The 288,358-nt window shown below is 41.1% G+C and overlaps 12 protein-coding genes, 3 long non-coding RNA genes and 1 other non-coding gene across 30 annotated transcripts in view; 13 read left to right on the top strand and 3 right to left on the bottom strand.

Moving 5' to 3' along the window:
* celsr3 (cadherin, EGF LAG seven-pass G-type receptor 3) overlaps positions 1–29,755 on the top strand; it is a 112,849-nt gene extending 83,094 nt beyond the window's left edge. For both annotated transcript variants that reach the window (XM_069693898.1, XM_069693897.1), the window contains 17 exons: positions 2,821–3,019; positions 5,576–5,764; positions 5,841–6,027; positions 7,217–7,384; positions 9,189–9,315; positions 10,479–10,685; positions 14,515–14,689; positions 15,843–15,955; positions 16,658–16,737; positions 17,181–17,307; positions 17,435–17,554; positions 19,366–19,463; positions 20,197–20,288; positions 20,609–20,782; positions 22,469–22,663; positions 24,651–25,722; positions 26,034–29,755. In XM_069693898.1, coding sequence (XP_069549999.1) covers positions 2,821–3,019; positions 5,576–5,764; positions 5,841–6,027; positions 7,217–7,384; positions 9,189–9,315; positions 10,479–10,685; positions 14,515–14,689; positions 15,843–15,955; positions 16,658–16,737; positions 17,181–17,307; positions 17,435–17,554; positions 19,366–19,463; positions 20,197–20,288; positions 20,609–20,782; positions 22,469–22,663; positions 24,651–25,722; positions 26,034–26,061 — 3,351 coding nt within the window. In that variant the 3' untranslated portion in view covers positions 26,062–29,755. The remainder of the gene's footprint in view (positions 1–2,820; positions 3,020–5,575; positions 5,765–5,840; positions 6,028–7,216; positions 7,385–9,188; positions 9,316–10,478; positions 10,686–14,514; positions 14,690–15,842; positions 15,956–16,657; positions 16,738–17,180; positions 17,308–17,434; positions 17,555–19,365; positions 19,464–20,196; positions 20,289–20,608; positions 20,783–22,468; positions 22,664–24,650; positions 25,723–26,033) is intronic.
* Positions 29,756–31,396: 1,641 nt separating this feature from the next.
* Positions 31,397–37,871, bottom strand: LOC138618290 (uncharacterized). Of its 4 annotated transcripts, none has more exons than XM_069693932.1 (4): positions 37,780–37,871; positions 34,353–34,408; positions 34,027–34,195; positions 31,397–32,517 (listed from the first exon to the last, which is right to left on the bottom strand). In XM_069693932.1, the coding sequence occupies exons 2-4, from the start codon at positions 34,395–34,397 to the stop codon at positions 32,162–32,164; spliced, it is 570 nt and encodes a 189-aa protein (XP_069550033.1). In that variant the 5' UTR covers positions 34,398–34,408; positions 37,780–37,871; the 3' UTR covers positions 31,397–32,161. The 4 variants fall into 4 exon arrangements, with proteins under 4 accessions (XP_069550033.1, XP_069550034.1, XP_069550031.1 ...); XM_069693933.1 differs by having other exon boundaries at positions 34,353–34,405; positions 37,780–37,868; XM_069693930.1 differs by lacking the exon at positions 37,780–37,871 and adding an exon at positions 35,683–35,948.
* Positions 36,476–43,308, top strand: wdr6 (WD repeat domain 6). Its single transcript, XM_069693906.1, has 6 exons — positions 36,476–36,917; positions 37,800–37,961; positions 38,369–41,093; positions 41,366–41,443; positions 41,909–42,025; positions 42,218–43,308. Exons 1-6 carry the CDS (start codon positions 36,848–36,850, stop codon positions 43,182–43,184), a joined length of 4,119 nt encoding a protein of 1,372 aa, XP_069550007.1. The 5' UTR covers positions 36,476–36,847; the 3' UTR covers positions 43,185–43,308.
* Positions 43,309–45,927: 2,619 nt separating this feature from the next.
* LOC138618294 (uncharacterized) lies at positions 45,928–50,384 on the top strand. Its single transcript, XR_011310714.1, has 3 exons — positions 45,928–45,995; positions 46,828–47,214; positions 48,745–50,384. It is a non-coding gene; the product is annotated as an uncharacterized lncRNA (long non-coding RNA).
* Positions 50,385–51,163: 779 nt separating this feature from the next.
* On the top strand, positions 51,164–69,513 carry LOC138618285 (solute carrier family 26 member 6-like). Its single transcript, XM_069693921.1, has 18 exons — positions 51,164–51,327; positions 51,455–51,594; positions 52,187–52,297; positions 52,575–52,723; positions 54,616–54,780; positions 55,562–55,714; positions 57,810–57,892; positions 58,669–58,816; positions 59,591–59,704; positions 59,867–59,944; positions 60,358–60,453; positions 60,691–60,797; positions 62,036–62,105; positions 65,482–65,571; positions 66,251–66,400; positions 66,923–66,977; positions 67,390–67,514; positions 69,075–69,513. The coding sequence occupies exons 1-18, from the start codon at positions 51,182–51,184 to the stop codon at positions 69,102–69,104; spliced, it is 2,010 nt and encodes a 669-aa protein (XP_069550022.1). The 5' UTR covers positions 51,164–51,181; the 3' UTR covers positions 69,105–69,513.
* A 4,485-nt stretch (positions 69,514–73,998) lies between these two features.
* On the top strand, positions 73,999–92,835 carry slc26a6 (solute carrier family 26 member 6). The gene is made up of 19 exons (XM_069693872.1): positions 73,999–74,126; positions 75,790–75,929; positions 76,131–76,241; positions 76,728–76,903; positions 78,177–78,341; positions 78,950–79,102; positions 79,186–79,268; positions 79,366–79,513; positions 79,594–79,707; positions 81,240–81,317; positions 81,494–81,589; positions 82,529–82,635; positions 83,112–83,181; positions 84,272–84,364; positions 87,209–87,331; positions 87,525–87,671; positions 88,193–88,247; positions 89,266–89,390; positions 92,410–92,835. The coding sequence occupies exons 1-19, from the start codon at positions 73,999–74,001 to the stop codon at positions 92,422–92,424; spliced, it is 2,127 nt and encodes a 708-aa protein (XP_069549973.1). The 3' UTR covers positions 92,425–92,835.
* Positions 91,483–97,835, bottom strand: LOC138618264 (uncharacterized). Of its 3 annotated transcripts, none has more exons than XR_011310711.1 (4): positions 97,751–97,835; positions 94,099–94,142; positions 92,824–93,053; positions 91,483–92,427 (listed from the first exon to the last, which is right to left on the bottom strand). It is a non-coding gene; the product is annotated as an uncharacterized lncRNA (long non-coding RNA). The 3 variants fall into 3 exon arrangements; XR_011310710.1 differs by having other exon boundaries at positions 97,738–97,814; XR_011310709.1 differs by lacking the exon at positions 97,751–97,835 and adding an exon at positions 95,141–95,178.
* mgll (monoglyceride lipase) lies at positions 97,724–136,646 on the top strand. Its single transcript, XM_069693873.1, has 7 exons — positions 97,724–97,968; positions 112,058–112,164; positions 116,415–116,551; positions 125,566–125,676; positions 126,142–126,231; positions 128,704–128,919; positions 129,689–136,646. The coding sequence occupies exons 1-7, from the start codon at positions 97,724–97,726 to the stop codon at positions 129,818–129,820; spliced, it is 1,038 nt and encodes a 345-aa protein (XP_069549974.1). The 3' UTR covers positions 129,821–136,646.
* A 3,064-nt stretch (positions 136,647–139,710) lies between these two features.
* Positions 139,711–189,385, top strand: prkar2aa (protein kinase, cAMP-dependent, regulatory, type II, alpha A). Of its 3 annotated transcripts, XM_069693869.1 has the most exons (12): positions 139,866–140,420; positions 141,450–141,739; positions 176,367–176,402; positions 180,310–180,446; positions 181,532–181,638; positions 185,232–185,373; positions 185,903–186,004; positions 186,388–186,462; positions 186,570–186,635; positions 187,003–187,141; positions 188,363–188,510; positions 188,553–189,385. In XM_069693869.1, exons 2-11 carry the CDS (start codon positions 141,487–141,489, stop codon positions 188,485–188,487), a joined length of 1,182 nt encoding a protein of 393 aa, XP_069549970.1. In that variant the 5' UTR covers positions 139,866–140,420; positions 141,450–141,486; the 3' UTR covers positions 188,488–188,510; positions 188,553–189,385. The 3 variants fall into 3 exon arrangements, with proteins under 3 accessions (XP_069549969.1, XP_069549970.1, XP_069549968.1); XM_069693868.1 differs by lacking the exon at positions 139,866–140,420 and adding an exon at positions 139,711–139,855 and having other exon boundaries at positions 188,363–189,385; XM_069693867.1 differs by having other exon boundaries at positions 188,363–189,385.
* Positions 189,386–190,915: 1,530 nt separating this feature from the next.
* hyal3 (hyaluronidase 3) lies at positions 190,916–202,219 on the top strand. Its single transcript, XM_069693865.1, has 7 exons — positions 190,916–191,116; positions 197,590–197,874; positions 198,198–198,633; positions 199,980–200,127; positions 200,250–200,376; positions 200,609–200,698; positions 200,781–202,219. The coding sequence occupies exons 2-7, from the start codon at positions 197,617–197,619 to the stop codon at positions 201,126–201,128; spliced, it is 1,407 nt and encodes a 468-aa protein (XP_069549966.1). The 5' UTR covers positions 190,916–191,116; positions 197,590–197,616; the 3' UTR covers positions 201,129–202,219.
* LOC138618410 (U5 spliceosomal RNA) lies at positions 192,734–192,848 on the top strand. The gene has a single exon (XR_011310727.1). It is a non-coding gene; the product is annotated as a U5 spliceosomal RNA (small nuclear RNA).
* LOC138618260 (N-alpha-acetyltransferase 80) lies at positions 195,038–197,191 on the top strand. The gene is given in 2 exon segments (XM_069693870.1): positions 195,038–196,419; positions 196,421–197,191. Coding segments are annotated over 2 exon segments (1,053 nt in total). The 5' UTR covers positions 195,038–195,513; the 3' UTR covers positions 196,568–197,191.
* An 870-nt stretch (positions 202,220–203,089) lies between the features above and the next one.
* Positions 203,090–205,080, bottom strand: LOC138618261 (uncharacterized). The gene is made up of 3 exons (XR_011310708.1): positions 204,738–205,080; positions 203,525–203,670; positions 203,090–203,363 (listed from the first exon to the last, which is right to left on the bottom strand). It is a non-coding gene; the product is annotated as an uncharacterized lncRNA (long non-coding RNA).
* A 1,339-nt stretch (positions 205,081–206,419) lies between these two features.
* On the top strand, positions 206,420–214,316 carry amt (aminomethyltransferase). The gene is made up of 9 exons (XM_069693866.1): positions 206,420–206,671; positions 208,713–208,880; positions 209,050–209,130; positions 209,905–210,036; positions 210,125–210,203; positions 210,639–210,784; positions 212,040–212,220; positions 213,216–213,371; positions 214,035–214,316. The coding sequence occupies exons 1-9, from the start codon at positions 206,534–206,536 to the stop codon at positions 214,208–214,210; spliced, it is 1,257 nt and encodes a 418-aa protein (XP_069549967.1). The 5' UTR covers positions 206,420–206,533; the 3' UTR covers positions 214,211–214,316.
* A 1,668-nt stretch (positions 214,317–215,984) lies between these two features.
* ifrd2 (interferon-related developmental regulator 2) lies at positions 215,985–229,602 on the top strand. Of its 2 annotated transcripts, XM_069693860.1 has the most exons (13): positions 215,985–216,516; positions 218,660–218,716; positions 223,164–223,280; positions 223,728–223,812; positions 223,979–224,103; positions 224,260–224,417; positions 225,202–225,255; positions 225,526–225,704; positions 226,238–226,346; positions 226,587–226,721; positions 226,959–227,087; positions 227,638–227,730; positions 227,903–229,602. In XM_069693860.1, exons 1-13 carry the CDS (start codon positions 216,474–216,476, stop codon positions 227,981–227,983), a joined length of 1,365 nt encoding a protein of 454 aa, XP_069549961.1. In that variant the 5' UTR covers positions 215,985–216,473; the 3' UTR covers positions 227,984–229,602. The 2 variants fall into 2 exon arrangements, with proteins under 2 accessions (XP_069549961.1, XP_069549962.1); XM_069693861.1 differs by lacking the exon at positions 218,660–218,716.
* Positions 229,603–229,992: 390 nt separating this feature from the next.
* On the top strand, positions 229,993–240,688 carry LOC138618252 (acylamino-acid-releasing enzyme). Of its 6 annotated transcripts, none has more exons than XM_069693855.1 (23): positions 229,993–230,157; positions 230,298–230,428; positions 233,408–233,543; positions 233,880–233,955; positions 234,042–234,117; positions 234,429–234,529; positions 234,646–234,780; positions 235,015–235,106; positions 235,428–235,465; positions 235,554–235,675; positions 235,751–235,811; positions 236,055–236,149; positions 236,330–236,381; positions 236,628–236,786; positions 237,145–237,248; positions 237,517–237,649; positions 237,737–237,820; positions 237,912–237,992; positions 239,149–239,237; positions 239,464–239,657; positions 239,776–239,878; positions 240,312–240,418; positions 240,578–240,688. In XM_069693855.1, the coding sequence occupies exons 2-23, from the start codon at positions 230,311–230,313 to the stop codon at positions 240,675–240,677; spliced, it is 2,256 nt and encodes a 751-aa protein (XP_069549956.1). In that variant the 5' UTR covers positions 229,993–230,157; positions 230,298–230,310; the 3' UTR covers positions 240,678–240,688. The 6 variants fall into 6 exon arrangements, with proteins under 6 accessions (XP_069549956.1, XP_069549955.1, XP_069549957.1 ...); XM_069693854.1 differs by having other exon boundaries at positions 230,295–230,428; XM_069693856.1 differs by lacking the exon at positions 230,298–230,428 and having other exon boundaries at positions 229,993–230,244.
* The last annotated feature ends 47,670 nt before the right edge of the window (positions 240,689–288,358 follow it).

The raw sequence follows: 288,358 nt of genomic DNA, 5'->3' as shown, positions 1-288,358 counted from the left end.
GAGCACCCGTACCGTAACACCACGGTTGACACTTGGCTACTATCCTAAAAACATGTGTCCATGGATTACTTTTTTCAGCGTATATCTTGTTTACGAGAAGAGTGAACGAGCTAAGCAATTTTGTGTTTCTATGTGCTGTATGTAAGCAGTTTGAGAAATCCCATGATCTCGTAAAAGCAATAAAACAGACTAGAAATTGTCTCTGTTGCTAGGTTGTTACTAAGAGTCAGCCTACTTCCTGGAGTGGTAAACATTACATACATTACATTTGCTTCTACTGACGCAACTGATTGTTTTCCAGTTCCTAGTTATGCCCCATGTATTGCCATGGAAATCACACAAACAAAATGTTTTATATTTTGAGAGCAAATTGCCCCACAATATGAATACATTTTGATTACGTATTTTATTTAGTTCGTAACTTGTCTTATAATCACAATATTACATGAGATGGTGTGCTTTAACATCATCATTGCCACTTCGGTGGTGCTTTTGTTTTGTTTTTTGTGTTCCTTTCTTTTGATGCTCTTTTTTATCGTGTCTTGCCTCCGACGATCCCCTTTCCTCCTCGCTCACCTTTTCCATCTCTTTCCACCTCCCCTCCTCTTCCTCTGATACTTCTTTCTACGACTTCTCTGTCTTTAGTCTTTCATTATTTTCTCCTTCTAACTTCCCTATCCAAAAATCCCTGTTCTCAAATCTCTTTCCCTCAACAACCCATTGTTCCTATATTGCACTATATGTTCTTTGTTTGTTTGAAGCTTTTATCATATTCTGCCTCCCCAGAGCATTATATGACACTGCAGTGCTTTATTGGGTGCAGTGCAGTCTGTCTGATGGCCAGCACTCATATCGAGCCCTTTCCTTTCCTTTCCTTTCCTTTCCTTTCCTTTCCTTTCCTTTCCTTTCCTTTCCTTTCCTTTCCTTTCCTTTCCTTTCCTTTCCTTTCCTTTCCTTTCCTTTCCTTTCCTTTCCTTTCCTTTCCTTTCCTTTCCTTTCCTTTCCTTTCCTGTGCAGTCTAGACTGTCTCTAACAGGCTTCCATCCTGAGTGACCAATCCTCCATGAAAAGCATTGACATGGAGGCGCTGACGGTGGTATAACTTGTTCTAATTGGGGTCAAGGCTTGTTTGGTTTGAGGTTTAGCTTACAATTTTTTTATTTTTTTTTTTTTTACCACGGTCCTGGTCAAAGCACCCTGACAAAAGGCTTTACAATGAAGCCTGTCTCTTCTCCTCCTCAACCAGACTCAGTTACAAACTCAAGTTCTGCCTTTTTCACTCGCTCTGTTAGGTTTTACTGTCAGAAACGTCTGACTCCCTTGTGCCTTAGCCATCATTTTTTCTTTGTCCCTGGTCTCTCCCCTGTGATTAGATGTGTTAAACTGGTCACTGTGTGTGTGTGTGTGTGTGTGTGTGTGTGTGTGTGTGTGTGTGTGTGTGTGTGTGTGTGTGTGTGTGTGTGTGTGTGTGTGTGTGTGTGTGTGTGTGTGTGTGTGTGTGTATCTATATTTTGAGTTGGTGTTCATTCCTAACATTTTAATACTCAAAAACAGGAAACCAACCAGTGTCAGCAGCACAGGGTTTAGGGGAGCAACTGCTCCTGTAGCAGGACACCTTTACAGAATATAACGTTATTCCACATGTTTGCAATCAACATCCCGTTATACTCTTCTATAAAACTAACGGTGATACAAGATAATGGATTATTTTAGTATTGTACATTCTTAAGTAAGGTTACACAGTTAGTGTACGGTAGGCAGACACCCTCTCTGCCTTTAGATTTAGTCTTAAAACCTTCCCATTTGATGCATCTTACAGTAAGGGCTGGCTCACTTGACCCTGAACCACCCCTATAGATGTGGGTTACTGGGGGACCTCCCATGATGCACAGAGCAGCTCTCCTTCTCTCTTTTTGCTCTCTATTTCTTTAACACAGATGTTTTAATCAGACTGTTTTATGTCTTCATTTAATAATTGCATGTGCTGGTGTGTGGTTGTCTTTTTCTACCTTGTTATGTCACTCTCTTGCCATCTGGTCTTTGCAATTGTAAAGTGTATTTGGGACTGTGTTGTTTGGCAAATCTGCACTTTAAAGAAATTGATTGATGCAGTCAGTAGTTTGTTCTAGACACCCTTTGATGTTCATTTTGTGGGAATGTGACACAAATATAACATTTATTATCTTATAATTAGCATTCTATTTATATGGACACAAAATGCAACTCGGGGAAAATTTATAGCTGGTGTTTGTGGTTATTTCAACTGTACAGTTTCAGTTCACCTGTTATTCCAGGTGTAAATCAATCACTGACCGGGTGGCCAGTTTTCATATCAGCAATCTCTTCATCCCATATCCTGGGATGAGAACCGCTGCTGTAATAAGAGGACACTGACGGCAGCCATCAGAGCTTCAAATCCGTATTAAATATTTAGAAGCCAACATTGTGTTTGATTTTCCCTGGTGAGAGTATTGAGTTTAAATGTTTAGTTTCTGTGATGTTTAATCGTTTATATTTTTTTCAAATCTTTATCCAGTGTTTGAGTAGTTGTCTGCTGCTGTGTCAAACATGAGAATTTAAGTGGTTTTTTATATCTTCTTTCTGATCCAGGATGCTGAGAGATTTTATTTCATAATTCTTGTAGTTTCCCTTCTCCAGCCTCAATACATACTGTAATATTTAACCTTTTTAAGTTCTACTGAAAGGTGGTCACTGTCTTAACAAGCAGGGTAACAAGGGTACAAGGTTAACAAGCAGAAGTCCGTCCTTTTTGTTTCCCCTTCGACTTGTTGTAATTGTTCATCTTTCTGCTGCCACCAGAACATCCTGCGAGGCTGCAGCGTACTACTGGGTCCCAGCACCTCTGGGCTTTGGCGGGCTCTCGCTCAGAGTCAGAACCACATACCCGGTGGCGGTCCAGCCGAGCTGACAGAGCTGCTGGAGCAGTACACCCAGAACCTGGCCCAGAACATGAAGCTCACCTACCTCAACCCTGTGGCCTTGATCGCGCCCAACATAGGTGAGTTTACACCGACTACACACAATCACACACTGACTAAGTCAAAGCCAATGAAATGGAATAAGATTGTCATAAAATCTTAATCTTTACAGACAATTGTTGCAGTTTTCTCATAATACTGTAAATCACAGCTGTGAAATCATCTTGAATGACTCATTGTAAAGCGGGAGATGAACAACACTAATGCAAATGACGATGGCACAGCCAAGAGTGTTGGCAGCAGCACACAGTGATAATGTCACACTCCTACACACACACAGCAGCTAATGTGCTCAGCTCATGCACAAAACCCCCGGAGCGCTGCAGCACTGGCCAACATACATCATCCAGATTTACAGATGCCAAAACTAACACATCACACCAGACACACTCACACACTCACAGGCTGGAGTGACGGATAACATCACCTAGGCTAAAAAAAAAAAAAAGTCACTTTTTTTTTTTGCATTTTCTGTAAATGTATAGACAGTTTGACACACACACACACACACACACACACACACACACACACACACACACACACACACACACACACACACACACACACACACACACACACACCCTTATACATCTGCATGTATGGCCACATGCCATGTGTTATTTCATTTCTGGCATCCCGTCACTTGTACGCTTTGCCCTTTTTCCACATTTTTCTGTCACTTGACCAGCGTGACGAATGCTGTTAAATAATCTGCAGCACATACAACATGAAGAGGTGTTGGAAAGGCAGCAGCAGCTTTGGCAGGGATGAAGCCAGTGACAATGAATTTCACACTCCGTTAATGCTCTTAGCTACACTCATAGATTGAATTACTTTTAATATACCGTGCAGCCGAAACTCACAAAACTCATCAAAGTTAGCAGCCACTGAGTTTTGCCTCTCCAGCTTCTTCCAGTGTGGTTTGGTAACACGTGGTCTCATACGTGAAGAAAATCTAAAATCTTCTCTGCCTGTCTTTGCAACTGTAAACTGGCTTCTTTTTGTTTCTTGTCTATGTGACTCATCTTTTTCTGACTTGGCTGCATTTGCTTCACTCAAAACGCTCTTAAATAACCTAAAAGCGAAGCCAGATGCAGATTCCCAGACGGAGGGCAGAGAATTAGCAGCAGCAGTGAAAGCAGAAGGAATAAGAAACGCGCCTGACACAAAACTTCACACTCCTACACACACAAACACAGACAGTTAGTGCTCCCAGCCAAATGGAATAGGATGAATAACATGGGGAAGTATACGGACGGATTTGACACACAACATCTGTAAACTTGCAGTGTACAAGATCCTTGTACAGTTATTGTTCCCATTTCAATAATTTTATTTGACTAATAAACCATTAGTTTTTGTATCAAAATTATCCAGACAAACACTTGTTCTCCACACACACACACACACACACACACACACACACACACACACACACACACACACACACACACACACACACACACACACACACACACACACACACACACACGTTTTACACGTCTGTTTTACTGAATGATTTCTCCTCTCTATATTGAGTGCAGTTCCACTTCTGTTTGCAGTGTCAAGTGTTCACTCATTATAGAACACTTCACATTGACCATGTACTTCCTGTCCGCCACCTCATTTAATCTAATATCACATTTCTTCTCTGACACTGTGTGTGTGTTTATGGATTTTCCATGGGCTTTTCATATTAAATCACAAACCGCAGAGAATAAACTGGTGTATTGGCACAGAAGGTTCAGGTTTCCCCTTCTGATTCTTATTATTTTAGCAGAAGAGAAGGAAACTGAACCCGCTACACCTATAAACCAGGCTGAGTAAAATTCTCAAATCAAATAGTGTTTGAATCAGTAGACTGAAAGAATTGATTATGGTAGCATTTTAATAAACAATTGACGTGTAGGTTTTGCATCTATAGATCAATTCCTACTTCATTTTTTAGACATTAATACTGGTTTAGCGTCTGCTTTCATTGCTTATTGTGTGGAAGGTTTGTTCCGTTATTTTTCCTAATAATTACAATTTTCTTATAATCTTGTTAAACAGGTATCTATTGCTGAACTGTCTTGTAAAATTCACGCACATCATTATTTTAGCCAAAATAAAAGACATATTTTGTACACAACAACTCGACTTTAACAGGCTTTGTAGCTAAGATGCGTTGTATACAGTAGGCTGCAGTTTGTTGAATCCTACCTTGTTAATAGTTGGTTTATCTTTGTTAAAATGATAAAGGACTCAACTGCACTATCCAGCACAATAGTTATATAGCTCAGTACAGGAAGCAGTGACACCAGGCGTGGATGAGAAAATACTTTGTCTGGCTGAGGCAGTTGGAATAGAGGCCTCCTTAAAATAGGCAGCAGAGCTTCTTCTCTACAACAGGAAGCAACTGTGGTGAGAAATGCTGCTAATGCTGCCTGTGGTGAAACATACAATCTGCCTGTTACTTCGCCCAGTCACTTTATGGTTATGCATCATAAATATATGGTCTGCAACATTAACACTTCATTTATATTGTGTCTAAAAATATTTTCATGTCAGTTTGTTGCTTCCTGTTTGTTCGACAGTCATGAACCTGGACCGTGTGGAGAACCACACCCATGTGCGGCGGCGTTTCCCGCGTTACCACAACACCTTGTTTCGTGGTCAGGCTTCGTGGGATCCCTACACCCACGTGATACTGCCCCCTGCTGCCCTGGTGCCACAACGGCAGCAGCAACACAACTGGAAGGAGAAGGAGCGCACAGAGAAAGAACGTAAGAACACACGAAACAGAGTTTAAGTCTTCACAGTGTTAGTAGAAATAAACTCACTCAGACGTCTCAATTTCAGCCTCAGCTCCCCAGAGCGCTGCCTCAGCTCCCATCAGTATCTCAGCCAATCAGACGGGAGAATACACCGCCGCCAGACGCACCGTCTCGTTACCTGAGCCTCCCATCACCATCATCATAATGCTGATCTACCGAAGTCTGGGTGCTGCCCTCCCTCCCAAGTACCACACAGACCGCCGAGGAGTGAGGTGAGAATCAGTCACATTGAGAACAACAACTATCTGGTTACAGCAGCTCTCCGAACCTGGAATGAAGAATGGAGACTGGATATACAGTAGATGTCTGAATTAACCATGTATCTTTTATTATGTAATAAACAGTCATCATTTTTTTTTTTTAAAACATGATGCTCAGAAAATATTTTACTGTCTTAAATTTGAATTTATTTGTTTATTCATTTAATGTTTATTTGTATAGTATGGAGCATAAATCCACATAACACACTTTTATAGCCTGAGCTAATTTTCAATGCCAGTCCCTAGATGGACTTTTAAAATATTTAAAACTCCCTACAACACAAACACAAAAGAAAGTGCAAATTACAAACTCAACAATTAGTATAAACATTCAAAACACAGAACTCACAAAAATATACAGACAGAACAATACAAGATGAAATAACAAAGAAACACATCATAAAATAAGAGCAGCATATCAACCCTGACTACAAGACTGATCCCTCTTTAAAAGCCATTTCAGTTTGACTTTAAAATGATCCAAATCAGGATCCATTTTGAGTTCTGTCGGTCAGGAATTCAACATGTTCCCCCAAAAAGGAAATGATGTTTGGTCCAAATGAGGATTTACGTCAGGTCACCTTATAATTGCTCCATGTGTTACTGAGCACCAAAACTCTGAGTGGAAGCACAAGGTCACTGAGCACCTTTGGGTTGCTTATTTGTCTGATCAACCCTCAATGATAGTTTATTATGAATTGCATTAAACAGACCAAACAAAAGCAAATCTTTACATTTGAAAAGCTGGAACTATAAAATGTTTGGCATTTTTGCTTGATATATGACTAAAAAGAACAATTGCTGATCTCAACTGTACGTTGTCATCGGTTCATTTTCTGTCTTTTGATTAGATTTAATTTAGGACTCGTTTCAGTATCGCCTTACGTGACATCTGTTCTCTTCTCTCTGTCTATCGTGCTACTTCTGCTTCTTTTTCTCTCCTCTCTGCCTCTGCTGTTTCTCACCTTTTCTCTGGGTTCAATTACCAAGTAACAAAGTTGGGGTCAATAAACACTCATTTATGTCCTATCTAGTACACAAATCTCCTTCCTCTCTCTCTTCTACTGTCTTTTTTTTACCAGAGTCTTTTGTCTTTTCTTGTGGATATATGGTAACTCTGTACTCGCTCTCTCCCGTAAAGGCTTCCCAGACACCCAGTAATGAACTCCCCAGTGGTCACGCTCTCTATCTACAACAACCAGACGTTTGTAGGAGGACACTTGGACCAGCCCATCCTGCTGGAGTTCAAGCTTCTGGAGACAGCCAATCGCAGCAAGCCTCTGTGTGTGCAGTGGAACCATAGCAGTCCGTGAGTACAGATAAAGAACACATACACTTGTTCATAGACTGCTACATGCACACACACACACACACACACACACACACACACACACACACACACACACACACACACACACACACACACACACACACACACACACACACACACACACACACACACACACACACACACACACACACACACACACACACACACACACACACACCACACACACATTCTATATATTAGGACTGGGCATTATGATAGTTTATTATCCTTCACACTGCATCAGTACTGTTGATACAACTGAAATTCAGAGTATATTTAACAGTGTAGTAATTATTAGGATGCGAATAATAATATTATATAGTCAAAAAAACGACAATATCTCAACATCAAAATTCAATGTTAATCTAATGAGTTTAGGTTTTAGCTATGTTTGCTATTAACAATGAAATATATTAAATATCTGTCTTTACACTTTCTGTCACTGGACTTAGCTCAGGGGGACTGATGTTTTTAACATTCAACACAGGTAATGAACTAGGTAGGCTAGGCTACATAAATCTAGATATTTTACCGTATATTAAAAGCCAGTGCGTTGCTCCCTGTCGCCACAAAGCAAAGTGACATCAAACTGACTTCTCTTAGCTCTCAAAAAACTCATACTTTACTTGTAGGATTTTCCTCCCACGACAAGTGTTCAAGTATATTTTTCCTCCACTGACTTTCCCACTTCCCAGTTGCTCATGAACGCACCATTATTATACACATTCTTTCTCTGCACACCTGTCATAGTAATAAAAGCACAGGTGAAACTGATGACATTAATGACAGCTCAATTCTCTGAGGTGTCCACTGCAGCAAGTCAGCATGCACATCAACAGAACTGTAGTGCTGTTGTTATTAACATAACTAATTACACTTCTGCATTTCCTTGTTACAGCTGTTAAATGTCTGTCGAAAGAGACTTGCTCAGTGAACTGGTGCTGTCAAGGGGATAAATTCTATCTTTATGTGTATATGTGTTAGAAAGGAGTTAGCATTATTCACATGAAGATCTGCATCTGCATTTCAAAAACTGCCATCATTTGGACCGGAAAACAATTTATTGAATGACAGTTTGACTTATAAATTTGGCGGTTAGACACCATCGTTCAGTAGCCGCTTCACAAAGTGATGTGCCAAATGGATGTAGGAGATAAGACAGGACATCCCGGAGCATAGACGCTGGAGGAGGTGCAATGTTATATGCTAAAGATTTAACAATTTCCACATGATCAACAGCTGGCAGGAAAAACTCCCTTTTAACTGGAAGAAAACCTCAGACGAAGCAGGCTCAGAGGTGGGCGGTCATCTGCCTCAAACAGTTGGGGAGATGACTGATGGAAACTTCAGATGAGGCTCCCAGGAAAGACAAGTCGAGAATGTGGTGATGGGCAGGAGGAGGGTTGTGTGTCAGAAGGTCTGAAAGGTTTAATCACAGAATTACAATTATATTTAAAGAACAAAGATGAGAAACTTATTGGCCTGAAAGCGCTTGTAGAAATATCATTGGGGACTTAGAGCAACTTTGACAGTGTGGGAAAGCAGAAGTGATGAAGCAAATAGAGCAGCAGGAAAAGCCACAGAGGAATGATGAAAAAAAACGTAAGGGAAAAGATCTTCCTTGCTGAATTTGGGCTTAAGCTTCATTTTCAAAATCGCACAAACAATTACTGATGATGAAAAACACACATAATACAAACGTGTCTTTGTGCCTGCACGCTAGTCATCTTTTCACTTGTGGTCCCTCGTTTTTAACCCTTCATGTCCGTCTCTCTCTCTGCAGGTATGAGATCGGAGGATGCTGGACGGTGAGGGACTGTATGGTGGTGTACAGGAACACCTCTCATGTCCGCTGTCAGTGCCAGAGACTGGGCACCTTCGGCGTCCTGATGGACAGTTCGCAGAGGGAGGTGAGCAATCGCTCAGTTTACTCAACTACTTTTTTATAATCAAATGAAATCAGTGTTTTAACACCGATTTACTCGGAGTCCCTTTCTGCCATAACGAGGCATGTAATGGATTTCCCATCAGTTAACCTCATACGTACCTGTGCTTCACCCCGTGTCACGCTGCCCTTTTTTATCTGAATATCTTAGCTGGTAATTTCTGGATCAGGTTGGTGTGAAAGCATAAAATCCTAAAGAGAGAAATCCTGACTGACGTTCAAAAGGCTAAAAGAAGCCTTGTTACAGCTGTAAAAGATTTTCACGGCTTAATGGAAAGTCCCCCTGCCCTTCACTTCCCCGGCATACTAAGTTAACAATGTTTCAGATCTTGAGACAGGAAAACCTGTCTAAGTAATGCATTCCTACAAACTTTTATGTTTTACAAGAAGCGTCTTCAATAAAATGATTTATCATTTTTATGAGTCCAGTGCTACGAGAAGAGTAGAATCGCATTTCCATTTATTTGAGATGTTGAAGATGTGCCCAGTTTGCTCAGATGAAATTGTTGTTAATTTCTGCCATGTTTACTGGCAGCAAATGTTTTCTGTACATGCACAGCAGTGATGAATCGATTTCATGCTGTTGATACTCTGACAGATCAGACGGGTCTGCTAGTTGGCTCAGTCTGTTGTTTGAATCCTTTTAGACATGTTACCTCGGGATTTGCTCATAAAAATAATAGACTTGACCCTTGATGATTTGTAGGTCTTATATGAGACAACTTGCTGGCTGCTGCAGCTTTGTTTTCTGCAGTTCACCTACTTGCTTTCCAAGTAATTTAACATCTTGGCTATAAATAGTGACAGTTCACATTGACGGCAGACAGAAGAGGGCAGACGGTGATCTAGACTGAAGTAGCAGCATTTCAGCATGTTCAAAAGCTTTGCTTTCATCGCTTTGCCTTATTTCACCTTGTTATTTTAAATTGTTTTGCTCAATCTTTATCTACCATTCCTTTGTTTGCCAATTTTATTCCTTTTTTTTCTTACATTTTCTTTTCTCCACAAGTTTCCCTCTCATTTCCTCTGCCTACTTTCCTTTTTATCTGCTCCCAACAATGTGATATAAATCCAATAACACCTTCTCTTTATCTTTTTTCCCTCCTTCTCGCGTCTCTCTATGAGCAGCAGTTGGAGGGTGACCTGGAGACACTGGCCCTGGTCACATACTCCTCTCTGTGCGTCTCCATGCTGGCCCTCCTCCTCACCGTCCTGGTGCTCTCCTGCCTCCGGGGCCTCAAGTCCAACACCAGGAGCATCCATTCAAACACAGCGGCAGCCATGTTTTTGTCAGAGCTGGTGTTTTTGCTCGGGGTCAATCAGACAGAACAGCAGGTAGGTACTGGCGGGGGGTTGTGAACTTGTTTTCCGGCAGCTTTCTTTGTTGCCTTTATCTTAATTGGTTTCCTTTTTTTCAAACCACTGCCCATGTACTTTTCATTTTCCCCCACATTGTAAGTGAGGAATATGTATTTAGATCTTAGCCATATTTTGCAGATGTAAAGGTATAGTCACAGTGGTAGCTGGTCATGGAAAACCGGCATGCTTTTTGCTATTCAGTGGATCATTACCTGCTGTGTCCTCCTTCTCTGGTGCAGCAGTAGCACTGTCCAGATATTTTCCAAGAAATATCATATTTCTGTGTTTCCCACAAGTTGAGAATTTACATGTGACTGTGGGTGTTGCGAAATATGATCAATGTGCATGCAGAGACTCATGCTGGTGAGAGGGGGAGAGTGTAACCCAGGTTATTATCTGTAGCTACAATCTACCATGTTCCCTAAATGCTGCAGGCTATCGGTAGTTGAGGTGACTAGGTGTCCCACTTTATGTGGAACTGCACAGTATTTTTATTGCTACTGTTTCCCACATGTTGTGGGAAGTTTGACTGGCTCTAGTTTTCAAAAGTCAGCACTGCAAGACAGACGCTTTTCTCAAATCTGTCTTTTTTCAAAGGCTGTGAAAAAAGTGGGGTTTTCATGGGACTGTGTTTGATGTCAATAAATGTGGTAGGAAGCTGGCACTGCAAGAGACCATTTACTATCAAACTTTAGCTTCCTTTTATGCTTTCTAAGTTAGATAGGGATTATATATAATTTTTAGATTACATGTCAGCACTGGTAATATGTCCCACATCATCCCACACAAACAGTCTTTGACACACATTTGGTTTGTTGGATCTGTTCACTTTATCGGTAAATGCTAGCCAAGCGGCTGCGCATAGGGAAGCTTGTATTCCTTACTCAGTAACTGCAGTGCATGCACTGTGTTTGTGGATAAAAAATAGTGTGCAAATAAAGCGTTCTAGTGTAAGATTGACGCAAGTATAAAGTGTTTCCCCAACCAATGGGATTCCCCACCACTCTGAAAGAGGGCTTTTAATAGAATTGAGGGCTTTTAATTTGGAACAGAAAAGATATAACTTTGATCCCTCTCTCAGTCAGTGACAGACATCGCTTTATCTGGTCTGTTGTGGTTTGTTTGTAAAACACTGTGTTCACTGTTTCACAGTGTTTTGTTGGGGACAACTCTTCTTACCTCCCTGTCTTTTGCTTTCTGCCCTCAGTGTAGCTCCTTCCTGTTCACATATATTTTCTGCTGCTTCTTTTACTTTAAATCCTCTTCCTATTGCACTCAGTGCTTTCTCCATTTTCCCTCTTCCTCTGCATCGTTTCCTCTTGTTTCCTTTGTCTCTCCTGACCTCTGTATCTTTATATTTTGTTACATCACATGAATGTACAGTGTGTGGGGGTGTGTTTAAAAAGCAGCGAGTCTTTATGAGAAGGGGCACTGCAAATATATGCTCAGTCAGCATGAAATCCAATTAATTAAGCTGTATCCCCCCACATAGTTGACTCTACAGCTCTCACAGTGCGACTGGTTACTTCTAGCCGAGCAATATGTTTGCTAATTCATGTACATCATGCTTGGGAGAGCGTGTTAGTGCTCACAGTGGTCGTGTGTGTTTTTATGTGCTTGTGCATATTTTAGTCTTTCTATGTTTTTATGTGGAACTTGGATTGTCTGTGTGGGAGTGCGAGATTCATAGTCTTGCTGTATTACTTTCACGGCTGCTGCTTCTTCTGTGTCATGATTAGCTGTTGTTCGAAATTTGTACAGAGCTTCTTTTGACTTTAAAATCTGGGACTTACAAGTCTGCTTTCCTTAACTTCGAGATGTGGAGCGCTCAGATGTGGTGTTTTTTCACAGTCCATGAAGGTTGAGACCGAAGTGTGTTCAACCAGAGCATTTTATGGCTTTAACACCTTTGTGATGCTGCAATCATATTTGAAGTTTGTTTTCTTTGATTCAAAGTGAAGTTACAACGTTTAATTTGATGCAGGATAACAGGATTGACTGCTTAATTCTTTAGGATGTAATCTACCTTGTTTTGTAAGTAATGGTGTGTTCATAAGCAACTGGAAAGTGTTGCCGTTAGTTTGCTGACTGTTTTAAACGTTATGTGCTAAAAACATCACGTACAAATGTAGTGTACAAATAATAATGACCTTCTGAACTCCATTTCATCCCTGTGATGGTCTACATGGGTGATGACGCAGGTTGTTTGTTACTCTTCAGTATTCAGACAGCAGATTTCCTGAAGGCTGCCATGTTGCCTCTTTGTTGTTGTCATGTGATCGCTCTCAGCTGAGAAGTCGGAGGTTACCAAATCATAACTTTCCCACTTTCCAGCTGCCTGAACGCACCATTAAGAGCACTTATTATCTATTATCAAATGAGGAGCTCACACTAGATTACTTTTTTCAATCATTGTTTTTATATGCATTCAAAGATGGCTTTGAAAACTGTCTGTCTGCTTTCAACAACCATCTATTTCAACACACTAATTTATGCATTTCCTGAGCTTGGTTTAAATTTTGTTCTCTGGTGACTTGTTCTTTCAATTTCGTAGTTGCTGTGATTTGCCACCACTTGTATTTGAATGGCATTGGCCTCATCTGGTCAAACAAAACACACTGAATTTCAAATAAACCACTCCAGACATTCTCGAAGGCAGCCTGAGGGTAACTTCTGAGAGCTTAAATGCTAATATTCTGCATTATTCATGGGGAAGTTCAATAGTGCGAAACCAAACAGCAGCACTTCATTGAAAAAATGATTCTGAAGTTTGAGAAAAAGTATTGAGATTCATTCCTGTTGAAATGCAACCTAAACCATGGTGTTGGAATGACCTCAGAAATCCATGTTAGAGCAGATTATAGCATCCTCTCAGCCTTTATGCAGCATCACGGTTACAGCAGAGTTTTCCATGTGCAACAATATTGATTTATGGGTAATTCAAAACATAAAGAGAAAGAAATCAAGCATGAACTAAGCTAACATTTTATAGATATCTCTGGACACAGAAGACATCTAATAAATGTATATATTATGAATTTTAAAAAAATCACTTTGTAGCTCATTTAAGGCAACGAACTGCTTGAAATATAAGATTATAAATTCAGTGTTCAAACAACTGGACTGTAAATGTGGTTCAGCTAATCACAACCAGTAAATAAGTTGGCCTGCTTTTTCTTCTCATTGTGTAATGAGACACATAAACTTTCACATTAGTAGATATAATTGCTATGAAAGCCACATTACCTGTGAGGGCATTCTTTGCCATGTGTGCTTTCCTCTACAGATGGTGCTCACTGTCGTATCCATAATCACAGTTTAAAGACACTCTCGGGTGTTATTGCTATAATTCAGCACTTTCGCAACGTTTAATTTACGTTCATATCCGTTATTTTGCGCTTTTCCTGGAGATATATTCTAATACGCTGCCATAAACTCTGTTCATTAGATGCATTAGTAATTAAATCATGAGCAGTTGTTGCATCTGCTGTGCTGAAATAATGACTTGTTGGTCACTTGCAAAGACGTCTGCATCACAACTATCACACAATCAATACAAAGGATTATATTTGTTGTCTCTCACTTTGCTTTTGTCAATGTTTTTTTTATTGCTTCTTGTTTGACTTTTTCCAGCTGCCTCACGTCTCTTGTCTTCCTCCCTTCGCCTCCATCTGTCATCCCTGTTTCCCCCATTTCTTTCCTGAATCCTTCATTCTCTCTTTCCTTCTGCTATCTCCATATGTTCTGCTTCTTTCTTTGCCTTTCCCCCCCCTCCTTTAATCCCTCTCTTTCTCTCTGCCTCCAGTTCCTGTGCACGGTGGTCGCCATCCTGCTGCATTACTTCTTCATGTCCACGTTTGCCTGGATGTTCGTGGAGGGCCTTCATATCTACCGGATGCAAACCGAGCAACGCAACATCAACTACGGAGCCATGAGGTTCTACTACGCCATCGGCTGGGGCGTGCCCGCCATAATCACAGGTAACACACGTTGACACGCACACACCGACACGCAATCACACACACTTTCACAGTGAGTCTGTAGATAAGAGGTCCTATTGACATTCGTATTAAACAGGTTTCGGTGGTATTTTAATATAGAGATAGTAAAGCAGAGATACACACGCTAGCAATTTCTGCCATGACACATACTGTTAGGAAGTAATATCTGTCTGCTCTCTATCCTTGCTTTACTCACACACGCGCACACACACGCGCACACACACTGGCAGTTTCCATCCAGATTCATAACATGCTGCCAACTCCCCTCTATCTGTTGCTGTTTCTGTCACTGTCACTGTCACACACACACACACACACACACACACACACACACACACACACACACACACACACACACACACACACACACACACACACACACACACACACACACACACACACACACACACACACACACACTTGCAGACCGCTATCTCTCCTTGCCTCAAGAACGGATCTGTCTCCCACCATGTCACACACACATTAGCACATTTCTCTTTCCTCAGGCCCACAGGTGTGTTTATGTCTGTCTTTATTTTCCGGCTATTCCTGCCTCTCTTACTTTTGCAATTCAATTTAAGAATTCTTAAGACCCACAACTGTCAAAAAGCTTGTCAGCGTTGTCCAAACAAGGATATATAAGGAATAAAGATATCGCAGTTCATGTCACAAATCTCCTAGCAACCATATGTGGCGCAACCACGGAAGCAGAAATATCCAATAACACAGAAAAACAGACATCTAAAGTTTTTTTTTTTTTTTTATGTACATTTGTTCATTACTGTTGCAAACAAATCAAAAAATAATGGATTTTACATTTACTGTTTTACTGTAGAAGAACTCAGTTACAAATTGCTTTGACCTGACAGCAGCATATTCAAAGTCATGTTTTAAAGAGTTGATTACCTCTAACATAGTAACTTGTCACCTAAATTTGTTAATTTTATAACGATTAATGATTAAAAAAGATACTTAACAATAATTTGAATTGTCCTGTTGTAATTTGTTGACGGTCATCAGATTATAGCATGCTGTCATTGACTGTCCCTCCAGCTCCCTCTGTGATTGACAGCAGAGGACATCACAGAGTCAATCTCCCTGTCTGATCTGACTATCTGTCTCTTTGCTGCAGGCCTGGCAGTGGGTTTGGACCCAGAGGGTTACGGGAACCCAGACTTCTGTTGGATCTCTATCTATGACAAACTCATCTGGAGCTTCGCTGGTCCTATCGCCATCGTTATACTGGTAACCGTCTCCCGTTTGTATGCACACAAACTTAAAGGAAATATAGTGCAAACAGTGATGTGATGGAGAGCTGGTGTAGACTGTTGATGTCATTTTTTTTCCTTTTTTAGTCAGGGGGGGGTTTCCCCTTAAAAGATAACATAATCATATAATCAGACGAGTCTAGCTCTTCTCACGAGGCTCGGTATCAGCCGCAGGTAAACTCTGCTTCACTGCAAGTGAATTTTTGACTGAGCTTCTAAAATTAGTAGAATCATAACATCAGTCATGTGTGTTAGCACTCTGAATGAATTTAGGAAGGACGACACACTTGAACTCAGCTCGACCATAATTTTAATTGCTCCCCACATCAAGCTAGCACCTTTCACTTTACAGCTTCCCGTGAATGGATAATTACAGAACAGTGTAGTCAGTAATCAGGGTTGTTCTGTTTAACATATACATGTTTCTACTTCTTTGATTTTTTTTTCTTTTATTTATTAGTTTGTCAATAATTAGTCTTCATATACCGTTTGAGCTAAAACTAAAACAGAATTTACAGAAAAAGACTTTGATGTCTTCAATAAATGTATCTTTACCCTCGTAGAGGACTTTTTTTATCCACATTGATTTAGCTTCAATTGTTGCTAACAGCAGTATTGTATTAGCTGAAATGCATTAAACATGTTGCCTTACCGTGTGTATTGATCTCCGACTGTCCAGATGAATGGAGGGATTTTCATGATCGTTGCCAAGATGTCGTGCAACCCGTCTCAGAAAGAAACCAAGAAGCTCCCTGTCATGTACGTCGCTGCCTCCACACTTTCCTCACTTCCAAGAAGGGACTTTGTTGCCTATTTTCCACCGTGCAATCTTTTCTGCTGTTGTGGGCTTTTTTTCAGGCTTCAGTGGGTGCTGTATAAAATGATCATGATGATGACTCGGTGGCTGTGAGATAGTAAAAGTAAATTTGCTTCCAAAGATCACAGCAACTAAGGAGCCAGTTAATAAGCCAGCAGGGGGATGAAGCAATTTAATCAGTGTCACTGTATACATGCACTGCTACTAGTCAAAATATAACCATTTAATTAACTAAATGTGAACATGTAGAGATATAATATGTTGATATGTTCATTTTTATGCTCATGAAAATGTCTGCAGCTAGAGTGTGTGTCATATCACAGATTCTCTCAGGTGAATGCAGCTCTGATCTTCTCTGTTCCTCTGTCTGTCTCTTTCTCTCCAGTGCTACCGTCCGTGATGCCTTCTTGCTGCTGCTGCTGGTCACCGCCACCTGGCTGTGTGGTCTGATGGCTGTAAACAACAGCATACTGGCTTTCTACTACATATTTAACGTGCTCTGCCTCGTCCAGGTATGAACTTAGTGAACAGCATATTCTGTTGCGGGATCTTGACAAGCTGACACTGTGAACTTTGACGTTTGTATGTCCAGTAATCCCTCTGACTGTTCTTCTTCATCTCTTTGCTGCTCACCCACAGGGTCTGTCGGTGATGCTAGTCTTCACTGTGTTCAACTCGGAAGTTCAGGAGGCCTGGAGTGTCGCCTGTCTGGGGAAGAAGAGTCCTGGAGAAGACCCACCAAGAGCACCGCAGAACACAGTAAGTCCCACATTCATGTACGCAGCAAACATCCAAAAAATGATCTGAGAAATGATACAAATTATTGTAGTCATTTAAATGAACCATGATATTATAATATTATTCTCCTCATTGCACAATAGTGACCGGCAGACAGAGTTTTAAGATCCTGATGTGAAGCCAGAGATCGTCTCAGTGAATGATCCCAAAGCTATTTATCATCTTTGTATCTGACTTTATTTTCTCTGTTGGAGACACATTCTCATTGAGTCCATTACTCGACAGTGCCCCAGCCCTCCTGCCCTCCATTTCTCCTTCCCTCTGTCCATCCATCAGTCTTTCCTGTTCTCTCTCCCTCCTCTCCTTCTGCCCTGAGGGTTCGTTGGTGACCCACATAAAACAATAAACCGACCAATGGAGCCCTGCCTGCTCTTCTCTTTAGCCCACTTCTACTAAAGCACTGTGCAGGGCCTGTTTAGTGGTGTGTGTGTGTGTGTGTGTGTGTGTGTGTGTGTGTGTGTGTGTGTGTGTGTGTGTGTGTGTGTGTGTGTGTGTGTGTGTGTGTGTGTGTGTGTGTGTGTGTGTGTGTGTGTGTGTGTGTGTGTGTGTGTACACAAAACTGTATATGAGTGTGTGCACATTTTTCTCTTTTATGCAGTGTAGTCCACATGCAGCCTGAATGTGTGTGGGGGAGTGAGGCGTTTCTGTCGATGTGCATGGAGGTGTGTGTGTGTATTTGTGTTTCGGAATTTGTGTGTGTGTATTTGTGTTTGGGATTGTGTGTGTGTGTGTGTGTGTGTGTGTGTGTGTGTGTGTGTGTGTGTGTGTGTGTGTGTGTGTGTGTGTGTGTGTGTGTGTGTGTGTGTGTGTGTGTGTGTGTGTGTGTGTGTGTGTGTGTGTGTTCATTTCCACCCTTTTAACCTCCATTTCCTCCAAAGCTCTTCCTCTCCATTACTGATTCATCTGGGACAAAAACCTGCACCTATTATTAGAGACCCACTCTGCTGTTTTTACCTTTGATGGACTATATGTTTAAATGACCACCTATTAGTGTCCATTTATCTATCTGACTACTGTAGAGAGAGAGAGAGAGAGAGAGAGAGAGAGAGAGAGAGAGAGAGAGAGAGAGAGAGAGAGAGAGAGAGAGAGAGAGAGAGAGAGAGAGAGAGAGAGAGAGAGAGAGAGAGAGAGAGAGAGAGAGAGAGAGAGAGAGAGAGAGAGAGAGAGAGAGAGAGAGAGAGAGAGAGAGAGAGAGAGAGAGAGATTTTCGTACTGTACAATATGTTATTTATGACTAAGGTGAACAATAAACTACAGAGAGCAGAGGTCTTTTCTCATTTGCAGGCTGAAGATTGTGCTCCAATACCTCTACCAATGGTCAACATCTAGCAGCTATAGTAGCTCACGTGGGTTTCGGGAAGCCATAGTAAAATACAACGTTGGGTTGACATGTTTGAATGCTAACAAGAGTGTTGTCTTTGCTTAGGATTCAATTACAATAGGATTACAATATGGAAAATAATTGAGTCCTTAAAATATATTATGCAACACAAGTTGGCCCATTTTGAGACACAAATTTGGACTATAGCCATTTTTTACTGTTTGAAATATTGTCCTTAAAACAACTATTTCTTTCAAATGTTACGTTGTTCCTACTTCCTCTTCAAAACATAATTAATTAACTTGCGTCTGTACCTTGTGTGTGTGTGTGTGTGTGTGTGTGTGTGTGTGTGTGTGTGTGTGTGTGTGTGTGTGTGTGTGTGTGTGTGTGTGTGTGTGTGTGTGTGTGTGTGTGTGTGTGTGTGTGTGTGTGTGTGTGTGCGTGCCCTCAGGCTCAGAACCCCTATCATAATGCTTCTCTGTTGGAGCAGAGCGGGCTGCACCGCATCACCCTGGGAACCTCAACTATCTCCTCCGTCAGCTCCGCCAGGTATCTGTGCACACAACCCCCCCCCCCCCCCACACACACACACACACACACACACACACACACACACACACACACACACACACACACACACACACACACACACACACACGTCACAACAAAACAAACTAAGAATGAATTTGGATGGAAAATTTACTGTCAGAGTAGATTAAAACTAGTTTTTCTTTTGGTTCAAATGGTTTAATACCAACAATATAAAAGTAAGAAATTGATAACGACACTCAATGATTATAAAACGAGGAGAACTCATCATTCAAATAGGAATCTGTCAGGTTTTGTTGACTGTCTGTGGCTCACTAATTTGAGACGAAGTTGCTTGAGGGAGGAAATTCCCTCACTATAAAAACCCTGTTGTGTATTTTGTGGGTCAGTGGGGTGAAGATGAAGAAGATTGGATGGAACAATGTACTAAGCGACATGTAGAGCAACACTAATGTGCTCTGAGAGCGACTGTCGATGGCTTCATGGCTCACTGACTGTCTTACTGTCTAAGTGTGCACAGTGCAAATATATATGTGGATGCTCTCTACTTTTAATCTGAATTGGCCTGTGTGTGTGCACTTACAGTATATTTATTGTGTGTGTGTGTGTGTGTGTGTGTGTGTGTGTGTGTGTGTGTGTGTGTGTGTGTGTGTGTGTGTGTGTGTGTGTGTGTGTGTGTGTGTGTGTGTGTGTGTGTGTGCACATCCTCACTCCTCTTCTCTTTCCCTGTTAGAGAAAATCTTTTGGCTCGTCAGACTCTGGAACAAAACATCGTCCAAACGGGAGCGACAGACCTGGATGTAGCCATGTTCCACAGAGATGGAGGTGAACACACGCACGCACACGCACACACACACGCACACACACACACACACACACACACACACACACACACACACACACACACACACACACACACACACACACACAGGGATGACACGCAAACACACACATTTAACAAACAGTGGTATCACATTCATTTCTGCTCCTCTGTTCTGCTCCTTCTTACTACTCTGAATGAATTTAATTAAGGATCAAGCACACACACTCATAAAGAAGAATAACAGCTCATCAATCCTATCTTTCCCTCCTCTTCCTCGCCTCCTCACTCCATCTATTTAACTTTCCTCTTTCTCTTCTTGCAGGTGAGGACTCCGACTCTGACTCTGACCTTTCTATGGAGGAGGAGCACAGCCTCTCCATCCCTTCCTCCGAGAGCGAGGACAACGTCCGTCTCCGTGGGCGCATCCAGCGGCGATTCAAACGCTCCAATCACGGCGAGCGTCTGCTCACCGAACCCACCAACAACAGCAGCAAAGGTAGATGAGGGATTTTCACATGGGCTCATTTTTATTCATGAAAAAAAAAATATGTGTCTTGATTTAGGAAACTTAAGAATACCGATGATGACTGTAGCCGTAGAGTTACATGTGATTGTCCTATTAAAATGTTTGATAAAGAATTCATGGAAAAGTCACATATTTGGACAAAATAATGTATATTTTTTAAAGGAATACTTCACAGAAAATCTATGTTGTGATTATCAAATACGGTTGAAAGATGGTTAAAGTTTGTAGTTTGACCCTTTGCGGAGGAATGACGCACTAATGTCAGTGCAAACTAAAAAAATTACTCCTCCTGCACAAATCCCTTCCTTACAATTGATTCCTACGTTCAGTACCTTTTAAGCATTTTGTCTTAAAGACACCTTCACAGCATCTGTGAAGTAGCATTTTAACAAATAGGCAGAAACATATGGCAAAACAACACATACAACAAGAGGAAATATCAGTCAGTGGTCATTAATCAATACCTTCCTTCTTCCAATACAGATATTATGCATAATATATGGGCGCATGCACTTCAAAGAGTGTTACAGTAAATGTCATGTATATATAGTTTCTCTGAGAGGTTTCACTGAGAACAGGCCAGATGTGTTCAACTCTATAAGTCCATGTAGGCAATCAATTCTTAGCTTAATAAACCATTTGGATCACATGAACTTTGTTCAGGGTGAAACCAGACCAGAGCTGTCAGTTCAGTTGAAGAGGAGGCCCCTGAGGTTGCTGTTAAACTGAAGTTGTACTCAGACATTTTGGCTTTTTACTGAAAGGTCATCGTCTGAAGGCGTCCACTTGGTTGTGACAAAGGATTTAAGCCCTCATCGCTGCCACAAGTGTTCAACGGCCGGCATCAACAAAAAAGGCTTTTTTATAACCTTTTATTCTTGTTGCTTTGTTGTTGGCAAAAGCATGTTTCAGAGGGAAAAACAGGCTGAATGAACTCTTAACAAGATGTGGTCGTCAAAGTAAGAGCTTAACATCTATGGTGCGATGATGTCATGCATTACATAGATGGAACCAAGAAGGAATAATGTTTTTTATTTTCTGTCATTTTGATAATGGATTAAGTTATTTATCAAACAGAAATTTGCATAGCATTTTCATTCTAATATCATCGGGTTGATCTGAGAAGACCTTTTTGAACAATAAATGGCCGTAAAGGGAAACTCCACTATTCATGGGGGAACACGTCTAGTTTCTCTTGATTCCCTTTGTTTTTCCTGTTTGTAGGTTATTTGCAGTCTTCTGACACTATTATTTTGCTTTGGCTGTTATTTCAAAATGAACATATGCTATTTGTCTGCTGACAACTGCTATTTGGTGCGGACATCTGTTTTGTGCTCGTGATGATGCTCGTTGGGAAACAAAATGTAACACAATGCCTGGTGTCAAATTAAAAAGATGAGCGTAAGAAAGTAGCTTTTTATAACTGCTGTTTACTGGCTTTAATAATGAATTGGTTTTGATTGGTTTCAGTGACGACAGGAGAAACTGTGATTTTGTCCACTTTTTTTTATGTTCCGGTCTCATTACATAATGACTTTACAGAGGAACATGTATGTTTGGAAAGTTCAAAAGATTTCACCTCATTAAATGTCACTGACGCTGATGTTAAATTCCTGAGTAACCTCTGCGTGTTGGGTTTCTTTTTGTGTGCGACAGATCTGGATGGCAATGACCTTTTGTCTTACTGGCCAGCTTTGGAGGAGTGCGAGAAGCACACGCTTCAGAAGTGGGGCTCAGAGCGCCCCCTGGGGGCGGATTACAGCAAGGACGCTGCTAATAACAACCAGGGAGACGCGGCACTCACCAGTGGAGACGAGAACGGCCTCACCCAGCCACACAGGCACCGCAAAGGTGAGAGACACGCCAAAACAAACATGGACTAACAAACACAATCTGACGGGGCTCAGACATTTTGGGTTTTGATAATATTCTCAATGTTGTTTCATGATACATGACATTACGACACATGGATGCTGAATATGAAACATACCTTAAGATTAGAAAACAGCCGTCGCACTCAAAGGCACAAACAGCAATGTGCAAAACAACTATTACAAATTCTGAAACCATGTCCATCCATCCATTTTCTATACCCGCTTTATGCTGAACAGGGTCACGGGGGGGGGCTGCAGCCTATCCCAGCTCACTTTGGGCGGAGGAAGGGTTCACCTCAGACAGGTCGCCAGTCCATCACAGGGCCAACACATAGAGACAGACACAAACAAAGACCATTCATGCTCTCATTCACCCCTAAGGGCAATTTATAGAATCACCAATTAACCTGACATGCATGTTTTTGGACGGTGGGAGGAAACCAGAGTACCCGGAGAGAACCCAGGCAGGCACAGGGAGAATATACAAACTCCACACAGAAAGGCCGCGGGCCGGGATCAAACCCAGAACCTTGTCAGTTCTAACCACTGTGCCGCTCATCTGAAACCATGTAGTGTATAATATTTAGCAGACTTGTAAAAATGTGTTTTAATTTATAATTTTTTTTACATTTCTACTCTGCAGCAACTTACTGACTGTATTGTCACATTTGCATCTCTAAGGGCAAAAATCGAATGTGCGTCTTTGTATCATCAGCGTGTTGCCTGAATATTATAAATCTATTATCTCCTTCATCATAATGCCTTACGAACGTGTCCAGACATCCTGTCTGAGTGATGCAGCTCAGTTATCAGGATGAAACTGGGACATGTTGCCAAGAGGAAGATGGAGGAGATGTCAGCTGCATGAGCTGCATCAGCAAAGCATCATTTAAAACACAGCTCAATAACTGAGACTTTATCTGTGATACAGGTTCATTATTTCAGTCCACCTTCCAGGTGACCTAAAGGTGCCCTCGGTCTTGAGAATATGAAGACTCTACACAAATATGAATGTTTTTATTCAGACCTTTATTGTTTTACTTTCATGCCCTTCTTGTTGATTCTTACTCATAACTAGACGTTAGTGTTGTGATGTGCAAATTAGCACAGCTTTGTCAAAGTCAGAGTAAAATATTATAATCTGCATGTCATGATTTACACATTAAGGACATGGAAGACTTTTTGTTCCCCTGCACAGCACATCAGGGCTGGAATCATTCAACTGTCCCCAATGCATAAAACAAAACTGAAACAACACAGCGATGGTCTAAATCTGTCTCTAAAAGCAGGGGTGACACTTTTATATGTACTCGACAATTTGTGTACTCAGAATACATGCATATAAAATTGGCATCTACCCACGTACACACGCTGAGCGAGTGAGTAAGAAACAAATATGCAGGCAAAGTTGAAAATTATTCATGTAGCCTGAAAGCACGAGTGACATTTTAGGGTATGTATTAAGACACAAGTCACACACACACACACACACACACACACACACACACACACACACACACACACACACACACACACACACACACACACACACACACACACACACACACACACGGGTCAACATGTAAAGTGGGTGAAAGTCCTACTTTTAGCAGCATACAGTTTGTTCTTTAGTTGTGTGACTCATTTTAAAGTTGCCTTCAGGATTTTTACGCTCCACACCCAACATGATTCATAACATGGTAACAATGAACAAAGAAGGATTTAAAATGCCATAAGTACAAAACTCTCCTCATTTATTCGCTTTTCTTCATCATTTGACCTCCTCCTCCTCTCAACTCCTCTTTCCCTCAGCAGCCTTAAAGCAGTTCCACCCTCACCTTCAACCCCTGGTGCCCTGCTGCACTTTTTACTTCCTGTCCTCTCTTCTCCTCTAATGGAGTCTCATCTTTTCTATAAATATCTTCTTCCTCTTTCCTTCTTGCGTTCTTATTCTCTCGGCCCAGGTATCCTGAAGAACCGTATTGGCTGTCCTCCTGCCCTCCAGGGTCTTTCCACCATGGGCCGGGTCCCCAGTGAGCTCAACTGGTACCGAACCTCTACTCTGGGCCACCGAGGCGTCCCTGCCGCCTCGTACGGTCGCATGTACTCTGCCACAGCTGGTGCCAGTGGTGGCTCAGGCTCTCTTTCTCAGCCGGCCTCCCGCTACTCCTCCAGGGAGCACCTGGACTCGCTCTCCCGGAGGCAGCTGTCCAGGGACCCGCTAGGGAGGCAGACGGTTGGGGGGTCAAGGGACCGGCTGGACTCCCGGGGTTCCAGGGACAACCTGGATCTCCTACCCAGAAGGAGAGAGCTGGGGCTGGGGCAGGGAGCAGGGTTGGGGGGCCCGGATCACCAGCGAGTCTCATCATCTAGGGAGAACTTGACGGGATCCAGGGACAGACTGGACAACCACCATGCGAGCAGCTTCCACGCCTCGAGGGAGGACTTGAGTGGGAACGGGGCAGCTGCCGGGATGGAGGGGTACCTCAGCGGGTCGAGGTCGCACCTGAATTCGCTGACTCGGCGGCAGGCCTCGTCCCGGGAGCACCTCGGGGGGGCGCTGATGAGCAGCAGGTCGAGGGAGCAGCTGGAGACCAACGGAGTGGGAGCCCAGGCCCAGGCCCAGGCTCAGCCGTGTCGGGAGTGGCTCCGCACTCTGCCGCCCCGCCAGCCCTCCCACTCCGACCAGCCTTCCTCCTCCTCCCCGCCTCCCCCAATCTCTGAGGAGCCCCAGCAGGAGCAGCTACCTTCTTCAGCTCACATCAGGGGACGACTAGACTCGGCGCCTCCATGTAGGTACCCTGGTCAAACCGTCCCCCAGGTCGCAGGTTCAAATCCAAACCCGCTGGGTCGACAGCCATCCAGCGAACACCTGGATATTCTGTCCTCCATCCTGGCGTCCTTCAACACCTCTGTCCTCACTCCTCCCTCTGCTGCCTCTAACCCCGGTCCTAACGGCTCAATCCACGGACCCTCCCCCTCCCCGCCCCAGTCCGCCACCTCCCACAGCATATCTGAAGTCTCCCCCGACTCAGAGTAAGTCCCAATGCATGGACATACCCTCCTCCTGTCTCTGTTTGACATCTTCTGTGTCTCCTCATCTTGGACTTTCGACTTCTTTTCTGTCCTTTTTCATCTCCTTCAGTTCCACTACTTTTTTTTTTTTTTTTATCCTCCCGTCCCTTGTGTCTTAGTCTGTTTTCTAACTCTCTTTATTCTTTTGCCTCTAGAAGCTCATTTCCATTTTATTTCAGTATTTTCATCATTATGTGGGATTGAATTTACAATCACTGGAATAGTTTTTGTACAAACTTACTGATGACTCATTTTTCTCTCCTTCACCTCAGAGCCAACAGAAGTGAAGGACAGTCTTGATGACAGCCTCCATTCTGTAGACCTTAATGCATTGCAGCAGTGATGGGGGCTCAAGGGGACAAGCTAAAGGTCGGAGATGTACCCGAACCACAGGGACAACCTGGGACATTTAAGGAGACAGAGTTGGGACAGAGGAGATTAAAAGAAAGATTGAGAGAGCACCTGCTGATAAAACTAATACAGATAAAAGAAAACGTTTGTGGGTGGGTTGTACTGTATAAAGTTTTTGAATCCTGCCGCCTACAATAGCCTATGATGGTTCTTCGGACGATGAGTCAACCACCTCTACTACCTAAAAGCTGTTAAAGACAAACACAAACTCCTCAGATTTCAAACGTTAGCCTGAAACCAGAAGATCTGTCAAAAAGAGAGAAAAAAAAAAAGAAGACTGTAAATAACATTTTTATACATTTTGTATCTTTTTCATTGGAGATGAAGAAGAAATCTCTTGTGATGTTTCTTTTTTTTCTTTTTTTTTAAATGATTGTGTCCGTGTGAGGTTGTGAGTGAGGTCAATGCGAGTGCAGTCTTGTTCGTTGCTGAAGGAGTGAAGATTTTCTCTACAAAGAAAAAAAAATCCCCAAATTTCTCCCCGAAAAAATGAATTTTTTTTCCCTCGAAAACTTTCCCTCACATCCGTCAACTTTTATGTATAGCGACAGGGGTCCGGCAATAGTATCTGATGAGATTATGGGAAAACCACAGAGATGTGGTTGGAAGGGAAAATATCAAAGTATCAGGAAGTGATTGTACATAGAGGAAGGGGTTATTACAGGAGAAGAAATTCAATGAAACGAGATGATTGTGCAGAGAAAGATTGCAAACAAAACGTAAAGGTTCAACGTCGGTGGTTCAACTGTTAAAGCTCAGTCACGGGTGTCGGAGTATCAGCTCTTTCTGGAGATTGTGCCGTTTTGTGATCCGCTGTATATGAATGTGACATCTATCTGTGTATCTTTGTGTCTGGTGCTGCCTGGCCCAGACCATATCAGTCCACTGACATTACAAGACCATATCTGTCGTGTTCTAGAGACCAGGTTGATATCAGTCCGCCTCTCTCTGCATGAGGGCGTATCATGTAACCACCATTTAAAAGCCCCCTCGAGGTAATCTCTTGCACTTTGATGCATCACGACTCGACCTGCCTCAAGGGATGCCACGGGAGCCGCCGAATCTCCCCAGCAGCTTCCAGGAGACTCATTTATCCAGTAAAAGCTTCTCCTGCAGAAGTTCTGTGCAAATCTAAACCAAAGGGACGTAAAAATCCGTATGAAACATTGATGTTCTCCAGTTTTCTGTGACGGAAATTACTCATGAAGGGCGTGATCGCTGTAGATGTAACTCAGTTTTCAAGATTTTTTTTTTCAACTACTGTGCCATGCAAAGAAGTGTGAAGTGAAAGTGCGTTTGTATCAATGAGGCCTTTGAGATGCGCTGCAACATAACCCACTATGCTTATTATTTTATTTGGCTGCATTTTTGATCAGGTATGTGGACAGAGAGCGAGTCACATCTTAGTGTGTTTGTTTGCAGGCATGAAAGCAGACGTGCAGTACATACAGCACGCAGCACAGTATTTTTTACCTGAATATTTCAGCTGTAGAACATGACCAGGATTTTTTTTACCTGCTTGGCTGCACACAGTTTCTGGAAAATAACTTCAGAATATCCTTTTATATGCGAGAAATTTCACAGAAGAGGCTAAAATACATCCAACATCAGCTGCCATCGGTGGAGAGTTTCCCTCCACACCGCATTAACACAGAGGGTTTCTTTTTTTTCTCCTCATTTAGAGTGATATACAAAGATGAGGTATCTTTCAAGAGCCGGCAAAGCTTCTGCTTCTGGTTTGCAGAGGAGAGGAGATGTCAGCTGTGTCAGCGCTAAAAGCCTCTTAAGTGACTTTGAGGTGCAGGTCTTTCCATCAGCAGTTGCTCCTTTCTCACAGCTGCTGGAGCGAGCCCTGAGTTTAGGCCTTAAGGTAACAACACACGAAGGCAGGCAGGGAGGTATTCTCCACGAGCCTCCAGGAGGAGGAAGGAATTGTGGCTAACATAAACTATGTTATTCTTGTGAAGACAAAAATGCAGTGGGTTGTGTCGTGTGCGTGTCTTTGAGCAAACAGCATTGACAAAAAATACTTCTAAGACCAGAACAGCGAGAAGTGAATAAAAAAAAAAAAAAACAAGGCTAAAAAAGCCACAGAAGAATAAAACCTAAAGGTACAAAACCAGACAATGTTGGAAGGAGAACAAATTGGGTCAGAAACCATGACTGTGAGCAAAAATATAACCGCAGGGAGGAAGGCATGGACGTTACTCATCCTAGAGACACAAAAAGAAACACACAGGAGTGGATGGAAATGCAGATAATGGAAAGAAAACACAAACACACCTCGCAAACAAGTGCATATCTCCTCGCTCTGACCGCTGCTCTGTCAGTCCAGTGTCCCTGGGACGTGACAAGCAAACCTATTTGTGGCAGTATTATTGCCAAAAACTGCTCCTGCAGGGGAGAAAACACCACCTGCCAGTCTGTTAAGAGTTGTACAACAAAAGAAAATTCATTCTTTTCTCTATTTATTTTTGATCACAGATCCAGTTTTCTTCAACTGACCTTAACACGTTTACCTTCTACAAATGAGATTTATTTTATTTATTGATAATTTATCGACACTGTATTGGTGATTTGTTTTTTGCCATTTTGAATGAGAGTCTGTTGTTAAACAAATACGCGATTTGTTTTACTTTTTTTTTCCGTCCGAATGTCCCTTTCTTTTCCACATGTAGTGTTTCTCATGATCTGAGTCTCTCACGACAACAAACTGACCGATGGACGACAAGGAAAAAGGGAGAAGACAATTAACAAGTCTATTTACACCTGAAATTCAAATCTCATGTGAGGCAGAGTTTACTCAATATTTAAGATGGATCCTTCATCCAATCTGGAAGGTAAAGCCTGGAAAAATCAGATGAAACAAACTTTAATTTCTGTCCCGTATGGGGGCATTAGGCCTCTTTAGACATACCTAAACATGTCCAGACTAAGTTGAATACTGGGTGTAAATATTGCAATTATGTCTTAAATCAATACATTATTTTTCTCCCTGCCCATTTTCATAGATCCAAAGCTGGAGTATCACAAGCACAAAATCAGATCAATAACTGGTCATTTATCCACTTTGACATACAGTGAGCTGTCAGTCACGGATAAATAACAGAGAACTACACCTTCAGGTTAACATGGTTTGGACCAATAGGAGCCACACAAGTGCGGGCAGTCAGGAAGACCCAGTTGAGACTAAAATATTGTGATGTGCTCTGAAAAAAGAAAAGAAAAATGGGATCGGTGACAGAAGGGAAGAAACTTAGAACCAGAAGAGAAGAGAAGAGAAGAGAAGAGAAGAGAAGAGGAGGGATGATGGAAGATTGTCTTTGTTGGCTTGTGTGTTCGTTATGGGATGCCTTCTATCCCACCGTTGGGATGGAAACAGCTGTTCCCGTTACCACAGTAACAAGAGAAATGTTGGACATTAAAAAATGACCTATTCCTACAAGGTGGTGTGTTGATATTTATTCTGTGTGTGAGACAGAAAGAGGTGTCCTGTTTCATATGCATGGGAAGAGACATTTTCAGGTGTTAGAAAGGGAGCACAGGAAACATCCCGACACAGGGACATGTTTGGTTTCATTTCCCTCCGACTTGTTTTGACTCTCAAACTATTCTGTCACACTGAGAGGCAGCAGAGATGTTTAGCTGCCACCTTGATATAGTCAGCTCGAGGTAGATGCACCCAGCTAAGGCAGAATATCGCTGCTTCCTGCATAAATCTTAGATTTAAACCTGCGGAAACAAAAACGGATCAACGCTGCTGTTAGATTTTTAAAACTACTCGGTCACAGGTCCATGAGATATTGATATAATCCAAATGAAATATTTCCTTTAAAATGTAGAGCTCCAGCACAAATGACAGGAATAGGAAAATTGTTGTAAATATTGCTTTCTTGCCAGAAGTTAGATGGGCATATTAATGACACCGTCATGTCTCTGCCTCAAGTACCGGAGCCAAGAGGTGCCCAGGTTAGCGTAGCATAAAGACTGAGAGCAGTGAAAACCAGCTAGCCTGACAATGTCCAAAATTTTAAAAATACATCTACCATCACCTCTGACTGGCTGTTTCCTGAAATGTTGAACTATTCATTTATTCTCTAAGTGTCTGAACTGTAATGGACGATTGTGCAGCATTCTTCAAAAAAAAAATACTCGACAAAAACATAAATGTAACATTTGTGCACACAAAAGATTTATTTCTAAAAAACAAATTAAATCTGTTTTTGAACTAATCCATCTGGCTGACAGGTGTTTCACATCAGGATGCTAATTAAACAGCATGATTACTGCGCGGGTGTGCCGGGGCGTGGGGGGGAAACACAGTTGTTGATCGTGTCCTGAGAAATGTTGATCCTCTCATCTTCTAAACACTGCAAAAAGGCTGCTGGATATTGGCAGGAGTTGGATGTGTCACACCTGTCAGGTGGATGGATTATCTTGGCGAAGGTGACATGCTCACGAACAGATTTGAACAAATTTGTGAATTTTTCTTTTTGAGAAAATAAACCTTTAGTTTGCATAGAGGAAGTCACAGATCTTTTACCCCAACTTTAGAAAAATAGGTGTGAAAACAAGTGTTGTTTAATTGGGTTTCAAGCTGGTGAATGTGAAGGCCATGATTCAATTCATGTTCATAGCATTCAGCAACCCTGTGTTTATTGTGTGGTAGCATCTGGATATTGTACGAAGTATGGACAAAAATGCAGATGGGCCTCCTTTATGTTTTAAGTCTGTGTTTTCATGGTCTGAGATAGGACATTTATATTTCCAGTGGAGCAAAATCCTCCATGTACCAATACATTATTCCTATGAACAGCATACTTCCAACTCAATGGTCAGAGTTCAGGGGAAAGGCCCTTTCCTGTTTTGACAATATTGCGTGTCCTCAAAGTGAGATCGATACTGAGAAATACTGCCGTTTCTGCAGTTCGTGTGGGAGAATGTGGCTGATTTGCACAAAGCCCTGAACTCAGCCCCAACAAACACCTTTACAGTTATCACCCACTTTAAATGCTAAACCTCAGTAATGCCGTTGTGGCTGAATGGGAGCAAATCCCTGCACCAAGGTTTCAAGCAGACGCTCCAACGTCATATTGAAGCGTGTGATTTTGGAAGGAGATTCTCAAAAGACGCATATGATCGTAATGTTCATGCATGTGGTTCACAGTAAGTTTCTCCTATCACATATTCAGGTATTTTTTTTATAGACAAGTCCAACTTTGTTCCAAAATGCACATTTATTTACAAAGCAAAAACAAAGTTACAGCATCCATACTTATACATAACATGCATTACAAAAGAGTGTGTTAAAAAATGTTCCATTTAGGAACGACATCTGTAGTGATCAGATGTAATCTCAGTACATTCATTAAAATAAGCTTAGACCTTTGCAAAATCTATCATCTTAAAAATCTGAGAATAACGCGCGATTCTGATTACCGAAGCCACATTGTGATCAAATACACAAAACAAAACAGGATTCTCGTGATTTTGATCTCAACTTTTTCACACAAATAATTTCTACAAGGTGTGCAGTGTAAGTAATTCATATGCAGCCTTCCCGTGTATTCATTTGTCAAATGTATACCACATTTACTTTGAATGATTCTCTCGTAAATCCATCTGTGACAAAGACAGAGAGGATGAACGTCACATTGCAGAGGGATGGTCGGTAGTTCTTCTGACCATATATGGAGTCACTGTTAGTCATTGTAGTTTTCAAAAAAGCTACTTTTATACTTATGAGCATGCTGTAACCCAAGTAACCTGACTTCTTCTTTTAAGTAGAAGTACTAAAACTTGAGTGGGACATCATCAACTGCTTTTTAATTCTGCAATCTACCCGTTGAAAGAAGTCTTATTCATTTCAGAGGAAAAGTCATCGTCCCCTCGCAGCAGCAGCAATGTAGACATGTATAACAATAGTGACAGTTTATGGCAAATGCACAAGTTAAAAAAGGACTGATGAAAATACAAATTCTAAAGCAGGTCATTCAGTCAGATTAGGTGTCTTCTCTTCATCACTGCTGGATGAAGATGGCGGCACGTCCTCGCCCATCCTCTTCAGCTTGGCCTTGTAGTACACCTTCTTCATCCTGAAGGCCTTCTCCTTCTGCTGCGCTGCTCTCCTCTTCTCCCTCACCAGCTCCTGCTCCCACGCCAGCACCTTCATCCGGTTCTCCCACTCCAGGATCTTCATCTGCTGCTGCTGCTCCAGAGCCTCCGTCCTCTGCTGGTACTCCAGTCTCGACATGTCTACGGAGTCCTGGGGAGCTGAGCGACGGCCGGCGTCCTCCGTCTCGCCGCCTGACGGGTGGAGACGCTGGTTGAGGAGCCTGGAGGTGCCTGTGAGGACAGAGTTCACAAAGGTCAGCGGGGTGAACTTGGTGTCCTGGTGACAGGTGATGATTCACAGATGGGTAAAAACACAACCTGAAGTGTCTCAGTCAAGACATTGATCCACCACGGGACTCCCGAACAGCTTCACTGGTCGTTAGCATAGATTCTACACGTCTCTGAACTTTGCAGGTGCGATAAACAGGAAGTGAACAAGGCTAAGAGTCCACAGCCATGCTAGTATCTCGGTATAGCTCTGTAATTAGACACAGCAGTGTTCGCTGCTAAATGCTAAACTCAGCATGCTAATCTGGTCAAAGTGTCAACGCAAACTTGTTCATGTTCAACTGGTATGTTTACTATGTCTACCATTTTAGTCCAGCGTGTTAATAAGCACTCAACACAAAGGTCAGCGGAGGTCGATAGGAATTGTATACCGTATACTTTGGACAATTAAAAAGTTTTGTGGTAACTTGGAATATTTATTCATTTATTTATTTATTCACTGTTCCATGCTCATCACAGTGCGGCACTCCATTTGTTGTGAAGACGTTTCATTGGCATCGGAGGAGAAGTCAAAGGATCACCAAAGTAAACCTGTTTTGATATTTTGAGGATTATGATGTTTGTACTAACTTTCTAAGCAGTCAGTTTGTACCAACAGAGCAACACCGCCACTTCCTACAACTAAAAACATAACTGCTAGATTACCTTAATTCTTTTCGACTGCCCATGACATCCATTTTTAAATTAATTTACTGTCACTTTTTAATTCCAATTTCAGATTATTTTTGAGAAAGTGTGAACAGACAGGAAAGGGAGCTGGGGAATGACATGCAGTCAGGGAATTGTGGTGCGCACCATAACTACTTGGCTATCTTGTCACTGTTTACTGCCACTTTAAATCTAGCCAGAGGCTCTCTGACTGTGTACCTGCACATACTGTGTGCAGACTCTTCAAACAACATGTCTCTGGTATTTTGGAGACAAAATTTAAATGAACACTAATAATTGGATCACTAACCTGGCTAATGATGGCATTTAACTTACATTGTTAACACGGGCTGCTTATTCTCATGTACAATCAAAAGAGCACCGTCCTGTTAATGAGTTCAGCCTCAGCCATCTTCCTGTAGCATCATTGTCAGTGTATCACCTGTCAACACTGAAAACAGGAGTGCGAGATCTTCGTTTTATAGCCTTTGATACAGTATTAGCAACCAAACCCGTGATCTTATTCAGCTAAAGGTAAATGTTTCTTAATTAAGAGTACCGTCTTATTCTGGTTAAACTTTTGCTGTCAAACTGGGCAGTTATTTATTCAGCTACTCAAGCTGTCCCAGTACGCCCCCCCCCCCCCCCCCCCCCCCCCCCCCCCCCCCCCCCCGTTGCCATGCAGGGCTGTAATCAGTCACTTAGTGTACATTCACAGGTCATACTGGGAGCAGTATTTACCAAGAGAAAGTTCACCTCTCAAGGGTTTCTTAGCAGCAAATGCTGATCTTTATCTGTTGGTACCTGCTGCTGTAAAGTAGGCAGCAGGAAACGTCACATCCTGCAGCTCAGCATTGTGGGAGGTGGAGTTTGTAGTGGGGCTGTGGAGCACCTCTGACCAGCCGCTGCCGGCTACCAGGTCCGAGGCGTCACGCTGGAGGCAGATGGCCACGTGGTCCTTGTTGTCTTCTGCCTGAGAAGGAGATGGAACATTTTTCATTTCTAGCATTAATAATATGAATCTTAGTTGTCCATTAGTATGAGCAGCTCCTGGTTTATGCTCGTTGGTTTCAAGTCTACTAATGTCTAAAATAAATGCAAACCAAAAGGATCAACTTGGAAATATTTACCCGATTCACGCTGCCGTTCATCTGCCCAGCTGCGTTTATCATCATCAACTTGCCTGCTAACGAGAAAAAAAAAGGATAAGGAGACAGACAGGGAGGGACTGCAGGTAAATGCATGTCAGGAAAATGAGCAAAGAGCGCCTCCATCTGGTTGACGCAGGTACAACATTGCCTTTCGCCGGTTTGTGGAGGGATTAAGTGCTCTGGTAGCGGTGGTGGTGGACAGTTATTTAACAACAACAAAAACTTCCCATTTTCATGTAATTTTGGACTTTTATCATTTAAAAAAAAAAAGGGCTCTCAGTTTTTAAAGGCAGTCAGACAAAGATCAACTTTGTAGTCTGCTGTAAAAAGAAATAATTATATATATATATATATACATATAAATCAGGCCCTTCAGCTAAATGTTTCAAATACAGTGAAAACCAAGGGTGGAAAGCACATGACAACTGTATTTAATTTGTTTTCTATATTATAGATCATTGGATTGGGTTTTGATACAAAGCTATTGTGTTTTCTACATGGATTTATGGGCTTTTGGTAAAATACAAAAACAGACAAAACCACATAATAGTGTTATTTTACCTTAATATAAAACATTACAGTGCAATTTTTAGGCAGGGGTGTGTCATATTGTAACGCATATGTAATATAGGTAAAACTTTAAACTGTGCTGAATGTCTTTATTGATGTACCACATCATATTACACTGACTAATGTAGTATGACTTATCTTCAAATCTGGTTGAACGTGAATTGCATTATTATTGAACTGATTAAAATATAATCAGTGGTATTTTATGCTAAAAGAAAAAAAAAAAAAAAAAGGTGGAATTGGGGTCATAATTTAGAACAATAATGAACTTAAGTTGTTCCCCACAGACGAGGTCTTGCTCATGGACACACCAGCAGACTCCACGTGCAGACCGGATCTTCTTATTGTTGACTACTGTTGTTTATATTTGTTTGTTTGTCTTTTGAGGCTATAATAATAGCCTACGTCATATAAAAAAACTAAAATCACAACTTTCAGACATATGTAATACACAGCACGGTGTATTTATCAACGATTTGTCGACTGTAATAAATGCTAAATATCAGAATACGTATGGGCACGGGGGAAACAGCTGTAACTGGCTGATGACCTGGGACAGATGTTTCAACACACACGTCTGGACTGATGTTAGAGCCAAACACACACATACACACTAACAACACAAACTGCTGCACTACAGCACCGCAAACCATACCGCACGCACCCACCAGCACCCCTGCACCCATCACACCCCGCCACCTGACCCGTTTCCCCGGTGCAAACACTGACACGGACGTACCCTCCAGGAGCGTGCGGACCGCCGCTTTGTGGCCAGCTCCCCCTGCGTGGCTGGTGAGAGCAGCCTCGCCCATGGTCTGAAGTTTTATTGATTTACAACAGGCCTTGCACCGGGCGAAGTGAATGTCCTGGACGTCCTTAACCAGCCAGCTCTTGTAAATTGCCTTTGCAAGCCAGGCGTCTTGGAATTTACATTTCCCAGGCATAGTGAGCTGCAAAGTTAGCTGCACCGCTACCTAACGAAGCAGGCAACCTTGTTTTGCTCCTGCGTGATGCGTTCAAAGCCCACTCTAAAGACCCGGGGAAATATTTTCATTTGTCCCGTCAAATGACGTATTTTTGTGTATTTTTGACATAAAGTCAATGTACATCGATTAAAAAAAAAAACTGAATTTCTGCATCGAGTTACGTCATACGGCATACTATAATATCACAACAACAACAACAAAAAATCCTCAAACATCAGAAAGACGGAACAGAAACAGCCCCCACTTTATCTGCTGCCTTTAAAATAAAGTGATGATATTTATTTGCTTATTTAAACGTGAACGAAAGTTAAAGAAAATAGTCCGGAAGCATTTAATATGTAAGCCATCAGATATTTTAATTTTACTGCCTTTAATTGAGACCACTCTTACACTTTTACAGAAAATACCAAAGGCAGCACAACTCAACGGTATTCGGTCACATGTGTTGTTTGGACCAATAGAAGCACGGGCAACCTTTTCTTTCTAACCAATCAGCGTTCAGGAAGCGAGTAGTGTTACCCGATTGGCTAAAACGCGACAGGAACGACAGCAGAAACACGTGTAGTGAATTTCTCTTCTAAATAAAGAGGATTTAACGCAGATGTCTTTCTCATTTCAGGAGAGTTTGTTGCTTTTGTGGAAGTCAGCACGTTTTCAGCATTAAGAGTTACTCCTCTTTCTTTGTATATCTCTTTCTTCACGAAATAGCATAAAACGTGTTCTGGCTGTTAGCTTGTTTTGCTAAGTGAAAGACGTGACTGTATTTAAAACTCAACTTTATAAACGCCAGACGACCACAAAGACAGTTTGCCATCTTCTCTGACTCTGCCATCTTTAACAAGAACGAGTTGTAAATTTAAACTTCGCGTCTTCCAGTGCCGTTCATGACGTGTCGTCAGTGAAAGTTGTCAGTCAGAGATGGAGACAGCCGCCCTGGTAGCTCCAGTTACAAGTCTGGACTTCTTGTTGGATGCATTTCTCCTTACAGGTAAGTGTTGGGAATCAGTATGCCGGTGGTTATTATTGTATTTCACTGTTATGTTTTTTTCTCTCTCTGTTTTGTTGTTGTTGTTGTTGTTGTCGTTGAGGTTTCACCACTAATGACAGCACTCTGGATTGGCTTGTAAAGATGACACTCAGAGTAGCTGCTGATTCTGGCTTTAAGGGGATAAAAGGACATTAAACGATTCTTTCTCCTAAATCTGTGCCACTTTAAATGTCTGCAACAATTTGAGAAAAAAAAAACAGTAAACTGTCCATTTTTTTTTGGCATCTTCATAAATAGCATAAATGTTTCACAAATCAGAAACTGTGTTTTGAAGAATCGTTTGCCTCTCTGGCATAACCTTGTCCACGTTTGATCTAATTATGGTGGTTTTAGATCTGTACCAGGTCTAATGTGGTCGAGATATCAGACAAAGCAGTGAAAAGTAGCTTCTTTTATTTTTTTTGCCTTTTTAGAAAGAGAATAAAGGTTTAAAAAATGTGAAAGTTGGTTCATGACAGAGTTGAGGCTTTATCTAAAATGTCTAACAAGGTTTTGCAGCATTCACGTGCCAAACATGGAGAAGCTGTAAGCCAAGTTTCTCTTAACTTAACGCCTTAGGTGCCGGAATCGGAAACAAACTTTAGCGTTTTAAAAAAAATGTGGTTTGTAATATTGTGAGTGTATAATAATGTTTGACACTATTACTCTATGTTTACGATATTTATTAGTTTGACACAAATACCTTATAAGGGATTGCACAACACACATATAACCCTTTCCCTAACCCTGTATCTATTATTGCTTCTGTATGCTGCTGTAGCAGAAAAATTCCCCCTCGGGGATTAATAAAGTAACTACCTACCTACCTACCCTTCCTGGCAGGTGAGGGTCCGGTCTTGTCGGTGTACAGTCTCCAGCCTCGTCCAAAAGCCTGCGCCTCAGAGAGCGTCCTGCAACATTACAGAATCCATGGGATAAGACCTAGAAGTCAGGAAGCTGTGTCAGCACTGAGCTCTGCCGCAGCAATACAGGAGAAGAAACATGGTTAGTGCGAGCTGATGCTTGTTCTTACTGTTCCCTCTTTCTAAAGTTAATTTATTCTGTTATGTTCAGGAAGGATATTTTTCTTCATTTTTTTGGTCAGGATATATATCAACAGGTGATCTTGAGCCAAGTATACATCATTTTGGTGGTGATCTGCAATACCTTTAGCATTATTTAAAAGTACATAAAGAGAAGTGAGAATCTGAATATTAAAGGTACATTTGTATGTGTTTAGATACAATTTTAGTTTAGGGTCTTATCTTTGGCTTTAGTGGCTCTTTGAAGAACTGTTTAGCATCGGTAGATAGTTTTCACACACTGATGACCTGTAGTTATCTTTGCAGATTATTTTATGTTTATTCACGCTCATGAATTCACTAAATCCCACCAACATTTTCAATCCCCAGGATTGAGCACCACCGCAGAGCCCAACTTTTATGACTTGGCAATATTTGGAGGCAAGGCTGTGAGGCTGGTGAGGCTCCATGTGGACCTCCAGGATGGGGAGTGTTTGCATTTGGAGACCCCGGGTCCTCTCATGGAGCTTCAGGACTGGGCCCTGGATGTCCGCTGGCTCTCTGGAGACAATAAATCACTGCTCTGTGTGGCTGTAGCCCACAACAGTGCTCTCCTCCTGGACGTCATTACAGGAACCGCCCTGGTTCAGCATTCCTGTCTTGAGGGGTGTTTGCTGTACGCTGCCCTCCTCCTGGTACATGAATCTTGGGCGGATACCGTCTTAGTAGGAGGGACTGTTTTCAACCAGCTGGTTCTTTGGAAGCCTGGAGGAGGAGACGAAAGGAGCGACTCTCAGCACAAAGCTCCAGTTGAGCGTCGTCTGTTGGGCCACAGCGGTGTCATCTTCAGCATCTCTTACCTCCAGCAGAAAGGTTACCTGGCTTCAGCCTCGGACGACCGCAGCGTGCGGGTGTGGGCTGTCGGTGCTTTGGGTGGCCCTGGAGGGAAATGTGGGGACTTGAACCCAACTTGTTTAAGAGTCCTGTACGGACACCAGGCCAGGGTGTTCTCGGTGCAGCTCTCACCAGGGAACGTGTTCAGTGCCGGGGAGGACGGGGCCTGTTTGGTCTGGGACTGGGCTGGAGGCGGGAGGGTGGTGCGTACGTTGAAGGGACATCGAGCAGGCGGGGTTCGGGCGCTGGCAGTCAGCGAGGGGACGGGAGAAGAGGCGAGATGGGTGGCTACAGGAGGGGCGGATGGAGGGGTGAGGTTGTGGAGAGTGAAAGGCAGTGAGGAGAAGAAAGAGAGCATTGAGCAGACAGTGACAGAGAAGCTGACAGACCTGAAGTTTGCTGGTCATGGCCTGCCTAACGTAATCTGTATAGCTGGAGAACAGGATGAAAACACAAGCTGGAGTCAGAGTAAATTCGTGGTCTGCACTGACAAAGGAATAGTTTGCCAATACAGTGATGGGAAGTGGGAAATAGTTTGGCAAGGGTCTCCTGAGTTCCAGTCCTACTCTGTGATGGAAACAATAACTGTCCGTGTGAAAGACTCAGCTGCCAAAGTTCATCTGTGTGCTGTGGGAAACCTGAGCGGGTCTTTACAGGTCTTTCCTACTTCTCATCCTCAGTGTGGGATTCTTCTTTGTGGTGGCTCAGGGAAGATCCACAGTCTTATTTGGCACAAGTGGAAAGAAAGTGTGTATTTGTTGGCGTCAGGCGCTGGAGGGCTCGTGTATCGCTGGTGTGTAGAGGTAGAATTAAATAAAAACTGCTCCTTAGTCATCAGTGCGATTCCTCTTCCTCCTTTCCTCCTTCCTTCCTGTGCTAAACGCTGGCTTACAGCTGCAGTGCGCCTCCACTCCAGGTCACAGGAGGTGTTCTGGGTGGGGGGAGACCGGAGAGGGTCCTTGCTTTTGTTTCGGGAGAAAGAAAAATCAAGGCAAAAGAAGGGAGATGATGAGATGAGGGATGGCTTGCTGGCAGATGGGAAACAAACTGATGATGAAGAAGGGGAAGCTGAGGAAAATAGAAAGATGGGAGAGAAAGAAAGCAAAGAAGAGCTGCAGCCGTTGAGCTGTCTGTTTGGGGTGCATGGAAAACAGGGTGTAACGTCTCTGTGTGATTACCAAGGACTGCTCTACAGCACCGGCAGGGACGGCTGTGTGAGGATTTTCATTGTGCAACAAACACCAGAAAAACTTGAAGAGCGTAGACAAAAGAGTGCAGAGAACAAAGGCAGGCTTCAGCTGGAAGTCCTCAGAGTCCAGCGGGCCTGTAAGGGTATGGAGTGGCTGGAGAGAATACTGATTCTTGAACCTGAGATTCCAGTGGAGGAAGAGGAGGAAGAGGAATGTGGCAATCAATATAAGACACAGCAACACAGTTTGACAGAGAAGTTTGTAAGGGAGGTAGAAGAAGAAAACAATGGAAGAGAAGCCAGATTTGTTATTGTTGGTTTCCATGCAGACCACTTTGTGGTTTGGGACCCTGTGAGGCAGGAGAGGCTGTTAGCGGTGCCTTGTGGTGGGGGGCACCGCTCTTGGGGTCTCTGGCCGTCCCACAATGGGGTCTGGCCTGGATATGGAGCTGTGGTCTTCATCAAGCAGGGGGCCGTCATGGCTTCGCATCCACCTGGAGAGGCGCTGGGGGGGGCCGGGAAGGCGGGAAGGACTGGAGGATGGGTCCTGAGAGAGGGCGTGCATGGCAGGGGGATTGGATGTGTCTGCAGGCTGGGGAGGATAAGAGGGTTTGGCAGTGAGAGTAAAAAAAAGTGTGCTGCAAATACAGCTGAAATGAATGGAGGCGAGGTAGAAAGAGAGGCAGGGAATTGGGAGATAGTGGTGACCGGAGGAGAGGACACTTGTTTAACTGTCCTGGCGGTGCATCCCGCTTCTGGCAGCATCAAAGTTCTGTCCGTTATTACCGACCACATCTCGAGCGTCCGCACGGTGACAGCGGTGACGCGTCCAGAGGGAGACACTCTGTCTGCCCTGCTCGTGTCAGCCGGAGGCCGGGCTCAGATACAGTGTTACCGGCTGCTGATCGGTTGGGACAGGCAGGGACGGGCTCCCTCCTGTCAAGTGATCCAGGTGGCCAGTCACCGATTGGACGAACAGTGGGAGAGGAGGCGGAACCGGCACAAGACGGTGAAGATGGACCCCGAAACGAGGCAAGTTTTGATTTAATATTTTTAAGTTAATGGTTGTGAAGCAGAGATTAATGAACATAAAGTCATATGCCACCCTGTCATCCATTTGGTTTCTGCGCACTTCGTAAGAGATGGACTTTTACTTTCCTGTATGACTACATAATGTATTCAATTAAATACAATGATTTGTCAAAAATGATTTTCAAGTCTTTTACAGGAACAATGTGCTCCAAAGAAAACCAGCTTTTTCAATTAAAGTCCTTTGATGAAGTCTTACCAGATGTGTTTTTTAGGTACATGTCCATCACTGTGGTGGATGAAAAGACAGACGGTGTCCTTGTGGCTCTGTCCTGCAGTGATGGGGCTGTCAGGTTAGTATCCATCATGGCAAAAATCAAAGTTTTCCCCACATCCAAAACCTGTTCTCTGGATCACAAGACAAGAGAAAAGTAGAATTGAATCCCATTTGCTGTAATTCTCTCAAATTAGTATTTTATTCAGTGATGATGATTGTAACTCAATAAAAGTATGTCTTTTTATGACCTGGGTGACCTGAATGTGATTTTGAATGTGCACAACCTCTCGTGTACCTATTTATGTTTCATGGCAATCAATCGTCTACAAACTTAGGGAAATAAAAACCATGTGTCAGATCTTTCAGCCTTATTATAATCATATACCTTGTATGGACATGAAGCATGTATTCCTCGATTTTGTTGCCGTTTCATCTTAAGTGCTCTTGTACCATTTTACTTTATTTTAGACTATGCTCTTTTGTTGTAGTTGTCATTCCTTTCTTTTCTGTGTTTGCTCACCTCCATTTCAATATTTTCCAGATTGTTCTCAGTCAGTGAAGTTAAGGGTCAAATTGATTTGGTGTGCGAGACCTTTTACCACAAGCGCTGTGTGCTAAGTGTCACCACCTGCAGTCTGGAGGATGTCGAGGGCAACAGGTGAGCTCACTGTGTATGTTTATGTCTTTATCTCAGTTTGTAGAAAGTCATCAGGGTGTTTTTGTTATTCATTTTGATTATTTTCAAACACAGTAGTTTAATTAGACAAGGTCAGATATGTTTAAGTACGAACGAAACAATCTTTTGTGTAGCAGTTTGGTTAATATCAATCCTACTGTGCCTCTCTCACAGGTATAAGCTGATGTTCAGTGCTGCAACAGATGGGAAAATTGCAGTGTGGCATTTGACCGAAGCTTTATTCTTATCGGCCTATAACACGAGCAGCGCTACAACTCCACCAATCCCCTGCCTTGACATTCCCGCCCACCAGAGCGGCATCAACTCATTGGCTGTTTGGCCAGAGAAACTTGGACAACAAGAGGGCGGTTGCCAGGTAACTGTTGCTAGTGGAGGGGATGATGGACAGCTGACGGTGTCCACGATCAGGGTGCAGTACCCAGAAGATGGGAGGACTGGGGGCAGCAGAGGGTTTTCTCAGACTTTCCTACAGACACAGTCCCAGTGCCCAAACCAGCTTCAACTTCATCTCCACTCCCAGTGTCACGTCCCACTGGCCCACGCTGCCCCTCTCACTGCCCTGAAGCTCCTGAGCCCAGGCCTCGTGGTCTCCACTTCCTCCGATCAGAGGGTCTGCCTGTGGAAGGTCTGCAGTAGCAGTATCAGCCACTGTGGGGCGCTGTTCTCCCATGTTGCAGATGCTGCTGGACTCGCAGTGTGGGAGGGAGAGGAGGGAGATGAAAAGCGGAAGATGGGGTTTGAGTCTGAGAAGGATAAATCAGTTTGGGGAGGAAAAGAGGACCCGACAGGATTAGAAAGAGAGAATAAGATAACGGAGGGTAAGACTGACGAGGCTGAGGCTAGAGAACCTGTTGAAGCAGTGAGTGAGACAGGTGACCCAGTTGGGAAGATCAATGACAAACAAGGAGGCGAGACAACTGGTGATCCAGGAAATCAAGCAGAGAATGACAGTGTAGGTAGGACAGGTGTGAAGGCGGGATGGGTGCTGGTCTGCGGTCAGGGATTCCAGCTACTCCGAGTCCGAGACGGAGAGACAAGAGGTAAAGGAGAAAAAGTGAAGGACTTAGTTAGAGTTATTCTCCAAGAAAAGTCAATACAAATGGCTTCTGAATGGATCTGAACAATCTCAGTCTCAAAAGACACAGTTTTTAAGAATATATTTATCTGTAAATAATCTTGACTGCAGCTGCATAAATCAATACATTTTATTTGGTAATTTTTTTAAATAAACTTTATTTATTGTCCATCTTTCTTGTTATTTATGTGGGTACAAAAGCAATTTATTGATTGTGTAACTAAATGAAGATTTAATAAAATCCAAAAGCAAAGAACTGAAATTCTGGTTTCCAAAATTACAGACAAACCTGTCTGAATAGAAATGTAACGACTTTAATTTCCCTCTTTGAGTTTCAAAATGGTTATAGATATGTAGTAGTTCATTCATTTCTAACAGGGTTAAATAATCAAAGATGTGAGAAGCCATTTTTGTGTCAGGAGTCGGGCTGCAATTCGTCTACTGTGAAAAGAAAAATGGAAATTTTCCTGTCTTGTTTCCAGAGATCATCTCCGATGTGTTTGTGCCATCTGTGGCCTCATTCAGGGAATAGCACCACACTGCATAAATAAATGACTGCAGTTATTTTTAATACATTATTTTACATCTCATCCAGCCAGAAAATAACACCCATGTATATTTTTTTGAGGAGGAGTGTAGGACTGAGAACCAGACCAAACCAAAGGCTGTCGAAACAAAATAATTTGATTAAAACAGGGAGGAATCCCTGCATGGACCTGATTCGTCCTGTAGAGCTGGTGTTTCCCAAACCGTCACAGAAACCAACACATTTTTAAATGGTATTTGTATTGGGACTCAGTTATGTACACAAAAAGTCAAGAGTATGAACATGAAGTTGTCGGAGGCAAATATTTGTACGCATGCTCACTACTTTATTCTGAATGTGTTGTGACTTGAAATACAAATACTGCTCAAGTGGCAGGTTGATATGGAACTGTGTGCCTGATTTTGTGTGTTCGTGTGTGTACGGAGGTTTTTGCGGAGGTCAGAGCCCACGAAGGGGCCGATGGCAGGTACCCATGAATATTTTAATATTTTAGTCTGGTCTCATGTTGCTTTTTGTTAAGCGCCATCTCACTGCCTGCTACTCACAATGAAAGAAGAGAAGTAAGGAGGAAGAGGGAGGAAGAAGGAAAGTGTTATTGAAGAGGGGCAGCAGGGTGGAGAACAGGAGGGACCTGAGGATTGAAGGCATGAAAGCTCCCAGCATTTTTTTTGCCATTAGTACTCTTTATAACCACCTCCATCACTGACACACGGAAGAGCAGGTGAGCGGGGTGTGGGTGTGTGGAGAGAGGGGTGGGGGGAGGGGGTGCAGGTAAGGAACTTGCTGCACTTAACATCTCTTGATTTTTGTTTGGTCACAGAAGAGAAAGAGGGAATGACAGAAAGAGAAGCAGGGGAAGAGAGGAAATTACAGAAGAGAAAATTGAGGAAATCTGATTAGTGTGAAATGAGGCGCAGAGACAGGATGTGTGTTTGTTCTAAATTTTAAAGGAAAGGCTGTTGTTGTTGTTGTTTTTTTTTTTTTTTAGCAATCTTCAGTCTTCACGTGTGGGAAGAAAGGAAAATCAGCAATAAATGAAGAAAGAAAAATCATCACCATCTGTAGTGATGTAATGCCAGTAGGGAAATTCTCCCTCCATCTTCTGGACAACCTGTGTGTGTGTGTGTGTGAGACAGAGAGTGTGTGAGAGTGTGTATCTGTGAGGGATGTTTTGCTTGACTCGGGAGAACCAGACTTAAGAGTGCTGCTGTCAAAGTGCAGAGGGAGTGATATTTTACATCTGTCAAAGAGGTAAACACACACAGACACACTCTGTCACAGCTTTGCATCACTGCTTCTGACAATGGACCAGTCACTGTTTTTATTTTGTGTCTTTTACCTTGAACTTTATCTGCAACTCCAAAGTTGTAGCTTTATAAAAATGTGGTGTCCTTCAATTTTGAGGATTTTAAAAATATCTCCTTGTTTATCAGGATGTTTGGCACAAGAACAGAGCAGCGACATTTCCTCATTTCCCATTTCAAAGTGTGGCTCACTCGCAGAAATACTAAATGTTGTATTTGCAACTAAAATAGTCCATCATGCTCATGGACAAAATTACAGTCTGCATCTGGAACAAAATATTTGATGGAACAAAGTATTTGATGGATCCAGAAATTTGATTGCATGTAGCTCCATGCCAACATGCTCACAATAACAATAACATGCTGATTTATAGAAAGTCGTCTTTGTAATTTTAGCATGGTAACATTTGCTGAATAGCACTAAACACAGCAGCACAGCAGAGGCGGATAGATTAGTCATAAACCAAAGTATTGGAAAATACAAAATTATGCTAGATGAAAAGTCACAGGATCATCAGTATCAGTAGTCTGTGGTGGATGTAAATATTTATTGTAAATTTTATGGCAGTTCATTCAGTAGCTTCACATTTGACCCAAAACCAAACATGTCACCCTCATCACCAGAGTGTGTAGGATTCCTCCTCGGGGAAACCTGAACGTTTTTAACAAACCCTAATGCGTGTCGTCCAACATTTGTAGAGACGTTTTCATTTTGTAAAAGTGGACTGACTTGCAGATGGAGAGACTGACACCCCGAGAGCCACGCTTCTAACATGATTAATAACAGTTTGAAGAAAAGACACCAGATAAAAAAACATGTTATCTTTTGATTTAAATGCATATTTGTGTTGCAGTGTCCAACTGTTCCTATGAACTATATGTGCACGATGATAGAACCACACTGTAAACTGAATATATATATTTATTTTTTGCTCTCAGTTCCCAGTTTGGTGATGTCACCTGAGCGGCTGCCTTTGATTGGGTCATCTAGGAGCAAAACAACGGGTGATTAACTGATAACCAATAAACCTTTTTCTGAAAAGACATTTTGACTAGTCCCCGCCGGTAAAGCATAGGTTTATTAATGATGACTCAGTTCTATTAAGTGTCTCAGTAAGTCACGGCAGTGGACCAGCAGGCACAATAGCAGGACGAGTGGTTTTATAGGGCTAGTTTACTGAAAGATTAGTTGGAATTATTTAAAGCAGACACTTAATTTTAATTTTGAAGAGAGCAGTGGAAATGTTTTTAGTGTAGCGTTGCTGTCTGACAGGGAGTCGTTTAGGAAGAAAATATTAAAATCCTTTATTAAGGAGTTTTAATGAAATGTAAACCCCACATAGACTTGTCATTACTACCATGTACTGATGGTTTTCAAACTTTATGACGGCATCAGTTTTCAGGATGATATCCTGATCTTTCGCATCTGCAGATATCTTAACAATGGGTTATGCCGCAAATTGAAAGAAATACTCTGGATAGCCTGAGACGGTGTTACTAAGAGACACTGCTCTGAGTGAATTTGTATGGAAAATCTTGAACTGACACGTTTCACCTTCAGGAAAGAGACAAAAATGTTATTTTTCTATGAACATATCTGATATCTACATTAGTACCATGTTTTTTGTGAGATAGTTGCCTCTGCTGCAGTTTCTCTCTAGCAGGCTTCGGTATTGTTGACCATTGAACAATAGCTTCCTGTAGCGTAAACTGAAAAAAGAAATTTACCACCTCTTAGTGCACAGCTGTGACTTCATTTAGCAGTTTTCTTAGTAAGTACACAACCTTTTATCTTTTTATTTCCTCTCTAATCTCCACCTTTTAAAAAAATATATAGCCAAGCCACCTCCCTCCTCTGCAGTTCCTCAGCGCCCCCACCAGACCAATCGGCGAAAGCTCAATCAACAGCAGCAGCAGACGTCCTCCACATCCTCCTCCTCTCACCCTCATCCAGGGCCTTCTTCCATCCTCCTCTCGGACACTTCCGTGACGCCTTGGGGATGCCTGTCTCTCTCTGAATCATCCTTTGCCTCAATCCCTCCACCGCTTCCTACACGACTCCCTCCGCCTCCGCCTCCGCCTCCACCTCCACCTCCTCCTGCTCCTCAGCCCACCCCGTCCACCCCTTATCGTGGTAGACAGGAGGAAGACGAAGACAGTTCCAGTTCAAGTTTTAACTTTGAAACTCCATCTCCACCTTTAGCAGTTCCTCAGAACAATGCAGGTATGATTGTACTAAAACTGTAGTAACAATATTATAATATGAATATAATCCAAATATTCACGATTATTCCAAAAAATGAACATAATCCATAACATGTATTTACGTAATGATCAGTAATTCTAACCTTATCCAACAGAATGACATGAGTTTCCCTCTAGCCAGCTAAACATCACTTAGCTATTTGGTATAGATAGCTAACTTTAGTTGGATAACAGTTGTTAAAAATATTAAATTCTTTTCTTTTTATTATGCAAAATGGGTGCTTTGATGTTAACTAACAAACTATGAGCAACACATTAATCTTTATCTCCAACTTCCCAAAAAATAGCCACAATAGAATTTGTTCCATGGAAGTCATTTTTAGTAGGAAGAGCACAGGTTTGAATAACAGTTCAGTAATTCAATACAATTAATAATTGCTTCCTTCCATTCAGCTGCTTCAGTTTAAGGGTCTTGTTATTGTTCATGTCATATCACAATCACATTGCTTGGACATACTGAGGATATGAAGAGAGCCATCATGAATGTTCATAACACAAATTTTCCTGCTATGATCAAATATCTGACGTGAATAAAAAGGCCCACTGATGCTCGGCTGTTATCTGACAAACAATGCAGTATTATAAATTAAGTTATGATTCCACAGACACGTGTTTTCACTGAATCTGTTTGATTAGACTTTTACTCCTGTTGACGTGTGTGCTTGAATAATGCGTTTATGAGCTACTGCGAAGCGGGAACGTTGCGACCTCCAAATGAGAAATACACCTGTCAAATCAAGAATATATTTTTAAGAAGTAGGTTTGATGTCACTTGACATGGCAGCCTTTGTGGTAAAAGGAAGAAATGTACTTCCTCCGAGGTTAAATGGCCAGACTTGGCCTAGTTAGCTAGCTGTGATAAATGCTTAAAACATTGACGAGTACATCGAAACATGTAGAAATGAAGCGTATAAATGATATTGACCTCTCGAGTTCCATTTTTTTTCCCTGTCACGGTTTAAATCAAGTATGACGAGGTTGTTTGCCACTTTTCTGTATTCTAGCAGAAAATAGAGCTAATTTTCTTGAGGCGCCCGAGTTGCTTGAGTGTAAATGCTCTTAACTCAAAAGTGGGACGTTCTCACATACCAAACTTTCTCAATTCTCAACAGCCTGAACTCAGAAGAAAGACTCTTTTTTTTTTCAGCAGACAATCTGAGTTGTCAAAGCAGGAAAAGCACATGTGGAACAAATAAGCTCAACAATGGCTCCTTTTCATTCGATGTCCCAATAAGCCATTCCACAGAGCACCCATGCACGATAAGAGGGCCACTAGGGTTATACGTCTGTGCACATATGACATGCAGTCGTCAAAAGTAATACTAATTAATGTGATAAAGGATTGAGTTGATCAAACACAATTTGCATGACCACTCATTTCTGAGACGAGGTCCAATCAGGCGAGTGGGAACACCTGCGCAGGTGCAGGCCTTTTCAGACCTGTGCTTCGTCCCAATCAAAACATGTCCTGTCTTCTCCGTCTGTGCAGGCGGAGTGGGTAAAGGCTTGCCGGCGAGGAGGAAAGTGTTGCCTGAGCGTTGTGCTCCTCGGCCTCCCCGTCTCCCACCGCTGCGTCCCATCACCAACCTCAGCTTCTCTCGGAGCTTCACTTTCTCCTTCTTCGAGCTGCCGCTGCACCAGTCTCCTCGCTACCGAGCCCAACGTGTCAGAAACCTCTTGCTGCTTTTGAGGCAGATTAACTACTGAAGACTTCACTGTCCATTTAGATCATTTCTTGGTGCTGATTGGACAGGAGAGAATATGTGATATGGTTTTATTAGTGCAACACTTATTGCACTAAATTAACAGTAATGCAGTGAGTGAAGATTTTAGAAAATCAGCACAGGCTGTCTGATGTTTTTTTTAAGACTACATTTTGGGTTTGAACTTTTGAACATTACATTGTGTGGGTGCTTGTTTGACATGTTTTCCTTGGAATTTCTGTTGATAGAATTTCTGTATTTATATGTGTGTATACCTTGTTCAGCCCAAGCAGCAACCAACAGTGACGTCACCCATTAGTTCGCGGATGGCCTTTCGAAGGCTCAATTTACGATTTTGGCTGTCGCCATCTTGCAGCCAGAAGTGACCATATTTGGACGAGTGAGCAGTGGATCTGACTCCATCTCAGTGAAAACCCAACAATACTGCGCTCCGACCACCAGTAGCGGCAACCTGACTGCACCACAGTGCTGTCAATCAACCCTCCCCCCAAAAAAAACCCCAAAAAACAACCATGGCTCTGTTTTCTAATAAATGGGGTTATTTTCAGATGGAATGCCCGAAAAATATACAAGGAGGGACTTTAGCTATCAACAGCAAAATTACTTGTGGAAAAAATGTATTGACTTTGTATTTCACGAGACAAATTGAATGGGAGTCTCTGGAGCCAAAGGCTTTTGGAGTCAGCCTCTAGTGACACTCTGTGGTATTGCAGTTCCGCAACAGCTTCATTTTTCAGACCTGGCACCTACGTCCACTTTTATATACAGTCTACTTAACTTAACTGTCCATGTTTGGAGTTGAGCTAGTTCCCTACCCAGGGCATCGCTACAATGCTTGTTCCAACGTTGCTTGTGTTTAGCTCGCTAATTCGCTGCATTTCCAATCCACCATTTAACCCAGCTAATGAAAAATAGTTTTTGGCCGGCTCACTGGGTACGTCTCCACCTACATCTTACCCTGGCTAACGGAAGATTGTTTAGTCCCTCATCCTACCATTTTGGTTAGGTAAAAGCATCAAAACTACTTGCATAGGTTCAAAGTGAGTAGTAAGGTGTTGACTTTTGTTTTCACCATCGTGAACAGTGGTCTCTTGGATAAAAGTCTTGCATCCATGTTGTCTAGCAGCGGCGTTTTCACGACTTAAACAGCTGAAAGCTAAGCTTACCGTGCGCACGGCCAACTTCCCATGTCGTAAACACGAGCTTACGGGCTCCATTTGAAGATGGCAAGTGTCACTCTTCATACTCTATTACTTCCTCTGTCGCTCCTGTAATAATTACTCTGGCCACTAGAGGTCAGAATTAACACAAGTTGGCCATAGGTCATTTTAACCCCATTCAACAATCTGCCAGCGTTTCCATTTTCAGCAATTTTAGAATTATTTTTGGGCTTCTTTGTACATGTTCATTAGGATTTCACTTCAATTTCTCAGTTAAAATAGCAGTTAAAATTACTGATTTTTCAACCCCCAATAAATTAAAGTAGAAAAAAAACCATATTTCTTGGTCACTTACTCAGTATCTCACTTTCATTTTCTTTCTGCTTATCTCTTTCTTTCTATTTCTCTCTCTCTCTCTCACACACACACACACACACACACACACACACACACACACACACACACACACACACACACACACACACACACACACACACACACACACACACACACACACACACACACACACATACAAGTCTCTGAAAGCTGAGCTGGGATAATAGAGGCATTCAGAGGTACTGAATGGGGCAGTGAAGGGGAGGAGAAAGGGGCTGTAAACTCTCTGTAATGTGCAGAGTTCAAGGCTGTTCTCCACCTTCTGCAACTCACGTGTGTGTGTGTGTGTGTGTGTGTGTGTGTGTGTGTGTGTGTGTGTGTGTGTGTGTGTGTGTGTGTGTGTGTGTGTGTGTGTGTGTGTGTGTGTGTGTGTGTGTGTGTGTGTGTGTGTTACACTCTCACTGTAGCACATGTTCTGATGTGGCTTCTTGCCGATACAGATTAGGTCAGCCTTCCTCTCCTGCTGCTTTGGTTTGTTTTGTCTATTCATTAAGTTATTTGATTCCTTCTTTATCATGTAACTTCATACACACATTTTACACACATCAAGAAAAGTCTGAGACGCACGAAGCAAACACTGAGTGTTCAAACTAGAACAAAGTGAAACTTGATTGTACTGCCAGTAATGTTTTGACAGTGATTTCAGATGGACAGCGTTGAACTAAATGGCCTTCCTCACGACGAGCAGCCTTGTCTCACCGTCGCCCTGGACGAAGCACAGCTGGATGTCCTTGGGCAGCGAGTGGAGAAGAAGTCCATGTCATGTTTGGAGAGGGTGAAGGCACAATGTCGGTGAGTCAGAGGATAGGTTTAGTATTTTAGCCTTGCAGAGTGTAGTGATTTAACCTCTTTCTCTGAGGCTCTATGGCCTTTTCAAAGTTCCCTCAGTGTTTGTTTGTTTCTGTGTGTTTTCCTCCAGGTTTTCTGGTCCCAGGATGATGAGCCTCCTGCTGGACTTTTTTCCTGTCCTGTCATGGCTGCCTCGCTACTCCGTCAGAGAAAACGCTGTTGGAGATCTGATGTCTGGAATCAGTGTTGGGATCATACAGCTGCCACAGGGTGAGGATAGAGCGGGAGATAATAATCAAATTAAGTCGCAAAAGGTTTAAACAACTACAGTACGTGCTGTCGCAACAACTTCCCTCACACAGGGTTCTTTGTGGCAAATTTGCAGTTTTAAGACTCCATGCAGTTGATAAACAAAACCATTAAAAAAAACCTACGTGAGGTATTTTTCTCGTCATAGCAGAGATATTCAGAGCAAATGTTTTGAATAAGTCATGTGCAATCTATAGACGCTGTGCTATAGCAAAGTACTATTACAACCACAAAGTTTTGATTTTCCAGAGAATACCAATTATGTAAGTATTGGTTTTTGTGTACACCTCTCTCAAAACAACTCACAAAACAGAGAAATGTGTACTTTACCTTTAGGTGTCTGTGACCCTTTGAAGATTGTTTTATGAAGACCATTAACTGCCTGAAAATCCTCTGAAGAGTTTAAAAAATGAACAGTCACCCCTGTGAAAATGAAGACGCTTTCAGAAATTTCTGAAAAATGTGAGATTTTAATGCTGCGTTTTAATTTCTAAGAATGATGCACTTGTTATTTACAGGGTTTTCATAACCTCCTCGCTCCTTCTTTTGTCAGGTATGGCCAATGCCATGTTGGTGGGAGTTCCTCCTGTGTTTGGTCTCTACACCTCTCTCTATCCTCTGATCATCTACTTCATCTTTGGCACTTCCAGACACCTTTCCATCGGTGACTATCACATTTGACACATTTATTTGAATTTCCCTCAAGTCTTTTGCTCATGGGCACCTCTGAAAATGTTTGACTGAAAATTGTCTTTAACAGGGAAGTTACTCAGTTACTTGTTAGTTAAAAAAAAAAAAAGTTAAATTGTTAATTTATTTTACTTTACTTGTAAGCTTCAAATCCAACTCAGTAACCACAAATACTCCTACCTGACACTCCAGCAGTGAGTAAAGGAGTTCTGCACTTTGTTTGTGTGTGTATTTGTGTTCGTGTGTGACAGGTACATTTGCCGTCCTGGCCATCATGATCGGGTCTGTGACAGCTAACGTAGAGTTGCTTGGCAACGGTGATGAAGAGAGTCAGATTGCTCTGGAAGCGGCCAAAGTGAACGTGGCAGTACAACTTACCTTCCTTTGTGGCCTCATACAGGTACACACACACACACACACACACACACACACACACACACACACACACACACACACACACACACACACACACACACACACACACACACACACACACACACACACACACACACACACACACACATACTCACACTCAGCACTGTGCAGCTGACCTCTGACCTCTGTCTCCATTACGGAAATGAGCAGGAGAAAACTGAATTTTTCAGACAGTTACAAAGTCTTTATATTTTATTTATTTCATTTATTCGTTCTCCTGAGTTCGCTGAAATTCTCTTTAAAGCTGCCACAAAGGTTCGATGCTGTGGAAACAAAAAGAAAAGCAAGAAATAAAAAGGTTTTGGTGATGTAACTTGCATTCCTGAGTCCCATTTGGAGTTTGGAATATTTTTATTCCTCTGGTCCCACCAGGTCCCAAGCTAGTACATTGATGAAGGCAAGATCCCTCACTTGGTTCCCACACCGCCCAGGGTCTAAATCCCCTCTGGGAGACATAGGAGAGAATTTTGCCCATTCTTATTCATGTGCTTCAAATCCATCCAGATGTTTTCAGCAGCTTAAGCTTGATGGAAGAACACTTTCAGTGATGTGAAACATCGATTGGAATGTTTGGTCAAATTCTCTCAGAATCAAAGAAGCAGACGTTCAGCAGTTAAAGAGGGAGAAAGACAAGAGAAAAAAATTCTAGATGCTAATTTATACAGCAACAGTGGCATCAGAGGCCAAGACTGGAATACAACAACAATTTTTTTAATGATGCTTTAATCATCCTGCAGAAACCTCGGTGTAATCTTTGACAACCATCTCAACTTCGACCAGCACATCAACTCTGTTGTCCAATCATGCTTTTTTCAACTCGGGAAAATCTCAAAAATCAGGTCATTTCTATCCCCCAATAACCTAGAAACAGTTATCTATGCTTTCATCTCACCCCGTTTAGATTACCGCAATGCACTGTACTCTTGCCTCACACAATTTAACATAAAAAAAACTTAAACTCATTCAAAATGCAGCCAGACTCATAACCAGGTCCAACAGGAGAGAGCACATTACACCTTATTTAAAAACACTTCATTGGCTCCCTGTCCATTTTAGAATAGGTTTTCAAATTTGAATGATCACTTATAAGGCTCGCAGGGGGATGGCACCTGAATATATAGCGGACCTCCAGTCCCCCTACGAGCCTACATGCAACCTGAGATCCTCTGGCAGGTCGTTCCTGACCACACCCCGAACTAAGCACAAAACTAAAGATGACTGGGCGTTTTCTGTTTGGGCCCCTCAGCTATGGAACGACCTGCCAGAAATGATCAGGGACGCTAACACACTGTTTTCGTTTAAGTCACTCTTAAAAACACGTTATTTTAGACTTGCCTTTTATTGACTGCATTTCATTTAATTACATTGATTGACTGTCTGTTTTTTGTCTGTTTTACTTCTGTTGTATTTTATCATGAAATTTTATACTGTTGCATTTTGTGTTTTAAATGTAAAGCGCTTTGTAACTTTTTTGAAAAGCGCTATAGAAATAAAGTTATTATTATTATTATTATTATTATTATTATTATTATGATGATTGTTTTCAAAAGGCAGGGCTGAAACTGAGTGTTAAAAACCTACTGAAAGGCCTTCTGGGAAATAAAGAGGTAGTTACAACAAAAAATATACCAAGACACCATATGTTCAAAAAAGGAATGGTATGTCTTTCTTAATTTTTGATTTGTTGTGATGTGAATTACATCACATACATGATAAATGTTTAAATGTTGATGCACACTATTATATCTTTATTTCTAATCAGTAAGATTAGAGTGTAACTCAGCATCCTCTTACCCAATGTTCCAGCAGTGAGTAAAAGAGTTCTGTATTTCTTATGTGTGTCTGTATGTGCGTTAGCTCGGGCTGTACCTGCTGCAGGGAGGTGGTGTGTGTCGCTGGTTGTCTGATCCTGTAATCAGAGGCTACACCACAGCAGCAGGTCTACATGTGATCGCCCTGCAGCTGCCACTGATGACTGGAATACCTGCACAGAGACACACTGGACTACTGGCATCAGCGTGGGTCAGTTGAAACACTGCGGTTGCATCACACACACACACACACACACACACACACACACACACACACACACACACACACACACACACACACACACACACACACACACACACACACACACACACACACACACACACACACACACACACACACAGGATGCTGGAGTATCTTTGGTCATGACTTTTAAGTCATACTGGTCTCTGTATTACTCTCACATGACTGACCTGTGACAATAACTCCTGACCTACAGTGTGCAGACCAGAAAGGAGGTCAAGTGTTCAAAGCATTATCTTTATTTGTTTCAGTGCTATGAATCATGACAGGCTCTAAAGTTCACCATAATCTCTTGTAATATGAATAGTTAAATTGCCTTGGGAAGAAAAGTATCTCTGACAGCTGAGGGTGCAGCTGTGAGTGAGTGAGGACTTTTTTTTTTATCACTACAAATTCAAGGTTGGCCTTCAAAGATGCACCTCGTCACCTCTTCACTGACAGGATTTTAAAAAGTGTAAGGCTGGTGTATCAGCTGCTAGCAGATGGCGGATTTCCATCAGATTCACGGGATCATAACCTCAGATGTGCACTTGAGCACTTAAATCTGAAAATGACGCCTCCAGGTTTGAGGTCACTCAGATTATTCTCCACTCCAACAGCGGGATGACCACAAGGCAGCAGTAGATGTCCAAGTGATTTAGTGATAAGTTCACCAAAGTGAACATGCTGCCATATTTAGATCTTTAAAAAGCCGCACAAAATGTTTGATATCTGTGTGTGTCTCTTCCAGACAGTAAAGGACATTGTGTGTGCAGTGACCAGCGCTGTACCAGGAGCCCTGTCAGTCTCCTCCGTTTCAATGGTGATACTCATCGGAGGCAAGATGCTGAATGAGCGCTTTAAGAACAAGCTGCCTGTCGCCATACCGTGGGAACTTATACTGGTGACTCACACACATATACACACAGGACATTGCATTGACTTACAATCCCTCCTTAAAACTTCTTGCCAAACCCTATCTCTTTGGGTGGCACGGTGGTGCAGTGGTTAGCACTGTCACCTCACAGCAAAAAAGGTTCCGGGTTTGAATCCAGTCCTGGGCCTTTCTGTGCGGAGTTTGCATGTTCTCCCTGTGCTTGCGTGGGTTCTTTCCGGGTTCTCCGGCTTCCTCCCATCATCCAAAAACATGCACCTCAGGTCAGGTTACCTGGCGCCGCGCTAGTGGCAGCCTGCTGCAGCAGCTCCCCCCTGAGAGCCCCCCTGCTGTAGTGAATAAATTTCCCCTCGGGGATTAATAAAGTGTATAAAATCCAAAACAAAAAAATCAAAATCTCCTACTCCTTGACCTGAAAGTATTTTCCCTAAAATAAGAGTTCCCACAGTTTGACTGTGACCACTGACAATGACTCTTCCTCCTCATTGCTAGTTAATGATGACTGCGTCTCACTTCCCCAGAGGCACGTGAAGCCTACTATTTTGATCTGTTATGTAATCCACAGCACAGCTGAGTTGGCTAGAGAGGACTTGGCGAGGTAGGCGATGAGCGGGCATGTGAATGACAGGACCAAGTCAGTGCAGGTGGCGCCTGAAAATAACTGAATCCATGACACTCTACAGGATTGTTGGTGGCTGACAGAATTCCTGTATAAGGTATCCTGTCATCCCAAGATAGAGAGCTTCTGAGGTTACTATATGGAGAATACATCTCTGCCTCATGGAGCAGGATGAAGACACACTGCTTGTGGATGGTGGTTTTACTGCTGGTCTTCAGGTTCTTGTTCCTGAAGATTATGGTACACAGGCCACAGAGGCCTTTGGGAACCTGATGGTCAGGTCTGCTTGACCCCAGATGCAGATTTATTACCAGCAGATTTATTATCAGGGTTTTACTCTACAAGGCATTGAAACACCCAGCGCAGCGGGAGCGGTGGCGGGTAAAACACATTTGAGGGCCACTGCAACTCCTAGACAGCCTGCCAGTTCAGCCTGGGGTCACAGAAACACCAGTCAAGGAGAAGCTTTGTACTGACCATTGGAGACTTCCTTACCCAGCTTCATGGACCCTGTAGAGGGGAACCAGCGGCAGGAGCTCATCAGGGGGATTGCAGGCATCCTTACTTACTCACTTAGCACACATACACTCACACACACACACACACACACAAACACACACACACACACACACACACACACACACACACACACACACACACACACACACACACACACACACACACACACACACACACACACACACACACACACACACACACACAGTACACTCATGTCCATAAGATGCTCCCAGATGGACAGATGCCACAGTGATGAACTGATTGACTCATAATTATATAATAATCTGTTTTTATCTGTAAAACCACAAATCCCCACATACAAAAAATATCTGCACCTGGCCACTGATTAGTCATCATTCTTCTGATCTCTTCTGATGGTGCTGGTAAAAAAATCACATATTTTATTTTTAAAAAAGGTAAATATAGAGTTAGCCTGTTATTTTATTTCATTGTTTTTTTCTAAAATCCATTATTTTCTTGCGTAAATGTGTTTTTAATAGGAGTCTAATACCACAAACATCATGGGTGCATAAAATATTTAAACTATAATACTACAGAGAGATTAGTAATTGTGTGCTGAGGTACAGTAGGCAGAGTAACCACAGTAGGGAGGCAACAGTAAAATAAAAACACAAATCTAAACCCTGTCAAACTGTTAACAGGTCGTCTTTAAACCTTTTTCTTTACCAGCGTTCATGTTATGATCTGTGCAGTTTTGTAAAATGATATTATGTGAAAGGAAAATTATTTTAAGCCACATGTTTTTTCCATGGATCTGAAAGGTTCATTTTATCAGTGGACGAACTGAGTCTGATTATGATAATGTGTGTTTGTGTCATGTGTCCTCGTGCATGCTTATGAACAGCCTGATTTAAATTACGTGTAAGCTGCAGAATACTTAATATTCTTCTCCAATCTGGACATTCTGTGCAGTAAATGTTGCCTCCATTGTTTTTGTCCTGTTAGATTGTTGTGGGCACCTCCCTATCGGTGCAGATGGATCTGGCTGGTCAGCACAGAGTCCAGGTGGTGGGACACATACCCAGTGGGTCAGTAGAACTGGGTTATTCACTGCTTGTCCTTTGTCATTTAATGTGGTGTTTTTCATTCAATAAGCATTTGTATTGATTGTCACTTTGTTTAGACTTTAAAAAGTATTGATTTTGAGGCTTTTTTGTTTAGAATGAAGCTGGCAAATATCTTATTGTTACCATTTTAAGTCCAAAAGGTCACATGTGATGCTTCCTCTTTGAGAAAAGATCTTGTGAGAAATAAATACTCCCCTTCAGCCCTCACAAATTAAATTCTGCCGACGTTACTCACTCTTGAAGGCAAAGTGAGCCAACGTATCTCCTGCATGTGATAATAATATGACATACTATCGCTTTTATTCAGTTTGAAGTCTCAGCATTAAGAAAATATGGGTCAGTGAATTGATAAATATAAGTATATAAAACGCAAAGGAAATTACATTTTAATACCAGCTAGACATAATGTCTATATCTGGGTAAATATACCTCAACCTTATAATTCAAGTCTCTTTTCTCATCCCCTCTCTGACAGTCTAAGCTCCGTCTCATCTCCACTTCTTTATACTTCTGCTCTCATATTGGAAATAAGCAAGTTCGTTTTATTGTGTTATCCCTGATAGCTTTAAGAGAATGCTGTGTTTGATGATGAGGCCTAATTCTTTATAGGCTATTTCTGTATATTTCATTTCTTTTCTTTGAATAATCACTTATTCATTGACTCAATCAACCTCTCGCTCCCTCCTCCTCCTCCTCCTCCTTCCTCCTTCCCCTTCCTCCTTCCTCCTCCTCTACAGCCTGTCTCCCCCATCCCTTCCCTCTCTGTCTCAGGCCAGAGAGCTGTTTATCCCAGCTCTGTCTGCAGCCATGGTTGGCTTCAGTTTCCTCTCAGCCATGGGCTCAGTGTTCGCCCACAGACATGGCTACAAGGTGGACCCCAGTCAGGTACACTCACTATTGTTGCATTTCTAATTGATTACCAAAACAGATTCAAGAGTAAAAGAGAATCTGTAGATTTCTGCAAATGAAGACAGTTATTGAACCTGGAAACTTGAAGTTCAGAAATCATGACAAGGCGAAATCATGGCTCCCCTCTCAGCAGTGACTATTTGATGCAGAGCTACATGGTTTGAAGTGGGTCTGACTTTCCTCACTCGAGGTTCTTTGATCCAGTTCAAGCAGACTTCCACAGCCTCTCTGGGAACGCTGCTGCTCAAAATCAGACAGAGTTTCTTCTGTCAGCTTGTTCAGGTGAAGGGCGAACATCAAGAACAAGGGTTGGTTGGATGAAATACTGTAGATACTTCAACATACAGTATAAGGTGGCAGTTACTGCAAGATATATTTTAGTGAAAATAATGTTTTTTGTTGGTTTAATTGTGCAATAATGATCCTCTACATGTTAGAAATACTGAATGATGAAGTACCTCCTTCAGTTTTATAAAACCAGTTTGTTCAGTATTTTACTAAATATAACAAACAAAACAAATCCCCTGTTGGATTAATGAGCTCCAAATTCAACAGTGTCATCATCTTGTTTTACATTACTCATTATAACTCGTACTTCTAAGACCATGGATGATGTTTAACCCTTTAAAATAAGGGTTCTCCTGCTATTTTAAGTCCTGTTTATAATCAAAGGCCCGTCATGTGCCCTGAGTCCTCTCACCATGCCATGCTGCAGCCTTTTCAAACTTCAGCTGTGTGTCTCTGCCTCAGGACCTGCTGGCTCTGGGTCTGTGTAACGCCATCGGAGGAATGTTTCAGTGCTTTGCCGTCAGTTGCTCCTTTTCTCGCAGCATGGTGCAGGAAAGTATTGGTGTCAAGTCGCAGGTACTGAAATCTTTTACAAAAGAAATCAAAACTCCAAACAACTTTTTTCTATGCACTCCGTAAAGGTCGGATATCAGAGTTCATAATATAACTCTTTGAAATGGTCTTTTCTTCTTCATTGTCTCTTTTTCTTTTACTAATTCAGTAAATCTCACCTCTTAGATGGCAGGTCTGATATCAGCTCTGATGATTCTGACCATCTTGCTGAAGGTTGGCCATCTGTTTGAGCAGCTGCCGAAGGTAAAGTGCGTATTAAATAACAAATATTATTCATGTTAAAAGTTCAAATCACTGAGATTACAGTTTTCCTACAATTTCCAGAAAACTCCAAAAACATGTAATCTTTAAACTGTGTTGATGAATAAGATTTATAAATTGCAAGACATTAAGTGAGAATCAGCGGCATCAGTGTCACACAATACACAACGTGGAGAAAAAAAGAAGTCAATAGAGGAGACGTGACAGTTTTTTAAAGGGAACAAATGCAACAGAAGTTTGTGTTTGAAGTTCCATAAACCACCAACATGATCTATAGAGCACATCAGTAAAGATGTCTTAAGAAATGCTGAGCCACTCCAGCTGGTTGAGACTCCCAGTCGGGATGATTCATGTGTCTTCGCCAGCGCTTGGTAACGTCTCTCTGTGTGTACCAGGCAGTGTTGGCAGTGATCATCGTGGTGAATCTTCAGGGGGTATTGGCTCAGTTCAAAGATGTGTGTCTGCTCTGGAAGTCTGACAGATTAGACCTGGTGGGCACACACACACACACACACACACACACACACACACACACACACACACACACACACACACACACACACACACACACACACACACACACACACACACACACACACACACACACACACACACACACACACACACACACATACATATACAAACATCATTATTCAAGCACACACCACAGAAGCAGCTCCCCTTCTGATCCCTGCCTTCCTCCCTCTCTCCTCCCTCCTGTCCTTCAGCTGGTGTGGGTAGTGTCACTCATTTCCACGCTGATCTTTAACCTGGATGTGGGTCTGGCTGTGGCTGTCGTCTTCTCTCTGCTCACACTCATCTACCGGACACAACAGTCAGTAAATATCATTTTACATGGAGCCTTTTGCATCAATAAATCATTACTGCATGTATTCTGAGACACTAATTGGTATTATATTTGACATTTATTGGGGTTTGATTTAAAATATATGATCATAAATTACTGTAAAATGCAAACAAACAGCTCTGTTGTTTTCAAACCCTCATGCACTCTTCACTCATCATCATCACCATTGAAAAAAAATATCAAGCTACAACATATTCTGTTATTGTTGCTGCCAAAAAATAATATCATGGGAGTGTTTCAAGTATCTGCTTTTATTTTTTTGTAATCCTTTTTTATTTAGTGAAGCAATATATGACGGGTAAAACTGGACTATAAACCAGCCAGGACGTCAACATGATGAGTAGGTCAAATGCAAACAAATAAACAAAAAAACAGAAGAGAAAACAGTAACTAAAAGAAAACTAAAAGAAAAAAACAAAACAGAAACAAACAAAACAAAAAAAAGGAATATATGTAAGCAATAACTAAATAAAATTGATGGTGTACAATGGCATACATAAAGAGGTAAATAGAAACATTAATTCATTAATAATAGTAGCAGTTATAGAGAGCTTGATCAGTGGCTTTCCTAGTGCGAAAAATATTCAGTTTAATTTAACAACATACATCAGGGCACGACACACAGATGAGAGGACAAGCTTTACGTCACAATACAATGCAAACAGGGGATGCTTTATGGTACAATTCAGGAGGAGGGCATTGTACTGTCAGGCGAGCACCTTTAAACAGTAAATGTGAAACAAAAAGTCTTGTTTCTTGTTTCTTGTAAGTCTTGTTAAAGCAAAACAGAAAAAAGCAGTGATGACCCTCGGAGCAGGACGGATCTCGTAGGAAAACTTGTCCTAATTTTGAGACACAAGAAGAAAGTGTGAATATGAATCAACTGTGGTCTCATTTTCAGCAAGAATGTATCTCAGTTATTCTAACATTGATTAAAGGGTGAATCAAACATTGTATATGTGACATTTTATCATAACTTTAAAAAGATGATCAAGTTCACTCGAGTTGTTTTATGATTATGATGAGGTCTTAAACTTGAAATAGTGTTATGTAGATGTGCTATATTAGATATTATGTGGGTTTCTCTTGTCTTCATTTATTTATTCATTGCCTCCTCTCTTCACATTTTTCATATTTTAAAAGTTTTCATTTCAGCCAGATCATTAATACTTCTCTCTGCCTCTGTGCTCTCTTTCATCTTCCAGCTCCTCCACTGTTGTTCTGGGTCATATTCCTGGTACAGACTGTTACAGAGACGTGGGACTCTACCTTGAGGTAAACTCTATGCCACAGCTCTCACAGTTTTGGAAAACCTCCAACTGATCAAAGTTAGGTGTTTGAGAAATCAACAGAAAACCGGAATTGAATGTGTCGACCTCGTTCTGCATCAACATAGTAATTAGACACTACTCTTGTCTTATTTTGACTTTATAGTCTTACGTCATTTCAAAGTTTACAAGGTGTCTTACCGCTGCGGGTTTGAAATCACTCCCATGCAAATAATATCCAGAAGATGCATGTAATTAATCAGTAAAAAAACAACAACTCAGAGCTCAAAGTTTTATCTAAACTTTCTTCTGACTGTTTTCCTAAACTTTTTTTGAAGTCTCAGTTCTGCTCCACCAGCCTCTCTTCATTTTGAGTCCGTCTCCACAATACATTTTCAGAAGCTGTGGACCACCAGTGTGGCCATATGCCAAATGGAAGTGCGTGTAACATCACCCTCTGACAGCTGATGTTTTAATGCCTGGAGGCTTGCTATAAAATCCATATTTGAGCACTGGGGTAGAAAGAAGAGCTGAGCTGATTGTGATCTTCTGTCATATTTATGCTAACAAAGTGTACTTCTCTTTTAGAATTAACCCTTAATTATGTAAACAATTTATTTAGAAATTGATACCAAAACATAGGCAAAGCATGAAACCGCATGTGACATCGTTTTCAAAATCACAGCAGAAAATTGCCTTTTACTTCAATAATAGAACATTCATCAGACAAAACCTTTAAAACTTTGTGTAACAATTTCCCATTTCCAGTTTGAGTGCTACAGCTGCTGGCTGTAGCCTCAAAATTCATGTACAGAGTTGTGAAATAATTTCATCATCAAACTCTCTGCAGGAAAGCAAATAATTCAAATAATTTATGAAGTTGCTGCTGCCTTTATTAAATATTTGATGTTAAGTTGAAACGACTGCAGCTTTGGTAGAAATCCAAAACATTGTTATCTGAACCCATCTGTCAGCTTACTTACCAGCTCATTATAAGCTTCTATTCTCTTCTTCTTTCACCCTATTTTCATGCGTCCTTGCAGGGGAGTCATAAAACCTTATTAAAACATATTAATGTTTAACACTACTTTAAGTCAGACTCATGCTTATAATACTTTTCCATATGTTAGTATGGAAAGCCAAAATAGAACAGGCTCAAGAGATCAAGTGGCGACCCACAAATGGTTTCTGAACTGCTGTTTAGAAGCAACGAGTTGGGCATTTTTTGGTTTCTTTTTTGAGAGATGGATCTGACTGAGAACACAATATGCCCCGCCCACCTGTACTGGTAACCTGACTGTACCTCAGGCATGTCAATCAAATTAAGCATACCCCCAAACAAAGCTCTCTTTGAGGCCTAATACCTAATTAATTATGGAAAAATCTAATAATATTGATCAGAAAGAGGCAATTTAGTGAATTATACCATAATGACTTGTGAAAGAAATGTATTGACTTTGTATTTCATGAGAGAAGTTGATGCTTTTGGAATGAGAGTCGATTGGAGCCAGAGGATTTGTTTGGAGTCAGCCCCTAGTGGATTTCAGTGGTATTGCATATTAAGGCATCACCCAATGTGCACTCTTGAATACAGTCTATGACAGAGACTAAAGTATGTCTGGCAAATTTAACATCAAAATATTTCACATTGTGAATTGATAATGTCATGGTTCCTGCTTGGACTGCAGACTATTAATATGCCAAGAGCTGACACCATTGACTGACAGAGATGAATCACACTGACATTACATGACTCCTGATGATCTTAGCTGACATCAGCCTGCGGACTCGCATATGTAACATGACATGAGGGTGTAACACAGTCAATAATGATTTCTCCACACTTTGTCTTATGTACTGTATGTGCACATGAAACACTCCAACTGCATAACCGCAGTGCAAATGCACTCTGGCACAGAGTTAGTTAGGTACCAAAGCATCAATGTCATAGTGAATAAATAAAACAAATTTGACATCATGGAAAAACGTGAAAATACATGTTTATATCATGAGTATTTCAGTAGCTGTATATGCTTTACATAAAGGGTAATTAAGTCACTCTCCCCTCACTAAACTAACTTCCTGTCATCTATGTTGAAATGGCCATAAAGTTTTAAACCCCAACATGTAAACTGACACCAAACAACACATCTAATCCTCCATTGAAGGTCAGCCTTTTATAAACTTAATGATCCACTCTGAAGGGAGCAACTGTCACGCAGCCAAAACACACTAAAAATAAATCCCACCATCTGTCACACATCAAAACACCAAACTGTCCCCGAAGGCGGTCTGTTTGGGCTCAGAGCATCAGTGACTTCCTGCCAACTTTTCCCTCTCTGTTCCCTCCACTTGACTCTCTCCTCAGTCTGTTAACCTGGAGGCTGCTGCGCAACTCCCCTCTGTGCGTTTTCTCTTTGTGCATTAAAGACGGTGTATACAGTGGTGTTCTTTGTAGAAGCTCCCCTCCATGAATCGATTCTGCACTTATTCTTTCATTTTCAGTTTTCATTGACCTCCCGCTATAGAGCCGGATTAGTTAACTAAAAGAGGGATCTTTGTGTCTCTGAAGTAGTCTCTGCTGTATATTCAAACTGACAGCCAAACTTTGCTTTGCCAGGGTGCAGATTCTCTTCAGCTTGGCCCTAATTTAACAGCATATGCACAGGTGGCCCTAAGGGTCAAAAACAGCTGTATCACATGTAATCATTTTTCACATTTAGGTTTTTTTGTGTGTGTGTGTGTAATGTTGTTGTGTTCTATGAAATGTTGTTGTGTTTTGACCCTCAAGGCCACCGTAGTTTGCTCATCTGAAACGAATCTGGGTTAACAAGTTGTTGAAAATTCATCACACTACTTCCACCATTTCTTATTATCTGTTATTTTCTTATTTCAATTAAGCACTGAGTAACATGTCCAAGTTGAGTAAACAATTATTGTCATAGTATGTCTTTGAAATTTGAATATTGATTGATAAGATTTGAATAACTTGTCAAGAATAATCTAAATCTCAATGCATCTCATGATTTGTCATAACAATAAACATAACTCACATATATATTTGCCAAAAGATTGTACAGTTTAAAAAAAATACAATCGTTCTTCAAAGTTTTACGGTGTTTTGTCATTTTGTTTTGTTTTGAATGAACAGAAATGGTAAAACACTCATTTCTCTTCAAATCTTGATCCACAATAATCTGCATGCACAAGGCATCACCCACTTGTTTAAGGTCTAATGTGAGTTACTGTGGGTACAGACAAACTGTGGGTGTTACAAACTCTGACTTTCTTTTCGGGGTGTCACTATTGTACCAAGCTCTACTCTGCAGGCCCGGTACCATGTTAAATACATACACTGTGTCCCTCTCTGTTGTTTTTAACAGGCCAAGGCAGTTCCTGGGGTGACGATACTCTCGTGTTCAAGTCCAGTTTATTTTGCCAACTCTGAACTGCTCTTCACAGAGATCAGACAGGTATTCACACACAAACTTATACTGATTACCTGGAGATTTACCCTAAACCTAACATGTAACCACTACTTACCTAAACTTTGCTCTTACCTCAACCATAACTGAATCCTAACCATACGCCATCAAACTGACGTTTAATGATTTAGATTATGAGGATCATGTAAACAGATTTGTCCCCACAGCATAAGTAAAAGTGCACATAAACACAATGGGTATAACTGAGAAGATAGAGGAGAAAAATTAGGGGGGAGAAAGTCATTTACGTTAGTAAAATTTAAGATAATTATGAGTGAAATAATCACAGATTGAGATGGTTTATAATTGTGATGAAGAGAATCAACGAATACTGATGAACATGAGCCCTTCAGTTCATTTCCTCTATATGTAAGTCCATCAATATGTAGACATTCAACATGTGGAGGTTAATTACAAGCACCTTTGCTATACGCGCGCGTGTGTGTGTGTGTGTGTGTGTGTGTGTGTGTGTGTGTGTGTGTGTGTGTGTGTGTGTGTGTGTGTGTGTGTGTGTGTGTGTGTGTGTGTGTGTGTGTGGCTGTCTTTGCACTTTGATCCTTCTGGTTGAAATGGAAAAATCTCACAAGGAGATTTGTGGGAATTGTCTGTGACCGCTGAAACGTAATTTCCCACTTGTAACTTTTCCCTCTTCATTTTTTACCTTCAGAAGGGCAACCCAGCTGGAGTCCATGCCACTACCTCCGCCACCACTTCTTTCGTTTCATCCTCCTCAGCACAGACACTCACTCATTTCCTGGTTCTGGATCTCAGCTCAGTCACCTTCATGGACTCTGTGGCCATGACGGCACTTTGCAAGGTGAGGAGAGAGAAATGGCCTAAATTAGAACTTCTTTAAACTGCTTCAAACTCTGAAGGTGAAAATGTAATCACGCTGACTCCTTTTCTGCTGATCAAAGACACGTGCAATAAATTATATATGTAAGACAAGGCTTGATTAGATATCCAGGAATTACCTGTGATATGATAAATGATGATAAACACCCTCTCATAGTTGCACACTCACTCAGCTTTTGAGTATTGGTTTACCTGTCGTAATGATATGACTTGTTTATCTCCTCTTCTTTGACTTTATTGATAAAAAGAGAAGAACATTTATTCATCAGCCTCACTCAGTAAACACATGCTTGAAAAAGACTTTGTGTGAAAGGAAATGATACTCATGATATACAATATGTTCACATTGTGTGTGTGTGTGTGTGTGTGTGTGTGTGTGTGTGTGTGTGTGTGTGTGTGTGTGTGTGTGTGTGTGTGTGTGTGTGTGTGTGTGTGTGTGTGTGTGTGTGTGTGTGCGTGTGCGTGTGTGTGTGTTGTTCACCAGGCTGTAGAAGACTTGGACGTCTTGGGCATCAGTGTGTTTCTGGCAGCGTGCCCAGGTCAGCTTCATGTTTCATGCCCACTTATCTCTCTCAGAGTGACTCTTCTTCTGTTTGTCTCTCACACACTCATTCACTCACACCCTGTTTATCAAGTGTTTCTGTTTCCACAGGTCATTTTCCCACCACCTCTCATACACTGTCACTCTGCTGGAAGCTTCTTTTCTCTCTCTCTCTCTCTCTCTCTCTCTCTCTCTCTCTCTCTCTCTCTGAACTTCATACAGCTACGGCAATTATGTTTCCAACCTGTGTACTATATTTTTGAACATGAGAGCATCACAGCTGCATGTGTGACAGGTTTTCTAAATGAGTCGTTGCAGTGAAGCATTATTTGATGCATGTTGCATCAAATACATTCTTGAACATTTAAAATGTAAAGTTTACAGTCCTGATGCTCTCTGTGTGTCAACAGAGGGAGTTTTATCCCAGCTCCAGACTCAGGGTTGTATACCAGACAGTCTGCCCAGCTCCTGTCTCTTCCCATCGGTCCATCATGCCATCCAGCACTGCCTCACCATCCTGCCCAGAACTCTGGAGGTAAACTTCTTCTGGCTTAAAAGTTAGTTTGTAGACATACAGTGAATAACTCAATGGAAAAAAAAAAAACAAGTTTCATTATCTTAGCATTTTATCTTGCTTTACAATTGTGATTTATTTTTATTTTTTGAGCTGTAAGTCTTAAGACCACAGATCTTTAAGACACACTCTAAGACCAGGACACATTTCTTTTCATCCAAAAATGTGATAAAAAAAAAAAGTTATAATATAGCATGTCATCCAAAAAGTATGCTATAGTATGATTAAAATTTTTTTTTTTTTTTTAAAGTCATGACAAAGGGGGGGGGGGGCGGTAACAGTGCTAACCACTGCACCACCAATCTTCCCCAGGGCTGTGTTGTGACAAATCTTTGACTCACTGCAACCTATAACTCCACCTTCCTCAAATATTCATCCAAAATTGCCGCAGACATTCTTTAGATAGTAGATATACGTGTTTTCAAGGGGGTCTGCAGTGATATTAAATATCTTCCTGTAATGTGTAGTGTATGCAAAACTTTTCAATTTCTCCAAATGTTTCAATTTCACTAAAAGTTGAATCATCATCAACAGGCCAAGGTGGAATCTGAACCATTAATAGCAACCTTGGTGAAGTTACCTGTTGAGTTAACCAGACTGTCGGTTCAGTCACTGGAAAGATCTGAGTGAACTCCGTGAAACACTTTATCCACCACGACTCCTTCTTTAGCGCTGAAGATAGTCCAGTGGTCTACAATATTGCTTCAGAGCTGGAAAAGCTCTCATGAGGACGTGGGTTCCAGCCCTGCTCAAGGTAATCTACACAGTTCACAGAGGGGGACTCCCTGTAGGGGTAAGCCACACGGTTCACAGAGTGCGAGTCCTCTTAATGGTAAGCCACACGGTTTCAGGTTTTGGGTTTGTGTTGTAAATGCAGTCACACTAATACCAAACCAAAGGTCAACAACAATACAAAACAAAAATGAAAAACCTAATACAAAATCTCAAACAAAAATCAATGACAAAAAATAAAGGGTGTCCAAATTTTATTGGATTTCTGTCCAAACTACCACAAACTTTATCCCCCAAAATCCCATTAATGCATTTTAATGCTATAGTATGATTTTTTTTTTTAAATCATATTTTGGACAACATGCTATAGTATGACACTGGTGCGGTGATTAGAGCAGTTGCCTCAGTGAGAAGTAACTGGGTTCAATCCCCACTTGAGGCATGCATGTCAGTTCAGAAAAAGGTCATACTCCAAAAAGTGATCGTGCGAGGGCCTGCATATAAATGCTTGCAGTTTTAATTTTTTTTTTTTTTATTGTTCTATTGTTGAGGAAACAATATAGCTGATATATTTACATGCTCAGAGTTCAGATAGTTAACGTAGTTTGACTTAGCCATTTTGGACACACCTGATGTTTTTATTTCATTGATTTTGATCCTTTCTTAAAATTTTTAATCAAGAGTGCACTGCCAAATCAGCAGAGTTTCAATGTGAAGTGTGGAAAAGCATTTAAAGCAATCGGAAAATACATTGTAAAACTAGTCTCTTTTCTTTTAATCTTCTCCCAGGAAATCAACTCGGATGCAAGTGAATATTGAACCTTCAACGTGACATCTGCATCTGTAAGGACAATAACCTCACAGAAAAGAGAGAAACAAACCGCTGAGGTGAACAGAACAATCACAGCTTCATATTATTTAGAAAGAAAGCCACTATCACCTTTCACAGCAGGCATGTGCCTTTACTTCACACATATTTCCAGACAATTGTAATTTTATTGACCATCTTGTCATGAAATATGACCCTTCCTTATGGGGTCCATGCCTTATCCACTAAGCCACTGGAGCCTTAGTATCATACCTAATGACAATGTAGAGTAGGAACAACCATGTATTTCTACAATTCATCAACCACTACAGTAGTGTTGTTCAATCTGTGTTATGCAATACTCAGTAGAGATATAATGACTCTGAATGTAATATGCAATCACTCAATAACACAGCTAAATAAACATGAATCTGCACAATAAAAACAGGAGTTGACTATATTTGGATAATCACGTCACACTGTCGGTCTGTCCTGTTCTGCATTGGACTGTGTGTGTTTGGGATAAAGAGGCAGTGACAGTGTTGGTTTACTGTAAGTGACAGGGACAGGCTGTGTAAATACAAAAATATGCGGCTGCCACTGCCTCTGTTTATTTTGTGGTCCCGGCTTCTCTTACTCATACAGGAGTGTATAGGAGGGTGCCATTCAGCTGCAGAAAAGTCAATCACAGTCAGTGATTCACGGCCTAAATATTCTCTTCATTTGAAAGTTAAAATGGAACAAAAACATATTTTTGTATGCAACATTGCCAAAAGTTTAATACCTTAATCAACAAGTGTATACTGTAACTTTTGGCGAGTTCCTAAAAGTGACTGTACCAATATTTTTCATGAGCTTAAGTTGTAATGTCCTCTATTCAACTCAGTTTGATTTGTTATAGCACCGCTCATAAAACAATGCATCACAAAATGCCTTAAATAAAATGCAAGATAAAATAAAATACAATAAAAACTATGAAAAAAAAAAAGTAAAAAAAAAAAAAGAAGAAGCCCAGAACACCTCAATTGAAAGCCAAGTTAAAAAGAACTGTTTCAAGATTTATTTTATCCTCAGGCAGATTATTCCACAGCACAGGGCCACCGGCTAAAAGCAGACTCTCCGTACATTGTAGAGAGGTGTAGAGATTCTGGAAACAACCAGTGGAGGATCTCAGGGATCTGTTAGGCACATAACTCTTCCCTCTCGCTGCCCTCATCCTCCAGCAGCAGGATGCAAAGAATAACTTCATCTGATCCATTTAATCTCCTTTCCACTATCTCTATCTCTCTTTAAAGCTAGTCTGAGAGGTTGGCCATGCAATGATTTAAAAATCAGGCAAAGAATCTTAAAAACAATTCTAAAACTAATGGGCAACCAGTGCAAAATAGGCAACACATGTTTTCTCTGTTTGGTCTTTGTCAGAACTTGATCTGCTGCGTTCTGGACAAGTTGTAAGCATCTGGTAGCTTTTTTTAGGAAGACCAAACAGGAGGGCATTGCAGTCAAACCTGAAGGTAGTAAAAGCATGCATTCATTTCTCTGTTTCAGTCTGAGAAAGGAACTGTCTGTTTTTAAAGATGCAAGAAAGATGTATCAAAGTTAACTGCAGCCACCTTCAGCTCTTGCTTGTTGTGTGACTCGGCCAGTCAACAACATTCACCTCTGCATCATGGAAAGCTCTTTGGTTGCTTTGGCTATTTATTTAGGATTGTCATCCTGCTGAATTATGAAATGTCATTAAATGACTTGATTTGAGCCCACAGAGAGCTCCTGTGTATACCTCTGCATTCACCCTGTTGTTTCTACCAGCAGTTATCAATAATTATTGGCTGTATACCAGTTCCTTTGGCGGCAATATAGCACATGCCCAAGTCTGTTTGATATCCGGTGAATAGCTTTATGCTTTGTTTACAGCCTCATTATTGTCTTATTTACTTGCATGGTCACCTTTTCATTCCTGATACTGACAGACAACTCCTCTTCAGTATAACTGGCAACTCTCAATCAACTCTGATCCACCTGTGAGCTTCCTTCTTCCTAAGCCAACAAGCCAAAAGTCAGAGAAAGGAATGAGATACCTGAAGGTACATAAAACACAGTGAAAACCTTTTGTACTCCTGCTTAGTTAACTAGTATCAGCTCTTCCTGTGATTGTTCACTCCACCATGAAGTAATCATAAATGAACAAGAACAACCATGACTGGGCTGAAATTTCCAACTAATCTAATCACACATGGACATAAAACACACGGATAACACGGAGTGAAGAGAACATGCCAGAGTCTACTGCAGTTCTGTCTGTATGCATCTGAACATTCATCTTTTTAGTGTCCTGTGTGTTTATACACCATGTTGTATAAACAGTGGTGTGAAAAAGTGTTTTCCCCCTTCCTGATTTCCAATTTTTTTGCATGTCTGTCACACTTAAATGTTTCAGATCATCAAACAAATTTAAATATTAGTCAAAGATAACACAAGTAAACACAAAATGCAGCTTTTAAATGAAGGTTTTTATTATTGAGGGAGAAAAAAAAAATCCAAACCCACATGGCCCTGTGTGAAAAAGTGTTTGCCCCCTTCTGTTAAAACATAACTTAACTGGTTTATCACACCTGAGTTCAATTTCTCCAGCCACACCCAGGCCTGATTACTACCACACCTGTTCTCAATCAAGAAATCACTTAAATAGGACCTGCCTGACAAAGTGAAGTCGACCAAAAGATCCTCAAAAGATAGACATCATGCCGAGATCCAAAGAAACTCAGGAACAAATGAGAAAGAAAGTAATTGAGATCTATCAGTCTGGAAAAGGTTATAAAGCCATTTCTAAAGCTTTGGGACTCCAGCGAACCACAGTGAGAGCCATTATCCACAAATGGAGAAAACATGGAACGGTGGTGAACCTTCCCAGGAGCGGCCGGCCGACCAAAATTCCCCTAGAGCGCAGCGACGACTCATCCAAGAGGTCACAAAAAAACCCACAACAACATCCAAAGAACTGCAGGCCTCACTTGCCTCAGTTAAGGTCAGTGTTCATGACTCCACCATAAGAAAGAGACTCGGCAGAAATGGCTGCATGGCAGAGTTCCAAGACCAAAATCACTGCTGAGCAAAAAGAACATTAAGGCTTGTCTCATTTTTGCCAGAAAACATCTCGATGATCCCCAAGACTTTTGGGAAAATACTCTGTGGACTGATTAGACAAAAGTTGAACTTTTTGGAAGGTGTGTGTCCCATTACATCTGGTATAAAAGTAACACCGCATTTCAGAACAAGAACATCATACCAACAGTAAAATATGGTGGTGGTAGTGTGATGGTCTGGGGCTGTTTTGCTGCTTCAGGACCTGGAAGACTTGCTGTGATAAATGGAACCATGAATTCTACTGTCTACCAAAAACATCCTGAAGGAGAACATCTGTTCGTGACCTCAAGCTGAAGCCAACTTGGGTTCTGCAGCAGGACAATGATCCAAAACACACCAGCAAGTCCACCTCTGAATGGCTGAAGAAAAACAAAATGAAGACTTTGTAGTGGCCTAGTCAAAGTCCTGACCTGAATCCTATTGAGATGCTGTGGCATGACCTTAAAAAGGAGGTTGGTGCTGGAAAACCCTCCAATGTGGCTGAATTACAACAACTCTGTAAAGATGAGTGGGCCAAAATTCCTCCACAGCGGTAAAAGACTCATTGCAAGTTATCGCAAACGCTTGATTGCAGTTGTTGCTGCTAAGGGTGGCCCAACCAGTTATTAGGTTTAGGGGGCAAACACTTTTTCACACAGGGCCATGTGGGTTTGGATTGTTTTTCTCCCTTAATAATAAAAACTTTCATTTAAAGACTGCATTTTGTGTTTACTTGTGTTATCTTTGACTAATATTTAAATTTGTTTGATGATCTGAAACATTTAAGTGTGACAAACATGTAAAAAAATAAGAAATCAGGAAGGGGGCAAACACTTTTTCACACCACTGTACCTACCGGTCAAACTCACGTTTATTTTAAGGCAAAAGGTGATCAACATTGTAAACTAAAGCCATGACACTAACAACAAAATCAGTAACCTGACCTACTCTGTAAATGATAAAACAATCGCATTCCACCCGTTCATCTCTAACGTTGCTCTGTTTTGACTTGTACTGCTTTTGGTACTTTGCCCTCTCCCTCTGCAACGTCTAGTTTCATATCTATATTGCTCTTTAAGGTCTTGAGTCACAACACAGACAGTGACTGTCTCCTTCAGACGGAGAGAGGAGACTATACATATTTGCCGGGGATTTTCTCCTTTTTCTTGTCGTTTGGTGGAACATGTAGCCACCTAATTGAAAACTCTTCTACAGCTTGCCGATGGATACTGCACACAGGTGGGATTCATTTGTCATGAAGCAGCATGTGCAATCAAATGACTGAAGAAACTTCTTTTTAAAATTAAGGAGGACGAATTTTACAATTTTTTTTTTTTTTTACCAGAGACAGATTTAGAGTTTGATCCGCTTCCTTTGAACTTGAAAAACAAACTATATACGACAGGACAGAAGACAAAGCACTACATTACAACGAACTTACACAGCTCTCATCTGGACTTTGTTTGGATCTTGACTTGTTGGAAAGTGGAGTTTGGAATCTAAAACATTTTTCCTGCAGCTGGAAACACATCAAGGTAATTATTGTCAAAAGTTTCAAGAGTTTCAAACTGCTGCTCCAATGTTGAGATGAACATGCAACATTGAATATTTTTACAGTAATTGCTGATTGATACAGTAAAATGTGATTCCTTTTGAAACAAAATGAACAGACTGATGAAAATGAATTTTTTTTGCCGTAGTAATTAAAACATGGTTTTTTTGCCAAAACAAACCCAGTATTTGGAAAAATGAGAAGCATTTTCTTTTTATGTTACAGCTGCCATGGCAGAGAGGAGACGAATTGACTACATCGTCCACAGGGAGGTCCTGGATGAAGCAGCTGTGGATGAAATGGCAGAAAAGTCTGACTCGAAAACATCTCTGTGTGAGAAGGTCAAAAAGTCAGTGAGGTAAAGCTCCACACATCTGATCCAGTGCATCTCAACTAATTTCTCTCTTTTAGTCAGGTATTTCCTGTCTAGTGTTTTTCTTTTCATATCAAAGTGCAAGGCACGCAGCAATTACACAGAATCCTGTGTATTCATAATTATAAATTGACACTTTACTTTTCAAATGAATTAGTTTTGATTCACCAGATTTCTAAAATAAAGTACAGAATATAATGTATGATATGTGCTATACATTTTTAATTCAAATATATATTCCAAGTCCAAAGAAAAGAAAAATTCTCACTCAGTCGATCATATTGGAATCAACAACTTCTCTTCATAAATTGCAAAAGTCATACTCGGGTAGATAGACACATGATAGTAAATGAGTAGTTTAAATTTACTAAATTTTGTCCATATTGTAAATTTAAAAATTCATGGTAATGTGTTCCTTTAGTATTTGGTATTCCCCTTGGTATTTATTATATTTATTGGTATTAAATTTACATGCATTAACATCCGTGCAGTCAGTTAAAAAATAAGTAAGAGTACCTTAACATAACATACCTAACAATAGATATTGAAATCTGTATGAAGTTAAAGACAAACCAACACAACCATGGTAAGGACCTCATATATGTCTGAGACTGAAGGTAGCAAGTAACTAACTCAAGTATATTTAGTGTAACAGCTTTCAACAAGCACAAGTCACAATGTCCTTCACAAAAGATAAGAAAAAAACAAGTAAAAAAAAATAATCAAACAACAAAACTGTATGCAGCAACAAACCTTGAAAAAAATAAATATATATATATATATATATATATTATGTATAAAAACAATAATGTATGCGTTCTAGACATCACGAGGTGAGACAAAGGCCAGTTTGAATAAGTCAAATGTACCCAAATGCAAGAATACCAACCAAGTATCACAGCAAAGTCTGTAATTCACCAGTCAATTCACAACAGGAAACAAAATGGCTTAGTTAGGGTTATAGGACATGGTTGGGTTTGAAATAAGTAATAAGTTAGTTAAAGTGTGTTATGTAAGTTAAAAAGATAATGTTATGTCAGGGATTTAGTTGTATTATTTAAAAGCTATCACAGACTCGATATCTGGTGTCCCATGTGAAGGTTCTGTGTTTGTTCCATCCTGATTTCCCCAAACTTATTCTCTACAGGAACTTTATCACACTTTATACAAGCTGGTCAGACGTGCGTGAACCTTTCACACCTAGGCGAGGCAAAACGTGACACGGTATCTTCTGGTTGACACGTTTTGGCGTGACATCAGGCTGCTCAGTGATGATTACATGTGGCTTTTGGCTCAGAAATGTGTTGAAGTCTGGTAGAAAATGTGTGATTCACTCTTGAAACTCCCTCCATGGATAGCTGAACTCCTGAAAAGGAAATAAGTAAAAAAGAAAATGGAGTTGACTTACTGAGAGCATAAAACATAATTGATTAACTTTTTTAGCTGTTGGAAAAAAGTTGAGCCATCGTCAAAAGTGACAAAAAGTGAGACAAAACAACACAAAAACATGAGCCAAAAGGCCTCTGGAGGTCAGACTGAAAACCAAGACTTGACATGTACTGTACGATTTCAAAGCCTTAAAGCAGCCTTTTAATAATGCCACGCTGTTTTTCTCTTTTCTTCTTGTCTGTCTGTCACTCTGACTCAGGTGTTCTGGTCCGAGGCTGAAGAGCTGCCTGCTGAGTAGCTTTCCTGTTGTATCGTGGCTGCCTCGCTACTCCATCAGAGAAAACGCTCTGGGAGACCTGATCGCTGGAATCAGTGTTGGGATCATGCAGCTGCCGCAGGGTGAGACGGAGGTTCAGGAGAAAGAGATGAGGGGAGGATGGGTGGGGGAGCTAAAGGAAGACATGTGGTTATAATCTGTTTATTCCCAATAGTAAGCTGAAGGTTTACATTACATTACTCTAAAAATACTCCTTGTTATTGCTCTATTCCTCTGATTACAGCATCAGAGGAAATCTCATTTATGGTCTTTTACCTCTGCAGGTATGGCCTACGCCTTGCTGGCAGCTGTTCCTCCAGTCTTTGGCCTGTACTCCTCCTTCTACCCCGTCCTCGTCTACTTCATCTTCGGCACGTCCAAGCACATCTCAATTGGTATGCACTTAATTATTTGCTGTATGTGCTGCTCACTGGGTCACTTTGAACTGCGGGAAATCTGTCCACTTTCTTGCATATGAACATCACATCAGAGAAGATGTTCAAAAAAATGTTGGAGCTCAACTGATTTGGCTTATGTTTTTATATTGATATTATATTAATATTCAGCATTTTCTGAAAGGACCTGCATTGATTTGGATCCTTTTGAGCTCTTTAAAATATTGACATGCAATCGTATTGAAAAGATCAAGGACAGAAGCTACATCCCCTTCTATTGATCTATGGAGGGAAAATAGTTTGCAATGCCAGCTTCCTGTTTTCACATCACTTTTTTTTTCAAAATTTTCTTTTGGACTTTGAGTGGATTCCAGGATCAAAAAAACACAAATCTCAGTAATGGTAGCAGTCAGTGGAATAAAATGAACATGTTTCCTCGATACTATCCAGTAGGCGTGTGTTTATATCTCTGTGTCTCCTCTTCAGGAACATATGCGGTGTTGAGCGTGATGATAGGAGGGGTGATCGAGCGGTTGGCTCCCGACTCAAACTTCATGATTTGGGACAATCAGACCAACTCCAGTATAGTTGACATTACTGCCCGTGATGCAGAAAGGGTCCGAGTGGCCGTGGCTGTCACCTTTATGTCTGGATTATTTCAGGTAAATATTACAGTCTAAAAGTCAAATATACTGAAGATATTAAGGAGTAATCTTGCAGTTGGGTTGTCATGTTTCTTGTGTACAAAGAAAATCTGGTCGGATGACATCAACCTTCAACAGCCACCTGCTGCTAAAACAATGACTAAAATACAATACTAACACTCAAAAGCTTCCATGGCTCTTTGAAGCCTGCCTATTTATACCAACTAAAGCTTTTAGCCATTACAGGATCCATTTAAAGAAGTAATTGATCGCTTTAAAAGAATAGAGATAAGCTATTTCTTGATTTTGTTATCTTTTAATCCCATATGAGCCTATACTGTATGTACTCTGTGAAGTTTAGTCAGGTAGCTCATGGTTCTTCCATAGCGCAGGCTAAAAGGTCAGATTTTGATGACTCAAATACAATTATAGTTCTGTGATTAAAAAGTAACACTTCACAGTAAGGGTACATTAATGGTCATGAATCCATGCATTATTTCAGCATTACTTCCTGCATTAATACCTCATGAATGATCAGAATGTTTAAAGTCTTTCATTCATGATCTTATGCATGAACAACATATTAATTAAAGCATTAACTAAGGTGAGTACATAATCAATGATTATGATTTATTAAGCATGATCATGTTGAATTCTTTGCAAAAACATTTGGCCAATTTTTGCGTCTGTCAATTTACTTCCAGGTTACTATAAAAATACACGAACATAACTCAAACATTATAATAATTGAAAAACATTTGCTCTCACGTTAATCGTTCGAGCACGTTTTAGCACTCCCTGCCGTTTTACCCACAAGGGATAGTAAAGATCTAATGTTCTCTTCACTTTAGGGGCCACAAACATGATGAGCTCATGTGTAACTACTGCTTAGTTATTGATGAATTCATGACGTGCTCTTTATGATAATGCTGAATGAATCATAACCATTGATGATGCACTCACCTTAGTTAATGCTTTAATTAATGTGTTATCCATGCATGAGATCATGACTGAAAGACTTTGAACTCATGATACTTCCTGATCATTCGTAAGGTATTAATGAAGGAAGTAATGCTGAAGTCATGCAGGAATTCATGCAGGAATCCTTGATAATTAATTTACTCTAAAGTGAAGTGTTACCAAATATGGTAAGAGAGGTACACTTTCCTTTTGGAGCTGTAACACTAAACCTTTATGAATAAACTCGTTTGTAAATCCATATATTTACTTAACTCTTTAAGTCACGAGTGTCAAATATACATCTGGTTCTCATTGTGCGATATGTGTGTAGATTCTGCTCGGCCTGGTCCAGTTTGGTTTCGTGGTGACCTACTTGTCTGATCCGCTGGTCCGAGGTTACACCACAGGAGCTGCCATCCACGTCATCGTGTCCCAGCTCAAATATACCTTTGGCATCAGCCCAGGGAGACACAGCGGACCTTTCGCCTTGATTTTTGTAAGAATAAACGCAGTTTGTCAACAATTGCACACATCCACAACTTATGTTTAATGTCACAAAATTGCAACAAATTATTATTTTCATGAATGATTATCCTATTTTGAGAAGGTTTTTGGAATTACAAATGTCAAAATTAGAAAAATCACTAAACTGTATGTAAGTGTACCAGAACCCAAGTATATCAAATTTACAGTTATAACAGACACAGAAAAGCAGCACATCTTCACATTTAAAAAGTTGGAGTCAGCCAGCATCCAAAAGTTTTTGATTAATAACCCAGATAAATAATTCTCTCCATCGATGGGCTAATCAAGTATTTTGGGGATTTTGGACCCGTCCAACACCGGGACTACATGCCAAGTGTTAACTGTTAACACTAAAACTTCATCAAGGAGCTTCCTGGAAAGCAAGACATTCTCTCATCAAATGCTTTTTGCTGTCACTGTCATCAATCTCCCTTATTGACCTTCTTAGAAATATGCACATGAAAGCACCATCAAAGAGAATTATACTTTCATGTATTATGTGTGAAGCATTTAAGCAACAATTGTCTTCTTCCATTCTTCCTTCCTTCCTTCCCTCCTTCCTTCCTTCCTCCCTCCCAGACTGTGCTGGAGTTGTGTTATCTCCTTCCAGAGACAAACATCGGTACTCTCGTGGTCAGCATCGTCGCCATAATCGGCCTCATCCTCGCTAAGGAGCTCAATGCATACTTCAGTAAAAAACTGCCTATTACTATACCTGTGGAGCTGGTCGCTGTGAGTACACAGAAATACACAGTGTTTGAATATAATGCACTCCATGGACAGTACAATATATCTCCTCTTATCTGTTTCTCCAGGTCATTATCGCCACAGTAATCTCCTGGCAAGTTGGCTTGAAGGAAAAATACGAAGTGGATGTAGTGGGAAAGATTCCTTCGGGGTAAGAAACGCACACATATATAAAGGAATTTGTGTTTACATATGTGAAAAGTTTAGTTTTTATTGACTATATGTTGTGTTTCGTCTCTTCATGTCAGTCTCCAGCCGCCTGTTCTCCCGACTGCCTCTCTGTTTGGCCAGGTGATCGGGGACGCCTTCGCCCTGTCTGTGGTCGGCTATGGCATCGCCATCTCTCTGGGACGAATCTTTGCCCTAAAGTATGGATACAAGGTGGACAGCAACCAGGTAGGGAGGAGACAGATGGAAACAAGGATGAACAGAGTTTTAGTGTCCTGTATATAAATAGTTTCTCTGTCACGGTTCAGGAACTAATCGCCCTGGGCTTGAGTAACACCATCGGAGGAATTTTCCAGTGTTTTGCAGTCAGCTGCTCCATGTCTCGCAGCTTGGTTCAGGAGAGCACAGGAGGGAAGACTCAGGTTGGTATGGGAGCTCATCGTACTGCTGGAACGCCCTTGAACAACGTTTGAGTTTAAGACTGTAACACTTTGAAAAATAAATCGGCTATTTTACTTTTAAAGGGCCAGAACACACAAATTACAGAAAAACCTTGCCTTATCCTTCCTAGTATGAATGCAGAAAAAAAGTTAGAGAATATACAATATTTCAGCCCAGTATCACAGCAAAGTGTGAAATACATATCCCCATCTACTAAAGCAAAATGTGCAGTAGCTACGCCTGACGTTGTCAAAGCGTGAGAATAACACGTACGTAAATATGGGCATGTCTTCTGAGACACGTCATGTGACCATTGTCCCAAGACCGAGGTCTTGAGAACAAGTACAAATGCATTTTTTTGCAGTGTAAGGAGGAATGGGGGGTGGCCTGGTAGCATTATCACAGACTGCCAAACGGGATGATGAAGTTAAAACCATGAGTTTAATAAACATACATATTGCCAACTTATGGTTTTAACTTCATTTTTTTGTTTTTTTTTTTGTTTTTTTTGTTAGTAACCCAAACCATTTGGTTTTTCTCCAACCCCTAACCAAGGTTGTCTTTTGTCCTAACCCTAATCGCATGTTTTTTCCCTGACCATGTGGGTTCACCAGTGGTTTCGATGTCGTCAAACATGTGACACTGATAAGCCAAAGACTGACAATGATGCTGTTCCCTCTAGTGGACGGGCTTGTGTATTACATGATTTACCGTGATACCGGGATGAATATTTTGTCATTTAAGTTAACTGACTCTTTAGCTTTTGACAGTAATCTCCTTTCCTCGGGAGTAAAATATAAACAAGATATTAAATAGACACCATGATCTAAATAAAGAAAAGAGTTAAAGAAAATGAGTTTTATTCCAATAAATTTTAGCTCCTAATATTGTTTAATACGTGTTTTATTTCTTATTTGGTATAATAGCAGTCCTGCAAACATTTTCCATAAAAAAACAAAAAAAACATATATTATAAAATCTTTATCAACACATTTGACATGGAAATAAGATTAAAGCATCTGACATCTGTTCTTCTAATTGATCAAATTACTGTTTCCTTCAATTAGACATTTACCTAGTAAAGACACTCAGATTAAAATAAGAGCCTGGCACAACTGTTTTCTTCATTTGTTTTCATGATATTTGCTGCTTCTCCTGTTTTTGTTCCCTCCAACTACAAAGCATTTTAACAACATTTACAGAAATGCGGATCGGTTTTGACATTTCATGAGATCAATTACCACACCAGAATTGTAATCACAACACTTCACTGTCCGTGGCTGCAAAGCTGGGCAGTCTTAAAGGTTAAACATAATCCTAATTATCGTAACTCTGATAAGCACCATCATCAGGGGAGGAGAGGTTTTAACTGTTGTTGCCTTGACTGCTCTTATAACCAAACACCAATTCACACTAATAACCACGACATCATTTGTCTCTTCGTAGTTTTTCTTTCACTCTCTTCCTCTCAACTCTCTTCTTCGTCTATGTTCCCCCTCCCTCGTCACTGCAGGTTGCTGGAGCTCTATCAGCAGTCGTTATCCTTTTCATCACGCTCTGGATTGGAACTCTCTTTGAAGATCTGCCCAAGGTACTGTGTGTGTGTGTGTGTGTGTGTGTGTGTGTGTGTGTGTGTGTGTGTGTGTGTGTGTGTGTGTGTGTGTGTGTGTGTGTGTGTGTGTGTGTGTGTGTGTGTGTTTGTTTGTGTGTCATCTCTATATTTCAGGGTCACCATATAAATTGTTGTATGTTCGACTCATTTTGCAGGCAGTGCTGGCTGCCATCATCTTTGTCAACCTCCATGGAATGGTGAAGCAGTTCTTGGACATCCCTGCTCTGTGGAGAAGCAACAAAATAGATATGGTGAGTGTAGACAAGGAAGTGGTTCATGTAGCGATGGTAAATTCATTCATATTTGGTCAAATGGTATAGCTAATCTAAATCACTTTCTTTTTTTTGTCATTCATTAATGAATTTATTTGCCGATGGCAGTATTTGATTTTTTTAATCATCTTATTTCACATTGCTAAAAAACAGGGCTAAAATCAGGGCGCTTTATTTCTTGACTGCTCAGAATATGACAGTTGCGGTAAATTGATTTTGTGTATTCAAATGGGTTACATTTCTGACAAAGATTTGAATCTTATGCTAATTGAAAGTGCCTAAATACATCTCAGTAAAGTCAGTAAAAGAAAAATTTCAAAAATAGTGCTCTAAGCCAGTGCATGAACACAGCTGAGCAAACGGGAAACACATAAAATCAGTGCATAGACAATCCATAAGTCAGTGTTTAAATTTGACGCATAAACAAATGCATAAGCTCAATGCTAATTGCTTAAACAGGTGCATAAACAAACACAGACACAGATAAATCATTTGCAAGGAAGGTTATCTCCACTTCCTGTGTTGCCATTGTATCATTTCCTCCTGGTACCTCTCAGCGTGGGAAGGCCTGAAAGGGAAAAGTGTCATCTGGTTTTAGTGAACACTATTTTCCAGTAGGAAAATGCCAACATTTTTATGTTCCTAACATGATCAATTTAACAGTAAGGGCACAATTCCTGATAGTATCATGCATTTGAGCACAGAAAATTTGCATTCTCCATGTTGAAAGCCACAGGAAAAATGTATGAATGCATACTTAAAACTTGTACTAAAAAGCGTGAGTGCAGCCATTTTCTGTGGTGCGGCTACCACAATGATGTCCAACTTTACATTTTCTTTACTATTTCTTTACTATTTCTTTACTATTTGTAATGATAACCATTGCTGTATTACTCATTATTTTCCCTCTCTCTCCAGTTGGTCTGGGTGGCTACTTTCATCTTCACAGTGATCTTCAACCCTGACTTGGGGCTGGCTGCTGCAATTGGTTTCTCAATGCTCACCGTCATCTTCAGAACACAGCTGTAAGAATACATTACCGTCAGGTACACACACACACAATCCCAGAGTGTGGTTTCCACATAAATACGGGCCAGCAAAGTAAGTGCTGATGACTCTTGTCCGCATGCAGCCCAAAATTTGTGGCTTCACAGACTTTCAGCATGCTTGCAGTGCACCAGAAATACAAACTGGATGATTATTTTTTAAATTGTGTGCACTGTATATTCCCCATCTTTGGTGTATTCTTAGAAAGTAGTTTCTTGTTTTGTCTTTTAATGTTTTTTGGCCAAATACAACATGCAAAGGAGCACATGCCTCTGATTGTAATATGTATACAAGCATGTACACATCTGCTGGCTGCACTCAGGTTCATAGCTAAACATTACTCGTTCAGTCTCCACAACCAACAAAAAAAACGTTGTCCTTCTCCTTCAGACCATATCTAATCACAAAGTATCACAAATTAATCATACAGTTCTTTGTTTTGTGTGTATTTCAGACCTAAATACTCCTTATTAGGGCAGGTCCCAGACACAGACGTTTACAAGCCACTGGAGGACTACAATCAGGTACAATACAATATATTTAAGTTACCTGAAAGCATGAGGGGAGGACGAGTGTTGGTGCAGGCACGAACAGAATAATCAGTGAAAATGTTTATCGGAAATACAAAGTTGCTATTGTCAGATACCCAAACCATCATCTTTGAGGCCACTTGGATTCCCTACTAATACAATGTAATGGTTGTCTTAAATGTCTTGGCGGGGCCAAGCAGTCCAGAATGGGATGTCATCATTATTGACATCACAAGTTAAGAATTTTTTATGTTTTCTGTGTAATTTGAACCTGATATATCAGGAATGCCTTGAGTAGATGTCTTCATCCATTTCCAACTGTGAACACAATATCTCAGGGACGCCTTATGGAAATGTGGACTCAAGGATGAACTGATAAAACTTTGGTGGTCAATAATAAAATAATTTAGGTAGTATGAAGTCTATATCCTCAAATTTTGTGTTAATTCTTCTTGTATATCGGCCAAGTTTTTTGGCAGAGCCTTAAAATGTTTACTAATTTAATTATAAGGCAAACATTCACTGAAATGGAACTTATTTGACTTCTCATTACATTTGAATGAGGAATTTTGGCTACTGTCGAAAGAACGTTACACTGCAACCTTTTTCTTCTTCTTCTTAAGTGAATATATTTGTATTGTTTTATGGGCGGGCCTAAAGCAGTCCAGAATGTGATTTTATTATAACTTGCATCATAAATTAAGAATTTGACTCCTCATTAGAATTGAATGAGGCTCGGTAGTTACTGTAGCAACAACTCCTTCTATCTTCACCTACCAAACGCCTCACTAATTCACAGGCCGCTATACATACACCAGAGTAAGACACTACAGGGTACAAAGCCTTAGCACCAAGGTGAGAGTGCAGTATATCTCAGTGGGGTTATCAAGTGGGCACCTCTCTTCGTGTTTCGTCAAGTTCGGCCCACGTCACCTTGGGGAGGCTCAGCCGCAGTCCTAGCATCCCGGGACCAGTCCCCTCTGTACTCGCACCCGCCACCCCTGCTCTACCTGTTTTACATCTCAACGACGAGAACTTATGCCTGCAGACCCTGGCTGATATTTTATTTATTCACTCATTTTAGGTGAAGCAGTTGCCAGGGATTTTGATCTTCCGCTCTTCTGCCACCCTCTACTTTGCCAATGCTGAGATGTACCAAGATGCCCTGGGAAAGAAGGTGAGGACACACACACACACACACACACACACACACACACACACACACACACACACACACACACACACACACACACACACACACACACACACACACACACACACACACACACACACATTCCTAACCGAAAATGTCTCACTCTCAACGTCTAAAAATAGAATTCATCACCACGAGGAACACAAACAGGAATATTAATGTGTGTACTCATATATTAATGTGGGTGCCCCCCAAAAACAGTATCATCTCTACAAAAACACCATGATGGACACATAAACCCAGATTTAAATGAGCACGCAGATAAACAAACCACTGCTACACACAGAAAGAGAACCAACCGCCTCCAGGAACAAACCGTCTCATCATAGTTTCCGTGCAATTAACTCCTCTCCTACAAACATCATTTCTGACACATTAATAACTGACCCCACATGTCACCAATTCCCACGTCCTGACCGTGACAGACGCTGTTCACAATGTCAACCAACTCTTTTCTCCTCTCCTTTGTTCTCCTCAACTTTTGTTCAAACACCCCCTTTCTTCCTCCTCCTCCTCCTCCTCCTCCTGTCACGTCTCTTTGGGGTAAAAAGCAAGACGGATCGAGGGAAAGTGGAGAAAAGATGACAAAAGGCAGGGGGGGGAGAGACTGAATAAGGCGGGAGATAATGGAACGTCTCATTCATTAAAATGTCAGCATGTCAAAGCTGCAGGGTTGTGCTTTTTTTTTTCCCTTTTTTTTATATATATATATATATATTTGATGCACAAATAAGCTTTCATCCTGTTTTGCAGAGGCAACAGGTTTGTTTACAAGCTGGAAAATTGCCACCACATGAACATCTTTGAATGTGGATGATAAAAGCTTCTGTTCCACAGACGACACAAATTGATGCGGAAATTCAGGATTATTTACTGTTTCTTCTTACTGGCGGTAACTAAGCTGATGGGCTACGCTTTGTGTCAGGCGACAGTTAGGGCTGTATTGCATTAGGTAGTGATGTCATGCAGCATGGTAATGTTTTGAAACTAATTGCTATCGATTTAGTTTTCAGAATGTTTAAAGGTTTGAATGGCTGTAATTTAATTCTGATCTACTTTGCAGTTAGCAGGCAGACATTTTATTATTAAAAATAAAACAAATAACTCATTAAAACAAACAGCGGCAATCTGATGTTCATGGTGGATGAATTGTTCTTCTGGTTGTTCCATTTCCTGGTTGCTTATTAGTCTTTAGATATTATAAATTGTTTACACGAAAATAATTTCATGTCTTCTTCTTGTGCTACTTATCTTTAATAAAATACCAAAATCTCACATTACTATATGTATGGATTGGTTGGTCATGAGTAAACAGAAAATATCAGCTGACCCTCGGCCATCAATGATCCCGGTATGAAAACAGCTTTTTCTTTATCATAAAGGATGTTTCAAACCTGTTCTAAAACAACAACAAAAGTTCCTTGTTTGTCATTAGAATATGCTTCCTAAAGGTTCACTTCATGGTAAGTGATGGGGGACAAAATCCAGAACCCTCTGTTAGTGCAAATGTAGTGGATAATCCTCCAGAGTTACATCAATATATCAATTTGTTTGGAATAACTCAGATTGCTGAAGCCTCATAAAAGAGTCAGATTTGAATGCAACAAGGCACAAATCAAATACTGGATTTTGTACTTATCATTTACAATACAAGTGCATTAAAAATAGTATAAGCAGGAGGAATAGTTACAGCAACTGACCATTTAAAATAGACCTAAAAAATGTATGAACCTATCCTTTGTCCATTAATCAATTCTAGTATAAACTATAGAGACAGCACGGCTGGTTGTTGGATTCTTTATGCATACTGTATAAGGACAGTGTTTTTATTAGAGCTTTAATTAGGTTGCATTGTTGTGGACAGCATTGCCGTGTGAATTATTTGCACTTACTAATTCACCCATTTGAAACTATAAATATGTAGAGTCTGAACATTGGCAGGTTCAGTGTGCCTAACAACATTGTAACTAAACACATTTATATTCTTTGGCATTCATTGGGATTGCAATTTGTCAGAAATGATAAAAAAAAATTAAATAAGAAAATATAGTTGAGTCTACAAACCTATTTTGTGTTTTGCTTTGAGAAGAGTTAGTGAGTCATCACAACTTAGGCTGAGAAAGTTGTTAACTTGTGTTGGAAAACAAACTTTCGGAGTTCCTTCACACTAGATTCCTCAAGTAAAAGTGTGTGAGAATTTCCTATGAATGTGTTTTCTTTAAATACCAGTGAGGGGCTCGTACAGTTGCATGGACACGCATGACATCATGCCTTTGTGCTGCTATCTGCCACACCTTTCCTGCTGTTTTATGTTTAGCAAGTTTAGCTGGGCTGACTGAACAGGCTAAACTGGCTGCTCATATTCTTAACCTGACAACGTTACATCAGCATAATGACCTGTGATGACCTGTGATAGTTTTCATTATGCTATGAAAGGATCATGTAATGTAGCTCATGTATTTTCACCTACATCTGTTTTTATATGCTGTGTATTGTTGTAACACCATAGTGTTTTCATGTTTTCCTACGACAGAAGGTCACTGGGAAAAATATTTTTTCCATAACTAATGAAAACTCAGACAAACTTATAAATTAGTTGCTTTAAAAGAAACCTTTATGTGTGCAACAGTGTAATTAAACAGAAGAGTAGGGCTTTTTATTTAGATGTGGTAGTCTGGTGATCAAAGAGAGCAGAAGAGAAATATAAAAATGGAGAGACAAAGTACTAAAACAAACCACTGTGTATTTTGCAGTCATTGTGAGTGAATGTAAACTTTACATGTGGTTGTTCTTTACTGTTTCTGTCAGTGTGGTATCGACATTACAAAGATCCTGTCAGCAAAGAAGAAACTGGAGGCTAAAAGGAAGAGGCACGAGAAGAAAAATGCCAGAAAAGCAGAGAAAGCTCTCAAGAAGAACAGAGTGGAAGTGGTGAGGAGACTGTTTTTTTTTACACCCTCAATGTGCAACTGGCTTCTTACACAAATCATTTTTCCAGATCTTAAACCTTCATTTGACTTTCCGGTCCTCCAAACACCTTTGATCATTTAATTGTCGAACAATATTATTTTGATCAAACTTTTAAAGAGTTTCTTGCCACTGCATCTTCTCTCCTCCTACCCAGGAGGGGGAGCCAGACATGGAGCAGCAGAGGGACATTGCTATCATTGAGGTGGATGCAGAGCCGGACCCTTCACTCCCAAGAGCCATAGTCCTCGACCTGAGCCCTGTCAACTTCCTCGATACTGTTGGAGTCAAGACGATACGAAGTGTATGAACATGGCAGTCCAATTTACACACATACACAAGGAAAGAGGGACACACTAAATCCTGCTTAAATATTTTTTAATGATCAAGTATCAAGTTAACTTGATAGTTCAAGCTCCAGCCAAGATGTACATGTTAAGAATCAAACTTCCTTTATTAGGACAGTTTTATATGTGTTAGCCCCTCTACAAATCTACATCTGTGTATTTAATGCTTGGACAAAATTAACAGGCTAATAGAAGCTATTCTTCAATCTTGTCATCCACAATGAACCCAACATAAGTCTTTGGAACAAAAGGGAAGTCAACGCTAATAATTTAATTGCTTCTGAAGTAAGAAAATACCAACTCTTGTAACTCTGCCTTTATCTTCTCTTCCTCCGAAAACTACAACTTATCCTCCAGCCATACTTCTGTCCCCTTCCTTATCATTTAGTTCCACAGGCATTCAATTACAGTAAATTGAAGTGTCAGTCTAATGAAATGATTCTCAGTTTGGCCTTTGCTCTGTGCTCTCGTGTTTCAGATTCAGAGAGACTACGGAGAAATTGGAGTAGAGGTGGTTCTCGCTGGCTGCCAAAGTAAGTCCACTCACGAGAAAGTCTGTCAGAAGAATACAAATATCCTAATTTACAATTTCAGCCCAACTGTAGGGATTTTAGTAGATTAGGCTTTCTTTATAAATCCGTTTTTATGAATAATGTTATGTGTTTGTGTAAACTATACCTCTTAAAACTCTGGCTTCACCTTGTAAGAGTCGATTTGTCTTTTAGCCCTCGGAAAAACATTGCATTTTAAATCCATTTGAGTGGAACATATTCTGTTGGACACATCACTGATCCCCTGACAATAAATACTCCAAAATCCCATTATGGTTATTCATCCCACACATACTGTTACACACATGCGGATGTAGTTTTACATTCACATTCCAGCCCCACACAATTTGAGTTCATTCAATAACACTTGATGTTATTCCAGCTGTTTTTCCGATATTATTGTAATATTTCTGTGAAGGAAGTCTACAGCTGTCCAGAATACAGACGTTTTCTAAATGTGGTGTGATTTGCAATCGTGGGTCATGAGTAGATTGTTCTTAGTCTTATGGAAAGCTAAAAAAAAAAAAAAAGAAATCTTTAAAAAAAATAGTGAAATCTGGTGGGGACAGAAGTAAAGCATCTACACTCAGTGTTTATTTTTACTTAATAGCCCACAATTGTAGGTCTGACTTGCTGGATGGGAAAAAATATATAAATCTCCAGGGGGGGGGGAAATGTTACAACTACAATGCTGGGAGCCATCCAGTTTATTTCAGAGGATCGGCAGCCTGCATTGGATTAATAGCCTGTAATGAGGAGCATAGTTTAGAGGGAGTGATTGGACTCACAAGGGGACTGCAATGAATATTTATATAGCCAGGAATTATATGGGTTCATTTAATACAAGAACTACCCCTCCCATTCCTCTTTGTTTTGTTATTGTTATTTCTTCCCCCCCAAAAAAAATTTTTTCCACTCCATCCTCCTCTTTTTCTCTCTATTTCTTCCATCTCATCTTCTTCCAATGTCTCTCTCTCTGTCTCTGTCTCTCTCTGTCTAGGTGGTGTGGTGGACAACCTACAGACTGGAGGTTTCTTTAACGACAAAGTGACAAAGTCCTGTCTCTTCACCACCGTCCATGACGCCGTTCTACACTGTCAGCCTGGCAGAACGCAGAACCCAAAGGTGACACACAAACACACATTCAAGCATACACTGCATCATACATCATCTTCCAAAATGCATTTTGATATGAAATATAGTAACAACGTGTGCAAAGACTCTTGTCATGACGCATGGTCCAATGTTTTACTTCAAATGTTACTTTTAATAATAACCTTAATGTTACTGAACACAGTAGAACAGTGGTCTACAAGGTCTCTCTATATTATAGGTTAAAGACTGCAGTCAGAAATGTTTTACTGAATTTCTGAATTTGGCATGCACTTCCTGTAACCGTTTCAAATTAAAAGCCCTTTAGAGCTCCAGTAGACAGAAACCCTTCATTTCTTAACAAGGCTTATATTGTGAAATATTGCGGCAATGTTATAACTGAAATTGGCAAATTGAAAAAAGCATGATTATGTCATTGACTTTATTAAATTAAAGCAGTCGAAATATAAATAGCCTATGTAAACTTACCGCTGTGTCAAGACCTTAAAAAAACAAAACTTGTGGGCTTTATGCAATGATTTTCATATTAATCCAATAAACAAGATGTAGCATGTTAATCAGGGAGCTTTATAGGTTTGTGGTAAAGGATTTTACTCTGGAACAGAGTTTGGCCAGCTCTTTCTCCTCCCTCCCAATCTTTATGCTAAGCATAGGTGTGCCAGAGCGCACCGAAACGAAGTTCTGTCACTTTCTTTCTCCACGTAAGGAAATAAAATGTTCACAGTTCTCTTGAATTGGTTCAAATTAATTTACATTTTTAAAGTGCTTTAAGATCCAATCACCAACAAAACTTGTGTCGTGCAAGAGAGTCAATAAAAACAAATGTTACGGTCGAAGTTGTCATATTGACATTTTAGGTGTATTGATAGATTCAAGAAGTCAGCTCGAGGCCTCCTATTGATCCACTACTGTTGGCCCTGTTAAAGTTACTGCATTATATGTTCATACAAACTCAACACTTCCTGTATCCATTTCAAATTAAAAGCTCTGTGTTTCAGTAGACAGAAACCCTTCATGTCCTACAAGGTCTTTATTGTGAAATATATGCAGGAGTGTTGTGTTGTGACTGAAATCAAAACATTTTAAATAGCATGATTGGATTGCTAGCTTTAAATTAAAATAAATTAAAGCAATGGAAATATATCGATGTAAACTTACCATCGTAGGAATAACCTCAGAAACAGCAACAACTTAACCGTGCACCTGTTTCAACAAACAGCGCTGCATCACTGGATGCAGCTATATATTTAAAAGACAAGTTTAAGCTCAGTAATTTGATGTCTTTTACTGCAATGCTCCTTCAACCCTCCAACTGACCCCTCTCCCTGTGTTTGAAAACACAGTCTTCAATGTTTCACTCGTTTTCAATCATATTTTCAACACACTGTAACTAATAATATCACAGCATATCGCTGAGGCAGAAAATCTAAAGGTGTATTACAGTTTGAACCTTGACCAGCTGCTAAAATCCCATCTGTTCAGTTCTATACCTAAAATACAAATGTAAACAAAGTGAGCTCCAAATTACAGCTCCTGTCAGTTATGTAAAAAAATGAATGTAGCAGCAGTGTTTGCATATGTTACAGGTCCTTAGTGGTCCTCATTACTTGTCACACGGTTGTATGCATGAGCAGTTTATCAATTAAGTAAATAAGCAAATTGAAAAGTGGACAGCATCACATTTCTGATAAACCCTCCTTCTTGCTGACCAGAAACACGGAAGTGATTGAATTCACTTTGCAGCCGGTGGTGTGGAAATGATGCATTCAGCTAATCCTAGCGTTTAATGATTAAAATGTTGTTTGCGGATTGGCTCTTTGATTCCCTCTCTGTCCAAACAGCGTGACCACGACTGAAAATTGATTGCACACAGTGAGATGGTTGGGGGTTGGGTGAAAATGGTCTTTTCAGTGGTTTCAAATATCTTGATAAGGTTGCACATGTTTTGATGTATATTACTTTTTTATTGTCCATACACAGATAAACATACATTTCTAAACAGCCCTTTGCTTTTCATATATACATATATATATATATATATATATATATATATATATATACTGTGTGTGTGTGTGTGTGTGTGTGTGTGTGTGTGTGTGTGTGTGTGTGTGTGTGTGTGTGTGTGTGTGTGTGTGTGTGTGTGTGTGTGTGTGTGTGTGTGTGTGTGTGTGTGTGTGTGTGGTAATCTCATTTATACACCTGTGCTTGCATCCATATTAGTCAGTGTGCATGCTTTTGTTTCTACCTCCTCTGTTTTAGTATTTAGTTGTTGTGTACGTGACTTAAGGTTTCTGCTCCCACACAGGAAGTATAAGAACAAAAACCTGTTTGTCCATGAAATACAATTCACAGGAGCAAAGCCTTTTCGTGGGAGAAATAAAGAGCTCACACACATACTGACACACTCACTGGGACACAAATACAGATGATGTAAATGTGGATGGTGAGAAGAGCATGAGATTGGTCAAGAAAATTGTGCCAAAGATCACGCACACAGTAATACGCAGGCAACCATGTGGATATATGCCTGAATATGGATTTGTATCTGCAGCCTATATTGCATGAATATTTTTCACAATGAAAACGGTTTACATTAGTGAGAGGTTTTTGGAGGGATATTATTAGAAGCAGAAAAGGTTAGTTTGGAAATTCATTTGCTTTATTGTGTATCTTCAGTTCACTTAATTTCTAATCTATTTAATACAATATATAATGTTCCATGTAATGTATTAAATCCAGCAGGGAAAATTGAAGACAGCAGATTTAAAACAGTTGGACTCAGAACCATCATTTTAGACATTGTTGCATGCTGAGCCACAGTTTCAAGCATCATGTTCACAGGGTTGTTCTGTTCCTCCTCATTAACCTCTGAGACTGAAACTACTGAGACAAAGACAAGACAAATCTGGAACATATTGTAAATCAAGGCTGGTGTGTTTCTCTTCCTGTCTTCATCCTCTTTGTAACATTCTTCTTCTTCTGTCTGGTTCTTCTTCTCTGCTCTGCTCCCTCCTGTCCTTCTGTTTCGTAGGAGACGTATTTCTGAGTCCTGAGAGGGACGATAGACGACGTTAAAAAGAAGTGACAGACACTCTGTCCATTGGAGGATTTTATCCAGAGAGCTCCAGATAACTGGCGCCCCCCCCCTCCCTCCGGTCACAGACACAGACACACAAACCGGCAGACACACACTGCAACATACACAACGCATGCCGTGTGTGTATAATGTCATGCATAACTTTTAGTTATTGTCTGGACTGTACAGCTTAAGGGAAATTTGATATGTGGAAAGCTTTGTCTTCAGTCCACACCTTTTCAACCAATACTACATTCTGCAAACATAGTAAACACATTATAAATAACCACAGGCAGTTTTGATGAGTATTTTCCATGGAAGACATTTTAATTTCATGACACAACAACACAATAACAAACCCCCACATACTTGTTAAAAGATCTGGACTGATGAAACTGCCGACACCCACATACGTGCAGGAATGAATGTGTCCTTTCCTGTCTCACTGGAATTGTCTGTCTGATGGTAGACATCATTCATCGTGTTTTGATTAGGAACCTTTAAACTGTATGAAGTCACACAGTCACTTAAGGACAGAAACATGATAACAATTTTTTTTTACTGTAGTTGTCTTCATTCTTGAATCTATCTGCTGTTTGCTACATTGGGAGAGAAAAAAACAAAGTTCATGAGAAGAGATTCCTTTCCGATTAGATTTGCAACAACAATGATCTTCTGTTAACTGAAACCAGGTATAATGAGTCATTGTTTATTGAACCGGAACACAGTGAATCATATTTAGTTGTTTCAAAACAGATTTTCGACTGAAATGCTTTTTATGTCGTTATGCACCAAGGCAAGCCTCCTGTTCTCTCTCTGTATTAACTTTCAGGGTCCAAAAGACACAAACAATCAAATAAATGACTGTTTGTCTCCTGTTGAAACACTCAAAATAACCTGTAATTCAAGGAAGTTGCACCTGTATCTACAAAAACGGTCAAGTCTGTTTCTGATTGAACTGCCATAAACTTTCTCTTCATTACTCATTCTGACATCTTGTTTCTTTGTCCGTTGGGAGGGGGTTACAATTTTGCCCTAACCAATCACTAGTAAGGATGTTTCCTATAACCTTAAAGCTGTGCTGATCAATATTTTTTGATAAATAATAGATCAAGTGACAGAGTGTCCTGTGAAAGTGTTGGTTCTAAATGACAAACCCACAGAGAATTATCACGAGCTCTGTAGTTCCACTTAACGCTAAAGTGCACGTTGCTGATCTCATTCTATTATTCTGTCGTTCTAGTATCATGGGAAAGCACGTAATTCCCCCAGTTCCTCAGAGCGCAGAGTGTTGGTGTCACGGCTTTTGCCACGCAAGGCGTCAAAAGATATGCTCTTCACGACAACAAAAACGTGGAAAAGGACGTGGTTAGGCTTCATGAAAAACAACAAGCAAAACACAACAAAGTCTTCTTCAGGACTTGAACTCCTTCAGGACTCCTGCATGCCAGGGTTTCAGTCCAACCTTGACATGACACTTCATGACTTATGCCTTCTGTCACCCTTTCAGCCTTCTTATAAGGACTTCGGTGGCTTTGTGCTTTTTTTCTTTTGACCTCTGTCGCGTGACATTTATCATGTGTGTCTCTGATTTGCGCAAAGCCAATGTCAGGCGTAGAAAAAACATGCTGCCATGATACTAACCTGTGTTACTTTGATGTTTTGGTTCATTGTTCTATCAGCCTCATCTACAACCATAAATGAACGGAAAACAGAGAAAAGAGAAGCCATTAGCAGAGGATAGCAGAGCATTTAGCAGCAAAGGAACCCCATATTTTTCTCAGGAGGTGGTGGAGACCAAAAGCAGAGTTAATAGAGTGAATATTGGACTTACACAGTTTAGGTGACTAGAAACACAAATGTGTATGTCAGCTGTAAATGTAAACAGGCTACTGTTTACAAGTTTGCCAAATCAACTGAAGGAGGCCTGTCAAGTTTTCTTGAAAGCAAACAAAAGTTGGGTTTCCATTTGTTTCTCTCTGCAACGCACTGGTTGCATTCTTTAGGGCTAACAAATGTATTGAAAGCATTTCCTCTATCAGAACTGATTTCTTTTAACATTTTGAAACGTTCACTCTTCTCATTTCACTTTGCAATCATATGCTTCCCTGCTTTTATTGTGAAGAGCAATTTTGTCACATTCATCATAGAACATTTCATTTGTGTACACAGATTTCTCAACTAGTCAGGATGAAAAATATATTTATGTTGATTTAGCCAAGCAGTCTTAAATGCCTGAGCTTATAACCCTTCTTTTTTTTTTTTGAGAAGATTTTTTTCTTATCAGATGAAAGTAGCCTACTTTAAAGAGAGAGAGAGACTGATGGTGCTATTATTAAAATAAATATATATATATATAGATATATATCAGTGGTATGGTAAGTATAAATGTGAACCATGTGGACTCAACCATGTCTTTTTTTTTAACAGTGAATGAGGCTCAAAAGAGGGAAGAGCTGAATCTCCTCTGGGAAAAATGTGTATCAGTGTTTGTGTGCGCGCACGTGTGTGTGTGTGAGCAAGCGAGAGAGAGAGAGAGAGAGAGAGAGAGAGAGAGAGAGAGAGAGAGAGAGAGAGTGTGTGTGTGTGTGTGTGTGTGTGTGTGTGTGTGTGTGTGTGTGTGTGTGTGTGTGTGTGTGTGTGTGTGTGTGTGTGTGTGTGTGTGTGTGTGTGTGTGTGTGAATACTTATTTAGTTTCTCCCCAAACGTCGCCGACTGCATTCTTCACTTGGCGGGTGGCGAGAGGAGCGCGTATACCGGAGAGAGACGGGGAAAAGGGAGAGACAGATTGGAGCTGAAACTTCGCTGCCGACGTTCCTGTTAGGTTAGTTTCATCTCTATAATGTTCTTTTAACACTCCTGTGATACGTCTGCATTACGCGCGGGACAATATGGATAGGGTACTATTTAATCTCCATCAGCCACAGCTCTATATCCTTCTGGTTTTTAATCAGCGTAACTTGTCTTGCAAGTGTATTTGCACATGCAGCATTTCTGGCAATTCAGACAGACTTTAATATATTGTTAGAGCGCATATCCACTACTACACGCACTGGCATCGATATCAGCAGCCAAAGCAGATGAATCGATTCATTTCAAGGCTTTAATACCAGCTTAATTAGAAACACTTAAATAACAATCGGTTTTTGTTTTTTTTCTTCCTGCAAGTGAGCCGCTCTCCAATTCTCGTCCAGTGAGGATATGTGGAGTCTTTTTCCAGTGCATTAAAGTGGAAATGTTTGCAGCACACATGGAAACAAAAGGGAGGTTTTGCGCACGCATGCTGTGAGCCTTTTCCAATAATGATCCATCCACACGAGCTCATTGTGATAACGATTATTTCCACGTGTGATGCAAATGATTCACTGTCATTCTCTTGAGTTATTCATGCGCTCTGTTAAGATTCTGTCATATGCGGCTCGCATTTTGATATCCAGCTCGCCAAAACTGGCTGACACAAATCCTGATGATGGGAATTCATATAGAAACAACATCGGTTCGATGATGTGTCAAACATGAACAGGCAGCCATCTATAGTTTACGCATATTTTTAATTGACTATAATTATCACGGTTCTATAAAAGAAAAGGGTCGAGCTAGTTGCGGTCAGGTCACTAAACCTGAAAGGCGACACCCGATCACTTCAGGAATTAGCTTCACAGCGGGCTATTTTTTACCTGCGACGGTGTGTGCCAGGTAGTACACGCGCACACACACACGCACGCGCGCACACAAACAGACATTTCATTGTAATGCTGCATTCCATTAACACCACGGAAGCTATGGATGTGCTGTGGATTCAGCTGGTCCTGATGCCAGAGAAACCTCATGGGTGATGCAATAGATAGACAGATAGAGAGAGAGAGAGAGAGAGAGAGAGAGAGAGAGAGAGAGAGAGAAAGAGAAAAGGGGGTGGGGAGCTGTGCGCCTGTGTTGCAGAAGAAAGATAATTGTTGTATGTGTGGTTTTGTGCATGTGCATGTGCATGTGTTTGTGCGCGTCCATCACCTTTGCAAAATTTTGAAGCAGAGAAATAGAAATAACTTGAAAGAAAGATTATTTTTCAAAAAGAAATCAAAAGCAAGGGAGAACGGGTATGGTTGTAACCACCAATTTGTCCAATCAGGAATAAGATAGGAGTTATTTGATCATACCTGGTGATTGTCAAGGCTGTAAACAGGCTCATGCAGATTTCATAGAGGAGAAAAAAACAACTATTTTAAGATATAAAGTGAATTTTTTTGGACCAATACTATTTTTTTGTTTGTTTAGTACTACTTACAGTATATGATTGCAGTTAAATGTAATACATTTTCCCCCTGCGAATAGCAAACCACTAAACAATGACAAAAGGGTGTGTGTGTGTGTGTGGGGGGGGGGGGTGTTGTTGTTGTTATGACACATCTGAAAAGAGTCTTACAACTCTCCCCTACAAACACATAGTTCTGTAATTTCACAGAACATACAGGCGGTAGAAAAGAAAGACTGCCAGAGGAGTACCTGTTATTGTCTTAGAAAAACATCTGCTGAGGTCTCAAAGAAAGGAAAGTAAGTCAGTCAGATCAGTTAAGAAGTTAGATGGGATCTGCCACTGATACAGCAAATAAGCTGCAAAAGCTGAGAGACAACGGGGTCTTTATTTTTACGAACAGATAAAAGCAAGGTCTGTGATGTTCTTACAGAGGTTTGAATTTGTGCCATTTGCAGTACACAAATCTAGTTTCTATAAAAGCTTGGGAATTATATCTAAAAAATTAAGCTCCCATATACCATATACCTGGTCGCTCCTATTTGCTTTTACAGCGACATTATAAGTGATCCAGCTCAGTGTTTGTATGCAAAAGACAGCTGTATGTGAGATAGAAATAGCCGAGTAAACAGTTTGTAATAATGAAATAAAGAAGCACACTTAAAAAAAATGATCTCATCTTATCATTATTTGTGTTTCATTACAGAATAGTGAAGCTTTTGCGTGAGATATAAGGAACTTATAACTGTGTATATTGTAGAGAAAGAGAGAGAGAGAGCGAGAGAGAGAGAGCGAGAGAGAGAGCGAGAGCGAGAGAGCGCATATGGTCTCGTGACGTCACGCCGGTCGTTGCGGACGCTCTGACAACATTGCCTCCGTTTGTGTGTGCGTGCATGTGTATGTGTGTGCGTGTGTGTTCAGCTCAGGATTACGTCCGGGATATCCAGACCTCCATACATTGTCATCAGCGATGCACGCTTAAACACACGCTCGAATATACATACAGCCCGAAAAAAAACAATGCACGCAGTTACCACCGCAACCTGCCTTCTCGTCGCCGGCTTCAGCTGCTACCTCTACGGCAGCGACGTGGTGTTACCGCTGCTCCGTGTCTTTTCCCCTGCTGCAGACCCCTCCATGCCCGAGCCGGGAGCTGCTCCGCGGCGGAGTCCGCAGGGAGTCCCCTACACCGACCTGCAGCACATCGTCAACGCCGACGGACTGCACCTGTTCTGCCGCTACTGGGAGCCCGCCGGCCCGCCAAGGTCAGTGGACCTCAGTGGAGGAAAAACTAGCGGAACATGACTCTGTTTCTCTCTATGAGTGTTTGTGTGCAGTGTGTGAGATGAAGCGCAGCCAATTGGAGCTGCATTTATTTTTAGTGCTGTTAAAATAATTCTGTGTTGCTGCAAGTAATCCTATCCACGTGGTTGTTTTCAGTCCTGGAGTCACGTGATGACTACAACTTTCTGGGGCCCTACATGTTAATCTTGTTAAGCACATCCTACTGGTGCTGCAGAGTAGAACCAACTCTCAAGGTACACTTAATAATTTATTTGTCAAGTTGGGGTTCACTTTCAAACAACCGCCCAGGAGTCAGATCAGCTCTGTTACTGGTTAAACAGCTCTCCAATCAGCACCCTCCATCTCCCATGTGCTGTCACCTGAACATTCACAAGAAAACTGACATTTTATTCTTATTTTATTCATCATATGGGAGCACAATCAGTAGCTTGACTCTAAGAGCTGTGCAAACTGACAAAGAAATCACTAAAAACAGACAGTTAAGCCTCTGTGTGACCCATATTCAATCAAAACATGTTCTAATTATGTTAATCTCATGGTGGTGACCACCTCACCAGTGACTCTGTTTCACAGTGGGCCCACTGAATAAATTAAAGCGTGACTTTGTTGGATTATTACGTGCATGTCTCAGCTTTTCAAAGGCAAATCTTCAACATTTGACAAATTCCTAACTAGTTCATAAAAATCGTGAGAGTCCGTGACCCAAATGTAACAACCTGAGTCTGAGCTGCAGCGAAAAAGCAAACTTAGTTATATTTTTGTGTTGACTATGAGCGTAAATCTAGATTAGCTTTCACTTTTAAAACTTAACTCTTAAAGCATGAGGAAATGCTGGTTATGAAACATCCACCAGTGGTCAGACATCCTTGTGTAGGGTGTTTCCTGATTTCGTTCTCAACACCATTTAACATTCATAGTTCATTTCGCAAAAGGCCTGAAATCTTGACTCATCCGACATTCTGGTGTGTGACAGAGCGTAAATGGCACCGTTGCCTCGTGGCCAAAAAGACATGATTATTGGGTCGAGTTTATCAGAAAACAAAACACACTTCTGACTGGTTTAAGAGTGATATTTTCCACAGCGTGCTGTTAGAGGCCCCCTTCCGCTATGCGCTCTCAGCCTTTTTAAATCTGCTGCATTCTCTGCACATGTGGCTGCGGCGGCCCATGAAAAAAGACGCAGATGTAACACTTGCTTACAAACCACAAACTGGAGTCCTACAAAACATCTGGAATCAAGACACTTCTGATCACACACACACACACACACACACACACACACACACACACACACACACACACACACACACACACACACACACACACACACAGGCTCACACATCTGAGTAGAGTAGTGACTCATTAAATGGCAGTGTGTTTGTGCCTCTGCTGTGTAATTGTGCCATAAACTGTGTCTCTTAGTTTACAATATGATGTGTATACGTGTGTGTATTTATGCTGCAGTCACTCTTGATCTATTCTGTATTTGTACATGCGGCTGCTTGTACATCAACATAAATAAGCAGTATCTGTGTATGAGTAGCAAACCTTGAGGTGATGTTTTTGTGTTATCACCGTAGATGGTTTTGTGCTGACAAGCGTTGGACCTTATAATTGTTAAAGGCCTCACTGTTGTGACGGGACAGACCCGTGTCCACACACAGGAGCAAAATCTACGTATGGTGCACAAGTAGATTTATGTTCATATACTGAAACCTTGATACAAAGAGTCTTGGAAATCTATAACTAACTCCTCAAATGTCTGCTGCTCTTTCTGCCAAAGTCATTACTAAACCAAATAATGAAAACCGTCAGATTGACTCATCACATCAGCTTAATTTTTTACCAGCAAATCAAGTTGAAGTTGGGTGTCTCATATTGTATCATTCACATTAATAGTATCAATTTTAATAGGGTTTTAAAAATTCATGTTGTGATAATGAAGCAATATTCCGACTCCTTGACGCAATGACATCATACCATCATGCACTGTAAAGTAATGATGTGTGTAATTTATGCACAGCAGCAACAAGCATGTCTGAAAGTGGCTCCGCAGTGGAGGAGTTAGTTCAGCGACTTCAGTCGATTGGAAGTTGTTCGGTTACAAAAGATCATATTACCACAGTAATATGTTTTTGTGACTAGTTGAAGGTGAACTCTTACCTTTTTATTGACTGTAACATGTATCTTGTTGTTCTTGAAATTAATCAGAAAGTATTTTTGTCATATTGTCAAAAATATTATTCTTGCAGAAATATCCTGAAATATCATTATAATCTTTTCGGCCCACATCGCACAGCTCTATAGTGGAAGTAAAAACCTGAATCAATGCAGGATTAAAATAACTGAATCCTCTGTTATAACTGTTTTGTAGCTAAAGCCTTGGATGGCTTATATAAGAGTTCTCTCACTGAAGGCCAGCCAATGGGCACGCTAAAAATGCATGCAGGCAGAGGCACATTCAAGAGTCCATGTAATGTGCATTCTGATGTGTTTATAGTCTGATACAGTGTTGTGTATTGATGCTGCAGACACTTTGCTCTTGTTTTGTGTGCAGTGGATTCAAATCTAACAGTCTCATCGCCCTGTAATCAGCATTAGGTAGGTAGGTAGGTATATACTTTATTAATCCCCGAGGGGAAATGTTTTTTTACCATGAAAAACTCATACTTTACCAAAGTGAGAAAACCTCAGAAGCTCCCTTTAAACTTTTACGGGGTGTTTAAATTCTAAACTGAGTCCACAGACATATAAAATGCTTTTAGCTCCATTGCGCTGGGTGAAGGAGGTTCATTGCAGGTTTTATATGTTGACAAAACAGAAGCTGTTCGGTAAAATCACATCCCCACCTCCAGTCATATTGACGGAGGGCTCACTGGATATACCGAAAGCCATCAGACCAGTCCATCCAAAGGAGGATTCATTGGCTTTAATATGCGTTTGTTTATCATTAGATCAGACTGTGATCTGTATTACTGCCGAGCACAAAGCGACACACTCCGCCTGTTGTCTGTCGTCCGGCCCACGCTTAAGAAATTCTCTAATATTCACCTCGTATCACACAAACTCTCACGTTTCACACTAGTTTTCTGCGATCTGGATGATGGAACCACAAACTAATCGCTGCCCACTCACTGCAGCAGTCAGATTAGTAATTTAACACAAAGTCACACAGCACATAAGAAACTCATTTATGAATCTGTTGATGCAGCTCAGCCAGAAACGTCTGGCCCTAACCCTAACTCATTAAAAGAGTTTAGATTAAAAAAGTGTTTATATTTGCGATGAAGAGGAGATAGGAAGTTTAAACAGAACTATCTCTGAAATGTTCTCTGTGGAAAGATGAATTAATTTTAGACTTAGAGGTTATTTCTGAAAACAGTGGGAGCATTTGTCTCTTTCCCTTTTGTGATAAGAATAGTTTCATATATCCACAGTGCAGCTGGCGCAGTGATGAGGTCTGATGATCAAAGGAAACTCCAGGCAGGAGATGTGACAGTTTATTCAAGCAGCAGCCGGGGAGCAACAACTCAAACTCTGAAAACATCCCAAAAGCTTTTATAGTGATGGATGATTATGAATACAAATCATGCATAACGGTAATGAGTGATAATTTAGGGACTTCTGATAATATCCTACTATATTTCAGGAAGTCTTTTCTTTACTCAAGTGCTCAAAAAAACTAAAATATATATATTTTTTATGAAGCACAAAGTGATGTTATTGCTTTGCTCAACTGCCATCAACAGACCAAAACTCAGAGATGCTCAGTTGACTCTACCACCAGACAAAGATAAGCAGTAAATCCTAACTGCGGAGATGCAGAAAATGTTTGATTCGGTTTTTTTCTTGAAAAAATTAAAAATAAACAATTTATTGATTAGCGTAGTTGCCAGTTAAGCTAGAGCTTTGACTTGAGGTGAAGTCCTTTTCCATTTTTCTTCTTCTCCTCTTCAAACATCACACAACACCACTAAAGTTATGATGTGGTGGTATCCATTATTGACTCAGATACCTGTAGGTCAGACACTATATTGCCTGGAGTGTTTGTTTAGCAAAAAAAAAAAAATTTAAAAAAAAAAAAGACGGTTTAAAATGAAATCCCACACTGTGTGGGTGGGAAGGACCCATGCAAAGTGTGTCCAGTGTGACCTTTGTGTAAACGAGCAGGGCTGTTTGAGTCAACAGCTTTAAAAGCAGAAGGACAGGAAAGCACCTGCACCCATTAAGCAAATAAGAACCCAATTTCAAGAGAAGCATACTTGTAGTAGGAGCTAGCTTCTTTGATCTCAGCATAAATTCAACCGTCAACTCGTCATCCAAGTAAAAATGTAAAAAGGTATTTGGTAATCTGTAGCTGGTGGAACAAAATGTTTCAAACATGCCATGATGGCCTCTTTGTAACCTGAATGTATCGAATACAATCTGCATGACAATGTGCCTCAGATACATGTTATCAGAAAACAGTGAAACAACAGCAGATGACTGCAGGAGTCGGATTAAAAACCACCTCAGTCACATGTTTGTCCTCCAGCAGCTCTTTCAAAAATTTTAATTCAGGACAAATATTGCCTGCTTGTTTGTCCATAAAAGGACAGTAATAACATTGGATAAGGACAGTAGCCTGAATAGCTGACTTTACACTGAGTGTGCAAAACATCAGGATAACCCTACTGATATTGATTTTTGTTGTGACGCACCTTTTGGGTACAGATAAGCGTCAGTTGGAATTACTGGAAATCATTTATTGGATATTTGTTGAGTTTACTACTGTCACCTTATCTGTTCAATGTTTTTATAACATGATTTTTCTCATGATTTAAATGCTCTAAATGATAAGGGCCAATTGTTTCAGAGCCCCGGACAGGTCTAGATGTGTAAAAAGCAATGAAATGTACCCTTGAAGCATTTTACCAACAATACTTTAGGTTACAACCAGACTTAAAGCTCTGCGTGGTTGATTCTCCGTTGATTTTCTATTGCAAGGGAACGCAAAAGTAGTCCTCAAAACATTCTCACAGTGACCCTTAAGGGGCTCCCTAAATTGTCATTTAACATAAGGCTGTTGGTTGTTTTCATAGATGATGCAGGAGGAATATAGATGTAGAATCAGGAAGAACAGACAAACCTTTCTGATTTTATTTTTTTCTCCATGTTGTTTAGAAGTTTTAGATTTAGTACGAATTACATAACAAAACCAAAAAGTCTGAACAATGTAGCAGTAAAACATCTGCAAATATGGAAACACTTCATCAGTCTTATTTCAAATGTTTCTGGTTGAGATGAGGAAGAGCTCAGGTCAAAGGTCACAGGTTCCTGAAAGGTCCTTTCATTTGAAAGTAGGTGGAGGGTAAAGGGGTAGAATGTAGCAACATCAAGAATAATTGACAGATCTTTCAATAGATGTTTAATCGGGACTTTGAACTCACATGGAGACGAGTATAACATTCACACACATACAAACACACACTTGCAATTATAACTTCACTGCACACCTTTATTATCTCCGTATACAAATGACAGCCTCAGACACTCACACACGGTCTGTGTAAATGGGTCACGCTGTTATCAACACTTTAACCGATGGTGTCTGGACGACTTTCCTCTCATGTTTGTATTCATTGTGTCAGACTGTTTCATTTCCCTGCTGCTCACTTCCACCAGGTCCGTGAAAGATACTTTGCAAAGACAAAAGCCCCGTAATGCTTCCCTTCGTGTTTGCACCTGGGGGCAAATCATGGCAGAATTACTATTCAGCGCATAAAATATGAGCCTCACTTGTATTCCCATAAAAATCTACTGAGTAGGTGATTCCAGGTTCCAGCTCAGATCATTTACTGCAAATTAATATGGAAAAGAGACACAGAGGAACTGCCTATAAATCAGTTAGTGAACAGTAAGTACTGATTCCCGCGGTCGCACATCGCCAGCAACAGCTTTTATATTAGAGTAAGACACAGATTATCCACATGAGAGGAGAAATAATTGTTAAGGTGTTCTGTATAGTTATTTATTTACAGTTAGGGATCATTTTAAGGATTTCTACTGATGTCCAGATGGCTAAAATACCAGAATATATTAGGTGATTTGATTATGCCCGTGAGAAAAGTCGTCATGCAGTACACTGTTATATAAAAAAAAAGAGTTAAGGGGTTGTACAAACATATAGTACAAAGGTGCAAAGAAGAAAAAGGGTGAAAGAGTTTCGATTCAACAGGAAGTGCAAGCAGTTTATCAGAAGAAGTCTATTATTCTTTGATGTTGTGTATTATACAAAAGGGGAAATATTTATATGTATGAGGAACCATGAATATGAAGTATGTGCAGTCCCAAACAATTAGAGGTCAACAGTGGTCTAAATATAGGAGCTACATGTAAGGAGGATATAACATACTAACACATGTCCTTCATGTGTTGCTGTAGTTTCTGTGTAATTTGTGTGTAAGGTGGAGAAACAGCATTGAACTCTGAGTTTGTACATCAGCTGATGGAGATATGAAGTCCTGCTTTTGGTGCGGAACTCATTCTTGATGTTGTGTTGACTTTCTTCAATGTGAACGCAGACAGTTAGCAGATGTACTGTGGCATTATTTTCAGACTGCCGGCAAATCAGATTTTTTTTTCTCAAATGCGATCTTTAGGACAGACTGACGCACTGTTATTTGGATGTGAGAAAATCGGATTTGGTGTGTTCAGATATCACTAATTATTTGCATGGGTTTGACGTAATGACATACATGTAGCTACGCTGGTGACGTGGCTTTCCAATGTGGAAGCAAAGTGTCAGCAGACAGTATACGTTGCCGTTTGTCCTCAGACTGTTGTTCTCATTGTCCTCCATTGAGCCAAAATCTTCACTCTCTGATAGCTCTCAGCTGGTGGTAGCATCGATTCTCTGCCTCTATGAAAATGACGCCGTCATTGTGTGTTGCATTTAAGTGACGCAAGAATCTGATCTGAGCGTTCGGATTGAGATGTATCTGTAGAACTCTGATTGGCCTTTCATGTGGTTTTTTTTGGCAACACAGTCTGAAAAAGGCTTCTGGTTAAACCTTGCCGACAAGGCCTTTAAATTATGCACTGTCACCATTGCTGGAATTAGATATTGATTGTTCCTCATTTTTGCTCATTTCTCTACAAATGCAAAGTCCTTGAGCTCTGCTGTATTGAGAGCTGCACTGTGCAACAGAGAAAAATGTTCAGCTTGTATTTTAGATGAGCTGGTAAAAGGAGTCTGTAACGTTTCTCTGTACAGAAGAATCTTTTTTGGTTGACGTTTTTGTTTTCATTTGTGTAAACCTTCCTGCTGCGGCTTCCTGCCGTCTGTCTGCCTCCATTTCTCTTCGTCACACAGCAATTTCCTCTCTCGTGTTTTCTTTTCTGCAGAGCACACTCTCACACGTTCTACTGTCTGAAGACTTCCCCATTTCTAGCATCCTTTTCCATACCGTTTTGTCACTCTCTTTCTCTCTCTCCCTCTCTCCATGGCATTTTCCACCTGTCACATTGTTCCTCTCTTGTCATATCCATTTTGTTTTGCTCCAAGTGCATAACATCCTTCCATCACCTGGGAATTTACAGACTCATACACAGTCTGAAGGTGTCTTAAACAGGACTGAAAAGTCTTGAATGAAGCAGACTTTAGTTACAGTGAAATCTCCATGTGTTATGTCCCACTGTATTCCAGGTGACTGTGATGTAACATTGTTAATAGTGCAAAATGCATTGTACCACTGATGTGTTAGGAGAGCTGCATATAGTACAGCCACTTAGCCTTACTGCCAATCTGTCCCAGTGGTGATTTGCTGTATTGCACTTAAACAAAGCATTGCACAAATAATTTCCCTTAAAGACCACCATTATAAAAGACTGTAAAACAGGACACGGAGTGAAAAGTTCACTTATACTCCTTCTTAGTGAATTTTTTAATCCATGGAGATTTTATCGTTATAAAACTTCCCCAGAACCCAGAAAAGTGACTTTTATTTGTGATGTCATCCCAATGTAAAATCTGTGAGCTGGACAAAACAGTAATGAGGACGATCTGGACTCAGACGATGGAAATCTTTTTTGGCTTTTGAGCTCTGTGAGAATTAGTTTTTACTGAAATGACTTGGTGTGATCCTTCAGTTTAGTATCCACATCTTCTATCACATATATGATTACTGCTCACTGGGCTAGTTGGTGACTTTGTGAGATAACTGCTAATACACTAACCAGCTAAGAGATGCTAATGTTGGTCAGACACAATAGCTTCCAGAGGACATTACACTGACTCACATTAATTTCCTGGGGACCTACCCGACCCTGACCTTAACCTAAACCTAATAATTAACCCACTGTAATGATTTGCAGTGCAGTTACACTGTAGTTGAATCAATTTTGTTTGTCAAATACGTGTGTTAAGTGGGTAATATTTCAGTTCATGTTCATATTAAAATGTAATGTGATAAAAGGATGTATAAAAGTTGTGAAAGGACATGTTACAAATTTAAAGTATGAAAGATAATTCATTTATCAACATTAAAATGCCAGTTTTTGTATGACATAGTAATTCAACTCATTATAACCTAAGTATATCCTTAGCAGTTGGTTATACACTATAATGTGTTAAAGATGATAAAAAGAAGTTAATGAGGTCTCATGTTAGAAACAGGAAACGAACAGAATAATTCATTAGTCTGCACTGTTTGTGTAGATTGGTTTTAAGATACAGATAGAACCTGAAAGATTCCCGGATGGCGAGCCGAGCCCAGCGAGACTGTGTACAGTCCGGGACGCGGTGTGGCCAACCGTAGCACCTGTCCACAGGGGACATCTGAATTGATTGATTATTCATCTAAACACCAGTTTAGAACCACCACACACTATAAAACCTATCTGGGTAGAACAAAAAAGAAACAATCCTAGTGGATGACACATTCATTACACACACGGACCGGAAACTCAACTTTCGATATACACACGAGGACAAGGACTAAACTTTATTTTTGGATTACCTAATCCTTAATTTAAAGGAGCACTGGTTGAGGATTTCAATTTACAGGACAATATTATTTTTGCACTATTTTATTTGTACTTTTGAAAGAGCTCTATTTTATTTTATTTTTCAATACAAAAGTCAGTGCTGTATATATGTTTATTGTTGCTGTGAAGCAAATAAGTTTGTCAACTGTTCAGCTTCATAGTAACTTGGTCGGTGAGTTATTCAAGCACACTGCTATCGAACTTAGCTTGATGTTAGCATCTCCTGCACTGTCCCTTGGTGGGCACTAGGGGCGCTACATAAACATAGTCTTGTAATGGTTTAATCACTATGGGAACTTTGTTTTTGTTCCCCAAAGGACGGCAAGTCCCCACTTTGTGATTTATGTCCCCACAACATGAGTAATACAAGTATCTGTAAACACACCATAATTAATCACATGAACATAGTTCAGTCAGTCTGTCTCATCCTGTGGCTCCTGCCCAGTCTGGACGCATTGACAGAAAAAACTAATTTAACACCTTCCACTTGCCACAGGCTGCTGTCCTCTCTGAACATCCATCATTTAATTGTAATTTATTAATGCAGAATAATGAACGGTGGAAAGTTTTATGTGACTCTGGGTCAGTCGTTTTTATGTCTGTGTTCAAGTGGTAATTTTGCACTTTACTGGTGTTCATGAAAAAGTGAAGGTAACATAAATGATGGCTCTTTTCTATTAAAACATGTCGGTGTGAAAGTTAGCCAGCTTGCACTGAACAAAGTAAAATACCTGCAGTAAATGGAATTCAGCCAACATTATTTACACCTCACTTTTCCCACTGCGACATGTCAGAACATGCGACATGGGAAATATATACTGTTTGCTTGTTATTGTGGTGATCTAGCACAGTAATGGAAAAGTGATTGAGTTTCATTTCAAGGCTGCAGTGCAAGGGTTTTGGGATTCCTCATTTTTACCAGCTAGAAATGCCTAAAATGCATCTAGCTGGAGATTTATTTTCCTTGTAAGCTTCACGGTTGGAGATGGAGGGAGAATTTGAGCCAGTTGGAAGGTTTATGAGGTCTATAATCTCACAGTACACGTCAGCATTGCATTAAGGGGATTAAGGTCTTCGTTTTGTTTAGGGCCTGTGGTTGTTTGGAGTAGCTCCGAGTAGAGAGGGAGAGGGAGGACCAAACTCTCTCTGGCTCTCCAAGTGTTTTAATAAGGCTTGTTATAAGCCATGTTGTTCCAGCAAACTGAAATGCTGTGAGAGACAAGTGGGTCTCCAGTTCCCATGAGAGAAAAGTGAGAGTGGAGAGAAATAATGAGAAAAGAAGTCTATTTTCTTCTTACTTCAGCTAAAATAATCAGTACATTTCTAAGCAAAGGTTAATCATTGAAGTGATAATACACAGTAAGCCTTTGGGAGAATGAGCCACACTGTAGGATTAAGCGGTGGTTCTCAACTGGTCAAGCTTCAGCACCAACATTTTTCCCTAGTCATTAAGTAGCAACCCAAATTTCTCAAAGTTTTGAGCCTTTTAAATGAATTTCACAGAGAAACAGTGCAGTAATACACGATGCTTTAGTGCACTTCTAAAAACTCTAAGAAATATAAAGTCAGACTTACCTAATCCTAAACCTGTTTTCAAATCCTTGAATGAGCGACACCTATTGATGTGATGACGTTCGTTTTGGTTGTTACCGTTATGACAACACTGACACCAAATGGCTACTGCACATGTGCTGCATCATGGGAAACATTTAGCTCTAGAAATTCTGTAGACTTCAAAATAAAGTGACTTTTTTACCTTCGAGTATTTTGCGTTCGCGCACTCATCAGTGCCGCAGACAAAATGGCCCTTTGGGTCGCGACTCACTAGTTTAGAAACCACTGAAGGGAAGGGGTTTAGTGTTCATTTGCAGCTGCTCCCAGTTTTAATGCAATACTGTTCACTTCTAAACATCATTATTTGAGCTGAATATACATCTAAATACCTGGTACTAAAACCATTTTTACTCTATTATTTCAGCAGAAAATTGTTTTAATAATTGATAAGGTGACGTCAGCACCTTGGGCATCCTCGTGCCCAACATACAGGGGACATTTTGAAGGACTTATTTTAGCCTAAAATGTACCTAGAAACTGTTTAAATAATATTTGACATTTTCTCCTTCTGTAGTGAAGACACAGCTTACTGGGAGTGGTGCACTTGTCCGCTCAGGTGAAGGAAGGATTTGTATTTGTAGAGGAATAATGTTTCAAAATGTCAAATAACATTTGTTCCAAGCCAGCACCTTTTGAGCTTTACCAGACCGCTTTCAGCACAGTGGAAGTATTCCCCGACGGAGCCAACATACTGATGATGCCTGAATGTTGTCACTTGTCGTCAGATGCCCATGCTCGATGAATGCAGACATCAGTTAAGACTCAATTGTTTGATAATTAAACCCTTGAAACTTTCTTTAAATCCATTACTGTTAGCTGTCAGTACACGTATTGCCTTTATGTCACTTTCTTCGTATCTCTCTGACAACTCAGACACTCTCAGAGCTGGTATTGATAAGAGGAAGCAAAGATGGAGAAAAGACAGAGTGAGGAAGAGAGAGAGATTGTTCAACAGACCACAGAGGTATTTGGAGAACGACAGATGGAGAGAATCTGAGAGAGAAAGGCAGAACATCACTATTGTGTCATTCACTGTACTGTTGTCTTTACAGTGAACCCAGATTAGCCCCATTAATCTTCGGCTGCCCCTCTGCATGTGTGTTACAGAACATTATTCTTACACAAAGACACTCATTGACACACATGCACGCTCAAAATGAGTGCAGAGGAAGTCTTAGCCCGCAGCGATGGCTTTCTAAAAAGGAGGGAATGAGCAGTGAAATGTGCTAATGAAGCCTGATGAACAGCTACTTCTGTTCAATGCCCCCCTCCCTCCCTCGAACACACACACCTCCCCACTCCTCAGCTTGCCTCACACTTTCACTCACTTTCTCCCTGTTTCACTTCGTTCCCTTTTCCCTCAGTCGCTGAATACATTTGGGCTAATTGTCTGCCGCTCCTGATTGAAGCTCTCATAGGCTTCTCAGTGCTGCTGCTGCTCAGAGAAAGAGGGAACACTCGAGCATTTCCGTGCTCCTCCGCTGCTTAATATGCACTGATTGAAGAAGTAAAACCTAAAAAACAACCTGAACATACAGACTTGACTATTAATTAGCAAAAGACATCTCTTTCTGAGTAAGTGTGAAGTAAAATCCCTATTTCACAGAATTCACTTTATTATGATACTTCTTAACCTCTGAAACAGAATTAAAAGCTGAGATTAACAGGAGCTCATCCTGTTACCTTTTGATTTCAGCAGTTTATTTTGAAAGATAAATGTTTGCTTTGTCATATTTAGTAAAGGTTTTAGCAGGGCACTGAGCCTCTACATGCTAGAGAGAAATAGTTTAAATACAAGTGTGCAAATGTAAAGTCTGCGATGAGGCTGCGGAGATGCTTAACATTTTCTAGGTAGATAGTGACATGATTGCCCAACTGGCTCACTGCAAGGCTAATTAACGTAAAACATTTTGTGATACTGGCATTAAGAAACAAACAAAACTGGAGAAGATGTTAGTAAAAGGATCAAGTGCTGTGAATTTGCATTATTCTCATGCCAGTAAATCCCATAAGAAATCTCCATGGTAAAGATCAAGGGACAACCTGGTGTGACATCGCCCATTGGTTTGTGAACTGTTGTTTTAAGGCCTCAATTTTGGCCGGTGACTGAGAACCCGAGGACACTATGCACGTCCACCTATACGGGTAACCTGACTGCACCCCAGGCATGTCAATCAAACCAAGTACGCCCCAAACATAGCTCTCTATGAGGCCTAAAATCGAATTAATTGTGTGTTTATTTTCAGAAGGTCCACCAGAACAATGATAGGAAGGAGAGAATTTAGTGAATGACACCATAATTACTTGTGGAAAAAATGTATAAACTGTGTATTCCCTGAGAATCATTTTTTGAAAAAGAGCTTTTTGGAGCCAGCCCCTATTGGCTCTTAGTGATTAGTGCAAATCTGCGTTGATTACACCTTCAGACCGGAAGACTATGGTCTGATAGCCCTTACATAAATATATATTTAAATATATCCTGCAGTCTATGAAAAACCTATAAAAAAAAAAAAAAAAAATGCAAGTCTGACACTTCAGGGAACACAATGTAAAACATTTGAGATGATATACAATTTGGTTTGGTAAACTTAGTTGGAAATTCTGTAACCACATTCAAAAGAATTTTGCCACAAACCAGCAGGAAAACTTCAAGATATGTAATCAAAAGTGTTTATTTCCCTTGCAGCCCTCTTGAGTAAACACTGCATAAATCACTCTTTTAAAGTGAGTCACTGAGTTTGTTCTTAAAAAAAAAAATACAATTCTGTTCCAATTGTTGGATATTCTTGGAAAACCAAAGCAAAGTTTGTAGTTTCCGAACAATGATATGCATCTTCCAGGAATAAAGCAGGAACATTGCAGCTGTTTTCAGTATCTTTATGAGTCACATTGTGTTTTACTGGATCCCTCCGTGTCTGTTTTGAGTCGGGCATGCAGGGGTGTGTCGAGGCAGGCAGACCGCCAGATGGATTATAGCTGTTATCTCTGAAAACACAGCCTGCCTCGCTCTCCGCCTGTCTTTCTCCGCCACTCTTCATCTGTCATTTTTTTCCATCATTCCTCCTCTCGATCTCTGTCCATCACACAGACACAGATGCAGTCAAATGAGTGATGCGCAGATGCGTATATGTATTTTTACTAAGAATTCCACAACAGCCTGTCAATCAGGTTTTTTAAGATTATCACCGCATGAGATTTCTTCCATACGTAAAGATCTGGGCTTTAGTCCCATTTTCAAGAATTATACGGGACTTGATCAGTAGATTGAGGAAGCATGGAACTCCCAGGAAACATTTTCGGTTTGTTTGTCTTTGTGTGAGAGAGATAAAGAGGGAGAAAAGAGGTCAAGTGTGGGTCTCTGTTTGAACTTGAATTAACTTCCTTTCCTCTTCTCTCTTCTCCTCTCAGGGCTCTGGTGTTTGTTGTCCATGGAGCCGGGGAGCATTGTGGGCCGTACGATGAGATTGCACAGAGACTGAAGGAACTGTCCCTGCTGGTGTTCGCACACGACCACGGTGAGGGACACACACTCATATTACAGGGTTGTAGCTGAAAGTTAGTCAATCAGTCCACCCTTTGTTCCCTGACTGAAATATCTCGTGAGGTTAACATGGTAAACAATCATTTTGTCATGGTGAACATGTTAGCATGTTGACCTAAGCATGTGCCAGCTACACAGAGCAGCTGGCACGACTGTAGACCCGAAAACAAATGTACTTTTCTAGTTTCTCAAGTTAGCCTATTCGAGGTACATTTTTCAAAACCGATATTTACAAAACCTGGCTGATGTTTCGTAATTTTTTCCCCAGCAAAATGTATCCTTTAAACAGAAAATGGGCTAAAAGAAGGTTTGAATAGAAACAGAAGGGGATACAGAGGCATAGAATATAATGTTAGGTGTTATAGGCGAAATATTTCCTCCCCAGCTGTGCTCAGAGGCGTTTACTGTGCACCCTACAGCAGCATGTAACTGTTCCATCATAGATACAGCAGGAATGCGTGAACTCGTGACTGTGCAACAGAGCTTCACTGTTAAACAGCAGCATGCGCCTTCAGTAAACTCTACTACAAGTGAAACAGAAGAAACTGAGAATAAGATGACAGAGAAGTCTCAGCTGAAGAAGTGTGTAAATATTTACACAGGTAGAGATCTCCATCAGGAGTTGTTAGAGATCATAAAAAAAGGGTGGATGATGAGGATGACTGCTTACACAGGAGCAGTTTGCTCAGCGACTCACAGTTAAATGGCAAATACTGAACTGAACAAGTCCCTGTAGACACTCGTTTTTCATCTATTGCCCACACACACACACACTGGGGCAGCTCTTGATAGAGTTCAGCTGCTGAGAGCTTTCACTCTTCCTCTTTCATTTTTTTTTTCTGTTCTGTCTCTTTATTTCTAATTATAGGGCTTTTCTGGTCTTTTTCATTCACACCCTGCACACTGGCTCACACTGTATCTTTTTACCAGTTAACAGTAATTATAAATTGACCTGCAAATTACAGTTATCTCCCTGATTGTGACTGATTAACAAACTCAGAATTTAACAGCAAAATCGCAAACTTCGAGATGACAAACAAAAATGGTTTCCTTTTTTGTTAAATACTGAGAAATGTATTCAGGATTCAGGCTGATGGATACAGACAGGTATTTATATTACTTGAACTGTGTGAAATACATTCATGCAGCTCCCGTTTTCAGTTAGAAACAAAATGATCAATAAATTAAAGAATTGACTGCCAGGTTAATCATTTGTTATAATATAGTATACCAAAGTGGACTGACATTTGTTGTTAGTTAATATCCTAAGTGTTAGTGCTCACATTACTCTATCATCAGACTGTGAGGAAATATTAATAATAGACTGTTTGTGAGAGGAACAGAAAACAGAGCAGTTGGCAGCACCAATGTTTGTCTTCTCATGACATGAGGAAAATGTAAGTCATTACTATGCTGTTTTCATATTTAATTAGCTCAGTGCTTGCAAACTCTCTAAACTCATCAGTCCATGCAAAAGCTGTTTTCCTACAAGTGTGACTCGATTAGAGAAACTTCCCCAAGATGTCACAAAAATGTTGTAATGTTTGTTGTTTGTTTGAGTTTGTTATACCAGACATTAAGAAGTCATCATGTGTACCAGTATATACATCGAACATCGTAAATATCATCCAACGTACTGTACATATTGTGATATAATGATAATCATAGCACATCAAATCATTTATTAAGATTCACTCAGGCCTCCATTTATCAATTAAACAGGTAGTCAATCTGCAGAAAATTGATGAACTACACTTGATAATTAACTTATACAAGTCATTTATTAAGCAAAAATGCAAAAACATTTTCTCATTTCAGCTTCTTGAATATGAAAGAAATATCTTTAGGATTTTGATTGTTGATAAGAAAAGAACTAAAAAAAATGATAGACGTCACCTTGGTCTTTAAGAAATGTCAATGGAAATTTTCACCACTTTTAAATTAAATCATTAATCAAAAAATAACTAAGAGATGCATCAATAATTATTGTGTGCATTCTCTATTGCCCAATTTGTATTATGGCATGTACCTGTAGACAATAGAAGAGTGAATCACCAGAAGCCCTCACAATACATTATTATCAGGATAATTAAGCCACTATACCATGTTAATGCAACATTTTGCAACATGTTGATTATTGCGATAACATTTAGTGTAATCTATTGTGGATTATTACCTTTTATTCAATAGCAAAATCTGTCCCCAGAGAAATAAATTGTCCTCTGTCAGAAAAAGGACACTGTCAACATACAGACTGACTAACATTGTCGTAAACTGCACATGATGCATTTATTCATATGTGAATACTTAGCGTCAGCGTATTAATTAACGATATTGCCACACAAAATATTACAATACTATATGCTGAATCATTTCTCCCCCTATCCTTGTGGACATGGTGACACTATGAGAGACTTTGGTTCTCTTGTTGTCAGTAAAATCAAAATTGCATTTGCGTCACAATTGCTCTTATTAGCATTAGTCAACAGGGTTTTCAAGATGACCTCATTAATCAGGCTTTATAGATGGAACATTTCCTGCTAACTTTATATAATCACCAACTCTTAATTCATTATTAAAAACAAAAAGACAGAGAAAACATTCATATCATGTCAGGTTTTTGTCCGTTGCAGCTGTTCCAACCACACAGCAGTGGATCGGCGTTCTGCAGTGTTTATACTGCATGTTCACTTGTCTGAATACTTAAGTGTGCTCATGTGTGAATGTTTCACAGTGCGTGTGTGTGTGTTTAATTGAGTGTAATAACAAAAGATGTGGATTCAGTGGAGTGTGAAGCTTGTGATCTGACGTATGAGGGGGGTTGTCTGGTGTGCATCGATTGGACGTTTGCACCGCTCCACCGCTCACTGCTGCTGTGACTGAACATTGATTTCCACACTGGGATGATCGCCTCGGTATCGACGAGCAGAAAAACACTGAGGGCGAAGACGCTGTCACACACACAGGACACACACTGCACGTTTATAAATGCAGGCGCACTTAAGGTTAAGAGGGAACATGAGTAGGTACGAGCTGCACATGTTGGGAATGTTTAAGAGCTGGTGTTATTGGTTCGGTGGTTGCCATGGCAGCCTGCCTCACCTCTCACTTACTGCTGCAGAAAGCTTCAGAACAACACACATATAATATATGTAAATGTACATACATATTCAAACATTTTCCCTCATCTCCATCTGTCATTCACATATACATTCTCTTCTTTCTTCATCTCTTCTTCCTCATTTCTCTTTTCTTTCTCTTGATTAATCTTGTTCTTCTCTTAACTTGTTTCTCCGTTTTGTGTCCTCATTTTTCTTCTTCCTCTCATCATCCAATCTATCCTTAACCTCCTTGTCTTTCATTCTCCCTTTCCAATCTTCCCATTCTTCCTCCTCTTGTCCTCATAAAGGTTCCTGTCCCTCTTGTCCTCTCATTTTCTCTCCTTTAGAGTCACTGGTTTTGCCACCCACTCCCTCTTTCTTCTCACTCTCCTTTTATCCCCTCAATTCCTCCTCTCTTCTCCTTCCTTATTCCTCTTCCTCACTCATATCCCTCTGCTCTCTGCTGCTTCACTTTCTTATTCTCACTGCTGTCTCTTCCTCTAGTCATCCTCTATTTGAGCTCTTTCCAGTTTTCATCCACGTGTCTTGAGATTTGAAAAGACGAGCATTGGATAAATGTTTCACCACCGCTGAGAGAAAGTGTCCTGACAGTAAAGTGTATCAAACGCTGGTTTGTACAAAATCCTGAAAGGAGTTACAACCTAAAAACTACTTTTGAATCCCCCTCTGTGTTTTGGACAGTCATCTTCCTTTGATATTCCTTTGTGGTTTCAGACAGTCCTTAAGGGGTGTAAAAACTAAATGATTCAAATTTGAAGTGTCATTTTTTCTGAGCGTTGATATTGTTTTTATTTATGTTTTTATATTCTCACAGTTGTGACCATTTCCACTGTTCAGGTTTTATGTTAAATAGCCTGGTCTCTGCTGTGGTGATACACCTTGTGAGGCCGTGATTGTTGTTTTTAACCCTGTATTGAAGCTATAATAGGACAGCCTTGACTAATGTTACTTCAGCCTCTTCTGCCATAAAGTGTACTATTTTCTTCTTTTTTAGGTATTAAAAAAGTCTTAGATCATCAAATTACAGAATGTGCAAGTAGCAGCACCACTTCACTAACACATCTGTCTTCTTCTTCTTCTTCCTCTCTCTTTCCGTTTACAGTTGGCCATGGCCAGAGTGAAGGAGACAGGATGAACATCAAGGACTTTCAGGTTTACATCAGAGACTCCCTGCAGCACGTCGACCTGATGAAGTCCCGCCACCCTGACCTGCCCGTCTTCATTGTGGGCCACTCCATGGTAGGAAACTTCCCCTGATCTGCAACACCTGGAATAAGCAAAACAGTTTTCTGCTGTTATTTGCAGATGATATCTTTGTGATCTGTTTTGTTTTGTTTTAATCACAGCATTCTAATTTAAATAATAGCTCTGATAGTGAAACACTCGCTCGTGTTCAGGTTTGTTGGCCTGTTTTTGTTTGGTGTGAAATTACATAATATGCTTGAGCTGCTGGTGCAGTGTGTCCTACTTGACACGCAGAGTGAGAGACAGCTGCATAAAATGGAAAGACGAGCCCTTTTCAAGCATTCAAACCAAAAAGACACAAATTTAAGAGGTTTTCTGAGATTGTAACATTTAAATGAGAAATGGCACATGTTTGTCTTTTAGTAAACCCAGAGCGCGAGATGTTCTGCTGCTCAGACCAGAATGAAATCTGGATAAACTAAGAGTAAAATAGACAAGTGTCACTATTGAGGTGAAACTATTTTAATAATACATTAAAATCCATCAGTACGCATGTGTTTTTGTCCTTTTTAAAGATATTTTCTTGGGTTCGACTTGATAAGAGCAGCGTGTACAGTATTTCTGTGTGCTGGACAAACACCCACGCAGTTCACGGAACATTTGCTCTTCTCGGTAACGTCCTGCTTACCTTTTAAACAGTGACACACATTCCCCACAGCCTGCAGCTGCTGCTGGTTACTGAAAGCCTCCAGCAGAGCAGCTACAGGTTCAGTGACCTGCTCAGGGGCAACATGGCTGTATTTGTGGACAGAGAGAAGAGAGTGTGCGCACTTTCCCCTGCCGGTCCAGGAATCTGTCACGTAATCTTCTACTGACCTTCTCTTAGTGTGTGATTATTTACAAACCTGAAAATTTCAAAGTTCCGTAATATTGTTTATCTATCAAATGTTAGGCAATTTAGAGTTGCTGGTAGGATTTCCTTGGGTTAGATTTCCCCCGGTTTTCCAGTCTTTGGGCTAAGCTAAGCAAATAAGCCTTGCTTAGCCCAACAGGCTGCGTTATATTTGCACCAGCACTTTAAAAGTATTGTTATTCTTTTAAAAATACATCTAACTTCCACCAAATCCACATGGATTTTGAACTGTGCAGAGTACCAGGCTAGCTGTTCCCTACTGTTGCCATTGTTTATGCTAAGCTAAGCTAAATGCCTTTTGATTCTGCCTCATCAGTCTTATTATCAAACTTTCTGAATGAAAAGACACTAATTTAATCTGAATGAAAGCAAAAAAAAAAAAAAAAAATCCAATTTTTTTTTGAACATGATAAACTATAGGCGGCACAGCGGTGCTGTGGTTAGCATTGTTGCCTCACAGCAAAAAGGTTCTGGGTTTGAGTCCGGGCTTTTTGTGTGGTGTTTGCATATTCTCCCTGTGCCTGCGTGGGTTCTCTCCGGGTACTCCAGCTTCCTCATGTTGTCCAAAAACATTCATCTCAGGTTAATTCTCAGGTGATTCTACAAATTGCCCTTAGGGGTGAATGAGAGCATGAATGGTCTTTGTTTGTGTCTGTCTCTGTGTTGGCCCTGTGATGGACTGGCGACCTGTCCGAGGTGAACCCTTCTTCCGCCCAAAGTGAGCTGGGATAGGCTGCAGCCCCCCCGTGACCCTGTTCAGGATAAAGCGGGTATAGAAAATGGATGGATGATAAACTATTTCTTTAAATAAAGAACACCAAACCAGTGACAAGCTGTGATATTCAGTGTGCTACACACACTGTTATGCACAGCGAGCAGGGATTATTATAGTGTGCTAAACAGGTGCAAAAAATTCATAAAAGTCTGTATTTCCCATTTACTTGACCTTTAATTCCTTCAGAAGTTTAATCAGCTGAGTTTGGTTTAAAAATCTGTTTGGTTCTAAGCTGGCTTTAATTTCAGTTCAGAGGAAAAACATTTTAAAATCCATTCCAATAGTCCTTAATGTGGCTTTGTATGGTCTGCAGACCCAAGATTGAACTAGAATTATTTTCAAGAAGAATTACACAACACCTGGATACAAAAACCCTTAAGGCCAGCCATGGAACTATTTTTATCTGATCAATTTACTCAGTTTTTCTTCTGAGAACTGCATCACAGCCTCTTATTGTTGTGCCCTGCGACCCACTAACTTTTAGTACATCGAACAGAACACAAACAGGAGTTATGACGAGTTATATAATGAACGATTGCTCTCGGTGTTTGTAGGTCGAATCAATTTGTTCTCCCATGAACTTGTTTCTGTTGCTCAGATTCTGTATTCATACAGACACATTTTCATTTATGCAGCTGTAACTGTAGTGTCACACTGTATCTTGTGCTTTATAAAGAAGCTGCCTTCACTGTCCCAGAACACGAAACAAGAGATCCTTTGAACGTGCTGCAGTCAGCGCCACCTGTGTAAGGCTGAACACAAATACACTGTTTTTAGTCTTCTGGTTCACAGCCAGAAGACTCGTTTCAAGCAGGGAACACAGAGGAGAAATTCAGATTCATTACAGAACTGTTTCAGCATGACAAGCATGAAGCCTTGTTATCTCGCACAGCAGTGATGCAGTTGGCATGTTGGATTTGAAAGATTTTACTGCAGAAAAATGAAATGTACATTGTTTGAAAAATTATATTTGAGCTTTTTAAGAAAAAGTGGCAGCACACTTTCACAGGCTCAGAGTTTTATATGTTTCAGACACTGAGTTCTTAACTTCAAGGCAGTCCTGTTATTTGTTAAGCTGTAGTTTAAGATCTATACATTGTACGTTAATGTACATTGAATAAGGACATTGTATCATGCCAAAGCATGTGATGCACCATCAGTCCACTAGAGGACATCCTGTCAGTGTCACGTTTGCCAAGGCATGAAAAGCTGCTTTATGTTGGTTAGGTTTAGGAAAAGATCATGGTTTGGTTTGAAATAAGTAATTTCACACAAGTAACATTCGTATGTCGTTCGTCATGTTAGTTCATTACCGTTCGTAACAAATATGTTACATAATTGAAATAACTTGCGTTGTTTAAAAAAAAAAATCCACGTTGTCTTCTGCTTTCATGCCAACACAAGCACTGGTCCTGTTTTTGTTCCTTTTTGACCCCGGTCAATGATGAGGCAAAATGTAGCACTGACAAGGTATCCTCTAGTGGACTGACAGGTGTATTACACACTTTGCCATGATGCCAGGCTGTGTACATAGACTGTATACAAAAGCAGACGTAGCTTCCAGGTCTGAAAAATGAGGCCGATGCAGAAGTACCTTAAGCTGCAATACCACCAAGGGCCACAACAGGTTGGCTCCAAAAAGCTTCCAGCTCCATAAACTCCCTTGTAACTTCTCTCATGAAATTTGAAGTCAGTCAGGACATTTTCAAGTTATTCTGGTTTCGCTAGCCAAAATCACTCCTTATTAGTTTTGTGGCGGTCCTTCTGAAAATAATCCCAGCATAAATGAGAAAATAAGACTCAAAAACGTGTTTAATTGACAGGCCTGTGGTGCAATCAGGTTACAGCTATCTGTGGGCGGGACGTAGTATAAGGTTTTCAACCAGACCGAGCTCATTCTCCCCCAGCTCGTCTAAATATGGTCATTTCTGGCTCCAAACCACTCTGAACTCACAAGATGACGACGGCCAGAATCCAAAGTTGAGGCTTTATAATGACCGTTCACAAACCAATCTGTGACGTCCATGTTGGTGGCCGCTTGGCTGTGTATCATGCTTTATAACACTGATAAGCCATTAATAAGAGCAATGTTTACCTAATGTGTGCCCTTTCTTTATTGTTGATCAGGAAGACCTCTCAAATAGACTGTTTCATTCACTTGTAAAAGAGCATCTGGAGGGAGATCCATGTAGTAGTAATTCATGATCTTGTAATCATAACATTTAGGGATGTGCCGTTCTCTGAGAATCCTGCAATAATGTTCACTAAAACTCAAACTTGTGTCTACTGGGAATAACTCTGTTGAATTTGTTTTGCGCAAGGTGCCATGACTAAATCTTTTTTAATTCATTCAAATCCCAGAACGACTGACTGAAGGTGATGGAATGTAGTGAAAGAACATTTTATTAATGACTTACTAACACTTTCAGTTTCACGCCTAATGGGTTATGAAAATAACTTTCATTAATTACCTTTTTTGTTTGTTTGCATGTGCAGAACTGATGGCTTATTAAAAGCCGTGGTTGTTAAATGATTTGTGAAAATGTGCTGCATGTGAAGCTGTTTGCAATCACAGAATCTCTTTTTATGATTATCATTTTTTTTAATGTCCAACATGATTTTTTACTTTCTGCTGTGAAGGCTGTATTTTAAATCCAACTGTCCTCCATTCAACACAACTTCTCCTCGCTGCTCCCTCTGGTAAATTAAGTCATATTTATCTCCCTCAGTTGGGCTTTTAGATGCTTTGAATAACGCTCCATTAAATTAATGAGTCTGCTTTGGCAAACCGTTTATGGCTCATGCGTTCCCATGCAGCAGCTCTCTGTTTATATAAAGACCGAAGCTGCATTCACAACAGTCTAAGGTTGTAGCAACGGTGAAAATTGTTTTGTGTAGCGCTGTGGGTTCCCAGAGAGGCTGAGCTTCTGTTTAGATATCAGAGTCTGTAAATACTAAGACACAGCTGAGCAAAGTCACAGTAGAACATCTTTCCTTTCCTCCCTCTTTCGCTTTCCATGTCATTTTCTCTTTTCTTTCCTATTTTCGGTTCATCTCTCCATCTTTGTCATTTCATCTGATGTTTCTGTATACTCTGCTGATGTCAAATAAGCCTGTGCGTCCATTCTCTGCTTCCATTCCTAGATTTCTCTTCGCTTCACAGCATCTTTCTGTTTTACTCCCTCCATCTTTTTCATATCCTCTAATCTTTTGTTTCCCCTTCCTTTCATTTCCATGCCCTTTATTATTTTCACCCCCCCTCTCTAGCTTTCCTGTTTTTTCTTATGCCTTCTAGAAACAAATAAAACACAGACTCTGTGTTTGGGAAACCCAAATTAAATATTGTGCCACTGTGTTCTCACAGGCCTCATTTCCCAGCTTCCCACTGTTGTGTCTCTGCATCCTGTTTCTATTAGTCTGTGTCCTCTGCTCCTCCGTTTATGTGAATTTCTGTTTAACGTTGTCTGGATGACGCAAAAAACTACAAGACAATGGAAACCACCCGTGGAGTACACTGTATGCACCCTGCTCCAATAATAACATCTTGAGGACACTGTGAAGCAGTTAGCAGAGTCCAGCAGCGGTGTTGGTCTAATAAAGAAAGATGCCCCACTCCTCATACATCACCTGCACCACTTCCAGTAGTTGCACTGATCAAATTTATCCTAAAAGAATGTCTAAATCTATCAGCAAGTTCTTATCCTGTAAGATTACTAATCATTGAAACAAGAATGTGATTCGACATGCATACTGTTAGTTGGGTGTAGACTTAAACAGGTTTCTTTAGCCATTTGCAGCATGGCTCTAAGTACAGCAATGTTGGTCTGACAGGAGGCTGATGGCAATTTTTGCATCTATGACATAAGGAGCATTGCATTGTGGGATTGTTCATTAGTGTGCATGCCATACACACAAGTTATTTTTTATTTCATTGTGAAGTTCTTCAGCGTGTACGTTTAATTCACTCTAAAAATGTCAGACAGTGCACCAATAGGAAGTGATTTTACCTGCTAGACATCAGCATGTAAGGATTTTAAGCCGGCATGTGGTGGTCAAAGAAGTTCTGCATGCAGCCTTTCAGAGCTTTGAGCTGCAGACTCTTAGTTTTGTTTGTTAAAAAATTGTTGTGGGATAATTTTCCACCTAAAATGAGTGAATAATTATACAAAATATTACCATTTTAAAGCACTCCAAGATGAGGTGAAGAATCAGTTCATAGTTTCCTAAATAGCAACACGGTTCACATTCTCACTGTTTACAAAACACCAAAACATACGAGCATTTTTAAGATAGAACATAAAAACTAATTACAACTGCAGATTTGTAGCTTCTTTTTCACAGTTTTCCCTGCTTCTTACTTGGTTTAACAGTAGATTTTTCCGCATTTTCCATTATTTTCAAGAATTTCTGCGGTTTGTCAGTGTTGTATCAGCTGATGGGAATGCTGATAAATGCCTTGAGCTTTGACTTCTTCCCACTCTTCCTCATTTCCCTCTTTCTCATCAGTGTTTTCTGGCCTGAGGCTCATTTGTCCTACTTCCTCAGTGCCAGTGTTTTATGCAACGGCTCAATAATCTGTTTGTTCAGCTTTTAGGCCTCCGTCTACCCCCAGTATTATTACTCATTCAGTGTCTTGTTATGCTAAAACAAAATTCCCTTTGTTTAATCCAATGCCTTTTTTGGGGTTTTTACTTTTTACTGAAGCCTGTTTCCTATTAATAACTGGAGAAGACTTAAAACAAATCACTGGACTGCTGTTCAATAAAAAGGCTTCTTCTCTTCTTCAAACTGGAAACTTCTTTCATATGATAAGTGACACATTACAATCAAAATGTCAGTCCAGTTATGTGGATTGAACTTTTTTCAGGACATTGTAACACTTAATTTTACCCTTACGTCTCCTCTCCCTCTCCCAGCTGCTACTACTCAAATTAAAGAGGGGGGGGGAAGCATTATATAAACTAATCAAGTATAACTTTAGTTCTATAAAAGCATTTCTTACTGCATTCTGGTATATTTATTTGTCTGCCATTTCCACACCCTTACTTTTGTTACTTGCCCTAATGAAGGCTCTAAGTTCGTAAAATGTCTCTGTATTAAATATTTAGTAGATATTATGCTACTTTATTAAGGTTTTAGGCCATATTACTTTTTCCTTTGGTGTGTGAATATTATCTATTTGTCAGGTGTTGATAATGTACATTTAACAGCCATCTTGACTAAGTAATGTTCAGTAGCCTTCAGCCTACTTCAGTCAATGTATAAACATTTAACTGTTTAGTTCATATAATGTCAATTTTTTTCTATTCAGACTTGGTATTGTTAGTACGACAGCTGTATAGTCGATATTTTGTCGATCTGTTAGCTCCTCTGGCATTTTTTGACAGTTAAAGTCCACCCACTGTCAGTGTGTAGCTGGACAATACCAGCATTCATCCTCGCAACCAAAGTTCAGAGACAGAAAGTGTAAGGAGGCCTCTAATCAGCCTCTGAAAGAGCTGCTCTGTCGCAATCTTCCTTCTGTCCCTGAGTCTCTCTCGCTTCCTTTTCCCTATTCACTCTTGTCTCTCTCATTCAGGGTCGAGCACTGGGCAAAATTACATTCAGTATACTTATCAAGAATCAAATATGTCAAACAGATCTGCCAGTTTGTGCAGCCAAAAGGATTTTCACCATTTGATCAAGCAATTATTCTGTGTAAGAGAAAGACCCCAAAAATAAGAGACTTAGGTAGCGACGCTCTTTCAGTGTGTGTTTGTGTTTGTGTTTGTGTGTGTGTGTGTGTGTGCGTGTGTGTGTGTGTGTGTGTGCGTGTGTCTTTAGAGAGTGAAGTTTTCTGGTGGGAAATGTTTTGTCTTTCTGCAGAGCCTCTTTTCATGAAGTGATCCTGTCATTGGCCCCAGGCTGATGAATATTCACACAAGTGACAAAGACCGCTCTCATAAACAAAGTTGAAGCCAATTAGTCTCCAAAAAAGAGAGTGAGAGAAGGGGACGGACCCGCCCACGCACAATCACTGTGTTTGTGTGTGTGTCCTGCACTTGTTGCGTACGAGAAGAGAGACCACGCCAAAGTCAACCGTGGCAAATTGATTTGAGCTTTGCCCACCACAAAGCTGCTAATTACCATGGCCCTACATCACAGGATTTAAATCACAATCCCAAAAATGTCAGCATGGGGGCCAAGGTGTAGCCTCGCCCTGATGTTCGCTGTACCCACACAGTCCACATTGTGCCCCGAGGGCCGCGGGTTCACGTCCACGTCTCTCTCCCAGTCTGTGTAGCGCAACAACAAGAAAAGAGCCGGGTGGAAATTCACGCCCGTCTAAACAAAAGACAGATTGTTTTATGTTAGTCTTGACCTCTGAGGAGTTTTCCCACTGCTCATCGCACCAGAACCTCTCACCTACTTTGCTGAGACCTTCCCACTTCTATCACAGGAGACAATTTATTTGGTTTTATCCTTAGAATTTTTTTAATAGCCTATGGCTTTTTTTTTCTTTTTTTTTTACACTTTTCTTTTTCTTAACTCCTCACCATTGGCTGCTTTTGCATTTGGAGATCTCAGAAGTCAAAAGAATTGCTCCACATGTCAAGTTGCTTTGCTGAGTATCAGCTAATTTTTTTTTTATTATGTAATTATGTTAAGCCAGCCTTGAGAAACTCACTCTACTCTGTTTAAAAAAACATGTTGATTAACTGAAAAAGTTGGCTGCATCCAATTTAGCTGCAATAACTGCAGTGAAATGCAACACTGTTTTGCATGGCAACCAATCAAAATGTGGATACTAAACTATGATCAGCTGGGCAGTAAACAGCTTTGACATAGAAACACTGAGGTGAAATCGCCATTATTGAGAATTTCCCAAATTTTGTGGATTACTACTCCACATACTTCTGAGTTCTGGGTATTAAGATATCAATAAATTACATGTCTATTAAAACTGAATATTGTCAACATTATTTTTGCACCAATTTTAATCAACGTAACCAAGTTGTGTTCAGCTGAACAGGTCTTGATTGACAAGTCTGTGGTGTAGTCAGGTTTCCGATATAGGTGGGCAACCGTAGTGTCCTTGGGTTTCCAATTAGATCGAGTCGGATTCATGTCTCGCGCCTCCCCAGCTCATCTGGCTCGAAAATAGCAAGATGACGACGGCCAAAATGCCGAACTCAAGGCTTCAGAGCAGCAGTTCACAAACAAATAGGTGATGTCACTGTCGGCTGCTGCTTGCTTTGAACCTAAAATCTGATTTTTTTTTTTTAATTTTTTTTAACTATTCAAATAACTTAAGCACAACATTTGAACAATTGGTTTTCCTTTTTATAACTAGCTCGGTTTCACATTTCGTTTACAGTACTGTTTTTTTTTCTCCATTAGGGTGGTGCTATCTCAATCCTGACAGCCTGTGAAAGACCCGGTGATTTTGCTGGAGTGGTTCTGATTGCTCCGATGATCCAGATGAACCCAGACTCTGCCACACCATTCAAGGTATAACAGGATTGTATTTTTAGTCCACTTATCTTCTAAACTTCCCTTTTCTCCTTTCTATCTGTTTTCCCCCTCTTTCATGATGACTATATTACTGCCACCTTTTATTTTTCCTGTTTTGAGAGCAAGAATCAGTTTAAGTACCACTTGAGCACCGTTACCTGTCTCTTACTAAATCACTGATACAAGTGTTTCCCATGTTCAAGGCCAAACACTGACAAAAGTGATGTTAAAATCTCCATTGGAAGAGAAGAGACTTGTTTTTCTTCAGCATTAACCAGACGAAATGTGTTTTTAAATCTGGCACTGACATGAAACAGTGGAAACACTCGCATATAAACAGGACTGTATTTCTTTGTTCGATGAGTCAGATGAAGAAAAGAGATAGAAACATTCTTTATGAAGGTGTTGATGTGTGAAAATAAACTGAACTTCTCAGTGTGTTGTGATTTTCGCTGTTTGCAGGTTTTCATGGCGAAGATCCTGAACCACATTGTGCCCAGCCTCACTCTGGGCTCCATCGAATCCAAGTGGGTGTCACGGGACAAGAAGCAGGTGAGAGACAGATGTTGGTGTGTGTGCGTGTCTGGGTCGGCGAGCTGTATTGTTGCCTGTGATTGAAATATCAGGTGCGGATGTATCAGAAAATAGAATATCCGAGGTCTCAAGGGGGGAAATGCGTGTGTCGTTTCTGTGTACACGCGCGTGAGACGGTAAAATTTTTTGGACAATCCCAGGATGAAAGATCACCCAGGGACAGATACTTTGAATTTTTTCCAAACAGTAAATGTCCGTCCAAATTTAGGTGTGTGTGCAGTAAACTGGGTGGTTTGTACTGTTAACAGGGTGCGTTTACTGTGTCACCTAGAGGACAAAAGGGACAAAACTGTTTGTGTATTTTATACACGGACACATTTCTTGTATAACCTCTCGATGAACCACAGACGGGACAGACATGCAGGCACGTCCACACACTCTGTTTGCATGTAAATGTGCCTGTGGATGTGTTCTGTGGGTTTTGTACTTCCTGGTTGTGTGTGCAAATACTTGGAGTGTTCACCCTGGTACAACAATAGATAGACACAACAGATCAATAGATACCTTAATGAAACATTAAAAGGGAGATATTTTTTGGTTGACTTGTGACAAAGTTTCCTGAAAGGATTTGGTCAAAGTAAAATTAGATGTATTTCTTGACACAAAGGGTTAACAGGTGTCCCGCTGTAGAAGCTCACTTCATGGTATGATGTCACCACCACAACACAAGACAGATATATTTCAAATAAATGGGCCATATTGTGCTCTAATTACCCACTGTGACCATGTCCACTTTCTTTTATGTGTCTTGGGACATTATCAGTGTTAGACAGATCCACCTCACTGCTGAATAAGAGACTATTCTATGCAGAGATTACAGTAAGAGATGAAACAATTCAATATTTCACAAATAAAACAAAGATTGGAGAAAAATAGATTTATGTAGCAGAATTTTTTTCTGTCTTAGGTCTCTCATTAATCATTTCACAAACTCCCTGATTTATCTAAAGAAAGCAGTGGCCTAGTACACCAGAGAATGCAACAAAACCATCTACACCTCGACCATCAGTAAAATTATCATATCAGTCATGTGGACCATTTTTCTGTAGAATCAGTACTTTCATTTTTCATACCTTAAGCATAAATTTCTGACGTGTAGTATGTACGGCATACTGAACTTTTTGAAAGTTGTGTTTTTAATGAGTAATGGAGAAATTTTTTGGTATTGGTACTTTTGCTCAGGTAAATAATTTTTGTTCATTGCTGGTTATCTTTAACACGGTGTCAGGAATTTGTGGAAGAAAATAAAATCAGCATGGTTGGCTCGTAGCATAATGGTTCAACCTGATATCACAACAAATTGTGTAATACATGCGTCAGTCCAATAGAGGGCAGCGTATCAGTTTCACAACTTTGCATCATGAAGTGTAAAAAACATTTGTTTTGGGGGAAAAAATACAAGCGGAAAACCACGTGGTTAGGGTTTGGGGAAAACATCACACAAACACAAAAACACACATCCACAAAATCTTCGCCCAGATTCAAACCCTGGCCTCCTGCATGGTGGTCTGTGATTTACGCCTTCTGCCTCCCCTCGCGCTGCCCTCTAGTGGACTAAGGGGTGTATTACACACTTTACCGTGACACTGGGCCGAAGAGTTGAGGTGCATGTACCACAATATCCACAGTTCGTATGTAATACTGCTCTTTCTCTCATTGTTTCATGTCTGTCTCTTGTCACAACCTGCCTCAAAAATATGAGACATGAGAGGGAGACCACACAGAGTCTGTAAATAATGCTGAATGTTTAATTAAGTAAATTACATAAAAACAAAAACAAAAAAACAGCTCCGTTTGCAGTCATTCATTTATTAAAGGCACCTGAGACACCTGAGAGAAGCTGTCTGTTGTGAGGTGGGCCTCAGCAGTGTTTATGTAGAAACGGAGTAGACATGTGTGACTTATGCGAACTACATGGCAGAGAAGCAGGGTGTGTCTTCTGCTACCCAACTCTGATTTAAACTAATGTAAACCTGCTATTTTCCTTTCATCTGGTCTCCCTGCCGGCCTCAGTTTGACCCGACGTCCACCTTTCTGCTCTTCCCACCTTTTTTATTCCTCCTTTCATCCTACCAATTTATTAACAACCCTTGTTCCCCCTTTCAAGGTTTTCTGAGGAGTCTTTTTCTCATTTTTTATGGTCACATTTTCTTCTTCTCTTTCCTTCTCTTTATTTGCTTGTTAAATATAGATGTTTAATATTCAGGCTGTGCACCACCACTTTCCAAACCTCATGTCCAACAACCAACATCGTTGCTATGGTTATGCTTACAGAGAAATAAAACAGGTTTGTGACTTTCCATCATTATGGAAAGTTGTGTCATTTGTTTTAAAGGAAAATCTTGACACTCTAAGGTTTTTGAGTTGATGTGATGAATTAAAGCATCATCCATGTTTCCCCTTAACTTTTGTTTCCGTGTCGCCATTCAGGTGGAGGCGTACGACACTGATGAGCTGAACTTCCACGGCGGGTTACGGGTGTCATTCAGCATTCAGCTGATGGGGGCGGCGGCGCGTATCGAGAGGGAGATCCCATCCATCAGCTGGCCCTTCCTGCTCCTTCACGGCGATGCTGACAAGCTCTGCGACATCCGAGGCTCCATGATGATGTATGAGAGCGCTTCGAGTTCAGACAAGAAAATCAAGGTGGGGACGGCTTGTTTAGAGGAGTTTTTATTATTGGGATCATTGAACATTTAGTTTAGCCTTTATTGTCCTTTTTTTTTACTGTTATTGAAAATGATCATTTTTTTCTAAGCCAGGTCGCCTGGTTACATTAAATAATGTTGCTCTCTTCTGACACTTTTTAAAAGTGGCATCTGTACTGGTTGTACAAGGTGAAAAAAGTGGATTATTTTGTGGTTGACTGATACAGAAACTTTCAACCGGGCCACAATGTTCACTCTTATCTCCAGGAAGAGGGAAGTTCATACACTATATCATCACATGGTTTATCACACAGGAGTTAAAAGGAGGATGGAAAAAGTGGAAGAAAAAAAAAGGAACCAGAGGGGAGAGATGTGAAAAAGAAGAAATGGGTGTTATGCATGTTCTTCTTTTCTCCTGCAGCTCAATGAGAAAATCACAGAATCAAAGGGTTGATCATGTACTGCTGTATCACAGGACTTATGAAGGAAACTATTGGACTAAATGACCGGGGTTTCACAACAAATCACAACAAGCAGTACGAGGAAGTTCTTTGATCACAGAAGAATTTTGTTTATTTACTTTTGTAGTATTTGCCTATAGGTTTAGCAAAGCAGAATGAATTGGTCTTAACTTTCACTCCTGAAAACTCACACTGCAGTTTCTTTAAAAACGGTTAGGACTGACATTGTGTTTCTAGAGCTTAAATAAACCACTTTTTAAGCAACTTCCTTGTTGTTTATATCACATCTCTCTGACTCTTTCCCAGGTTTACGAAGGAGGCTACCACGCTCTTCACCACGACCTCCCTGAGGTGGCTGAGTCCGTGCTGAAGGAGGTGACCGGCTGGATCACGGAGCGCCTTCCTGCCCCGACATCGATGCAACAGCAACGCTCGTAGATTTGTAACTTGCAACTTCTCGGTCAGCAATCCCAAGAGCCCTGCTCACTCTCCTGTAATCTGTCAGGTGTAACGACACCACTGCACTCTCCTGTCTAGGAGATACGTTTGTGGATAGAGACGGACGTCACTATCCTCTAGACGTATACTGTATAAAAACAGACTAACCCCCTGTCTACTGTGAGCCTATCAATCAGACCATTGATTTAAATTGGATGATGGGGTCAGAAAGCACTTCTTATTGTAGATATTAGGCAGCAATGGTCAGTTTTCTGGCAAACCTTATGATCAAGGATGTGCCTCATGTATTCCAGCCAGTGGGTTTATTTGGTTACCATTTCATCATCTCTGCATTGAATTGCAGTCAAGTGTAGCTCAAATAAAGTCACAGTGTGCGAGGGTTTGAAGTGCAATAATGGAGTTTCCATCTCCTCAACTATACCAACCGACCAGGTCTATTTAGTACTAATGACAAAAGTAACATCAAATATTGTTGATCCTTTTTGCTCCTCCACCATTCACGGACATGTTAAAGGTCAGGAACAGGTGGAAGATGGCAGTCGGTTCAGTGCTGGCTGAATACTTCAACATTTAGCTGGACTGCACAGCTCAGGAGACGCTGTCATCTCAAACTCCACTTAGTTTCTTCCTCTGTTTTCTGAGAACCAATCCCACCTCTCCTGTCTCCTCCTTAAATGCACTGTTTAAAAAAACATTAGAAAATACCACTTTTTTAATGCAGGCAGCTCTTGTAGAGTAAGTCTTCTCCTGACTTCCTCCATATGTGTCCTTTGTTTGACCCGAGGACAGATGGTTAGTCTGAAAACAGATGGTTGGCACTCATACAATATGAAGATGAGGTTTATCTAAACTCAGCCTAAAGTCTAGCTTCAGTTCTAATAATTATTAATTTGGCATGTAGGAAAACATTTTAAGGTGATATTTTATACAAAGTTATTTTAATTTCTTTCTATGAGTACATCGCGACCACCTTTGTTTATTTACTGTGTGGCCAATGAACACAATAACCTTCCATGTAGGTCCTGTATTTCTCTATTACCTTCGTTAAGAGTGTAGGTAATGAGGCAAAGCTGCTCCGTCTCTCTCTGCAGATGGGAAGTTTTGAGAGGGGTCAAAGGTCAAATGATTTCACCACTCTTTGGCCTTTGACCCTTTAAGGCCACAGTTGACTTCACTGTTAGACTCGTCCTCTGGAGCCACACCTTCATTAAGTTCAGACTGCCGATATAGACCCCAGCTGGGAAACGAGAGGGAAACATCGCTGTCGCCGGAGACAAAAGAGAAGACTGTCTCTGTTCACATAACATCTGCTGTTTGCTAAGTAAGTTTATCCAGTGCACCTTGAAGCTAAATGGATGTACAGTATTCATTTCAAGCATCGGTGGCCACAGCAGGAAACAATTCCCTCATTAAAAACAAAGCGGTAGTCATCTTTTTATCGGGAAAACAGGATGTTCTATAAAACATTCCAATTAGTGTTATAGAAAGTGTAATTTTTTTAATCCAAGACATTTATATTATCCATACGTACACATGTCCAAATTCAAATGAACCTCTTTTAAATAAAATATTATGTACTTCTCTATTAGGTTGCAGAAGGCTTTGAATTAGCTGTTATACCCTCGGATTGGGTATTTGAAAGAATAACTAAATAATAATGTAAAAATACACTTTCCACAAGAAAACTACCAATAGCAACAGTGTGGCTCAGGTTTATTTGATCCTCTAAACCCCACCTGCAGTAGGACAGGCTAAAGCATCTATCGCCTCTTTTCTGTTCACTTCCAGTCACTTCTCAAAGTGTCAGCGGTTAGCAGTACTTGAAGTCAACCCAGGCTCCAAATATATTCTCAGCTCCACCACAGCAATAATGTCACGGTACCTTATACTATCGATGGCTCTGTAATTATAAGCCAGACAGACGCGCACTGAGCTCGCCATTTTATATCGTCAGGTAGACTGTAATTAGCTGCTATTGCCTCACACATTAATCATTTCCACCCCTTCATCAGGCATGAGAAGTTTCAGGAGCATGAAGGGACCAAACATTCAGATGTTTGTGGTGATTCATGTCTGACACCAGACATTCATGAACCACTTTGTTCTTTCAAGCATGCCCTACAGAAGATACGTACAGTGTCCAGTACTTGGACAGACATTCAACTGTGTCACCCTGCTTTATTTTTTTCCCACCCACTTCAAAGAGACTCATGCAGAGATTGTCCCCGGTATCCACAGTGACTGTTCATCATGTGTAACCATGGCAGCAGTCCAGCAGCGGGGTAGAATTTTTTTTCTTATTCCATTTTACATGCGCTGTCACCGAGGTGATCACTACAGGACTGATAGAAATGAGTTTGACTTTCTGGTTTGGAGCTTCCTCTTCACTCTGTACCTAAACTTGACTCACCCCGTGCCACCCTGTTTCACTACCTCGGGTGTTTTTTTCTCTCTGCTGTGGTAACCAGTGCTCTTTGTTCTGTCCATCACAGAGGCCCTTGTTCTACTACACATCCAAACATCTTGTACTGTCAGACACCCACACTGTCCCTAGTGGTCATTTATCAAAGCAGGACAGAACAGGTTACATTATATAGTGATAAAATGGCATTTTTATCTGGATTATTCCTGCTTTTTCAGTTATACAGCTCCCACTCGTTTGTAACGGGGTGCACCACTTAACCTGCCACTGATTCTACTCATCTTAATGCCACTCTGTTGGCAGGAGTTTGACCTAAAATTACTCACCTTCAAGTTCTGATGTGTTTTTCTGTCTTTACTTTAATTGTCTCTCATATTTTCAAAACTGACTTAAGTCAGTTGCATAGCTGTGATGCATTGGAAAATGAGACAAATTCATTGTGATCAGCAGGAAAAGACCACACAGTTCATAGTGCGTTGCATGATGTGTAAAAATGCAGTAAATAGGAAATACATCTTGAGGCAATTAAAGGATAGGGGACCAATTTTAACAGAAAAGAAAAAAGAGAGAATAAATAGAAGGAACTTCAGAGTATAAGTGCCTCCTCTTATATTTCCGCAGGACTCATGAGATACAAATATCAGATTACATTGGGTGCAGACATAGATAGAGATATAATGTATTCATCAGCCCCAGTGGGAGTCAGACCCTTAACCTCAACCAGAACTGCAGGGTTTTTTCATCACCAGCACTTCAAACACAATCTACTCCTGATTAGGCTGCAGCAGGCATGGCGCTCACAAAGGCTACACAGCCCCAGTTGTATTGAAACTCATAATAGCACCCCTGCTGCATGGCGTCGGCACAATGGCTGCAGCCTTGCAGGATCCTATGTAACGCTAAATTTCAAAAGCTCTACCTGTCAGACTACATGAGTGCATATTACTGCCATCGTTAGCTATGGGGATGGAGAGAGATGGAGAGGAGAGGAGAGGAGAGGAGAGGAGAGGAGAGGAGAGGAGAGGAGAGGAGAGGAGAGGAGAGGAGAGGAGAGGAGAGGAGAGGAGAGGAGAGGAGTGAAGTTGTCAGTAACCATGGCAGCACTTTTTTTTTCCCACAGCAAAAATCAAAGAGAAAAATGTGTATTCATTAATGCTACAGGAAGTACAGCAGACATTGCTGCACTTTCAGGGCTGCTTGTCCATTTGCTGCTCTGAGGATTCCCTTTTGTGTGAGTGTTGAGATAAGAGAACAAATAAATAGCATCATCAGCTCGGGGAATAATAAGAGCAGCACACGCTCACTGGATTCAAAACAATCCTGTCTGCTGTTTGTACTGAACATTACCAGCCGAGCAAAGAAAGATTTCTGGGAGATTTCTGGCCGAATTTTTCTTTTTTTTTCTAGTGAGTTTGTGTGTTTTTGCTCCTATCTATTCTGCATCTTGATTAACAAAATGGTCTTTGAGTGACATTTAATAGGAATCCACCACTTTTCTTTTACTATATTTCATTCCCACTCATGTTAATGGTGTGCAGTCCCTGGCACAGTCCAAACATCTTGTAAAGCCATGTAAGCCTCTGTGTCCATGCCAGTATCTCTTTTCCACTGCCATGTATGGTTACACAAGCATGAACTGTGTGCAGGTTTGCCATACTGAGAGATAGCCATGTACAAACGCCTCGCTCTGTTGATATCTAATGATCCATTTGACTGTTAAGATTCTTCTTTTGTAAGACAGAAGGTCTAAATTAGGTAAAGGAAATGGAGAGCAGGAAACATCTGAATCTTATTGGGCTGCGGCTTTTGCAACAAAACAAAATTCATTTGGTCTACTAGGTTGTCAATGGAACCAATATTTTTGTTTTTGTTTTTTATCTTGACTTTATGACTGTTTCTAAGAAAAGAGCTGTTAAATACAAAGGAGGACTGAAGGGCACAGGCCAGTCTTTACTGTGGTTTTAGTGAGATTCGAATGTACTGGAGAGATTCAGTGCAGAGGTTTTTTCAAAATTAACTCCACTTTATCATAGCGGCAAAATCCAGATGATTCAGGTTGTTTAACTTTAACCATTTCCCTCAGTTTTTAAAGCACAGATGTCATTTTCAAATGGTTAATATTGCATTTTGGATCAATAACCTATTTCAAATCTTGCTGGCTTTATCAGCAGTATTGATTGATTTCAATTTATTTCTAGCAGTCACACAACTTGCTTACTCAACATATTTGTAATACACTGTATAATAACATATCATTGCTAACAACACTTGTTGGAAATACAAAAGTCTAGATTGTATTGTATTTTACATATCTTTTATTTATCTTGTTTAGAGTATTTATAGAAATTACTTTTACATAGAGGCACCTATATATTGATTACACACCATGACAAGGCACTTTTCTAGACCATAACACACTGACTCATGCCGTGAGGTTTCACAGCACTTTCAGAGATGGATACAGGTTTGAGGTTGTATGTATGTACAGTCAGCAATCCCAAAAATGTATGACAATGTTTCTGATAAGAGAATTTTGCTACTGTCTGTTTAAGTCAGACTTTTTGAAAAAAAGTCTTGTTGTAATTTGTCACAGAACTTTGAATGTTTAACCCATCAGATTTAAAAAAAATTTTTTTTTTTTTAACAAAATATTAACGACAGAGTGTTACTGCAACAGATTCTTTTGTCTTGTGTTAGCAAATTTCTATTTCAAGAATTTGCTTTCACTTTAATCTTGAAGTATCTGTTCTTTAAAAAAACACTGTCAGGTTTTCTGAAGGAAAAAAGCCTCTGATAAAAAAAATAAATAAAATGGATTCTATACAGTTTAAGAGATTTTTGTGGCAGTATGTATAGTACATTAATTACTGATTTGTGTTCTAGTGTTGTTTGTGCCTTATTACTCTAATGAATGTGTACCCTCGAGCGTTTGTGCTCTTGTGTGAGTCAATGGCTCAGTGTGTCTGTGTGTTTTGACAGCCCTAAAGTACAGAGAGCTGCGTTAACCAGATCTACGTCTCTGTTCCTGTGCTTCTCTGCCTGTCTGTTGCCTGATCTGTTCCTGTTTCTGGTTCAGTAACTGTAACTGTCGTCTTGTCTTCCTCCTGTCTGTCTCCATTTATGTCTGTCTGTTTGAATTTATGTCCAATCAGGGGTCTAAGCTGATTTAGGTTAAAAACTGTTTCCTGAATCCTTCAATCCAGGCTGAGCTGCAGCACAGAAATACCTCCCAGCCCATATAAAACACCTGGTTTGTTTTAGACATCCAGAGAAACACAATACTTTACACTAACGACAAGGCTTTTGGGTTACTATAATGGCAAATGACTGTATAATGTCTAAAAATCTTCTGATCCCATTGGATCCAAACAGAAACAGAACATTAAGTCCATCACATAATAATAATAATAATACAAAGAATTGTGATACAATTTTCCACTAAGACTGTTGTGTATTGAATGGCTGCATTATTTTGGACTTTCTGAGTCAATGTAGAAGTAAAAACTTCAGTTTTCAAGATGGAGGATATAATTTGTATTTTATTCAAGCAAGAACTAAACACACCATTTGCATTGTGTATCTTTGGCAGAGCTGCATATCATTTTTCAAAAGGTTTATTTCTATGTCATTACTTGTCCTGTGTTACTCTGCACTTTCGTGAGGTGACACAATATTCGTGAAACATTACCACTTCTGATTGTAAATGCTAAAAAAGGTCAGTAAGCTATCTTGTCTGAATATGGAATATGTAAATGTATTTCAAACATCTACAGTGGAAAACTTACCTAGGTGATGTAAAAAAACAACCGAAATGAAGTGTGAATTGTCGAGAAAAGCTGTGTTCATACCAGCAAGAGATGCAGTATTGAAGTGATGGAGACACATTTTATTCATTACATTGTGGAATAAAAATGTAAACATGATAAAGCACTGACAAATCAGTCATATGGGAGTAGGCAGTACATCATGACCTAAGTTTATTTTGAGACATCACATCCTCGAGTCTTCCTTGTAAAGTTATGTGTTGTTTGTACTGGTTGACACTTTATTTGAACAGTCCAATGCTGATATTCATCTGTCAAGTGACAAACGTGCCATTTTGGTTTGCTCCCCCTCTATAGACTGTGTACTCCAACCCTTAATTTAACCCCAATTCAAATATACAAAATTGCCAGAATCTTACACCTTTCACTGCTGCATAATAGTCACTTCATAAGTCGAGTATCAGCATTTGACAATTTACTTCAAATAATGTATATATGATGTATATAAAATGTAGTTATGGAATTACTTCTGAATTGCTGAATGTCCGACTACTTGTTACTAGACTGCTCATAATGTCTACTCTCCTACAGAATAAACTGCGTGACTTTAACTGTACAAGCTGACTCGACTGATGACTTTCTCAGATTCTCACCACAATGGGGCCCTTCATGTGAAGGTGACATTTTTTCAGTCAGCTTTGTAATTATGTTTATTTTCAAAGCACACTTGGACAATGCTTTAAAGACTTTAACAGAAGGGAAGAGCATAACGTTTGAGGAATTGTATTTTGGAAGCAATCCAGTTTCTTGTTTGTTTTAAACACATCAAACATTCAGTGCAACATCTGGCCTTTTATTGTGTTTTCAAAGTCATTTCAAACCATTTAAAGCAAATAATTCAAGTATTCACATTTTCAGTTTCAAAGGAAACTATTATCATTGGCATGCTTCTTCAAATAAATTAAATACAGGCCAACTTCTCAGTGATTCACCTGCTACTACAGGTGAAATAAAGTTCGGAAGGTCCATTTTCATACTGTAACATGTACAACAGAGTAAATTAAAGTGTGACACAGGTCAGCTGGCTCCTGGACTTGGTCCGACTGGTTTCTGGTGGTGTTTCATAAGCAAAACTAAAGGCTGATGGAGGAAAACGTGGCTGGAGAGAGTTGAATTATTCCGGCAGTTGTGTTGGTTGTCAGGGAGACTAAAAAGCACAGATCAGGCAGTAGGTGGCGGTGTTGAATCACAAACTTCATTGAAGACGAGCACAGTTATATGAATGTGCTGCTCGAGCTGTGCCTGCAGATCCGCGCAGACATGCAAGGCATGAATGAACCAAGGATGTCGCTGCGATTTCTATTCATTATAACTGGGCTACATTTGGGGTTTTTTAGGGTCAAACTTTTCGGCATGAATTTGTCCTGATTTTACTCTTGTTAAATCATTAAATCCAAGTGTGATAAAATCATATGATATCCTCGTATAGCAAACACAAGCCATGATTTTGTTAATGCGCACACAAATACACAATTGGATTTTTCTCCATCACTATTTAGTAGTTTAAATAGTGCCATTTTTTCAACAATTTTAGTTAGAATCTCCAGCATTTCGACGGTAGTGTCTTTTAAGATCATTTGTTGAGTTATTACTGCTGTTATTTGGCTATGTACATTCAAGAGAGACTGCACAGGTGAGTATGGATGAAATACAGCAAGGGTTATCAGCCAGACAACCCACATCACTGCAAGCATATGGTACAGTGCTCATCATCACCCTGTTTTCTCTTATAATCTCTCGTCTCACATCCTCCTCCTCGTTCATCTTCGTGTCAACACCTGATAACAACTAAAGGGAGAAGTGTCTGTCTATGTCTGCAGTCCAACATGGAGATGTTTGGTAAGGAGAGATACTAAAACACATACGTTTGATATTTTCCCCTCTCTCTCCTGCTTTCTTTTTTTCTCTGCCCCATTTTCTCCCCCCCCATCATCACTGATAATGTAGGCTAGCAGCTCTCCTCGAGACATTTTTGGAGTTTGCTGGAACCACATTAGCAGTAACTCCCAAAGGGTGACACTTCTAGGAAAGCCAAGACCAGAATCCACACTGTACATGAGAACATTCATTGTCACTTTCCGTAAGGGTTGGAGGCTACTGCCACTTGTAAATCGTTGCACAGAAAAATGCATCCCCATGGGAGAATACACAGACATGAGTCTTATTGCAAGCCAATAAACTCTGGCACACACTGTATCCAGAGGTGATTATTCTTGACAAGGGAGAACAGTAAGGTTCACATGCTAATTGTTTTCAGCAGTCTAATCAACCTCCATTATTTACCCTCTTATACTCAGAAGTGTCACATTGATGATGCGGCCTATTTCAGTAGTTTGAGTCATTGAAGCCCTTTTTCACTTTGGGACCGGTCACAATCTGTCAAAAAATCTTGGAAAGAATAAATCCTCTTTTCTTAAATGTTATTTGTTTTAGTTTAAGATTATTCCCCCAGCAGGGGGAGCCTATAGGTCTATTTTTCCTCTGTGTTTGCTGGAAGCAAAGACCTGAGCCTATCAGAAACCGGTACAAGGAATTAAATCCCGGCTTTTTGAGGCCATAGGCTTTACCTCGGTGACAGCGGAGAAATAGAAATGGAAGAGGAGATGCTACATGGACTGGAGTGGTGCTTAACAAAGCCCTCAAATAGGTACCTTTAGATCCACCCTCAGTGACCCTACTCCACTTTGACTGGTCCACGTCTGGAGGGGAAAACTGACTGGAGACCTGGATTTAGACAAAGCAAACACGAGCAGGAAGATGGAAGAGGAAACATGAATCACCAGTAGTAATGCAGCCAGGCTGTTTACAAAAATAGAGGGAAAAATAGATTCATGAATTTACTTAGATTAACTTCCATATGAGATTATGACATGACCCAATGTATAAATTCAGAGAATAACAACAAAAGTATGCTGGGGAAGAACCTTGAAAGTGTGAAAGTAAAGGGAGGATGAGGGATGGACGACAGGTTAGGGAAGGAAACGAGGGCATGCTTTTGTGGCTTTTTTTAAATTTTATTTTTTACAATTGATACTAGAGGTTTTAAACTCTTCAAGAAAAGCATTCTGTTGCAGACTTGCAGCTCTATTAGGATGTCTAGTTATGTGTTATCTGTTTGCGGTTTTGGTAAAACTTAAGGGGGCTTAATTTAATAATAATAATAATAATAATAATACCAACTTTTAAAAACCAAGAAACTTGAACATGTTTCTTTAAGATATAAATAAGTCCTACTTGTTCCTATTTTCTTTTTCCATATCATATCATTGGTAAAAAATTTCACGGCGACCTCCCACTGATTGCATCACAAATGCAAGTCGTCACATTTCAAAAGCTTCTCGCAGCCTTCGTAGGTCGAGGCATGTTGGCTGGAATCTGTTCGAGCTTCTTCCACTTTACGATCCAATATTTCACCCCACCAAATTGTCAAGGCCACTTCTGTGGGTGTGGTCCTCTTACGACTGTACTAATACGGTTCCGCCTTCAATCACGTCCCGGACTTCCATAACTGCGTCTAATTGGTCGGGCTTATCGCAACGTTCATTTCGATTGGTAAGCGCTTTCTGTCAATCAACGTCAAACGGCCGCCAGCTCAGCGGGTAGCCACGCCTCCTTCGCGCTTTCCGGAGCCAGCGGTTCGTTGGTGCGTGTCGACCGGAGGATCACCGCCTCGTCACCGGGAGGGAGGAAACGTGCTTTCACTTTAATTTCACAGGCTTCTCGCGTCGCTGTCAGCCGCCCCAACTGCTACAATACTGTTTTTAAAAGGTGGTTTTTTTTTTTTAATTTAAATTATTATTATTATTATTATTTCGTTTGTACTTCTGGCTGCACGTAACGGCGGTGTGGCGCGGCGCCGTTAAACGTTGAGCTCCGGGTTTTTGTCAACGGGCGGTTGGCCAGAAGAAAACAGCCGAACAAGTCCGTCCGCCAGCCGGCTCTTCCCCTCCCTCCCCCCGGCAGACCCACCCAAGTACGAGGACGTTGTCAGGCTGCAGCGGTGAAGTCGAGCATTTTTTTTATTTTTTTCTTCCCCCCCCACCCTCCTCCATCTCTCTCTCTCAACTTGGCCGGCATCCTTGAAACAGCTGGCCGGGGAAGGTGACACATCCCCCCGCAGGGTTAGTTAGGTTTTTGGTGACGCTTAACTGGACGATTGTTGGTTTTTTGTTTTTTTTGTTGTTGTTTTTTTTTTTTCTTCCGCTCGACAAGTGTCTTCTGTGAAGGATCCGGCCGCTACGCTGGCAAAGAGACCGGCGAGGAAGAAGAGGCGAAATAAGAGAGAACAAGGAAGACGCCGAGAAGGAGGGGACCGGCTCGTTCAGCACCGCGCGTAAGTGACTCCCCCGGCCGGGTTGACATGCAAGTCAGCTCCGCCCGGAGGGCTTCACCTGTACAACTTTTGCGGTGCTTTGCGTAGCGACGTTTATCCGGCCTGCCTGCCTGCCTCCCTCCCTCCTCCTCTTCGGGTTAACACCTTCAGCCGGTGCGCCGTACGACCAAAAAAACAAAAAAAACAACGTGAAGCTAGCGGCGCAAACCAGGCTGTGTTGAAGGTGGTTCGCCCAGCTAGCACGGCAGCTACTGATAGCCGATGGGTTTGAGAGCGACGGTGCGCTCCCGTCGCGGCTCAGCTGCGTTTGGTGCAGTTGTTCCCTCGATAAGGAGACACCGAGTCAGATCGGGAAGTTTGAAGTCGGATCTGCGAAGCGGCGCCGTAAACCAGCGAGCTGTCATTAGTACTAGCTTAGTAGCCGCTTTGCTAGCTGGGGTCCACCCACCCGAAGTTGACAGCTCAGTTTCTGACGATAACAACACACACAAAAAAACAACAACAAAAAAAAGCCGCAATGTGACTGAAGCCCAGCCGGTATCACGAGTCATTGTGTGTTCACCCCCCCCCCCCCTTTTGTTTTTGTTGGACATGTTGAGCTCGTATCTTGTCCGGTGCAGCTGTGGGGACTCTGTGTTCCTCTGCTCGACCCGTGATAAAGGTCCCACTCCGTGACAATGTCACCCAGCAGCACTTCACGTGTAGCAGCACACCACCATGTTTATATACGGCGGTGGTGCTGCTGGTGAAATGGTTCCTTTTGCTGTCAAACCAGACAGTTATGTCTTCAGTTCCTCGAGCTGTCCCTGTCCAGCCCGGTTGCCATGCAGGGCAGCGATCAGTGACTGAGCTGACATTTACAGGCCACACTCAGACACACAGTGTACTAACATTATCAAAGTCCCGCCCCGGCTGTTCAAATCAACAGTTGAGGCAACGCTTGACCACATCACCGGCTGATGCTCAAAACGCATGTGTGACTGCATCGAAACAAATTTGAACAACTTTTTTCCCCCCCTCTCCTTTTAGCTAGATAACGTACGCTGCCGCCAAGCCGCACGCAGCCATGAGCATTGAGATACCGGTGGGGTTGACAGAACTGCTGCAGGGCTACACCGTGGAGGTGCTGCGACAAAGGCCGTCGGACCTGGTGGATTTTGCTGTACAGTACTTCACCCGCTTGCGAGACACCAGGAGTCAGGATGGGGCCGGCACAGGTGGCAAGACGGGGAAAGGAGTGATGTTCGATGGGGAGCCGATGCAAACGGAGTCCAATGGGGAGGACGACGACGACGACGACGAAGACTCTGACTTTGAGCGTAAGTTGATATTTTCTGGTTGTGGTTGTCAGCTGCTTTGTGGACGGTGTTTCTGTGAGTGAAATGGGACAGAAAGAAAGAGAGTGGTTATGTCAGGCTTTTGTGAGAAGTTTCAAAAGAAAAAGTGAAGGTGAAGCCTGAAGGCTTTTTACTGATTTAGTCAGAATCTATCTCCTCTCTCCCCGAGAAACAGGTTTTCTAGTCTGCCATGTTTTCACACACACACACACACACACACACACACACACACACACACACACACACACACACACACACACACTTGCACTCAGAAAATCCCATTGTGCAGACAATTCAAGGCAGCCCTTGTATGCCAATTATCTAATCTAGGTCTTCTCCAGTCTCATTATCTATCCAACTGTCAGGATCCAAAATAGTATTCATATGTTAAATTTGAACTATCAAGTTTTAGGACCTTAAAAGCTCCAATTCTGTTGAATTGACTTTCCAGTCAAATCGTCTTGTACAAAAAATAACCAAAGTACACTTGGAAGGAAAAACAATATATGATCAAATTCCTGTGTTTTCTTAGCAACAATTACTACATGTTAAGATTTTAAACATTCATAAACTGTGTAAACTTTGCTTTGTATCTGTACCTATTAAGCGACCTCACACAGTATGTTCCCTTCAGTATCACAGATGCCATGCTTCTTTCGCATCACTCCCCTGTGCTCGACAGACTGGCAGTAGATGTAAGCTGCTCTATTGCTCAGCTCTCCTCTGTGCTGCTGAGATCAGCGTGGCCCAGATCAGCGCGCAGTAGATCCAGAGGTGGTTTTACCTTGTGAAAGGGAGGTTTTGTGTTGGTTTTCTTTTCTTTTCTTTAGTTTTTTTAGTTTTTTTAGTGAGTAAATGCTGAATGAACATAGTCCAAATGCTGCAAAAGTATACCAATAGCTGCACTGTTTCTCTTTCGTAAAATCGTACGAAAGCCTTGACATGAATTTTGGAATTCATCGGAGCTGTTTTCTGGGACCGGAATTTAGTTTCTTGTTTTAAACTTCGGGGGCTAGTTTTCCCCGTTTCAATTATGGGCTAACCATACCTGTCATGTCTCATATGAAAATTACATCTCTGCTGCAGGCAATGTTGGCCAACCTTGTAGATTGTACAAACCGGCTCATGGCGAAAGGGGGATTACAGTTTCTGTTTCTACGCTCACACAAGTCAGGTTGGGCTGCTGTAAAACAACTGTGACCGTAGCTGAGGGAGTGGTGTGTTCAAGTGTGTGTGTCCTCATGTTGTGTCTACGTGTGTCGGAGAGTGCTTGTCAAAGCAAACAATTGTGTTCTGACTTTATTTTACACCCGTTCAAATTCCAACCCAGTGACGCAATTCTTCAAATTCTGATTAGAAATCAATTGTTGAGTATTTTCCACACCTCATCCAGAGGGGTAATAAAAGACATGTAGTTGAAACAGTTCTGCTCCAGGGAGAAGGTTTTGCCTGGATGCTGTAGGTCACACACATGGCTTCCATGGCATTAGATTATCCAGCCAGGCCTGTGTACATTGCCCATGGGGAACTCTCACTTCTGATGGGAACAACCCAGGCCTGTATAATGAAAGAGATCATGTGCTGCTGCCTGACTACTGTTGTAGCCTATAGGTATAAAGAGTGCTATATGCCCGCTAGTTCAACGGCACATGCTCCAAAATAGTTTGGTCTTGTGCAGACAACACCGAAATAACATTGTGAACTTGGAAATGTCTTTTTAAACTTGCACAAGAAGGACTGGTTGTTACTTTCATTGGTGACGCATTCAAACCGGGTTGCATTAATTTCAACCCTTCCTACACTGAACAGTCTACAGACAGCGATGGTAAAATACAAATGATCGACCTATAAGGTACTAAAAACGAAGCGTATCAGTAATTCAGTTTTATGGGGTGTTCTGGTATGCAGTGCAATGACAGCACTCCTGGTTGGACTCCAGTTGAGGCCCTGCGATGGATTTCATCACTTTCCTCTTTTGCTGTTATTTTCAGGTCTCTACAGTATACTCTCAAATTGAAAGAAAGAATCAAAATAATTGTTAAAGGCATACAATATTTGCATAATATATCCAGTGTCAAGACTATGCTCTCGAATTAAGGCCTGACTTTGATCCACTCTGTTAGAATATGGGACATAATTCTGCTGAGGACAGAGAAAAAGTCATTTTCTCATCTTTATTGCTGCTTTTATTATCCGATGACCCACTATAAGTAGGCCAAGGACTCATTTTGGGTTTTGACCCCTTGATTAAGAAATATGGCCATTACGAATGTTTTTATTGAGCAGAGACAGAGTTGAAGAGCTCTCTAATGGAGAGGTAGATTTGTTGGACCTGTGATTAATACTGAATTTGTTTAAAAAGTCCAGAGAACTTCAACGTGAATTGTCCATTGTACTACATGAACATAGTCTTTATCTGTTATATGTGAAAATTCTCAACACTTTTTTGTTTTCTTTTATTAGGCTACTTACCGTTGTGTGCAAGTGTGCCAGTAAAATGTAAATGAACTCGCCTGCTGGTTTTGTATTCCCATGGATGGTACAGTAAACTCTTAACCTGACGTCATATTTTACATTCGTTGTTTCTCTAACTCTTGCTGCCTAAATCCACATTAGGATCACTAGACGGGTCTAAGCTGCTTAACAAAAGGAGATATTGTTTTCGGTACAAACTGTTGTACCTCCATTGTATTCGGTGCCGTTGAAGCTTAGACCCTTTCTGTGTTGAGGCTTTAACTGCTGTTTAGAAGTGGTATGTTAACAGATTGAAATAATGTTTATTTTACGGCAGATATATTTTGCAGAACAGCAGACTTGGACACCAAAGCGTGAACTTTAAGAGAATTCGGAATGAATGTAAAATGGTGTCCAAAATATCAGGATCGTCTGCCGTCTACGTAAACTGGACGAATAATGTCATCTTATCATTTTTACTCCAAATTCAGTTATAAAGAGAACAACTGGAGGAAGGAAAGTACAGTTTTTATGCACACACAAAAAAAAGGGTGAATAAAGTGTCAATTTGATAGTGCTTGTTCACCAGGAGAACCAGGATGGGGTGAGTGGATGCCTCTGTGACTGAAATAAGTGAGGCTTTTTATTTAGAGATGGCAAGAGGGACAGACCCATCCCGCCATAATAATAGAAAAGAATGACCTGTGTTTTATAGAAAAGACTGCAGGGATAATAAGCGTATGCTGTATGAAAATGTGATTGAGGGAGGGGAGAGCCTCAGAGTCCAATAACAAACAAAAAACAAAAAAAACAGCTTGTGCTGAACAAAATACGTCTTTGTAGCTAGATAACAGACTCAGCTTAGTTTGTATTTATTCTGAATAGTTACATTTTTCCACAGAATAATGGATAAGTTTAGCTGTTTAGAAAAGGAACCATTAACTGCCAGGAACCAAAGATTTACCTCCAAAACACTGTAAACTACTCAAGGGAGTGTTTTCTTTCTGGAAGGCCTCGGTCAGTATTTTCTAAATCCTCCCGAGGTGTGTTGTTTTGATTATTTATAAGCACTGGTATTTTGAAAGCAGAGGTCTTGAGAAGACTCCTGACGTCAACAGAAGTCTGTAAAGTGTTTCCTTTTCATCACAGCGGCCCTCTCGCCACACTGAGTGCAAATTTTCCCAGATGGTTGGTGTTCATTTTGGACTGCAACTCTTCTGTTGCTGTTTACTCCAGTAAATTATAACATGCGAGCCATTGCGTGGCCAATTCAACCAAAAGCAACTAAATCCTTGTAAACTGCCATGAAGCAGGGACGACTTTCTAAACAGCCCTGGAGAAGTTTGAATTTTAAACACCATGTTGAAGGCCTTTTTGTAATTTAGATTTGGAATAACGTTTCTTTAGTTGTTTCTCTCTGTAGTTTCATTAAAATGAAAGAAAATAGTGCATGAAATTGTGCGCTTTTATTGATGTTATGAGATTTAACAAAAGTGTGTTTACTAATGTACAGCTTCATCAACGTGACAAAAACTACATCATGTGCTGGTAATAGTGCTCTGAAGCCGTGTTTTGTTCTAGTTTCTATTTCCTCATGGCCCCAGCGGCCCCTATGATTCATCATCTGCCCGAATCCACACCGTGCCAAAAGCAGACCAAAGTTTATCTGCGTGGACCGTATGTGCTGGCAAATACGTACGCGGACCACGTGATCGTGTGCGGAGCAGATAAGCATGCCGCTTGCATGTTTAGTTTTGGTGAAAGCCCGGCCTTAATGCTGCTCAGAGCATCACCAGACATAACAAGGGGAAACTCGGCCTCTCTGACCTCTTTCTGTCTCCACCCTTGAACTGTCAACTCCTCCTCGTTGTAGTTGTGTCTTCCACCCCGACTGGCTCTCTCTGTCCCCTCTGACCTCATACTGGTCTATCTTTCTCTCTCCATTTCACTCATGCTTATTTGCCCTTTGCCTCTTTTGATTTAGTGAGGATTTGACTATACTATACATAGAGGGGTAATATCTCCTTATGTGTTTCTCTATTGTATACTATTTCCCCTCTTCTGTACTTCTTTTATCCTATTCTTTGAATCACACAATTATCGTTTTCAATTCTTCATTTTCACTTCATTGAATTTTGCTTTGTGACATTTGTCTTCCAGGATTGTGATACATGAATATTATGCCGAGTCCCTATAGGCGCTGATAATTAGTACAATAAGCAGAGCTGAGATGTTCGTGTTCATTATCCTCCAGGGGCTCTCTGTGTGTGTAGTTGTGTAGTTGTGCAGTTGTATGAGTGATTAAAAGGTATTCTGGGGCGCATGCGTGCACAAATGGCCGTCACTGCCAGCTGGTACATTTTAATATGTGTGTGTGTGTGTGTGTGTGTGTGTGTGTGTGTGTGTGTGTGTGTGTGTGTGTGTGTGTGTGTGTGTGTGTGTGTGTGTGTGTGTGTGTGTGTGTGTGTGTGTGTGTGCGCGCGCGCGCGCGCGCTGGTCTCAGTGCAGTGTTGTGCAACAGGTGACCTGATTAGTCGGCAGCGTTGTGTATCCAGTGTGTTTTTAGCCTGCAGGCAAATCTAATGCAGCCTAACATAAAGACCTGCCGGACTGGCAGACTGACAGTGCTAAGTGGAAAAGCCCTCAGACGGCTCATAGTACTCAGTCTGGCTGACTGTTTGTTAATACAGCACCTGTCTGTCTCCTGACTTCTTCTTTCTCTCTACCTGTATGTTCTTGTAAAATGTGTGAAACTGAAAGTCTTAAGTTGTTCTGCCCTCTCCACACAAAATCAGGTTTCACATCCCCACAAAGCAGCTATTTCAAAACCGTGTAAATGTGAAAACAGCCGCTTGGTGTTTCAGTGTTTCCGGGACAAAACTGAGCTTCTGCAAAACAATGACGTCTGCCAGTCCAGTGAGGGTTTGTGGCCGTGTGCTACACGGCTAGTTAAGTTGAGCAGATAACATCTAGTCACCTGGATTTCTCTGTGATTGTATATTTAAAATACATATAGAGCAGTAGAGCCGTTGTCTTTAACCTGGATTTATGTTGATTTTTGTCAGATGACGTTACGATTATATAATAAAGATTTTATCACTGCAGTGCACCATCTGAGGAACGACTGCTGATTTACATGAAATATTATGGGCTGTGAGTAAACGGCAGTTTCATAGTCATTGTTGTTTCGCAACAGAAACAGAATAATACAGTTTGTAAGGAGGATGTGAATCCGACTGATGCTTGGCTGAGTTGCGGGTTGTGCGTGTTGGGCTGTGTAGCAGCAAAGTTGAAAAGAAAAAGTTTGTTGTCTGCAATCATACACTTTGAACATCAGCGTAGTTGACAATGCAGCATTCAGCTGTTGTCTTTCACCTGTGTTTATGTTGATTTTTGTCAGACCACATCCCCGATAAGAAATAATGATTTGGTCAGAGTAAGGAGTGGCACAGCCAGCTCAGTCTGAGACACTCCTTACCAGATGGCGGTTGTGATGCCCAGTTTTGTTGTGTGCCAATTGAAAAGACTTCTTAATAAGACTAACGTAGGCACAAATTAAAATCGTTAAACCATTAAAATATAATTTTAGTTTTTGTTTCTAGTCTCAGCTCTCATTTGGTCTTTTTTTGCTCTGTCTATTGAAGTACTAGTTTGTGTTTTCCTCTACATGCAGATCAGCCTTTGACAGTCTTTCTGTTTTTGCTTCATTCCTTTGAAAACCGGTCTTCTGGTTTATCTACCTACCAACTTACTTGCTGTCACCCTCCATTACTTCTCTTATCTTTTTAACTCTCTTCTTTGAATATTTCTGTAGCCTTATTTCTCTACCGCTCTGTCAACCTTTTTCTCCACCTTCTTCTTTGTCTGTTTCTGTACTTTTATTTTGTATTTTTCTACGCACTGTCCTCCTGTATGCATATAAATCTGAATGGCTTTTTGAATCACTTGTCTTTGTGTGTGTTTCTGTTTTTGTGTCTCTATCAGTTTTTTAAAGGAAGAACCATGTTAACCACATTAACAATAATGGCTTGAGATGGCAAAAGTAATTTTAGTTCTACGGCCATAATACAGGTTACAAATAAACACTTTTAAACTATGTGGGAATGCGGCAATGGAAGTCTGTCACTATGTAGCCGTCTTTATATCTCATCTCCACGTAAGGTGTCATGTCTCTGCATCAATGAGGACATTTTTTTAGTTAACAAAAGGACACGCAAGAGCCACAGTTTTGTTTATTGTCATTAGTGGAAAAGGTCTTCTTATGTCTTAGGTCTTCTTCTGATTCCGGAAAGACAAGATCAAAGGAAAAATTTAAGAACAAAATTACATAGTTCGAAAAAAGGGACTTACCCCACCATGAGAAAGGAAAGACAGATCAGGCGGTGGAACAATCTGGTTTGCTTGTATTTACTGATAGACATCACTTGAACTTTCGAACTTCCTCATTCTCTGCCCTCAGGCCACCTTTAGTGGCACTACAGAAAAATGAGGAAATTGCTGTGGCTGGCAGGCCTTTAAAAAGAAGCTGTACATGCCGCTCGTTGGAGTTCACATGCTTCCTTTTGCTCCAACACACGTTCTCCCTTTTGTCTGACCACTGCCTCTGCAGTCCATTTAAAGCCGTCACTGACACATTTGTACAAATGTTGTTAACCTGATGTGAGTCACCTACATTAAACAGCAGAGCGGCGCACGGTGGCGGTCGGCTCGGCGCGCCTCAGCCCCACGTTGGACCCACTTAGTAGACAGCTGTCCCCCTGCGTCTCGCTGATAACAGAGACTCCAGCCTGCAGCGTGCTTCCATAAACATCACTGATAACACGGAGAAATACACCGAATGACATCGAATGATTACCAGATAAAACTAAGTCAAGGTTCAGTTTGGGCTCCCGTCTGTCTCAATATGCGACCTCTCTTGATTGCCCACATATACACGCCTCCTTCTCTCTCTCCTTCTCTCTGTCGATGACGCCCTATCTCCCCTCTCCTTCATTTTGCAGTTGATGGCATTTAAACACCGGTATCATTTGAATTTATTCCCATGCCTGACGGCAATGCCAGGGCGCCAAAGACCAGCAGCATCAAACCCTTGTTCACCCGTGGTTTTGAGGAGGGTCGAGTCGACCCAATAAGATCGGCCCCTGTTGTGTCACTGTGTTGGTCTGAACGGTGTTTTGGAGAGGATGTGTTACATTTCCTATCTCGCTGGATGTTGTTATTGTGAATTCACAACTTATTGTGACTTTCTTCTCACCTCGGACTGCATTTCTAGTCGGAAACAAGATAAAATCCACATCTCCCATTCATGCAGCTGCAGTACGTCTTAATTTAATTCCTTCATAAGTAAAAAAAATGACTCTCTTGGGGAAATGTGAGGGATCAGAGTGCACATTATTTTAGGAGACCCCTGTATTGCAAGGATAATATGCTTTCAATCCTAAATTCATTTGGGGATCTGCTTTGTAAGCTTTGTACAAGTGGCTGATGTTTAAAGAGAAACACTCAAAGCTCATGGACCCAAACTGACCTCTACTCCTCTCTGTGCAGAGAGAAAGACTGAGGAACATTTCTGGTTGACTCTTCCTGGAAGATGTTTGTGTAAAGCGAGTTTTCTTAAACTGAATAGCAGGACATTGGCAATTCTCGTATTGATTTTTAGTAGGGCAATTTTCCCAAAATAAATTTTCATTAATGTTGCTAATTTCATCAATGTGTGAAGTTACATTTTCTTAGGAGATGAGATTACAAAAATTGCATTTTTGTGAATTGGCTAAATAACGGCAGTAAAACTAACCGGTTTGATGCAATACTTGTCCTGGAAATATCCCCATTTATTGCTTGTCTTGGGAGAGAAGGGGGAATACCGAGGCGAAGAAAAAAATACAGGCATGCAATAGACAAACAAAGAGATACACAGATACAACTACAGAGGATGTGGGAATCAGTCCTCCAGCGGTCAGCGTTGTGACTAGCTCCAATTTCATGTGCGAGAGCTGAAACTCCAGGCCATCGTTGAGGATACTCCGTCCTTTCCGAGAAGTAAACGGAAGCCGTTTTCTGTCCACGTTTTCCTCCTGTATCACAAAAGATGCCGTTTGTGTCATCCTTTGTAATACCGGATACTTCAGTTATTTCATGTGTTTTTGTGTCCACCGGCCACAACCGTATTCCCATATTAACCCATGGAAGGGAATATTTAGAATCATAGTCTGTGATCCTGTGTGGGAGGTGACACAGCATTGTCGCACATCTGACAATCTAGCGATGCATGTCCTGAAATGCATCCCTCTATAGATCGTCCATCGTTCTCTCAAATGATAAGCACTTCTTTGACACGATTAAATTCCTGCGTAAAGAAGTGGCCACGAGTTTTCCCAAATAGTTTGTCTTTTCTTGGGGCAGAAATCTTTGAGCATCTTTTCCTAGCTGATTCTACTTTCATGTCTGGGTATTAAAATCAAAGAAATGTGGCTTTGAGCAGTGTATTTGATCAATTTGTAAGAGTAAACCTTCGTAGAATATTTGAGTCAGTCTAGGATTTGAATCTATGCCAAGTCTGCAAAGTTTACAAATATGAGCTTTTGTAGAATAGGATCAATAGTTGGATCATTACCAGGTGGTGTAAATATAGTCCAAGACCTTGTATACACCTGACAGCAACATGTCCTGACCGATCCGATCATAAGTGGTCAGTTCATTTATCACCACAGTGCAGAGCCCAACTCTCTACAACTTGCTTCAAAACTCAAATGATCTGAGCCAAGGTTATTTAGACATTTACAAACATAAAAAAACCCCGTAATAAATTAGAATAGATGGCGCATTAAAATGAGGATGCAGTGAGTGAGGATGTCTCATTTTGTGAAATTCCTTTCCATGCATTTCTGTCTCCATGTCCATTTACTTCTATATTTACGTGATACACGTGTTCATTTGCATACAGATTGGGGAGATGAAATGATATCCGATCACACTCGAGACGCATGAACTTGCAGGTGTGAACTGGCATACTTGGAGCGGTCCCCTTGTGGTCGGATCACCCAGACGGCGCGGTGAGGCCAGTTGTGTACACGGCCAAAACTTTATCAGCCCTGTTGCCTGCCTCACCAGATTCTTTTAAAATCAGACAATGGTTGCTTGCTTACGCAACACGGTGTCTGTAAGAGTAGATAAACTTGCCACCAACCTTTTCTTATTTGTCCAAGTTTCCCAACCTAGCAATGTGAGATACGGGTGAGTTGACACAGGTTTTACGGGTAGTGGCTTACCTAGCGTCCATTTTGATCATTCTCTGCCTCACACTTGCGCAAGAAAATATGAAAATAGGTCACAGTAACACATTTAATTTGTCCACCACTGAGGGGTTGGATACGTTTGTTTTAAACGTGTCTTTTAAAGAAACCCAAGCTTGATCCTTCTGTTTTTTCCAATTTTAGGCCAATTTCTAAACTCCCATTTTTATCAAAAAGTTTTAGAAAAAGTGGTTTCAACACAACTCTTAGCTTTTATGAATCATAGCAACATCTTTGAGAAATTTCAGTCTGGTTTTAGAGCACTACATAGCACAGAAACTACCCTCCTCAAGGTAACTAATGACCTCCTTTTAGCAGCAGACAGGGGGGAGAGTGCAGTTTTACTTCTTTTAGACCCAAGTGCAGCTTTTGACACCGTAGATCACCATTTTAATCGATCGCCTCAAAACCTGGGTTGGCATCAAGGACGCTGCACTTAGCTGGTTTTATTCTTACCTTTTAGAAAAAACCTACTCGGTCACCATAGGTAATTACTCGTCTTCCACGACACACATTACCTGTGGTGTACCACAAGGTTAAATTTTTGGTCCAATTTTATTTTCTATCTACATGCTTCCACTCGGCCAAATCCTCCAACGACACGATGTATCTTTTCATTGCTATGCAGACGACACACAGATATACCTTCCGCTGAGACCTGGTGACCCAAAGAGCCTGGATGCTGTATTAGATTGTCTCTCTGACATTAACTGTTGGATGTTCAAAACTTTCTTCAGCTCAACAACTCAAAATCAGAAGTCATATTGTTCAATTCCCCAAACAATAACACCAGTCTCATTAAGAGTCAACTTGGTCCTCTGTCTGCTTATTTAAAACCTGTTGCCAGAAACTTGGGAGTAATGTTTGACTCTCAGTTAAGCTTTGAAACACAGATTAAAAAAAAATGGTCCAGTCCTGCTTCCTTCAATTAAGAACCATCTCCAGAATCAAACCCATACTGTCACACTCTGACCTGGAAAAAGTCATTCACACACTCATTTTGTCTCGACTCGATTACTGCAACTCCCTCCTTTCTGGCATAAACCAAAAATCGATCTCCCGCCTCCAACTAGTCCAGAATGCAGCAGCTCTGCTTCTTACTGGTTTTAACAGACGACATCACATTACTCCAGTTCTGGCCTCTCTCCTCTGGCTCCCGGTTGGTTTTAGAATTGATTTTAAGATTTTGTTGATCACTTTTAAGGCCCGCCTCGGTCTGGCCCCGAGCTACATTATTGAAATGTTAGCCCCATATGAGCCAACTCGCAGCCTTACATCCTCCGGTGGGGTCCTTCTGGCCGTTCCAAAGTCGAGGTTTAAATCAAAAGGTGACCGTGCTTTTGCCATTAGAGCCCCTCGACTTTGGAACGACCTACCTGAGGAGATAAGGCTTACAGATTCATTGACTTCTTTTAAATCACTTCTTAAACCCCATTTTTATAGAATTGCTTTTAAGTGATGTTGTCCTTTTATGTCCTTTCATGCAGTTCTTTTGTTCCCCTGTTTTTGTTTGTTTATTTTATTGATTTATTTATTTTTGTTTTCTATTCCATTTGCTCCTTTTGGTTATTTGTTTGGTTTTGTTGTATTCATTACCTTTATGGTATGGTCTTTTTTTTGCCTCTTGTTTTCTTAAATGTTTACCAGTATTGACGTTATGTTTAACTAAGTCTTCTCTGTAGAGCACTTTGTAAACTCTGTTTTTAAATAAAGTTATTATTATTATTATTATTAACTGTGACCAGTGGCGAGACATTTCACCATTCTCTCTCTCTCTCTCTCTCTCTCTCTCTCTCTCTCTCTCTCTCTCTCTCTCTCTCTCTCTCTCTCTCTCTCCAGCTTGCTTTATTCTTACTCAACCTTCAGATCTTTCTACCATTCCAGTTCATTGTCGATCATATTTGTTTTTCATATCTGTCTGCCAGTCTCTGGTTGTACACAAGCCGTCCCTCTCTCTCCCTGTTTCCTCTGGATCTGCTGTCTCTTTCTCACAATCCTCGTGTCTACCTTGCTCTGCATTTGTTGGTCTCGATGTACAGGTCCAATCTCATTAGACAAGATGGCTTAGAGAGAGGAGGGTTTATTAGGGCGGTTTAGCAGAACCGTCTTTGGCACTGTAAGAAAGAGAGATTTAGCGTGGGGAAGAAGTGTTGAGAAAGAAGGAAGACATGAATGAGGAGAAGAGGGTGAATGAAAGAGACCCTGGTGGGGTAGACCCAATGTTAAACACCAGCCAAACACAGTTACATTTTGACTTTGACTGCCGAGCTCGTCTACCTTCCAGCCTTTTTGGCAGACAGGATCATAATACTAGAAGTATTTAAATAGATATGTTGCTCCGGTAACCTTTTAAAGAAGATTTTTTTTCAACAAGTCTTGTTGACAGTACAAATCAACAATGAATTCTCCTATTAACAAATATCGCCTGATTTGGCTTATCCCCCTGCGCCGTTAAGCTCCATTGTTGTCCACAAATTATTAAAATCGCCTTACATGAAACAATGTTGTTGAAAGACATGTTTCCTTAAACAAAAATAAGGATACAATAGTTTATTTAGAAACAGTTTCACAGACTAACAACCACAACCACCCTTAGGGTTCGTGTAAGGCAGATTTTTTTTTTTGGTGTCCTTTTCTTCATTCAAGTGGAAGAGATATGCGAAGAGGCAGGTGAGAGATGGGCCTCAGGTGGGTATTTTTGGCCAGCTGGGGCGATTCTCGCACCTCCAATGTCTGCTTTCCAGAATCGACCTCCCCACTGAATGGGTCTGGCACAAATTGCCTCTGGGATTACAGGGATCATTTTAAAGTATTTTCCATTTGAAACGAGGAGTGCAAATGTTTTGGTTTGGATGTACAGCAGTCTACGGGCCTGATTTACTAAACGTTTGCGTGTGTAAAATCACACGTAAACTCAACACCACCCGCAGAAAAATGTCCAAGCAGATTTACCAACGACGTGCAGTGAGGACTGCGTCTTTCAAATGTGCAATTTAACACGCGTTGTCCGTTTTGCGCGTTTGCCTGCATCCATATGTAACTCTGAGGGGAAATGCAAGTACATACATTAAAGCACCCGCAATGATATTTACTAAATCTGAAAGTAGAAATAGAGAGAAGTGGTTGCGTGTGTATTTCAGTACAACTGAAAGGAATTAATCGGATGCGCAAATCAGGAGAGACGGCTGCTCTTATTATTGTGGTGAGAAGGAGACGCAGGGAAATCAAAGAATACGCAGAGAACGTGGTTTTACATCCGTGTAAACATTTTTGATGACTGAGGCATAAATTATTCAGACATGCCGTTTGTCCAGGTAGCTTCATAAGGCTCCCGAACACACGCGAGGCACTGAATGAAAAGTCCCCTGCTCATCACAGAGAGCTGGACCTGCTGATCGGGGTTTGTTCGAGGATCCCTTCCACCGCTCTTTTATTTGCCGACATTTTAATATAAGCCTTTTTTTCCCCCGCCTAATAGCTTGCCATCTTCTCATAATTTCATCTATTGATCTTTTTGTTATTCCCACAGCATTGACTTCCTCGCTGATTGTTATAGTAATATTTATTCATTTCAGTGGGATCAGATTTCCTTTTGTTTTTGCATTTGTTCTGTTAGAATGGCTGGAATCACTTTAACCCACGCAAATACCTCATTTAAATGGAGCGCTTTGCAACTGATATCAAAGATGCAATTACTCTTAGTAAATCACCTGCAAAACGCGTGCAACATACATGTGCAAACTTTTGGAATAAACACGCAATTTAATGCCCTTTATTTGAGTTCTTGGTAAATCAGGCCCTATGTGTGCAAAATGTGGAAACGTATATTCTCTTAAGATGTGCTTGTGATTAATTTGTTGCACTCCGATATTACCTGCTCGGAGTAAAACTAGACCAGTGCGATAAGTGAACTTTGAAGGAACTTTCACCTGTGACTGTCGTGAGTGACAAAAAAAACTGTTGCCCTGCCGGCAGCTGGAAAGGTTTTAGAAAAGGGATGATGGTTTCCTGCCAAATTGGTTGTTAGAGCTGGCAGCTGAAGAGACAAAGAGCTGCAGGTAGCTGGTTGTATCAGACATCACTCTTGATGCCTCAACAGAACAGTGGAGCGAACATGTGAAGTATTGTTTATGTTTCATAATATTCTCCATCTATGCTACAGTTTATTTTGCCTAAGCTGGTGGAGAATTTGTCCACACTGCACTTGGTACACATGGTTTAGGTCATATAAAATTGAACCTAAATCTGCACTCAGATCTGGATTCACGCTAAACTAATGTTTTATACTTTTTTTTTTTCCCGTTTGAGATACCTTGCTCGCTCACACAAACATTATTTTATTTTTTTTACAGAAAAAATGTCCCTCTGTTGGTGGCAATGACAGTTTGCGTGCAACAAAAAAGTGTGAAATGGTTATACATAGGTGAGAAAACTGTCTTTTCGTTCAGTCAGCCCAACAGTTAGCGATGAATCCCAAATCCTACTTTTGTTTTTCACTATTTTCCAGCCAGTGAGGAGGCTTAATAACCTCCCTTTTTAAAAGAAAATTAATTTGGGGTCCATTTTCTAGATGGTTGATTGTGCCTTTAACATAGTGCTCTAAACTGGCTCAGCCATGGTCACCATAGAAACTACTGGCCTTGAAATGACTCTCAGCCAATCACTGCAGGAAGTGACAGTGATATGCAGTGGCCTCGCCTAATTGTGATTCAGATAAAGAAAGTCAGGAGGTCACTAGAGTTCACAGCCCTCCTCTGCAACATATACAGATTCTTTATCAGTATATTTGCGTCAGGCTGATATGAGTTTCACATTGCTGTATTGTAGTTTTGATATGTGTTTGTGTAAGCCTCTTATTATTTATCTTCTTAAAGGGTAGCAGCGCTGTTTACTGTCGGGAACGAAGTCGTCATCGATAGACTGAGAGAGTGATGAAAATTGTAAGAGGAAGAGCACAAGCTGTCACCCGTTTGCTCCTCCCGTTTAGGTGATATATTTATAGTTGTGTATTGTATAAACCGCCTTCGTTCCTTTAGTTGACTGTATTACTTGAAATGCTAATCAACATGATGTACACTAGGTTTGACTTATTAACGAGACTCGAGTACCTGGTCAAACATTCTCGGCTGGTTCAGTGCCACAGCAAGCGGTACCCATGAGCTGCAAGTCAAATGGTATTGAATTTAATGACCTAACTGTAAACATGAGATTGAGAATGTGGACGTTTGGAGTTCATTTGTGACTGTAAATGGTCATGTAATGGGAGACCAGATTGGACTTGTTTATGTTACACCCCAGTGGTTTGGTCAGGACACGTTGCGCTCTCCTACCAGGCTGCGCAGGCCGACTGCCAATGTTGTTCTGCAGTTTGACATTTTACCACCACACAGAACGTCTGGGGTCTGATACTGTGCTGTACTTATGTGTTAATACCAATCAGTGTCTTCCAGATCCTGGGAAACAAAAACAAAAAAAGGGCGTTCATCCTGGGGATTAGAATACATATTGCTTCACTTGTCATGTGGCAAATTGTCCCAGAACCAGATGTTGGAGCCTTTCATTTTCATTAATAGGGCTGGGAATTGTTCAAAAATGTTTAGTACCAAAAAGCTTAACGTCAGTACCGGTTTATGAACAGTACTTTTATCAATACCAATTTTAGAAAATACATTTTAACAAAAATAAAAATTACATTATACATTGCGGCCAATATCTTAAGTTTTATTTTAGGATCCCTGGCATTTTTACAAACTCAAATCAGTTTCTTAACATTATCGACATCAAGCCCGATAAAGAGGAGCCGGACTTTTGATTTCTTCTTGGACATTTTTTACACCTATACAGATACTATAGTTGGATTTTGAATTGGATTGTGTGCTCTGTCTTTTTAACGTAGTATTTTCTTTGCATGTCTCTATGACGTGTAACATTAGACAACCAAGTACCAGTGATATTAGGCCTTAATAAAAGCATGTTGCATACTGATTGAAGTGATTCCCAAAGATTACAAATGTACTTGTGGTGGATAGCATGGCATGTGGTCCATGTGCATGCAGCGACTCATGTAGTTTAGAGGGGGCGAGTGTGACCCAGGTTATTTTGCATATCTATAATTTAAAGATGTCCCCTGAACGCCTCAGATGCAGGTTTATTTGAAGGTGGCTTCACACAGAGAAGTGCGTCCTAAACAACTCACAGAGGCCTGTGGTCAAAAATGTGTTAGTTGCAAAGGAGTGAAATGAGAAGTTCTGAGTTGAAATATTGTATTAGTTATTTTCATCTTCTTGGGTCGGCTGAAATTTGGTATGAAATGATAAGGCATTTTTCATAACTTGATGATATAGAAAAAAAATCAATCGGTGCCATAAAAGTACTGAAGTTCAGTACTCGGTATGTATTCATGTTTTTTTACTTTGCTTGCCTTTTTCATATGTATGATTTGCCACATAGTTACTGGCCCATTTGTTGCGAGTTCTCTGTATGGCATAAGGGCCCATTTGTTTAAATGAAACCATGGGGCTCGGCACTGGAAATGTTTTGTTTGGTCACAGATGCTAAATGTTGCAGAAATCCTGCAGCGGCCAGACTCATAAACATGGTGCCAGATAAGGTCAGAAAGTGGATTACTGTCATCTATATTCTGCAGTGTCACATTCTGCAGGTGACAGATAACAGTCTTCAGGTTCTGCAGGTCTGTAATCATACAGGTTATCCCTGATACCATGGAAGACTTTGAGATGTGCAAAGATGGTAAGGCAGTGTGCTACACATGCGTGACTGTTTTCACGAAGACTTTTTAGACTGGTCTGAGGTGTTAGAAAGACTTTTCCTGTTCGACTAAGTTAATGGAGCCATAATAATGGCGTCTGCCTATCGTTACCTTTCTTTATGTCATGACTGTCACTTGCCACTGTCTGGCCTTGCCGTCTCTGCCAACTCTCAGGGTCGGTGGCTGAGGAATGCTGCTTGAAGCATCACTGTGAACTCCACAAGCTCCTCTTTCCTGTTTATACAGAAACAAGTGCTTCAGCACCATTTCTGTAGTGACTTCAAACTGTTCCTGTGGTTTTCCCACCCCTTTTCATTTATCTGAATCTTTTACCAGTCTTATTTCTTTTTTTTCATATGTCTGATGTATGTTTGTTTTTTTCCTAATGGTAGTTTTTGTTTGTCACACTCCTTTGCTGAATATTCTTGGTAAAATGTCCTTCCAACTGTTCTTGTGGAAGGCTTAGGTTTGCTGCTGCAGTGAACAGAACGGGGCAGCTTTCATTTTCCTAGAATACAGAGCAAATAAGTCCTACTTAAAACGGAAAAGAACCAAAGAACTTGCAGCAGATTAACTTGGATATCTGTCTGACGTCTGTAAATTGGACCTAATACGTAGCCAAAGTCTATTTTAGTGAAACAGGTCCTCAGACTTATAAAGAACTACGAAACCATATTTTATGATATTTAGAGAAGGATTTTCACTCTCAATCCCTCAGCAGTGGCACAAGTATACATAACACTGTGCATTAGCTTCGACGTCAGCATTAAGCTATCATCAGTGATGGACAGTGCCTCGTGGTTCTCTTCACAAATGTGGTGCTTCCAAGAATGTTTTGGGAGGAGGCGACATGTCAATGAAAAGAGACTGCTCACTGCCCCCCTGAGAAAAGGAGTCTGGGAAAAGCACCCGATAAACAAACTCCAGTGAGCCTTAGACTGGTCACTCCAATCGTCACAGGGCAGAGCTGCTACCGTTCCTCAGTAAATTTGTTCCGAAGAAGTGTGTTTTTGCAACATCATTCTTGTAAATTATAATCATTATAATAACCAATAATATGACTGAGTCACATTAATTACATTCAGTAGAACAAACAAAGTGGTCAGATCTGCAGTCGTGTCCCTGTAACCTCACTTGGTTTAGTCCGAGAGCTGCGTTTCCTCTGCGAGACGGAGGAACGTTAAGAATTAACGGGTTAAGTAACTACTAGTACACTAAGCCGACATTTAAAAGCGGGTTAGTTTTGCTTCCGTGCAGCACGGCCTGTTTATATACCGGTTTTATTTGTTTATGTGCAATGTCCAGTAAAAGAAAACCATATCCTACTTGTGGTTTTTATCAAACAGTCACCTTTGTTTCTTTCACTGCAGCAACTGCCAGCCTGTGCAACTTAATGGGAGTAGCGTAGTATTAACACAACCAGGGTCATGGGAGGATTTCCACAGGCCTTAAATAAGTACTTTCTCATGGTGCTCTAAGATACTTTGAAAAAGCCTCTGCTAAATGGCATACGCATGAGTGTCCTGCCATTACTGCTGCTACCAAAGCGTAACGCAGTAGCTGCTGCACAGACAATCTGTGGGATGTGCAAACTGTGAAATTTCTGTTTAGAATATTGTGATAACTCGAGTAAACGTCCTAATCTTATTATGTGTAAATTCAACACCCCTCTTACCCAACTTATTTTTCAATCTTTTGAGTTACTCAAGACATTTAGATTTGCCTGAAAGCCTTCAGACCCGTTACCTGATATATTGTATTTAAGAAATAGTTTATTGTTACGATGGCATGTATGCATCAATGAAGCAGCAGTGTATTAGGAGCCTCAGGCTCGGGTTGTTTGTCTTTTTTCTTTTTTTTTTACACAGCAATAGTGTAAAGACATTCATGCAACTCATTATGTGGGAAAATATAAATATCTGAACTCGAGTTTATAATTGTAAACCCGAACCCTGTCACGCTTACGGGCGAGGTAAACCAAAAAATAACCAAGCAAATAAATAAACAAGACTTTGGTGAAACAAGCGAACGGTAGACAGCCCGTGTTTTTATTCACTCAACAGCTGATTTATAGCCACCAGTTGAGTTTTCAGGTAAATCTCTTCTACTTTCTGTACAGTTTACAGCACTCAGGAGAATCATGCAAGTATTCTTTTTATAAATATTTCTATATTTAGCTCTATTGCTTACGCAGTGGACGTCAGGTGAGTTGGAGGACCTTCATTATGATCCAGCATAACTCGCGTACAGACTGCTAAAGGAAGGCGACCACCTCTGAGCCGATCGGATCTCAAGTGTGTCCTCAATGCGTCTCGGGTGCATTCACACCTGCACTGAGAGCTGTCCACTTGTGATTGGATAACCCAAGATGCATTTTAGTGCGCGTTGTGAACTGGGCCTTTGTTGAGGTTTTCTTTAAATTCTTCTTTGGATGATGAACACCAGCAAAGCTCTTTTCCTTTCTATAGAAGAGTAAATATTATTTAAGCTGCTGCACCTCCCGCCTTGCTTTTAAGCTCCCTGTAGTGACATTTTGATAAAACATTTGAAATAAATGACTCGCTGTTATGTACAAGGGCTGCTAGCAATGCAAGCACCGCTGTTATATTGTCGATAACTCTTTGAGGAATCTTACATCTAAAAACTAAATGAAAACCGGTTTATTGAAAAGCTTTTGGTGCCACTTCCAACACACACACAGAAGAGCTGACAGGTTGGCTGCGGAAAACAGCGCATTTAAAAAAAACTTAGAGTCACGTACATCAAACAAAAGAAAGTCTGTTGGTCTGTGGATCGGATGTGTAACTAGGGAGCGGCAAAACACATTTCTATGCTTTTGAGGTTAAGTGCTATTATTTCACTTTAAAGTGTAATTGCCCATTGGTGCTTCAAATCTATCTAATAACGTCTGTGAACATGAGTTCCAGAGGAAATCGGGTTTGTGTAGATGAAAAATATTACTCTAATGTGGTAACTGAATTTGTGTCTAGTGGCTGGTATTGCTTTGCCCCTCTGACATAGACCGTGATGAACATGGGTCATTGTGACAAGTGAATTCGGGTTTAAAAGGGTTAACTGACGTCAACAAACCTGGTGGTGCTGTGAAAGGGTTAACACCGATGCAGCTATTAGCAACAGCAGGGCTACTTCCTTTTAAGGGCCTAAGTCTTCGGGAGAGTGAGATGGTGGGGGTGAGATACTGAGAATGGGAGTGAGTCACATATGGGACAAGGGGAGAGAGAACAAGAGACAGTTTTGTGGGCAAGAACATGACAAGAGTTAAATAATGGGAAAGATGTAGGGGCTGAGAAGGGAGTTGCATGGTGGGAAACGTTGGCTGAAACGGTGCAGAGCATGAGAATAACAGTGGAGCGAGGAAGCTCCATGACGTAGTAGAGAGAGGCTTCAAAAGCACATTCAACTTTTTTTTTTCTGAGCAAGGATGGAGAGAAAATGAAACAAACGCTAGCAGACTTTAAAAAGATGCACAGAACCGTAGAGAGGTAGGGGGCAGACAAAAACATGCAAGCAACTGCTACAATAGCAACATAAAAGATTAAGATTTTTTTTTTAAATGGTGGAGTGTTGAAGTGTTGTTATATAGCAAAAGTGTGTTTGGATAGGAAAAGACAGTGTTGGGGGAGAGGGAAAGCCAGAATGAAGAGGGTGAAAAAAATGGACAAATAAAGTGGTCTATTGGAGAGACAAGCTATCTGTCCTTAAATAATCTAATGGACCACTGCTGTTCATCCATCCCGGGAAACCACAAGCGTGTCTGTGTGAAGGTTATGTGGGGATGCCTTAATGTAGTTTTTGTAATTTAGGAACATTTGGAGTGTGTATACATTTGGATATCTACATATTTCCCTTCCCCTGTGTCGGTGATATTTTGTCACCATATATATCTTTTGTTTTGTGCTTCTGTGTCATAAATTCAAGAAGTCATCGCGACCATAAATCACAGAGGTGAGAAACTGTTAATTGGTGCAAAACACTTATCAATAAAACTCGTGTATGTTCTCCTCATGTTTTTGCTTCATATATCATGCTTCACTTCTGCTTGAAGGTTCAGCCATTTGCTTCTGCATGTGTTCCACAGTGACTATACATCCTATTATTTTATGGGACAATACATAGGTTGCCAATTTTTATAAAATACTTTAAAAAAAAAAAAATAAAAGACCTTACACATTATGGTAGAAATCTTTCGTTTCCATGTAGTTTAGAGGGGAAGAGTGCAACCCAGATGGTTTTCTGCAGTTACAATTAACAAATGTCCCGTGAACGCCTCACATGCTATCAGTTAACGGTAGCTTGCCAGCTGCACACAGAGAAGCCTCCTGTTCCTGCAGCTCGCATAACTCGGACAGGGGTGTGACCAGAAAAGAGTGAAAATGAGATGTTCTAATGTTAGATTTAAACTACATAAGTTGAAACATACTGAATTTATCTCGGTGGGCGGGCTGCTCGAGTGGAGGCTACGTATGTCAACTGCTGTTGCTCGCAGACACCGATGAGATTCACCCGTGTAAACAGCAAAAGTCACGCGTGTTACAACTAAAACGTGTTTGCGTGAATGTAGCGGAGGTGCAAAAATCCGGTCCTGAATGACGAGGCTTTTTTTGGATGCGAGACGCTACCGAACCAATTTGCTCGCTGCCATAAAAGTGTCGAAGTTTGGTAGCTAGGGCGCTTCACAAAATAGATCTGTTCTGTGAGTTCGTCCTGTTATCAGTGTGTGAAACAATGTCTCTACAGCACAGTGACTCTGTTGTACTGTATTTGCTGTACTTTACTGGCAAAGATGTAAGAGCTTTCTCCTGGTTTCTACTTTGTGTTTGGAAAATATCTGCACTTACTCACTTCATATCCAGCTCCACAGCACTGTTTGTGTCCCGAGGCCATGAAGGGGACTCAATGTGAATCAGTTGAGTTACCTGTATTTAATGTATAGTACAGTACACTGTGGGCAAATGGCTTAACGGCTCCACAAACTTCTCGGCACCACCGGAGTTCTTCAAGCTGCCCCACTGACCTCAGCGCCTCGTTTAAGGCCATCGTAGCTGCCGTCGTTTTTCCTGTTTATTTTAGGTTTAGAACGGGAGAGGAAAAATCCCAGAAGCTTGTTCTCCGTAACCCCTGTCCCACTGCCACCCACATTACTATGCAGTATTTCTTAACAGTCCACTCCAATTCCAAGTCATTTGTTTTCCCAGCTGACTCTCATAAGATACAGCCGCTGGCGTGAAACAGCCTGTACTAATAACACACATGGGCTCCCTGTAATTATGATAAAGGAGATAATCGGATGTTATCCTGAATCCTGTTGAAATATTCAGCATTTTGTCTGCGTGCTCATTCCATTTGGTGAGGCCCCAATTTGCAGGAGGCAATAATTGGCATCTTGTTTGACACTCATAATTTGACTCTGGTATGACGCACTGCTACCAGCAGACATGATACGTCAGCAGTCCTGATACCTGGATCGCACTACATATTTTACCAAGAATGACACAAAAGATGCCACCATGTTTATTATTTACTGTCTGCTTCCTGTCTCTGGATACGGCCTCATAGACTGCAGATCCAGGAACACGGCAGACGCTCAAAACGACAGTTCACAAACCAATCGGTGGCGTCCCAGTGCGTTCCCACCGGGTGTTATCTGATATTTACCTTTCTGAAAACATTACGTGTGCCAGTGAAAATGTTGAGCCACACGGTGCGATCCGTAACCACTACTTTTACATGCGCCCTTGAGATGGTTTCTGCTACATTTATTTGTTTGCTGTCTGCTGCCAAAAGATATATTTACTACAGTTTAAATGATATGCTAATTGTGCTAATATTGTCTGTATTGCGTACACCTTCTTAAAGTGACAGAAATATATGTAAGATCTGGACAGTCGTGTTTAAAGAAAGCTGTAATAGATGAAAGTGGTCTTCTGTGTCTGTCTGAATCGGGCTGTGTGTATTTATGGGCCTCCTGCTGTCTGTGCCTCTCGTTTTATTATGCCTCCCTCCACATATATTGCCAGCTCGCAGCCTGCATGTATAATTGTGCAATTGTGTTGCACGCAATTTATGTTCCCTTCTGTAGTGCAGGCATTATGTGCTTTTTATTTTATTTTATTCATTTCCACATTATCCTGCTATTGTAGTGTAAGCTGTAGGGGCCTGGAGTTAATGTTGCTTTTGTCAGCACTTCAGCATCCATCGACGTATAGAGCCAGACTACATTTATCTTCTCTGAAGAGGAGGATACGCAGGGATAGGATTTATGTTTGTTCCTCTCTCTACGGGTCTTGGGGAGACATGGAACGGGGCAAATGGTAAAAATGATGACGGAGACTTGGATAAATGAAAGATATCAGATCATAATGACAAACAGAGGCTCAGTCAGGGAAAGTTAAGGTGCTGATCAGACTGATGGAAATGTGAGGTCATGGAGAGGCTCAGAAAGGGTGCGCTAGAAAAGGTCATTTCAGCAATCATCTATATGGCATTTCGAAAGGAGGTTATTATCTTATTTTTGTTTATCATGCTTATTTCACACCCGGCCACTCTTTAGAGTAGAGGAAACACTGCCGCAAGTTTCTGTGTCCTCTGCGCGAATGGACTACACATGTGATTTGAAGGCATGATTCTGGTGGGATGTCGGGTTTCAACGTATACCTGGGTGTGCTGTAGGAGACTGGAGCTGATGATGTGCTTTCAAGCCTGCTGGTTGTCTGGCTTCACCTCCTGTATGGGGCTGCGCACTTATTTTGTACTGGCTGTATGTGTTTGTGCCCTGCCTGCCTCACTGTGTGCCCAAGTGCATGATTAAGCTGCACTGTGTGTGTGTGTGTGTGTGTGTGTGTGTGTGTGTGTGTGTGTGTGTGTGTGTGTGTGTGTGTGTGTGTGTGTGTGTGTGTGTGTGTGTGTGTGTGTGTGTGTGTGTGTGTGTGTGTGTGCGTGTGTGTGTGACGTCCAAGGCTGAGGTAACACGTGAGGGAAGCTCTCCGCTCCACATTTGACCCTGCTGTTATCAATGAGGCCTTGAGAGGAGGAGTGACAGGAAGAGGCATAAAGATGGAAAGAGATGGCGAGGCAGAGTGAGAGTACAGAGCAGGAGGAACAGATGGTTAATCATTTGGCTTTTAAAATCTGAAAAATGACAGGCCAAAATACAAGTTAAAAGAGAGCATGTGAATTTCTGAGAATTATTTGCTTGATCTCACCAGCAACAACAAAAAAAATCTCCTCGAGTATTTTAGTTATTTGGAATGAAGACGAGAACAAATCTGTTGACCTGCAGCAAACAAGTGTTGTTGTGGGTTGTTTTGTTTTTTATTCTAAAACATTAGATTGGATAAACTGTTGGTTAACCTGTTGCCACGAAGCTCCTATGAAGGACTTCATATTCGTTATATTTGCTCTGAAAGGAATAAAAGTTAGGATTTGCATTTGCATTTTACACATTGTGCTTAAATGTGGGCATAAAAGCATACAAATTTGTCAGAAAATAAAAAAGATGCCATAATCCCACAAACTGTGTCTGGGAATCAGGGAAAGATGAAAGAACAATGAATGACCGGAGAAGTCCTCAGCTGCTCCCTCAGGCTGGAAATGAACACAAATTGGCCATTTATGTGACAGAAATGTCAGGAAGTCAGCTGCTGCAACAATGGAAGGGTGCCTCCACTCTTCACAGGCTTGTGATGATATACGCTGTCTAAAAGGAATTATTTTTACAAGAGGAACCATGGCTGTCTTCAATTCGTGACATTTTTGATATTTAAGAATTTTAACTCAATCTTCTATTTGTAAAGCAAAAAATGAATAGTCAGGCATAATTCAGAGTCATCGTGACTCTTTCAGCGATGCACTGAAAAACCCGTCCTCAGCAGATCTGTCCTCAAGCATGATCTAACCCCTGGCACTGTTTTATTCTGCCAAACCCATTCTGTTTCATGGATTAAATGCTCCAAATGGGGGTTGACTCGCCTCCAGAATGGCAAACGTAACGGACAGATTTGTCTTTCCAGAAGCCCAAATTTCCCTGTGTTTCCCTGTTTCGATTCTAGGAATTAGACTAGTTAAAGGGAAACCAGCAGATGTGAGCAGCAACAGGTGGGTGGACAAATAACCGACCTGTCCAAACTTGGTTTATGTCACCTATTTCCCCACTTCAAAGCCAGCCATTACTTCCGCAATTTACCTCAAGGTTCATTTAATCTTTCTTAACTGTGCCGCCGGAGCGGTCTGTCTTCCTGTCTTGCGTTCTCCTTTATCTGTACCCTTCTAACTCAGCCATTTTACTAGTCTAATCACCCTGTGGTCATTTTGTCAAAGCAAAAATAGCAAAATGTAAAATATTGAAATTTGACGTGTCCTCCTCATTCATGCTTCGGTCTCCACTTCCCCGGGATGATGTATCGACAGGCCAAGTGGACAGACAGTCACACTGAGAAGAGCTGGAAGGGAAATCAATGGAAAACACCGGGCAGGGACAGATGAATTGCTTTCACTTATTCACTCAGGACACAAACACTCACACTCACACACACACACACACACACACACACACACACACACACACACACACACACACACACACACACACACACACACACAGATAGACAAACCGAAACATAGAGAGAGAGAGGTGTGTGTGTGTGTGTGTGTGTGTGTGTGTGTGTGTGTGTGTGTGTGTGTGTGTGTGTGTGTGTGTGTGTGTGTGTGTGTGTGTGTGTGTGTGTGTGTGTGTGTGTGTGTGTGTGTGTGTGTGTGTGTAAAAGCTGGGGCGATATGGACCAAAAGTCATATCCTGATATGTTTTGGCTAAATGACGATACATGATGCATATCTCTGTTTTTTTTTGTCCTACAATGTAGGCCGAATGTTTATTTGCAAGTCAAAACCACGAGATGTCCCGAGCAATTTTATTAAAACCAGATTGTGATCACAGTGAAACCCAAAGATCCCTGTTTAAAAATATATTTATAAAATTAAACATGTTAATGAAAATGTGTATTCAATAATAGCCTGTATTCTATAAAAAATAGGTCTTTCTCTGAGAATGCTCATTCAGTTGTTTTCAACACCAATTACACAGTGACGTGCTTTGGCAAGCGTATCGCCTCGTGTCCGGTTTCTAGCGTGTCTTTGTTAGCAGTTAGTTGTGTTGCTTCTCTCTCCTTTGCACTATTCTTCATCACCGTGGCTAATTACCCGCCGTACATTTAAACCGACACTAGTTCTGCTCACACACTCGTGCCCCTCCTTATTTGAGCAACTTTGCTCATCCCACGTTTACAAGCTTTTCAGACCTGCTAGCTCCTTTAGCTCAGCGGTTGGCGATGGTTTCTCTCCTGCTCGCTTGTGTTTTATGTTGAGTTATTCCTCGACCTCCTTTTGTAATAACGGTGCACGTAGCTGATGCAGCCCATGTGCCGTGAAGGCGACGCTCATTGAATTAGAGGCGCGGCTCCACGTTAACTGCTACAGAAACGAGGAGCCAGGTTTTTGGCCCTTTCTCTCTTGAATTTGCTTTTGATAAAACGTGCCGTTTTGGAACATTTCAATGAAGACCAATATTGTACATAAAATGGGCTTTGATTCAAAACCACGAGTGTAAAAGATAGGAATCTGATATATAGACTTATCACTCTCTTTTACTATTAATAAATAAGAATGCTGCTACGGTGTCTTTTTATACAGAATATTAGGTTATAGTTTGGAATACAAATTATATTGTTTTATTCCATTTCTCTGGTGCAAAAATATTGATTATATAATCAAAACTTGCTACATCGCCCAGCCCTAACGCATAATCAACCTCCAGTGGGCGTCCATCTCTCCTGGGGTTTTTTCTGTTGGTTTCCTTTCTTTTTCCATATCAGAAGTCGTATACAGCAGCTTAATACTCATCAAATGCTCTCATGTCGCTTTTCTCCTCTTGTTTTTCCTCTGTTTCAATCTCTCTTTTTTCACATTGCCAGAGATCTCACTGTCGCCCCTTCTGGTCTGTCTTTTTGTTTCTCCCCCTCCGGTTCTCCCTCTGTTCTCCCCTCTCTCGTTTTGTCTCCCCCTCTGTCTCTCTTCCCTCCATCTGTTAATGCTGTTATAGCAGTGAGTGGGTGTGTAGGGAGGGATGGAGAGAGATAGAAAGATGATGTGAGAGGGCAGGTCGGGGTGGGGGGGGGGGATCTTCCACTTGTTACAAGCTGGATAGAGGAGAAAGGGGGTGGATGGTGGCTGAGAAGGGGGCGGAGGGAGGGTGAAGGGGGTAGCGTTGTTATGGTGATGAGATCTTCTTTGTGTTAGGTTGCCAGGGCAACTTCAGGCTTACACTTGATACAACCACCCCCCCCCCCACCCACCCCACTCCCCCAGCCACATGACTGTAGGGAGAGCACTTCACACATTACACATTCAGACTTACACACCCACACACTGAAACACACAAAAGCATGTTCACACACACACACACACACACACACGCACACGCACCTCTTCATCCCTCCCTTATATCCACATGCTCTTGACAGACCAAACTGCATTCTATGCGAGTGATGGAGACACAGTACACGATTCATTTTCACATGCTGACCAAACTAGTTTACTTATGCTTTTGGTTTAAAATGTTGCACAAACAAATGTAGAATCATTCATTTATGTTTATTCAATGCGCCTGAATTGACTTGATTTTCCCCACACAAAGCGGGGTGGGGGGGCGCAGCCCACAGAGTAGCCCCACAACTAATGGATACTTCAGATGTAACGTGAAGAACAAAGCAGCTGTATAAAAATATAAAAACAGAGCACCCAAGAAATCAGTAATAGCAGTTGATACGTGTTTTACAACTTTTCATGGAAAAAGAAGCGAGTGTGTGTCCGTGTCCGAATCACTGTTTTTGTTGGTCTTTGTGCCTCTTTTCTTCGGTACCTGCAGAGATCTGACCTCTTCATGAGTTTGATTGGATCAAAACAAATCATTTTAAGCAGTTTGGAATGCCCTCCCCCCTCCGCCCCCCCAGGAATTAGGGAAGGATAAAAAGGAGGTCGTTGAAATTAAATTTCCCGAGACGTTATTATGATTTCTGTGAATGAACCTCTGATGTTGTTCCGCGTTTCATTCATTTTATCACAGATTGTGTCGTCTCTACATTACTGCTCACAATTTTCGTATCACTGTTTAAATGTATTTTTATACCTTTTTAAAGCAGCGATTGTTTCCAGCTAATATCATCGATGTGTGATTAATCCAGGTAGTTAATCACTCTAAACAGCATGTTGCCTAATTTCAGGCCATTTTCTCTGAGGGGTGACAGGAAATGAGAGTAGAGAGACGGAGGAAAAAGGCCCGCAGTCTGACACAAACCAGGGATCTTGCAGTTTATGGTTGGGCACCTTAACCCGCGTAATCTGCATTGCCATGAAATATGTAAATACAATGTAATTAACTAGACATAAATCATCATTTTGGCACCACACAGCTTGGTTTAGCTGGCATCAGTAAAGAGTACAACAAGACACATGGTAGGAAAGCTGTATAAAATAGCTTATTATTATTTGGGAAGAACGTTACCTCAGTTTACATTTAATTCAAAGGCAAAGTGTCATTGGTGTGATGGAATAACGCACATTTCAGTAATTGCTGCTGTAGTCATTGCTTTAAATGCTTTAACAATGATGTTCATTCATAAAAGCATTTCATATTTGTTACATTCTTACAAAAATAAATAGCCACCATCATAGTTTTGTATCACTAGCTCGAAAGCCAGCAGTGTCAGCGTGATTGAAGGAAGCTAACTACCAAAATAAATGTTTCTAGTCGTGTTATAAACCATACTAACGGTGCGTTGACCACAGCTATCTGCTTGTTGACTCATGAACTAGTTAAGACATTAGAGAATGTATCAGACAATACACCACAGTCACTAAGTATGGAATCTGTAATTTTGTTATTGTCCCCAACAACCAACTCCAAAGAAGCGATCTACAGTACGTCTGGAAGTAGATGTGATAAAGTAACCATCCATACATGTATGTAAAATAGAAGACGGAGGAAGAGGAGTCATGAAGCATTGGGAGCAATATGGGGGAGGAAGGCCTTTTCCTTTGAGACAGCTGAGGGGGCGAAGTACACAATAAATGACAGAGAGGAGGGAGCCAGAGAAACTGAGAATAGTGTTGAACTTGTGCGAGTGTGTTACTATGACTTATACCGTGTTCTCGCTGCAGAAAGAGGGTTGAAATTGGAGCATCGATGAGAAGATGAAGCCACGGGTCCTCGTACGGACAAAATGGAAACATGCTGACGGAGTATTGTATCTACTTTATGCAGTCGCACTGATTTCAAAGCCAAAAGAGTTCCAGGAAACAGTGTTGATTATACACTGCAAGTACTCACATTGGGTTGAATTATAAGAAAAAGATGAAAGGAGACAAAGACTTGCAAATCAAACAATTGACTTAGTTGCATTTCCATCTCCACGTGGCCTGTGACTGGGAGGTTTGTCCGCTCATCTTGTTGACAGGCGATCCAACGTGGTTTGAAGGTTGTTTTCTGTCCATTGAAATCAACTGAGTGGTTACAAAGTAAAAGCTATTCAATTTGCAAGTCATGCCCTGAGATATAAACTGCAGATTCATAGTTACGGACATAAAAGCAGATGCATGGACTCGTCTGAATGAAGATACAGTTTCTTGAAAGGATCTTCTGTTATCTATCAAACTTCTCTTCGCATTAATGTAGTGACCCTGCTGGTCATTGCCTAATCCTTTACTTTGGTTGTCTTGTAATATGTGCCGCTCTGTTCTGTACTACTTGGAAATATCGTAATTTAATGGAGCCTTCATTTTGTTTGTTTTATATATATATAAATAAAAAATTATTCTTGCAGATCAAACTTGTAATCTCAATAACTTTGTATCTTTATCTTATATTCTGTCCATCCCTTTAATAACTAGACACAAAAAACAGATGGATTTACAGAAAAGCTTTATAATGTTCACTGCCCCTGTTAAATAAACTAATATAAAAGATAAGTGGAGTTGAGTGACAGCAGAGACCTCTCATAGACCCACTCACCGATCCTCCATAAGCGCAACACAATCTAAAACCTCAAACTGACACTTTTAACGTCCAATGGGCAATATTTTGTGACACATTTTAAATAGAAAAACTACTTTTAAGTAATTATGATATTGTATAATTTGAAGTTTAAAACAAAAAAATCTTTACTGAGAAATATTGGTTTTGTGTCAATGCCACTTTGACTGATTTAATGTGCTATTGGAGCACTTCTGGCATCACTGCTGGCAAAATGAGAACGGATCTTCATCCTGTTTCAGTTTATGTTAATTAACATTACCCGTCCAATCGTATGAGAAAACAAGACATTATATGCCTCCGCTTTGTGTAGAGTCAGCCTAACAAGCTGCCATTTAGGAGCTCGTTTAATGGAGACATGTTTTTTCTTTGATCTGATTGGTTAATGGTCCGAATGTACCGTCGCCTGCAGCGGAATCAAATTCTAACCATGTGGCTGCAGATGGACATTTCAGGTAAAGCAGATGTGCAGAGAGTCCGAATATTTGGTATCCATGTGAGTTAACATGGACATATAAATGGAGTTGAAAAGCTTGGATTACCCGGTGCTGTAAAAATACCATTTCTTTTATCCTGTTACTTGATTCTTTGGAGCAATTCCATAAAAAAAAAAAAACCAAAAAACGAAAGACAATCATTTCCATCTGTTTACGCCCCAGATGTCAATGCTTGGATCATCCTGCGACTGCGTCTGCTGAGTGATAGTGAGAGTGATCTCCAGAGTGAGCAGAGTGTTAAACTCTGTCCATCTCCCCAGGTGACCGCGGCAAAGTGATGCGTATGTGCGAGTTTCCCCCAGGCGCCTGTCTTCACAGTCTCGATCTAATGGGCTCTGACAGGATGGTAATAAGGTAGCAATGGACACATACTGTGTGTGTGTGTGTGTGTGTGTGTGTGTGTGTGTGTGTGTGTGTGTGTGTGTGTGTGTGTGTGTGTGTGTGTGTGTGTGTGTGTGTGTGTGTGTGTGTGTGTGTGTGTGTGTGTGTGTGTGTGTGTGTGTGTGTGTGTGTGTGTGTGTGTGTGTGTGTGTGTGTGTGTGTGCGTGCGTGTAAGGCAGCCGTGAACCATGCCCATGCCGGCTAGTAACAGCCCCGCGTTAGAAAGCAGGTGTTCAGGACCCTGACCTCAACCTCCGTGTGTGTGTAAATGGCGGCACATTAAACGCAGGCGTTCACGGAGACATAGATTATACTTCCACAGGGTCACGGTCTCCCTACAGACCTACAAATGCTGTGCGGCACCACAATCCAGACATACAGTACACGCACATCAATCTACGCAGCCCTTTTGTTTCTCCCTCACGGCAAGGCCACAATCCCTCATCTCTGGACTTGCCGCTTCATTAGCCCTGATGCATATTCATACCCAGCAGTGTTCTTTCACGCTGCTTTTACTCTGACGAATATTTCCTCGCGTCATCAAGCACTTCAGCACAGAAATCATGACCGGAAATTAAACTCGATTACAGCCGCTGTTTAAATATTTCTAGGAAACATCCTCTGTTTGGTTTCATGTTGTTTCCAACATTTGGTTAAAACCAGTTTCTGTATCATCAACTGGCAAAGTGATAGATGATTGTGTTTACCGGACACACTGGGAGTGATCGCTGACATCGATGTTAAAGCTGCTCTGTCTCATTTTAAGAGCACACTGTTTTATAAGTCGCCCAAGAAGGGAAAGGATTCCCCAAGAGGACGGTGTTTTGGCCTGCACTCGCGGGGCGAAGCCTGATAAGTGGGCCAAGGCTCCTCGCTGGGAGCTAAACGGTTGCGTATGCGACCATCTTTTGAGTGTGCGAGTTAAAACTTCACACGGTTCCACCCACGCTCGTGTGTGATGATGAGATGGCCTCCGCACAGCACACCGTGCACACGTAAGTAGCGGGAAGCAGAGGACATAGGACTTTAGAAAACAGCGACTACCTGTTGCCGTGTTTTCCAAATGAAGCCGTCTGTGGCTGATGATTTTGGAGAAAAAAAAAAAATGTGGAGAGACGCAACGAGAGGTTCCCACTCAACTCGTGCAGGCAGGGAGAGGAAACTTTTTTCTATAATTGCTGTATTTCCAATAGCTAATGCGTTCCCTGTGGTAGCGGTTTGAAGGGAAAGTTATGCTGACGCAGAAGCAAATAATGTTCATTGATGTGCAAGGTCATTGATTAATACTGTGCTGTACCAAAAAAGAAAAAAAGATGTTGTGACCAAACCATATGCTCCTGGAATCACGCTGTGTTGTTATGGACCAGCTCTTGCAGTAAATGCACCAGTAGTAAATATATGGACACCTTTGGATGAGTGAGGCAAAAATCATTATTTTGCATATTTGATTTCTTTTTTTATTATTATTACTTTCCCGAGATTACAGCGGAACATTGTCCGCAGCAAACTGTTCCTAAAATTCAAAGAACACCATGTGATGTTGGGTACACGCCTAAAGGAAGAAAATGTCGTCTGATGAAAGTGGTCTGTTGAGGTTTATGTGAAAAAGAATTAGTAAAAACGTCAGAGATGTGTGTGGACAGCTGTGGAAACACAAAGGCAGAGTTTACAATGTGCTTGAGGCGAGACTGAAGACGCATTTTTATTGGTCCTTATATGATGATTTACTCCAATTAGTAAGATGTCCTGAATTTCTGACAAGTTCTTCATGATTAATAGTTCTACAAAACGTTCTGGAAGGGAACCTTTTGTGTGGCCGAATTTATTCGCACAACAAGGAACAGAAGACAAACTTCGTTGTTTGCAATGTCATCGAGGAAAAAAAAAAAAAGGTGTTATTTATGTTTGACAAATTTACCACCACCGTGATAATGAAACTGTATTCTGGTCTAGTGTGTCGTAAGTCCACGTGAGCACTCGTATGTGCAGAGCACAAGTTCCTATTATCTAATATTTGAGGGGAGAGTTAATGTCAACACAAACACATCCACTGGTTATAAAAAAAACAAAAAAAGTGCCTTCTGAACGAGCTAAACGGTGCGATTAGTTCTGCTTTTCAGAAAGACATTTCATTTTTTTATTACAGGTTTTGGCACAAAACAGGGCCTGAAAAAAAGCGTACGCCACTCCTCACGAAAAAGTCATGATTTTTAAAAGCAAACTTGGCGGTAAATAGTGCACCTGTCGGCAAACTCTGACTCATCCGCACGCACGTTTTGGAGCCTGGAAAAATTGTTGACGCAGACGGTGAAATGGTGAACTGAAGCCAGATTGTAGAAATTAAATGTGACGGACAACTTGGTGCGTACAGCGAAGCCTCTCACATTTCATTTCTCTTCATATCACATGTTGCTTTTCACCGCGTTTACATTACAAACTTAATCACCGTCCTTTGTAAAAACAATTAATTTGCATATTGTGCACAATAGTTTAATGTTGTTGTGTGTAGAAGTGTTTCCACGGCGCTCACAGCCTGTCGTCATGGAGACATCGCGGTGGAACTTCAATCACTGCAGCGGCAACACGTGACCGCTCTTTGCATTTTCTTTAGTTTTTGAGTCCACAGCTGTGACCGCTCAAACAAACACGCGCTTCATATCCTCCACATCGTCCACAAACAAATTCCATTTCCGGGTTTTCCTCTCCGTTGTTTACACAATTCACCAAAGAACCACCGATCCGCATGGCTAACTTTATTTGCATGAACCTTTTGTAAAACGCTTTGCATCGACCACTCGTGGTTGAATGTGGGCGTGTCGGAGGCGGGATGGGAGGCCGGTCTACGTGCGCACATTTCCACGTGGATTGTGATTTCTAAAGGGAACATTGCGTGCAGGTGTTTGCGTGCGCGCGGTTTTATAAATCAGAATATTTTTTGGGGGCGCTTTTAGTATAATCCCACGCAATGTTTTCTAAATGAGGCCCCGGGTCTGAAAAAGCAGTAGCGGAGATGAAACGCTTGCACAGAGAAGCGTGATGCCTGATGATACTTTACTTTATTTGAATATATTTGCAGTCTCTCTGGCAGCGACCTGCAGGGGGATTAGAGTTCGAGACTCGGCAGCTCTGTCAGTTCGGTGTTTTACTTCAGCAGACGCTTTAGTACGGCGGGTGCCGGCTGTTGTGAGTCCTTTGATGTGATGATTTTAAGGCAAGAGACATCACACGTGCCGTCCTGCCGCCTCAGGAACATTAACGGTGTCCCGACAGCATCTGTGAGCATCCACACAGTGTATTGCAACAGCTTGAGGCTGACTGCACACTGGCACAGACAACTGTGCTCGTCAAGTCAAAACATAAACAAACCACAAACCTCAAATAAATGTGGAAACATTGAAAATGACGTAATTGTCTTCATGTTTTCATTGTTTGTCTCTCTTAAGACATTGTTCCTTATAAATATTTTGTAATGCAACTATGAGGGCTCCTATTAACTTTTTTTCCATATCTGTCTGGCTTCAGGCAGCTACTATGGGATTATTGCTGTCGAGTGTGATCATGTTTTATTTGTATTACTTTTCACTTTGCAATCATGAAAATTGTTTTGCTTTTTGTGAGAGTTAAAGTGTGTGTATGTTAATATCCTGTATGTGGCTGATCCAGCTGTTTATAGGAACTCCCTATCAAAGCATTCATTTCTATGAAGAGACTCTTCCCTACACTGAAAATACCCTTTCTTGCTGTTTTAGCTGATGTCCCTCCTGGTTCCTCTCCGCGTCCTCGCGTTTCCTCCTGTCCACCTGGATCTTTAAGCGTGTCCTACTTTTTGTCTCGTCACCTCTTGCTGCTTTCATCTGTTTGACTGTCTGTATCTTTCTCTCTCTCTGATGCCGATGCCACTCTATCTCACTGTCTGCCGTTTATCCATTCTCCTTCTTTTTTTTTCTTTTTTTTTTTAAATCTCCCTCAGCTATTGCTATGATGTCCTTCTGCTCAGAGCAGATAATAGTAATGAGGATTTCAAAACAATCACCAAATCGTATTAGAATAAAAGTTATTATGTTAAAACAGTGATGTTAATATCACCTCTCTCTCTCTCTCTCTGTGTCTACAGCTCCCCCGCCCAGCAGATTCAACAGGAGAGTGTCAGGTAAGATGTGTGTGTGTGTGTGTGTGTGTGTGTGTGTGTGTGTGTGTGTGTGTGTGTGTGTGTGTGTGTGTGTGTGTGTGTGTGTGTGTGTGTGTGTGTGTGTGTGTGTGTGTGTGTGTGTGTGTGCGCGTGTGTGTTTGACGTCATGTTCCCTAAGTGTAATCCACACCGAGGACACCGTAGCATACGTCACTGGCTAACCCACAGGTTGTGTGTGTGATGCATGTTGAATGCTGTTGAGCTGAAGGAGCCCGTGTCTGCCTCTGTGGTGAAACAGTTCGGAGGCCATGTTTCCATAATTTGCGTAAGAGGTGCATGTTAAAGAGTGTTAAGAGGCTCCACTGCGGCGTGTTGTGGGTTTGTGTGCGTTTGTGTGCGTGTGTGTGCGCGCGTCGTGTTTGTTTGTGTTGGTGCCTGTGGTCTTCGGTGGACAGCGCTCTTGTTTTCTCACGCTCAGTCGTACTCGTCTACTGTTTACATTCGAGTGATTGAATGTCGTCAGCCGACAGACTTTGGTTAGACTCTGGGTGTGTCAACTGATGTTTATTTACTGTTCTGCTGCTATCATTGTTCAACCCGCTGTCTTTACTGCAGCCTCATTAAGGTTCGTTGGGGAGTTTGGTGTTAATTTGTACAATTAGATGAGTTTTTTTTTTTTATGGTTTTATAACCGTGACATTTAGTTGTTTAGTGATCCTTGTTGCTGTGATGTGGTAAACAAAGTGGTCAAAGTTTCTGTGTTGACAGAAACATTGTGTGGTCCAAGCAGACTTTTGTTGTTGTACGTTTTACTGGAAGACATAATGATCCTTTTTGAGCTGGGAGGAGAAATTGCATTAATACAACAACAAAGACAGAGCGTCGCTGTGAGGCACCACAAAGGCTCCACCTCACCTGTGCTGAAAAAGATTTTAATTTGTAAGTTGTGCAAAGTTATTTTGTTTGAAAGTTGTTTTGTGTTTTTATTTCACAGTGTTCCAAATTAGATTAATTTTTTTCCAAGGGAAGAAAGCTCACTAAAGCTTAAAAGACAAATACATCCCTTCATCCCTGTAACATTGTTTAACATAAGAAGGGGGGGGGGGGTGCGGCTCTGTTTGATGTGCAATGTTTTCCAGGACCCATCGAGTTTAATGTGTTTCTTATCCAACATTCCTCATAACTGGGGAAATGTGCAGAAACTCAACATTGTGGCGCAATCCAGCACAAGTGTTACAATTATATCATCAAATATTGTAGATGCCTTTCAAATATATTACAAATACAACACTATACCAGCTGCAGACATTACACACATCATTAAATCACAGAAATTAAAACAAAGCAGTGTTCTTAAAAACTGAAACGTACACCTGGAGGCTAAATGACAAAGGGATCAGCAAAAATGAGATTTTGTTTTATGTCCACTGCTGTTTATTTATTGCAGCGGTGTTGTATTGAATTGCATCACGTCGTCAATCCCAGGTGCACATCACTGGACTGCCATAATCTAATTTAGATATTAGTTATTCTGAATTTTAGAGATTAATATGACATTGTCCAACAAACAAGAACAAATTCATTGTACTTGAAACGGTGTTCTGTCAACCTTCAGTGACTTTACAGCAAACACATTAAAAATGATAAGAGCAGTCAGTGTCAGTGTTAGTGTCAGTATTTCCATGAACACATTTTCTTATTGATAAAGCAATGAGTCTTCCTGATGGAAAGATTTTCTCTAGTTTGGAGAAAAAGTTCTGGCTACGTGGCTGTTGTGCTGGGCTCCTTTTCCATTTTGAAATATTCCTACACTGCACACATTTTAATTGGACATCATATCAAATTAATGATGTTATTATTTTTAGAAGGACCACCAGAAAGAAATTGAATGGTAGTCTATGGTGCCAAAGGCCTTTTGGAGCCAGCCCCTAGTGGCCATCAGTGGTATTGTACCTTAAGACTGCGATAATTGGCTTCAAATTTCAGAAGCAGACATCGTTTTTTTATACATAGTCTATGGTCATAACACCCATATCAGACCACACTGTGAAGATGTTTAGACCTTTTAAATGTTGAGGATAAGACATTTAAATGGGAGGCTTCTCTTTTAATTGTAAGCCAATTAGGAGAGGCAGATGTTACGTCCCCATAGGAAATAATAGTCTTTATATGAACTGACAAGTAGTAACAGAGAAAGTCTGGGAATTTATCTGTATAGAATCATCATTAAATTTGAGTTGATGTTTAGTTGTCATACAATTAACTGTGATGAACTATTTAATTGCCTGTTTTTGTACATTGTATGCCACTATATTGTTTAGGCCTGATAGTTCAATAATACACATACACTTTATAAGGAACAAGAGTTATTTATTGGCCTCAAACATGGGAACATATGAATAACAATTACATTTCTGTATATTTATGTCAGATCTGCCTTTTGCTATTTCTGTTTACAAACCCTAAAAGACAAACGGGGTTTATTACCGAGTGTGCTGTTGTTGCGTAACTGCAGCAGCTTTGACCGTACGACCCTGTTTTAAGTGGACTGAGGGCTTATAGACATTCACATGTGGACTCACAAGTAGCTTATTGGCCGCTATTTTATTTTTTTTCTATCCCCCCATGCTGCCAGGGGTAGATAGAGGGTTTGGCAGCATGGGGGGGAAACCGAGCAAACATGAATCCAGCAACTCCAGCTGAGCATGATGGACCTGCCAGCACTCTTGGCCTTATCTGATCTGAAATGGTGTTCATACCAGTGAAGAACACACAAAGCTGAGCATTCATTCAAACATCTGTGTCTTCATTCTCCTAAATCCCCCCCGAGTCTTGGGGTCACGTTTTGTTATTAGTTTAGATTATGTTCTCATTCCTTATAAACGACCACATCCTGGTTGTTAGAGCCCCGAGTCTCACACTTTTAACTGCATTTTTATTAGCTCCTTGGAGTCGAACTGGCTGATGGCGCTGAACTGAAGGAAGGTTTGCACATTAACACTGCGGAGGTCACACCGCTCCCCAACGTCGTGAGAAAAGACGTTACACTCAGGATTTCACACGCACGCACTTGGAAACTTGCATTTGTTTTGTGGGAAATGACATGTGAGAAGTGGAGTGTGTCTCTGCAGAGTTGGAGGAAACGCAGATACATAATGACAATTTGAAATGACCTTGTCATTGTTTGTCATCTAGTGTGGCAAAACATGTCACTGTGTGTGTGTCACTTCCTCACTTCTGGGCTCCTCCAGTGTCCTGCAGTCCTCTCTCCCTGTCTCCTGCAGGCCATCGCCTCATGTTGTGTTATACAATATCTTCCTCTCCTTGCGTCTGTGCTTGTGTAACATCTTACCTTGTGCTGCACCCTGTGTGTGTCAAAACATTTAACATGGATGAGGTGGATACAATGTCCCTGGCTTTTTGTGTTTAGCATTTTTGTAGTTTTCTTTGTTGGTCTGCTCATGTCCACAGTGAGTCAAGATGTGACCCGACTGTTATTTATACAGTAAACACAACTCTGCGCACATTAAGGTAGTTCACCCCCATGATGGATTTCTTTTGAGTGAATTCCACAGTAGATAAACTCACTATATACTGTGGTTCATTTGAAGTTAAAGAAAGTAGTAATCCAAAGGCTTTACCTGCTTAAAGTAAAGTTAGACAGCAGTGTATATTTGACATGGTTGTCAACCTATTAACTGGCTTGTTTTGTGGTTTTAAAACCTTTTTGTCATGGATATGTGAAGTTGTTGGTTGGAGACTCATTGCATTAATATTGAATTGTTACGACGGCTTAATCCATCTCTGAACCCGTCTGTACAATTCTTTCCTACCTGGATTGTTCGTCTGGATTGCTTTGTCTATTTACAATGTAATCGCACGGGATGTGTTCATGTGTAAAGTTGATTTAAAAATGTCTTTTCTTCAGTGTGCGCGGAGGCGTTCAACCCAGACGACGATGACGAGGACACTGAGCCCAGAGTGGTTCACCCAAAAACAGACGAACAGCGCTGCAGACTGCAAGAGGCCTGCCGAGACATCCTACTCTTCAAAACACTAGATCAAGTAAATACGTCGTGTAAACACGCACAGGACGACGTGTATCACATCACATCACATCACATCACATCACATCACATCACATCACATCACATCACATCACATCACATCACATCACAATGCAGAAAACTCTTTACAAGCTGATGGCTGAAGGAAAAATGAACATTAGGTGTCTTAGTCAGCTTCAGTGTTCATTGTCATAGATTCTAGCGTTCTGCATTGCTACTGTAGAGATAACATCCTCAAACCATTCAATGAGCCCTGGTGCCGTGCATGAAAGGACCTGCAGCCATTTACTTCATTCAGTTTTTCCCCTCTAACTTGTCACCTGTATGTGGACTGACACACACACAAAAGACAAATGTAAATTCATTATCCCGAACACCGAGTGACTATCAGAATGGAGAAGGTACAATTCACATAACTCGGCGCCTGTGTTGTTGTTATACTGTATGTTTTTAAAACTACTCATCTGAAACCCTCCAGTATTTGTCCAGAGGTAGATTTCTTGTTTTTCAGAAGGTGAATCCAAAAATAATTAATATTTCACTAATTAGCCTGATCGCCTCACAGCCAAAAGGTTGTGGTTTAAAGCTGCCGGCCGGCTGGGGCCGTTCTGTGAGGAGTTTTCCAGCTCTCTCTGTGACTGTGTGGGTTTTCTCCGGCTACTCTGACTTTCCACCACAATCAGAGATGTGCATTTTAGGTTTACTGGTGATCTTAAATTGGATGCAGGTTTAAATGTTAGCATCAACCGTTGTCTGTCTTTCTGTGTTGGCCCTGCGATGGGACAGACAAACTGTACAGGAAGTATCCCACTCAAAAATGCCCCGTTTACTTTCTCACATAATTTCTCACATAATTTCCTGGCATAATTCATTTTCATCTCGTCTACCTTCAGGAACGGCACTCACACAAGCTAAATGGCATTTAGAGCTGCTTGTTGAACTGCGCACGCACACACACACACACACACACACACACACACACACACACACACACACACACACACACACACACACACACACCTACTTACTTTCCCTGTTGCACCTCATTTGTGTCTGACATCCTCTCTTTTGTCTGGCTTCCAGGAGCAGTTCTCACAGGTGCTGGACGCCATGTTTGAGTTACTCGTTCAGCCCAACGACCACGTCATCGACCAGGGAGACGATGGAGACAACTTCTATGTCATAGAGAGGTAAGAGGCAGACAGACGCGTTGGATCATTATTGCCGGCTCAGCTCGTTTATTCACACAGCCCTTGTTTGTTTTAGTAAGCTGGGATGGCAGAAAGGTTCGAGATAACAATGTTTTACAGCCTAATTAGGTCAAAGTCAGTGACACTGGCAAGAATGGTGCCAGTATGTACGTTTACTTTGTGTTTTATTCATATTCATTTATAGATGCATCTTCACCTCAAGTCCCTGAAACACTTGGGTATAAGTGATGACTTCTCAAGGAACTAAAAGCTTCCTTTGCTCTGTTACTACATTGTTGTCTAAGTTTCCACTCTGGTCTAAGGGCCCTTGAAGATCAGGCAAATTAGTTTTCTTATGGTTCTTCTTATGATTTAAAAAAAAAAATTTTTTTATGGCAGTTGGCGAACCAGCTTACAGGCGCGTTACAGCCACCTACTGGACTAGAATGCGTCACAGTAGATTCTGTTGAACGCACGCCATACAGCGGACAACCTGGACTTTACCTTGTGTCATGTGATTTATTTTGTGGTTCTGTGTTCAAGTCAAAATTAGAAAAAAGATGCAAGTACTCAAACGGTTAGAAAGGTTTCAGTGCCGCAAGCCCCACCCCCCAAAGTTCCCGAACTTTGGACAGTAGTTCCTGGAGCACCGAGCAGGGACTTTTTGGGGTTGAACCCCCGTGGAACTTGATTTAGACTCTCGTCCCTGTGGTGGAAACACAGTTAGAGGATCTGAGTTCTTCAAAAGGTTCCTAGTTCCTAGAAAGCTCCAGCTGTGGAAATGCGGGTTATCACTCTGAATGACCAGACAAATTTGAATAATTTATATTGTCCAAAGCAATGCTATACCATATTTCTGTTGTATTTCTGTACATAGTTTTTTAAAACTTTAGTCCCTCAGTCATTTGTGTGTGAACTCAGGTGTTAGGTTTTATTCGTGGCTGCACTTTGTGGTGGAGTTAATTTAAACTGCACTGTTTGAAATAGAGCTCAGTTTCATGCATAAAGAAATAGAAATGTTAGATATATCTTACATCATCTTAAATTATGACAGATAAAAGTAAAACCATCAATTACAACCGTTGATTCCTACATAGTGTCAACAACAAGTAGAAAGTATTTGTTGAATGGAAGTCTTAATTACAGGGATATTGTGTTAGGATATAATAAATAAAAGTGTGGACCACTGGTCATTACTTTGGGGCTGTTGATCGTGCGTTGGTTATGTTTTTGACGGGTGTGTATGTCTGGGTCTGTGTATACACTAACAATTGAGCATGTGTGTGTAATTTTCTTGCCATATTGTTTATGTAAACTCTTGGTGTGTACACGGGACAGGTGATGTTGACTGGGTTGGAAAACAGAGTTAAGTTGCAGGAACATTGAAATTGGCCTCTGTATCATTGTCAAAGTAAAACAAAAAGCTGACACTTTTCTTTAATTGGACCATTAGACTGATCCATCAGGCTGCAGGCAGCTGTGTTTGTTGCTGTAATATCACTCTCAGGTTTTTTGGAAACATCCTTGGTTTGTAGCGTTTTTAGATATTAGGGACACCTTTGATAATCCCTGAGACTACACTGCACTGTAGTTTTTAGATTTCGTTGTCATATATATTGCTTTACAACTTGAAGCACACTTGACATAAAAAAAAAAAGGCCTCAGGATGTCAGTTTTTAACCTCGGCCTCTCCGGAAACACCAGACGTACCCATGTGTGGCTGGTGGCTGCTCTTTGTTTATCCCACCCCGGCCTCTATTCATTCTTGGCATGGTACATATCAGTTCAGTGCAGCGGTTTAGATTTGAACACAGCGTGCTCCGCGTTCATGAGACATGCGATGACCTTTAAGAGCTGCACGCCTGCCTGATTATATACTATCCCGGGGTTTTCCAGGGCCTGTGCAAAGTGTAGGCGGTAGCTAATGTCACCAGCAGGGTGGGGTGTCAACGTGGACACATGGAGAGATGGAGGGAGAAGCAGAAAAGAAAGCAGGAAAGAAAACAGGACGCAGGAAGCAGCACATTGTTTCGATGTTTCCCATTTAATCTTTTTATTATGTCACTCAAACGTATTTATACATCTCCTCTTCGTTCTTGCCACTGTAGCTCAGACGGTAGAGCTGACAGCTGACTCTCAATAGCACATCTTAATGATTTTGGCCGGGCGGCCTGCGGGCCACAAGGTGGTGAGGGCACCCTCAGCCTCCACAAAAGAATAAACAGAAATGTTGTGAAGCCTGTAAGACGGGAAGTAACTGGAAAGAACTCAGAAACCCGCAGTTACAAGGAATTAACAAGGAACAGTGAGAGATGACAAGCAAGATATGAAAAGGATCATTTTTTCTTCAGTTCTGATTGGTTAAACATTTTTATTATCAAATAAAGAATGAACTGTGTAGTTACCTCTTTTTATATTTCAGTTTTCATTCTTTCGTGCTCGCGGTTTCCCAACCAAGCTGAAACATCTGAGATAGTTACAAATCACTGAACTCGGCATGCAAAATAATTCCCTATTTCTATTTGTTGACATTGAGATTTTGCATCTTTGATCTTTAGAGATGACCAATCTCTGAATGTGCTGCCCAAGGGTGGACTTGGCAGTAAAAATCCTTATTATGCACACATCCTCTCAGTGTAGGAGGGAACATCCATTTGTCCTTCAGCCACAAAAACACAAAACAGACTCACTCTCCAATCTTTATCTGGAAAGTCAATTTCCACAACAGGAATCAACATTCAAAAACATGGATCTTCCTTAAGGTGTTAATTGATCATGGCTGAGGCGTTAATGTTTCATTCAAGAAATAAAGTTGGTTATTAAAAAGCATCTAAAGCAGCGTCACTGTGAGAAGTGTACCACTGACCGCGGTTCTCACACCTGCTTTGTCTGATGAACAAAGAGGAGCGGCCCCGAACAGCAACATGGCATAGTCTCGCTTAACTTCAGCTGGTTGACAACACAAGTGATCAGCGTCCCCATCGTCGTGGTAATCCAATCAAAGTAAACTAATACTCCACCAGCGACAAGGGTTTTAGCCCCGCTACGCAGCCAATGGGAGGACAGGCTAGCTCACAAAATGACTGGTTAATCCTGCCAAGCAACAACGCTGCAAATTACCTTCCACAGGTTTAATCCTCACACACGGGGAAAGAGGGAGGAGAGGCAGAGCTGCTCTGCTCAAGTATTACTCTCGATCAGCCGTGTACTACCGTGACAAACTGTTTCTGATATTAGACATGCGGAAATACAACAGTGTTCACAAATCGGCTACACTGCAACCACCTTTCACTTGCAAGTGCATGAAAAACATCTGAACACACGCACATGGTCAATTACTGGGTCGCCCAGTGTATCAAATGAACACAGATCTATCCCGAGGCTACAAATCATCTGTAATTAGATAACTATTTAAACTAGTCAGGAGATCAATTAACAAAATTGCCACTCAATAATTAAATAAGTCGTTTAGTGTTTTTTGCTGATTCATCTCTTGGATTTAACTCGTTTCTCTTTCCTTGTTGGCTGCTTACCCGTTTCTCTTTTTTTTTTTTTTTTTTTTTTCACCTCTCTCTCTCCCTGTGTTGTTCCAGGGGTGTGTATGACATCATGGTATCGGGGAAATGTGTGGGTCAGTATGACAATAAGGGCAGCTTTGGGGAGCTGGCACTCATGTACAACACGCCACGCGCCGCCACCATTGCAGCCACCCAGGAGGGAGCGCTATGGGGACTGGTAAGAACATACAAACACACTGACAGCCAAACCAGATGGATTTATGCATCTATAGGACTACGCAGATATTACATAAGCCATAATAAGTTAAGTTTTTTTTAAATGATCAGATTTGCCCAAGAGATATTTTCAGTCACTTTTAAGTTGTCTTCCAAGGATTGTTAGGAACACTTCTCTTCATCATGTAGCATACATTGATCTGATGCTCAGACATGTTAAGAATGGAGTCCTGTAATCTATGAATGGAGCCGGTGCTCTGCTCTGATGGTTTGTGCTGCTGCAGCTCCTCCCTGTGGCCGAGCAGCGGGAGACCAGCCACAGTCAAACAGTCGGAGAGCGTCTTGCCTTTAGGAGGTGTTTGTTTACTCGTGTGTGTGTGTGTGTGTGTGTGTGTGTGTGTGTGTGTGTGTGTGTGTGTGTGTGTGTGTGTGTGTGTGTGTGTGTGTGTGTGTGTGTGTGTGTGTGTGTGTGTGTGTGTGTGTGTGTGTGTGTGTGTGTGTGTGTGTGTTTTGTTTTTTTCTTTTCCAAGGACCGTGCTACATTTCGTAGACTCATTGTAAAGAACAACGCCAAGAAGAGGAGGATGTACGAGTGTTTCATCGAGTCTGTGCCCTTACTTAAATCACTGGAGGTGAGTTTATTTTGTAGAAACCATCCTCCACCCCTCCTGTGGGGATTAGTGTTGGGTTTTGATGGCATTTTATGAAAACAGAATCCAGTATCAAATCCACATGTCATGTGCAAATCCTTTGAATCCCTCAAATTTCTAAATAACTCCCAAGTCAAAGATGAACTTTAGTTCTGTCATCAAAATGAGGTTTGGACCAAATAACAGGAAGGTTTGATTGTTGATTTGTATTGATTAATGTGACACACGGAACCCCTCAAATATTTTGAGTTTTGGGGCTGAAAGTGAGGAGTCGTCAGTCAGAAACTCTCACTGCTGCCAGAGCTTCACAGTTTTCTCTGTTTCTCTTCCCTCGACCTGCCTGTCCTTCTCTTTTCTCTGCTCAGCTGTCAGAGAGGATGAAGATAGTGGATGTATTAGGAGCGAAGCAGTTCTCAGGGGGTGAGCGCATCATCACACAGGTAAGACGTTTTACATCACAATATTTCATTTCCAAAAAAGAGTTGGGAGTCTGTGTAAAATGTAAATAAAAAAAACTATTTATAACCGTGTTTTCTTTTCTCCTCAGGGAGACAAAGCTGACTGCTTCTACATTGTAGAATCTGGGGAGGTCAAGATCATGATGAAGAGTAAAGTAAGATGCTCATCGTCACTTTCTTCATTTCTGCTTGGCACGCAATCTGCATCTGAATTTGTGGAAGGGGAATTTATTTCAGTGTGCATCTCTTACAGCCGCTCAGAATCTGACAAGCATTTCATTGGTTCGGGAATATGCACAAACACAATGGCTGGCTGTACAGCACGTTTTGACAGTGACAACCCACACTCCCCATTAAAATCCACCACGGCACAAAAGACTTCCCCGGTTTTGCCTAGCAACAGCGGGAATCATGATTGTCTGCTCAGCTGCTGAGTGCTTCTTGCCGGTGGGGGAGGGGGAGGGGGGAATGAGGCATTGAGTGGTTCCTAACCTTTAATCCTGCTCTCCGCTCTCCCTGCAGACGAAGGCGGACCATGCAGACAATGCGGAGGTGGAGATAGCGCGCTGTAGCAGGGGTCAGTACTTCGGGGAGCTGGCCTTGGTCACTAACAAGCCCCGGGCCGCCTCAGCCTACGCCGAGGGAGATGTCAAGTGTTTGGGTAAGGCGAAATACACTTTGACGCACTCGTTAAATTCCTCCGCATCATACTAAGAAAACATACGAGTAAGTAGTGAAGCCAGAAGCAACTGTGGGTAGACTGTCCTGAATGACTGACGTGGTTTTCATTTTCCACCAGCCGAACTGTTGCAAGCTGTTCCCTCGGAGATTTAAGTGGCATTTGAGTTGTGATGAATTCTCCATTGTTTCCTGTCCGTCCATCTCATCTGTCAACACCTCGTATTTATTGTTGATTGAAGGCCGTTCTGTAATTATTTTGCGTTTTGAAGTGGACGCACTAAAACTCTACAGCGATGAGCAGATCTTCACTTCTGAACGTGAACAGGATCCAGAACAGCGGTTCGGGTTTCTCTATCACCTTCCTCCCTCTTCGCAGTGAAATCTGTTTCAGCTTTTATTCTTTTTTTTATAGCTCCAATTACACAGCTTGTATTTGTTTAATCACAGAGCTTATTTGTTTTTTTTTGGAGGATATTCTGTCAGTCAACCTCATTGTTTGTCCTTCCCTGTTCATCCACTGTCTCCTTACATGTCTGTCCTGTCTTTCAGTGTTTTCTGCACTGACAGCCAGTCTTCGACAGCTGCTTGGCTTCTAAAGCAGAGAACATGTCATTCAACCATACTGCTGCAACATAAGCTGTGTAGTGTGCTCTCCCTACTCCCCATGTTCCTCCTGCAGTTGTAAAAGATGAGCAGGACTTCAGTGGTCCCCGAGGGACATTTAGAACTTCTCCGCCTGTCATACTGCATCTAAGCAATCTGCTGAATTTATCGATGCTGCTTTTTAACTATTACAAGTTGTTCCTGCAGTGTTGAAGCTAAAAAAAAAAAAAAACAGGAAATCCTGATAGATGTGTCTGAAGATGTGATTATTTTGGATTCTCTGGGGTTCTTGTGTGAACTCAGCTTTTCCAGCTTGGTGTATTCTAATTATTCTGATCTATACACTCCTCACTGCACGTAATACCCTCGATGAAATTGCTCCGCGGAAATGATATTGTGAACTCTCTTGAGGAGATCGTTGGTCTCTGGGACTCTTGAGTACTCTGACCATATATGGAATCACTAATTTCTCTTGTTCTGTGTAATATCATGAAACAATGATTGTTCTAATTTCTTGTGACATTTTGTTTGTGCCATTTAACAACAGAAACTAATCTTCAGATACACTGAACGTCCGCCTCCCTTTCTCTCTGTGCAGTAATAGACGTGCAGGCGTTTGAGCGCCTCCTGGGCTCCTGTAAGGAAATCATGAAGAGGAACATCACCCACTATGAGGAGCAGCTAGTGGCTCTGTTCGGCTCCAGCATGGACCTGAGAGACTGAGCCTCCCACACCACCCTCCGTGCCTTCTATCACACACACACACACACACACACACACACACACACACACACACACACACACACACACACACTCACACACTCACACACTCACACACTCACAGATATACAGACATATGTCCTCTCCCACATCACGCAGTGGCTATACAGACTCATAAGCTTTACACAGATGGTGCAAACGCAATTGAAAGTGTACTCGGCTCACTTGCAGGTACATAGATCCTCACGGAGCATGAACACACACACACACACACACACACACACACACACACACACACACACACACACACACACACACACACACACACACACACACACACTGACACCTTTGTAGGCACTGACAGAGACGCTCACGTCACTTGATCTGCTCACGCTCGTGCACACACTAGCTCAACAAACTTCTTGAAAAGCTGACTTTGGTTAGATGCACAGACACGCACAGACATGCAGAGCTAGCTGAACACACTTCGTTGCTTGAGCCAGCTTCAACCTCTCAGTATGAATGTCTTTGCTGCACTGACTTTCGTACAGGTCGAGCAGTGCAAGGACATAAAGTACACGCACACTCCATTCACATGTTTAAAAACACATCTTCATGCGTCATGTGCAGGCTTTGCATTCACATGAGCACTTAAACAACTCCAAGTTGTTCCAAGCCTCAGCCAAGGACACATATCTCACACACACACACACACACACACACACACACACACACACACACACACACACACACACACACACACACACACAGATATCCAAAAACACACAGGCAACCACACTTGCAAAAACACACATAGTGGTAAAATGGAGACAAAAAAACTTTAAAAAATCTCTGAAAAGGAAAACAAATAAAAAATAAAAAAAATTTAAAAAAAAGGAAAGTTTAAAGAAGACATAAGTTTTAGAAACATTTTATGAAGATAAAAAAACAGAAGCTTTGATAAAATATTATTTAAATAAATAAAAAAGTGTTTCCTCTTTGGGAGGCTGGGGTGCAGAACTTTGAGCGTGCTCCTTTTCTTCCTCTACTGTTGTTGATTGAGTTGAGTTGAGTTGAGTTGAGTTGAGTTGAGTTGAGTTAGTGCTGGTGATTCTTGCAGTACCACAGAAGAAGCAGTGAAAACAATAACAACCCTACATTTTATGGGCCATTGTTATTCTGTCGTTGACGCCACACTTCATCGTATTGAATTAATTATTAATGTATTGTTATTATATATTCATTTATTATTTTGTTTTACTTTGACCAATTCTGATAAAATTCACCATCCATCTCTGACAAAATGTAAAAACGGAAAAAAAAATTCTAATAAAGACATATTAGTACTTATTTCTCCTTGATTATCCTTGAATGAGTTGTCCTGGATAAAAACTGAAAAAATAAAGCAAACATTTTGTTAAAAAAACAACTTGCCTCTTTCTTAAATTCCTACTCAAGCATAATTAACATTTTCAGCGCCCTGGAAGTAAAACGTGGTGAAGAATATTTGGATGATTGAGCCACGCACTCGTGCCAAAATAACACCTTACCTTGCAATACAGGAAAAAAGAAATACACTTAATAACTTTTAGTTTTTATTGACTGCTAGAGATGATTTGTGATCCCACACTTTGGTTGTCTTTCAGTTAGTGTTGTAAGGGTCTATTCTGGACTACTGCACTGCTTGGTTCATAATGTTTTCCTTTTTTACACCTTTTATACAGTCTATGGTTTACACACATCCCTTTCAATTCTTACACTTTCCCAAATCCACACTCATAATTTTGCAGCGACTGAGCTAAAGTAAGAATAAAGTGATGTAAGAAGTAAAAAATATAAAAAGAATCATTCATTTCAAATCTTGAAACTTTGAAAATAAATAAAATACAAATATAAATGAAAATAATCATGTTTTGTAAACGCATGATACTTCACCTCAGGACACATTCAGTATATTGTATATAAGCAGTGGTGAAAGAAGTATTCAGGTCTGTGACTTAAGTAAAAGTACTAATAACACACTGAAAATACTACAGTACAAGAAAAAGTCCTGCATTCATAAGTAGTATCAGCTAAATCTGATTTAAGTGTCAAAAGTAAAAGTACTCGTGCAGTAAAATGCTCCCTGTCAGTGTTTTACTGTTGTGTGATGTTTTTGGATTAAAATTACTGCTGCATTTGTGTGTATTTTGCATTTTACTGTTGTAGTTATTTAAAGTTGTAATAGTTTTAACTACTTTATTTGGGCTAAAAAGTAGCGAGAAAAGTAGCTCGTAACTTAAGCTGTTGGACAGCTGCAGTGGGGTAAATAGCTCAATGTCTCCCTCTGAAATGCAGTGGAGAAGATGTATTAAGTTGCATAAAATGGAAACACTCAACTAAAGTACGAGTACCTCAAATTTGTTACTTCAGTTTAGTACTTGAGTAAATGTACTTGATTACATTCTGGCACTGTATTTACCAGTAAATGATTCTCCAGTACCAGTAGGTGTGGCTGTATTGTTGTGTAATACCACTCCCATCCGCAGGGGGGAGGAGCAACAATCACAACCGACCGCAGATCAGCTGTGAGTGGAGCTCGTGCGCTTTGAGAGGAGGACGAGCACCGGCGACGAACCGCGAGACTAAAAATGTAGGTAACTCTGCAGGGTGGTAAGAAGCAACCAAGAGCCTCCTTCTTTATGTCTTCATATCTTCATATCTTCATATCTTTATATCTTTGTATCTAACTCGTGTCTACAACTGAAAACAAACGCGCTAACTAGCACGCGGCTCCTCACGTGTGGTCTTTCCTTACATGGTCAACAAGGGAGGAAGAGCTGCTGCTGTCATTCATAATAAACATTGACCCTGGACCGGGGAGACTGAACACAACGTTTAAAACCCATCACATTGTTGAAGATGAAACCTTTGTGGTTTCCGATGTGTCGTCGGGTTCACATAGTTGTTCACCTTTACGCCAAACTGATTTATTGATAGATTTATTTTTATTTATATGTTTCCCCTCTTGAATTTCTCAGCTGGTCTTTTGTGTTTCATTTCAGTCATCACCTCGGGGTCCCTCGTTTATCAAACTGCATATAAAGTAGTTTAAACCGGCTGCAGCAGCGACGTGCTGCTCACACACTGATGCTCGAGTATTAATAACCCGATGACGTCATATCAATAACACATCAGTCACGGGGACCAATACGTCTATTTTAATGTTTTAACTGCAGTTTGCTGCTAATATCGTTAAGTATCATTTTTTCATGCAGGACTTTTACTTGTAATTACGTTTTTTTTTTGTTTGTTTCTTTGTTGTATGTATTGGTACTTTTACTTAAGTAATAATAATAATAGTAATAATACGTCTTCCACCAGTTATAGCAGGTGTACGTAGATCATTTGCTCACTTTTAGGTACCATGTCTTTATTTAACTGTCCAGTTGGTTTGCTTACTGTAAAATATATCTATCCATTAACAATGATAAATGATCTCCCCTTATAAAATATATATATAATCAACTGATACTATTGAATAGTTTGTGAGAGAGGGAGGTACTATGGACCAGAAGGCTTGATGCTGTCGTGGCTTTCATTCATTACAGCTCGTTTGCTCTTATGTAGTTTCCGCGGTGTCACACTGCGCATGTGCATCTTTTTTTTTTATTTATTTATTTTTTTAAATAAAAATAATAAATGTTTGAATAAGTGGCCACTGCATAGAAAGAAAAAAACACGCATCCTTCCCGGGAAAGAAGTTATTCACTTGAAGATGACTCCCTTGACATTAAGACGAAACAGAAGGTGACGAGTTTTTATCTTCGGAGTGTTTAATGCGCATGCGTACAGTCTTAGCACACGAGTGTAGAAAAGTAGCGTTTCCCCCGTTATGGTTAAAACATTTTAGCACCCCAGGTTCAATCAAACATTACACAATCATATCAGCTTTTTCTGTCAACAAAACACCGACGTTTTTTCAGTACAAAAGCGTATTGTAAAATTAGAGGCGTGGCCGTGGTCGCGCGGTTCCCATGATGCATCTCGGGCGTGCAGCCGTTACTGTTTATTCGATTATTATCTTATTTAAATGTATAATATACCGACAGTTTAAAGTCACATTACTAGACAACATAAACACCGTACATATCTGATATTTTCTGATCTTTTTTTCAACGGTTGGTAGTATGAAGGCGTTTCATTGAACCATAAGAGAGAGTGTTATGGCGGAGAATGGGGTCCGACACTGAAAGCCGTGGAGGGCAGTACACTCTTGTTTCTCTTCAGATCGTATAAATCTTTCGCCTTTTACTAAAGATTTCCGTGGAGAGGAACAATAAGAGTTTAGCTCAATTTTTTGATGCCCTGCTTCATGCGGGGCTTCCTGACAATGTGAAAAGTAAAACTTGGGTTGATAGAAGGAAGTTCTGCATCGTGAGTGACAGACTAATAATAATAATAATAATAATAATGTGCTAGTGAAACGCCCAAACAGTCCGTCGACCTCACACGAAATAACTTTCTGCTACTTATCGTCTGAGATGATTGAATCTGGTTTTGATTCCGTTTTTTAATCAGACCAGTGGGTAATTAAAACTACTTCCATTAATCCCACTAAAGGTTGTGAGGTGAAATATTTCCATAAAGCCAACTGTGGAGGAAAGATACAAACAGAAAATGTAAGTCAAAAACACCTCCGTGTTGTAAAGCCCTTTTTAATTGTGTGCTCAGTACTCAATAATAAAAGGTCAAAAGTCAGCAGGCTGGAGCATCTTCAGGGAGTCCAGGCCTTACTTGCCTTTCCTAAAGTGGTATAAATATAAATACAGCTGATACAAATCAAATACCACAAGATGGACCAAAGATCAAATCAGAAACAACAAAAATTCCTAAGTACTATTTTAATTTTTCCTGCACTGAAGCCTATTGATAAGAAGAAAGGAGCATCACTTCCTTCTTTTAAACAAACTGGAACCAGCGTATCTTTAGTGGACATGTTGTCATCCTCTTGTGTGATAATCAGTCGGCTCCCAGTTTCCTGTTGCAGAACACAACTGGGTCGATTCAAGACTGTCTTGACAGTCGATTCGCTCGGTGAGTTCGTATTTTAGTTTGTTTTGAACTTCTGCAACACAAGAATTAGTCTCAGGGCTGTTTGGATATTTTCTAAACTTTGTTTCATTCATGATTTGCTGAGCTCGGCGCTTCTGCCATTAGCGGATGATTTTAATACCCAATAACACTTCTGTGACTCTTAACGTGGAGGAAAAAAACAAACCCTGCATGGATCCTCGTTGCGACCCAGTTTTCGGCACCTTGTCACAGCATGTCTTACATGTTTTGGCCTTTAAGGTCAACTGACATGATATGATATGATAATATGACACCTCAGGGTGGATGCATCAGGACCGATACTCCTGAGGAATGTTTTAATGTGATAAAATCAATAAAATAGGCATTAATAACCGATTATTTGTAAAAAAAAAAAAAAAAAAAAAAGTACAACAGTATTGATTTCAATTGGTAGCTCTTTGTAGATTGCGTGTTTACTGAATTGCAGTTCAGCCCTTCTGTGGTTAAGACGTGTCAGAGGGCTACTTCTCCATCCAGAACGAGAACGGCGTTAAAACAGTCTACGATAAAGTCAAACAACAGTTTGACAACTCCGATCAAAAGAGGAGAGAAATACAGGCGACGAGTGAACTAACTCATATTTCAAGTGAGAGGGATTTAATGTGAGTTTTGGCATAAATAGGTTTCATACATTTGGTTTTAGTCTGTTTGCACTCGACACATTTCACAGGTTTAATTTGCACCCTCACGTCCATCTTCTTCTGCATGCCGGGCACCGGTTGAAAGTCCGTTCGGGTTCAGCCAAAGATAACGTGATGCTGCAGCCATCACTCATAAATCAGGCACACAGTGTCCTCCTGTTGTCGTAACGCTGTGGACAAGAAGCCGGAGCGATGGGAGGATTTCTTTCCTGTTGACGGGAAGTTGTTGTTTTTCTTCTTCCAGCTGTCAGTCACGTGGACTCGTTGGGTTCCTTCTAATAATGTTGTAAAGACTTTACTCTAATTAAGTGCTCTGAAATAACTTGTCTTGAGATTTGGCGCTGTATAAATAAAATTGAATTGAACTGTAAGTCATCATATAATAATAATAATAATTAAGAATGCGTTCAGTCTTTTATGGCTCTGATTAATTTTTGCTGCACAAATCCACTTAACCCGTCAAGTGGTAAGAAACCCATTTGGGAATTTTGGAGTTGAGCTGAAGCTACAATTCACCCGTAAGTCAGTCAACAGGAAATGAATCAGCATCTGATAATTGATGAATCCTCTTCGTTGGTTTTTAAGCGCAAATGCTAAAAGTTTACAGGTTCCAGCTTCTCAAATGTTTTCTGGTTCTCGATAATGTAAAACTGAATTTCTTGTTGTTTTAAACTGTCTGGATATGACAAATTTGTCAGTTTTAGGAAATTGTAATGATGATTTTTTTTTTTTTTTTTACAATGTTTTTCAATTTTACAGATCAAACCATCAATGAATAATAATTAACAGATGAATCGGTTGTGAAAATAATTGTGAGTTACATCTGTTCTTAGGAGCTCCCTTCCACTTAAAACTGAAGGTCACTCTGGTCACACCGGACCTTACACCCTGTATCTCTGTGTCTCTGTGAAATGCCCTTGAGCAAGGCACATACCCGCCGACGCTCGAGCAGACGTCATCCGGGTTCACACAAACAGGAGCGGCGCACAGAGGAGGTTAAAGTCTGGACGGAGATTAGAGGGCGATCAACAGTCTAGTTTTATGTTCCTCCTCTTACAGCGGCACTGATCTTAGGACGCGTCAGACAGGAAGACTCCACATCTGTTGTCAAGACAACAGACGTCTCCTTTATCTGCTCTGGTTTCTTCAGTGGACTGCTCGGCTCACGCTACCTGTTGCGTAACGCAGAGTGTTCAGACCGCGGTGTCCTCAGAGTTAAACACAAGACCGAGACACTTTTCTTAACATTTTGCTGTCGGCCGTAAGAACTTGAATGAAGTCTGACTCGAACCCTGATCATCGCAGGTCTGAACCCAAAACGTCTCCGAGGTCCAAACCGGAGACCGGAGATGAGCCGAGTGCCGAGCCGCGGCCCGTCTCCGCATCCGGCAGTCGGACACGACCCGCCGGGGAGGAAGTCTGCGGGGACTCGACGTTGGATGTGAAGGTTGAAGAGAAGCTCCACGCAGATTCTGAATTGCCGGAGAAGGTCCGTGCGGTTCCGATCCACCGGCGTCCGGACCTGCTGGCCGCCTGCGCCGACCTGGTCAACTCCGAGTGGCGGCGGAGCCGAGCCGCCCGGGTTCACTCCCTCCGGAAGTCCTGTCCCGAGTTCCCGGTCTGCCTGGTTCTCCTGCAGGGCCACGGGGAGACGGAGAGGCTCCTGGGTCACGCCCGGCTGTCCCGGGTCGTGGGTCGCGGCGGCAGCCTGTTCGTGGAGTCGGTCGTCGTGTCCGAGGTGGAGCGAGGGAAGGGCCGCGGACGCACTCTGATGGAGGAGACGGAGCGCTACGCCAGGAGTCGAGGGTTCAAGCGCCTGTGCCTGACCACCCACGACAAGCAGCACTTCTACGCCCACCTGGGCTACGTGCTGTCGACGCCGGTGCAGAACGCGGGCGCCATGACGGCGTTCGTTCCCATGGAGATGCTGCTGAAGTTCTCCAGGATGCCGAGTGAAGAGGCGAGCACGCAGAATAACACACAAACAAAGATGGATGCTCAAACACCACCAGGGAGCACAGACTCGGGGGGAGCTCGTGATGTAGGGTCACCTCCACCTTCTGGTTTACCACCACCTCGTCCTACACCTCCTCCCTCCGGCCCTCCTCCACCTCCTCCCTCAATCACTTATGCCCCTCCTCCTCCTCCCTCCATCCCCTGTGCTCCTCCTCCTCCTCCATCCTCCTCCTCCTCCTCCTCCTCCTCCTCCTCCTCCTCCTCCTCCTCCTCCTCAGTCTTCGGGGTACCCACTACTTCAGACTCTAACTGAAACTCCCTACAGAGACGCCAAAGGAGTTCCCATCTATTGGATGCACAAAGACATTTGACAAACACGGATAAAGCTGCAGAGACGTTCACCCACATCAACGCACACAACAAAAGACACACATGAACATCTCTGAGGCCGACAGAAAAGAGTCCCGTGACACAGAGCTGCGTTAACAAACCAAAGAAGTACCCTCCATGCCCTTCCATCCATTGAGTCTTTCTCACTGATCATCAGACGTCACTTTGAACAATCTCTCACCGAGAGCTGTGAGCAGACACCGATGTGTAAAGTCAGTCGATCCCTGCAGGGAGCAAAATGATGACCGACATTATGAGAATCAGAAGCAGGTTGTAAAACCAGCGTAATCTTCCTTTAATAAATGAGCAGACTGTTAACTGTTAAGGTCCTCCTCTCTCAAATGAACCTGTAAGACTGTTTACTGCGCTGTAGGAGTGTTGTGTGGAGAGAAAAAAAACACATCACGCACAATTATTTAAAGCATTTCATGTTTTCGAAGATGATTGTACGGGATCACGACGGGGAGGGTTTGAATGAATCTGGTTGACTTTGTTTGAATGCTTATTAGGAAGGAGAATAACTCAAAACATATCAAGCAGCCTACCTGCTACATGGATTTCCTTGAAAATTAAAAACGAATATTTAATCAGTAATAAATCATGTTTCGACCAAACAATTCAACCAGTTCAATTCCTTTTGCTCTCGCAGCTGCTCTGCACCTCAGAAATCTAAATCGGGTCTCTTTTATGCTGCTGTGTGTAAATCCTATGACATAATGTTAACCGTGAGGTTTTAATGTGCCTTAAGAACTGCGTTGTTACGGTTCTAAAACTGACGGGGCGAATAAATATAGAAAATAAAGAGAATTTAATCAAATGGCCCTTGAACTGGTGTTTATTTTTTTACATTTCCAGTAATGTCTTGTTTTATTTCTTGTAAATCTTAACTTCATACAACCAGTCCGTATTTTTTAATTTTTTTATTAGATATTAAATCAACTGTCCCGATGTGCAAAAGTTCCCCATCAATAAGTCTTACAGGATGATTTCTGTCTCCCGTCAGGAAGGACACATCAGTGGGTGAACAGCCATGGTGCTGCTTCACCTCTCCCTCCTCCTCCTCCTCCTCCTCTTCCTCCTTTCTCACCCCAGCTGCACCTCACCGTCACAAACCTCCCCCCACCCTCTCCGGCCCACTGTGGCTGCAGCAGGTCCCGTCCTGCGGACTCGGCCCTTCGTCGTGGTGTGGAACATGCCCACGGCAAACTGTCAGAGACGCTACAACGTCCAGCTGGACCTGGAGGACTTTGACATTGTGGAGAACCGCAAACAGCACTTCCAGGGACAGGTGAGTTATGTCAGTTGGACCCAGTATGCCACCAGTGTGTCTTTTTTTTCTTTTCTTTTCTTTTCTTTTTTTTTTTTGGTGACGGGGGTTGAATATGTACTTTTATGTACTTTAAACAGGTCTATATAACGTATTCCACTTTTATTTCCACTTTGATAAACTGCTAAAAAAAAAAAAAATTGAGGGTATGAAACTGGGTTGATGAGGCTGCTCAAGCAGTAGGAAACAGTAAATGCACTAAAGCCAAAACAACAGATAAAAGGGGCTAAAGGGCGTAAGGCGGCAGAGTTTGGTTATAATTAAATTGTTGAAATTTTTTCCAGAAAATGGCCATCTTCTACCGTAACCGCCTGGGTAAATATCCTTACCTCTCCCGAGGCGGCGGTCAGGTGAACGGAGGAATCCCTCAGCTCGGTGACCTCGCCGCTCACCTCTCCCTCACGAGGACGCAGCTGTCCGTCCTGCTGCGGCCAAACTTCACCGGTGTGGCCGTCATCGACTGGGAGGAGTGGCAGCCATTGTGGGTGAGAAACTGGGGCTCCAAGATGGAGTACCGGAGGCTGTCCAAGCTCCTGGTGAGACAGGAGCGACCGGACCTGCCTGAGGAGACGGTGACGGTGTTGGCAAAGCAACAGTTTGAGGAGAGCGCTCGGAGGTTCATGGAGGAGACGCTGCGCTCGACGGTCAGAGATCATCCCAAAGGCCTCTGGGGGTTTTATGGTTCTCCCGCCTGCTTTAATACACACAAGAGAAAAACAGGTAGCAAACACCAGCTATTTACTGAGCAGTTTGACCAACCGGTTATGAATTATATTGTATTCACAGTACATGTGCATCTCCCTCAGGTAATTATTCAGATTGTGCACATACAGTAGGTATATACAGTACATCGGTGCAAGGAGATGATGTTGATGAGCATAGCATCAGGACAAAGCGTGTTATACATCCTCCAGTCCACTAGGTTAGGTTAGGTTAGGTTAGGTTAGGTTAGGTTAGGTTAGGTTAGCATACAGAAGCAATAGATAGTAATAGAACAATAGAAAAGCAATAAAATAGCAGTAAAATATCAGTATAAAATATAAATATAAAATATAAAATGCACAGTATATACAGTATACACTAGAGGGGTCGCATGTCTTTGTGACATTTCTGGTTGCCTCGGTGTGAAAAGTGAGATGCAGGTCACATGAAACAGGATGTACACTAACACATAGCACTCTCATGTGTAGGACTTGAATTTTGACAGGGGAGATGTCTGAAATCGCTCACTGAAGTTCTGCACTGACCAGAAATAACCGTAGCAATTGAATGCATCACCCGCCAGCATATCTGCCATCCCGAGTTATTTTACCCAGAATTTAAGGTGCTTTCGTGCCCCCTGTTTAACACGCACACAAAAACACGCCGACGGCTTCTGTCCAATGGCAGTTTGGTGGCATTCAGTGGAAAGTAAACACTTTCGTGCTGTGCTCAGCAACAGCTGCAGCTGCTTCAGCTGCTGCAGTTTGAAAGTCCTGGAGGTCGGTGGTCCCTTCGTTTCCGCTACGTAGCCAAGATGGCGGCCGTTGATTGCGGATCATGTCCAGCGTTGCACGCAAAATGTTTGCGCCGTTTTGAGGGCACCACCTGGGTACTTGTAGTGCACTGCTCGTGCTTGTGTTTTCAGACAGTGTTATCACACTTATGCACTCAAAGTAATGATTGTTAGTAGTTAAGTACACCATTGGGAACACGGCACATGTCCTCAGCTGTTGTATCATGTAAGAGGGCCACAAGCTGTATAAGGGAAGGAGGCTGCGTGGACCAGTGACGGTCACCCGGGACGGTTCAGGTCTGGCAGACGGAGATGTGGATTTCTTTGAAGCTGTAAAACTGTAGTTCTGACATGTAACCGTGGTTTTTCAGGCCACCATGAGACAAACACGTGACACTAATACGGGATCGTGTGCTGTGTGTATCACATGCTTTGCCATGATATCGGTCAGGTTGGTATGTAGCTAATTAAAAAGAGCCAGCATTAAAAAAACAAACAAACCTCAAGCTCGACACTCTGTCTGCTATAACTGATGATTATAACGGTCTTTTCTTGTTTGGTGTGCGATCAGATAAAACCTACACGGGACGTTGCCACCGGGGGACCAGCCGGCAGAATGACCAGCTGTCCTGGCTCTGGACTCGGTCTACTGCTCTCTACCCCAGCATCTACCTGCCACAGACGCTGGCGGGGTCTGCAGATGCCGCTCTGATGGTCAGGTACGGACAGCTGGGAAACATTCAAACATATTCCACCACATTTCGTTGCCTCAGTCCTGAAAATATCCACGTTATTGAGGTTTTGTTCGCCGTGCTGAGGAACACTTGTCTTCTCCACTCAGATACAGACTGCTGGAGGCTTTGAGGGTGGCGTCACTCTGGCGCCATGGCAACAATACCAACCGCGCCACGCCCGTCCTTCCCTACGCCAGGCTGGCATTCACACACACTCTCAACTTTCTCAACGAGGTGGGACTGGTAGCAGCTCATAAACACATTCAAACACATACTATTTGAATTCTTAACATGTAATTCAAACTTGAAGCAAGTATGCAGCGGGACACATCGTGTGCATGTGTGTGTGTGTGTGTGTGTGTGTGTGTGTGTGTGTGTGTGTGTGTGTGTGTGTGTGTGTGTGTGTGTGTGTGTGTGTGTGTGTGTGTGTGTGTGTGTGTGTGTGTGTGTGTGTGTGTGTGTGCAGACAGACCTGGAGCACACGCTCGGGGAGAGTGCATCGCTGGGAGCAGCTGGAGTCGTGCTGTGGGGGGAGCTGAAATTTGCCAAATCCAAGGTATGTAACGTATGTAAGGAAACAAGTACCAGGATGTGCGCGTGTCCGTGTGTAACCGACCTCCTCTTCGGCTGACTCCCAGCAACAGTGCATCATCCTCAAAGACTACATCCGCAACATCTTGGGTCCCTTCGTTCGGTCGCTGAGGTCTGACACTCAGCGCTGCAGCCTCCAACTTTGCCACGGCAACGGGCGCTGCGCCAGGCGACGCCCCAGCTCTGGTCACGTGCTGTCCTCCAGCACCTCCAACCCTCGTGGAGTCAACCTCCTCACTGACTCCTCCAGCGGGGACGCTTTTAACAACCACTTCATGTGTCAGTGCTACTCGGGCTGGACTGGACAGGAGTGCCAAGAGAAGGAGGACGAGGGGAGCGGGCCCAAACCTGTCAGTCAGCCTTCGTGGATAACACCACCAAGCACATTTCCATAGATGAGAGCCTTCCAGATCTGCTGCAGTGGATGATCTGACAGTCCCTAACAGCTATGTTAAAACAAATTAAAAATGAATGTAGGTGAAATTGGAAGAGCCCAATAGAGAGGTCAAGTAGGGCCGCTGGGGAGACATGTAAATTAGGAGGAGAGGCAGTCTTGTCTGTGATGCGTTCACTGTCACCAGGGCTGACACAACTATTAAAGCAGCAGCTGGGTTCCACAAAAACTACCTAACTTGCTGAAAACAACCCAGAAACATGGCCCACCAGGCCCAACCCCGTGTTCGGGTTGAAAAAGTAACCCAGCATTTTTTAGAGTGTATCAGTGTTAACGTTACATATTTTTAAAAGGGATCAAATCTATTGTACAACAATATGAAAGGTTGTATTTTAATTCCCCCTGAAGTTCAAACACGTATTATTTTAGATCTACAGCAATAGGCTAATATATAGTTAATATATATACTTTTAGAAATGGATACTGGCCATGCTCAATGGACAGAGCTGACTGGATGGATCAAATTTTGATAATGAAATGAGTTATTTTGTGGTGTTCGTGCCACCTTTTCTCGTTTATCCACCATTCACTTCCTGTTTTACATCCACCACAGGAGCAACAGAGTAGGCTACAGTGGATCCGATGACATAAACACATCAACAGGTTGGGTTTTTTTGTAATTACTCTCATTGGCTGAAGAGGGAGACTGAAGGTCCACACTGCAGGTTTCACTATTTACTCATTTATTTATTACTTTGGCAGCAGCTTTTTTTTTTTTTTTTTTTTTTTGCGTTTTCTTTATTTTCTGGTTTTAGCCCCAGAGCACAACAGAATTTAATGTCTGGACCTACGAACAGAAAATCTGCTTCAGCCTGCCTGCATCTATGAAAAGATTTGATTATTCTTTGGTGAAAATCAGTCAAATTTACAAAATGAACTGTGTGAAAACATATGATGTGACTAACTGTAGTTCATAAATACTAATAAGGTTAACAAATCCATGGTTGGGAACAACACGGTCTGCATTAACAAATTAAAAGAAGTTTATTTGAAATCCGGCTGACTATAACATTTTTACTGTGTGATGTTCCTTTGTGTGGTACAATTTCTATAGATAGTTTCTCATGTAAACGCACTCTGTTTGAGACAAAGGTCAAATTGAACATGTCAGTCATTCTTTTAAACAATAATGCGTCAGTAATCACTTCACTAAAACAAACCAGCTCACACCACTTTAATGACAATGACGTCACCAAACAAAACTAAACATTCAAAAGTCCTTTTCATATAATCGTCGGGGAACCTCCCATCGCTGAATGACGCGGTCACATTTCATCTGGAAACACTGAGAACATTAAGACAAACGTTTCATGGACAACGCCTCTGTAAAACACAGTTTTACTGCACGTCGCTACCCTCTGATGCCCCGTATGTGCACATGTACAGAGTTTAGTTTTCATGTCCCTCTGATGACTGTCAGGTTTTGTCTCAGCGCCTGCAGCTCTTGGATCAGCAGCGACAGCTCTGAGGCTGCAGACTCCTTCTCCCTCGCCGCCTCAGTCAGCATCCGGATAGCACTGCCCTGCTGGACTGCAAGAGGAACACACACACACAAATACTGTCAGAAAACCCCCCCAAAGAATTTCGCATGTGCAAAAACTCGCGATCACGTGACCGAATTGACCAAATGTGTGATTGCGCGCATGTAAAACATGCCCGTGTGGTTTTGGAACATTTTCATGGTGAGACGTGTGAAGCTAATGTAGATTCACATGGGGAAACTTCTTCACATTTTGGGGAGTTCTGTGAGGGCTTCGCTTCACAGTATTTGGTTATTTCAACAGCATAAAAATGATTTCAAACCAAATGAGTGTGATGTGACCCAGATGTCTAAATTTGCCAATTCCCAAAGTTATAGGAAGACTAAATTAATTCTGAAAATGGTACAGAGCAAATAATAATCATTTTTACACGCAGGAAATACAAAACATCCGAGTAAACAAATATGATGACTCGCCTAAAAAGTAGAAGATGAGTAACACTGTTAGCAGAAGCAAAGTGATAATAGCACAGCCCATGGCGTAGGCCCGCGATGAACTGGGCGTCAACATGTCCTGCAGACGACTCTGCCACTTGCTGATGACTGGACGGCCTTGTTGATTGACAGCTGCCGTCTCACAGGCGTAGAGGTTCCCGTTCGGCGAGGGTGTGTACGCAGGGCGAGGAGGCCTCATCCCTGAAGTCACACACAGTGGAGTCAGTCATCAGTGCATTGTGTGTGTGTGTGTGTGTGTGTGTGTGTGTGTGTGTGTGTGTGTGTGTGTGTGTGTGTGTGTGTGTGTGTGTGTGTGTGTGTGTGTGTGTGTGTGTGTCTCCGGTGTATGTTTGTGTGCGTACCTTTGTGGCTGTGTTCAGGGTGTGTGCGGTGGAGGTCGTTGATGGAGTCCACAGAATGCAGCTCGATCTCGGTGAGATCTCTCTCGCTGACCCTGTAGAACTGAGGAGTGGTCTGGGAGGAAGGAGGCCTCGACATGTCGCCTCGTCTTGAGAGAAAGGTGAGAATGAAGAGCTGCTTACTGTCTGATGGATGAAAAGGGAACTCGACTCAGCAACACCTCCTGAAAGCTGTGACATGCAGCCATGCGGTATTTGCTGCGAACAGCCATGAAAAGCAACTTCAGAAAGAAAAAAAAAAAAATCATCCATATTAGTTTGAATTAGTTAGAAAAAAAAAAAAACCCACATGTATAACACGTTTACCACATATTAAATAATAACAATATTTGGGAATGTTTCCACATGAGCATCTACATGGGTTTCACACATTGCACCATGAAAACGTTCTAAAACTGCATGTTTCCCACGGGCACAAAACATGGGACATTCATGTGGTTTTTCTGTCGGGGAAACCAGGCTCGTCTGATTGAGGGGACTCCATGAAATGTAAATGGCCTTTGGGTGCATCTAGAAAATATTTCCTGCCACTGAAAAAAGGTTTGTTGATCCACTTGGACTCTACAGGAGGGACTTGAACTGCGGATGTCCTAGATTGCTGGAGACTATAGATAGATGGGTTAGTTTGTGATTAGAAGGTCAGCTTTGGAAAAACAAAAAGAGTTTTAAGAGTAATGCAGCTGGAATTTTTCATTCTTTGGTTAAATGAAATTTTAATCTCGCATATTGACAAATAGAGATTAAGCTGTTGTGGGTTGCCTCAGAAAGAGGAAGACAGAGATGAGGAGGGATCAGGAGATATTCTGTTAGAATAAAGCAACAAATAAAGATGGATCATTTGAGAGGACAACAGACCAGACCTGCTCAGTCCATATGGATGGCTGATTTATCACTGCTATTATTAGTGCCCGTTTTCAAACCCATAAAGGCACAATGCTGCTGGAGTTTGAATCATAGGTCAAAGGACAGAGGAGGCTGCTATCTAATGAATGACTAACAATAAATGAATGAATAGATGATTTACTGTGATTCTGAATGACTACCTTACTTACAGCCTACCTGACTTTCAAACTCCAGACTGACCAGAGCAGATCTGTTTCACCAGATGCAACTAGTCTAAAAAAAAAAAAACACACACTCTCTTCTTCCCACCCACCTTCTGTCACCATGAACAAAAGCTCTGTTCGGTTTTATGTGTCTGCTTGTTTCTCAGCTCTTCGTGTTGGTCTTCTCACACACAGTCACCCGATTGCCAAAACATGTGTCTGCCCCCACGGGAACAGCAACAAATCTTATTGGATATCCCCACAGGTTCTCCAGGAGCCACACAGTGACAAAAGTAATCCAACAGTGAAAATGTAGTTCCAAAAATAAACTCCTGGATGTCTAAAAAAAAAAAAAAACAAAGGAAAAGTTCAGGTTTTGTCTCAGGGTCCTACTCCTCATGAGTGTGTGTCACTGAGCAACTGTCGGACGCCCCAGTAAAGACCCCTCCCACTACTAACTATGTTTGTGTGTCCATGATCTGATTTAGTGCTGTGGAGAGAGAGAGAGAGAGAGAGAGACACAGACAGGGAGATGAAGTCTTTCCAGCCCTGTTACCCCCCTCCAAACATGCACACAGCCCGGCTTTAGGGCCGAAAATAGCAGCAGAGACATGGGGTTATTATTAGTTGTTCAGGCCAAAGGATGACTCAGTGATCTGGGTAGAGGGCACGATGGGGTACGTAGAGATAAACACACACACACAAATACTCACATGGATGAATACCACAGCCGCGTGGGCAAAAGTTTGCATTACAAAAATCACCTCAGAAAATGACAAATCAACCTTTTAATAATAAAGGGAGCGCGCTACAAGTGTGTAATATTGAACACGAATACAGTGAAAGGATATAAAAACAGTAAGGGTTTCTGAATAGCGTGAAAAACCACCAACATGGGATACTTTCCAAACAAATTGAAGTCCATGAATTTAGTGTGAGGATGCTGTTGATTCGGCCCTCTGTGAGGCGCACGCCATCAAACATCCTCCGTTTACTTCCACTCGTTATCTTTGAATGAAGGCAAATTAAAAACGTGCACAGTGTTGTAATTACTTGTGTTTTATAGATGGATGAATCCTCTTAGTGGCCACTTTGGGTGATTTTGTGATTGTTTTGCATCTATTTTCCAGCAGTTTGTATCTCCTGGGAGTGATTTTGCATTTCTTTGCTGTTTCTTCTTTTGCATCTCTCTGTGCTCATTTTGAGTCCCTCTGTGGCCGTTTTCCATCTGTTTTTAGCCCTTTGATCGACAATAACTCCATCCAGAAAGACAGGGTATGTGTCCCATGGTCCACCCCGTCCACGTGGACCCCTGAGAGCTGTGCCCTGTGGCTCCATTCATGGTTTTATGTGGCGAATTAGCAACTGAGATGGAAAACCATTTTGCTATTTCAATGCTATTTTGCTTTGTTTTACCTCGTTGGCCCATTGAGAGCTGCTGAAGGAAAACAAAACTCTGCTAACTCTTTGCATCTCTTAACAAGTGCACGTTGAAAATGATGTCTTATTATCTTTGTCCTACGTGGGATATAATGCAAAACTGAGCTCTCTCCACTGTTTCATCACACCTTATCATTTCTTACATGTTATGCCATTTTGTTGCTGTATCTGTATATGTGGCTAATCTAATCTGTGCCCAGCCAACATGCTGTATGTGACTCTGGGCCGTGAGGCATCACCACATCTTAATTATCTGTTGGTAATACGAAGAAACATGATGAATTCTAACTCCATTTCCCACAAGTCTTTGCTCCTTCCTCCAATGAGCCGCTTCATGTGTTTTTGCCAGGAAAGCAGTTCAACTCCACAGTGTGTGAAGTCCAAAGAGTTCACAGACACGGCGGAAGTGTTACCCTGTCGGGAACACAGAGAGAGTGTGGGAAACTTCAGCGGGGATTTTGGAGGCATGATGTGGGCTCGGTTGATGGTCGGGTTCGGGGATTCGGGGCTCGGGCTGCGGGCTTCCAGGGACGGGTTGCTGCGGGTCGCCGGAGCTGGATGTGCGGGGAGGAGGCAGCAGCAGAGAGCGGCTTCCAGTGCGGAGGTAAGAGGACCGTGAAGTGTCGCTGCAAGGTCAACCTCTGTGGCTAAGTTATCCCAAATGTTTCTGCAACAGCTTAGTCACAGTTTTCTGAGTGAAAGATGACGAAGACTCGGTGTTTGTGCTTCAAATTGGATTTTTGTTCAACGTTTTAATTCTCAAATACTTCATTTTTCACGTTATCAGAATAGTGTCAACAATAATCATGATCTTCGGCCCTCTAATCTGTTGATATTCATAGTGTCCTACCTCTTATGTCAGCAAACCACACTGAGAGATTTACACCTGTAATATATTAACAGTCGGTTGTAGTTTTCATACTAAGCTTTATGCCAGATTTCATTATAAGTATTTAAAGTTTTGATTGTATTTTCGATTGGCTCTCGTGTTTGAATTTGAGTCCAGAAATCCTCAGGATAAATCTGTCACTGTGAGTGTTGCTGCGTGTTACAATAATAGCCCGGGACTGTGTTACAGCAGCAGTCACTCCATGCAGACATAATGCACATCTGTCCCTGCAGACGGTCGCTCTCCCTCCCTCCCTCCGCCTGCCTCGCTGAGCTGAGCTGCACAAGATGATTTTATCAGAACCACGAGTGACTGACTCCTCTGTACAGTCAGGATGGCCTCGGCCTCGTTGATTCATTCACATATTTCTTCATTCATTTCATCCTTGTGCTTTTGCTGATTTCTCTGCAAAGGAGGTTATGGCCGAGATATGAGTTGCACGAGAGAAAATGCATAATTTCACATATATACAGTTTAATTCAAATTAAATGAAGTTTATATTTGTAAGATTTTTATTCTTCTTTTAATCCTTAAAATATTTCAGTTTAGATTTATGTTTTATATGTTGCACAAAAAAACCACAGGTCTATAAAAAGTCCTGCAGGGATCGGCCTGATCTGTCGTAGTTCATTAAGTTTGCATGTGTGTGTGGAACAACCATCTGTGTTCTCTTCCTTCACATTAATAGCCGACTTTGGACTTAAAATGTTTTTTAAAAGTACCAACACTCTCTGCCCCATAATGCACTGCTGTTGCTGTGCTGATAAGTCCACCCTCTTCTCTGGCAGGTTCAAAGGTCAGGAGTTACAGCAGAAAGAACAGAGCGGTGTGAGAGACAAAAGGCTATCAACAGAGCTGTATATTTATCAAAAATGGCTTAATATGTCCCTGATCACTGCCGTATTTGCAGAACATAGATTTACCCAGTCGAGGTAAAATAACAGATCTTACTGAACACTTCTTTCCTTCAATGGGAAGCAATTTAAAAAAAAAAAATTTACACTCAGTTTTGGTTTGGTTTTGGTCACATTTGCAAAAAACACACGACAGTTAAATGCTTAAATATTTAAAGTTTTAGAAAGATCTTTGCTTTACTTCAATGCTTTGTAAGTCTTCAAACATTATACGTATCTTAGAATCCTACTTGCATCTCCAAAAGTTACATAATGTTAACTAATATTGGAAATTTAAAACAAATATTGCCCCCTCAATTTTTATAACTTTAAAACAAATGTCAAAATTGTGTAAAAATGATTGGGATATTCTTAAAATGATGGGGTCCCTTTTAAAGAACAGTATCCTAATTAGTGCATAAAGTTGCTGTTTTTAATGTGAAATGAGACAATATTAAAATGCATTCAATATTGACAAGCTTGTGCCAGCAGGAGTAAATAAAAAGAAAGGGTGCAATTATCCGCATGTGTTAGAGAAATCAGGACACTATTTGCACTTTTATTTAGCTTTTAATAGCCTTCTTATGTGTATATTGCACAAGTTAGTAGATAAATTGAACTTCAGGATTCTACGTACACAGTGTACACAACAGCACTGTTTGTGTGTGTGTGTGTGTGTGTGTGTGTGTGTGTGTGTGTGTGTGTGTGTGTGTGTGTGTGTGTGTGTGTGTGTGTGTGTGTGTGTGTGTGTTAGAGACAAATCTAAATTAGAAGATTGAAAATACAGTATTTCAGTAGTTATTCCAGCATCCCCCATGTTTCTATTATTCTGTACACTAAGTCCAGTGTTTTATTTTTCCCAGGACACCTTGAAGAAGACTCCACTATTTGACTTCCACAGAGACCAGGGGGGGAAGATGGTGGAGTTTGCAGGGTGGAGTATGCCTGTCCAGTACAAAGACAGTCACATCGCCTCACACATGCACACCAGAGAGCACTGCTCCATCTTCGATGTCAGCCACATGCTACAGGTGAGACGAGTGTAAGATGACACACACAGATATACTCACTCCTGAACACCGGTAAGCAAATACACTAGCATACAAACTTACATATTGCATATATCATGGTATCATATATCATCAGTAAACTATTGCTGTCAATATATCTTAATATATCTGTTTTGATTTTCTCTGTCAGACCAAAGTCCATGGGAAAGACAGGCTGAAGTTCATGGAGTCTCTGGTGGTTGCAGATATTGCAGAACTCAAGGACAACCAGGTAGATGAAGGATTATTTCAATCTGGACCTGCTTTGACTCACTTTTTGTTAATTTAGTTGGAGTGGAAGTCAGCTATAAATACAACACTGACATACCTGTGATATTTTGAGGGAATTTCTTCACGTTTAGGACAAACGTTCACTTGGATGCAAGAATGAACTGATCAGAATTTGGTGCTTAAAGGTCAAGGTCACAGTGATCAACGCGATATCCCGGAAACATCGTCAGGGAACTTCTTCAAATTCAGCACAAACATTCACGTAGAATGAAGGATATACTGAAAAGATTTTGGTGATCAAAGGTGAAAGGTTAGTGTGTGTATAGATCTTCTGTGTTGCCAGGTTGACGTCCACGTTTTCAAAGTTGTTGCCTCTTTGCAGTAACATCCATTTCAGAAGTATTGTGTCCAGTCATGGCTACAACTTTGCGTTCTATGAGAATCAACTTTATTGGCCAAATTCTTTTCTAAGTCTTGAGTAAATATATAATATGAGTTGCGACCAACATGGATGTCAGCTGCTTGACTGGTTGGTGGAGGTAGTAATTATAGTATTTATTTAAAATAAACATTAATAATATCAGAAACCGACATTTCAATAAGAAACTAAAATAATGAGCCCTATTATTGGAGCTTTATAAGTTAACATTCAAGTGTCAGAATTGGAATAATTTGACCCACTGCTTGGACAATGTCCCCATTTTCCATTTGTACATTTACCTTCAAGTCCTTAGCCTCCTCTTTTTCTTTGTCTCCCACTGCCCTCATCTTCTAGGGTACGTTGTCCCTCTTCACCACTGAGAAAGGTGGGATTATTGATGACCTCATTGTGACAAAGACAGACCAGGGCTACCTCTACGTTGTCTCCAACGCCGGCTGTGCCGACAAGGACTCGGCTCATATGAAAGTAAATGCAAAGAGTGTATGTAGACAGACAGACTGAAGGTCAATTAGAAAGTGTCTGATGTGTGTGTGTGTGTGTGTGTGGATTTTAGGTCAGACTGGCAGAGTTCAAAGCTGCAGGTTTTGATGTGGATCTGGAGTTCCTTGATAAAGCACTGATAGCTGTTCAAGGTAAAATATCCTGTGGACTGTCCTTTTGATTTCTTCTTCTTTCCCCTCTTCTTTTAATTCATTTCCATATTATATTCAACTGTCCTTCTTTCCTTTCCTCTCTAATTTTTCTGTCCTTTCTTCCGTCTTCCTTCTAATCTACCTTTCCTTACACCTTTTTCCACCTTTCTTCTTTATAATTCCTTCTTCCTTCCTTCCTTCCTTCCTATTTTTCCCTTACATTTAATTTCTTTCTTTTTCCCATTCATTTTCTTCTTTGTCTTAAATGTTGTCTAGGTATTTCTTCGTGTCCTTGTCAATATTTCTGTAGTTGCTTCATGCTTTTGTCATACTTTATTTAATTTTTTTCCTGGTTGAAACCTTTGTTAACTGAATATATAACTTCCTCTGTGTAGGTCCTCCAGTCTTAGATTATAATTAGTTGTGTGTTGTCAGGTCCGACGATGTCTCGGGTGCTCCAGGAGGGGATGATGGAGGACCTCAGTAAGCTGACCTTCATGACTTCCACCCTGGCCACTGTGTTTGGTATTCCTGACTGCAGGATCACTCGTTGTGGGTACACTGGAGAGGATGGCGTGGAAGTGAGCATATCTGTTCCTAATGATCAAAGTTAATCTTTAAATAAGTTGTTTATTTTTAACAACATAACATGGATTCATTTCTTCTCAGGCCTTCCCAAAATCGTTTGATGAGTAGATCTCATTTATGATGTCTTTTAAGTCACATTTTAACGATGGCCACGGAAAAAACATTTCTGGCAGGAATAAAATCTCCCACTTATAAAAATGTACCTGATGATGGCAGGAGATGAAAAGGTATGGGCTCACCAAACCTGTTACAAATCATACTTAAGTGTACATGAATGGCTGCACCAAATCTCACAGTAATCCATTGAAGAGAGACACATCTTTCAAAACCACAAATTTGAATTGTATGGAGGTACCAAGGGTAAAGACGGGATTACCAAATTCACAGGATTTAAATTTGAGGTTAAATTTAATGGCAGTCGATCCTCTCTTTGTAGAGATTTCTCAGCTTGGATGAAAGTGACAGACAGACTGATACCAACCTTACAGCCTCGCTAATAAAAGGTGTAATTTGTGATCAAATCTTTTCTTCACTCTTAATGTGGATCACTTGAAGAAAGACTAAAGATGATTTATGTTTATCTGTGCCTGATAGTTCATTTGTGATTTACAGGCTTCAAATTTGCTGCTTAGAGGCATCAAACACAGACCGCTGTTTATTGTTGGTCAAGTTCAGTTTTTCTTTTCTAGTATTTAATCATCTTAATCATTTTCCCTTGTGTTGTTACTCCTTCAACATGGTGATACTTTGCTTCGTAACACCATCATCAGTATGTCCCAGTATTCGAGGAACCTGCTCTCTGACTTCAGAATAATGGTTTACCAGATGGATTTATCTTTTTTTTCTTTGCCCACTCTGCTGGACCTCTGTATAAAGCAGGATGGATGTGGGTGGGTCTCTCTCTGTCTAACAGAGGGACAGTAGGAGTCGGCTTCTCTTGATCTTCTTTTCACATCCACTCAGTTCTAAAGCTCGCATGAATCAGTCTGTTTTTATTCCAGGAACAAGAGTTCTGCAAAAATGTTATGCTAATTAGCTCACTTAAAAACTTTTTCATTATAAATATGCCTTGACCATGTACTTTTTTTGATAATGATTTAGTCTTTATTGTATAAATACTTTACCATCAACAAACTGTTTTTTTTCAGTGCTGCTGAGTTAAATATGCAGTTTTCTGAACATTACTGCCGTTAAAGGTTCCTGGATGAAGCCCCAGCTCTACAGTTTGCCTGTGTCTCTGTGTCCCAGATCTCCGTCCCACAGTCCAGAGTGGTTGAGCTGACGGAGAAGCTGTTGACTAACACTGAGGTGAAGCTGGCCGGCCTAGGAGCCAGGGACAGTCTGCGGCTGGAGGCGGGGCTTTGTCTCTACGGCAACGACATAGATGAGACCACAACACCTGTGGAGGCCACCCTTGTCTGGACCATAGGTACGATTTTGAGTGCTTATTGCATTGTTTTTATTTGTTGTTTATTGGAATTATATTGATTTTTGTAGAAGGCTGTGGCAGAAGGAGAGATTTTTAAACAAGTCTGTGTAGAACACGGTTGTTGCTCAAATGTTACAAATACGCATGAAGATTGCTGCAGTGCATGTGTTTTTTTAAGCCCCTTTTCTTTAGTGGTCTTAGGTTAGTTCCACTGGTGGAGAGAGGCAGTATAAGTTGTATATATAGTATAAGTGGCTGTCTGTCTGTCCAGTATCTTTTTATGGCTCTGTGCTGGTGACAGTGGTTCAAGGCATTATGTTTTACAGTTGTCTGTACGTCCGTTCCATTGGTGATAACGTGATATCTCAGGAATGTCTTGAAGGAAGTTCTTCAAATTTGGCACAAACGTTCACTTGGACTCAAGGATGAACTGATTATATTTTGGGGGTCAAAGGTCACTGTGGTCTCTTCTCCGTCCCATTCTTGTGAACGCAATATATAAGGAACACCTTGAGGGACATTTTTCAAGTGTGGTACAAACGTTCACTTGGTACCAACGATGAACTGATAATGTGGTTGTCAAAGATCTTTCAAATTTGGCACAAGTGGTTACTTGGACTGAAGGATGAAGTGAAAAGATCCAGAACCAGAATCCACTTTATTGACAAAACTCCCTCAAAGTCTTCACTTCATATATTATATTATTATGGACAGACGTGGATATAAACTGCAACTTGACTGGTTGGCCGAGCAAACAACTGCGAGGTGGTAGTTCTAGTTTGATACTTCCGTGAGAAGGTACCAAAATCAGAAATTTCAAAATTGCATGAGGACTGAGATCTTGCTTCTTTTACATGAAAGAACATTCTTAGCAAACCTTGTAAAACAGAACTTTAAAAAAGAAGTTTAGGTGCACCGTGATGCTGTTGTGTGTGTCTGTATTTTAATTTGGTCTGCTCTGTTAATTAACTCCATTGCTTTGCCTTCTCACACAGGAAAGCGCAGGCGTCAGACCAAAGATTTCCCCGGCGCTGACATCGTCGTACCTCAGATCAAAGCAAAGACAGCCAGGAAGAGAGTCGGTCTGGTGTCCACCGGGCCACCAGTCAGACAACACACACCCATTCTCAGCCCTGACGGAAAGGTCATAGGTCAGAAAACAAACAGGGTTGGGAGTGGTGGACAAGTAGTACCTCTGTATTTCAATTAAAAGTGGTGCCACACCAGTGGAAGGAAATAACCCCTGCTGGAGTAAACATAAAATAAAATATGAAAATTATTATTTAGACATACAGCATTTGTCCCTTTTATAAAGCCTCTAAAAAATTATGTGGAATCAAAACTGAAAGAATCCAAAGGGAGACATACAGACATACAAATATTTAGTATCTAAAGCCACCATGTATACAATTAACTACATTGTTGTGTGCCAGGGTGTCGTGATATTCCACTGGGGGTCGCCAAAGTCAGGCATTTTCAAATCCTGCACATTGAGGCTTTAAAGTCTAAAATTGTATTTGAAATGTTTATGTTTGTTTGACATCATACCGAAACTTTTATAGAGTCAGTGTGGTAAAGATTGCGTGTTATTTTGCATGCAGTAGCCATATTTTATGATTTCAAGCATTTGCTCATCACAAATGAATGAATGAATGAATGAATGAATGAACACAGAACAGAGAATAAGACCAACTCAAAATTTCTACTAAAAAGGTTTTATTTTGATCTCTTATCTTATAAGATTTTCTCTGATGCTATCATCAAAAAGTGTATCTGCCAGAGATTTCTTTGTAATCCCTCTCTGTTTTATAAAGGTGAGGTGACCAGCGGCTGCCCCTCTCCCTGCCTGAAAAAGAACGTTGCCATGGGTTACGTGGATGCAGCATTTGCCAAGAATGGAACAGCCATCCAGGTCGAGGTCAGGAAAAAAGCAGTGCCGGCCACCATCAGCAAGATGCCCTTTGTCCCCACCAACTACTATTCTGGATAGGAGACAGACAGACAGACAGACAGACAGACAGACAGACAGACAGACAGACAGACAGACACACACACACACACACACACACACACACACACACACACACACACACACACACACACACACACACACACACACACACACACACACACGGTCCATCAGTCAGTTGTAAAGCACATTGAAGTTTGAGCCCAAGTCACACAGTTCACTGTATAAAGAGGGTACATGGTCTGAAGACAGAACAGAACGAAAAATATACAAAGACATGGATGGGATGTGTAGTGAACCATCATCCGTTTACAGATATGATGCACACACTGGATCAATTACAAGCAGTATTGTTGAATTTGAGAATGTATGCATGACTACTGTTTGGGCCTACACGCTCTGTTAACATGGTTCATGGACCAAGTTTCTTTTTCTAGTTTGTCCGCTCACAGCAGGTGAAACTGAATTAACTTGTTTGCACTCTTAGCCAGAACAACAAAAGTGAGGCTGTTTCGATCCATTAAACGCTGGTATTAAATTAACATTTTGTTGTAGAACGTAGGTTTTTGACAATGAAACATGATCTAAGTTTAATTTGTCACTGTCGGACCAAAACAAACAGAAATTCCAAATCGTGTTTTGAAGTTAAATCATCGCATGTCTACATTTTTTTGTTTTTGTTTTTTAAGGTCCTCTGGTTGCCGTTGAACCAAATTTCCAATAATAATATTATGGTAGACAGCTTGATTAAGGGGGTTATTATAATACCCTTCCAACTCAGTCCCTGCGTGAAGTGTGCTAACTAACAGAAATTTCTCCATTTTGTGGAATTGTCATTTTTATGTTGGTTAGCTGATTTTCCTTTTTGCGCTTGGTTTGCAACTAACGTCATGATCAATTTTTTTTTTTTTTTTTTTTTAATGAAGTACTAATTTGTTAACACAGACATTTACACTTCATGTGGTACAATGATAGTCTAATTTAAAGGATGTTAAGTGTAATTATATAATTTCTTTATTAAACTAGGACATTGTCTTTGGACTTATGACCTCTGTATGTCCACAGAAATAATACTACTGATTTACAGGTTGTCTTAAAGGTGCACTGTGTGCAAATATGGACTTCAATATTGAGCTAATTGTTTGTGTGTTTTTTTTTTTATTTGATTTAAACTTTTCTAATAAACAAGATTTTCTTTCCATTTGCCTCTGACCTGCTATTATTTTGCCACCATGAAAATAAAATTGCATAAAAGTTTTATATTTAAGAAATTCCTCTTTCCATTACTGTGGTTCAAAAGTCTGGTAGGGTGTTAGTTTTCATCAGGGCTACTAGGAGGGGTCGGGTCCCTCCATACAGAACAGGAATCAGAAGAGGGATCCCACATAAATGGAGAGATTTTAATTAAATGATTTATTAATTATCGATTATTATTATGAACTAGTTCTGACTTAAATTCTGAATTTTCATTTGTGGCTCTATGGTTTGGGCACAACAGTGTTATTTGACTTGACTTGAAAAAGTGGTTCTGTAAAACATTTAAAAAAAATAATGACTTGAATACAAATGTAATTTTCACTAGACTATATTAATTTTTTTTAAAAAATTTTTTACAGATTATCCGATTCAACTCAAAACAAATTTGACAACCACTCTGAACTGGATTCATCCTGAATATCACGTCGAGTCTAAACACCAGCTCGTGGGTTTGGTTTCACACGTCACCGTAAACGGGGGATGTTATCAGCGCAAACCTGGCAACCCCGACTGCCGCTCCGCTCAGTAGTTACTGAGGGGAAGATGGTGGACTTGGCGACAGCAGCGTGCTCCGATCTCCGTCCCAAACACCTCGAGAAACACTTCCCCTCTCTACCCGGTGTTAGGTACAGATTACCCGGGGACAACTACAGATAATACACCGTGAAAGCCGTTGAAGAGAGGGGACTTTTTTGGGTTGTTTTGTTTGTTCCTCCACCGGACAACTCGTCGGACACCGGAGGAGGAGGAGGGGAGCTCCGGCGTGGCGGTGGTTTGTGTTCGTGGCTCCACAAGTGAGAAGGAAGCTGGCTTTTTTTTTTTTTTTTTTTTTGGTAGCTTTTAACTCCCGCTAACGGGGACAAACCACGGAGACCAAACCCCCGGTCGTTGTCCCCGTGCTGCCTTCAGGGACAGTTGTCCAATCAGGGTGGGGGAGGAGGAGGAGGAGGAGGGGAGGAAGGAGTGGGACTGCAAAGCGGGCTAACTGCAGCCGGCTAACCTCAGCTAGCTTTGTTTGTTTGTGGAAATGCCACGGAGCAAAAAGGGGAAACGTGGCTCCGGTAAACCGGGTGAGTAGCTCGACCGGCCGCCATCACTCAACGTCGACCGGCCGGAAGAAATGTGGCGACACATAAAGTTGAACGTGTTAATTCGGGATGAACATCTGGACACCTTTGAGCCAGGCTGGCAGCAGTGTGTGTGTGTGTGTGTGTGTGTGTGTGTGTGTGTGTGTGTGTGTGTGTGTGTGTGAGTGTGTGTGTGTGTGTGTGTGAGAGAGAGTGTGTGTGTGTGTGTGTGTGTGTCCAGCAGCCTGTTGCTCCTCCAACATGTGTCTGACCTGCACGTCCACGTGGCTCGCGACCATCAGGGCGGTCTGCATGTGTTGTTGTGGTTATTCTTGTACTCGTAGGTTTAAAGTTAACCACGTCATTTTTTATTTTATTTATTTATTTATTTTTTTAAGAGGTGTCGTGTTACTTTAAACATGCAAGGTAGAAACTGTTGAAAGAGGAACAAGCCATGCGACCAGTTCAACAGGACCGTCCGGGTCGTTTATGGCGTTTACGGTTCGGGGGGGGGGGGGGGGGGGTCAAAACCTTTTTTTTTTTTTTTTTGTCCATGTACAGTAGTGGTGCGGACCACGCATGTGCCTGTTGGGACGTCCCAGTGCCTGTTGGGACGTCCCAGCCCCTCACGTTTCACGGAGTGATGTTACTCTGGAAGCACTCGCGCGTCAAGTGCGCGTGCGGTCGCTTGTAGGTCTGTGCAATGGAGATTCAGTCTAAAGATTAAAACAAATAAAAAAAGAGGACGGGACGGGGAAATAAACCGCAGGCACCATTTGACGTATGAAGCCTGGCGCAGTGTGTTTGGTCGAGTTGTGTTCACGATATGAAGACGTCTTTTCGTTTTAAAGGGATAGTAGGTCTTTTTTTAGGTGGAGTTATTCATAGTCTGCGTCTAACCTGCAGCAGATGATGGGAGCAGGCAGCTGGACCAGCACGGAAGCCACAAAATGCATTTTAACTAACAATCTTTAACTACCAGAGTTAAGTGTGCTACTTTGGTATTTTGGCTCTATTTAGATTTTTTTTTTTTTTTTACCAAATACAATTGACTGTATACAGTCGTTGGATGTCGCCTCTGTGACGTCACCGTAGGTTTCCTCAAGAGTGTTTTTTAAGGTCAGCGTCGGGTGTCTTGTCTGTCACCAGCCTGAGTCAGCATTAATTCAGAAATGGGCAGAGGTGGTGGGTGGAGCTGAGGATGGCCAAATGAAGCCTGGTTGCTGAAACCTGCAGGCAGCCCGCCAGCTCTGACAACACCCCCCCCCCTCTCACTCAAAGCAGCCCAGACCTTAGTTATACATATCCTTAAGCTTTAGCACAATTAAATCAGGTGTGTGATGTATAAATGAACCCGTGTACAGTTGATATGAACGGGGACATTTAGCTATAGAGACAAAACGTTTTTTTTGTTTTAACTGGGCTGTAAACCTCTTTATTTCAGGTGTTAAATTGGACATTTTAACAAGGAGGTCTTTGGGGATTGACTCTCTTTTGGCGCCAGCCTCAAGTGGCTTCTGGAGGAACTGCTGTTTTTGGCACTAACGCTTTGGCTTCATTTTCCAGCCAAGCAGGTTGTAGCTTTGCATCCGAACCAACGCCAAAGTCACGCAATGATACAAACCAACTCGCTGATAGGAGGCAGCTACCGCTTTTATCAGAGGAGTCTGGTGGCTTCACTTCTGCGAAGGGCTGTCTGACGGCAAAATGAAGTGGTCATACATTTTTAATACAGTGTTCGCCTTCGATTTGGTTTTGCCTGGTTAAAACGCATTTTGTGACAGATCCCATCCACAGCAGTACATTGCTTAGATTTCGGGCTGGTTTAGCTGCCGACTTCTCCAAGCTGGAGACGCGTCAACTCCCTCCCCCTCTTCTGCAGGCAATTCACTGACCCTGGATAAGTACCTCATCCAATCCTACTTCAATAAACCACGATGTCCCTTTAGCACCTGCCAGCAGTGCAGCATTGTCAGTTTTGCAATGTAGAATTTCACGATTGGGAAAATGCAGCTCACTTGTGATCTCTTCTTCTCCATCATGGCCATTCCTGCATTTCATCCATCTCTCCACTCATTCATGCATCCGTCCACCATTCATACCCCATCTCCATACCCTACATCCTCTGCCCATATACCGTCTCCAGGGTCACTTCGTCAGGAGGTTCTTCAGCTACAGCTGTCGGCAAAACCATCGCTGAAAGGTAACTACCTTGACCCTTGACCCCTGACGTCAGCTTTCCATCCAGCTCCAGCCTCGTCCATAACTTCTGGGGTTCGTCGCAGTGCACGTTGTAAACCCAACAGCCACTTGCATGCCAAACTCACCTTGTGTATTTCCCAGCCACAATAAAAAGCATTTATATCTGCTTGGGCTGCACACGTTACTATGACTTGACTTTACCACAGCCTCCAGTTATGGTGTGAATTTGTGGCTTTTCCTAACCCGCCGCCACGTGTTTATCGTTGACGCTACGAGTGATGCGTTACAGCAACGTTGCAGACGCTCTTCTGATGCATGTGTGAAGGTGTTTATACCATAACAGATTTCATAGAGTCATCGGTGTGTTCTGAACCTATATTTATAAAAATATGTATTTATTTCTATTTTTCTGGAGCGTCTTTTGGCTTGTTTGTTGATGGGTTTCATGAGCAGAACAGCATGTGTGCTGCTCGTCGTTGGCAGTAAACAGCTTCTTGTACAGAATTTCCAGCAGCTCTGTTTATGGTCAAAGTCATTTTATTCTCCACCCCTGGATTTGTCATTTTCTGAAGGATTTCCAGTCGGGCTTGTAGTTTTAGAAGGATGTTGACTGTATCTTCACATCTTAAAATAGAATAAAGAGGCAATGGTGATAATGAGTCGTGCTGCACGAGTTCCTGAACTGTTGTAAGGGCAGAATTCCCAGCAAGATGCTTGTAGTGAGACCAGGTTTAATTTAGTCTTCCGAAGTCGTGCGTCTTGCGTCTCCAGTTTGTGCGACTGCATCGTGGCTCCAACGAGCTCCCGCCCCTCCGGCTCAGAGTTGTGATTTGTCAGCCGAGCCTCTTCCCCGCAGCCGGACTGACTGCTGCACCCGGGCGAGCGATTGCTTTGTAAGCACAAAGTAACAGAGTGGAGACGACACGTGAGTGGAGGCAGTGAGCTCACGCTGGACGTAACCGAGCTGTGTGTGGGCAGGCCTGCGTGGGAAGGTGTGTAGTTGTGTGTGCGTGTAGTTGTGTATATATGTATGGGGCAGGAACCTGTACAGAGGCCGGCAGTTCAAGGATGACGACTGGAACATTTCTATCTGATAAAGGCCCAGAGTTCGTTATCTCAGCTGTGAACAGGTGGTTTGTGAGCGAGAAAGTCCGCAGGCTGTTCTGTCAGAGAGATCAGAATATTACATAAGGAAAGCACCGTTCACATCTACGTCGTAGCAGTGAAACACTTGTTTTAGGTTATCACTCAAGTGAATGAATGTTAATGTTTAACCTCCTGAAGGACGAATTTCTGTTTCATTTCATGTAATACGTTTTTATTTTTTTATTTTAAAGATTATGTCTGGTAGAAAAAATGTAGTTGAAGATCTGTGGGATCGTATTACTAAACTGCATCCACTCACTAACAAACATGCAGTTTTATACTAAAAACTTCAAACATATTGAATATGAAATGGTTAAGATGTACGGTAGGATATGCAGTGCATCCAGAAAGTAGTCAGAGCGCTTCACTTTTTCCACGTTACAGCCTTATTCCAAAATGGATTAAATTATTTTTTTTCCTGAAAATTCTACACACAAAGGGAACCGTGTGAACATTATGACAAAGGGAAAAAAGTTTATTTAAAATTTTTGCAAATCTATGAAAAATAAAGACCAAAAATATAACGGGTACATAAGTATTCACAGCCTTTGCTCAATACTTTGTTGAAGCACCTTTGGCAGAAATTACAGCCTCAAGTCTTTTTGAGTATGATGCTACAAGCTTGTCACACCTATTTTTGGGCAGTTTCTCCCATTCTTCTTTGCAGGACCTCTCAAGCTCCATCAGGTTGGATGGGGAGTGTCGGTGCACAGCCATTTTCAGATCTCTCCAGAGATGTTCAATCGGATTCAAGTCTGGGCTCTGCCTGGGCCTCTCAAAGACATTCACAGAGTTGTCCCGAAGCCATTCCTTTGTTATCTTGGCTGTGTGCTTCAGGTCGTTGTCCTGTTGGAAGATGAACCTTCGCCCCAGTCTGAGGTCCAGAGTGCTCTGGAGCAGGTTTTCATCAAGGAGGTCTCTGTACATTGCTGCACTCATCTTTCCCTCCATCCTGACTAGTCTCCCAGTTCCTGCCGCTGAAAAACATCCCTACAGCATGATGCTGCCACCACCATGCTTCACCGTAGAGATGGTATTGGCCAGGTGATGAGCGGTGCCTGGTTTCCTCCAGACATGACGCTTGGCATTCAGGCCAAAGAGTTCAATCTTTGTTTCATCAGACCAGAGAATTTAGTTTCTCCTGGTCTGAGAGTCCTTCAGGTGCCTTTTGGTAAACTCCAGGTGGGCTGTCATGAGCCTTTTACTGAAGAGTGTCTTCCGTCTGGTCACTCTACCATACAGGCCTGCTTGGTGGAGTGCTGCAGAGATGGTTGTCCTTCTGGAAGGTTCTCCTCTCTTCACAAAGCAACGCTGGAGCTCTGTCAGAGTGACCATCGGGTTCTTGGTCACCTCCCTGACTAAGGCTCTTCTCCCCCGATCGCTCAGTTTGGCGGGCGGCCGACTCTAGGAAGAGTCCTGGTGGTTCCAAACTTCCATTTACGGATGATGGAGACCACTGTGCTCATTGGGACCTTCAATGCTGCAGACATTTTTCTGTACCCTTCCCCAGATCTGTGCCTCGATACAATCCTGTCTCAGTGGTCTACAGACAATTCTTTGGTTTGTGCTCTGACATGCGCTGTCAACTGTGGGACCTTGTATAGACGGTGTGTGTCTTTCCAAATCAAATAACAAAGTGTGGAAAAAGTGAAGCGCTGTGAATACTTTCTGGATGCACTGTATGTTATAGGTTTTACACTTTACAGATGAAATAGTTTACGTCTGGCAGTCTTGACGTCAAGAAGTTAAATTAAAGTATTTGATAATGTTTTGATGTATGAGATCTGTCATATATGTAACTCGACAAGAGCAGATCAAAAAGCTCAGAGACTGCGCCTACAACAACCAAACACCGCACCGGATTTAATCTGTCTGCTATCCCCTTTAAAATAGTTCCCTTGTGAAGCGATAACCACCCGGCTCATTGTTTCATGGCTGGCAGCTTTCTGAAGCAGTTCAATGGTCTCTAGTGCTAATTTCCCAACTTTTACACAACATTGTAAACTCTCTGTTCGGTAGAATTGCAAATGTGCTTCCGCCAGTGGTCCTAAAAACACGTGTGCTGATGATCAGCTCAGCACTTGCACACTTGCACACCCAGTTTTACAACTGACTGACTGATATGTACTGACATGGCTGGAAAGGCAGCTATTAATAGGAACACTACCTGCAACTATTGTGTCACTGCTGTACAGTTGAGTTTCAGCCTGGAGCAGTAATCCAGCTGTTGCCAGCTCAACTGTCAAATATTTCATGAAGCGGCAGGAACAGTAAGAAGTGGAGGGTTGAAGCTTCATGCCCAAACATTAGCAGGAATGAATGTCTGCGCTACTCTTGCTATTCGATCACGCAATAGAGGACTAGAGAAGCCTTTCGATGACGGTCGGCTCCAGCAGACATTCTGCAGCATTTGTCTTGTGGCTGGAGATAACCCAACCTGGATGTGTCACTTTTTGCAGACGACAATGACTCCACAAGTGAAATGGCTGAACTTTGGCCCAGTTTACTCATTTGGAGCTCAGATATAGTCCCAGGTCCAGTTGTTCATGCGTGTTCCTCACATTTCTTTTCAGATATTCATGAATTCCTCTCCGGGAGTTTCTTACCCGAACAAAGGTGGAAACAGCTGAATTATACAAGAGAATATGTCACTGAAGTTGTCATTTTCACTGTATTGATCATATAACTAAAGCAGAATGAAATAACATACCTTGCTACGATTACAGGTCGTCCTCAATGAATAATATTTAAAACGCAACAAAGACAACAAAATAGTCATAACTACGTTCCCCATTTTGCATTGCTGCAACATTAATGACCTCTGGGTTACCTCCACTGTCCTGGTTGACCTGGACTTTAACACACACACACACACACACACACACACACACACACACACACACACACACACACACACACACACACACACACACACACACACACAGTCTGACCATTCTGGATCGTACTCACTGAATGACCGAATCCATGAATGACCGCTCTGGTCTTCAGTAATCCCACCAACAGTAGAAAGTGCTGAGCCAGCAGGGACCTGAGGGTTAGCTTAGCTTGGCCTCTTACCCCTTCTCATGCACTTATGGCAGACCTGTGCGGAAACAGAGCACCAGGTACTAATGGAAGCATAACAAAGGATGGATGGAAAATCCTTTTGTTTTCTGGCGCTTCTTGTATTTATTATTAACAACATTAATTACAACGTTATTAAGAGAACATCAGCTTCTGTACAGTGTGTGGGAGAGAGTGACAGTAAAGCATTTTTTTTTTTTTTTTTTTCCTTTGTCCAGGTATAAAAAATGGGGTGAAAGGAGAGTCGGCCGCCAGCGACGATGAGCTGACGTCTGATATCCTCAGCCACTACAGTAGTGCCAGTGAAACCACCTCGGTGCTGGATGAGGGTACAGGTTTGTACAGAAACACACATGCTACACGTCACACCTTTTACATGAACACGTGTTCTGGATCAGGGCTGCAACTATTGGTTATTTTCTTGATGGATTAAAAGCAGATGATATTTTTGTTTTCATTGATTCATCAGCTACACTGACATGTCAGGAAACGTTAAAACTTAATATATATATCAGTGTATTTTCTAGTTGATCAATCACTTTCCTGTCCATTTGATAATTTGAATAACCATTTGAGCTGCAATCTGGATAACATGTAGCCAACGTATCGTGACATAAATGGACTTCAGAGTGTGTATTTATTCCCATTTGCAACTTTTTTATGACTTGACAGTAAAATTCCCATAAAATTCACCTTCAGCTGAAGCATTAAACTATTTATTGTCACACAGTTATTCAAATCAATAGCTATATATCAGCTGTGTGTCGACTGGTCCAACACAGGAGGCGAGCAGGTGGATGAGCAGACTGCCCAGGAGGAAACGGAGGACAAACTCAAGCAGTGTATCGACAACCTGACGGATAAAAGGTGTTTTTTTTGTTGTTGTTGTTGTTGCTTTCGTCCAATCTCTTATCGATAACGGAAAGAACAGGAAATGTCCCGAATACCAAGTGGTGTCATGCCAGACTGTAAAGAGTGCAGAAAGGGACGTTACTGAAAATCGTTCCTTTCCTCTTGTTCTCGTCTTTCTCAGCGCGAAGACACGCCTCGCGGCGCTGGAGTCTCTGCGACAGGCTTTCTCCTCCAGGCTGCTCTACGACTTCCTGACCGAGAGACGCCTCACTGTCAGCGACTGCCTGGAAAGGAGCCTTAAAAAAGGTGATGTAAAACACGCCTTTCTTCCCATCCGGCTGTTTGCCGTCTTGCGCGTGTTCACGTAATGACACACATTTTTGTACACATTCAGACGCGGATCGTTCATACTTTTATCAGCTGTTAACATCTCAACTTGGATTTCCTCTTCCCGTGAGGCAGGCGGCGGCGAAGAGCAGGCGGCCGCAGCCACGGTCTTCGCTCTGCTCTGCATCCAGCTGGGTGGTGGAGACGAGGCGGAGGAGGGCTTCAAGATGCTCCGTCCGGTCCTCACTGCCATCCTGAACGACGGCACCGCCAGCACAGCAGCTCGCCAGAGTGTGAGTTCTCACAGAAACGCGACTTTGGATCTGAGGCTGTTTTTAACCGACAGAGCTGCCGGTGTAAAAACACAAAAAGAGCAGAGAACAGTTGTTCAGAAATGACTCTTGTGCAGCTTTTTTTTTTTTTTATCTTTTAGCTGACCGCGCATAACTTCCATTGTTATTCAACAGCCAAGTGAGCTCCAGATCTCTGAAAAATCAGAAAACAACACTGAAGGGAAATTCGAGTTGAAAATATGACGCTTTCAAACAAATTCAGTTGAAAGTTGAGCTGTGAATTCTCCAGGCCTGTCAGGGTTACAGCTTTGACGTGTTGAGTGTCACAACACCCCTCAGCTGCTGTTTTGGAATCAAACAGCAGGGAGAAAAACAATGCAAAGTGTGTTTTGAGGACTCTTGAGGACATGCGACATTAACAGGAACCAATTTGGTTTGTGGGGTGGAGAATTCGAGTCCTGTTGATCTGTAGATGAGACAAAACATTACAGACGAAGCTGTAACAACAGCTGGGACCCGGCAATATGTCAACATAATGAGCTGAGACTGGATATTGTTTTCGACTTTTGATATTGTAATATCATGATGTGGAATAATTGTTGTCATATCCTGATTTGAAATGCTGCATTACAGTAAAGTGATGTCATTTTCTAAGCCTGTTCCAGTTGGTCTATTATCTGCTTTTACCCACTCCGTCATTATATTCTCATTACTGATGATTATCAGAAATCTCATCATCATCGTTGCCTGATGATAATTTGACTTTTCCTTGTGTCTCCATCAGTGCGCCAGGGCTTTGGGGATGTGCTGTTACGTCTCGGCCGCTGAAGACGGAGAGGTGAGAACAATTTGCAACTTATGACACTTGAAATTGTTATAATAACACAGAAGTAGGATATTAAAGCATTAAAAACCCTCTGGAAGTACTCGGGATAAAATCAAGTGTGAGCTCACGGCTGCTGCATCCTTTGGTATTTGAGATATTAAATGGTGAGCTTGAACAAGTTGTATTTAACATTGTGCTGTTATACACAGACAGTTAGTCTTTCTCATCCCTCGTTATACTGTCTCTCTTTTCACCCTGAACATCACCGCTGAACGCTCTCAGGATTTGATCAAGTCGCTGGCCCTTCTGGAGAGCGTGTTCATGTCTTCCTACCCCAACAGAGAGGGAACGCTGCCTACACCCAAACCCGGCAGTCCAGGCCTCCACAGCGCCGCCCTGCAGGCCTGGTCGCTGCTGGTCACCCTGTGTCCTGCTTCCAGACTGACCGTGCTGCTCGACCTGTGAGTGAAACAAACTCTTAACTTCTAATCGAACCGAACAAAAAGAGCGAACATAGGGAGGTATAAAAATCTGGGCTGTAAATAATATCTGAAGTCGAGCTGTTTATTGTGATATTTAAAACTACTGACACTGATTTTGTTGAATTGTATGTTATTGAAATTAATAATCAAATATTTCTCAGTATTTTATCGTGTCTTCAAGAATATCAGTATTGCAGAATTACCATACATATTGTGATATTATTTCCCAAGTACCACTTCTCATTACAGATACCAACAGTTTCTAGCTGTGTTATGCTAGCGTTAGCTTTGTGCTACGTCTTATTATGCATTATTTAACTTTCGTCTGTAATAAAATGAAATTAGATGACAACTTTGTAGACCTGGACCAGTGGTGCGCATACCGCAGAGGTTGGGAGTCACTGTGTGAAGCTGTACGGGCGTGACATTTTGATCCACCATGTTACAAACAGGGGCGACGCTGTCGTCGGTAGTGACTGAGTGTGTAGCTAACAGTGAATCTCTCTCTGAAGTCACCTCCCCAAACTGAAAGCGTGTCTCGAGAGCAGTGACGTCAACTACAGGATCACAGTGGGAGAGACCATCGCCCTGTTGGTGGAGCTGGGACGAGACATAGAGAGGGTACACGCACACACACACACGCACACACACACTGACAACACTGGGCCTTTGGGTGCAGGCACACAACACACGTTTCTATCTATTAATGTGTGCTGATACACACTGTTTAACACTGAGCCCATATCTGCAGTTTAAACATATCTCTGCTTTGATTGTCATGCTACTGCACTACAGCTTTGTGTGTGTGTGTGTGTGTGTGTGTGTGTGTGTGTGTGTGTGTGTGTGTGTGTGTGTGTGTAGGAGTTTGAGGTGGAGGACGGTGAAAGTCTGTGTGAATGTCTGAAGAGTTTGGCCACAGATGGCAACAAACACAGAGCTAAGAACGACAGAAGGAAACAGCGCTCCATCTTCAGAGAGGTGCTGCATTACATCGAGGTATGTTGTTTTATAGCTCCGACAGCAATGTGTGCTCTTAAGGAGTTCCTTTGGTTTAGAATTAGAATTGATTCGGAAAAATCTGCATCTTATTTGTAAGTATTTCTGAGGTTTTTCCAGTAGTTTAGACACGAACTGAAAAGGGTTTTCTTCTGTTAGAGTTTTTTTTTTTTTTTTTTTTTTCCCCTGTTGCAGCAGGTTTTCTTCACATCTGTTGTTCTGATTTCTCTCCTGCAGAACGAGGACTTCACCGAGGAGAAGATCCGGTTTGGAGTGGAGAGCGTTTACATCGACAGCTGGATGAGGAGAAGAATCTACGATGCCTTCAAGGAGATCCAAGAGTCTGGAGTCAGACACCATCTACAGGTGAGGAAAGGAACAACGCCTCATTTACTGCCGCAAAAGTTTCCCCTCACTTCATACCGTTTCAGCAGTGTCACGTGTGCGCCTTGTTTTTCTGTCTCTTGCCGTCACAGCGAGCACGTACAGCAAAAAAAACGATAAGCTGAGAATACACTTATTGCCCACTGAGCCGGTTTCAGCTGCAGGCTGTGAGCATGTTTGTGTGGCGCATATGGCAGTCAACACACAACACAATTAACACACCTACACGCGTGCCACATGTGTGTGGGCAAAGCCCACGGCCTCACTGGGAGATTTATTATGTGTGAATGAACTCTGAAATAAGGCAGAGTTTCATCAGAGTGCCGCACATACCGTGAAATGTAACAAATGGTGATAAACATAGTATTTTAGGCTCTTGGTAGACGAGATGATGTCACACTTCTGTTAGTTCAGTGAAACCATATTTCAGTAGATGTTGAATGGGGATTGTGGATTTTTGTCTGCAAATACAACACGGCAAAATCAGCAGTTTGGTCTCCAACCCACGTCGTTAACTGCCGTCTCGTTACAGTTCAACCCTCTGCTGAGAGACATCTTTGGCCTTGGCCCCCCCCTCATCCTGGACGCTGCTGTCAAAGCCACCAAGATCTCCCGGTTTGAGAAGGTAACGGTCTTTGCTGGCCTTCAGTCTCAGCGGACACACCTCGGCCTTCTGTGATTGTATTTTCCTCCTCTTGCATTAATGCTGCTTCCTCCTCATCCAGTCGAAGTCCTGTGATGACTGCCTGAAAGCTTGAAATATGTTGCTCTGATCTCTGCATCTCTCTCTTGAACAGCATCTTTTCAACTCCGCTGCCTTCAAAGCCCGAACGAAACAGAGGAACAAAGTCAGGGACAAACGTGCCGACGTCATGTGAGAGAGGAACTCCTCCAGCTGTACGGAGACGGAAACAACACGATGCCTTCAAACTCTCTTCACCTGTCTGACACACAAAGACTCAACAAATACGCTTTTTTTTTTTTTTTTTTTTTTTTTTCCTCCTCCACTTGTGCTCTTTACAAGCAATTTAACTCCAAAATGAAGATGGCCAACATTTACCGTCAGCTCTCGGAGGCAAACGCAGTCTTACAGAGGGACAGTAGTAATGTTGTTTGTTGCAGGCATTAGCGTTTCACTCACTTTGGACAGAAAATAGAGTGAAAGTCTCTCGTACCGTTTTTTTCTCATCAGTAGTTCTGATGCTTCAAAGATCATCGGTGGAACAAGGTGAAACTTGTGTCATGTGGGATTAAAATTACTTGAGTGTGCATTTTCTGTGCAAACAAGATCTTTAAAAACAAAAAGGTCTTGAATAATGTTATCAATAAATCTCCAGAGTATGTGAAGTGTCATATGTCACTAAGAATCATTTCAGATCTGTGGAACCGCCACTGAAACCCTCTTTGGTGCTGATGAGTATTGTTACTGATACTCAGCTCAAACTGCTGCTTTGTCGCTTGACAGGTCGGTCAAGTGTTTTTAATTCTAGTTATGAAAGCTTTTTCCTGTTGGGCAGCAGGTCCTGGTTAAAAATCAGCTTCTGTAAAAAGAGCCAAGGAAATTTTCTGGAAAAACTCTCCTTCTTCCTCCTCCTCCGGGCTCCTCATTATTCCCTCAGTCGTCCGCTGTCTTTACACCCCGAGTGGCCACTTCAGCTTCCAAACCAGACACAAGACTCAACAAACAATGCAACCTAAAATAAAAAATGGGTGTGGTTTTTGTGTGAGAGCGTGTTATATTTGAATTTAATTTAACCATGAAATAAAATGCATACAAACAAGAAGATGCCTAATTACAAGATAAGATAAAATCAAAGGGTTCATATTGTCATCTTTGTAGTAATTTCTTTTTTTTTTGAAAGGCCAATGTCGTTTTAACCATTTCTGGTGAATAATTGTATTTTACTTTCTAATTTATTAAAGAGAGCAGAAGTTTGTGTGGTTTTTAGGAAACTTAAAAATTAAAAAAAAAAAAACTGTTTACAGACACAATTATGGGATAAAGAGGACAAATTGTTGTTTTTTCACTTGTATTTTTGAAGCGGGTTGGTGGGTCATGCAATCTAATAATGTGTATGAACATAGATTTATGGAAATATGTGTATATGAAATGTTAAATGCACTTGATTGATTTTCCCTCTGATGAGCGGTAAATACAAAGATCTCTAATCAGAGCTGCTGATTGGAACCAGTTTGGTGACGCTGATTTTAATAGCGATCAGGTTAAAGTTCAGAGGACTTGATTTTAGCAGCAGACTGCCGGGTTTTAGTGTCTTTGATTGTATTAGATTAAAAAAAAAAAAATAACGAGCACACGAAAAGGCTGCCAACAAGTTTCCTCAATTTGTTTTTGCTGGATCACAGCCGACAGGTTTTACTCCCTTGATGAAAGGCATTCGATATCATAGCCTCACCAAACTGTCTTGTCAGCACTTCTGGTGTTTGTGCATATGGTAAAAAGATGGATCAAATTAAATAAAGAGTATTTGAATGCTTTCTTTGTTTCCTGTAATTAAAGTCTTAAGACTTAAGAATAAAAATGAAAAGTAAATAGTAAACACTTGCACTTGCCTTTTCTGCAATGTGTATGCTTTTACTTTTCATACTTTAAGTAGGCCTCCGTTTAGCTCGATGCATATTTCTAAAGTGTGCTGTTACTAGGCTACTTGTATTTCGGTGAAGCACCTGAATACTTGTTCTACCACAGTATAAACCCAAGTGAAATAACTTAAAACACAGAAAAATACAAGTTTATACTTATTTGAACACTTCCGGCGGGATTAGACTATTGATCCCAGTTGATGAGTCTCTGCTGCCCCTCTGCGGTCATTCTCCTCTATTAAACCCCCCTCCGCCCCCTCTAACTGAACCACAGTGGTATCGTCCACTCGTGAATTTAACATGGAGGCTCTCGTGTGGTGAAATCATGATTGTAAAATGTTGAATCGGGTCCAGAGGAGGCGATACAATCATTGATAAAGTTATGTGGATGAACTCATGAAGTACAGCACCTTCCCGCGCAGCTGCTGCTCAGAGGACAACCGTTCATAACGTCAGTGCGCGATGCTGCAAGAGTTTACGGTCGTCCGTGTGGACCGCGCACTGACCCACAGTGCGGGTTGGTGGTTTAACGCGAGCGGTGCTCTCTCTCTCTCTCTCTCTCTCTTTTGTTTATTTGTTTGTGTGCAGCAGCAGACCGACACGGATGGAGCCCAGACTGATCACCGGGGTGTACACGGAGGTGAGCGGCCTCCCCGCGCCTTTTTCAGCCCATGTGAGTGAGGAGCAGCACCGAGAGGTCCGGATATACACGGTGACAGCAGGTGACCCCCGAGTTTCTGCACACGTGACACACGCACCTGTGCAGTTGGCTATCTGCTCATTTATTTGTGAACGCACGGAACTGAACAGTGGGCTGCTTAAAAAGTAAGAAAAACACACTGGGGAAAAAAAAACCTGAAACCGCAAAGTATTCACCAGAAAATATTCATGTTGAACTGACCCTCTGCCACAAATGGAAAAAAAGACTCTTTATTATATTCTTTTTTTTTTTTTTTTTTTAGTAATTAGATGGTTGACAGTAGAAACGGAGAACTAAATGACATGGACCAAAGGTCACTAAAACTTTTCCAAGTCAAATACACCATATAAATTAGCCACAAAATAGTTTCCATATCAGCATTATGAAAACACGGTATAGTGAAAGGGATAGGCAAGACCTATCATTCAAAGCAGACCAAAGTCTTATTAAAGATCCCCAAAGTCTGCAGAGTTCAAGACACCACACAAGATGAAAAGTTTTAAGGGTGAACAATTGTGTTTTTCTTTTGAGCTTTAAAGTCCTGGGCCGCCACTACAGGAAAGACCACGGGGTCTTTGAGAGAACCTTATTTGCTCAAGAGATCTCAGTTTGGATTCATGATGCCAGAAGAGGATCTGAGTGAAAATAGTTTTGAAAATAATCTGTTATCAAATTAGGATATTTAACAGTTGAATGTCCACACCTGATGACAGTCTGGCCTGTAGTTGTCCAGACATCTTGCTCTCTCTCCTCTCTTAAGTGTGAATCATCAGGTAAGTGATGCAGAAAATAAAAAACAAAAAGCTCCTCACTTAAAATGAATTTGAACCAGTCAGACTGAGACATTCAACTCACTCTGACACTGAAGATTGAATTTCCAGGATGTGTTGGGATTTCGCGACAAGCTGCTGGTCAGAGACTCTCTGCCCCTGATAGCGGTGATCTCGTCTTAAGGGTTTTAAAAGCTTGACAGTGTAAACCCATCTGTTTCCTCAGAGAGAAAAATATTCAACCCCAATCTTATTGGATCATTTTAAACTGGATTGTGCGTTCAAGGAGGGACACTATCTTTATAACGCCATGAGTTACTACTGCATGAAGTATAGAGGCTGGTTAGATAAACAGGGTCTCAGAGTTGGAGGATTTTATGACAGTCTGTCTGTTTTTAGGGCCTTATTGATAATGAGTTTTGAGTCTGAAACTATTTTGATATTCGAGGAGCAGTCTGACATTGATATATTCAGACTTTTTTTTTTTTAACATGCACGCAAAATTGAATAAAACATTCAATTGTACGTGCATATTTTTTTTTTTATGTCTTTGGATAAGTGAAGAGAGTTATGATAAATATTATAAATTTAGCAGGGAGTCTTGAGTTTAGGAGTTAGGGTGACCCTGTTGGTAGGTGTAACGCATGTTTTAACCTCCCTGAACTGGCTCGCAGTATGTTTTAGAATTGATTTTAAGATCTTACTCTTAATTTTTAAGGCTCTCCATGGCCTCTATCCATGCTATATATATATATATATATATATAACCTCATTGCTGCATACCTGCCAGTTCATAGCCTGAGATTCTCAGACAAAGAACTTTTATCTGTTCCAGAGGTGCGGCTGAAAACTAAAGATGACAGAGCATTTCTGATCAGAGCCTCTAAGTTATGGAACGAGCTGTCTGAGGAAATCAGGTCAGCAGAGTTAGTGACATCTATTAAATCCCTTCTTAAAACATACCAGAGAGCCTTTCCTCATTTCAGTGGATTTTATTGATTTAATTTTATTCCTTTAATCCCTCATTGTATTGCTACTTCTCATATTTTATGTTATTTCACACTGTGATCGTTTTTCTTGTGTTATGGTTATCCCACACGGCCATTGCTTTACTTTATATGATCATTGTCTCTCTGGATTTTATAGCTTGTTTGATTTCTATGGTTTGATTCGATTTTCTGTCAATCACTTTGTAATGTAACTTTAGAAATATGCTATATAAATAGACATTATTATTATTTTAAAAGGTGTGATTGGTTGATCAAAAAAATGCACTCTTTATGATAATGGGCACAGAATTGACAGTGTCATCCAGTGAACATGAAATGAACTGTGTCCCAATATGAGGCTGTGAAAGCGCTGCAACAGTTTGCGTGATCAGTCTTCTGATGGAAAGCTGCGACAGACTCAAATCGTCTCTGCTGCGCTGTTGCGTTTTTCCAGTTGCCAAAAATTGGAGTGCTGTGATCACTTTCATTTCTGGCTTTTTATCATGAGAGGGAGATCTGAGCGTTTCTCTAATGAGATCAACCACGAACATCATCCCTGCACCATCTAATCTGTTTAAAGAATATTTCTCCCCCCTCTTTGTGTTTCTGGCATTTTCTCCTCTGTTTGAGAAATCCTTCAGCCTCTTAAAAGTTCTCCTCCCTGCTCATAACAGTTTTTCACCTTAGGTGCTCTCTGAAGCACGAAGATAACTTTTATCTTTTCCAGGATCTACTTTTAACTTTGAGGGGAAATTCTTTGAAAACATCATAATTATAAGATTTTCTTGTATTTTCATGACCAGGAGCGACTCTTTGTACCAGGAAGCTTTATGAATACGGCCCCTGTTTTTGTAAAAACATTTGGTTACCCGAGTAACCCTGGGTCTCTGAGCTGCTGCTTTCTTTAGTTATGTGATGAAGGCGGTTCTAATCAAAGATCGCAGTGGCAGTAAATGAAATATTATGTTTAGAAAAGTAAACTAGAAGTTGTTTATTTATTATGAGGACTTAACTGCAGCGCTGTTTCTTTATGCATGCTTCCCTACTCATACGTCCCTGTGCTGTATTCATGATTAACCATTATTATGTCCAATTTCAGTGCTAAGATCCCCAATAGATACACATAATGTAGAAGATATGTTCTTCTTGGACTTCTGTGTGTCCATAATGAATACATCTTTATAGTATTGATCTTCTCTTTATTAAAGCCAACTTGAAAACTGTTCTCTGTGCCACAACCAGAGTGGAGTCAGTGCGACCTGGTCCGGGGGTCCAGACTTCGTTACTCACAGCAGTGGACTCTGATCGCAGACAGCAACAACCACAAGAACATCAGGAACGTCCTCCCACCAGGACGATGTATACCTGTGTCCGGAGAGTGAGTTCTACCAAAGTTCAACAAGACTGATCTATTTTTTGTCGGAAAACATGAGATAAAAGGCAAAACAATGTAAACAATTGGGGTTGAAGACCAACTTGACAGCAGCTGAAAAAGATCTCTGCTGTCCTCAAATGCTTTTACCCCTCACTTTGCTGCAGTGATGTAAGGGTTACTCCGGGGTATCTTTGTTTTACACTGCAAAACCATCATAGATAGGTGCATTAGGGCAGACTTCAGACTACACTGAACCACACGGTGTGCTCAGCGGTGAAACACTTCTTTTCAGCCTGCTTTTCCTCATTTTGAACTCGTGTTTACTTCTGTGCTCTCCAGGTTATTGAGTGGACGCTCTCCCATTCGAAACCTGAGGGCCGTTGTCAGGGAGACATTCGGCCACCAGCTCCTAGAAGTAAGAAAAAAGGACAGTTACATCCCCTGTAAGATCAGTGTTGGGTCATTTGGACAGATTGTTGTTATGTGGTTGTTGCTCTTCAGATATGGGATAGCCACGGTCTCAGAAAATGCCTCGCCCTCACTGCCCTCAACAAACATGGTCGAGTGTACGACGACGGTGAGACGGATGCAGATTTTTCACATGATTTATCCAAAAAAGGAAAATTTGATGTATTACAACCCAAAAACAGCTGAGCATCATTGACCCAGTCTCATTAACATATAATTTCAGTGTTTTCCACTATTATGAAGCATGCACTGTTTGGGCTTTTGCACTGTCATATTATTTTGTGTTCCTGTACTTAAATAACGTGTGTGTGTGTGTGTGTGTGTGTGTGTGTGTGTGTGTGTGTGTGTGTGTGTGTGTGTGTGTGTGTGTGTGTGTGTGTGTGTGTGTGTGTGTGTGTGTGTGTGTGTGTGTGTGTGTAGCTCAGTTTGGAAGCCTGTCGTGGTCGGAGTGTGAGAACAAACTGCTGTACATAGCTGAGAGAAGAAAGAACCCAGAAGATGGAGAAACTACATACAGTAGGGTAATACACACACACACACACACACACATTCATGTTGAGTCCTTGTCTCTACAGAAAGGCAGAAAAGTGTGTCCACGTCTCTTATTCTTCCTGTGTGTGTTATTGTGTCCCATCAGGGCCGGGGTGTGTACTATGAGGACTGGGGCGAGGGTCTGACCAGTAAGAGCGTCCCTGTGATTTGCATGGTGGATTTGCAGAGCGGCACGGTCACTGTGTTGCAGGGTGTCCCGCTTGACGTCTCACCTGGACAGGTGAGGAAAGAGAGCCTGGCACCTCCTTCATCTGACCCTCCAGGGTCATTTTGGATTGTAGTGTGTGAAGGTTAAGTGGGAATTCATTACTTTTAGTCCAAAATGAGTGCTGATTGTTTGAATTGATTGATCTCTAAATATTCTACACAAATCAGATGTCCTCCTGGGTTTTTATACTCAGTAGTTCGATATTTTTGTGGATTTAACATAGTGTGTGTGTATGTTTACCTCCAGGCTCTGTGGGGTCCCGGCGGTCGGTCTGTGTTTTTTGCCGGGTGGTACCACGAGCCCTTCAGACTGGGACTGAAGTTCTGCTCCAACCGCAGGTTATAGAGCTGCTTCATTTTCCGACTCGGCCTGAGATGACATGAACAGCAGCAGCAGCTCAAGCACTGAAACAGACACAGTTTGAGTTACACTGAGTTGAAACTGAAGAGCAATAAAGAAAAGATTTCCAGAAACAATAGCGACTAACTCTGAAAAGCAAAAATGATGTTGAACCGTGACAATATTTTCAGACATCAAGACGAAATCCTGTAGCTTTCAGGACTTTCTTGTAAATATATGGTTTGGACAGACAGTTTAAATACCCAGAAGCAAATTACTGCCCTCACTTCCTGTTTCTGTCGTTCTAAACTCTGTCTCAGGTCAGCCTTGTTCAAGCTGGACCTGGATGGACACTGTGGTGAGAATATTACTTCTATCTCCGTTAGTTTATCAAACTCCCAGCCTCTCTGCTCCTCTGATTCCTGTACGTCCTCCTTCCAAACCAGAGTGTCTGTCGAGGAAGAACATCTCGGTGTCCTGTCCCAGGCTTTCTCCGGACGGGTCCACGCTCATCTACCTGCAGGGTGCAGTGTTTGGTCCTCACAACCAGTGCCTCAGTCTGCAGCAGGTACTGAACGCGTGTGTGTTTGTGCATGTGTACACGTGTTCTTTCTGCTAACAGCTGACTGTTAATTCTCCACAGTTGGACCTGAAGACCAGGAAGACATCCACACTGCTGGACGTTGTCAGCAGACCGCATACCGGTAGGTTGCAGGTTTTAGATTGTGTTGCTGGGTCTGTCCACCACTTCTTGTGCACATTGCCTTCATGCACTGTTAAAAACAAAAGTGCAGCAAGAGCTAAAAACTCATACAATTATAAAGCTGACTTATCTTGAATTACAGGCTTATATGCTTTTCAAAAAGTTAATTCTGGCGATGCTCATTCAGTTTCAATAATCTAAACCAAACTGGATGAAACACATTCTCTCCACGTCTGTGTTTCAGGTGAGTTTGCAGGTGTGTATGAAGCTCTGCCGGCCTGCTGCTGGTCTGCAGACAGTCAGAGTGTGGTGTTCAGCAGCGCCCGCAGGAACTGGAAGGTAACACACACACACACACACACACACACACACACACACACACACACACACACACACACACACACACACACACACACTGATCACAAGTTTCATTTTTTCTTTTACAGTGTGCTATTTATGCCATCATGAACACACACTCACTCCTCCATTCCTCACTCACTCCCGTCTCCTGTCTCTCAGGATCTGTTTGTGGTCAACAGAAGATCAAAGAAAGTCACCTCCCTCTCTGATAGTAAGAGTCCATCCTCTCCTCCTCCTCCTCCTCCTCCTCAATCTCCACTCGCTCCTCTGTCCTCATCTCCATCTCTTGTTTTCCCTCCTCCTCCCTCCCCTCTCTTTCCTCTGCTGCCTCCTCCTCCTTTCCCTTGTTGGTCTTCCTGTCCTCCCCCGTCTCCTCCTCCTTTGTCTGTCCCTCCCTCTCCCCCTCCTCTGTCTCCTCTTTTTCCGCCTCCCCCTTATCCTTTTCCTCCAATTCCAGTTCCTCCACTGCCTGCTGAGTCTCATTCTGCTCTTCCTCCACCTCCTCCTCTTCCTCCTGGTCTTCCTCCTGGTCTTCCTCCTGGTCTTCCTCCTCTCTCTCCTTCTCCTCCTCCCCCATCGCCTCATCTTCATCAGGAACAGAAGGGAGAACTGGAAGGTATGACAAGACCAGCAGATTTTAAATCAATGACGCCAACATCTTATTGGGAAATTTCAAAATAAAAGTGAAATAAGAGTTGCAGAAACACAGAAGCACAGAGGAGAACAGATAAATACAATCTGTAGATATAAATAGATAACAGTTACTGTGTATGCCCTGCCTGTAATGTCCAAATCACATTATCACCCCTCATGAACATCTGTGCAATTTAGCAAGGGCATAACATTTAAAAATCATTTTAAACTAGACCTTTATGTCTGTTGTGTCTCTACCATGTTCTGTCTTTTTGTCATCACTTCTTCTTCACTCTCTTCATCGTCTTTGTCCCTCTGATTCGCTGCCTTTCCTCCTGTAGATCTCTCTGTTCCTCCTCAAGTCTACGGCAGCTGGAAGCTGCTGACAGTCCAGAGAGACCTGATGGTCGCCTGCTGCTCCAGCCCGAACACACCTCCCACTCTGGTCAGACACCACACACACACACACACACACACACACACACACACACACACACACACACACACACACACACACACACACACACACACACACACACACACACACACACACACACACACACACACACACACACACACACACACACACACACACACACACAGGCCTGAGGCCACCAAGCACTTTGTTTGATAAACTTTGATGGGTTTGATTAAAAATGAATGTCCCTGTTTTTTTGACCACTTGTTTGTTTGTGTTTTGGATGTTCATGCAGAGAGTCGGATTCCTCCCGTCGTCAGGTGAACCTGTAACCTGGCAAACTCTGCAGCATCCCATCATGAGCTTTAACTTCCGCTGGACAGTCTTAGATGTTATACCTTCACCAGAGGAGGACAACACAAACTACTGTGAGCTTTTACTCACTTCTTTAAGATACAACTTCTGAGGTTAGGCTCTGTTCCTCATACTTTCTCTCTCTTTATTGTCTCATGAAGCTGGTTTAGACTTTGGGGCTTTTCTGGTTAAACCGTCTCATCCCCAACGTGAAACCAGGGTACCTCTGGTCGTCCTCATCCATGGTCTGTGATCACTTAGATTATTTTTTTTTTCTCTTGAAACATATTCAAATGTTTTATATTGTATGCGTTATGGTTTTGTTTGCCGTCGTAGGTGGCCCTCACTCCCAGTCCCCTGCAGAGTGGAACTGCACCACAGCTGGACTGGTTAAACTGGGCTTCGCTGTGCTCATGGGTGAGACGTGTTTGTCTTGTTTGTTAGACTTGGACACAATGCACACAGACATTGACACAGTTAAATAATTAGTATGACATTTTGCGTGTCACACTGGTTAGTGTTACACGAGAAGATTAAAACTATTGCAAACTGTTTCCTTGGTCTGGACCTCCTACTACGGTTGCAGCTGTATAACAGTGGATAAATTGTGGATAAATGAGATAAAACGTGTCCCAACATCTGCAAAGTGACTTGTTTCATATTTGATCCATTCAGTCTGATAACATTTTGAAAGTCAAGAAAAACTGCACATGCATTTTATTCCCATTTGTCAAGGGCTTGAATGTAACAGAGGTTCATGAACATGTAAAAGTCTGGCATCATAGTTTTAAGTGCTCCTGTTGATTTGACTCAGTTAAACTGAATATGGGGTCCATGATCCTCCTGTTAAAGCCTTAAGACTGCAAAGTTGATTGTTTTTAGTCAGTTACTATTACAGCAGCTAGCTAGTTATGTTTTAGTTATTTAAATGATTATAAAACAACAATATAAATGAGAAACTAATCGGCTATCTTCATCAAAGGAGTGATAACATCCTCAATCTCCTGATTCTTGTCAATCTCATAAATTTTATCTATGATTTTAGAGATCATAATATTTAGTTTAAATCTGATTCCTTGTTAAATAATCTTACTATTACTGCAACCCTCCTCATTCCTTATGCTTTTAGAAGTTATTTGAAGTTGGATAAGTTAAATATATGTTGAACTTAATACATTTTTTACATTTTGGTGTTTCATATTTATTTGCCATTTGACTTTATTTTGAAGTATCTTGAGGGAAGTGCAGAGACGGGATAATGTTGCAACAAGCAGAGAATCAGAGATGAATTCAAGAGTAGATGAGAAGGTCACAACCTCCACAGCTGCTGCTGAGCCTCGGTTAAATATTCTGCTACAGCTGCAGGCAGGGCGGACAGTAAATGGACACAGCATGCACAGATGTGTCGCAGCGAGGGCTCATCACCTTTGTTAGGAGAATGTATTTCATTCACCCCTGTAATAAAAAAAACATGTTTAAACCAATCTGAACATTTTAGGGTTATTAGGTCCTCTTCATATCTATTTTGATTAAACTGTCTTCCCTCTGTTCCCATTTCTGTGTCTCTATCCAGTGAACTACCGGGGATCGACGGGGTTCGGCCAGGACAGCATTCTGTCCCTGATTGGTCAGATCGGCAGCCAGGATGTAAAAGACGTCCAGGTACTAGCTCTTCATTGTTATGATTTATGCATGAAGTGAAGTTGGAAACAAATCTCAGTACAAAAACAGTCTTGAAAATAGTGCTGCATGGCTCACTAGCCATTGTGTGAGGATAATTATTGGTCCTGAATTCTGACAGATTGCACACGGGTAGATTTATCAGCAGCTTAGCATCACCCTGGAAATGTAAGAAAATGATTTGATCCGATTTACCATGTTTACCCAGAGAGCCGTGCTCACTGCTCTGCAGACTGATATGACCCTCAACCCCAAACGCTTGGCTGTGATTGGTGGCTCTCACGGCGGCTTCCTGTGCTGTCATCTGCTTGGTCAGTACCCAGACTTCTACAGAGCATGTGCAGCCAGGAACCCTGTCATTAATGCTGCTACGTTATTGGGAACCAGTGATATCGTGGATTGGTGAGACAACCAGATACACAACAACTCATCCACACATGTCGCACGCAAGATTTTGCTCCGCTGTAGCACCTCCAGTCATCTTCACAGTGTGAATATTTTTCTCTCTTCCTGCCCCCAGGCGTTACACCAGTGCCGGGTTTCAGTACTCGTACGACCAGATTCCCACAGCTGAAGCTCTGACTGCCATGTTACAGAAGTCACCCATCAGACATGCTGCACAGGTCAGACACAAACACGCTTTAAATGGCATCGCATAATCACAATGTACAAATAACAAAACACGTTATCAGACCAGAAGACAATCAGAAGCAGGTTTAAGAGCTCACAATGCTCATTTTTAAATAAACTTAAAAAAGAAGTTTTTAAAAGTCTTTAGTCTTTTAAAAATGAAGTCTGTCACATGGATGGTGCAAAAAAAAAAAAAAATGTACATGGAAAATCCAGTCATTAAATTCTCACAGGTCAACTTGTTGATGACAAGTTCTCAATTAATTGGGGCATTAAAGAGGCGTTCCTTTCTTAAACAAATTTTTTAAAATTGGTATATTTGTTTGTGTACATGCACCATTTTTGGCCTCATCAAAATCTGCAAGAAGTCAGGTGACACCAGCCGTCTATTGACACATGTTTTAAATATTGTGTGATGGTGGGCAGATCAAGGCTCCAGTGCTGTTGATGCTGGGAGGCAGAGACAGGCGAGTGTCTCCTCAACAGGGGCTGGAGCTTTACAAGGCACTGAAGAGCAGAGGCTCACCTGTCAGGTACAACATAGCATAAGAAACAACCATACCAGACCTGCCGCAGAGGTTTTAACTCAACTCAGACATTCCTGTTGTTTTGTCCGCTCCCAGTATGTAATCAAAAATAAATCTTTATTATATCAATAAGCTTAATTTTAGTTGCTGTGTTTGTCTTCCCAGGTTGTTGTGGTTTCCAGAAGACGGACATTCACTGTCCAGAGTGGACACACAGGCCGACTGCTTCTTAAACACAGCGCTGTGGCTGCACCAGCACCTCTGAACACACACACACACACACACACACACACACACACACACACACACACACACACACACACACACACACACACACACACACACACACACACACACACACACACACACACACACACACACACACACACACACAGCTGTTCTGTTGCTGCTGAACGCTCTGAAAAGAGGATAAATTGGTTTACAATCATAATAAAAATCACATTATATATATCAAAGTGTTCCTAATTTTTTAAAAACATAAAAATCAAAGCATTTAATAAAGAACATTTGATAAAGCAGTGATAATGTATGGATTTAATCACTTTTGGTCATCATTTAAATCAGTGACAAGAACTCCCACTCTAACATTTATTTATGTATATTAACTGGTAATTTTAATATCACTTATTTCCACATCTTAATCCGTCTGCCAGAATCCCAGTTTAATTTCATGGCTGTTGAGTCAAAGTCACTTCTGTAGCATTATAATATATGTCTACAAATACAGGCAGCCTTGGACAGTAAATGTAATTTGTCCAATGTCCAGCAGATGGGAGTCTCGGCCTCTCGAACTGCTTATTTAGGAGCATATTGCCAGTACATTAAAACCTTTTATTATTGCAGCTTAATGATATGTGTGTATATCTGGCTCTTTTAGATCTATTTAACCAAATAACGCGTACATGGGTGCATTAGGCCAAATGCATATTAGCTGCCAATTCAAATGAGGAGCTCTGTTTCATACAGTTGGGTTTACAACTGCTTTCGAGTTATCAAAAGAACAAAGAAAAGGAGGAAGAAGAATTAAAGAAAATCAAGAAGAACCAGAAGTTTACGTTTTCCTTGACATTCGAGGCTCTGTAACCAGACAGACCCACTGTGGAGCTGTAAACCACCTGAAATCTAATCTGGAGCTGCTAAATGAGGCTCTTGACCACCTTCCTCGCGGGGCTGCCTGAACAAATAGTCGGGTGTAACGCTGACCTTTAAGTCAAGTCAAGAGATATAAACAAAATCCAAGGAAGCAGAATATTTGTATTTGTTGTTATGGTGATCGACTCTGGAGAAAACCATCCCTATCTGTCTGGTGAAAAGGTGTAAACAGACACTTGTTTACTTTGTCTTTGCTCCATTTGGCACAGGGCGGATCTTTCCCTACTTCTGGATTTCTTTAAACATGAACTTCCCACAAATACTGGAGTCAACGTTCTAATTCTACTCCGCAAACCAACCTCCAGTGAGCTCCATAAAGCTTTATTTTCACAAACAGACCCTGACCAGGATAAGATGTGCATTGAGACGTCGGCTGAGGAACACAGATCCCCAGTTTGTCAGCACTTTGGCGCCCTTGTTGAGACTTGATAGCGGCCTTGAACGGTCCCGCCACTTTTATTTCCCAGACAACACAAGATGGCAAGTTGATACTGGCGACAAATGAAACTCACAGATGCAGAGTCAATAAGATAAGTGCCCGAGATGAGACACCGAGGGGGTTGACATCTTCCAGAAGTCTCACCCGGTTTTCCCAGACACAGTGGCAGTGTTAATTGTCGTCTCCACCAACACTCTGCTCGGTGGCCTTGACTGCAGCTGGCGCGTGATGATGTCACTGTGATGTGGGTGTTTGGTGAGGTCACCAAATTGGGGGATGGATAGAGATTGGGTTGATGAGGAAGTGACAGATAAAGGAAAGAGGAGAGAGACAGGCGGCCGGGTGTTCGAGACAATGGACGTGCCAGACAGAGGGAGAAGTTCACGGCGCCCCTCGGTGGTATTCTGCTGTGTGGGCCGGGCCACAGACACGAAGCATTGTTGAGCGCTGGAGACAGGGAAAAGGACTCATGCTCACGCTGGGTGTATGTAGGAGGTACACAGACAAAGGGAGGAAAGAGGGAAAGTGCGTTTTCTGACGCCGGTGGACAAAGGGCCCTTTTTTTGTTGGTTTGTTCTGGTGCTTCCCCTCTCCAGCCAGCTGCAGAGTAAAACGGGGGAAAGTAGAACACAGTACGGCACAGGACGAAGGAATAGAGCCCAATAGAATAAAGCCACGTCAGGCTTAAGTGTCGGCGTCATGAGTGAAAGCTTTATCCTCTTGGGAGCATGAACAAGCATGGACATTTTGGCCAGACGGTGGAGCCAGAGGGGAGCTCGCAGAACAGGCAGCAACAAAATGTATTCTTGCACACTTACACACTCCGCACTCGTCTGAATGTACAAGGGTGGGTCAGAAAGCTCTGAGACTGCTCCTGTTGTGGGTGAACGCTGCGCAGCACAGAGACGTGCACAGAGAATCTGTATTTTGTACGCGGTCTTGCAAGAGGAAATGGGCCTAAAGATCACTTTCACTGGTTGACTACTGTGCTGTCCAGGTTCGCGATACAATGAGCTTCAACATTTTTCTTTAAACCGTGAAGTATGTTAGGCTGGAACGGGTTGACAATGAATTTGGATGGGCTTTGGGGCTGTATGATGTATTTTTCTGGCTGTGATGGTTTGTCAATTTCCTGGTTAACAAATGTTAAAAATTGATTTACAAGGTGAACAAATCAGATCCGCAACTTCAACGTTTTAACATCTGCATCCCTTCTTTCTGTGTCACGGCGACTTCTCCTCTTCTCATCCGAGCCGTTGAGCCATGACCTTCACCTGTGGACGCTGGCTGTGGGCCCAGACGAGTGTGTGGTTTTGGTGGATAGGCGGTAAAGACTTGTTTTACAGTCTGACTTCACATGATTCAATAAAATGTGGCCCTTAGCTTCTCATTCCTTATGTTTATACTTCGTCTGAACTCTCTTCCTGGCCTCGGTCCCTATTATTTTCTTTGTCTCCTTGTCTTCCTTGTCTTTATCACGAAACAGTGTGTGCACACAGTGTTCCTTCACAAGCCTATGAAAACAGGGTTTAACTGGGGGGAAGCAGAAGTTTACCACGTCCCCTTTGATTCACTGACTATTAAAAGTTGTTTGAAGAGGGAGGGCCCCTCTCAGGAAAGGAGCGACCTTCTATTATGTCAGTGCTTTGTCACCTTTACATTTTTTTTTTTTGTCATCCTTCTCTTTATTTCTCTCCATTCCAGTATTTTTGTGGTGAATCTTTGTCTCCTGTGAGTTTGGATAAAAGCAAATGAATCACAACTGAATGAGTTTGTCTCTGGGATTCATTTATTTTACAAAGCAGCTGATTGGGACTGTGGTGGCTTTGGGTTTGTAACGATGAGCAATTGTCCATGTCGTCAGAGAGGTGTGGTGTTCTGGTGGTTGAGGGGGCGGCACTGGTGTTGGAAGAGGGGGGACAAGGGGGCTTTATTGGCAGATGCAGGAGTTGCAACTAAGCAAAAATAATGACATACCCAGACTGTGATAGGTATATATGTCATGTTCCCACCTTGTATACTTTTGGTTTTGAGTGTTTAAAAGCCTCCCAAACTGACGCGAAGGCTACATGGACAACTGGGGACACCATGAAGGTCATAAATTTGATCCTCTTTTAAACTTTATTGAGCCCTTTTGATCTGGAAGGAGAGAACAGTGAGTGCATTTCTTACCATAATTTAGTCAGGTAGGCTGAAATTAAAAAAATAAAAAAAAGGTTTACGTGAAAATCCTTATGTATTATGTCATTTGAAGGTGGATGCCCCCCCTCCCCCCCACACCCACACACACACTTCAAAACTCATTCTGGTACCACTGGGGTGTTGTAAAGGCTGCGGGGCCTTGTTTGTGTTTGCTTTTAAATCGCTGCTCACAAAGTGTTGATGTCTATTGTTTTGGCAAAATCTTTTTCGAGAAGTGGAAAAACTTGTTTTCTTGACTCCAGGATGGTGATCTCTATGTTGCTAAGAAATAAGAATAAATACGACTTTATTTATCACAGAGTGGGGACATTTAGTTATCACAACAGGATCGAATCATTTCTAATCTAATTTTATTTATATATCACCAAATCACAACAGAACGTATCTGAAGGCACTTAACATAGTAACACAGTATGAAAATAACATTTTAAGAGCTCAGAGAAGACCAACATAATGTCAGATGGAAGGTAGTTTGTCCTTAAATGTATCTTTAAATCTTGAACCTTCATAAACAGCTCATGATGATGATGATCAATATATTTTTCAATTACATGACCAGTGCAGAATGCAGTGTGATTATCTGTATTTGTAATGTTAAAGCCTGTACTGTATCCACTGTACTATCTAAGTCCACAGTATCCAGCAGATCCTGGGAATATTCCCTCCCAGCTCTTCTTTAGGTTTGGGAGCCGCCTGAACTCCATCACACACAACCCTCTTTCAAGTCTCCTCCAACGGTTTGGCTCACCTCCATCTTTCTTTTGTCACGTTTATCTATCGCCTTATTCCCATGCTGCGTCCCATAAGCTGCTGTTGAACCAGTGCCATGCAGAATAAGAGCAGGGGCTTTTAGCTCTTATCCAGAGAACGACTTATACCAAAGAAGGACAAGACAGCTGCAAACCTCCTTGCTGGTGATGTTGTTGCTGCTGCTGTTTGTTATTATAGTTACCATGATGATGCAAGTGTGAATGACCTGTTGGTTAGAGAATCTGAGATGATTGAAGATAGAAATGTGTTCATATCTGAAACATTCTTATACCCGAATTTGCTGATGCTGGCAGGGATAGTTCCTGATGGTATGATGGAAGTCATTAACAATAGTCCAAAGAGGTATTGATAGAATTAAAGTGACACTCCACTAATATTGCACATAAGGATTGGTGTACTATCCTGTCGTTCTGGAGGGAACTGCACAAATGGGGGTGGAGGGTTGAAGGATGAGTGTTAACTGGGCAGATTTTGATTATAAACACTACTGCATGTTTCTATGTAAACGATTCATTGCTTTGGAGAAAGATTAGAAACAAAAAGTCAAGATATTTTGGCTTCTGCTGCATCAATGATCAAGGATGATTCTTTTTTTAAATCAGTTTTTTTTTACAAATCCTCCGACTTACGTAGGCAGAATACCAATAGAAATCACTGGATGATCCCTTTTTAGGGCCTATTTTTGAATTTTAGTTGCCGAAGACACAACAAAGTAGGGTATAAAGTGATGTAACGAAGGGTAGTGATACTTCATGTTTTTGGGTACCACAGCTCAGCAGACATCAGAGCGCTGTTGCCATTGACTTGTAAGATAATGCTTCAACTTTTTCATTTTGCTGGCAACTCACCGTAGCAACCACAGCAAGGTGAACTACAGGCCTGCTGAGTTCACCAGCAGAGAACAGGTGAGAAGGTAGTATTGGAACAACTTAAGCAGGTAAACCTTTAAAAAAAAAAAAAACTTAAAAAAGGAGTTAGAAAAACTTAGTGTATCGGTGGTGTCATGTTAAAAACTATTTCCTCTATTAAAATCCACCACTTGCTATAACTAGCCAGGCAGATAGCACCTGTTAGGACAGTAGGTGGACAGGAGCTGCTCCTTTCCTTCTCTTCCATATGTAGATATTACACAACCTTATTGATATTTGACTGAGGGAATTTGAGATGCAGTAACACAACTTAAATCAAAGTGTCAGAGGCTGATATGACTTTCACCTGGCCATTCTTAAAAGTAATATTTTCTTCTTGACATGATAATCACCCCTCAGTATTATTATGATACACGAATTTGAAGCTGTCTGTTTACTGTCACTCATTTGTCATTTAAAGCTTCTCTATCCAGCTTGTAGCTCCTCTGAAAACAATTAAGACTGCAGTTTATTCACTTCAACCACCCCCTCAGCTCATTTATGCTCCCAAAATCTTCAGCCATGATTTTGTTATCAGTCAGAAACTTAGACATGACAGACTCAGGAATGACAAGCATTCAGAATAACAGCCGTGAGTGTTTTTCATTGTTCCTGGAGTTACTGTGTCAACTCAAGTATCAAACAAGACACTTAAAGTGACTGGTTTATTTACCTAATTACTTTTATGTGCACACAAGGAATGTAATCAGCTCAGTGAAGTTTGCATTATGCAATCAAATCAACTCACCGTCAACCAAACAGATTCTTTACGTCTGTAAATCCTGTATAGACGTGTTCTCTGTCAACTGTTTTTTTAAAATTTCTTGTCATGTTTGTAATAAAGTTGTTTCCTCAGCCTCATCACTCAAACATGCATTAACTATTAAACTCAGTTCACCTCAAACTCATCAGACATGACCTCGCTAAGTTCAATTATCATAACACCTGTAATTGCAGAAAAATAACTCTTTACTTTTAAGTACTCCCATTAGTTGAAAGTAAAATGAACTCCCTGAACCTAACGTCAGAAACTCACTTTCTCCGAACAGTTTAAACACTTAGAAATATTATTGTTCTGTCTTACCTCTCTGTCACTGTAGTGTTCATAACATTCCTCCGTGTTATGATCTTTCCCCCCCCATCTCTTCAAACTAGAAAGTTATGTACTTTATGTACTTAACTTAGACTGTGAGCAGAGAAAACATGGCCCTATTTGGCCAACTGTTAAAAGGTAATAAACCTCTCCCCAATCACTCATTAAATCCTTTAATGCAGACATGCAGGTCAACCTTTACTTTACTGATTATTTTCTTTTCATATGTCAGATAGTTAAAGGTATTTTCTAAAAGCTACTGGGTGATAGTACAAATGAAAGTATGTGAAAATGAAATGCTGTAAAATCACTCATAAATATCACCTAATAACATAGGCTTCTTTTGAAAGAGCAGGCTTTCAAAGGGGATTTAAAAGCAGTCTAATGTACCAGGTTATATAACAGATCACAACAAATTGAAGTTTTTTTTTTTTTTTAACACTACATCAACTCTGCATTAATTCCAACCAATAGCATATAAGCTAAAGATGAATAAGCCAAATAAATGTAATATCACATCCACATTCATTGTCTTAATGTGACCCGAGCTCAGCTCAGCTTGCATCGTTTATTGTTTGGTTGTTGATCTTTTCTCATTTTCAGCTGGTCTGTGGACACACAAATTCCTAAAATAGTTCTATTATCTATGACTTTAAAATTCTGTTTTGAATAGTTAAAAGTAAATAAATTTAATGAAAATAATTAGTGTTTATTTCTTTTTTTGTCACTTTTATGCTTTGAAAAAAAAGTTGATTAAAATATATTTTGTCATAGTACACATCATGCATTGTGTGGTATTGCAGGAAAACTCTCCATTCATCAACACATCAGGAATGAATATATTAGCCTTCTATATTCATACATAACAAACTGGATTCACAGTACTCCTGTTTTTTGTGTGCAGTTCATTTAAAATCTTCAAAGTAGTCCAGGCTTCTGCTCTGTGTGTGACCAGGTACTTAAATCTCTGCTGTTTTTTTTCAACATCAATCATTTCAGGTATTTTCTCTGTGTTCTTCTAGCAGCAAGTATTGGCCTCACCCTCACCTCTCACCTAATGTACATGTGTGAAACATGCCGGCTGTCTACATGAAAGCATGCATCTTCCACAGGTCTCTTCACACCTCTTGTATGACATAAGACAATTTTGCTCTTTGTGAGATATCGGAGAGCTGATATACCATAAATATGACTCTCGAGTGCAGATATATCGATGTATCTTAAACAGAGACCGAGTTTGGAGATGAGTCCTTGAGTCTTGACTGCTGAGAGTCTTTCAAATCTGTCAAAGTCTGGGTCAAAAAATAAGGCATTTCACCTTCTCTGTTAGAGTGAAACAGTATGTTTTACTACCAAATATCTGGAAGCAGACTGTGTTGCATTTTTGGACAGCCTTTTACTTTGTACACTTTACATAAAATTAAATACAGTCTGCAGCCTTAGTGATGAAGGTTTTAAAATAGTGAATATTAAAATCCTCATTAAGCACTATTTGGGGGTATTTTGGTTGTTTGTGCATGTTTTTCTTGAAAAGTATTTATTTGTTCATTTCAGCATTTCTTGTGTTTGTGTCAGCATGTGTGCGTGTCTGCCTACATGTATGCGAGTGTATACATGAGTGTGTGTTTGTATTAATAATCTATGCACTGGAGCGTGTTGTAATATGTGTGATGCATAATTCATTGATAAGAGATGGGATGTTCTTTCATTAGTCGAATGGGATGCCGGTGTGGACGCCACCTGTCATTACACTGCTCAGTGATTCAGACCGTGTGTGTGTGTGTGTGTGTGTGTGTGTGTGTGTGTGTGTGTGTGTGTGTGTGTGTGTGTGTGTGTGTGTGTGTGTGTGTGTGTGTGTGTGTGTGTGTGTGTTCCATAGTGAGTCCACTGATGTGTGTAATTTTAGCTATAAATGGCTAGAAATTCCATAGTTTTTATTAGATCGGTTTTCCTTTGAGATTGTAGCAGCATTTGTGCAGTGGGGCATGACCAGCTCCAAACAATGAAGAAAAAAAAAAACCTTTTTCAAATTCACAATGTTTATAATGAATGTGAAAATATTTATTTTACTATATATTATTACCATAATTGTAAATCTAAATGGTGTACCCTATGATACAGTATGCTTGTCTGGAGAATGATAGAGCTCAGTGGGGAGAGAGTGAGCAAGTTATACAACATGGCTGCCATCCTATGAACAGATTTTTCAGCAGGGCTATAACCTGAAGTAGATCCTTGAAGAATATCTGTACGGAAATCAGCCATATTGATAGATTCTACACAATGAGATTTCATTGATGTTTCTTTTTCAATTAATTTCCCGTTGTTAAGGAAAACCTAATTGACTGACTCCCCCCTATCAATTGTACCAAGACATTTTTATGATATTTTGGACGACATACTATAGCATGATGATTTTATGACATTTGGGATGACACACTATAGTAGATTTTTTTGGTGAAATTTTCAGCGACATACTATAGTATGAAATATTTATGAAATTTTGGGAGACATAATGTACTATAATGTTTTTATGACATTTTGGATGACGTGCACTAATATGACATTTTATGACATTTTGGACAACATACTATACTATGATTTTTTTCTTTTTATATTTTGGACCACAGGCTAAGTATGTCACCTGAAATATGAAGAAAAAGTCATATTATAGCATGATATTCATATTATTTATATTATTATTGTTTATTTCACACATTTCGGAAGACATATTCAAGTATGACTTTTTCGTGACTTTTTCCACTACTTACTATACTATGCCGTTTTCATGAATTTTTTTTATGACATACCACAGTATGATATTCTTATGACATTTTGGACAACATACTATAGTATGAAATTTTTATGATATTTTGAATGACTTTGAACCAAAGGACAACACGCCCCGCCCATCAATAGCTGAAACAGACAACCCCAAAAACATGGCTTTTTGAGGCCTAATATCTAAATAATGACAGACTTATTTTTAGATTGACCACCTAAAAACTACGTATTAAGAAGTGACTTAAGCGAAAGCCACCTCTATGACTCGTGAAAAAAACTTATTGACTTCATATTTCATGAAAAAAGTTGAATGGGAGTCTAATAAGCCAGATCCTTTCTGGAGCCAACCCCTAGTGGTCCTTGGTGGCTTTGCAGTATAAGACACTTCCGCATTGGCCTTTCCTTTCAGACCTGGAATCTACGTCAAGTTTTATATGCAGTCAATAGTTGACATTCCCACATTATTATGTAAGGGACTTCTAACTTAATAATCACAGTAAATATATAGTCATAACAGCTGTTAAGTTTATAATAATTTCCATGCATACAAACTAGAGCCTGACTGATACTTCCACATGACATGATGTTACAATTAACAAGAAATGGCTGAACAGAAAGGCCAAAGATGTGTCTGAGATACAGAGTTGATGGTTACATAGTTTTCTCCTCTGTATAATGCGTCTATTGTTTCGTCTGGCTAGTGATGAACCTGCCGTTGGCTGCATAGGTCGATTATACTTTATCCATCAGGAGTGCTTGCCAAATGCTTCAGCCCCTTATGAGGTGCAGAGAGAGAGACGAGTGTATGTATATCTGTTTGCTCTCTTGTGCATTTTCACATGGGTACCTTCATTTTGGCTGACGGGTCTTAGACAGGGTGGGTTTCAGACAGGGATACTATGTGAGGATATTGTGTGTGTGTGTGTGTGTGTGTTTGTGTGTGTCTTTCATAAATGCAGGATTACCCTGTTGCCCTATCCCTTTATACACAAACAGGAGCTGAATCCTACTTAATGAAACACACAATCATGCACACACACACATCATATTCTGTGTCAACAGCCTGTGTTTTTTTGATCTGCCTGGTTTGACCTTTTATTAAAAATACATAGTCATGCATTGAATATAATCTAAAATACTGAAACACTGCATGTCAACCCTGTGCAGTGAACAGTGTGTTTGTGTCATCCCTCTTCACGTCCACTATGTTAACATTCAGCAGGCGGCGTGCGTGCAGCGGCATGAGTTTTTATGTATTGACCGCTTTTTTAAAGAAATGCATATAATGCATGTGGATGTTGCATAAATGTCCTACCTCATGTTTATTCATCAGCTGCTCAGACTTCACTGCAGTGTTCCGCTAACACTTTGATCTCCGGATCACTCAAACTGCTGAGTCAGGGGAAAAAAAAAAACCCTCACACAAACATCCTGCTCAATAGACTTACTTACACTCACACACACACACACACACACACACACACACACACACACACACACACACACACACACACACACACACACACACACACACACACACACACACACACACACACACACACACACACACACACACACACACACACACAGGCCCCGCTGTATTTAAAAATTCAAAGACACATACATGCATAAACACAACCAACATAACACAGCACAATACAGGCATTTTAGTATAATACTGTTCCTTTTTTTTGTTTGTTTCTTTTTTGTATTGCTTTTGTCCATATTGCACAATCAGGTGTACATTTTTGAAACTTCAGAGGGAACTGTAGACAGAGTATACATATATGCACATCTTTCTTTCTCAGATTCATACAGTGCACAATACTAATGTACAAAACATTTTGAGGCCTAATATCTAAATAATGACAGGATTATTTTTTGATTGACCACCTGAAAACTACGTATTAACAAAAAGTGACTTTAACGAAAGCCACCTCAATGATTTGTGATAAAAAAAAGTTATTTGCTTTATATTTCATGAGAAAGGTTGAATGGGAGCCTAATGAGCCAGAGCCTTTTTGGAGCCAACTCCTAGTGGCCAGTGGTGGTATTGCTCTTTAAGGCACTTTCACACTGGTCTGTCCATTTTTATATACAGTCAATGGATACAACTTTGCTGACAGTTCTGCCTGTAGGCCTGAGTCAGCAAGAAAATATTTTCACTGATTTCTCCTTGCCAAACACCTGAGGGTGTTTTCATTACAGTGCCCTATTTGTCTTTTGGCATTGATCAACTTTTTAGCTTATCACGTGGTATCTGGTTGTCTTTACATGTGTACGTATCAGTATGAGTTTGTTCTTTCGTGTCTACACAAGACTTTCATTTGCATTTGGTTGATCATTAATGTTAGCAACTGCGAGTATGTGTCAACTGCAACTCCTTACGGAGATGAACAGGCCCTGGGGTTGTGACATGTTTTTCTTCAATGTTTAGCGGTTGTGTTGGGCACCTGCCAGCTGGCACGGGAGCCCCTGTGTCATCAGCATTTCGGGGTGAGTTTCATCTGTGTGGGGATTCAAGGAAGGTGCCCGTCATGCTTTGTAAACACAATTGTGGAGCCCTAAAACATCTCCACACTCACATGCATACATACAGTACTTCTTATATTGATGGGGATATTTGTGCACTGTACTGTACTTTACATTTCCTCCCTGGAGTAGCATTTTAATTTTTTTAAGAGACCATTCAACCAGATGGTAAACACTGACCTGCTCCAGTAGAAAACAGCAGCTGTGGCATGTCGTTATGCGTTGCTAAATGAATGTGATGCATGGAAACAGGATCAAATGGTCAATAAAAAAAAAAAAAAATCCCCTCCAGAGAACAGATTTGATCCTCATTTTGTATCACATGGATGGATGGGCCTCTCATTTTCTCCTCCTTGTTTCACCTGGCCGCTCAGCTCAGAGTGTCGCCTGTAATGAGAAATTAATATTGATACGGGACAGAAGAATGCAGAATTGGACTATTAAGAAATATAATGGGGAATTGTCGATCTGCTCAAGTTAATTGTCTCTGTCAGTATCTTGTTTGTCCTTTTGAAATGGTTGTTCCAGAAATAATTTGATCTATAATAGTTCAAATTTGTGTTTTTAAATCTTGGTGTCAAATCTGCTTGTGTGTGCCTTCTACTTCTTCAAAAGCAACAACAACAACAACAACAACAACAACAAAAACCTTAAAAAAATATGGGAACTTTGACTTGGATCAATCTGGTGTGGACATTTCATCATTTATATGTCTCAGATGGAGAGGCCTTACATAACATTACAAACAAGGGTAAAAAAAAAAAAGTAAAAGATCAAAAAGCAAATATTAAAGTATTACAGGAAAAGGTTTGTCTCTGTTCCTGGAATATAAATCCACCGATTTTTTACTTAAAACAGTCTGATGCACTCTGGGGCATTTAAGGATGATGATAATGTTATTGCTGGCACATTCTTCTCGAGTACTGGTTAAGGTTAAGGTTTCTGAACCATCATTCGGCCCAGAGCAAAATCTGTCCTCTCTGTCCTGCCAGTGAGGGTTTTCTCCCGTTTTCCGTGTTTATGAATGTATCTGTCTGCGCGTGTGTGTTTCAAAAAGGAAAAGAAGGATAAATATGTGTTCATAAAAAGAGATAATAGCGCCTGGAGCAGATTCCTCTGCAGCTGGTTTAAAGAATCTAAAGCAGACGGACGACTGCTTGAGATGAAATGACTGGAGGTCTTTTGGTCAGCTGCTCCTTTGTCTTTGTAGTGAAACCAAAGTCAGTGTTAGGATGTTTCTATTTTTTTTTAAAGAGTGTGTGCAGAGTGTCAAATGTTGTGAATCCTCATCTGACCTTCATTTATAATTCCCCTGTGAGAGCTCACGCAGCTTTGAAGGCTGCGGTAGCTCAGCTGGCAACAAGGAACTTGTAATTTCCTTGCAGATTTCTCTTCTTGAGAATGATCATCGTTGTTGTCTTGACTCCTTTGTCCCCTGTATAGAAATAGAAATATTTTGGGTAAAATAACAACAACATTCTCCATGACCTCGAACCAGTGACCTTTTCCTAACACTAAACATGCCGTGTGCCACTCGATGTGACCTGCATTATTCAAGTTCCAGTGACTTTCATTTTACTGTCAACTCTTTGGACATTTACAAATTGCAGTCTAAATTCTGCATTTCTACCTGAAACAAAATACCCTGCTTCCACTTTTTGCCCTGGAGTCAGCTGTTTCTTCACCCAGCTGGAGTTTGTGAAACACATGACCTTGTCCTCTATCCTCACTCTTATCCCCCCATCTTTTACTCTCCCATTACCCGCTCCATCCATCACACCTTTCCTTCCTGCGTCAGTGCAGTGGACTGTGAAGAGATTTACTGCTTACAAACACGAACATGGTTTCCAGCACATCCGTGTCCATGCCCGTCCATGCCACTACCTGCCGGACAGTCCTGCTTTCAGTCAGGACGGTAAGAATAGTAAAGAACATAGCTTTAAAATGTAATATATCTTGACACTATCTCTGTGCTATTTGCTTCCCTCAATGTAGACTACATTATACTGAACATAAAATGAACTGCAGTGGAAGAGGCATAATTTGGCTGGAGAAGCAATAAATATACTCACACTTAATTGTAGAGCAGTTAGTAGTCATAAAAAGGACAATCTCTTGACTAAGATGTTTGTAATTACACGTTATAGTGAGCATGTTGTCCTTTGGAAGAATGATCAATACATGCCAAAGTGAATCAAGGCAATTTTTTTGGTAACAAGACTGCATGCAAAGTCAATGGAAAGGCAAATGAAGACAAATTTGCCCTTGGGTAGTTCGAACTGAGGCAAAGACGCTACAGTAAGAGTTCAAAATATTTCAACTTGGGCAATTTTTTTTGGACAAATGCCAAGATTTTATGACTCCACTTCATTAATGTACTGCAAAGAAAGAAAAAGGAGAGAAAACCTGAGGCACAAAACACAAAGAAATTGAAGACCTGGTGATTCTGAGGTCAGTCAGAGGCTGAGCTGTCACGCAAACACACTCTTCATCTAGTTACAGCTACTGTCTGGGAAATCATATTGGTTGTACAGGGGAGAGAACGTGCACCCCAAAGTCAGTCCTTTAAGGCCAAAATGAACAACAATGGATTCTATGAATAACAGACACTTGGGAGAATTTCAAAACAAAAAAAGTCTCCTCATCTCCATTAGATCACAGTTAGATCTGTTAAAAGCTCCAGGAAAAATGTAAACTTCCACATAAACCAAACTGTAAATTAGCCTTACAACATTGAGTCAATAACACTGATGTTATTGAACATGTTCATATCACTGTATTAGACTCCCAATAGGTATAAAGTTGATCTCTTGTAACATCGTATTGATAACTTTAGGTATTTCTTGAGGCAGTCTGTCTGGCTGCTATATACAGTATCTGTCCTATCAGTACCTTATAAGACTGTATGTAGTTTTAACACCTCAGGCAGAGGTTTCTTATCTGTCAGCTTAAAACAGGAAGATGGAGCGTTTGGAGTCGGGGCCTGAGGCTCTGCAACAACCTGCCCGAGCAGATCACTTTGGTTGATTCATTTTATTAATCTCTTCTTAAAGAACACTTAGAGAGCATATTCAGATTTGACTTGTTTTATATGTTTTAAATTGTATTCTATATTTCTCTTTAATTTTGCATTCATTTTCCGGGACTTATAATTTATGCTTCATAACTCAGGTTTTGAAAGACATACTGTAAATGATGATGAAATATGTGTTATCATTATGATACTTTCTCAATGCTTATCAAAATATTCTGTAGGAGCGATGACTTATGACTCGCCAGGTGTGTGGAAACAGTGGAAACAGACCATCAACTGACGTAACCGCAGGATTTATTGAGTTCCAGGAAAGAAATGAGCAGAAGAAAAATGATGCTTCAGCCGACAAAAAAGGAGAACTCCTCTGCCTGTTAATCCCTTGACAAAAACTTAATGACATGGTACCTGGTTAATCATCCACACAGCCGTAACAGAAGCGACAGTTATTGCTCAGAGAAAGTGCATTACAGCTCGAAGCTGGGGGACGCCCAGCTGAATAACAGCTGTCTGACTGTCTTTCTTTGTTTCTGTGTGTCCATTCATATCTACATTTCTGAGTTTCCTCCTATGTATGCATGTTCGGCTCTATGTCATAATACAATACACAAAATGTCATAACATTTCAATTGAGCTGACACTTACTATAATTTACTGTGTCGGGGTGATTATTCAGCCTGGAGTTAATGGACCCAAATTTACAGCGTGAATGAATTCCCTATGGAGCATAGGGAATTCATTGAACACAATATATGTCCCAAAACTCTATCACCACTGCGACAACATTTAGAAAAGACTTCACTTCAATTTTATCAAATGTAGCCACGCCCACTGGTTGCTGATTGGTCCGCCCCCCAGAGCTGCTGAGCAAACCTTCAGGAGAACAGGGTTTTCAGACTAAAGCTGTGCTATGTTAAAGTAAAGTTATGACACAAACACAAATCAAAACTAACGAGGAGCTGAGTAGAGGACAGACAAGTAACTCAAACTATCAAAAGGGACGGGGAGCACACACACTGAACACACCAGGAAGGTGAAACAAATCAGGGCGGGACAAACAATCAACAGAAGGCAGGAAGTGAAACAAGACAGATGCAAGATGTATGTCATTTTAAAATAAAACAGGGAACACAAAGCTGAAACAGTCCAAAGTCCAAACCATGAAAGAGAGTAATAGAGCCAGGCCAGTTATTAGTTACCAATATTAACAATGCAATAACCTACTCAGAATGACAGTGGAGCAGTGTGCAGATGCTATTCTGCAATATTCAGATCTAAACAGATTTTCATTCTCAAAAGATACATTTTGTTCAGAGAAATGACGATCTGTGGGTCACAGATCGTCATTTCTCTGAACAAAATGTATAAAATGCAGAAAAGGACCTCTGCACAGGAAGATGATGCTGTTTTCACTTTTAACCTCAAACATTACACAACAAATATGAAAAACACGTTGCAGCATGGTTATCCACAAAGAACTTTCTATTGTTGCCTCTTTGTTTAAGAAACAAGTATCATCCTTGTGCTTGTCGTACATTATTATTTTAAACAGAGGGATGTTGATCTTCTTTTCCTCTCAAAGTACTATTTGAAAATTCCAAAATCTTTTAAGATAGCAGAGGGACGGTAAAAGATGAGGGAATAAAGGACACATTATAACACCCTGAGCCACAGGGGCGATGCGTTTTGTTATTTCTCTTTTAGCTTTTTGAAATGGCTCAGTACACTGCAAAAATGTGGCATCTAATCAACAATGAATATTGGCTTCTTCTGAATGGATTTTTTTTTGTATGAAACTTCCTCCAGCGTGGTAATCTTTTGTTCTGGAGTTGTTTTATTATGGAAATTCTGTCACAGGGTATACAAGGAAAGACCACAGCTTTCAATACCGTGCAAAAGTTTGAGGCACGAGGTGAGAATGCTTAATATACACAAAGAGCAGTAAACAGAAAACACGTTTTCAGATTAACAGTCAGTATGTGAACCTTTGTTTTTAAAACACCACCTGTACACTTGTACATGCTGTAGGTTTTCAAGATCCTTGGCGGGTGGCATCTTGCAGAATTTTCCACAATAAATATACGTCAGTCTCAGTTACTTCTGTGTCCTAATGTGATCCTAAACCGACTCCACGAAGTTGAAATCAGGGCTCCGCGGGGGCCACACCATCTGTTACAGGACTCTTTGTTCCTCTCGTTGATGAACATGAATCTGCATGCTGTGGGTCATTGTCATGCTGCAGAGGGAATTTGAGACCAATCAGTTGCCTCCCTGGTGGAGTTTCTGGTGTCACTGCTTTCTTCTTCCTCTTGGCTCTTTATTTGCACAAAGCAAATCATCCAGCAGTTTGTTTGGAGATTTGGGCCACGATTGAAAGGCCTTAATAAAGTGACCAAATTTTGTATGTATACTACGGGTTAAAGCAAATCTTATTTTAACTGAGGGTTGGAGGTGAGAGGGCCTGCCTGAACCTGCCTCTTCGAATGCCCCAGTGGACGGTGACCAGAGGTGGAGGGAAGGAGGCCCCTTGGATGGATGGACGGAGAAAGAGGGAAAGTAATAAACACGAAGAGAACTGTGATGGAATGAAAAGCCTTGAGTTGTGATGAGATTGACTGATGGTTTCCATGTGAGGACAGATTAACGGAGAGGTTAAGTGAAAAGTCTTCACTCCTCATTTCTTCAGTCGCCACTCATCTTATTATCTAAAAGGCTGCAGATTTATGGGAGAGCTTCCCTGTTCCTCCTTCTTGTCTCTTGGTCTCGCGACACCCTTTCCTTTTTCAGTTTAATTTCGCTGATGTTGCTGACCATATTTGCACACTGTCCCCCCTCAGTTCACTCCTCCATACTCCTCATGACCTTTCCCTGAAGAAGATAAGCTTTAAGCCAAAACTACGAATCCCAAATTCATCCCATAGTCATCACAGAGAAGTCTTTGCAGGAGTGTAGAAGTCATGCTTCACTTTAAGACTCCAAGACAACACTCCCGGTCTCCTACCGTCACATACAGTTTAAATACATTTCTAATATGTAGGATTTCCATATTTCCATAAGTCAGCACATAAAAAGCAAAAGTCATCCTTTTGTTTTGGACTGTTTTCTAAATGATGCAATACATTTTTTAGTGGAAATACTTTCTTGTGGGCACGAGAGGTTTGAACCTTCCTCTAACAATGCCCCTGGGTGCTAAAGTGTATCAGATAGAGTGGGTTTCATCTGGTCAGTGACGGAGATGATGTAGAGTGATAGGAATCAGGTCGGGGTAATGCAGGTAATCCTTCAAACCCACAGGAAGCTTAACATCAGCACCCTCATCTATAAGGCTGATTCTGATACACTCAAGATGTTCAGCAGAGAGATAACTGATGTTTCAGACACTGGTCGTCAACATTTTTACAGTGTCTTAAGAGTTTTTTAGAGCTAGGTTTCAAACAGGAAGCAGAGTGGATACATGCACAATTTCAAACGTAGAAGCTTTTACTAACCAGCCTGCTTTACACACTACTTCTGGGGCTTCTGTGTAAAAGCACCTGAGATAATGTATGTTAATATTTTTTTTGTTACTTGTATGCCAAAACCCACTATTGTTAGCATCCGCATTAGGTTCAGCATGTGAATAAGGGCGAGTATCTGCAGTTTTTGTTTTGCAAATTTCGTATTATTTTTAGCCATATTAGCAGTGACGAGGCGCAAAGTGTGAAAGAGCAGTGTGAGAAGTATCAAATGAAGCCCTAAACGGTCTATTCCAGACCAAACCATATTTAACGTGCAAAGATCAGACCCAGTAGTGTCTGTTTTGAACTGGACCAGCCTACCTGTGGTAGGTTGAACAGGAAGTACATCCTCTGCAGGGCCTGCAGGATCCCAGAAATCTGAAACAGCAAGAACAAAATCAAAAGAATGCAAAAAAGGAAAGAAATATTCACAACTTTGTTAATACAAAGTAGGTTTGGTGAATGTTGTCAGTTCTGCAGCTGTTAAGGGCATTTTACCACCTGAAAGTCCAGAACAAGGTCTGAACCAAGGTTGGTATTTTTGTTACATTCTATAAATTTCATCATGTTTGTTTTGGTTTCACGCTGCAATTTTGAGAGCGCACTGAAGAACTTTGCATGATACGCCCTATACATGACCTTGATTGGTTTGTAGACGTCAGAAGTTGGCTTGGTGTTAATTCGGCTAGTGACCTTTTCCGTTTGAATGGAGAAAAATGACTGAACAGAAATATTTTGTTGCCACTATAATAACATTATTATTATTACTATGGCATTATGACCAGTACTTATTTTCCTCTCAGAATTTTTTTTACATTTTTATTGGTTTTTCAAACTGAATTTGGATTTCTTCCTCAGTCCAAACAAAAGATAAATATCCTCCTCCTCTCCCCATGAGCTAGCGTTGCTCAGTGTTTCTTCTTTTCTGGTTCTTTTTTTTTTCTAAATGATGATATGCTGCCTAAAGTTTCTCTAATTGGTCAGAAAGTTCGAAACATTAGAAAAAGTGTTTTCACACTGTAAAGGAACCGAACCATTGTCCAGTCTGATCCAGCCCTTGACTGTGGTACGAGGTGCCTTTCACACCTGCTATTTTGGTCCAGATCAAACAAGGTAGGTATGAAGGAACCCTAAAAGTGCACAGACTTGGATGAAAAATGACTTTTCTTCCGTCCGTAACCACAATTTTGCTGCATCCAGATGTGTATTGTCATCACAAAATCATAGAATCACAATCACAAAGACCTAAAAGGTCAGTACACACACACACACACACACACACACACACACACACACACACACACACACACACACACACACACACACACACACACACACACACACACACACACACACACACACACACACACACACACACACACACACACACACACACATACAGACGCTGCAGGCTCACCCACATGCTATCACAGTTGACTAACAGATGTGGAATGCAGTGCTGGACTGTAATCAGGATGTTGAATCACACACTGATTACAACACTGCTGATCCAACAACCAAAAAATAACCTAATATTTCAGCTCTTTTTATTCAAGAATAATTTTGACATTCAATATATTTCCTTCAGGCTACACATTTGAGATGTGTTTAGTGTTGTATTACTTAAGTTGACTCGCTTCCTTTGGTTTTCAGTTACACTTATTAATTGACAGCACACAGAACGTTCTCAGTAAGTAGCTGAAATTGAACACATTTCTATTTAACATTGATCCCTGTTTCCACATCTGAGCTTCTTCACCATTCCCTGTGCAATTTAGCCATCCATTTTTATTTTCACTCATACTTTGATGAAACCCTGTTTCACTAACATGACAGCTTAGTGTGTTTTATCTGTTTGTAGATTCAACACTTTGATTTCCACATCAAAGCCTGTCTGCACCATTTCCGCCTGCATCTGACAGTGCACCAAAAGACATACAACCACAGTGTTTATGAACATGATTTTAGAGATGTCGTATTTACTTTCCCGACTAGATCGCAAGTGTGTTTTAGACATACTTTTCAGTGAGTTAAAAAAAATTGTTGGCATCTGTGCAAGTAAGATTCACAATAGACTTCATATGAACCATAAGTATAGCTTTTATTAAACATCACCCAGAGGTAACAGATGTATTCCAGTGACAGCACACGTGTCCACTTTTCTTAAAAAATAGTTGCACATATTTTGTCTTTTTGACGTGATGGATGGAGGGGTGTGTTCAGTCATGTCTGCTCTCTCTCTCTCTCTCTCTCTCTCTCTCTCTCTCTCTCTCTCTCTCTCTCTCTCTCTCTCACACACACACACACACACACACACACACACACACACACACACACACACACACACACACACACACACACACACACACACACACACACACACACACACACACACGGGCCTCTCTACTGTGGTGAAGCCGTGTTTTCACAGCATTGTTGACAGATCCACTAGACTTGATTAAAGACACAGCCCTGTGTGGGTCCATTTCTGTTTATGACCATGTGAAAGCTATATCTTGATGTGTGTGTTTGTTTGTGAATTAACATCCACCTACTGTCAGTGTTTCCCAGGTTCTGATACCTGCCTGTTTGTGTGGACTGCATGCAGTAATTTTCTATAGAGGTCGCCCCAACTATTTTCGACATGAGTGACAGATGCTCTTTGTACGAGTCGGAGCACCTGCCAAGTCAGGAAAAGAGATTTTCCACCATCACTCAGCTCCACTTTATCTTCTCCATTTGTAGCATATCACACACCTTGTTTGTGTTGCGGTTGACTTCATATGGGGGCACTCAGGATCAGCATGTGAGTATTTGGTGAGTGGGAGGTGTGTAGCAGCTTTCGATGGTCTGGTTGCATTAGTTTCATAAAACTTAATGTGCTGATGACAAACAATATAAAGATTTTGAAACATTTTAAAGGGACAAATATATATTTTATATTATTTGGTTTCATCATGGGCCCCACCATCTATGCCTTTGATGCAAATAAACACATAACTTACATACAGCCAATCATACTGCTTTTAGAGGCATATTTACATAAAGCAGTAAAATCACCAAAACTACAGTAACAGATAGCAGCCTACTATGACTCAGACATAACACGTGTCACAGACTTTGAACAACCAAAATTAGCGTTTGGCTTTCCTGTGCACTCTGATATGAAATTAGCCTGTTGAACAATCCTGCTATTAGCAATACTAAAAAGATCTGCAATATATTTGAATAAACACCCCGCAAAAAGCACCAGCTCGATGTGATTCCCGTGGGGTTTAAACGTGTGAATGAGCACAGGAACAAAAGTCAAAACATGAAGCGTTACCCATCACACAAAGCAACTATCACTATATTATTATCATTTTTCAAGAGCTTAACTTAGCCTTTCTCATGTATTACAACATATTACATTATTTTTAAGAAAGTGGGATCAAAAGGTAAAATGACTTGACCATGGAAATTCAGATATTCACAAAATAAACTTTTCCTTTATTATTTTCAGCAGTGAAACTGGAAGGATCCCAACATCTTTCTCCTGTAATTCTAGAACGCCTCCAGTTCAACAAATTTGGCTTTGATTTATTAGAAATTTGGCTGCAAAATAAGTGCACATATGCTGCTGTGACAGCAGCGGCAGTCTCCACTGATCTTGCTCCGCACAACTTCTGTGAAGCAGAAATAGTCAGCACAATGCTGAATGATAAAGACAATTATTAAATATTTAAGTTATTCACAAGCCAATAGAAACCCAACAACAACAACAACAACAACAACAACAACAACAACAACAGTCTGAAAAGGTGACCACAGTATTAAACTATAAATCAACAGAGGTATGGACCAACCAACATTCCCAACCTTGAACTGATGTAGCCGCACACAACTGGTGCTGCGCCAGCACAGAGTTGTGAGTCAGGGAAGTTGCAAACAACTGTGTTTGTCTCTGAAACTGCCTGTGTGTCAGCTGAGAATGGGTATTACTTTTCAGTGAGCCAAGAGGAATTAACCCAGAAGAGGTTCAAGCCACAGGAAGGATGTAAAAAAATGTTGGATGAAGGTATCAAAAGAGAGGAGGATGAAAAGAGCAAGAGAGAGAATCAAATTGAGTTTATGATCTAATATCCAGAGGAAGACGCAGGCAGTGAACTGGGCAACGTTTAAAACCTTGCACAACGATGCCAGTTGAAAATTAAATCCATGGCTTCTCAGTCTGAAGACACTTGAATGCATCCTCGTGCGTCTTTAAATTTGTCGGGGCTGGTGGAGCACAACGAGGACAGGTAGACTGAACACCACCCGGAGATGGATGGTCACATTTAGCTGGGGTGCCATCACATGTTTGTGTGCGTATACAGGCAGTTATGTGCATGTCGGTGCAGAGGCACAGAGGTATTTGTGTGTGTTCCTCTCAGTGTGGTCGGAGATGGATGTCGAATCTACAGTCATTAGCAGACGAACAGACAGACTGTGACCGGCCTGACACAGTTTGTCCTTGGGATTCAGAGACAAAGAGGCAGGAGATAAAACACATAGATGGCTGTTATCATCCCATGAAAACCAATTTATTCCCTTTCCCCCACCTCCCTCTTGTGCAGTATTCATTGTACACTCAGGAAAACATCCGCAAGCCATACCCGTCTGCACTATAGTACCTTCAACTGTAAAATTAACCTGCTCTTTTTTGGGGGGATAAATTTGTAACAAAGCATAAACAGCAACTGTTGTGCTGAGGGGATAAATTCCTTCAGGCTCATGAACCTTCACATACTCATTTTCACAGGCTCTTTATCCACAACAAATACCAAAACCTTTAGTTCGGCTGCATTCAGCACGAAACAGGATATGAACTGCATTCAGACCAAAGTTAAGCAACTGTGATTGCATGACTTAATTCAAAAAGTATTGCACAACAAAGTTGGATTATATCCATCTGTTTAATATAGCCGTCAGTCTACAAGTCCACGTCGGTGTCATGATTTGCTTCGCCAATGCGTGAAAAGTACACGCATGTAACACCCCAAGAAAACAAAAACGTGACGTGACAAAACATGATCCAAACCAAGTAGTGAGGAGGTCAGAGTGGTTGAATGGAGCAAACACACAACTTACACCCTGACGACCTACGGTTGTGTTTGTGAAAAAGCAAAACACTGATTTATTTAAAGTAACGCAAGTAAGCTACGCGTGTAACGTAACTTATTTATCTTTCATAACATACGTTAAGCAAGTTGTAAATGGTAAAATGGCAAAGGGCTTTACTGTTTTCCTCTCTTTCACCCGCACACGCACATTCGCACACCAGTGGGGGGCAGAGCTACCATGCAAGGGGCTCGTCTGCCATCTGGAGCAACTTGAGGTTTAGTGTCTTGCCCCAGGACACTTCGGTATGTGGACAGGAGGACTGTTACTGGACGTTACTGATGTAAAATGATTTATTTCAACCCAAACCATCATCATACGTTTCACGCTGAGGTGAAGCAAAACATAACACTGATACCGCTTCGTCTTGTGGACTGACAGTGTATTACAGGTTTTGGTGTGATATCATGTTGGCTGTATAGTGATCCAGCCCGTTTGTCTTTCTTCATCCCCTCTGGCATCATCTTATATGTACAGTAAGTCTCCTCAATAACAACAGGGACAATCAGAATAAAGAGCATTCTTTCATGCTATTTAAGAATCAGACATGCACTGAAATCATCTCCTTTCCCAGACCTCTTGACAAAAAAATTATCAAAATGAAGAAAATTGAGCCATGTGAAATCACTGCTGCAGCCACATAACCTGTATATATTTCTTACTTACTATCACAAGCAGATGTAGCGTAATGATTAACAGCGTCTCCCATACCTTTTTTGGGTTTACAGAAATCCTTCGAGGAGTCTAACCACTGTAAAACTCACCTACACGCCTGTCACTCTACCTGCCTAATGCTTCCATAATGCACCTTTAAGCAGAAAAGCAGGATTTAGGAGACTGTTTTAAATGTATCTTGGTGGAGAGAGAAAGCCACCCAGGACCTCCATGATGTTTGAGCCACAGTGATGTAGTGAGGGATTAGTACACCAAAATAAAGCATAAAACAAAGACCATAACACAGTAGCACATGTAACACGTTAAGTCACATCTTGAGCATGAGGTCTTTCACCAGGGCCTTCATTGAGACAGAGCATCAAAATTACCAGCTGCCAAATCAATGCCAGACATCCTCTCTTGAACTATGGTGTATTAAACACAAGATAAGGCTGTTGCTGCATTGCACTACAGAGCCACAGGGAACACATTATTTTCTTCTTTTCTATGGGTAGTCTTTAACACTCACCCTTTATGCTCTTTACAGTTACTTTCACATTCAAACTGTGCCTGGCGGTTTCACCTCTGAATGCTGACCCGTTGTAGGGCAACAATGGAGCAACTTTTCCCACAGTGTAAGAGGTTCCCACTGAAAAACAATTAAAATTCAAAATGCTGAGGTATGTCTTTTCTTAGACCTCCTGGGGTACCAGTTGATGATAATACATGAAGTGTTGCTGCTAGCAGTGCTGTGGCAATGTGGCAAACTAAAGAAGGGCACTTACACCTAATTACCAAGGAAACAGTTTCCCAGTGTTACGGGTTGGAGGGTGGAATAAAGGAATAATCCCCCTAATTCAGCCTGCAGATAAGGGTGTCTGCTAAACAAAGAAGTCATAATAATAAGACAATTTCTCTGGGCAAATTCCCACTAAGCTTCTCAGAATCCGATTATGCTCCATCATAAGAGTTTGTGGAGGTTTTATTTTGGGGGGAGCAAATTAACCCCCTCCACCTCTTTCTCCTCATGTCCTCTGGCCACCTTATAGCCCCCCCTCTGCTGTACTCTCCTCTGATTGGATCAGCCCACCAGACTGCCGGACGGTGACCTTGTGTGCCATTGGTCAGTTTTGGGACGCAAGGTATGAAACCACCAGCAGGGCTTCATTAGGACTTAGATCGAAGTAACAAGTATTTCACACGCAGACACACACACACACACACACACACACACACACACACACACACACACACACACACACACACACACACACACACACACACACACACACACACACACACACACACACACACACACACACACACACATTCATTCCTGTCATTCCCCAGTTTTTCGTAGAGCTTAGCAGAATCTAAACACTTGGGATTAGTTGAAACATGAAGGATTTTTAACCAACAAATAATCGTTTTCTTCTCTTTGTGGCGTGATCCGTCTCCTTTCCCCTTTGACAGGAAGGAAAGGAAAAGGCGCCCAGAGAGAGGACAGTGAAGGATAGCACGCCTGTGACGCGGTTAAGTTGTTGCTCCTTGTGAGGTTGTGTAACCGCCGTTCCTTCTGGGGCAAGTTTACATACAATAGTCAATAATGCATATTTCCATCACTTTAATAAAGTCTACAATATAATCATGCTATTGTTAATGGCCTTTCTGGATTACTAAAGTGTTATTGTCGAATTTCAGTCACAGTAGATTCCTAAAAATGTTTCACAATAAAAGCCTTGTTAAGAAATGAAAGGTTCCTGTCTACTGAAATGATAAAGGGCTCTTAATTTGAAAGTGTTGAGTTTGTATTAATGCAGTAACTTTGACAGGGCAAAAGGTAGCAGATCAAAACAAGGTTTTGAGTTGACATTGTGGCTCAATTGGTACAATTTAAATGTCAATATGTAAACTTCCATTTGCTTTTATAGGCTCTCTTGCATCACATATGAGATGATTGGATATGGAAGCACTTAAAAATCCAAATGAATTTCAAATAGATCAAGAGAACTGTGAACATTTTATTTCCTCACTTGGAGTAAAAAATAAGTGGCGGGGTATCATTCAGTTGTGCCCCGGCAACACAGCTCTCATGCTTACAGTGTAATGGAGACTAGGGTAGCAGTATACTGTAGATACTGTTATGCTAGTACTCCATAAACCTCCATTGAATAAAACCCCAAAAACAGCTGAATAATTACATTTAATATCATTTACCTCTTTAGGGAGAAGATAGCGTGACGCAGGTACAGTTTTACCCTAACTGGCTGACATACTGCTGAAGAATAACTTTTTTTATGTTGACTTTTGTTTTTGCTTGTTATGTTGTTAATTTTACATGTGATTATCCAGCAAGTTAATGTGTTTCAGACAAACAATGATTGCAGTTTGTGCGTGTCAGATTTAGGTTTGTTTGGTTTCTGTCATGACTGTCAAGTGTGTCTATCCTGTGAGATTACAGTACATGTGTGTGTTTTGTGGGTTCACAACTGTGTTTGCAGTACCAGGGAAGCGTTGGCAGCGATGTCTACCACATGGAGGTGAGCCAGTTTGTGGTTTGTGAGCTCTGAGGGAGAAGCAGCATCATGCAGCTCGCCACACCTTACTGAACACACACACACACACACACACACACACACACACACACACACACACACACACACACACACACACACACACACACACACACACACACACACACACACACACACACACACACACACACACACACACAGTCAGTGACTCATGTAGTAACCGGAACTTTTAATCCTTACCACCACCGCACGTGTCCAAACCTATCACTCTCCTCACTGTTAGCCTTAATTTTATGTTGGTTGGCTCCCACAGTCTGGTTGACATACTGCATCTCTATACGGCATCTGTTGTATATTACAAAACGATGAGCTGCCAAACTATTTTTATAGCTCTTAATTCTCATCATTACATTATTTTTATGAGTTAAGATAACGATCTAACGAGAGCTAATTGAATAGCGTTTATCTAAGTACGAGAACCAACAAACGCCGTACTTCAAGAGCTTCTTTAAATGATGGCTCCATCAGTGCTTTGTCTTTAGAGATATTTTATTCCGCCACCTTTCAAATAAATTTTGCGAGGAAATGCAAACACACTTAGAAGCTAATTTGTTGTCTATTTTGTTGGAACTATTGGGACACAGAACGACACCAGGTTAAAAAAAAAAAAAAAAACAGCTGCTTTTGATTTTAGTGTTGATAATGTGAACATAAGGTTATTGTAACCTTTAACCAGTCTTCTTGTCATAAGTCACATCATCAGACAGAGTGATTGAAGTACATACGCAGGCTAAACAACTGTGAGGATCCACTGCAATGAGTCACTGGTTTATCACACATCAAGGAGGAGGGATATCATGGTTAGATTACAAATGCCAGCTCCATTGTGCACTTAATCCCTCTCTGCATCTCAGTATGGATCAGCTCACTCAAACACATTTTCTAATAGCCTGTCTTTAGTCGCCTGTAAGTCACCATGGCAACCTGTCAGTTGACGCAGTTAGGATGCCGCTGTCTCGTCAGTCATCGGGATCAGATTTACAGCCCTCTCAGTCTTCAAGAAACCGTGACCTTTGACCTTGTGCACCCGAGATGTTTTCAGGGTCCGTTTTGTTTGTCTCACTGTCTGAGTCTGTCGGTTGTGTTTCTGGGCAGATTGGTTCAAATTAATGTTTACATAAAGATTTGTTTTCAATGATATTACAATCATTTGAGTGAATACAGTCGAACTTGAACAACATTTTAAAGTTCTTTGGGAGACAGTTCTTTGTTTTGCATCTGGTTCGTCTTTATTTCTCCTTCAAAAGAAACGTGAGAAGTTTTTGTACTTGGTACTGTTGGCTGTTAACTTAAATCCTTTTTTGTTCTCTTATGTATTTGTAGCTACATGACCTGCATGCACTTATTGATACTTGTCAACTTGTCAGTTTTATGACTGGGATAGTTTATATTGTGTGTATATTTTTATAATTTTGGATGTCTGTGGGCCACGATGAGTGTTGGCTTACAGACAGGCCTCAACAACAACACTTTCACTAGCAAGAACAGGTACTCTGTACATGTTTGCCATTTATATTTCAGTAAAATGAAACTTCTGAAACTCAGGTTTGGGTAAGTGCCATGATCATGGGTTCAGTTTTGCCACAAGTAAACAGACTATTGGAAAGGTTGTAGACATGACATTCAGATAACATCATGCTTGGAGCTCATTCAGTTATTTAGCTTTATACAAATTAAAATAGAAACATATTCAGTAAGATTTTAAACACAAAATCTACAGCCAGGTTTGCTGTCCAGTGAGGCTAAAGAGCTCATTTCACAACAGTAAACAAACAAATCTGTTCCACAGAAAACAACAACAGTCATCTGGTCTGCTGGCATGACTGTAAAGCATAGCTGAGGTCAACGGAACTGTTTTAGCTTTATTGGGTTATAAACAAAGTGGTGGATCGACTGACGGCATGACAAATTATTAAATAGAGATAACAAATAATTCAAAAAGTCGTAAAAAAAATATTTAAGAAATAAAATGTAGTGCAAAATCTTCTATTTCCCCCTTTTGTTTTTGTTGCTAGCACAGGAAGTTATGCGGGATGATGTCTGTGCCACAGAATGACCTGATTTACTATTAAGTCTTAAAAGTGGAGCCTTTCTGGTGCAGGAAAAGGAATAACTTTGTTAATACATTGGAACATAAAATGAACCAGTAGAATGAATCCGGCTGTGCACAAAACTCCACATGTAAAGTTAGTACGGTGTGTGAGAGAAGAAGAAACAGAAGAAAAAGAGAGGTTACGCTCGAGAGAGCTAACAATCCTCATAATCACACTGGATGTGGATGTGATGTAGATCATAGAGTTGTGTTAAAGTTCATGGGAGTATGTGAATGAAAGGCTAATGTTTGTGCTTTCCTTTCTTTTTGTTTGTACCTGTTTTATAGTGTGTGTCTGGTCATGCAGCGTGCGCTCTGTGTGTGCTTTAAAGAATAAACATGATATCACGCCCTCGGGGTGCAGAGGCAGGCTCGTACAAATCTCTGTCTTTACTGCCCTGCTCATCTCTCTGACCTCTAACCCTTAACCTTTGACCCTCCCCTTCCCCCTCCCCACTAATGTATACACTGATAGCCAAACAACAGGTTAACCTCAGGGGCTACAGGTTAATTAATAGCATGACATAATATTTCAAACATCCCGGTAAACACTGAAAAAATAAAAACTGTTTTCCCAATTTTGTGCTGAGGCTGATTTATGATCTTACATTAAAACAAAGCCACTGTTAACATTGTAGAAATATAAAGAGGAATCTATTGTTGAATAAAATCTGAATGCTGTTTAAGTCACATCTTATAAACATGAGTATCGACTGTAATGTTGCCGCAGCAGGAAGAATCAGAATTGAATATGTCGAGAGTCCCAACACTTTTTAAAGAATTCGTTTACACCCTGCTTCCATCCATCATCCCCTCCACCTTGACATCTGCCCACCCACGGTCCACGTGAAGTGAGTTTTGACCGCTCTGCCCCAGGCGAGATGAATTCACAGTTAACCTCAGCCCCTTCCTTCCTTCCTGTTGGCCAAACATGTCTCCACCTGTCCAGGTGAGCCAACAGCCCCATCATTTCTCCACCTAACACACTGCTTTTAATTCCTTTTAGAGCTCTATGCAGATGGTGGGTCAGAAATCTTGTATGAATGCGCATAGAGTTTTTGTTAAAGTGCACACCAGCCAGGTAAAGCCTGAAATGAGAAGGATTTATAGATGAGCACTCAAAAACTCGCAAAGGGACAGAGGCTACAAATGTTAGATTGGTGCAACCAGTGCCTGGAATTTTAAATACTGATACTTGCACCAGCAAATAAAAAGGCAGCGGATACATAAGTCATGCAAAACGTGAATATTCTTGAATAAAAACATTTAATTGGCACTGGCCAGGTTTTCACTTTCATCAAATGAAAGGCAATGTGAAAGGCAGCACTGGAGCCCTGTTACTCTTCTACTGTACTGTGTCTTTACAACACCAAAACCATATAATTTACCTGCAGATCATCCCTAACTATGAGAAAGCCACATTTCTGGGCGCAGGATCAGGTTGTGGAATCCATGTGCGGACATTTAATTGGTGGGCTATCAGTTGGACCTGCTTTCTGCTGAAGTGGAGTTGAGGAAGAGTGGAAGAGGATTGGATGTGGTGTTACCCACACTCTTTTAAACCATTTATTGGAAGTCTGCAGACTGTGTAATTTACAGTCTGTGGTAAATGAATAATTATTAGGTTCCTGGTTCTAACTACAACAATAACATCAGCATGAGGTGCAATCTATAAGTGTGCTAAGCACAATTATTTTTCTTTGTCACTCCCCATTTTGCCAGTCATAACATAAGAATTGTTTTTTCGAATTTGTTTTCTTTATCAATATATTAAAATAATCTGACATTGGGGTAGATGACCTGTAATTTTTTTCAACAACTTTCAGCAGTGTTTTCTTTCAACAATTTTATTGTACCTACAATCTTATATCTATCATCAGAGATATTTATTAAGACAAACTAAGAAAGTTACATGTCACATACCTGCATTCTTTCTATTGCTCAGTGTTCTGTATGATAGTTGTGCGACTACAGTCCTTTTCCCCACTAAGCAGTCCATTTGACATCCAACCTCTCGGGTGATTTCATGCATGATGTCAGTGGTTCTGTCTCTCTGGTGGACGGAGCAGCCTGCTTTCTGAAAACAGAATACAATTAGAATTTATTTGTCCAATGAGTGAAACATACAGATGCAATCAAATCAAGCTTGTACCCCCTGAGCTGTAACACAGGAGTAAAACTGGACACCAGAGACAGCAGACAGTGAGTTCTCCAACTACTTCTAACGCACCTGCATTTCAATGAGAAGCAAATCTTGGAATTGGCTTTACACGGTCTCCATCCGTTAACAAACTGTTATGTCAAGTTTATTACGTTTTTAAGATTTAAATCATTACCAGAAATTTGCCTATGTTAATCATATCCCAGTTTATCTTTTATTAAACTGCAAAACACTTTGAGTTGTTTTGTAAATGACTAAGATCTTCGAGTCAAGCAGAAATGTAAAGCAGTGTGTCATTTGTATATCGAGAGAAACGGACATAAACGAGACAATTCCTGACCAAGCGGAGGAACAGTGACCACAAATAGGAAAATAAATTGGTTGAAATATTTGTCATAATTGTAATAAAGGTGTATAACAAACAGATTTACCTCGCCCTTTTATTCTGATTCACCTTAGATTTATCTTGAAAAAGACATGAACAAGGCAGTCAACCATTTGAACATGTTTTTCAGATTTTTATTACATAAAAAGAGACAATTTAAAAACTATTGTACATCAAATACTAAATGAGATCAATTTAATTTCAAATAAATCCAATCAAAAAAGAAATGCCAGTAGGTTTATTCAAATTTCTAAACTTAGATACAAATAAATAAAACAGTTTAGTAAAACATTAATGTTCGGCACATTCTAACTGCAGTTTTTGTGCTGTATAAACATAAAATACAAAATACACTAATGAAATAAATTTGGTTCTCAATAAATCCAATTTGGAAATACTTTCCAAAAGGCTCATTTAAAAGTACACAGAAAAATATCAAAATAAAAAAAAAAATAATAACTAAATGTGAGAGTAAAGGTAAATAGATGGCCCTTGAAATGTATTTTCACTGTCAACTACTCTGCTGATGCACAAAATAAAATACTAAATCAGATCAGCTGGATGCCAAAAACATTAAAAAAAAAAAAATTGTTGACAATGGGCTTATTTGGAGGTAGATTTTTAGCAATGCACCTTCTCCACTGACTGCAGTTGTCGCTGGGCGGGAGTTGGAGCTGAAACGTAATCATCTGATGATGAATCCCTGAAGGACATATACAGAAGATGCAGGAAATTATATTGGAATAATCCTTGTGAGCAGAACCTGCTGCTGCTTAATTCCTCTAACAATTAGTTATTAAAAACAATGTCTTCCTCATCTGACTGCAGGCAAATAGTCACCCACTGATAATATATTTGGCTCCCTGACATAATAACTTAAACAATTAGTTCACAAATCTAGAAATGTAAATACAAATTCTCATATCTTGTAAATCCCATTTAACATGAATTGTAACACCTAACACTGCCCACTGTCTAGTCTAGGAAATAATTAACACCCTTGTGTAAGGACCTAAGGGTGCTCACATTTGGATTTAACATCCTTCATGAGTAAACAGATCACAAGTGGTCAGCTAAGCATCCAAATAATGTTTGGACGCATAGAGGACCAAATGTAAAAAAAAGTTAATTTGTTTTTTGTGTGTTTTTTTTCTCTCCACTCAAACACTTCTTACACCTAAAGATCTCTGCCTGCTCTTCTTTTAGTTTTGGTTACTAGAAAAAAATATCCTGCATCAGTCTGCAGAACAGCTGAACTGTACAGAAAGCAGGAGATTTACCTGCATACGGCAAAGTAGTTGTTTAGTAATAAAAACACAAGTTGCTACGTGATGCTTGTCTCACCAAAGCCTCCTCTGGGTTTAACTGTTTGTCTTTTAGTTGATTTTGTCTAATTTCTGATACACATCAGACCCATAACTGTGAAAGAGCTGCCCTTGCATGGTTCATTTATCCACCGCAGCGCAGAGCCCAACCCTCTTAAACCAGCAAGAATTATCAAATAATCTGAACCGAACCAACTTGATTTGAGTCGCCTCAATATAAAAACTGTGTCAACTTGTATTTTCAACAGCAAGCTGCAGGTTATACCAGACACTTGAGCTGCAAAGTAAACCATGAAAAGCCGACATGGATAAGGGTTCACAATATTAAAGAACATCAATGTGTCACTTTCAGCACTTCAATAGAATTTAAGGTCACGTTAACCAACAAGAAATGCACTTTATGCACAACAAATATTAAAAAGTACAAGACATATTCCTCTTTGACCAAATAGAACAGGGAGAGTGACAGAATATGATTGGCACTTACCCGAGGGTAAAAAGCTGGGCCAAATTTAAACCTATGCCATTAAGTTGGGCGATGAAAACCGCAGCAGCCATCTTGTAAAGGACCGTTCCATTCATATTGGCGTGGATCCCAATAGGTAGCATGAAGTTAACCATTCTTCTGTCGATGTTATTTACTACCTTGCAACAATGGAACATCAGCGGTTCTGCAGATCTTGGAGACACAGTGTATTGTTAATTATTTAATATACACGAGGGTGTAAACATACGTTATCCTCCTGTGACGTGCACAGAGCACAGCGAGGCTGTAACCTTCTTAAGTAAGTACTCCAAGTTTTGATGCTTGATGAAAAACAGCACCTGAGTTACACTTGTTTTTGTGAGCAGTAATCCCGTTGCGTCAGGCGATGTTTTATTCACCTGAAACTTGAGCAGAGAACGCACATCAAAGTTTGCGACAAATTATTGGGGAACAGAAATCAGTAGCAGGGAGCCGAATCCAGGGTGTAGGGGTGGTGGGGAGCGATAATTGTGTTGTTTTTAATGCGCTGTGAGTAGGTGTGTTGTTATGTTGGAGAACCCAAGTGCCACTGCATCACAGTTCAGGTGGTTTGCACCACTGAGACACCTCAGAACGTCACAGTAGAGCTCGGTGTCTACAGTCTGAATTTATATTGAACACCCCCACGAATTTAAAAGAAAACCCACTTGGTTGCGCACCTGACCTGATCCGCCTGTTTCGCCTTTTTCTTTTTCTTAAAAAGGATTTCATAAAATTGGCATTGAAAATAGTATTAAGGTATCTCTATCAGTATATAACATTTTTGAGCGGTACCCAGCCCTATAAACGGATTATTTTTGAACCCAATAATGACAAAGCTGCTGATGTAATTGCCAACGTCTATAGTTTAAAAATGAAGCACAGACTTCTTCACGTAAAATAGACAGACACTACATGTTTCTCGGACACTCCTTTCTGTGATTTCATCCTCAGTGATACTGTGTTTACATACTATGTATTCCTTCACTGATTCCATTAAGTTATTACATTTCAAGACCGGGGGGCAACCAACTCCCATCTGCTTTTGAAATTCGAGGACCCATTTGCAACCTTCCTTTAATGTTTTCTAAGTTGAGGTTTCCTTGTTTCATCGGTGATTGGCATCTGGCCGGAAAACAGTGTAAAAAGATCTGTTTTCAGTCATGCCGTTGGAAGCAAATTCAGTTTGGGGCCATTTTCCCGGATCTAGTTTCAAGATCTTTTGTTTCACAGCGGTTGTAAACGTGACATTGAAAATTCATTTGTAGATTGACATGTGGCCTAAATAAAGTGTAAATTGATCCCCACTCAACCTAATCAACTTCTACTGTTAAGTGTCTGTGACAAAGAAGTGTCATAAATCTTTTTGGTTGCTTCCCCTGGTTCTTGTCTTGGGTGCTGTCTTTCACACGTGCTCAAACTTTATACCCAGGAGTATCAGTAACAACAATAACTGCAGGCGATTAGTTAGAAAACCATTTCTCTTTTGTTGATGCTGCTTGTATTGTTCAAGGATTAATGTCAGCAGTCAATCATCTAAATCTTCCTCTAGATCTTTACTGAAGAAAAAGTACTAGTTATAAAAACAAAAGAAGAATAATACTTTAATAACTGTGTACTGTAAGATTTGCTATTTTGATGGAAAAAAATGTTAGTGAACATTTACTGATATGCTCAACATCAACAGTTGTAACTTTCCAAATGCATGAAACAGTATTTCTTCACTATTTTAGTAGAAAATATATGCAGAGTTTGGATTGTCTCCTCCTCGTTCACCACATAGGCCGCCATCTGAAAAAAATCTCGCCATTAATTGGAAAATAAGCTTCAAAAAGCCATGTTTTTTGGGGGGTGTCTGTTTGATTGATTGTCTGTCGTGCAGTCAATTTATGGCTATCGGTGGGGGATCCCAACCGCTCCAAAACACCAAGATGGCGACAGCCAAAATCCAAACTCGAGGCTTCATAACGGCCGTTCATAAACCAATCTGTGACGTTACTGTGATTTGCTGCTTGGTTTGTACACCAAAATTGCAACAGTTACAGCCTGGAGTCTGTGGGGAGAACTCTGAGGTTTGGGATGTAGTTAAGTGCAATTGAAACACATGTGGCAGAAGTGAGAGAAGCAAACTCTCTACCTTTTGTCCATCTGTTTGTTTCCCTTTTCTTCACAAGACAACTATAATTTGGCTGCCGGCCACACATACAGGGCCTGTCACAGTAAAACAAGAAAAATTAGATAAGCGTGACAACAATCACTAAAAACTAATTGACTAAAATTAGACTTTAGTTTTTGTTGCAAAAAACTTGCAAAAATCAAATGATTGAAAAACTTTCTTGATTAAAATATGTCTTTTGAAAGGTTATATCAAAATTCACAATGGAATTATTTTAGGATTTAAAAACTTACTTTTTACCATTCTAAAGACAACCATAACCTGCTAGCAATTCCTCAAAAGTGACTTTTTACCTTGCAGTGAAGTAAGAAGAACAGTGATAAGTAACATCTCAAAGTCCTGAACTACAGTATCAGAGGCTCCTCTTTGACCCAGTTGGAGGTTTCTGATTGATCTTTTTCTTCAAAAACCTAAATACACCTGCATCAAGCAGCATGAGACCTCACTACATGTTCTTGGCCGTGAACTTACACATACAGCTTTTAAGTACATTTACTTGAGTAACAGCTCTGTCCCTGTTATCAATCATGTTCACTTCTCTCCATCAGTGAGATTTATAGTTCTGTTGGTGAAGAAAGGTTTATGAGGCCTCGTGGCTTAGCCCAGCTCATTCCACAGTGAAATAAGCCGGATGAGTAACAGGATGGAGCCGAACAGGGTCATAGAGAAATAGGAAGAGGGGCCCGCTCTCACGCATGTATACACAGGCATAGATATGCTCATCCATTTTCATAAACACAGAGGCACCTGCTTATGTGTACCAATGCTAACACATACAGTACATACACACACACACACACACACATGCAAGTTAGAGCATGTTCAGTGACATATTACGTGGAGGCCTGAAAGCTGCCACAAATTATTTGATGACAACTTAATAGATGTTGTCTTGTTTTTTGTGTGTTCTCCTTCCCTAAATTATTCATTGCATATCCACTCTTTCTCTTTGTCTATCGCAGGTTCTACCAACTTCTTGACCAACTGTCCCCCTGTTCGTCTTTCTCTGCCTCTGTCCCCTTTGCCTCTCAGTCTTTATTATCATCTTTATTATCATGTTTTGTCTGTGATGTCTCAGAAACACCTGGAGGGAATTTCTTCAAATTTGGCACAAATGTTAATTTGGACTCAATGATGTATTGAGACTTTGGTAGTCAAAGTTCACTGTCACCTCACTAAACACTTCTATGACCATGGCTCAATAATGAATGTGCTAATTATGATAAAACTTCACACAAGTGTCTAAAAGGATAAAATGATGAAGTGATGACATTATGTATCCAAGGGTCAAAGGTCAACTTCACTCTATCACTTGACTGCCATCATAATGTTCTACAAAACCCCTTTTCTAGCCATTATTGATCATTCAACAGGAACATAAGTAGAGGTTGTGACCGTATTTCAGCTTTGGTCTGATACTGAATGGGTGACACTGGTCTTGCGTGTTGACCTTGAACCTGTTCAGATCTTCTGTGCTGTCAGGTTGAATGTGTGTGAAGCATCCACATTTTAGAATTTGTAGCTTCTTTACAGGAAAATACATATTTAAAGTATTGGCTACTGTAATGGCTAAAACTTTGTGTTCTATCAGAATCAACTTTACAAGCATGTAAACTCATAAAAGGAATTAGAGGTGTACAGCTGTGAGGCAGAAATCTTCCTTATTCCCCATTACACCAGATATCATAAATATATAAATCATGTGTACTGTTCGCTAGGCTGAACAGCCCTGTGGTATATGAAACAGAAAAAAGCAGAGGTGGGAGCAGGAAAATAAAATTAGTTTTAGTATCGGAGTTCAGAGAATAACGGAAGATTTACAAGTTTAACTTAAAACTTGTATACATTTAAAACAAAAAATTAAAAACCTTTTGCTGATGTGTACATTGAGCTGAAAGTGATGGTAAAACAACAGTGATGTGGCTTGTCTTTAGTTTCTATACCATAAATTATAATCAGTAAAGCTTTATACTGTATCTGTTTTATTGTTTGATGTGTTACAGCATAATGAAGGTTCTAATTTCATGTCTTCAAACAATCAGAGTTGCTGGTGAGACTTCTGTCAAGAAAAAAATCCTCAAGTCCAGGAAGCAGTTTTGTGCAGCCTGTAAGCATCTTAACAGAAGGACACTAACTGGACATTTTCTATGAGAAGTAGTATCCTGTATGGGTGAATATTCACTGAAATATTGTAGAAAGGCAGACTATATCTACAGACAGTCCAGTTACCAGAGGAAACATATGTGCACCTGGGCAATCAGATTAATTTTAGTTTCACCTTCAAACTATGAAACTCTAGCAGATTAATCAAAATGTCCAACTAAGGTTGATTTAAGCACTCCTCTGTTGATTCATGCCTCTTTTTAGTGGTAACTCCAGCCGGACCCTATTTTATAAAGCTAGATTAAAGATAGAGATACTGTAATACTGTAATATAGTAAGGTTGTGCTGCATCCTGCCAGGCCAGCAGGCTACATACAGTGAGCTGTCAGAGTGGGAGAAGTATGGCAGGAAAAACAAGTTGACATGAATCTTGATGTAAAGTGCTTCGTGACACTCGTTTACACTGGAGGGCCTGTCCAGTACACTCCGTCCCCATTAAGTACTGTGGTTTGTGTGTGTTTGTGTGTGTGTGGGTATGTGTGTGGGCTGAGCGCTGACTCTGCTAGAAGAACTTGACCTATATTTAAATTCCTACAAAGTGAGGCCTTTTTACCAACCCAAACTAACTTAGAGCTGTGTGTGTGGGATTTTTCTCAGGAGGAAATCAGGGTATCATTCAAAATTATGATATTCAAAGAGTCCGATTCTTTCAAGCTCTCCATTTTCCTTCTCACATACATACTGTTCATGTTGACTGTATAAGTTTAGATCACAGCTTTGCTAGAAAATGACTCCTCACCAAACAATCTCATTTTTGGTTCTACTTTTAAGACTAACTGTAAGCGTGTTTTGTCAACTTTCACAATTTAAGCAATTATTCCTAACTCTGACAAAATATAGGAGAGCCTGAGGAGTTACTCAACCTATTAAGAGTCAGCAGGAGATTGTTGTAATCAGACAGATTAAATGAGAATGTGTTCACGAGTTTTGTAAAAAACGTTCTCATTTTTTTTTTATTTTACCATGACACCACAATACAGAAAGGAATTTAAATCAGAGTTATTTTTGATACAGCGGCTCTGGTGAGTTCACTCACCTTAAGTGACTATTCAATACCAGGGAACACTTCCATGAGAAATCCATAATTATCTATCAAATAGTAGCTTGAAGCTGTGGCCTAATATTTGAGAGAAGAGGATACACTGCAACAACACATTGTCATGTATTTACAAGATTGTTTTTTGGGTACGAGTCTGAGATGCTGTATTTATATGGACCCTTGACCCTCTCCGACTGCACCTACTTGGACTTCCACCTTAATGTCCAACACCCATTGAAATGAAAAGTTAAATTGTTCGGAAGGTTTTATCTTTTAATGTGCAAATAAGTTTTTTTTTACTTTTACTTTTTACTTTTCGACAGTTGATAATGAAAAATATGAAATATTGCCACAAAGAAAGTTTTAACACTATAACAAAGCAGATACAACGTAAAACACACTGTAAAGCTGTTATTTTGTCTGGGTTTGACTATCAGGCATGAATGAAAGCAGGTGTAGCGACTGCTGAGCCGGAGTCTAGCGCTCACTAATTTGACATATTGTGAGTCGTTTGTGGTTCACTGGTCTCTCTCACAGTCCGCAGGGTGTACATTCACAGAGAACCCCAAGAGCAGCACAAGTTTCTTTCCAAAAATGACGAGAGAAAGAAAGAAAACGAGCGCTGTTTGTTTGGAAAGGAAGCGAAGCCGAGCAGAACGGCAGACTGAATGCTAAACCAGAAAAGAGAGAGTGGAGAGGTGAAAGCAGCAACAGGAGAGGAAAACAGTGTGTGATAAAGGAGACGCAGGACATGTGTGTTTTCGAGGTGAGAGCAGGAACTCAGGGTCAGACCTCCCCCCAAGTAGCTCCACAACAACAGCACGAGGAAGGTGGCGGGTTACAGCCCACACATACAGTAGATCCTGACAAATCACATACTTGAAATTGCTTCCTATTTGAAAAATGGATGAGTTAGTTGGCTGTTTGGCTGTCCTGGTATGTGATATTTTCACTTCTGAGGCTGCCTGAGTGAGAGGATAATTCAAAGACTTCTCCTGTACCGTTTAGCCTGCAGTGGAGGGGACATGAGGTCAATGCCTCCCTCATCACTTCTGTCTAAAAAAATAAACTTTCATTGGCTCCTTTCTTTCCTTTCCCACAGAGAGAGAAAAAGCTGAACAGATTAAAACTCAAAATTCTCTGGATGGACGGGATTCAACTTTAGAGGCTTTACTAAAAACATTCAGAGTATTGTCTTCGGAGCATCTGCCAATTTTGAATGCATCCGAATCAGGACAGTCCAAAACATCTTGGAGAGAGATGAGGGTACATGTTCACATACTAACTCCCCTGTGCAGTCTTCATTTCATTCACCTCTTTGGTTTTGGGGAAGTTAAAAGTTAAAAATTTCCTGTAATGTAGCAATGTAGTAATGTTTACATAGGCCTTCACACAGCAGGGGCATTTTTTTTGTGTGTGCAAATGATTCGTACAAACTGACAACTTTCATTGAGCAGACGGAGCATACAGCTTTGTCCGGGTTAGTCAGCTCACCAGTATCTTTTCGGATACAGGTGAGCTTTTGGATATTTTTGAATATTTCCAAAGTATTCCCGAACAAAACTTCTTCTCTCTTAGATCGGCTGCATGCCAGTTTGTCCAGCTTCAGTATATCATGACAGAGTTGAGCACTACGATATGTCATATTAAAGCATATCTGTCAGTTTAAAAGGAAAAAGGAGAGCCAATGTTTACAACCGTTTTTTTTTTTTAGTTTTCTTCCAACCACACTATGTCTTAACACTTTAAAAACCAGTTGTGCTGATTTTAAAAAGTTATTTTGGTTGTTGTGAATGCATTGTTTTTTCTTAGGAATGAACGGGCACAAATTGATTTAAAAATTTTTGGGGGAAAAAGTGTCACAAATATTTCATCTGTGTCGGTATGAATGGTTTTGATGCTAAATATTTGTCGGTGAGCATTTAGCATTTTTGTGTTGTGTATTTGTCACGCTCCCGGTGTGGAAAGAACTTAACTCCGACCTACATTATTCCACTTGGTCAATCTGAACCAAAATGTCACATGTACAACAAGAAAAAGTAAACACACGTAAATGGATGTGTCAAATAAAGTCCATGACTAATTGGATGGAGCAAGACAAAATGAGTTGAAGACAGATGAGCATGAATCACTTCATTGTGGATGTTAACTACGCATTAGCACATTCTTTGTCTTCTAACTTGAAGGCAGCACGTCATTTCGTACTGTCAGCCCCAGACATAACAATGTGTGTGTGTGTGGTCAGGGGGATCTGAATTCCATCACCTGCACATGTCATCTCTTTCATTTACAAAGTGATGGGCAGTTAACACTGAAAGGACATCACTGAGCCGACCTGTGCATGGATGCATTGTACAGGCCTGCTCATGCTTTTGTGGCTGTATTAGTGCTCTCACAGCTGTAATGTCTCTTTTCAAAGTGGATAACGAGAGAATGTTCAGTACAAAAACAGGTAGACAAAGGTTATCTTCACTGCTCCATTACAAGTCAAACTTTTTAAACCAGGACAATATATTCAGATTTTTATTCATACTTTTTGTCATAATTCTTCTGGGGGTACAAAAGTAGTTTTGAGTGATATGAAGTTGAGTTTTAAACTAGTCAAAACAGAAGCTTAAAAAGATTGACTTATAAAAAGAAACATGGCTAGTCAAACATATATTCATCACTCCTCTGTATTAATCTAATGTAATCATTCATTTATGTCTGCTCCACATGCATCGCAAATAGAGCCTTGGCCTTGGAGGAGGTGGAGAACTACAGAAATGTACATCATTGAGAGGGCAGCAGGTTGCCGCCTGAATGATAGATCTGAATGTAGAAATCAAATGAAAAAGAGTTTTTCAAGGACTCTAATCTCCACAACTGGAGGACAGACTGATGTGAGGACTAAGGGAGTAAAAGTGAGGTTAAAGGTGGAATGAACAAGTGATCGAGGAGGAGAGAAGAAAACGAAAAGTAAATTGTGAAATGGGCTGAGGGCCATTACTGTTAGGAAGTCATTGGAAGACGAAAAAGGTGGCAGGATTAAGAGGTGAAAAAAATGATACAAAAGGAACACACACACACACACACACACACACACACACACACACACACACACACACACACACACACACACACACACACACACACACACACACACACACACACACACACACACACAGTGAAGTCTAGACTGAATGATTTATTTGTGAGATAGCTTGTTTGTCTGAATGTCAGATTTGCCAAAGGTCAATGCTCAGTTCTGTGAATGCATGCATGGAGGAATTCCCTTGGCATGAAATATTCAGTCATCACATAAATGAGTCTGTCTGCATGCATGTGCAAGCTTCCACATCATGGAGCAATGTATTTCTAAAATTTTGTAAGATCAAAATATTTGTATATTTGAAAAACACATTTGTTTGGGCTCAAAGCCTTATGGCTATTATTCATTTCCAAAGAGACCTGTAGTAACACTACCAAGAGCTAGAAGCATGAGTGATGGCATTCGTGATTTGTTGGATGGTATTATTTAAACTTTTCCCCATTCCATGCCTCCATCCCATCCCACCATTCAATCCCTCCCCCTCTGTCCCATCATCCCGTCCCTTCTTCCCTCCATCAACCACCCACCATCCCCTACAATCAATCTATTGCGTCCCATCCCACCATCCCCTACCATCATCCCATCCCTCCATCCCACCATTTCATCCATCCCCTCTGTGCCATCATCCCATCTCTTCATCCCTCCATCAACCCCTCTCTCCATTACACCATCCCCCCTCTCCCACCATCCCATTGCTCCATCTTTCTACACCATCCCTCCAATCCCACCCCAACTACCCTCCCACCAGGTATTATCCTGGTCTATTGCAAGGTAAATGAAAAAGGCTCTGTCTCAATGTTCCTCCGCTCAACTGTGGTACAACAGATCGACTCACCTCAGTAAATCCAGTTAATGTTATTTCCAAACTTTGAGCAGAGCAGCAATTCACTCAGACAAACTTACTTCATTAAAATAGTTTATAGCGTCTGTGTTTAGTTTAAGAAGAAGAAGAAATTGTTGGCATAACATTAATATAATGTCTTTCGCAAAAGTCATCATTAATCCTGGAACTTACTCATTCCTTCTGACAAGACATATCCAACTGAAAGTAACATTAATGTCACATCCACAGCACTTAATTATTTTACATTAGCAGTGTTAGATTAATCTTATAAAAAATGGCTGTGTTTCTCATTGAGTTTAGTTTATAAATCTGATTTTGAACCAGTCAAATCAGATAACATTACTGACAGACATAACGCTACTCAATATAATGCACTCCTTATAAATGGCAGTACAAACAGGTCAAACAGATACTTTTCACTGAAATTATATTTTTTGGCAGCAAAAGGAAAATTCCCAGTATGAGCTTTTAACTTTTTTGTCATGAAAATCTTTTTTACCCAACTTAACAATTTAACAAAATTAACACTACCATTTACCCATCTTGAGCACGTTTTTGTGATTTTGACTGGATTATACTCGGGAATGTCTCACTCATACTCAGGACCTGCTTTAATCAATATTATGAATATCGTGAATTACTTTCAGACCAGAGAGTCTTAAAGTTAAGACTAGCGTGCTGCTTCTTTTTAGGAGTTTCTACTAACTAAGCCATTATAAAGACATTTTTATCCTTAGGGTGTTTGGTGAACATGGAACCAGATGCAAATGACTCACTGCTGTAACAGTCAATACATGGTCATCGGTCAAACTGAAACCGAAGAGTTTGAGGGCGACTGATGGAAAATGTGATGGGGAAATGGAAGAAAACAAAAATCAAGGAACATTTTCAGAAAGGAGAATTTTTTTCCATTGTCGTTAATGGATGGAGCAGGCAGACATCTGCTTTAGCCATGGGTGGGGTTGAGGGGTTATATAGCAGGTTAACTGTTAAAACGTAGAGCTGCCACCATGTGCAGGGGAAACGGGGGGTGAGTGTGAAACTTAAGGAACACATTGGCTGCTAAACACATTGGTGTTGCGATATGGTGAGAGTAGAGGATGACTAGAAAGCAGAGAAAAAAAAAACAAGTGGCAGAGAACTTTTTAACAGTTTAACCCATCCTAACTCAAGCCTATTCTTTTGGGAGTTACACTCAAAACATAGAAAAAGGATATAAAACATGTCAAAAGTATAGACTTAAATCTTTTAAATAAAATGTGCCTGGATTCAATAAATGGTGACATGACAAATGTGGAGAATTATTGATAAAAAAAAGTGGAAAGACAGCAAAACAAAGTCACAAAATGATTGTAGGGATACATAGTAAGGATAAGCAGGTTCACACTAAAGTGGCCTATACCTTGCTAAAGTTAACTCCCACTGCTGCGAATCTGCCTTTTAAGACGTGTCAGAAAAAGAGGATAGAAGCGAGAGTGAGGTCATGCCTGTATTTTTCTTCTCACTGTTTTCACAGGTTAACTACAAAAACAATGTGATCCATCAGGTCACATTCAGAAAGACAAACAAAAGAGGATGAACGAGTGGAAAGTTGACCAAGAGGAGCAGGGAGTGGAGGAAGGACAATAAAGACAGATGAGACATCAAATAAAGGCGAGTGAAGGCGTACAGCTGATTCATATTTCAGCAGGAGTTAAGAGTTCCTCCCAGTAAGCTGAGTTTTGGGAAAACTTAATTTAAGTGTCAGTACCATGGTATTTTGTTCATGTTATGTTATGCTACAAGAGACAGATCAGGTCAGCTTCACGCCTAATCTGCACTGACAGTATTGCCAACATACAATAACAGACCAAAATCACAGGAGGGCAGAGATGGGCAAGAAGCATGCAGACTTGATGAATCTGTCACTTTACAACTGCCATGTATTCAATGTAAGCAGATCTCTAAGGCAAATGAACTCTACTGAACGCTTCACTATAAAGCTCTGTCCAGATGCAGCCTTTACTGATCTGTTTGGTTTCTGAGCCTAAACAGCAATGTGGAAGCCAGCAGTAAATGACATCTAGATTCACGGCACGATTCATTTGCCCACAAATGACCAATTGTGGTAAGCAGCCCCTGGCAGCCTCACTATGTTAAGTCTGGCTTTACCCTTATGGAGGAAAAGGAGAGAAACAAGCGGAAAATGTGACAAACCAAACGACAGAAAAGACAAAGAGATTTACAGGTTGACAAGATCCAAGAAAAGCATAACGACACTCCATGCAGCCTGAACAGAGAGCAACTTTCTGTAATAAAAAATATGTATACGCCAGACTGGAAGAGACGGGGCTTTCTGAACTCCCAGATAGGGCCGGGCTAGGCTCTCATCACTGCGACTAACTATTAGAGTTGGTGTGGAGAAGAGAAATGTGTCTGAGAAGTGGAGGATGGTGTAGTTACTATACTATTAACTAAGAGGAACGGGAAAAATGAAGGTCAAATGCATGTCCTCATACCAAAATGCCAAAACGATCAATTTCCACAGACTCCCAAGATGATAAATGACCTATTTAAGCACCTTCTGTATAACCAACCGATCTTCACACCTTAACAACAGAATACGCAAATTGACCATTGGAGGATATCAAGTGGTAACCCACCATGACGTCAACCATTGGTTTGTGAACTGCAATTTTGAAGCCTCAGTCTGGCAATTTAGCTGTCACCATCTTGTTTTTTATTTAGGTTTTGGAAAAGATCATGATTTGGGTTAAAATAAAAGTAAGTTTGTTATACAAATAATGTTGCGTACATGATGTTCATTAAATACATTATGCAAGTGTAAGTCAGTCAACTTTGACTTTTGGTTTCACATGAGACACAAACAGCAGTCTCCTGCAGTCCTGTGTTTGATCCATCTACCCAAGCCAAAACTGAAGCTGAGAACTTTGTCACTTTTTACTCCGTCACCTGACTTCCTTCACCGCATAATTCCTATGACCACTAATCGCAAATATAGTTCTCTTTAGCACCCTTCAACAATCGAACAGTTTGACTATTTTCAGTATGAGGACAGGCTGTGGAACAGACAGCTCTGAGGACAAGACTTTAAGGTGTGTGAGCATGCATGTACATGAGGATCATGTACAAAATACATGAAAAATGGCAGGTTTTGTTGAAGCTGCTGACTGTGGACAAACTCTGAATGTCCAGTCACTGGAGTGTGTAACACCACTGTACTGCAACAGATTAGGGTGAGAGTTAAGGTCACCTCAAAGTGCCATGTGTTGTACAAGGCAATCCGGACAGATCTGTGTGTCCATACATTTGTCAGTGTCAGAGGGAGACAGGTAGTTAAAGTTCGATGATTTCTTGTAGATGTATATTTACAGCATGCTATACTCTGTTAAGCCTCACAGTATTGTTGGAAATATTTCTGCTCTTGCTTAGAATAAATACTTGATTCTCTAAATCTCCACAAGGTGAGTACTGTTTTTTGTCTTTGACACAGTAAATTCTCATTTCTATTCTTCATTAGCATGACACTAGCAACTGCATGCATATTGCAGTCATTACTGTAGAAATATTCCATATACAGCCTTTAAGATGTATCAGAAAATCCAAATACCAAAAATATCCCCAACTAGAGTCGCTATAATTACTTTTTTATTCCACTGCTGGGTGAGATGGGGTGATAGAGGGGTGAGGCAGAGGATGCTGAGTGAGTAGTTTCCAGAGGAAAGCAGCACATCACAGAAAATACTGGCAAAGACAAAGAGGCTGCCCTGATGGGAAGCGACCAGGAAAAAAAAAAATCCGGTCGGGTGAAACAGGGAGGAGAAAGGTTAGTGAAAGGTTGCTGAGTGTGAAATTTCTCCTGAGCAGGACCAGCACTACTGCAGATAAGATGGAACAAGGTGGCAAAGACTTCAGGGATGAGCACTTCAAGCTTACATAGATATTTTGTATGATACAAAGGTAGCTAGCAGAATGCAGGTGGTCACTGTGAAGGGCATTAGCTGCCAGTGGTGGAAAGGAAGTACTGTACTTTTTACAATTTTGACTTTAGTATTTCCATTTGATGCTGCTACACACTTTTACTTCACTAGATCTTAGAGGGAAATATTGTAATTTCTCCTCCAGTAAATTGATTTAACAGCTTCAGATTCTAGTTATTTTGAAAATGAAGTTTTGACACAATTGATGATATAACAAGCTTTTAAAATACAACACATTGTTAAACTCTAAACCAGTGACTTCCAACCTTTTGTAGTTGGGTCACATTTATTATCAGCGCTACAGTAACTCGTTTATTTGAGACATGTTAGTGAAAAAACTGAATTCACATGGTGTGCTGTTGACAAGGAGCTGCAGGTGTTTGTTACTATGAAGGCAAACTGTGCAAGCTCAGTAGCAGTCTTTGTTTTAACACAAATGGCTTCATTTACAGAGATGTTGCCCTAACCAGGAAAAAAAAACAAAAAAACAACCCAAACCAAACTAAACCAAACCCCAGAGCCCCTAGAGAACAAGGCTTCTGTGAGACAACCCCAATGTCAAAGCTGGCAGGATTTTAAAGACTCCCTAAAAGATTAGATCAATCCTTCAGTAATGAGCGTGGAGCAAAGCAACCAGACGCAGGACCTGCAACACCTGAGACAGAGGCACCCATCAATGAACAGAATCAGTATAATGGTTGGGAGTTTTTGACTGAAAACAAATGATTTAAAATGTCATCAATTTGTATTTTTAGATAATGTAAATTAGTAAAGTCATAAAAATCCCCATTGTTTTTTTTTTTTAATATTGTGGTTCTGTGTTCTCCTTAACACATGATATTTAATCTTAGCCTTCGCAGGTTAAGATTCAATAGAACATGGTAATGTTTTTCTCTGGAAAACAAAAATAGTTGGCCTTCAAACAACTGTAAGCAGTCTGAGTGCATCTGCTTTTCTTCACAGTTGTTTTGTGGTAAGGATGATATGTGTTTCATATTCCAGCCACATGGCATGGCAAAGCCAACGTTAGCAGAGTTAATGCCATACTCCACCTGCTGAATCACATCAGTCTGATACCAGGCCTGAAGAATTTAATCCAGATTCCAGCTTTTCCAACAAGTGAACCAGCATATCCCCTCTGGAGGAGATTAGAAAGGACAGATCAAAGAAAATAGAAGAACAAAAAAATACCACGCTTGGCAATCAAAAGACAGAATGAAACCAGCAGGGATGGAAAGGCAAGTCTTTAAAACAAAGGGGGGCAGTAAGTGAGAAAAAAGTGAGGATGGAAAGGCTAAAGATGGCAGTAGGAGAAGACTGAGAGAGTGAGGAATGACCAGAAGGTCACAGAAAAGGTTTATTATGGTA

This window comes from Brachyistius frenatus, unplaced genomic scaffold, assembly GCF_029030835.1.
Source record: "Brachyistius frenatus isolate BFR_SWC_R1_liver_20210118 unplaced genomic scaffold, ASM2903083v1 Contig_16, whole genome shotgun sequence".
In the NCBI taxonomy this organism is placed as follows: Eukaryota; Metazoa; Chordata; class Actinopteri; family Embiotocidae; genus Brachyistius; species Brachyistius frenatus.
The sequence above is the reverse complement of the archived record's forward strand: the minus strand, read 5'-3'. Positions and strand labels throughout refer to the sequence as shown.

Coding starts and splice junctions, on each gene's coding strand:
- LOC138618290 (XM_069693930.1), bottom strand. CDS start 35,887: ATGCCTGGGAAATGTAAATTCCAAGACGCCTGGCTTGCAAAGGCAATT. Junction 34,196..34,352: donor TGAACGGCAGCGTGAATCGG/GTAAATATTTCC, acceptor TCTCCTTCTCAG/GCAGAAGACAACAAGGACCA. Junction 32,518..34,026: donor TGCCTACTTTACAGCAGCAG/GTACCAACAGAT, acceptor CTGTCCTCACAG/GCACCTCCAGGCTCCTCAAC.
- wdr6 (XM_069693906.1), top strand. CDS start 36,848: ATGGAGACAGCCGCCCTGGTAGCTCCAGTTACAAGTCTGGACTTCTTG. Junction 36,918..37,799: donor GGATGCATTTCTCCTTACAG/GTAAGTGTTGGG, acceptor CCTTCCTGGCAG/GTGAGGGTCCGGTCTTGTCG. Junction 41,444..41,908: donor TGCAGTGATGGGGCTGTCAG/GTTAGTATCCAT, acceptor AATATTTTCCAG/ATTGTTCTCAGTCAGTGAAG.
- LOC138618285 (XM_069693921.1), top strand. CDS start 51,182: ATGGACAGCGTTGAACTAAATGGCCTTCCTCACGACGAGCAGCCTTGT. Junction 60,454..60,690: donor AGTCTGACAGATTAGACCTG/GTGGGCACACAC, acceptor CCTGTCCTTCAG/CTGGTGTGGGTAGTGTCACT. Junction 67,515..69,074: donor TCCTGCCCAGAACTCTGGAG/GTAAACTTCTTC, acceptor ATCTTCTCCCAG/GAAATCAACTCGGATGCAAG.
- slc26a6 (XM_069693872.1), top strand. CDS start 73,999: ATGGCAGAGAGGAGACGAATTGACTACATCGTCCACAGGGAGGTCCTG. Junction 76,904..78,176: donor TTATGTCTGGATTATTTCAG/GTAAATATTACA, acceptor ATATGTGTGTAG/ATTCTGCTCGGCCTGGTCCA. Junction 82,636..83,111: donor GTCATCTTCAGAACACAGCT/GTAAGAATACAT, acceptor TGTGTATTTCAG/ACCTAAATACTCCTTATTAG.
- mgll (XM_069693873.1), top strand. CDS start 97,724: ATGCACGCAGTTACCACCGCAACCTGCCTTCTCGTCGCCGGCTTCAGC. Junction 112,165..116,414: donor GGTGTTCGCACACGACCACG/GTGAGGGACACA, acceptor TTCCGTTTACAG/TTGGCCATGGCCAGAGTGAA. Junction 128,920..129,688: donor GTTCAGACAAGAAAATCAAG/GTGGGGACGGCT, acceptor ACTCTTTCCCAG/GTTTACGAAGGAGGCTACCA.
- prkar2aa (XM_069693868.1), top strand. CDS start 141,487: ATGAGCATTGAGATACCGGTGGGGTTGACAGAACTGCTGCAGGGCTAC. Junction 181,639..185,231: donor AACTTCTATGTCATAGAGAG/GTAAGAGGCAGA, acceptor GTGTTGTTCCAG/GGGTGTGTATGACATCATGG. Junction 186,463..186,569: donor GTGAGCGCATCATCACACAG/GTAAGACGTTTT, acceptor TTTTCTCCTCAG/GGAGACAAAGCTGACTGCTT.
- hyal3 (XM_069693865.1), top strand. CDS start 197,617: ATGGTGCTGCTTCACCTCTCCCTCCTCCTCCTCCTCCTCCTCTTCCTC. Junction 200,128..200,249: donor GATGCCGCTCTGATGGTCAG/GTACGGACAGCT, acceptor TTCTCCACTCAG/ATACAGACTGCTGGAGGCTT. Junction 200,377..200,608: donor CTCTCAACTTTCTCAACGAG/GTGGGACTGGTA, acceptor GTGTGTGTGCAG/ACAGACCTGGAGCACACGCT.
- amt (XM_069693866.1), top strand. CDS start 206,534: ATGATGTGGGCTCGGTTGATGGTCGGGTTCGGGGATTCGGGGCTCGGG. Junction 209,131..209,904: donor CAGAACTCAAGGACAACCAG/GTAGATGAAGGA, acceptor CTCATCTTCTAG/GGTACGTTGTCCCTCTTCAC. Junction 212,221..213,215: donor CACCCTTGTCTGGACCATAG/GTACGATTTTGA, acceptor CTTCTCACACAG/GAAAGCGCAGGCGTCAGACC.
- ifrd2 (XM_069693860.1), top strand. CDS start 216,474: ATGCCACGGAGCAAAAAGGGGAAACGTGGCTCCGGTAAACCGG. Junction 226,347..226,586: donor TGGGACGAGACATAGAGAGG/GTACACGCACAC, acceptor GTGTGTGTGTAG/GAGTTTGAGGTGGAGGACGG. Junction 227,731..227,902: donor AGATCTCCCGGTTTGAGAAG/GTAACGGTCTTT, acceptor TCTCTTGAACAG/CATCTTTTCAACTCCGCTGC.
- LOC138618252 (XM_069693855.1), top strand. CDS start 230,311: ATGGAGCCCAGACTGATCACCGGGGTGTACACGGAGGTGAGCGGCCTC. Junction 235,466..235,553: donor GGACCTGGATGGACACTGTG/GTGAGAATATTA, acceptor CTTCCAAACCAG/AGTGTCTGTCGAGGAAGAAC. Junction 237,993..239,148: donor GGGCTTCGCTGTGCTCATGG/GTGAGACGTGTT, acceptor GTCTCTATCCAG/TGAACTACCGGGGATCGACG.